The 288,358-nt window shown below is 33.4% G+C and overlaps 13 protein-coding genes across 65 annotated transcripts in view; 5 read left to right on the top strand and 8 right to left on the bottom strand.

Annotated features, from left to right (window-relative positions):
- Positions 1-32,041, bottom strand: part of LOC148308110 (uncharacterized) — a 595,155-nt gene extending 563,114 nt beyond the window's left edge. For 49 of the 50 annotated variants that reach the window (XM_088262331.1, XM_088262327.1, XM_088262325.1 and 46 more), the window contains exons 1-4: positions 31,907-32,041; positions 30,914-31,151; positions 30,247-30,804; positions 30,080-30,163 (exon numbers count right to left, since the gene is read on the bottom strand). In XM_088262331.1, the coding sequence (XP_088118457.1) occupies positions 30,080-30,163; positions 30,247-30,804; positions 30,914-31,124 (853 nt within the window). In that variant the 5' untranslated portion in view covers positions 31,125-31,151; positions 31,907-32,041. Of the gene's footprint in view, positions 1-27,317; positions 27,627-30,079; positions 30,164-30,246; positions 30,805-30,913; positions 31,152-31,906 lie in introns of those variants that run through there. The other variant, XM_088262314.1, reaches the window with a different exon arrangement.
- Positions 32,042-37,556: 5,515 nt separating this feature from the next.
- Positions 37,557-43,272, bottom strand: LOC148308109 (gustatory receptor for sugar taste 64f-like). Its single transcript, XM_088262269.1, has 5 exons — positions 43,140-43,272; positions 42,209-42,363; positions 40,818-40,971; positions 39,491-39,580; positions 37,557-37,798 (listed from the first exon to the last, which is right to left on the bottom strand). Exons 1-5 carry the CDS (start codon positions 43,224-43,226, stop codon positions 37,661-37,663), a joined length of 624 nt encoding a protein of 207 aa, XP_088118395.1. The 5' UTR covers positions 43,227-43,272; the 3' UTR covers positions 37,557-37,660.
- A 6,592-nt stretch (positions 43,273-49,864) lies between these two features.
- On the top strand, positions 49,865-64,726 carry LOC148308108 (uncharacterized). Its single transcript, XM_088262365.1, has 11 exons — positions 49,865-50,125; positions 50,224-50,334; positions 52,040-52,197; positions 52,926-53,069; positions 55,230-55,305; positions 59,519-59,671; positions 60,154-60,260; positions 61,349-61,515; positions 62,248-62,409; positions 62,695-63,648; positions 64,516-64,726. The coding sequence occupies exons 1-11, from the start codon at positions 50,022-50,024 to the stop codon at positions 64,666-64,668; spliced, it is 2,289 nt and encodes a 762-aa protein (XP_088118491.1). The 5' UTR covers positions 49,865-50,021; the 3' UTR covers positions 64,669-64,726.
- A 5,404-nt stretch (positions 64,727-70,130) lies between these two features.
- On the bottom strand, positions 70,131-72,778 carry mats (MOB kinase activator-like 1). The gene is made up of 3 exons (XM_088262366.1): positions 72,581-72,778; positions 71,913-72,471; positions 70,131-71,308 (listed from the first exon to the last, which is right to left on the bottom strand). Exons 1-3 carry the CDS (start codon positions 72,592-72,594, stop codon positions 71,231-71,233), a joined length of 651 nt encoding a protein of 216 aa, XP_088118492.1. The 5' UTR covers positions 72,595-72,778; the 3' UTR covers positions 70,131-71,230.
- A 776-nt stretch (positions 72,779-73,554) lies between these two features.
- On the top strand, positions 73,555-77,268 carry ND-MLRQ (NADH dehydrogenase (ubiquinone) MLRQ subunit). The gene is made up of 3 exons (XM_088262368.1): positions 73,555-73,730; positions 74,083-74,229; positions 77,045-77,268. Exons 1-3 carry the CDS (start codon positions 73,689-73,691, stop codon positions 77,105-77,107), a joined length of 252 nt encoding a protein of 83 aa, XP_088118494.1. The 5' UTR covers positions 73,555-73,688; the 3' UTR covers positions 77,108-77,268.
- A 439-nt stretch (positions 77,269-77,707) lies between these two features.
- ALiX (programmed cell death 6-interacting protein-like protein AliX) lies at positions 77,708-94,385 on the bottom strand. The gene is made up of 16 exons (XM_088262367.1): positions 94,167-94,385; positions 93,787-93,905; positions 92,274-92,401; positions 90,958-91,111; positions 89,469-89,593; positions 89,293-89,394; positions 88,287-88,509; positions 87,766-87,889; positions 86,815-86,992; positions 86,169-86,363; positions 85,970-86,086; positions 85,162-85,377; positions 83,638-83,787; positions 81,963-82,110; positions 79,607-79,816; positions 77,708-78,699 (listed from the first exon to the last, which is right to left on the bottom strand). The coding sequence occupies exons 1-16, from the start codon at positions 94,370-94,372 to the stop codon at positions 78,527-78,529; spliced, it is 2,568 nt and encodes an 855-aa protein (XP_088118493.1). The 5' UTR covers positions 94,373-94,385; the 3' UTR covers positions 77,708-78,526.
- An 804-nt stretch (positions 94,386-95,189) lies between these two features.
- On the top strand, positions 95,190-160,502 carry LOC148308104 (uncharacterized). 4 transcript variants are annotated; one of them, XM_088262340.1, is made up of 8 exons: positions 148,096-148,226; positions 149,502-149,649; positions 151,869-151,926; positions 152,375-152,446; positions 153,687-153,796; positions 155,081-155,312; positions 156,199-156,299; positions 156,386-160,502. In XM_088262340.1, exons 2-8 carry the CDS (start codon positions 149,545-149,547, stop codon positions 156,473-156,475), a joined length of 768 nt encoding a protein of 255 aa, XP_088118466.1. In that variant the 5' UTR covers positions 148,096-148,226; positions 149,502-149,544; the 3' UTR covers positions 156,476-160,502. The 4 variants fall into 4 exon arrangements, 3 of the variants coding, with proteins under 3 accessions (XP_088118465.1, XP_088118466.1, XP_088118467.1); XM_088262341.1 differs by lacking the exon at positions 148,096-148,226 and adding an exon at positions 148,521-148,650; XR_015837742.1 differs by lacking the exons at positions 152,375-152,446; positions 153,687-153,796; positions 155,081-155,312; positions 156,199-156,299; positions 156,386-160,502 and adding an exon at positions 95,190-95,414 and having other exon boundaries at positions 147,232-148,226.
- A 430-nt stretch (positions 160,503-160,932) lies between these two features.
- On the bottom strand, positions 160,933-196,400 carry Myo95E (Myosin 95E). Its single transcript, XM_088262271.1, has 25 exons — positions 196,222-196,400; positions 194,318-194,447; positions 193,662-193,777; positions 192,623-192,693; positions 191,851-192,026; positions 190,662-190,725; positions 189,632-189,645; positions 188,260-188,344; positions 187,741-187,874; positions 186,858-187,005; positions 186,262-186,431; positions 185,024-185,257; positions 183,928-184,061; positions 183,020-183,156; positions 181,717-181,906; positions 180,186-180,405; positions 178,670-178,819; positions 175,979-176,065; positions 173,782-173,919; positions 172,464-172,570; positions 172,240-172,375; positions 171,213-171,365; positions 170,157-170,240; positions 169,059-169,186; positions 160,933-167,778 (listed from the first exon to the last, which is right to left on the bottom strand). Exons 2-25 carry the CDS (start codon positions 194,423-194,425, stop codon positions 167,655-167,657), a joined length of 3,108 nt encoding a protein of 1,035 aa, XP_088118397.1. The 5' UTR covers positions 194,426-194,447; positions 196,222-196,400; the 3' UTR covers positions 160,933-167,654.
- A 2,202-nt stretch (positions 196,401-198,602) lies between these two features.
- Positions 198,603-202,962, bottom strand: LOC148308102 (ATP synthase mitochondrial F1 complex assembly factor 1). The gene is made up of 4 exons (XM_088262253.1): positions 202,667-202,962; positions 200,725-201,046; positions 200,234-200,332; positions 198,603-198,893 (listed from the first exon to the last, which is right to left on the bottom strand). Exons 1-4 carry the CDS (start codon positions 202,906-202,908, stop codon positions 198,726-198,728), a joined length of 831 nt encoding a protein of 276 aa, XP_088118379.1. The 5' UTR covers positions 202,909-202,962; the 3' UTR covers positions 198,603-198,725.
- Positions 202,963-203,640: 678 nt separating this feature from the next.
- Cdk2 (Cyclin-dependent kinase 2) lies at positions 203,641-212,691 on the top strand. The gene is made up of 6 exons (XM_088262236.1): positions 203,641-203,882; positions 204,888-205,083; positions 205,702-205,974; positions 206,792-206,995; positions 210,200-210,767; positions 210,812-212,691. The coding sequence occupies exons 1-5, from the start codon at positions 203,767-203,769 to the stop codon at positions 210,332-210,334; spliced, it is 924 nt and encodes a 307-aa protein (XP_088118362.1). The 5' UTR covers positions 203,641-203,766; the 3' UTR covers positions 210,335-210,767; positions 210,812-212,691.
- A 4,249-nt stretch (positions 212,692-216,940) lies between these two features.
- On the bottom strand, positions 216,941-229,367 carry Smu1 (Smu1 spliceosomal factor). The gene is made up of 11 exons (XM_088262235.1): positions 229,246-229,367; positions 229,082-229,148; positions 228,755-229,013; positions 227,820-228,008; positions 225,931-226,051; positions 224,405-224,609; positions 222,743-222,870; positions 222,253-222,354; positions 219,728-219,911; positions 218,214-218,366; positions 216,941-217,390 (listed from the first exon to the last, which is right to left on the bottom strand). The coding sequence occupies exons 1-11, from the start codon at positions 229,269-229,271 to the stop codon at positions 217,292-217,294; spliced, it is 1,533 nt and encodes a 510-aa protein (XP_088118361.1). The 5' UTR covers positions 229,272-229,367; the 3' UTR covers positions 216,941-217,291.
- A 5,597-nt stretch (positions 229,368-234,964) lies between these two features.
- Positions 234,965-284,338, top strand: LOC148308098 (uncharacterized). The gene is made up of 17 exons (XM_088262275.1): positions 234,965-236,646; positions 248,266-248,339; positions 249,009-249,663; positions 262,309-262,590; positions 263,430-263,621; positions 267,126-267,219; positions 273,148-273,227; positions 273,322-273,453; positions 274,570-274,736; positions 275,250-275,452; positions 275,815-276,017; positions 276,533-276,615; positions 276,706-276,840; positions 276,935-278,555; positions 278,649-278,760; positions 278,845-279,615; positions 280,072-284,338. The coding sequence occupies exons 1-17, from the start codon at positions 235,680-235,682 to the stop codon at positions 280,646-280,648; spliced, it is 6,348 nt and encodes a 2,115-aa protein (XP_088118401.1). The 5' UTR covers positions 234,965-235,679; the 3' UTR covers positions 280,649-284,338.
- On the bottom strand, positions 253,812-260,212 carry LOC148308099 (uncharacterized). Its single transcript, XM_088262276.1, has 5 exons — positions 260,100-260,212; positions 258,512-258,715; positions 255,856-255,996; positions 254,518-254,616; positions 253,812-254,125 (listed from the first exon to the last, which is right to left on the bottom strand). Exons 1-5 carry the CDS (start codon positions 260,145-260,147, stop codon positions 253,910-253,912), a joined length of 708 nt encoding a protein of 235 aa, XP_088118402.1. The 5' UTR covers positions 260,148-260,212; the 3' UTR covers positions 253,812-253,909.
- Positions 284,339-288,358: the final 4,020 nt, after the last annotated feature.

Raw genomic sequence — 288,358 nt, 5'->3', positions numbered from 1 at the left:
CTTCGAAACTGGTAGGCATTATAATTAAGTTATAATTAAATATTTATAGTGATTTTTAAAAAAAAGTTATATTTTAATTATAAAATGGAAAATGTCAAAGTTAGTGCTTAAAATATAAATTATAATAATTCTTTAATTCGTTTCAGCTTTTTTCTTTCCGTCTCGATGCAAAAAAGCGACCAAGGAAATGTTATTCTATGGAGGGTTCAAATATAGTTTGAACAGTAAAAATAAATCTGGCAGAAAAGTTTGGTTATGTTCCTCGAGATGTTACAGACAATGCAAGGCTGCTGTGTGGACTATAGACGAGAATGTGATACATGTACTACCATACAACCACTCTCACCCGCCGCCGACACACGACATGACTCCTGGTGGAAAATATATTCAATTTTAAAAGGCATCAATACTTCATGGATGTTAAGGAACGGTAGAAGCATTCTGCAATACATTGAGCATAAAAAGAGAACACCAGAGTATAATCGATTTCCCATTACTTTCGCTAAGAAATTGATGCGAGAGAAAATGTTAAATATTTGGAATAGTCGATATATATTATCACCACCCTTATATTACATATAAGGGTGGTGACTGACCGGAGCATTTCGTCAGTCATCAGTGTAACATTTACCAATTCAACCCATGATTTAAAACCACGCAACTCAAATTCTTGAGACTTCTAAATATATTGTTCAAATTCGAAACATAGTGCTTGAATTGAGTAAAATTTCACTAGAGACATCTATGGAAAAATGTTGTGCACCAAACGACGCCATAACGTATTGTAGAATTGAAATAAAACCCACATAATGGAAAGCTTCTCCGTGTAAATAACGATCAACAATAAAGATCAAAGATACTCGTATATTGTTTAGTGCAGTAATGTCTAAATCGTTTTAATATGTAAATTTCTACCAACTATTAAAAATAATATTCAAAAAATTACTTGCATTTTTAATTATTGTCCCTTTGAAAACTTTACCAACTTTTACCATTTAAATACGAACGAATGAAGAAAATGTACTCACGATGTTCCAGAATTGAATTTTCATTCTATGCTGCACCCCAAAACCTAATTCATTGCTACGTTTCATTTGATTTACCAAGTGATATTTAAGTATATAAATAAATATTTTTAGTTTCATATAAAAAATATTTTTTCAATATACTCGTATATTAAAATAAACTAAATTCTAATGTTTATTTTTTAAGTTTTTTGCAGTTTTACTTGTACATGAAAACGTCTGCTGTTTTCGAAACCAGTCGTGGGTAATAAAATAAAACTCATTCAGTGGTATTATACAAGTGTTTCGTTTTTTTAAGTACCTACTCTAAAAATCTTTTATATTTTTTTTACAAAAATGTTAGTAATATTGTCCTGATGAAGAAACGGGTACGTCTCGAAACCGGTAGACATAAACATCTAGGTGAGTGGTTATATACTAATATTACTGACATTTTTGTAAAAAAATATTTTAAAGTAAAAATGACCAACCACAAAGTATTTGCTTTAAATATTATAATATTAAAAATACTCTTAAAAATTGTGCGTGGAGACACGTCTGGCTCTTTGCATGAAATTGCATATTTGCGAGTACCCCCTTAAGTAAATTCTGCTCAAAAGCATACTGGGGGATTTTCACCAATTTTTTATTCTCACCAAAGATTTTCTCACCAAAAAGTTATATTTCCAATATTGCACAAAAAATTATTCTATCGAAATTACTGTATTCTATCGAAATATTAATTAAAGTTGTGACAAAACGTGTCCAATCCTGTGTTGAACCACATGAAATCATTAAATCGCACCAAAACATAACGATATTACAAGCTAGAATTCCTGATCACTTAAAATCATTTATAATGGAAATGTAACGTTTTGGTGAGGACATTCACAATATCTTTTAGTTGATTTTATTCAGGTGAATAACCCCCTAAAGTAATATTGCTCAAAAGCGTTTTGGGGGATTTTGAAACTGATAGCCACAAGCTTTCAGTTCATTATATTCAGGTGAATATCCCCCGAAAGTGAATGTTGCTCAAAAGCATTTTGGGGGATTTTAAAACTGATAGCCACAATTGCTTTCAGTTGATTTTATTCAGGTGAATATCCCCCGAAAGTGAATGTTACTCAAAAGTATTTTGGGGGATTTTGAAACTGATGGCCACAATTGCTTTCAGTTGACTTTATTCAGGTGAATAACAAGCGACTTCTGATGCACATGGAATATACTTTCCGACGGAGATTTAAAAGGGCAGACGGGCAGACCAAATGGGTATGTTCTTCACTCAGCAGCAAGCGGTGTCCAGCTTCTGTCATGACCAAGAATGATCTCTTGGTGGCCGCGCAAGGCGGACACAACCATGACCCTCCCAAATACTACCTGACAAACGATGGACGATACGTCAAAGTGTAAAAGTACATTTAAGAAAAATGACATCTCAATATGGATAAAAAGAATATGGAAGTTTATTTTATTTTTGACATCTCAACATACATGAAGAAGAATATGGATGTCTGGACATTTTCAGGTTTTTTGCATATCGCTCAATCCTTTCAAGAACGTCATAAATAAAAAAAACTTGATTTTTTAGGAGAACGCTTTTAAAGTTTAAAAATATAATACAATGTATTAAAAATAAATATCAAGCCACTTATTGAACTTTTAGCTGTGCAACAGATCTTCTTAGGTAAAACCTGAAGGTTTTTTCTCCATTTGAAAAATATTTAGTATATTTAAAAAAATAATTAAACAATACCTTTTCTTCAAAATGCAAAAACAACACCTTCTGCCCTGTAGCGGGTAAATATTAAGTTAAAAATATGCCGCTTTTGCTGGGATACAGTACATTTTCTGGGCATTCTGAAAACATGCACAACTAAAAATTGACGATTTTTGATTTTTGACGTTCTTGAAAGGAGTGAACGATATATCTTTATAAAGTTTTCATTATTTTTTACATCTTTACTGAGATGAAGAAGAATGTGGAAATCGACCTTTTATGAATATATTTTTTAAATTTGAATATATTTTTAAAAACCTAACTTTTTATTAAATACAATGTAACGTCCAATTTGTTATGTAAAACTTCTAATTTGATTTTTATAAATGTCCATTTGAAGTGAAGTACATCTGTCCATTTTAAATTAAAGTTTTAGCGTTTGATTTTTTTTTAAATAGTGGTTATACCAAATAAAAAAAAAAAATATATATATATATATATATAAATTCCTCTATGTAGTCGGTTTCGTTAGTAATAGCTAAATAAATCTACAGATAATATGGTAAAAATCCATTCAATTATTATACGAACTTTTCTCTTACCAAAAAGCCTATAATATATTTTGTTTGTTTTATAACAGTACTTAAATAAATTTAAAATAACTTGGTATGTCTGTACATGAAACAATAAAATAATAAAAAAATAAAAACTTTTTTTGTTTTTTTCTTTATTTACCTTTTTTTATTTACCTTACTTTGATTTTCCTTTTTACTGAATATTTTTAAAATGGAGAAAAAACATTCAGGTTTTACCTAAAAAGATGTGTTGCACAGTAAAAAATTCAATAAGTGGCTTGATATTTATAAAACATTTCATTATATTCTTAAACTTTAAAAACGGTCTCCTGAAAAATCAAGTTTTTTTATATATGACGTTGTTGAAAGGAGTGAGCGATATATAAATATAAAATTCCTGAAGAGTAATTTCCATTTCTCATTTTGGGACATGGGATTAGGGTTGAAACAAAACGATTAAGACTGAAACAAAACGATAATGTTAAAAAACATAAAACATTAAACAAAACTAACACGGGGCAAAATGTAAAATATAAAACAATTAACGGGTATAGTAAATAGGCATAATAAATATAAAAAAACATAAGTTAAGAAAATATAAGTAATCACTATCACAAATATCTTTCCATAAACTATTTTCTAAGTTCATTTATTTTGGATCCCTGATTGGGTTCTATTTTATATGTGGATGTCATCACCTTTTTTGTGTTTCTGTGATTAATTGTGGCTTTATTTTATGTTATGGTATGTCGGTAGTGTAAAGGCAAAGGGGTATATCTGTTGTTTTTTTTTTATTTTCTATGAGATATGTATATATAAAAATACATAAAACAAATGAGTTATTTAATTTCACAAGTTTGTTTTTCCTCTCCTGTAAAATTTGGTCTGAGACAGATATACCCCTTTGCCTTTACTTTACCGATGTTTTATATGTGTTGTTGTTGTTAACCCAAATAAGTAAATAAAAAATAAAATAAAAATATTAACATAACGTAAAAAATATCTCGAGCACACCTAACCAACACTGATTTTTAGGTTGGTTTTACGTGACGTCCCAAAAGGGCGCGACGCAGCTGGTGGCCGGCGGGAACATCTTCAACGAGACCGGGTCCCGCAACGTGCAGAGCGGCCGCGTGACCTGGCTGTGCGCGCAGTTCTTCCGGCAGCGGCGCTGCGCGGTGCGCATCAGCCTGCTGGACGGCTACGTGGTGTACATCCGCGGCCGGCACAACCACCCGCCCACGTACGACGCGGCCAAGTACGGCGACCGCGCGCGCGGGCCCGACCTCTCCGCGGGCAAGTACCGGCTCGCGGGCGAGTGGCTGCCTGCGGGCGTGGAGCCCAGGGGACGCGCGCTCAAGCTCAAGGTCGCGCCCAACCTGACCTAACCGGCGCCCAACCTGACCTAACCGCGCCCAACTTGACCTAACCGCGCCCAACTTGACCTAACCGGCGCCCGATCTGAGAACAATACGCTCTAACGATAGGACTACTCGGAAACATCTCACTTATGCTATAGGTCACACTTGACCTGACCTAACCGGCGCCCAATCTGAGAACAATATGCTCTAACAACAGGGAACTCGGGGACATCTCACTTACGTTAAAGGTCACGCTTAACCTGACCTAACCGCCGCCCAACCTGAAAACAATATGCTCTAACGACAGATTGCTCGGGAACATCTCACTTACGTAAAACAATAATACTTGTATAAATATTATGCGTAGAGTAGAGAGGCTATTTATTGGTTCTTGAAGCGAATTGTTACAATCAACAGTCATCTTCAAGTAAACCAATTATACTATCAATATTTTTTGTACCAATGAATATAACATTCGTTGTAAAACAATATATTTTTTAACTTTTTATTACGAAGAAGAAATACGAAAAATACTTTTTATGCTAGTTAGTGCCCCCATAAAAATTACTTGCGTTTTGAAGAATACTTAAAATTTAAAATTTATTTAGCTAGACATATACTTATCATGTGATAAAATAACCTATTTTTAATGATGATAACTTTATACATAAAATCGATGGAAAAATATTTTATGCAATTCGCAAAAACACATCAGAAAATCAGTACGGAAACAGTATCTGAACTTGCAGAAATATTTAAGGGAAATCATTGTTGCTAAAATTTTAAATGCAGTATTTTTATAACATAATATTAAGATATGTACTTAAAATTAAAATATATGTTTTATACCAGATAGTATTTACGTATGAAATCTTTAAGGCTAATAACTCAAAGGGGGAAAGAGACCCCTGTTAGCGACGTTTATAAATTATATAACATTATTCTAAACTAGGCTAGATATTTTGAATTATAATAAAAGGTAGTATATATGGTATGACAATATAATTAAGATTAGATTCCAATAGCCAAATTTTTAGTCTGACTCTCATACGTAACCAATTGTTCCTAGAGCACTGCACCGAATCGAAAACACTTTTTTTTCTTTTTTTTTGCTTTTCTAAAATTCATTCGAGAAGTTGAGTTATTTGTAGATTTTTTGTACGCACATTCCGTTATTATTACAATTTTATTATGCTAACTAAACGAGGTACGCCAGTTATACAAGGTGGCACAAAATTGATCACCCTATTGGAAAATGTTATAATTTTTGCAAATGGCGGCGTACGTCAATCATATTTGATATTTGTCTACTAGACAGCCGTTGTATATAAACAGATTCAGGATGGCGCAAAATTAATCATCCAATTTTGTTTTTAAATAACTTTTTTACAAAATAAAAAAAAATTAACGATGGATTTCTTTATATGGGCCTAATTTTTTTTATAAATGTGTAGCAGATGTGTAATTATCCTGTAAATATACACTTTTGCAACGTAAGAGGTCATTATGTATTTAAAAAGTAGATACTCCTCAATATATAATAAAATTTATAATTTACATTCAGGACTAGAACCTAACGTTTACGAATCTCGTACTATAGTTAACCATATTTTTATAATTTTTTTTCAACAACAAAAAATAAAGTTTACATCGTTGTCCCTTTTGTTTATCGATAAACGATTCATATACCATTTTTTTATTGTTGAGAAATACTTATTTATTGTGGGTAAATACAAGAATGTTTCTGTTATATGTACAAAACACATTAATACAAAAAATAAAAATATTTTAATAGAAACTTTACGAGTATAAAACAATTCTGAAAAGTTTTTTTTTTTGTGAATGTACTAGTGTATAATTTTAACGTATTATTTTAATTGTATTTAGGTTAATAGATATATATCACATAAAATGTACGAATTTGGGTATATATATATAAATATATGTATTTTTATTATTTTTACAAAAATATAAAATTCAATTATTAAGTTTCGTATTTAAAACCTTATCTGATAATAATAAAAATATTTTATTTTACTGTCGTAAATACTTTTATTTTTAATTCTCCAAAAAAAAGTCTGGGTAACAGAGTGATAACATCATTTATTTATGAGGTGGGGACGACAACGAAGGCGATACTGGAAGGAACATATAAACAGAATGTCAGAAGACGGACTTCCACGTATCGCCCTCCAAGGCAACCCTGAAGGACGCAGACCCCCAGGCAGACCTCCCAAAAGATGGAAAGACAGCTGGGAGTCGACATCCCAAGAGCGACATGCGGAGGCACAAACAGATCCCTAGGATCTACAAAAAGAAGAAGAAGAAGTAGAAGATTTAATTATCATGAAAACAAAACAATAATTAAGTTTCAAATTACAAATGCAAACTTTGTATATTGTATTTACGACATCGTTGTATTACATATTATGTATCCGCCTCTATGGTGCAATGGTTAGCGTGTTTAGCTACCGTACTGGAGATCCCGGGTTCGAATCCAAGGGGGGGGTTTACATTCTAATATTTATTTAATATTACCCTGGACTGGTCCCTGAAGCGCAGGAGTGATCACTCTGCCTTAAAGATCAAGATAACACTGCGTCAATACGATACCGTGCCCTATGATAAGGGTTAGCATTAAAGAACAGGGAAAGAACATTGCTTTAACTTACCGAGAGATTAGACTAATCTTTCTCATTGCTAATAATCAGTGGCGTGCATAGAATTTTTAATCAGGGTAGGCAGTAGGGTTGGGTAAGGATAAGGCATAGTAGGCACTGGTCGTGTTTCTATATGGAACACGAGTTATCCAGGGTAGGTATTGCTTTTCTGCCTATATTGAATGCACGCCTCTGCTTATAATATAATATATATATTGATGCTTTTTAAATATATGATCATATAAACCAAGTCGTATATATTTTAGCTCTGTTCGTCCCTTCTCGTCGCGGGATGAAGCTGATTCTCTACCAGAAGTATACCTTTTGCCACCACGTCACCAAGGGCTTGAAGAGTCGCTGGAACTGTTCTACTCACAACCACCAAGGATGTTTAGCAAGGCTACATACAGTCAACGATAACATAGTTTATATTAAAAACGAACACAATCATCCACCCAAACCCCTGTTATAATACAAATTTCAAAAGACTGAGCCAGACCAGGTGCTTTTAGTGGATAGTGTTAGGATATTGGAAATAGGGGAGACAGACAGTTGTTCCGCCAGAACCTTGGGTAATATTATATGTTTACTGTATATCGTAGTCGTACAGGAGAAAGTGACCAACTGAAAAAACGTTAAATGTTCAGGAGGGCTGTTCAAATCACTTTTGCTTGGCAAGAAAATAAACATCAATGCAGTTAGTCATTTTTAACAAGTCAATATATTATACTTCCAAGTTTAAAATCCTTTGGAGTTTTTTCAGGGCAATATTTAGCTAGTAAGATATCAAATAGTCAATGATCACGTTTTTGTAAAAAATGCACTTGGTCACTTTCTCCTGTATGACTACGATATGTAAATCCATACATAGCTACTCAACTGAACATTAAACAAAAAAACTGACTGGTCCAACATACGGTACCCTGAGATGGCCCAAGGTACGGGACACGCTGGAAGACAATCAAATTGAAGGTCGTTTTTGATGGTACAATATTCTTGAATAATAATATGTTTTTAAGAGCTAATATTACCAGTAAACAGATGCATACAAATAAGTAACAACAAATTGCTTACTTTAAATTAAAAAATTACCGGAGTGTTGCTTGAAAATTTTGCTTTTCATGCACTAAAATCTTTTTTTTAAATTTTAACAATAATACTCGTTGCCTCACCGAGAACACATATAATGTACTGGCTAGAAGATATTTACTACGTTCTGACATATTTTTTTACGAATATCCACATTATGGCCCTCGGGAACCTATTGACCAAGGTACGGACCTGTTTACATCGCTACATTGAAAAATGTATGTATAATAACAAAGAAAAGAATAGCAACTTTGTTTTTTCTTCTGTCAATCAAAACAATGTTGTGTCCAATTTAATAGAGAAACATGTATTAGTTACAAAAAAATAAACGTCACGTCCATTTTCTCAGATTTTTTTTTACTTTTGATAGCTCCAGTAGAGAAATGATTTATTTGTCTGTTTTTGCTCTACATAATTACGTATACATTTTTAATTGAGTGATTGTTTTACCTTCTATTGTTTTCTTTGTTATTTTTTACATAATAAATTTGTTTCAGTCTGCCACTTTTTATCAAATAAAATCACACAAAATTCACAAGACTGTCTGTCGATGCCGTGTTTAAATTATCATCCGTCCAATTCGTGGTTTCAATACAATTAAACCAGAATATTCATCATTAATCCTTTCCCAAGAGCCGAGGAATTTTACGTTTACAGATACAATTTTTTTCGTAAGAACTAACTAAAAGGTTATTATTCCCTTCCTAACCCGATCTTTAGGGATCTACCTCCTTCCTTTATTTTGCCTTTGTTCCATATTTTATTTTGACCTCTTACCTCCGTCGGTTGCAAATTAAAAATGCTCGGAACTATACATTAAAGTGTTCTACTCCAATATTTATTGTTTACTCTTGGAACCATAAACCCTTCGTTGTGGGTAAATCGGGTAGCATGGTTGTGTACTAGAAGAATTTTATATTGTGTGCTAGTTTGTTGTTCAACGATGATACGAGTACTCATTCACAATATTCCATGTACCGGAAGTGACTTTATACGGTTAAACATTTATCAAATTTTGTTTTTCCCTTTGTATAAATGCAACTGGGCACAATTTGTTTATTTATGGAATATTGCAGATTTTGAACCATTTTCAAATTTGTTTTCGTAGAACGGCCCCAAGACTATTAGTTAAACCAAAACTAAAACTAGACTCTTGAAACATTAATATCCGTTATACGTTTAAGGTGCTGTTTTTGGACAATCAATCCGCGGAAATCCTATCATCAAGATCGGTCAATACAGGTTTTGTAAAAAAAATACCACAAAAAACGGTATCATTTGTTGGCAATGTATATCGGTCACCCTCGGCTGTAGAGCCAAGCTTCAAAGTGTCGACTCAACTATAATCAAATGTGTAAATATTCACAACCATTGAATGTAAGGTTTGTTTATAATTTATTTTTATTTAATCCCCAACAAACTTATCAATCCACTACCCTCGTTTCTTATTTATTATTTACTTGAATAATACTGGTAATTAACTCAACTCTAGCCAAATTGTCACACTCATACTATTTTAGTCGACCACTGAATTTTTTTTTTATCTATATCATTTGCAAAGACAAGCAGATGTGTATTTACTTTCAATTGTTGTACTCATTAATTTAAAAAGTAAAATGTTTATCGGCAAATAAAAACGTATAATATTTTCCCCTTTTTCTCTTATTGTTTTACTTTACTGGTTATTTGTGTGTAGACATGTTAACCAACGCGATAAAATATGTTTTTGTAAGAAACGTTGTATTTTTTTCTTGGAAACTAAATCAACATTTGGAATTTAAAAACAAAGTGGTGTTTTATGTTTATTGTTAAGACGTTAGTTGTTAATCAGAAATATATTTAAAAACATTTTTAGGGCAAGATATACATATTATGTCATGTTGAACATATTTTTGAAGAGATATAAATGTGTACCTACTTTTATAAATAAAATCCAATTATGGACAAAATATTTATTTTTCTTATCCATTTTCCACAATTAAAAAAATATAACATGTGTTCCAAAAATATGTAAGGTCTATAAGTGCATTTTTTTTAAATTATATTTGTCTAAAATAAGATTCTAATATAAATGAAAGGGTGTCAGCTGCTTATTAAGGGGATGCAACGCAAACAGGGATACGAGAGTAATTTATTACTAAGTTAAAAATAAAAACATTAGAATCAATCTGTTAAAAGCATTGTAATAATCAAATTATCTCGATACCTAAATTATCTTGAGTTGCGTCCGAATATCAGATTTAACACAACTTGCCCCGGTAGTAAATTTGCGCAGGGCCTCAACGCGCATAGCCATTATCTTCCAATTCAACAGCCAATGGTAAAATAGAAATAAGAAATGACAGCTCTCAAAACATTCGCTTTGTTGGCGTCGGTTTATTTATTATATTAAGTTTATATTTTTCTAACAAGTGTTTAGTGAGTGACTTCTTAAAGTGTTTTATGTCCTTACATTGTTGTTTCTCATTTAGCCTCAAAGTGATTTATGTATTGGCATTAGTTTTGCAATACATTGTTTAATGTTTGTGTGTTAACCTCTAAGTTGTTGTGTATGGAACTTTGGTAAAAACCACAATTGTTGCCTTTTTGTATTTTTACTTAAGTTATATGATAAACATATCATTTTATGTAATCTTTAAGAGGTAATTCGAATAACATTATCTTCGAGGTGAAATTCAAAGAAAAATAATGACTTCCCGCAATATTTTTCATTGTCTTTCAATTTGAAAAATCGACGATGTATAGCGATTTTTATTTATTTATTTGTAATTATCGCTGTTACGCATGATTAATTTTTATATAGATATTCGAATAAATCACATTGTAACGTTTTGTTTGTAATGTGTTACCCTGTATAATACAGTAAATTTTAAGTAAATAATTTTTTAAATTTTCTAAACGGGTAATACTGTTAAATCGAGTACTAGGTATTATCCTTCATAACCAGACTTATATGCGAGTGTGGGTCTAGTCTAACTTGAAGTATTATTTTACAAAAATGGCGCTATATAAGTTATCCAAATTTATTATTATTTTTAACTTGTTGCTTTCTTCAGGTTGGACCAAAGGCAATAAAAATCAATATATTTTTTTCAGAAGAGAAATGGTTGGTCCTCAAAAATAGGCCAGAAACTGCTACTCAAACTACATCTCCCCCTCGAAGTATTGGATTAGAAAAGTTGCCCGGGCGTAAATTACGGCGCTGCGTGGTGTGCAGCAGCAAGGATCGCAGCGCTGTGAAGAGGAGCAACTTGATTTGCGCCCGCTGTAAGAAAGGGCTCCATGGAGTCTGTGCGGGAAAGCACACATGTTAACTATTTTACTTTAGGATTCCAGTTTTGTTATGATTTTTGTTCACAATATATATTTCCAAAAATTTTATTTGTATTTTATTACCCTTTTACATGCTTTTATAAAGAAAACACCGAAAAAATTATTAAAATTGAAACATTTTTGTAGAGATACAGTTTTTTTACGTCAAGGGTAAATGACATAAAAAACAAAGATTTCCTTGGCATTTTTAAGTATATCGTAGTCATACAGTAGAAAGTGACCAAGTGCATTTAAAAAAAAACATTATCATTAAATATTTGATATCTTACTAGCTTAATATTGCCCTGAACAAATTCCCAATGCGATTTTGAATTTGGAAGTATAATTATTGACTTGTTAAAAATGACTAACTGCATTGATGTTTATTTTCTTGGCTAGCAAAAGTTACTTAAATGGCCCTCCTTAACATTTACGTTTTGCTAGTTAGTCACTTTCTCCTGCACGCTGCGATATATGAGTTAAAAACAATGGCACTCAAACGGTTAAATAATGTTTCTTCAGCTAAGTGATGAGTAGAACGCTTACAATCGTCTCCTGCTCTTTATCAGTAGTATGTAAAAGACGCTTTTAACTGTTTTCCGCAAACAATATGTTAACTAAACTAAACCATTTCCGAGGATAAATTAAAAATATATTATTTAAATTTTACCACAAAGTGACCACTAAAATGACAATAATGAAATTGTTAAATTGATCTCAGTAAATTTCATAAACATTTCCCGATTATACCCATAGCTTATTTAAAATACTCAAACATTATTTAAAATCTTAAATATGATTTCCTTTATACTCCTCTTTTCCATTTTCCATAAATACTTTTAAATATTAAAAAAACACATATAGCCCGAAATACATGATTGAAACAATGTGAGTAATGAAAGGTAAAAAAAAGTATTTGTTTTTTTTTATTTTTTTACAACACTGCTAGATTATTGTTAATATCATTTTGTAACTATTTTTTTATATATTTGTAACTTATTCGATATTATCATAATGAATAAAATATTTTACAAAATGTTTTGTTTTCTTTATATATTTACAATCTCGTACCTGCATGTTTTTACTTGTAAATGAGAAAAATATTTTGATTCGTACTTATTTTAATTTATTTTTTTCAGATGTTTATTTCATTCGATCTCGGAAGGGAAAACTTCTAATGATTGTGAACGAGTTTTCTTTCTGCGAAGAATCCATTGTAAAAAACAAAATCATTTGGAGATGCACATCGAAAAAAGGAAAATGCAGAGCAAGAATTCACACCCTCGGCGATAAGGTTATTTGCGCCAAAGGACTGCATAATCATCCCCGGAAACCTCTTCATCCACTGAAAACCAAAAATCCTTTTACCAACAATATTGCTCCACTTAAAGATTTGACTGTGAAGGAGGTATTAGAAGTAAAATGTGATTTATCTATGCCCGGATACAATGTTTAGGTTCAAATATTAATACAAATATTATGATATGTAATTTGTGAATTTCTCAAAGTCTAACTTATTTCAATCAGTGGTATGGTTCATCAAACAATTCTGCAGTCACATGTTTTTTTCTTGAAAAAAAAACCTTAAAATATGGGATTAACTTTAGCAAAGAAATAGTAAATCAACTATAATTTTTTTATACTTATTAACAGACAAAATGAAAATTTATGAAGGGTATTTACATATTTGCTGACCAGTCATTTGCAGGATGAAGTGATCACTTTATATACTAATATTTATCATTATACTCACGATTGAACATCTATGTAACATCTCATGTGACATGATACGCTCTATATGTCAAATTAGTTTTGATCGTATTCTGGTGAATTTTTCATGTAGTAAATAGTGCAGAAACCTTTATTCATTGATATTTTATCCGTATATCACTTATTTGACAACACCTGGAAAATGAATTTTCATATACATATTTGGACCTTATTTTTTAGTTCAGCTTTAAATAAATAGTATTAATTATCAGTCATGAGTAGAATGATGAATATTCTAACTAACTAACCATCACGCCGCTTCCCCGCAGGGGTAGGCAGAGAGAATAGAGCGCCACACCACTCTGTCCTTGCAAACATTCTTCGCCTCTTCCACGTTCATGCATCTCCTCATACATACCCTCCGATTGTTACGACTCCTAACCTGACCACTTTCAAGTATTTGGCATACCTGATCGTGCCATGTTTTTCTCGGTCTTCCTCTGCTTCTTTTCCCGTTCTTTCCTCACTCATTCGTTCTACATGTCCAAACCATCTCAACACACCTTTCTTAATTTATCGATAATGCTTATCTCAGCTTTGCATTCCTTCCTTATTTCACTATTCGTACATCTATCATACATCATTTTTGTCGCACATTCTTCTCAGAGATCGCATTTCGACTGCATTCAGTCTACTTTCATCCTTCTTTTGCCAACTCCATGTTTCACTTCCATACATTAGAGTTGGAACCAGGACTCCGTTGTGCACTGCCAGTTTAGCTTCCGCTGATAGGTTTTTATTTGCTATAACTGATTTCAGTGCACCATTAACTTTGTTCCCAGCATTCACTCTCCTGAAGCTGAAGAATGAATATTCTACTCACTTTATAATGTTGCCGCTTAAACAAGCCATGAAAAGTCATGAACCCTGAAATGTTCCTTTTCCTCCCTTCTGTTGAGTGCCTATACATTTTTTTCATATCAGTCCCTCGGCATTTAAATCCAGAATTTTTGTTTAAGGACAACTCTTTCAACGAAGTTCAATATCATTATTTTTCTGTTTAGGTCCCAATACTTCTAACATCACCTCAAATGTTTCAAGTTGTTACAGTTGCTGATACAAATAAAATTCGTTAATTGTTCTGCGCAAGTCGAATTACTCATGGGAACAATTACAGTGAAATATATATTTAAAACAAAAGACTCCATTCTATCGAAATCATCAAAATCTCTTTAATCTCAATTGCAACAGAATACATGACTGTATTAATTAAAATAACATCTTTTAGATGTAAAATGTTCAATGTTAACACATTGTTTATAGGAAACGCTTAAAAGTGTCTTTTACATACTGTTGGTAGAGAGCGGAAGACGCTTATAAAGGTTCTATTTGCGTACTTTTGGTAGAACATGAGAAACGCCAAAAAACATTGTACAGATGAGAATTGGGCTTGCGGTTACTTGTGATTAGTATACTGAGGGTCGGGCGGCAGACTGTATAATTATAATGAGGGTCGGGGTTGATGAAAAAACCACATTCATTCCTTAAATGCGTAATTAATATGAATATTTTATATATTTTCATTCACTGTTGATCATAGTATCCTAAAATTTCATGTGAGGCCATTTAAAAATAAAAATAAACTGTATTGTATTTAAAGTCTTGTTTAAAAATAATGGTGCTTAATAGTTATATAAGTACCAAATGGTATTATTCACTTTAAACCTATCATACACTATGGAGATCTGAGATTATTAATAAAAAATAAGATAACTTGTATAGACATATGGTATTTCACTTATAAAAATATATTTTGTAACTTTTACCTATTATATTTAAGATACAATTAAGAAAAAAGTTACAATATTTTTGATAATTTTTTTACTATAAATATATAATTTGGAATGTAATTTTGGAATACTTATCTGATAACTTATATTTTGTTTTATAATGGGATATAATAATGTGATTTTTATACATGCCACTACTTTTATAAGCAAATACATAATTTTATTAAAAATATTGTTTCATTGAATAGGGTATAATTTTCCTTGTGGATAACTAGCTAATAAACAAAACTCAGTGAAACCAAGGAGTAAATGGTTGAATTACCCTGTGACCATTATGTACTCATGAACTTGGGTAATTATTGGTATTTGATCTGTATATTATTAATAGGAAGTTTCTTAATAAAAATTATATTTTACAAAGACAAAAAAAAAACACAATAACAATGAAAAAATAATAACCTTTTTATTCAAGCAATTTACTTTTATTGTTCAAGTAAGTATCTGTATTGTCTATTTACTAACTGATATTAACTTACTGTTGTAGCCTCTGGTGGTTGATTCCAATAGAAATATTGCACATTAATTACGTATTGTAGATAACTTTAAACTTACTTCTGGACTTATATAACGACTTCAGCATTTTCAAACTGCCAGTTGATTTGTGTTAGTATGCAAGAAGTTGCCGAGAAAAAATACAATTATAAAGTTTGGGATACGCCGTAGTTAATGCATTATCTTTCCTTTGGAATCGACCACCAGATCGCCATCTCCGCATAGTATTATTTGGTGTTTTGTATATAGTATTGTGTACATATGTAGTATGTTGTTTGATATGGTGTGGGTATTGATTTTATAAGAAAAATATCTATATTTAAATAAGCAATTTATATTAATTATACACACCCAATTATCGAGCTTTTCAAATTCATTTATGTTTCAGTTTAATAATACAAAATAAATGACGATTCATACGGGGGATCTGAAACACGAAACTGGTTTCAACTGGATGCGTTCTCCGCACAGTGTTATCTGTTAACTGGTTGTGTTCTCCACATAGTGTTGTATGTTAACTAATTGTGTTCACAACATAGTATTCTCTTTTAGCTGGCTGTGTTCTCTACATAGTGTTGTTGTAAACTGATTGGGTTCTCCACATTGTATTTTCGTTAAACTGGTTGTGCTATCCACAGAGTGTAGTCTGCTAACTGGTTGTGTTCTCCACATAGTGTAGTTTGCTAACTGGTTCTGTTCTCCAGATAGTGTAGTCTGCTAACTGATTGTGTTCTCCGCGTAGTATAGTCTGCTAACTGGTTGTGTTCTCCACATAGTGTTGTCCGTTAACTGGTTGCGATGTCCACAGGAGACGTGTACTTCCGGCTGTCCAGGCGCGGCGGGATGCAGCTGGTGTACAAGGAGTACAGCTTCTGCCACGAGGGCGAGAGGGACGGCGTGGCCCACTGGCGCTGCGTGAAGCACTCCACCACGCGCTGCAAGTCGCGCGTGCGCACGCGCGGCGAGAGCGTCATACACGAGTGGCAGACGCACAACCACTGAAACCTTCCAACAGACCCTACATCTGATGACATCTGTCAAGAAGCACGCTGTCCGCCATGAGCAATGATTAGTATTGCGTATGCTGCAGTTGCGTTCAACAAATGGCACCGCCATTGAGGTCATAGAAGCTGTTAAAAACATAAACGTTGACAAAAACACACATTTTGAGCAAACTTTTACATATTTATTTATACAACAGTAACACAATATAATAAACATGTTTCTCTTCTTCTTCTTCCTGGGCTCATGTTGTTGTCTTTATTTACTGTTGGGGTCAGCTCTCCTCATCCTCAGGTTGAAGATCCTTGTGTCATGGGCAACGTCACTTATGCCATGCTTATATATATACAATTAACATGTTCTTTTTCTTCTTATTCTCCCTGGCTCCATTCCAGCTTACCATCTTTGTAGACTGTTAGGGTCAACTCTCATCGTCCTCAGGTTGTAGATCCTTCTGTTATGGGCAATGCGTATCGATACAATTAACATGTACTTCTTCTCCAAAATATTTTTAAATCTTTTCTAGAAACCAACGGATTTAAGACGAAAATATCCAGTAATTCATTTACGTGGACAGTCTGTTCGTGCCATTTTTTTTTATGTATTATACATATTAAAATTTAAAGCCTGTATTAAATATTAGGTCCATTGTCAAATACAACATACTTAAATCAAGTTACAAAGTTCAATTTCATGTCTTATTTTATATGTTAAAATCAAATTTATGAATTCATTTTTAAATGAAAAGCTGATTTTTTGAGTCTACTAAGTTTTATTTTATTAAAAACACAAAAAATTAATATTGTGACAATAGTTATGACATTTTCAACTATGCCATAACTAGGCGAAACATTGTCACAATATTAATTTTTATGTGTTTTCAATAAAATACAACAAAGACTCAAAAAAATCTGAGTTGGATTTAAAAATTTATTCATAAATTAAAATGGGGTTCTACAAATTAAACGTCAAATCAATAAATAAGCTTAAATCAAACACTGATTTTTGAGTCTACTTTATTGTATTTTATTGTTAAAAACATATAAAAATAGTTTTTAACAATAAAATACACTAGTGTTTGTTTTTTTAAATATTTAAACATATAAATTAAAATGGAGTTCTACAAATTAAACGCCAAATCTATAAATAATACATGTTTTATCGTCAATCACTCGCAAATCGAATTGTATAGTTCCTATATTTCCATGAACTTCAATACTTCTACTAAAATACGAGTTAAAAAAAACATGTACGAAAATCGTGAACTTGTAATGTTAGATTACAAATGAATTTACGTAGTTTAGTAATATCTGTCATAGGCAGTGGTGGGAATCAGCCGGTTCGCACCTGTTCTAGCGAACCGGTGCCTAATTTTTTTAGAGTTCGCCGAACCTGTCCTTAACCCTTTGTTGTCACACAATATTCCGATTGAGATCATGTATCGGTAACTTTTAATTAACTTTTAAATCTGTACCTAATATTATAATTGGAGCATTCTCAGTTGTTATGTAAATATTCTTTTTATGTGCAGAATAAAAAACAAATAAATGTAAAAAAAATATTTTCTATGGGGGGGGGGCTAGGAGTAGTTCCTAAAGGGCGAACCGGTTCTTGAAAATGTTGAATCCCATCACTAGTCAGAAATATAACTATCTTGAGATAATAAAGTTTCATTACGATGTTAAACATTACTTAAAACCTTAAAAATATTTTACACTTAAATGTTATGTGATATTTTATTAAGAGAATGTTTTTTAATTTTTAATTGCATGTATGTTTTTTAATAGTGTGAAAATTCAATAAATTTGAGGAACATTCCTTTGAATCTCCTGTCTCTCTGTAATTCTTTTGAATTTAATAAAATATCCTGCGATATTATGTAATGTATTTTAGATATCTGAATTGATTTACGGGTTATTTTTTGTGCCACCGAATCGTCTTAATAAATTATTATTTTTACAATTCTAATTGGTTTCACTTCATTATGACCTATGTTTTTGAACACCCAGTAATCACACTCTTCCTTTCACAGTACTTACTGTTCCTCCTCCATTTCGTTTCCCATGTGGTGGAAATGACCTTCACTCTGAGCACCATCACTTTTGTCATCAATATCCCTTTACGTATATTCTAATCCTCCCACATCCGGGGCGCATGACTGATCACCTTACCTTCCTTTAATTAGTTGTCGAGGTGACCTATGCACCTTTTCTGTGCAGAAAGTGATAAAAAAGAATGAGGAAGTCTAACTGTGATTATAATTAATATTTTTTAAATATTACAAATGTTTTTTTATGTTGTAAAACATTTTTTGTGTTGCAAACGTATACAGCTAGGTGTACACTCGTCTTAAACATGCTTAATAGTAGCATGTCTATTTGTACCTTAAGATTAGGATGGCTAGATTGTTACTGCCAAACGGGAGGGGAAAAGGAGAATAGAATCAACGACTGGGGCAATCGGGGTCGCATTCCCCTACTCATACAAGCTTGTGTAGCTTATACACTGCTAATGTGTTTTTCTTTCTTTGTCAGCCGTCTCTCCACTCCAGTCTCTTCTATATTTTCCAGACTTCTCTTGTTTGGGCTTTTCAATCCACTTACTCGGCCCATCTTTTTTGAGGCCGACCTATTATTCTTTTAATGTCCCATGGTCTCTGACGCAGAACTCAGGATGACCATCTGTCCATTCCCTGTCTCACAATATGACCTAAAGCCATTTTAGTCTGGCAATACGATCCTACCACAGGGAGAGAGAGAGATAGATCCTACCACATCAAGAACTTTTGTCCGCTGTCTGATTTCTGATTAGATTTCCTCATTTCTCTTAGACTTGTGCCTAGCATTCGTCCCTCCATAGATCGCTGTTTACATCTGCTTATGTGTACTCGATTTATAATCACACCTTACTTTTCCTTTGTTTAGAAATGGATGCCGAGTACATCCGCTCGATCAAGGGTCGCAAGATGCTGAGAGTGAACGGGAGAACATACCGCTACGTGAACAAGTTCCGCTCCAAGGTCCACTGGCGCTGCTCCAAGTCCAAGGATTGCAGAGCCAGGGTCCACACAGTGCCAGAAGGAATCGTCTACATCAACGAGCTACACACCTGTTTCTCTGATCCAGAAGTCCAATATGAGATCATTGTAAAGGAAGAAGATTAATTTAGACTTGAATTAGCGACGTCTCAAAGCGAGACGTAGGCTGGGTTGTTGATTTATGAAGGAAAAAAACATTTTTATTATTACATAAGGGTCTAAACCAGATGGGAACCTTTTCATTTCTAAAGACCACATTCGTTGATCTGTTTCAACATAAGATCATGTTTGTAAAAATCAAAACAATCTATCGACTAATTTTCGAGTTTTGTGAACATAAATTACGGAGGCTGATTTTTTTATATATAACGACATTTACATTTTTTATTCCCCGCCCCTGGTCTAAAAAATTACCTTCAAGATTACTATGAATGTTTAAAAGAAATTGTACTGTTTTTTTGTCTAAAAATATCGAAAAAAAACACTATTCTTTAAAAAAATTATAATAGTAAAGATTTAATTTAATTTGATTTACTTTTCGTAATGAAACTCCAAAGTAATTGCAACCCACATTTTTTGTTTTTGCTTTTTTTGCTATTATTAAATATTTTTTCTCTTAATACTTCTTAAATTCTCTTAATACTTAGTGTTTGTGTTTTTATTTATGTAGTGTTTTTTGTTCATTTTACATTTTATTTTGTGTTATAAGAATATAAAGCATAAATAAAGTAAAAAATACATATTTTACGAAATTCCTGAATGGTTTTAACAAAAAAAACACGACAACAAAAAACAGTCAAAAATGCAACTCCATTATGTCACTCATTTTCGATCTGTCATTGTGCCTTCAACTTTCGCAATTTTTGCATAGGTGCGTTTGATATTTCTAGAGTTTAAAACGATATATTTTATTCAATATTGATTGGATATCAAAAAAGGGCAATTGGCGTTTTTCGAATGAACGAAAGTGCCAAGAATGTAAACTAAGTAATTTAAAATATATACATATTATCGTTGGAAATTTTGTAGAACATAACGAATCGAGTTACGTTTATATTTATTTCGAAAACATTGGGTACAAAGCGACGGCAATTACTTGATAAGTTATGATTTAGTTAGGGTAGGCCTGATCATTTTTTTTTAAATATATTTTTCCTCACGAGGTTAAATATTTAATAGGAATACCAAATACCACCAATTATCCCAATTAGCCGTATTCAAACACTCTTTGTCAGGTTCTTAAACATAAATTAAACGGAACAAAAATACAAATTTAAATTGAAAATAATGTATAAAATTAATATGGGAAATTCTTCTCTGCTAACCAATTTCGCTACGTAAGAATTATATATTGATATATACTGTTGATTCAATGTACACAATGTTTTCATTTTGGAAATAATCGTCTGGTCATAGGTTCTGCTTAGTGCTGTGTTTAAGAAAATATGTACAGGAAAGTCGGCATCATCAGAGCTATATGCTTTAACCCTCCCTTCCCGGTGTTGTATACCTAGTACACATTGCTTCTAATAACCATTATATCTCTATAAATATAATAAATACAAGGCTAAGATTTTAGGTATTCCTCCATAACATATTTACGTTTTTGCGTTTTTGTATTTTTATATATTTTTGCTAATTATTCTAGCCTCGGTGGAAGACAAAAAACAGGTACCTTCCTATGATCGACCAGTATTTTTGTACGCCGACCAGAATAATTTTCACAGACTATTAATTACATTGATGTACAAATGAGTTTTCTATTTTTTTTTATCTCGCATGTATGTTCTTATTCAAGAAGCACTTACATAGATTCGATAAATAAATGAACTATAAAAGTTATAGTTTTTGTTGCAAATAAAAATATTTAGATTGTATCGTTAAAATATTTCAGATGTTATTGTATAAAAGCGCATATTGTTTTGTTACAATAAAAGCAAACAAAAAAAATACCACTTATTTTTCTTTCTCCCTTCCTTTCTCCACCTAAACTCAATAAATTAAAATCCACGATGTAAAACAGGATCAGTGATGATAAGACAAATTTTCTGTGTATTAAATTTTACCCGAAAAATACATGTAGGTACAGGTGTCTGTCGTTTTGCGCCGGTTCGATTTACGTCGGTTGGTGCCGGCCGCGGCCGTGGGATTCACCGGTTCGACACACACCAGAACGACTAGATTCTAATAGCAGAGACACTTTAACAAGTTGTTTTGTAATTAATATTATTTACTTATTTTATTTTCTAATTATTTAATAAATAAAATAATAATAATAATTGTTATTATATTATCGTGTGCGCAAGCAGGCTATTGTATAAAATATATAATTTCCAAGTTAATTTTCATTTTATTTTTAAGAAAAATAAAAAGGTATGCTTATATTTTTAAATTTAGTTGTATTAAAATTAATAGAATATTCAAATGTTTGTTGTAGTTTCAAAATGGGAACCCAAATCACCACCCAAACATTGTGCGAAAAAAGTACGAAAAACAATTTCACTGGAGACAAAAATAGACGTTATTAAACGCATTGAAGACGGCCAAACCCGACCTTTTGTCTGCAGCGCTCTAAATCTACCCCCGTCCACTGTGACAACGATCGTGAAAAACGCTATCAAAATAAAACGTTCCGCTCAACAGACGACGGCCGTAAGTGTAAAGCACGCAACTTACAGCCGGAGCAAAAATATCGAGAAAATGGAAAAAATGTTAGCATTGTGGGTTGACCATGCCAATCAAAAAAATATTCCTGTAACACAAGCAGTCATATGCGAAAAAGCAAAGTTGATTTTTTCCGATTTGAAGGCGCGAGAAAACACTGACGAAACTTTTTTGGCAAGCAGTGGCTGGTTCGCGAGGTTCAAATCTCGAAGCAAAATCCGCAGCATCAAATTATGCGGCGAAGCAGCGAGCGCTGACTAGCAGCAGCCCTAGTCTAGTCTACCCCCAAAAGTTTCAAGAAATTGTGAAACAAAACAAGCCAACTACCCCGCAGATCTTATCTTCAATTGTGATAAAACAGGCCTCTATTGGAAGAAGTTGATGGAGGAATCAAATCATCCTCAATCAGAAAATCCCAAAGAGGGTGAGAAAAAAATTATGGATAAACTATATAAATATCTCATATCCTTTCTTCTAAAGAAGAGGTTAGCTTTTTTATATATAGACTATGTAATAGGTAAACTTTATATATTAAATATAGGTTATTTAATAAAAAAATACATATGCTATTTTTTTTTAATTTTGGCACGGAACCTAACCTTGTATCGTCCATTATATTTTGTGTTCATTTTACACAGATTTTATTTACGCCGGTGTCTCTCGGAACGGAACCTCGGCTTATTAATGCTCGGGTTATTTAATTTTTCATTTATTTAACCCATTACCTAATTATGACTTTAATCAATATGACGCTCACAATACGAGGTTGCCTGAATTTTTTTATCTCAAAGATTTTTTTAGTGATTGTACACTTGAGGTAGTATTTTACGAAAATATCGCAGAATAATTTATTACAATATAACACACATTTTTGTATTTTTTTACAATTATCTTAGATACACATCTATTATTTTTTTAGGTTTTTACATCTAGTATTTGTAGCCTCATAACTCCATAATCTAGGTACTACCGCCGTAACTACAGTAAAATTCTCTCAGTGGTCTGCAATCATTTCTTGGAGTATTTTTCGTACTACTACTGCCATCTCTCGGTGTAGCTTTAATAAACATTTACAATACTAACGCAAGGAAAAATGTACTGTATTATCTTTGCTCTAGTGATGTTTATCGCTTGTACCATGAAAACAATGTTGTCAAATCAAACCTATTTCATTAGAATGTTGTCAAATTACGCAGTGATTATATTTTTAAATAATTAAATTTGGCAACATGGGTTGACAATAATTTATGCATATGATCTATGTTCTACGGGTCATAAAAAACATTGCCCTCGTTTTATTTCCTTCTCTTTTGAAAAAAAATATTAAAAAATAAACGAAAAGACTGAAAAAACTCTCAATAATAAAATTCAGTAAGCGTTCACACTAATTTTTTTAAAGAACAAAATTACACTTTTTTAAATTTTATAATACATATTTTTTTTTTTTAACTCCTTACCTTTCGATATTTTTTTTTCTCTTCAAAACATATTTATTTCGAAGAAAATCTAATGTTTTCAATACAAAAACGGTGTTTAAGAAAAAAATTCGATTACGTCAAATGTAACCTTAATATAGATTTAAAGAAAATAATGTTGCGAGGTATCGAATACTGCACCTTAAATATGTTTTTTTAAGTATTGTAAAAAAATGTAGTAATAATAAAAATATTTTAGGACCCATTTATTCAGGTTTTTTTTTTGCATAAAATAATTTTCGACGTAAGTCAGTAGTAGGAGGGATTTTTTTGATCGATATCCTGTGCCTCCCTGATATATACTGAAAATGTTAAATATTTGGCTATAAAATACGCAGATTTGAGAATCAATAATGACTTGTACACTGACTTGAATTTTGTGAAAAAACAAAAAAAAAAAACTAAGAAAAAAAATTGACCGAAGTTTCACATTTTTCATTTTAAAAAGTATGAAATTACAAATGGTTATAAAGTTACAAACCTATTTATTTGAAAAATGAACTTATTCAAAATATTTATTGATTTATTATTATTATTTACATTCATAATCCGAGTGACTCAGTTGAAATCTAATGATAACATTTAAAACTCACGCGGCCGTCGTTTCATCGGGTCTATTTTCGTACTACTACTGCCATCTCTGGATGAATTTTAAACGCACTAACGCAAGGAATAATGGCTCGTATTACCTTGGTCACAGCGGCGTTTATTGTTTGGCACATATGTAAATCTAACGTTAGCTCTTACACTGTTGCATGGTAATAATTTATTGTACGGAAATTAATTTATTTTCACACAATTTTTTTTAGAAAATAGCAAGATATGATGCAAATAAGTCAATTTGTAATAATAAAATGCATCTTTAAATAATGGCTTTAAAAATAATCACGACTAGTCGGTGCAATTAGTAAATTTTCTAAAAAACTAACTAATTAACCATCACGTCCACACCACTGTATTTGCAAATATTCTTCGCCTTTTCCACATTCATGTATCTGCTTATACATACCCTCCAATTCGAGTCCTGACCTCACCGTTTTCAAGTATTTGACATACCTGAACATGCCAAGTTTTTCGGAAGACCGCTGCTCCTTTTTTCCAACTACATTCGCTTCATAAATTTGTTTTACCGTTATGTCCTTACTTATTTGTTCAACACGTCCAAACCATCTCAACACATCTTTTTTAATTTTATCGATTAACGCTTATCTTTTTGCATTCTTTCCCTATTTCACCATTCGAACATCTATCGTATATCGTTTTTTTTCTCCATACATTCGTCTGAGGGATCACATTTTTACTGTTTTCAGTTTACTTTCATCCTTCTTTTGCCAACTCCATGCTTCACTTCCATACATCAGAGTTGGAACCAGGACTCCGTTGTGTACTTAATGTTTTCTGAACTGTTTATTTACTATTTACGCCCTGCGAATGATCCTTGCAATGAAAATGGAGACATTAGAAAAACAAAGTCAATGGATCATCCAGGACACTTGTCTGCATTCTCATTTGATGTCTTTCTTACTTTTCTTTCTTTACAATCTAGTATAATATACTAGTGAATTGTTTATTTACTATTTACACCCTGCGAATGATCCTTGCAATGAAGTTGGAGACATTAGAAAAACAAAGTAAATGGATCATCTAAGACTCTTATCTGCGTTCTCATTTGATGTATTTCTAACTTTTTTCTTTCTTCACTATCTAGTCTAATATACTAGTGAATTGTTTATTTACTATTTACACCCTGCAATCATTTGCCATGAAGTTGGAGACATTTGAAAAACAAAGTAAATTGATGATCCAGGACTCTTATCTGCGTATTCATTTGATGTATTTTTTACTTTTTTTTCTTCTTTACAATCTAGAATAATATACTAGTTGTCACATTGCTACTTGAGTATATCATCAGTGATTCTGCTTGATTAGGAATAAATAGTATCCCTAAGGGTAGTACCAAATTTGCTACAGTTAGAAAACTGATGTTTTCCACAGATAGGCGTTTGAAACAAATTGTATTGTAACATTGCTTCGGAGGTACCTTCGCAGCTCGGTTTACAATACAATTTGTTTCAAACAGATGTTTGTGGAAAAAAAGTTTCATAACTGTAACAAATTTGGTACTTACCTTAAGGATATCAAGTTATCAAGTTGCCACTCGAGTATATCGTGATTATGATTTATATCAATGATTCTACTTGCATACCTCTTTAGCCATCTTTACAATCCAGTAAAACCCTCCGTAACGTTGAGATAGGCACCGCATTATCATAGGGAATTTTTGTGTTGTAATTGGAATTGTATTTTCACATTTTAATCAGCAGAAAATACTGAAATGAGTCATTTAAAATTACAATTTAAAAATATCCCTACAACGTTCCCATTGATAACGAGGTACCAATCTAAGCATTATAGGGGGGTTTACCGTACAATTTATTTCAAACGCCCCCTTTGTAGAAAACACCAGTTTCATCATTGTAGCAAATTTAGTACTTACCTTTTTTTTGAGGTCAAGGGATCTTGCATCCCTTATGTCACTGCGACCATATTAGGTCTATTGTGACCTCCCTCTGTATTACAGCTCACTGCCAAGACCTATGTGTTTATTCTCCTTATTCCAACCCCTATCCCTAGTGGCGCATAAGGCACCGCATTGACTATGTTAAATTAGTAGATGACAGTCGGTTATTGGCGACTGTTACATGCTAAATTGTTATTTCAACATTTGCATTATTTTCTTTTTGTAATGCGTTCAAGCATTCTTAACAACCAAAAGTTATTTTTTAAGTTCAAAACATTCTTTTTCAAAACGCATTTACATCTATAGTTCTGCGCTTCAGATTAATTGGTATAGAAGTGGAACATGTTCGATGGGCTGCGAACAACGGTATTGAAGGACCTGTGAAAGGCAATACTGCTACATGGGAATATTGATGGGAGGACTACTACTACTACCATCACGTCGTTTCTCCGCAGGGATAGGTAGAGAGGATGGAACTCCACACTCTTTTGTCCTGACATACACTCCTAGCTTCCTTCACGATCATACATCTAGCCCTTCAATTATGTGACTTGACACCGCCAGATTCTAGATTTTGATTGATCTGGTCGTGTTAAATCTTTTTCAACCATCCTAGAAATATTTATATATTGAAAGGTAAGGAGTTTAAAAAATATTTCTTTGTACATATAATCTTTAAAAAAAAGAGGTTCTCCCGTTCACATTCACCAAATATACTTTCTTAGTCACTCTCTCATTAACCATTCGCTCCATATATTCATACCACCATTAAGAATTTAATACATGTGGGCATAGGATTAGTGGGTAGGAACGTTGTGGTTTTTTGAGAAATGAAACAAGTAAAATATTCCAGTTTCTTCACATTTGCATGTGTTTTCATGTGTGTGTGAGCATGTCCTTATGAAAGTGACTCTTAGAAATTATATTGATAAGATTCTAAAACTCCTCTCGAGTATGGTAGACTTCATTGCATGGCAGTATACATAAGGCTACATCACACTGTTTACACATGTAACGTGATTCCTTGCGAAGTTTTCGAGCACTGCACACTACACACCTGCGCATCGCAATCTGGCGCTTTCCAGTCGAGGGTACCAGACACATGAAATGCCTATTCGTCAGTCTTCCAAAGGAAGCTTTCCTTTTATTAGATACTGCCAGGTAAAACGGTTGAATGGACACATAAAAGGAGGAAAAACAAAGAAAATTAACAAACAAAAAACTAATAACCGGACGTCACGGAACTTTCTTTAGTACTGTTCCCACCAAGTATTATTATTGGAGATATACCATTTAAAACCTAAATACTCTCAGCTTGTGTAGTCTTCACGAGCTGAGTTTAATTAGTTTTTAAATGGTCTGTCCTCGAAGGGTTAAAATTTCCCAGTCATCTACTACCTATGTACCCTGTAGACGCTTGTGCACCGCTCAGAATTTTACGGTCCAGTTTTGAAAAATAAAAGCGGCTATGACGGCTGTCCGCCTTCGCAGTGTAATAGTCAGCATGCTCGGCTACCGTTCTGGAGGTCCCGGGTTCGATTCCCAGGGGGGGGTCAATTAAATATAAGTGATTTTTTCAATGTAATATTTACCCAATATTACCCTGGACTGGTACTTGAAGCGGAGGGCTGATCACCTTTCCTTCTTGTGTAAACGATCAAGATAATACTGCGTTTATATGAAGCAGTGCCCTATGCACCATTGGGGTGCGGATAAGGGTTTTATTATTATGACGGTTTAGCGCGATCGATTTTACGCACATGTTCACGCACCGATCCGAAGATGGCACAAACCAATCATTCATTTATAATGCTAACTGAAGTGCCTGACGATAAAATCCCTTGCGGCACAAACGCCCTATACCGGAGATTTCGTTCGAAGGGCATGGAAAACAAAAAGGAAAATGCAAAATTATCAGTGTTCAAAATTACCCCAAAAAATTTTAATATGGAACGTACTTGACGTATGCTAATTTTCATACCTAATTAATTTATCCTCAAAACCAAAGTTTTACTACACGCGCCGATGCCAAGACTAATGCGGTGCAATTTTTCAAGATAACCTGACTTAGCTCGCAAAGGACCTACCGAAACCGGGGTGGTTTGCGTAGGAACAAAACCTGCACCAAGTACCGCGACGTCTCATCCCTTCGCACCCAACCCTTACCGGTGCGCCAGTAGCTAAAAAAATAGTGGCATGCCACCGGGTATCCGGTTTACTATTGCCCCAGTACCGCAACGGCACTTAAAAGCTAGTACCACTACGCAAATCTGCGCTCCGGAAAGTGTCAGTCACCTTCACCGCAGACGGCGCCCTTCCACGCAACATGTCTCGCGTCATATATCCTCAGGCGAGACGAAAACAAGAGTTCAACGCGAAGGATCTGAGGGACCCTTAGCGGCCGCTCTGCAAAGCGTCACAGAACTGAACGCGGGGTGGCGGCATCACGGAATATAACGCCACCGCGCGTACACTTCCCGCAAACTCGAGCCGGGGTTATGCTACTCCCGACCGATACGCGGCGAACTTTCGAAATGAAAACGCACCGCGCAACTAAATACTTACCTCATACCTGCCACTCCTTTACAACAAACCTTTACCTTTTAATACCCACTTTTTACCACAATAACCGATAAATATATTTACATTTGTTGGACGTACAATGAAGGATACATTTTCCACCCTACCACCCTCTGCATCCGTCATTGTACTTCCAAGGTTACCAAGTCTTCTCCCAACGGAACTCACAGCCACTCACTATAATCTGACACTGAAATCACAAAAATTAACAATTTAATTTATAGATATACATATTTATACAAACCTCCGGTAATACCAAAAACAAACAAAAACACCGAAAAATACCTTTACCTCCGCGATACCTATAGATGACCAGTTACCAACACTACTTTTTCACTCACTTTCACTTGCCACGAAACTAGCACTGAATTTTTATTTGCACACAAAATAAGTCACATTTAATTTTTTTTAAGTACTTCAAAAACTTAAGTATTTCATTTCGACCGACCGCAAAAAAATCTGCAATAGGTCTTTTCGCTAAATATTTCATTTTTAGGTAGTAGCCAGAGCCAAGATTTTAAAGATTGTGCAATTCGATTAATAAATTATAGATTGAAAAAAAAACTACCCATCTTTGATCCACGGTAAAATGACCCCTCTCCTACCTTTCGAAGAATCTCTGCTGTAGTTCCGTGTATTTAAAATAATGTGGGAATCGAACCCACGACCGGTGATTTCTAAGGATGATGAACGTTTATAAAAAAAAATAGTTGATAAATTTACTCGAATTCCCGTTCCTACCCAAACCCCAAGAAATCCCTCTTCCCGTGACAGGCATCATTAGAGAACATTCATACATAAAAATTATATAAACAATAAATAGTGTGTGGAACAAAGATGCATAACCGTGGCTTTGGCTACCCCTTTTTAAATGCCCTTCACTGAAAAACACCCCGCTGCAACTAGTTGTACACGTTCATAAATAAGCTCGATGGAGTCTTAACAGGTGGGCGAACGAGACGTCAGCTGCAGCAAAATGTCGACAATTCGTCGGGCTTTGCGTTAGAAGTTGGATTTGCAATCCTACCTTGTGCATCTCCGACAGCGCCGCTTTCGCCACCCGTCGCACATGCTATTGCCGTATCGCCTGTAACAGAGCCGTCGCCGAATCCTGTAGAAAAAAGAAACGAAATTTAGTACGCAAGCTACGTTAATTGTAACTCGTCAAATAGACGTATATTCATCGAAACCCACCTGACATTTCCATATTCGAGTCGTCTTCGCCAAAGTTGCCATCGTCATTGTTAGTGCCATCTTCGTCGTCTTCCCATAAAGATTCGTTAACAAATTCAGGTTCCATTTTGGGGGCCACGGTAGTAGATTCTTCATCGTCCGGTATGGTTACATAGTCGTCTTTAGAGTTCGCTCCTGAGGGTCCGGCTTCTAGGGGGTCTACGCATTTTCTCTTGGCGGGTGCGGGCTGAGAAGATTGGGGATTGCTAGGAGTAATGGATGGCCTATTTGGTCGTTTAAGTGCTACGGGGGTAATTGGCTTAGAATCTAAATCAGTCTCAGGTTTGTTCAGAGATTGGCGCTGTTGCGACGATCTGGGCCCGGGTCTGGATGATGGCTTTGGCTTAGAGGCGGGTGTCGAACTGTCGTCACTCTGGTTTCCGGTCAGCCCCTTAACTTGGAGCTGCTCGGCCGTACTGATGAATGACGCTAATTCTTCTTGCTTAACATTAACTTCCCCTTGGTACATAAATTGTAAGAGATCTCTTAACGCGTTATAACTAACGTCTTTTAAAAACACTGAAACAAAAGAGAAAAACATTAAAAACCACTCACATTTTCAAAAAGTTCTTTTTGCAAAATTTTTTTTTCATTGATTTTTTTTTCTTCATAAAATCGGAATATTTACCTATTGGGTGCTGTGTGGGGTTCATCTTGAACATTTCTTGGAAGTATGGCGAGCACACAGACAGCACCAACTTATGGGCCTGCAGCAGCCTGCCCTCTGCGGCCAGCGTCACGTCCACCAAGTCCCCACGGGAGAGGAGCCCGTGGAACCCGGTGGACATGTTGGAATGGAAGTTGTTCCAACATAATGAGAATTGTTCGTCCGACGCCATGGCGGACTATATTGGTTGAACGTTACCCTAGAGACAAAAGGAGAAAAAAATGTCAATCCCATCCGACCAAATATCTAACAATCCCGTGAAAATAAATTGTAACTAGCGTCCGATGTCTACAATGGTATAAAATAATGAATGTAAAAAGGCTGACGCGTAAAAGCCGCGAGACTTGAGGCCGCGAGAAAATGGCGGACAGCCGGCGTCACCCGCGCGGCGTGCCTTGCGGTCGCGCATGCGCAGGAGCAACCTGCTGAAAAATCAATACTATCGAACCCGTACCAGACTAAAAACATTTACAATGATTATACCCAATTTTCTTTTCTAAATCGTTTTTCCATCTGCGCAATCAATGAATTTACATTTAGCAAAAATTTGAATTTGCATGGATTTCAGCGACGAAGAGCGAGAAACCGACGAAGGGAATTATTGAAAACATCGAATCCCAATCCAAAACTAGATAAATATCCCAAATATACAATGAAACAAGCATTCAAGAGTCGAGACACATTCGGCGAGCACACCCCATAATGCAAACAGCGCGTCACGCGAAGCAAAATAATAGAAATAATGAAGAATACGCGCCGGTAAGAACGGAAATGTGGTTTGTATAGAAGATTAATGACAATTATTGAAGAAAACATAGAAATAAACTATCAGAGATAGCGAAAACAAGGTAAAATAGGGATAGCGTCACTGACGCTCAACGGCAGCCATCTTGAAAGAAGAACAATCTGAACGAAATCCCTGGAAAAATAGCAAAATTAGTTGAAAAATCTCACCTAAATAAGTTTGTTTTCAATGACTTGCGGATAAAACATTGAAATAATGATTTATCAGCAATGGGACGCGATGACTCTTGTTTAACACCGCAGATCGTTTTCACACCTAGCAACGTTCGTGTCCCAAATTGGAATGATGACGCCGGGTTTGTTCTAGACAAGTTCCCACCGAGCGCTAGCGGTAAAGTATATTAAAGTAGTCCATCTTTTTTTAGCAAAATATCATTATTTCAAACAATATACTGAAATAATACATTATAATCCATCATTAATTTATATTTTTATATTTATGTTTAAAGAATTTTTTACTTACGCGTGATGATTTTGATATAAAAAATAAAAGTTTTTATTTTGATTACAATTCAACACACGGGTGCATTCGTATCAACAAAAAAAGTATTTAATAAAATACATACATAAATTACACACACATTTAAATATTACACTGGAACATTTATTTTTAAAATAAATTAACGTAAACCATGAATATGTCAATAATTTAAAAAGAAAGTCACATAAAATAAAATATGTATATTTAACATGGATTTCAGAGCATGATGTTCTCTCGCACCCCAGTGGGATGTAGATGCGTCTTGGTAGAGCAGGTGGAAAAGTTTAAATACCTGTGTGTGGACCTGTGTGCTCAGACGGATCTGCGATGCGAAGTGATGGGGCAAGTAAACAAAGCTGCAGCCATCTCAGGATGCCTGAAAAATGCCATATGGAAAAACCCTGAGATGAAGATCGGCAGCAAGATCAAGATATACAAAACTTGTGTCCGACCCATCATAACTTATGGAATCGAAAGTAGAGCAGACACCGCTGCCACAAAAAAGCGCTTAGAGTGTCAGAAATGAAGACTCTGAGAAGCATAACAGGCAAGAGTCTTCGAGATAGAATCAGAAATGCCAAGATCAGGGAAATATGCGAGATCGAAGATGTCGCTAGGTGGAGAAGGCAACGAAGAAGACAATGGTACGCGCATGTGAGGAGAATGGAACCATCTAGACTCCCCCACATCGCACTGTACGGCCAACCCCATGGTAGACGACTCCCGGGCAGACTACCAAAGAGATGGGCCGATAGCTGGAAATCGACGTCGCAGGAGGCTAATCCCTCTTAAAAACAGGCCGCAAGGCCTATAATAAGAAGAAGAAGAACATGGATTTCTCTTCAAATTCGTAAATTATGGGCGTTTGTAATATATTGAATATAGACTAGTTCCGAAAATCAGGTGCTATGAATATTTAAGCATGAACAGAATTCTTAACGTTCCACATTTAAATCGCTCAATTTATTAATTGCTCTGTAAATTGCTCTGCTCTTGCTCTGTAAATTCCAAACACCTCCATATTCTCTCCCCATAAATTTATTCGTCTTTTGTAGGATAGGTATTTTACAATATTTCCCTTAATATTTATCAGCAAAGATTTAAAATTCATTTCTTAATAGTTTTTACTTACTTATTTTTTCCTGCTGTATTTACATTAGAAGACATAATTATAGTATCAAAGTGTAGTTTATTTTCAATGCGTTTAATTTCGTAATTAAAACTATTTATTTTAATTAATGTATTAATTTTAAATCAAACATAGTTTTTTTAAGTCTACTTAGTTGTATTTAATTGAAAAAACACATAAAAAATTAAACAATATTATTTTTATATTAATTGTCACAATATAATTTTTTATGTTTTTTCTTAATAAAATTCAACTTGGTGGACTCAAAAAATCTGTGTTTGATTTAAAAATTAACACATTAATTAAAATGAAGTTCTACAAATTAAACGCCAAATCAATGAACAAATACTATTTGCTATGTTCATATTATAGAGGAAGAGATGTATTTTAATATAAAACCGTAGAAAATAGTTCTAGCAATATATTTAGTTTGTTGACACGGGGGACTGTAGGAGAGCGGGTCGTCCATTTTAATCAGTCTTCGTAATATTTTCGAAGTAATCAGATAGAGTGGAATAATATATTTATTGATTCGATAAATACTTTTATTTATATCTTCTTCTTAAGAGGGATTAGCCTCCTGCGATATCTATTCCCAGCTGTCGATCCATCTCTTTGGTGGTCTGCCCGGGAGTCGTCTACTCCCACACAAATTTATCAAATACTTGTTGGGCGTCATACTTAGGCATCGTTTCAACGCGATTACGTGATCATCGCGCGAATGCCGATACGGACATTTATTCGAGGTCTGTATGTTTAATCGCGGATTCGTATGAGTAAAATTCGCGGGAACTGCGATGGTCGCGTAATCGCGTTGTGTTAGTACAAAGCTTTAAACTTAGCGTCATTCGCTTCAACCGCAACTATCCTTTTACATATGCCTTAATTATACATGACTGATTATTCTATTTTATATACACTCAATAAATCATTTCACCAATTCATGCCATGTCACATTTTCAATTCGGATGCTCGAAAGAAAATATGTTATTTACGCTGTAGGCGTGGATTCAACGTAATTTACTGATTTTCGCTACACCCCTGTGAAACAAATCGATGGAGCTACCTTTTGGCGTCGGTTCGCGGAGTATTTTTCAAATCTCCGTCCTGTGCTGCCATTGAACGAAACGGCCAAACGTTGAACTAGATGTTTGACAAACGATCGCTTTGACCTTCATTCTGTCGCGTATACAAAATATGAAAAATTGTGGCGGCCATATTGCTAGATCACACGAACCATATTGAAAAATAATTATCAATAATTTATTGAATGATTTATGTATTTTTAAAATATGAACTAAACATTTACAAAAATTATTATTTATTGTTTCAAGTTCGCATACCTTCTTTACAAAATATTCATTCAAACGAACATTAAAATTTACATTTATCACATTATTATCATAATATTTACAATCTATGTAAGAATGCTATGTCGGTATAACTTATGCTGCTTATCTGTAAAAGTTAGTGCATTGTTTTTAACTATTTCTCATGTGTACTGCGAAATACCTAACTTAAAATATATTTGAAATATTTTTAATTTTATGCATTCATGAATGTAAGGCCTAAATGTTCCTGAGAAATTTCGGTATCTTTTTCGAGGAAAGAAAGCATCTTGCATACCAAAACATGTGACATCCCTCTTCTCTCCACTTTCAAATTTTTATTTAAAGCATGTTCTTATGTACAATATTATGTATAATGTCCATAACAGACAATATTTTTTTAAAACATGTTCTCTAAATTACACATTCACCATGTCCTACCAATGTTTCGGCCACCCATGCCATCTTCGGGGTACAAAAAGATTGTTGTTGGTATATGTCAGTCAGTTGTTTTAGCAAATAAAGTTTGATCAAAATTCCAGTAGTTGAACTTTCATATCTCGGGTTCCAATAACTAACAGAGTGTTTAAATTATTTTTTATTATTTGACTACATGCTTACCTTTGAAAATAAGAAATAATTTTAAATGAGCCGAACATTAATTTATACAACCATAAATACATTAAGCACATTGAGGTGATGTATAGTTTTGTTGTACAGTAAATCAATATTAATTTAACGAATCTGCTTGAAGGACAATACCTGGCATCTTTACCCTACCTACCTACATAAAAAATATACCTTTACTAATAAATTGAGGTTTTTACTTATATTTTTTGGCGGAACTGCATATTATTTAATAATAAAACGACAACTTCATGGTTTTTTTTTTACATATATTTTATTTTACCGACGACAGGGTTTTGTTTTTACCGGCATCCTTCAGTAACGACGAAAAGTTGGGTCGCTGATAAAATAAAACAAAAGTGAATTTGTTTTTTAAATTACTAAACGATTAAGTGATTCTGAAATCTTGGTACGGCTTATACAACACCGCTTATCATATTCCTACTTAGGCTTCAACTTTACAAGTTTTATAGCCCATACTTACTTGTGAGTGTATTTACTCTTTATGTTCAAAGTTACTATAATTTCGTGTAATTCATGAGTGAAAATTCTAGGCAAAAACACTCATAAAAACACTAAACAAAGTTCCTATGTTTATCGTTCATCAAAATTGGTTTTTGATATGTTCTACTCGACATTGTCATGCTGAGATCACTTACATTGTAAGTCGACATCAATACCGTGTTGTGTCCCTACTTTCATACAATTTGTCATTGATATAATTTCATGTAATTAAAAACTATTTATTTTTATTTTTATATCTTATCTATTCCATTGACGTCGTAATATACGCTCTTTTCAAAAAATAATATTCTAGAACAATGAATTTGAAAAGCCAACCGATTTGCCGGTTGGAGGTGCGCGCGCAGCAATCGATGTAGCCTAATGACGTCACGGCAAGGCCGGCAGCAGCTGCTGTTGTCATGGTGCCAGCAGGTGGGGTGAGCCGGTTCTAGGAATCGCCGGGAATATAACGAAATTCGTTAGGGATGAGATATGAGCGGGAACGGTAACCTGGCAACCACGGTATCCGTTGGCGACGAGGTAAAAATAGGGGAATATAATTCGAACCTACCTAGATTGTTTGTATTCAAGTAAAATTGCTACCTACCTATTTTTTTTACCTACATCAAATACTTCAAAATAAAATAATTTGCGGTGGGAATGTTGACGGAATTGTAACTCTAGGAAGGTCAAAGAAGACAGTTGGCACAATCGACGTATACGAGTATGTGTGAAGAAGCGCGTGGATGTGGAAAATATCGGGAAAGGCGAAACATATTTCCGAAGATCGGTCTGTACTTAGAGAGTTTTTCATAGTAATTTGTCATCATATCATTCATCATCGATGTTACCTTACAAAAAGTTAAGTGACCATATGTTCGGTTTCCCCGGGACATGTCTTATTCTTGATTTGTTTAATTTGCAACTAAGCGTTTTTTTAATGGAGTTATAATGACGATACAACTGGCAATAATTTCGACATTATGACAAACTTAAACATCTTGTGCACTACACGGAATTTTAGTCAGTTTAAAATAATGTAATAAAAATAGCTTTCGTTCATTCTTGCATATATAAACTGATGATTTTTGTACCATATTTTTTTTCCTTGTTCTTGTAAGATTCACTTGTGTCTGGGGCTTTTTATTTGTTTAACCGTCATGACAAAACATCGTGACCATCGTGGATTCTTTTCGCGACTGCCACTGTCTTATGTTCATTCCTCCTTGTAAAATGCAGTGCCGAAAGTCTCCGAAGGGAAGATTCCGTCGGACATTTGATTTGGTCTCTACAGTGGGTAAACAACTAACCCCTTACCGGTTGTCCCTCCATGTTGCCAACCGCGACCAGCCTATCCAACTATATCGCCTTTTTTAACAAAGAAGGCCAAAATACATTTACTCATATATACAAATTGAAGAATAAAACCTAAAAGTTTTACACTAACCTAAAAATAAATCTGTTTTTTTTATCTTTGGGACTTTAAAAATAAATCGTAATTTACATAAACTGAGTAGAGCAGTGGTTCTTAACCGTGTTGAAGATACCGAACCCCACCAGATTCATATGCCTGTTCACCGAACCCTTAATTGGAAAAATGTATTGTTAGATTAATATATTCCTCTTAAATAATATACTTGGTCTATTGGATAAATGAATATTCCTTTCATATAATACTAGATATATTGGATAAATCAATATGTCGTACAATAAGTCGGGCGTGTATTTTGACCTCCGCCGAACCCAGGAGACTGACTCACCGAACCCCTGGGGTTCCATCGAACCCAGGTTAAGAACCACTGGAGTCGGGTGATTATTTATATTTTTCTTTATTTTTACACTGGTGAAATGGTAGTTGTATTAGGAACTGAGAGTCCACAAGTTTCATTTATAGTAAAGTTTGCGTTAACTGACGGAATAGGACTGTTGAACTGGACTAACACTAGTTCGTATGTCACCACTGTTCCAGCAATCTGAAACAGTAAATTTATAAGATTTTATACATGCACACTTTTATATAACACAAAAAAAAAACAGGAATAAAACTCATAGTAGAATAAGTTCAATAATGTAAAATTCATGGAGTTCTAATAAAATTTCATTAGAAATCCGAGTAGGTATATACCTACAATTTGATACAAAATTCTACCTCTTGTAACCCTTATTTGAACCCTACGGTACATAAAGCACTGAATCGTATCGAAGCGGTAGGTATTATCTTGATTTTTTAACATGAAGGGAAAGTGATCGGTCCTATGCTCCAGGTACCAGTCCAGAATTATATTACGTAAATACTAGAGTGAAAAAATCATTCATATTTCTTTTTAATACCCCTGAGAATAGAAATGGCCACCTGAGTAGTGTAGTGGTTAGATCGTTCGGCTACCGTGCTGGAGGTCCCGGTTTCGCTTACCAAACACAAAATGCCAATACGTAAAATGGGGATTGGGGAGTGTGTAATTGCCATTTAACAAAGCATAAAACAGCAACAAACGATAGATCAAAATTGGGAACAGTTTTTGTTGGATTTATTAACAAATTAACAAAATGTATAGCTTTGTTGTAAACATAAACCAAAAATACGACTCCGACGTCATTATCATTGACGTTGTTTCGTGAAAAGAGAGCGTATGGTAACCCCATAAACAGGGCTCAGCCGATACGCACCAGCTCGAACGAATATGGTTAAAAAGATTTTTTTAATATTACATGTAAAAATATGTATAATAATGAAATAACAACTTTATTGTTCTTTCCATGTGTATTTTATTTGACCAGTCAACTGGTCAAATAAAATTACTGGTGTGGAAAAAATTATATACTTACATGTGTATTTGTTAATTTATTATATAAAATGCAGTTTCACCAAGAGATGTCAGTACAAATCTCAAATAAATATTTGTATTATATTTTAAAAGGAATATAAAGATAACCCGAATTCAAATAGCAGGATAAACAAGAAGTCAATTTTTTCAAACCCTTATCCGCACCCAATGGTGCATAGGGCACTGTATCATATAAACGCAGTGTTAACTTGATCGTTAACACATGAAGGAAAGGTGATCAGCCCTCCGCTACAGGTACTAGTCCAGGGTAATATTTAATAAACATTAGAGTGAAAAATCACGTATATTTATTTATTTGACCCCCCCTGGGAATCGAACCCGGGACCTCCAGTGCGGTAGCCGAGCGTGCTGACCATTACTCTACGGAGGCAGACAAAGTATTATCAAAGTATTCGATCCATAATTTTTTGAAGACCAGAAAAGTTCTATACATGCATACAATGTACAGTATAAAATCGGTCAGGTTTTTTTTTTGAATTACCTAACGTCCAAGTGACTCTGAAATCTAGCTACGGCTTATACAACACCGCTTATCATGACCCTACTCAGGCTTCAACTTTTAAAGTTTCATAGCGTACGCCTACTTGTGAGTGGATTTACTCTTTATGTTTATGAAAATTCTAGGCAAAAACACTCGCCAAAATCGGTCAGCGACGGTCGCTAGCGGTCGGTAGCGGTCAATAGCGGTCAATAGCGGTCAATGGCAGTCAGCGGTGATCACGAGCGGTTACGAAAATACGAGTACGTAATTGAATATTTATTTGAACAATATTGACACCCTGATAGTATAAATATTTCTGGTTACAATAATTTCCTTACCGTCAATATGAGCCCACGAGTTATATAGAAGAAATTAAGTCCAGTCAATGCCACTGTATCTGAAGTCACATGGTCGATAAACCGTTGAACCTAAAATAAAAAGGTTGTAAAAAATGCTAATACTATAATAAAGTTGTCTAAATATTAATCTCAAAGGTATTTACAATAACGTCTCAGCATACCAAAATTATTTTTAATTAAAGCAAAAATAGTTTTGTGTGATCTATTCTTTTGTTTAGAAATGTTGAATTTTTATACAATTAGGAGCTATTTATTCAAAGATTTTGATTGATATCTCAACACGGATAAATAAGTTTTTATTAAGATGGAAACATGTCCATCTTAATTATCATCTTTTGTCTGAATTAAGTGATCACTTTATACATTGTGAATATTTTAAATATGATCTAGATAAAATAATTGTATTTGCTAATTCTTTGTATTTTAAACTAGGTACTTTGATTAAAAGAAATGCTTAAAAATTTAAATGCCTTATTTCATTACAATGTAAAATCTAGTGTTTTATAGTCAGGACATCTGTTTTATTTAAAATAAAATGGCGGGATATAGCAAAATGCCGCGAATATCGTAATCTCGAATGTAAATTACAATGTAGAATGATGTGCAAGTTGAAAACCAATGGCTTATCAAGAATTACAAACATAAACTTATACCTTAATGTGCAAATAACGATTAATTTCGTAGGTATTGTATATTATGAGTATTATTTAGTCGAGATGAGATCCCTCAGACGAATGTGCAGCAGAACAATGTATGAGAGTTGTTCGAATGGTGAAATAAGGAAAGAATGCAAGACCGAGATAAGCATTATGGATAAAATTAAGAAGGGTGCGTTGAGATGGTTTGGACACGTGGAACGTACGGGTGAGGAAAGAACGGTTAAACAAATTTATGGGGCAAATATAGTTAGAAAAAGAAGCAGATAAAGACCGAGGAAAACTTGGCACAATCAAGTATGTCAAATTACTTAAAAGCGGTCGGGTCAGGAGTCGAAACAATCGGCGGGTATGTACGAGTATGAGGAGATGCATGAATATGGAAGAGGTAAATACTGTTTGAAAAAATACAGGGTGGTATGGCGTTCTATTCTCTCGTGATGGTTAGTTAGTTGGTTTTTAAGAAAAATAAGTAACCGCATCGACCAGTCGTGATTATTTTTAGAGCCATCATTTTAGAGAGACATTTTATTGTTACAAGTTGACAAATTTGCATTTTTCTGCCTCGTGATGGTAGTAAAAAAAAACAAACAAAACAGTTTACAAAATAAATTAAGGGGAAGCTGCGTGATGGTTAGTTAGTTAGTTACCTCATTGCAATATGACTCCGAGGGGACAGAGAAGAGTGCCATGAGTGGTTTCTTGGCCGATGCATGTATGCGAGCGGCTGTCAAGGATACAGCCAAGAACCTACTCATCAGGAAACCAAATGAGAACAAGAAGTACAGCGCCGTTATGTACCCACTGAAACATTTACATTATTCATTTGACTTATTACAAAACTTTCCAATCGATATAAATTAAATATATACTCGTACGACCTAATGCAGGCCTGGCCAACACGCGGCCCGCGGCGCCTCTACGTGCGGCCCGCGGCGCCTCGACGTGCGGCCCGCGGCGCCTTTACGTGTGGCTTGCGGTCATGTGATGATTTTTTTGGATATAATTGATTTTTTGTTGAAATATGTATACTATTATTTGAGAACTTTTTTGTGGTTGAATTTGTACAATTTCAACAAAAAAAATCCCAATATTGCTCAAAAAAAATGATAAGTGCCTTCGGATCCACATACGTTCGTGAAGCGTTTTTTTTTCAAAAATTATATTTAATAAGAATAAAAACAGGGCGTCAATAATAGACGTAAATCTGGAAAATCAGTTAAGGTGCGCGACTTCATTTTTTTTTGTATTATGTTTGTATGTGTGGCCCTTGGGGAAATTTTAGGTCATCAATGCGGCCCGGGGTGCAATTTGGGTAGGCCAGGCCTGACCTAATGTAACGTGTGTTAAAAATTTCGTATTATTCATATGATATATTAGTATCCATAAAAAATATCATATTGTAATTATATAAAACATTAAACCTTGAGTGTAAGTCCCTCTCCAAGCACAAGAGCTCAATCTCTTTTTTGGAGAGGCACAGCGAATCTAAAACTATAAATTTGCCATTTGTATAAATGTTTAGAAATTGTATTATGTTGTACTTAAAAATGTTACCATATTAAATAAATAATTAAAAATGATGTTTTCTTAGTTATAAAGGGACACACACCACAGTTCGGCTGTCCAAATTTTAAACACAGTAAGGGACATTTTTTTGTAGTAGGTTTTTTTGCATTTATGGACTAAGTAGACTCTACTTAGTCCAAAAATGCAAAAAAAAACCTACTACAAAAAATGTCCCTTACTGTGTTTTAAATTTGGACAGCCGAGTTGTCGGCAATATTGTGATATTCTATAGAGTATAAATGCCACTTATGTTTAAATTCCTAATCTACGTTACACATTATTATAATTTTGTTTAATTTCAATTTAAGGATTTCAGTATCGAAATTATTAAAATAATATTAACCCGTCCACTGATTTTTCACACGGAAGTTCGTCTTCTTCTTTAACAGAACTGAAACAAATAAAAAATTATCTTTCTTCATAATTATCAAAATAGGTGATAATGATACTGAATATTCAATAAAGTACTTACTTTAGACTGTTGAAAAGCTGGAGGCAGATTATGTAAAGGTTGTTAGCGAATGAAAGAAGAATTATTTCATTTATCGCCGTGTCAACCTTCTTTACTAGTTGAGATAGATGAGCATATTCATTCCGAGTGCTGTACCAAAAGTGTTCTGGTAAATGCTGCAAACAGTTTGCAATAATAATACGAATAATAGTACAAAAACCAATAATAATACTAATATTGGATAATTTATAGATCCCCATTTTCGTCACACCCCATCAAAGGCTCACATATGATCAGTGGCGTGCATTTCATAGAGGCAGAAAAGCAGTGCCTATCCTAACTTACCCGCGTGACATATAAAAACGCAACCAGTAGGTACCTACCCTACCTTACTAAGTGGTACCTAGCTCACCTTACTACCTACCTCTACTGCCTATCCTAGTAAATAGTACCAGCTTACCTTACTACCTACCTTTACTGCCTACCCTAATTAATTATCTGTGCACGCCACTGAATATGATCATAACCAGGGCCTTTTTTTTTAGCAAAAATGGTCCCGAAACTGTCAAGTCTTTTACTAAAACAAATTATATTCAAATATCATTTAAATAACATTTAAACCGACTTTTCCTACCATTTTGACTTTTAAATTATATAAAAATAGATAGTAATTATGTAAGCGCAAACATTGTTTCGTCTAATTGATTTTGAAATATTAAAAAAATATATTCGTGAAAAAAGGTGCCGGAAAGCCGTTTACTGCGTTACGTGAAAAAAGGCCTTGATCATACATAAGTATTCTTTCACGATTTTGGAGAGTCTGTTTTCCGTGATATGGATTACTTACTGGGAGCATCATTTTATTTCACGATCGCGTAAAATTGAAACCGCGAATTAAAAATGTGCAGATAACGTTAGTATATAAAAAGGTAAAAAAAAACATTCTGATTACCTTACCAGCGGAGGCGTCTAAACAAACGTTGAGATGCTCAAATTGATCTGCTAATCCTATACTGATCAAAATTATAAATAAATCCATGAAGTTCCAGAAAAATGTTGCCGCCAGATTTAAAATCTAAAAAAAACATTGCAATTTTATCTTTTTTTTCTCCCATTTAAAAAATTTCTACAATATTGAATTTTGGATAGTAATATTTACATAAAAAACTGTAATACCCCGACTTACGTAATACGCAACTTACGTAAATTAAATGTCGAAAAATTATAACCGATTAGACCTACATACAATTTTACACCCAATTTTTCTATTTATACATATTAGTAATGTCCTTTACCCTGAACTCTTTCACTTACTTCATCTGCATTCCATAAAACATATTCCACTTATATCTATACATCTCATCATATCACGACGATCAAGTTAACACTTCATCAATTTAATATAGTGTCCTATGCACCACATGGTTACGGATAGAGGCCAGAAGATTATATTTCAAACATCTAAGAGGCCAGAATATTAAAAATATTATATTTCAAAAATTTAATATACAAGTGCGTTTGCTTCTGCGAGTTTATTCTTACATTTTTCTTTTTTTTGTAAATTAGGTTAAAATAGAAAAACAATAAAAGAAAACGTATGTAAATAGAACTCCACCGACAAGACACGCAAGGTGGCTTGGTGGGTCTCCGCAATTTTTTTTTAGAAATATGTTCATATGTTTTTTTTCAATAAATGTATACAGTTTATGTAAAATAAATAAATAAACATGTTGTACGCATTAATGCCAATGAATCATATTTACTCGTTGACTGATTCGTACCTCGTTCGGGATTATTTGACTTACGTAAATTTCATGTTACGTAAAGGTCCATGGAATCCATTATTTGCGTAACTCGGGGTAATATTGAAACGAATTACAAACCTGTATAAAAAAGGCCTTCCAGTGCGCATACTTTGTATGGACAAATATATGAGGATATGAATTAGTGTAAAATCCCTCAACGATGGTCGTATTTTTTTCACATCCCCAAACTTTTATAATACCCGCAGATATACTCAAAAGATGTTCCACTAAAATGTTGACATAATGGTAAAATATTATTAATCTTATTATATTATAAGCAGTTAAGTCGGTGTCATTAGTAAAGTATCAAAAATATTGTTTTATTTTTCTACGAATTTTTTCATCGATATTTCTTGCTTTCTTGTTGAATATAAAAGATTTATTGAAATATTCAATTGTTTTTTTTGTAATATCTGGAATTCAAAGATTTCGCGTCATCTCGTAAAATTACTAGGGCCGCCACTGATATCAATATTATCAATTGTTAGTTAAATATTTATTTCATGGCTTGAGGTACTAATAAACTCTCAGTCTCCGTGCATAAAGTATGACTAATTATGATGACCATCAACAGTAAAAAATGGTAGAAAGACACTACTAACCAAATGCAGTGAAAAGTATTGCGAAACAATACATTTGGAATTTTGTCCGAAGAGATCGTTTTTTCCGTTGCAAGGGGGAACGCTGCATATTTTCCTGTTCTTCTATAGCAGTTCCAAGTGAAGGCCAAATCGAGGCAAGACGTAAGAATAATACTTGGGTGAGAAATGTGCTACTGTAGAATACGACCATGCCTAAACAAAATATAACCGTATTTAGAGAATGCATGACAATGTTTAATAATATTAACCCTACGATGGGTCTCCTCATTCTTGCGTCAATAATGCCAGTCAGAAATACGTTAGATGAGAAAACATATCGCGGGGTAATTACTACAACTAGGTAAAATAAGCTTTGTTTGAGAATTTAAATGTATTTCAATGCGTTATACAAAGCAGAAAATTTCAAAAGTTGTATTTTTAGTGGCTAAATCGAAAACATTGATTTCAAAGTTACCTAGTTGTAGTATGGTAATTACTAATAGTATTTTGGCGTTGTAAAAAGAAAACAGTCATTTACATGTAAAAAGACATTAATTATTTTTTCATCCATCGCGTATGGTCAGATAAAACAATGTTTATTCGTTTTCCAATTGATTTTATGTAAAATATTTTCTACTGACTGCACAGTTCCAGACTTATGAATAACGGAAAAGGTTTAGTAAAGGTTTCGTTAATAATAAACGAGCGATGTTATGTACGAGTATGCGTATATTTACATATAACATACTAATTGTTTTTTTAATAGAAAAAATAGACAGTATCATTGACTTTTGTAGCCTTTGTTTGCCTCCTCAAATGGACATTTTATGATGAATACAGCCAGAGGTGTGCATTCTATTTAGGCAGAAAAACAGCGCCTACTATGCCTTATGAAGTATTGCCTACCTTATCTTACTACTAAACTCAACTGCCTACCCTGATAAAAACTCTGTGCATGCCACTGAATACAGCTGTATTAAATAAGATGCAAGTTATAAGGAATTTATAAAAAGTATACTTTCCTACGTTGTGAATGTTCACTCCAAACGTGAACAAGCGTACAAAGCAGAGGAAACAAAATATGAACCCTCCCATCATAATAATTGAACAATAGAGCACTCGGCCACAAATCAATTTGAATCTGAAAAAAAGTAGGATGTTTTTTTTTTTGTTTTAAATTACGTAATGTTTTTTTTTCTTCTTTTCTTATTACAGTTCGATTCCGATTCAAGTACCTGAGATGAGAAGCATCGTTTTCTAGAACTCCGATGAGAGGCATGAGACCAAACACTTGTCCCAGAGTCAGAATAGAACCAATAGCTCTATGGAATGTGTCTTGGTTCAATGGTATTCCAGAAGTTAGTGCTGCATATGTGTAATTTTTAGACGGCATGAACATTTCTGAAAATATCGTGTCACAGATATATATATACTGACAAGAGCACTAAGTAAAAAATAGTTCCCAAGGGTAACATGATATACAACATTAAATTAAATCCCGGTGTACTAATGAAAAAAGCGCCTCAACCTCCATGTCAAATTATAAATATTTTTTTTATCTGAAAATAAATAAAACAGTGTCTAAAAAATGTAATTATAATAAACCACTACTCGAAAATATCACTTATAAATATGGATTTTTATAAATAATACGTATAAACAGTAGCATTGACGTATATTTATTACCCAAAATTATAAATTTGTACTTTCGAATACTAACCATCCAATACCAAAATTTGCTTTGATTGTATCATTTTATGCTCAGCAACGAGAAGTGTTCTGAAAAAATCACAGAAATATAGTAATTATAACGATAACTTATTAGTTTAAATAATAACCAAAAGTCAAGTTATGGGAATCATAAAAGACAATGAAATTTATCAAATTTGTAATAGTTATTTATTAAAAAATACTAGCCTATGTGGGAATTGGTTTTGTGGTTTCGAAGTTGCCCAGTGAAGGGAAAATCTATCCAATTCTGGAGCTCTTGTCGGCTTCCTCAAACCATGATTTATTTTATTATTTTGGGCAAACATTTTCCTTTTATAAGCACGGTATAAAAAGTAAGTAGTTAATATATTGTTTAATACTGGAAAATAACATTATATAGTTGGTAAGTATATATTTTTTGTAAATGTATTTAATCTTAACGAATGAAAATTTTAATATGTGTACTGTAAGATTGTAAGACTGTAAGATGCTAAAGTCGTCAGAGAATTTTGAAGAATGAATTTTTATTCTTGGATTAGCAATCTGAAAAGTGAATGTTGTCATACATATCCATTTATTATTGTCATGCTTATTGCTAATCACCCAACATATTGCTTCAAACACAGTAGGTACACAACAATAGGGGTGTATTGTACATTATCAAAGCATTATAATATAATAGGTAAAAAAAATAGATTAAGATATAAAACCAGTTTCTAGTCTTCACTCAACAGAAAAGTCAAGTTCAACTAGTTTCCTCGTTTTTTAAAGGTCAGAATAAATTATAAATGTTTAAAATCTTCAACTGCTGAGAAAAATAGAAAACAATTAGTAGATGAAGCGGACAAAAACCCCGGGGACGTCAAAAAACGCCATTCCTGGTTATCTTGAAGGAGGTCGCGTCAAATTTAAACTTTCTCCAGTGTTTGAATTTAATTTCAACATCCCGAATAAAGGACTCAAATATCGGGAATGTTTCTTTTTCAGACTTGGAAATATTAAGAATAACAAATTCAATATTTTATAATTGAAACACTAAGTCATGTATAATGACCATTAACCATTTGAGAATTAATTTCATAAAAATATATAAAAACACTGTTGCAAATAAAAAATATTTTTTTATGAAAATTTACTTATGTACAAAAACTTTAAATTATTTACAAAAAAATCATTAGTTACCTAAAAACAAATAAATAATAGCAATCACATAGTAAGTCCTTTTATGCCATACCAAATGTTATATTACTATGTACAATGAATGGGTGTTTGGATATGTACAATATTATAAATAGGCCCTCGTTGTTTAAAATGATATATTTTGTATTGTTATGGTTTATATTGTTGTCTTAAATTTTTTTATAGGTTCCTCTATTAACTTTTTTTTGGAATAATAAACACAGAGTTCAATAAATATTACTTGCGAAGGTCTTTGTGATTGTGAAGTTGATATAAAAACTAACATTGTGAAAAATATAAGTGGCAAGTATTTTCCACGAGTTTCACCTCTCGTATTACGTGCATGTATTTCAATTTCTACAGGGAGGCTAAAAAAAATATATTTTTTTAATTGCTTTTTTTTTCATACACAGATTGTCCATTTTTTACGAATATTGAATTAAAAAAGGGATAGTAAACAAACTATAAAAAGGTAATTAGGGGTAAAATGTATATATAAAATAAGATTTTGTGTTTATAATTTTACATTTCGACAATCAACGTAAACTCTGATGCCTATCAATAAATAAGAACCTATAAGTAAAGTATATTATATGTTTTAAAAGCAAGCAAACTTTACATTCAAATTAGTGAAAATACTTGGTGGAAGATCATAGTAATTAAATTTGAGTACTTAAGGGGTGGAGAACTTTAATCAGATTAGTTTTGAAGACAAATTATCGGTTTCATCTTTTCTTCTGTTAGACGACGATGTTGGGGAAGCGACAAAATTGGTTATTGATATGCAAAGTATAGTAGATCAAAGCATCAACCAGTCATCTAACTAATTTGAAATAATGATAATAAAAAACCCTTTTTAGAGATAGTTTTTTGATAGCCTGTAATCCGTCCACCGATCATAAACATGATAATGCCACTCAAATCAATAACTCTCGTCACAAAATGACACAATCAAGATATCGTATTATGTATACTCATTACTTTCCTATTCAGTTTTTTTTGTACGTACAAAAAGTATGATTAAACCATCAAAACAAGTTTTTATGTACATATTACGTAAAATAAACTCGTTTTAACTAACCACCACACCGCTTCTCCGCAGGGGTAGGCAGAGAGGATAGAACTCCACTCTGTATTTGCAGACATTCTTCGCCTATTCCAAATTTGTGCAATCTTTTCATACATACTAGCCAAATATTTAGACTCCTGACCAGTTCACTTTTAAGTATTTAAAGTAATTGATCATGCTTAGTTTTCATTTGTCTTCCTCTGCTTCTATATCTGACTACATTCACCCTTCTTTTACAAACGCCATGCATTAGGGTGGTACCAGGACTCTTCATTAGACGACTTGTGGATGTGAAGATAATGAATGAGCTGTGTGATGTGATGAAACGCTCTTGTTTTAAACTCTCATTTTCTTCTGATTCCGATAGCTAAATGTTGATCTAAAAAATAGTGATGAGTATTTTAATTGAGTGTTTATACTTTATAAAAACCAAAAAAAATCACATAATATTTATTGAATGGTAGATAAAGACTTTTGTTTTTTCTTTGTGACGCTATTATTTTAAAACTCAACTGTCTTCCAAATGTCACGCGATGTCGCAAAAACAAGGTGAAGAGTGTATTTGCTCCTTTTTTTATACTTACTATTGCAAATTTATAATTCAACACTGCTAATGTGATGCGAGTAAAAAAGGATCGATATATCTGGGATACACTTGACGTCATATTGGATGTGACTAGTTTTAGATGTTTCAATTTTTCATCATATCCTACTCACTTATCATATAAACAGATTATACTCTATTGATAATATTCAACTTATTTTGGGTACTTGGAACACTTTGTGTATTCGTTTTTGATATAAAAGTTGAAATTAAAATACTTGGTATGATGGAGATAAATTTAATTATATGAATTCTTAAAAACATATTTGTAGCCAGCACAGCGTCATCCTAACAAAGGTGATAAATACAAATTTCGCGAGACCCTTGCATTCCAAACAATATTTGTATTGTAAAGAAATAATGTTCTAATGATTTGTAAAATATTTTCTGAATGTTTTTGAATGGCCTAGTCACGTGGTAATATACCCGTTTTTTGTTTGTTTATAAAATAACATGAAAAAGAATAAAACAACGAATTTATACCTTTTTTCATTCCCACTCTGATCGAAGCAATTTTTTTGTATTATTATTTTATCTTTAATTATTATATCACTCCTGCTTCTGTTAGGTGAATTCAAAAGTAGTAATTGGATAAATTAATGCAGTAGATGTTTTTTTTTTAAATTCTAGGTACCTACCTTTACAATGAACAGGCTAGAGCAGTTGTCTCTACTGCGTTGCATTTCTATATTTTGTGTATCTATCTATGGTATCCATAGCTTATAGATTCTTGCGATTGGTTATGAATTATGGCTATGGCGTAATTTTGACGTAGAAAAGTGCCGCCGACGTTGAGTATAAAAAAATACAAGTGCTTTACAGTAATTAGCGTTATTAAGTTTCGGCTTTCGGAATCATCGCATTTCCGAAAATTAAAGGCCGTAATATGAGCTCGCGTCACCGAGAAAAAAGCAGATCTCGGCATCGAGATAGGGACCGGGATAGGGACCGCGATCGTGACAGAGATCGAGAACGTCACAGGTCTAAAAGGTATATATAATTTCGTAATAGTTTGCTTCAGCAGTGAACATACATTTATCAAAACATTACAGACTATATTTCAAATATTTGTAACGTATATTTTTCAGGGACAGGAGCCGTCACAGGAGTAGAGATAAAGAAAGGAAAAGTAAAGACCGCAAGAGATCCAAAGACCGCAGGAGTAGAAGCACCAGCAAGGAAAGAAAGACAAAAGATAGGTTTGTTTACATTTCCATCATCTATTTGGCATGGGATCACCTTTATAATCAACAAGTAGAGAATCTGTACTAGAAAAATAACCAGTTTAAGTGGGAATTCGGCATTTCCTAGATTTTTGGCCACCACAAGCAAAACTAGAATATAATAACATTATGATAAATATTTAAAAAAATTTCAATACTTCAGCACCCTGAAAGAGTTTTCGTAAGGATGGCCAAAATGTCAGTATATAGACCATTGAAAAATTATTTAACTGTAGTAACTATTACCCGCCTCCGTAGTGTAATGGTCAGCACGCTCAGCTACTATTCTGGAGGCCCCGGGTTCGATTTCCAGGGGGGGGGTCAAATAAATACATCTGTATCCGGCTCACGGCACACCGGTTGCAGAGCACTGCTGTATGGGACCGGTGATTGTGATGCATTTCGCTATTGGATTACACTGGTTTATGACAACGGTATTCAAAATATAAATATTAGCTTACGTAAATAATGTCTTCAATAATCGTCGACAGGGTAAATAGGTACTCTACGCACATGGGGCTTACAATAAATCTTACAAAAACCCATGTCTTGTGCAACAGCTCATGCCTAGATGCCCAACAACCCTTGATGTTGAGTAACCAGCGCATCGAAAGGGTCGAGAGTTTCAAGTACTTGGGAGTGTACGCGACTGAAAATGGCAGCCTTCAAAAGGAACTGGGAGTGCGATTAGGACTCGCAGGGTCCGCATTTAACAGTATGAAGGCTATCTGCAGATCGGATTTATACTCGTTGAAGACCAAATGCCGCCTATACAATGCCTGCATTGCTCCTGTTCTCCCATACGGCTGTGCACTGAGCTTCGAGAATAGGTGTCTGCGGAGAATTTTAGGCGTGCGGTGGTTTGACTTTGTGAGGAATGAAGAGATAAGGCGTAGGACGCAGCAAATCTTGGTCACAACTGTCGTCAAGAAAAGGCGATTCAGTTGGCTTGGCCACGTACTTCGCATGCCTCTTGAGAGCCTTAATCAAGCTTGCCTCTTTTACAAGGCATCAGGTTCGCGCCGCCCAGGACGACCATTGCTGACAATTCGTCGGCAGTTCTCGTCAGAACTTTCGGACGCGGATCTGACTTGGGAGGATGCAAGGGAGCTGGCAGCCAACAGAAAAGCCTGGAGACAGTTTGTGGACTCCATATGCTCCACCTAGGGAGCGGATATGGTTTAATTAATTAAATAATGTCTGAGCTACCTTCTTCTTCTTCTTTTTGTAGATCCTAAGGATCTGTTTGTGCCTCCGCTTGTAGCTGTTGACTCCCAGCTGTCTTTCCACCTTTTTGGAGGTCTGCCTGGGGGCCTGCGTTCTTCAGGAACTCCTTGAAGGGCGATACATGGAAGTCTGTCATCTGACATTTTGTTTACATGATCATTCCAGTTGTCGCCTTGGTTGTCGTCCCCACCTCACGATATCCTTCGTCTTACACATGCTCTGGATGACGGTATTTCTTACTCGATCTCGCAATGTGTTTCCGGTTATGGATCGGAGAGTCTTCATCTCGGAGGTTGATGTCGAGATTTTGTTCTAGAAGTATCTGCTCCTGCCTCAATCCCATAAGTGGCTATTGGTCGAAAATTATTTATCTGTAAGAGAAATAAATCAGCACACTACCTGTAGCGGTAAATGACTGCGCATCAGTTGTTAGTAAATAGTTGGGTCGTTTCAGTCGTGATGGGACCATTGCCCTCCTGGACCAGATGGTGGGCACCACGACCACGTCCACGCAGCGCGGATCCGCGGCCGCTCTGGCGGGGCGAGTGGCTCACGCCGCCATGCTCGCTGCACACGCCGCGCCCCCTCCTTCTATGTCACCCCCGTACCAAGGTAGACTCACTTTAATGATAATTATTATTACTGTATTCCAATCATTGCTTTTGTTTTTTTTGCTTTGTAAATAAGATACGTAATTTTTTGTTTGTTCGTTATTTTTGTAGGTATCTTGTTGACCTTAATCCTAAAATGAGTACCGTAGAACGGGGCTACTTGAACTTTTATGTGTTACTTGAGCCCAGTACAAAAAATATTTAGATCTGTATTTGGTCTACAATAATGAACGTATCCACATGATTCATTGTTTCCCTGACAGGTGACACTTATTGTCACGATACGTTCATTATTGTAGACCAAATACAGATTTAATTTTTTTTTTGTACTGGGCTCAAGTTACATCAAAGTTCAAGTAGCCCCGTTCTACGGTAATAAAAATTACTCCTCGGGAATATAATACTATATATACATATATAGTAGTTCTTATGTATGTTATATGTTTTAAAATATAAAACATGCTAATATGTATAAACAAAAGTAATTTTTTCTTGTCAAAATCTTTGAGATTATAAAGAATTGGATATCTCATGCCAAGGGTAATGAAAATCCTGTCAAGTCAAATTTCCCATATTCCATATTGCATTGTATGAAGTTTTAAAAGTGGACAGGGATATGCTGAATTTGTTTGTTGTGAAATGAATGGATCGAATGCTAACCACCACTTGAACTTCGAAATACTAAACTCGCACAAAACGAACCAACTGACCAATATCTGTGTTTGACAGATCCTAACGAGAGTGCGGAGGACAGGAAGGCGAGGAAACGCAAGTCCCGCTGGGCTGGTTCTGAACACGACAAGACCTTCATTCCCGGCATGCCGACCATCCTCCCGCAAACCCTCACCCGGGAGCAGGAGGAGCAGTACTTGCGTAAGTCATCCTTCACTCTGCATTCTACATTCTCAATAATCATAATCCTTCCTTACAGCTATAGTTTCCCTGTAAGATTACTATTGATAATTTTTATTTTCAGGCTTAGATTACCTATATAATACCTAATCAAATTTATTTAAATGTCTTATGGATATGCTTAAATTTCTTTTTCAGATGATTTTCTTTGTATTAATATTGAATAATTATAATCGATTAATAATGATATTCTATATTTAGGTTTTCAGTAATTAATTGTGCGGTGAGGTCTCGTTTAAGTAAAAATATTTTCAAATACGGACAGTTCAGATACTGAATAATGTAAGTCAAATAATTCATTGTCTTAAATTAAAAATTTAATCCATTTCTATATTGCTGCGCATTTTGTACTAGCATTCGGAAATTGGTAACACAAAGAATGTACCGATAATAATCCATCTTTTTTTAATGAACATTATTACAAATTTTTATGTACGCAAGAGGGAAACGATGCATCTTGTAAAGAAATGAATGCTAAGCCGCTTGAAGTTAAGTATTGGGTTACTATATACAGTGACATGCAGAATTAAGCTCTACGCAATGATAAATAACTTACATTTTTATTGATATCTTAACATATATAACGTAGTCTATTGAGATAGGAATAGGAAAATTTGGGTTTTTACAAGGCCTTCCACCTCATTGGGTAGTTAAAGTGATTATTCACTATATAACGGTCACCATTCTACCCAATATTGAATATGAAAAATTAACCTTTAAACTTTTTCAAATTTCAATAAAGTGGTCCTAAGTGTATACACATTGTAACTGTAAGTGGAGCTAATCCAAAATTTGTGAACAAAAAATTATTTTCGTTTCTAAATGTCAATGGCATATGCAAACTGTGTGTTCTTATAATATTTGATTGAAAGAGAAAAAATCCTAACATCAAAATTTTCAATTGATTTTCTTTACATTTTAATCTAAATTCGTTAATTCATTGATTTTTACTAGGTTTCTAACCCACAATTAAAAATATTCCCAAAAATATATTATGTTCCACCATTTTAACAGTTAAAAAAATAATATTCAAAATATATATTTAGTTGTTCCATCTTTTCATTTTATTCTTTTTTAACTTAAAATGTTTGAATTTAGTCCATAAAACTTATTTTTAGAATGAAACACATTTGCACTATAATTTTTAATTTTAATTTTTATTACTGAATTTATTAATGTTTTGGTCACAGATAGTTTTATGATACATATATATAAAATTGCTTTCCTCACAAATCACAAAATAGATTAAGGTATTATTCTTATTTGTTTCTACAAGTATATAACTTTTTTTCATATTATAATAAGTTGCTTTGAATATAAGACCATAAATAAAATAATTTCATAAACAAATTTAATTAAAAAATATATTAAACATTTTTTCGTGTAATATGTTCCTTAATTCTGCATCCAACTGTATATTATATATTTTTATAATTATTGATAATTTACTTTAAGAAATCATTTACCTTAAAAAAAAAAATTGTTTCAAAAGCAAGGTGCCACAGCGCTGTATATAGCTGCGTAATAAGTGTGCATATACATTATCAGAAAATATTTCATACATAAGAATAGTTTAACTATAAAAAATAAATTGAAAATATAAATGAATATTTATAAATAAATTATTGATTTGTAGTTATTGTTTTTTTTCTAAAATCTTTAAAAAATATTGACAATAATGGTTACATGGCTTTATAATTATGTTGAATTGTTTATAAGTATTTTTTGAAAGAAGAAATCATATTTACTTGTAAAAAATCATTTTAAAATAAAAAATAAAACATTGTAATCAGAGTAAAATTATTATAATGTTGAACAATTACAATTTTTGTTTTATAATTTCTATAAAGTCTAACAAACTTCTTGCTATTCAATCGGTTGAAAATCACAATTAAAAATATAAATGACTTATTATATTCAACTAAAATGTGTGGTTAAAAGTGAGATTTATTTTCCACATATTTTTTATAGATATACTTAGAATTTATATTGGTAAATGTAATTTTGAACATTGAATCATCCGCTTATGGAGCGGTGTATTAATAATAACGGTATGTGATGAGGAGGACTGTTGTCTAATGATGTGTGTTTTGGCTGGTGCCTAACCCTTGTTGGTTCCAGTTCAGCTGCAGATCGAGGAGGTGAGCCGGAAGCTGCGCTCCGGGGACCTCGGCATCCCGCCCAACCCGGAGGAAAGGTCTGCCAACGAGTGCCACCGCCGCTCACTGGCCTACCCACTCAGATAATCCCATTCTCTCTCTCTCTCTCTCTCTTTCTTACTTACGGCGCTCCTCCCTGTCTAACTGCTGTTAACCTTTCATTTGCAGCATTTTACCATTTACTCTATCCGCTCCGCAATGTTCATGTTTACCCTACAGCAGTTACCAGGTGCCGCTACGTACATATTGCTAGGGACTGGACTAGACCCTACACTCAATCTTACCTTACCCTATTGCACATGTTTATTTTATATAGTCTGACAAATATAGGAAAACTTATTACATATAAATTAAAGAAGAAAAAATAAACTATTGTTTATTAATGACACTTTGAGGGTTCAATTCCCCACTCTCTTACAATTTTTGATTTTTAATTGTATTTTTATTTTGTGATAGTCCTTACAATGTATATTTTTTAAATCGCTCAAATCTTATATGAAAAAAAACTTAATTTCCCGACTACTAATTATAAACAAAAAGTAATCTGAAAAAAAAGTAATCAGAAAACAATGATATCATTATATCAAACACAAAAGAATGAAATATTTTTTTTGGTTTGTCTAAATATTTCTAAACACTATCTTGGAATAGTTAATTTGTGCCAAAATTACATACTGCTAAATTAATTAACGACAATTAATACATTATTTTTACAGTGGTGAAATACAATAAAATATTCTTAATATTCATTGGTAACCGATAAATTTAAATTTATTTATCCAAAACAGCTTGGAGACCTACCGAGCATCAAATAATCTATCCCTATTACTTTTAATACTGTAATTGTTATGAAGGTAGCTGTTTAGTGATGTTAACTTGAGTGAAAAATACTCACTAGGTGAATATTGTTCTAAACTTGCTGAAGGATGGAGTCATTTGGTAATAGATTTAATATGGGACAGTCTAAGATCTGCTATGAACAAGTGCATTTCATAAAGTAAATTTGAGATATTTGATGACTTCACCTGATAAATTCTTAGGAATTGACCTCTCAGTGAGTATGATGTATGACTATTCTCAATATGCTTTAGTAAATATTTGATTTAAAAAAATAAATTGCCCACAGATTTGTGGAAAGTTATTGAAAATAATTCTGGATGGTCCAAGCATTCCTCTTTAGCACTGAAAAATGGCATATATAGAGTACCTAATCAATTCCAGTTATAATAATACAGTAGAAGACTAAATGTAGACTTACTAGAATCATAGTAACTGATGCAAATTAACTTTTGAAATTGACAGAATATCTAAAATATTGTTTTATTTTCAAATTTCACTCACTGAGAGGTTAATTTTATATTATTAATATCTTAAATATTTACAGCATTTACTTTGTGGTTATTCATTTTTACTTTCTTACTTTTTTTTACAAAAATGTTAGTAATATTTGTATACAACCACTCACCAAAATGTTCATCTGCCGGTTTTGAGACGTACCCGTCTCTTCGTCAGGATAATCACTACACCAGCATGCAAACAATACTACACGTCACTACCATAGCACTATTCACACACTTACAACTACACTAAAAGTTAATCACATGCGTTTTTGGTCGACCCGAAGACCAACATGCACCAAGGATTGCAGAACAACATGCACTAAAGGTCGATGTCTGACATGCACTAAGGATTATATGGGTTGAAAGGAGTGGGCGGGGTCTAAAGAGGGTGATGACAAATCTTGCCTAATAAATTTTTTGTGTAGTTGTAAGTGTGTGAATAGTGCTATGGTAGTGATGTGTAGTATTATTTGCATGTTGGGGGAGTGATTGTCCTGACGAAGAGACAGGTACGTCTCAAATTCGGTAGACAAAAATCTCATTGAGTGATTATATACTAACATTGCTAACATATTTGTAAAAAAAGGTAAATTTTACTCATATCTTCAGAATCAAAATGCAGTAAAGCTTGATTATAAGGAGCACAAAGACTGTAATAATCATTATATTGTTAACTTCAAAATTCTGCATCACAAAAATTATAAGGACTTAATATTGACACAATAATAATAAATCGTTTCCCGAGTTGTTGTTTGCCTCACAGCCTATTTAAAAAAACATTGCAAAAAGTTTTTTAAGACTTACTATAGTCAAAGGTCTTCAATTCAAAGTTGAAGAGATCAAAATTTAAGATATATATTGAATTAGGAAATTATTATTTATTTTTTGTTCTTTTTTATTATTTTATTTCGGATTTTGGAATTGTTATGTAAACTGCATTATTTTTGGGATAACCTAATACACTTTTACTTTCCAATATCTCATTATAACCAAGTTTAGCTGCAAATCACAGGTGTATGTATTACTGCAAAGCTATATATTTTTTTACTATTTTAATGTGTTTACGGCAAAATCACTTATCAGAAAAAAAAAAATTGAAAACAATTTCAGCAAGCTCTTGGTTTACAGGTGTGACTTTACCAGTATCTTTACAGGAAATAAACATTAATTATCTACTGAGGACAATTTAAGTAAAATTTATTGATAACCTAAGTAAATTCCCATAAAATCTCAGTAAATTAAACCCACTGTTTATTCAAATTATTATTTGGTAGTTATATCCACATGTGGGCGGAGCTGAGAGGTAGAATTTGGAACTATATACTAGTATTTGTTGCCTGAGCGCTTGTTTGTCCAATTTACTGTTTAGAAAAACAACAATATGTTTTTTCTTAAGCATTTTTCGCTATTTTTAAACTGAAATATTTACATAATAATTTTAGACTCGATAAAAGCCTTCTTCTTAAAAATGCTGGATTTACTCCACATTGGAGTTATTTATATCAAGATTTCAATAAAAATCCTGATGGTAATAAATATTATTATTTGTTTCAAAATGTATTTGATATAGGGAAAAATGCTTTGGAAAAAACCTTTTTTAATTTAACTCATTGGTTACGGTGATGTTTATTACAGAAATAATGTAATTTGGTGCGGGTAATACTAGATCGCATCGAAAGAATGATGACTGAAAAGAATCAATAATATTTTTGTCTTATATGGTAGCGACACCTGCAAAGTAAGACAAAAATTTTGATGTTTAAGACGTATTTTTCATATTTAAAGTTGAAGGTAACCGAAAGGTACAAATATGTGCACGCTGTAAACAATGTGTTGGACAAAGAAGCACTCAGGTGACAAATTATTATTTTTGACATTAAATTAAATTAATTAAAAAATTAAAGTTAGTGCTTCAAATATTGATTTTTTTTTAATTTTTAAATACCACTATATTCTGATAAGTGATGTTCCTGTGTATGTGTAAATTGTGTTTGATAAATTAAATATTGTATACCCCACTTCATCCAAGGCCTAAAAATAATACTCCGCGTCCAATCTGTTACAAAGTCATGATCAACAATCAACGATAGAGAAGAAAAATTCTATAGAATTGTAATAACAAACACAAAAACTCCTGATGGTGCAAAGCGTAATAATTTTTATTTTACATAAAAACCTGGGACCTCCAGTATGGGATAGCTAAACATGCTAACTATTACACCACGGAGGCAGACAAAATTTTTCGCTCTTAATGTGTCAGGTTGTGGTCCCGTGGTAAGTGTCGCGTACTCTTGAGTCAAAGTTTCTCGGTTCGAATCCACTCTACCACAATTTGATACTTTTTTCTAATAATGAGCTGCTTAGGCTCACAGAAATAGTAAGAAATTGAAGTATTTTTTTAAATAATAAAAACACACGTACTTCTCTTTTTTTTAAATTAAAAAAATATTTATTCAATATTACCCTGGATTGGTACCTGAAGCGAAGGGCTGATCACCTTTCCTTCATGCGTTAACTATCAAGATAACACTGCTTTTATATGATGCAGTGCCCTATGCACCATTGGGGTGCGGATAAGGGTTTGAAGAAGAAGGAGAAAAAAATGCGATTATCTTTTGTATCTTTTTTTTTTTTGACATCTCACCAAAGATGAAGAAGAATATGGAAGTCTGGGCATTTAGATGTAAAAAAATAATATGAAAATAACTCCTGTAATTGGAGATAATCCAGATTTTGTGAAAAAGTATTTGGACACACTCAAAACGTTGTAAATCTTTTGTATCACTGTGTGGTTGTTTGAAATTGTAAAGTGGACGGGAGTATTGAGATGGGCAGTGTATGGAGTGGGATGGAGCGTGTGCGGTGTGGTGGGAGAGCTGCCAGTGTGGTGACGCGGGTGGTGTGTCGGCAGGTCCCCCTCCCCGGAGCCCATCTACTCGTCGGACGGGAAGCGGCTGAACATGCGCGAGTACCGCACGCGCCGCAAGCTCGAGGAGACGCGCCACGCGCTCGTGCAGAGGATGCTCACCATCAACCCGGACTTCAAGCCGCCCAGCGACTACAAGTGAGCTTTCATCTTTCCCCACTCGAGGTCTATTTAACCTAGGTCTGACCTTGCTTAACACATTTCAGATGGGTGTTTTTTACGCCTGTGGACCGCTGGCTACGGGATTTGAAAATTATGTACAAATAGTTAAGTCCTTAACAAAGAGATTTTAAGAAATAGTGGTATTTATTAATTAAAAGTAATATTAAAATCACATTTTTAATTTAACTTTCAATTTCATTTTCTCCCGTGTTCTCTACACCCTGAGGAAGGATATGACTTTAAAGTTCACATACTGCAAAATTTTCCAGAATGCCATCTAAAATATTAGCCAATAAATAATAGTTATTAAAACAAATTGATCAAATGCGGTTCATACTGATGAAGACAAATTTTGCGTTCTTCAAAGGTGTTTAATATAATATTTTAAATTGGTTTTGTCCATGTAGTTGAGGGAGAACTTAAATGCGTGTATGTATAATGAATTTTTTTGTACACAGGCCTCCCATCATTCGAGTGCATGACAAGGTCATGATCCCTCAGGAACAGCATCCTGACCTCAACTTCGTGGGGCTCCTCATCGGCCCACGAGGAAACACCCTGAAGTGTAAGTAATGAGTAATACTAATTAATAATAAATTTGAAAAATTTAAATAGTGCCATTTTCGTAAAATACCACCTCAAGGGCGCTTCACTGTGAATGAATTGGGGAAGAGAAGATAGTGGAAATGATTTAGTAAACAAATGTGTTTTTAGTTTTTATCTGAAGATTATCTAACTCTCACTATTTCTAACTGCTGGTGGAAGAGCATTCCACGCCATCGGTCCTGCAAAATCATAGGCACGCTAGCCAAATTTAGTGCTCTATAACAGTTGTTGTAGTCGATCGAAGCGTGAGACGTCTATCTACTGATCTGTCTGGAGTATACAGGTCTTTTATATGCTCTGGAGCCACATTATGTGGTATTAACATACGCATTCATTCTTAACACTTTATTTTTATTATTTTTAAATATGCACTTAAATATTATTTGTCAAAATTTTACATGTCGAAGGTAATATTTTCAATAAATTGAAATGTTTCTAGAATAAATCACAATACAACATTTTTGACTCTTAATTTCAACTTTAATAAAATTGTCTTCAACATGTACAATTTTGACAAATAAAAGCGCCTATTTATTTTAAATATTTTATTTCGTAGTAAATAATCTTTTTAAAATTAAAAATTTACTTAGAAATTTGAAATCGATATAGTGATTTACATAATTATGAGAGTTATTTTTAGTATGTAGGGTAGAAAAACCGACTAATCGGTGTTTGGTTGTTTACGGTTGGCAGCGAAAAAGCCGATTAGTCGGCTTTTGGTAGTTAATGTAATTAATCAAAGGATTGGTACATAAATTATATTTTTTAGTTGTTGCTAAAATGCGCATTTTTTGGTATTAGAACCAATTTGTTTAGTTTTTAAGGTAGGTCTTGAAAAATTCATTGGTAAATAAGGTGTTGAGAATGTAAGTGTATGTTGATAGCACATAATATGGCTCCAGAGCATCTAAAAGAGCTGTGCACTCCAGAGTGTATTGGTTGGTAGATGTCTCACGCTTCCATCATCTACAACAACTGCTATAGTGCACTAAATTTGGCGAGATTCGTTTGCCGTTGCGAGATTAATATCTGTGTCTGTGTGTGTAGCGATGGAGAAAGAGACGGGGGCCAAGATCATCATCCGCGGGAAAGGGTCGGTGAAGGAGGGCAAGGTGGGGCGCAAGGACGGGCAGCCACTGCCCGGAGAGGACGAGCCGCTGCACGCCTACATCACCGCCACCAACCCGGAGTGCGTCAAGAAGGCTGTGGACAAGGTATGTATTGTGCGACAAACCACTCAATTATCCATTTTTAATTAATGTTTTACTTAGTAAATGCATCATTCCGCATCGGAATGCATCGAAACACGTGTCACAGTAGATTTTAAGAAATAGTGGCATTTACTAAGTAAAACATTACTTAAAAATGGATAGATTTTACCACAAAGTGACTGCCGAATCAATTAATGAAATCACTCAATTATCTTCTAACTTCGTAAATAAGACCATCTACAGTTAATTCGTCTTACACAAACCTGTATATTATTGACTTTTTTTACTAAGAGTTGTAAACAGTGAGTTCTATTCTATTCTAACCCTTATCCGCACCCAATTGTGCATAGGGCACTGCATCATATAGAAGCAGTTTTTTTCTTGATCGTTAATCACACAAAAGAAAGTCAAAGGATCAGCCTTGCGCTTATGTACCAGTCCAAGGTGATATTACATAAATATTAGACTGAAAAATCACTAATATTTATTTTGACCCTCTTGGGAATCGAACCCGGGACCTCCAGCATGGTAGCCTAGCGCGCACTCATCGGACACCCATTAAGGTATTTTTTTACACATGTTATATAGATCAGCGAGATACCGCCTTTATTTGTTTTGTCTAAAAAAACCTGTTTCTTTTTGGTACATATATTTAGAAGAAAATAAAAGATTGACGTAGTTAATAGAATAAATTAATGCTGATACTCAAATTTTTTATATGTATAACTCTTCCAGATCAAAGAGGTGATTCGGCAAGGGGTAGAGGTGCCCGAGGGACAGAATGACTTGCGGCGCATGCAGCTGCGGGAACTAGCGCAACTCAACGGGACTCTGCGCGAAGGAGACGCTCGCGGGCGGTGCTCCAACTGCGGAGCCAGCGACCACAAGAGTTGGATGGCAAGTTCTCTCTACCTTATGTCATATTGGTATATTATATATAAGATATCGTGAGGTGGGGAAGAAGGCGATACTGGAATGAGCATGTAAACAAAATGTCAGAAGACAGACAGACTTCCACGTATCGCCCTTCAAGGGAACCCTGAAGGACGTAGACCTCCGAAAAGATGGAGAGATAGCTGGCAGTCAACATCCCAAGAGCACATGCAGATCCTCAGGATCTATACAAAGAAGAAGAGGTATATTATCCGCATACTTGTTCATCACGCAATCTTTCCATTTCAGTGTCCGGACAAGCCCAATGTGACCAACACCATCGTGTGCTCGGCATGCGGCGGCGCGGGACACATCGCGGGAGACTGTCGCAGCAAGCGGCCCGGGCAGGGGGGCCCGCCGCCTGCTGCCGCCCGCGCCAAGATAGACGAGGAGTACCTCTCCCTCATGGCGGAGCTCGGCGAGGGGCCGCCGCCCGAGGCCAAGCAGCAGTCCCACCAGCCGCGCCGCGGGTTCGGCAATCCCTTCGGGGAGAATCGCGGGCCTGCCAAGGCCATCATGGCCCCGCTGCTCCCGGCCACCCTGCCCCCCCCGCCCTTCGCGCCGCCACCCCCGCCGCCCTCGGCCCCCTGGCTGGCGGCGCCCGCGCAGCCTCCGCCACCCGGCAGTCCTAATATAAACAATCAGATCCCTCCGCTCATGGGACCCCCTGGTTTCGGCCCGCAGCAGATGATGTCTCTGATAGGACGTCAAATGGGTAATATGTGTCCGCCCGGTACGAACATGGCTCCTCCGGGTACAAACAATATGGCACCTCCCGGATCAAACATGAACATGTGTGGTAATATGGGTCCACCCGGCAACAGTATGGGGCCACCGGGTACAAATATTGGCCCACCCGGCAACCACATGGGGCCGCCGGGAAGTAACATGGGCCCCCCGGGAAGTAACATGGGCCCCCCGGGAACTAGCATGGGTCCGCCGGGGACTAATATGGGTCCTCTGGGGTCTAATATGTGTCCTCCGGGGTCTAATATGGGTCCTCCCGGGGCTAATATGGGCCCTCCCGGAGCTAATATGGGCCCTCCCGGAGCTAATATGGGTCCTCCGGGCACGAATATGGGAACAAATATGGGGCCACCAGGGATCAACATGGGACCTCCAGGAACCAACATGGGAATGATTGGAAACAATATGAACTCTATGATGGGTCCTCCCGGCACAAACAGCATGGGGATGGATCAGGTCAGTAATATTTTATACGATTTATATGTTTTTTCATATTGAGATATTTTGACAAATGAGTTGTTTATAAATCGTGTACACCATGGGTCGGCAACCTTTTGTTGTAAAAGGGCCAAATATTTTTCATGGGGATCAGTGCGGGCCGCACTTGCAGTAGGTATACATACAATATATATGTACAAATATTTTAGTTTTAAAAATAAAACGCTAAGTGTATATTTTAACGACATTTATTGTATTTAATAAAATCAATGAGATTCCCTTCGCTCCCTTTCTCGCTTCCTTTCACTCGATTGTGTATAATATCGTCCGTCATGTGCGTTGCGGCGAGAATCTCGCGGGCCGCAGGTTGCCGACCCATGGTGTACACTATCAAACCTCACTTTGCGTCATAGATACGTCCGAAATGTCATGACGCAAATTGAAATTTACAAAAAGGGAAATTACCTTTTAGAAAATTAAAAAATCAAAACTGAATAAAAATTAAAAAACACTTTTCGAAAAAACATCGACGCACAGCGAAAATGAGTCTTAATTCAGTAATGACGCAACTTCGAAAAAACACAAAGTGAAACGACGCAAAGGGAGGTCTGAGTGTGTTTAATCATTCTTTGGTATGGTACCTATATGTATTGCGATTGGATCTTTTTTGTAGTAATATATATATTTTTTTCTTTAACGAGGTCAAAAGGAGTCGATCCTTCTCTTTTATCTTTTGAAAGCAATTTTTTTTTTCTCTTTAAGCAAATGAATTATTCTTGAGATACATAGCTCCTTTACAGTATAGCTGATGATGTAGGTATTGAATAAACTGGTACAGAAAATTCTTAGAAAATATAAATTTATGCGTGCAATATTTCTTTCCAGAATGATAAGAGATTCAACATGGGTCCACCTCCGGGAATGGGGTCGTGGCGGCCCCCCCCGCCCTCGTTCCCGCCGCTGCCTCCCTCCGCGACCTCCGCGGGCCCCGCGCCCTGGGGCACTGCCCCCCCTCCGCCACCGCCGCCCCCCAGCTAGTCCATTAACAATGTACGCATTGACCATAAATACAATAAACAATAAAACAACTATAGTATTTTGGACATTTTTATTTTACATCCTAACCGTTATGTAGAAGTACAGTTTTATAAATATTTGATCTTACCATCTCAGATCCACTTAATGTAAACAGAGGATAAATATTATTCTTATAATTAATTTTCACTTATGTGCCATGTAAAAATATACATTTCGGCTGACTCCATTGCTACGATACAATTTGTACAAACAATTTTGCAATATAACTACATGTCCAATATGGATCGAGTGAAACAATGTGCTTATAATATTTATCATAAAAATGCTGTTGACATATCCAACAAGTAAAGCCACATCAGCGGAAACACAGTAATGTAGTGGGACAGATTTTTTGCTTGCGAACAAGAATAAAAGAGTTGATCATTCAGTTGAAATTGCGAGGTTCCTCCGAGACCAACTTTCCGAGGAACTGATATTTATTATCACAGACTGCTTAAAGTAAAATAGTAAAATAAATGCGCATACCATAAACTCAAAAGTTATTCATATTGTGCGCAGTTGCTAAGCAGCTCTCGGCGTTGAGTAGCCAGGTTTTTGAAGGGTCGAGAGTCTCAAGTACTCGGGAATGTACATCACAGAAAATGACAGACGTCATAAAGAACTGGGAGTGCATTTAGGACGCACAGCACTGTCTGGAGATCAGATGTACTCTTATTCAACGCCTGCAATAAACCTGTTCTCTAACGCGGCTGAGGCTCCTTATAAGGACCCAGAACATCCGAGTACTTAGCTTTGAGAATAGGTATCTATGATGAATTGCAGATGTGATGGTTTGGCTCTGTGAGTCATAGTTTGTGAGATATTTATCTTATTATTCCTATTAGACGACTTGCTGTTTTTGCGAGTTAAAAATTACAGTCCAATATTGCTTTTTTCTTATTTAATTGTCATTAGTAAGTCTAATCGTACAGCATCAATAACTCATTTTCGTGTCTTTTATCGAGATGTGAACTTTATTCATTGGCATGTTGGTTATTACATTTTATTAAATTTATAATGTAAAAAAATCTTCGTGCTAGAAAGATTACGGTGTTCATAAGAATAATGCTACATACTTGGTCAAGTATACTCGGCAGTGTAATAATCATTTTTTTATTCTAGCCAAGAGTATCTTACACTACTAAAACTAGGTATATCCTCATGGTTGTATAAATTGGGCATTTTTAATTACCTAATTTTTACTTGTATTTGAGGTTAATGATACCTACATTTAACAGCAATAAACCTTCCGGGTTTAATTAGGTAGCAATTTAACCACAGAAAATAATTTGCCAAATTTAGTATTGATTGCTCTGCTAGACTAATAACGGAAGAGGTAGGTAGCTGACATTTTTAGGTTTTGTACCGAACATTAGATAAGAAATTACAGCCATATCTGCTATATTCATACAGAAAAGCGCTTTTATATCAGGGGAGTAATCATTCTGACCATGATTATCTCTAAACTTTATACTTCCAGTATCATATTAAATATTACGATGTATAGTAATGTAAAGAACCCTCAATTACAGTGTAAACCTAGTCAGGAATCAAACCCTAAACATTGTGTACAGTAGCTGAACATGTTTATCACTATGCTACGCTAGACTAAAGGGTATGGTAAATAATTGTATACTAACCCAATAAACTGCGGTGGCGCATATGTCGGAACAGAATGGGGTGCTTATGGCATTGATGAGCGACTGGTACCCGATATTCAAACTGCAATTTATCTAGTCAATGCATTCAGATCGTAATCATTTTTGGCTTGAAACGACACTTATTTTTCATACTACATATTAACATCTGTCTAAATAATATCAAAGAAAAATATCATTTTGTGTAGTAGTTGTCAAAAGCAGGTACAATATATCTGCGTCTAGCTTGCTGCATATTTCTATACTTATTTTATTTGATACTGTCGTATTATTCAAGACTTTACTATTGAAAAGGTTTGTAACTTATTATGTGATAAAAAAGAGGATTATGGAAGTCTAAACTAAAATTAAGCATTTAACGCTATATTATAAATAAAATCTTATAATATTCCGGCAGAAAAGGCTGGATATTTCATGATTCTTACTAGCTATTTGCATTGAATACAGATACTCCTTCCGTTGTTAGTATGGCAGTGAACAAGTGATTAATTTTGTTTATAAAGTCTAATATGAAGACAGATTTACTTATACACTTTGGTTCATTTATATCAATTTACATTCTTGATAGTGTGAAATTATTATCTTCAAAACCAGGCGTTCTTATAAATAGGTTCACAATATAATATTAAAACATATCTGAATACACACCCATAATATTACACTAAACATTTACAGTGTTATTGGTGCCAACAATAATTTTATTTACATAATTTGAGTGATGAAAAGAAAGAAAAGTAACCATTTTTATGTTTTCAAATCAAATTATTGTTTTTCGAATCAAATTATTGATTTTTTTAATTTCTTTTGGTTATAAGATTCTGGACAAATGCTGTTGGTATATTGAGGCAGTTTGAAATTTAACAAAAAATTGTGTAACACTTTCCTTCTCATTCATGTACTTCAGTGTTCCGCAAACTTTTTCTGTTCAAGGTACACCATCTGCCAAATGAAGAAATTTTTGAGGTACACCAAAGATATAAAAAAAGTTTATTTAATATTGATTGATTATTAAAATTAATATAGTACGAAAACATATTACATATGTATTATTTATTGCAAAATCTAAGCCTGCTTAACTGAGCACAAGCAATCAAAATTTTGAGCAATTGTTGATAAGGCTGCTCTTATCTCTTCGTTGATTGTCCATAGGCGTTCTCTTTTTTTTAAATAGCAGTTAAAGCAGAAAATCCTAATTCGCATAAGTAAGTTGTGGCAAATGATAAAAGAATCGCTTTGAAAGCAGTGGGTATTCATTTTTTATGCAGCCGAAAATGTGCTAGCTCTGTTTTGGAAAATTTCAGTTTTAATGTCCGATCAGTTTTTCTTCTTCTTCTAACCCTTGTCCGCACTCAATGGTGCATAGGGCACTGCATCGTAGCGACGCAGTGTTATCTTGATTGTTAATTGCATGAAGGCGAGGTGATCAGCCCTGCGCTTCTTGTACCAGTCTAGGGTGATATTAAATAAATATGAGAGTGAAAATCGGCCATATTTATTTTGACCCCCCTGGATATTGAACCCGGGACCTCCAGCGCGGTAGCCAAACGCGCTGACCACTGCGCTACGGAGGTGGATCAGTTTTTAGCTCCATGAATTCCTTTTGTTCGTTTATCGGTAAGTGACCTTTTCCACGGCACACTAATTAATCACCACGGTACACTAGTGTGCCGCGGCACACACTTTGCGGAACACTGATCTACTTCACGACTACTGGTTTTGGAATAACCATCCAAGAGTTCCATTCGGAATAGCATTTTCATATCTATAGTTGACCTGATGATGGAATGGTTATTCAGAAACCTGTAGTCATGAAGTGTAGAGTTTTTAAGTGGGACTACACAAAGTGAACGATGAATGATAAGGAGAGATATTATCGTACCACCAGTTACCAATGCTTTCATAATAAAAAAATAGTGTTGTCAAGTATTGGTGTTGTATATTGTGATAAGTACCTAAATAATCTCACATCCTGCACTAGACAAGCCCATTAGATAAGCAATAGGTACATCCCGTGTAATGAGTGCAAATAACTTTACAAAATATGTATGTGTAGTATGTGACATTGGATACTGTCATATAGACGGAAACATGCCCACCAAATACTGATAAAAAAAGGATCATGATCACTCATAATCGCAATTATAATTAGAAATAGTTTTGGGATCAATTGATGGTTTGCATTGTGTCAGTATGGTATTTTTTAATTTTTTTATTATGAATACATACATTATGAAAATTTAACAAGGATCAAATTTAGTAACACTCCGATAGAAATTATTTAGCCTGTGGAGAGGTACCCATACTGATACCTTGAGATGCAGTCTCTTGCATAATATATACTTAAAGAATATTTGCATGAAAGTGCTGACAATTTAATTTCTAAACCAAATGTCACATCTACACAATGTTTTGATTTTTTTAGTACGTTTTAAGAAAAAAAGTAAATATGTAAAACAATATTGTGCATTTTCCGTCGTTCAAAAATTAATTACAAATATCACCGCTCAATCGGTTAATAGGGTATTATCACGTTTTTTAGATTATAATTGGCAAATATATTAATAAAAAAATCACGAGACAATACATATAAAGATTGCACTTTCTACATTTAAAAAAAAACAAACATTGCAATGGTGATACGTCATTATATGTTTAGAAAAAATCCCTAACCCTAACCCTAACCCTATGCACCCCCAACCTTAAGGTGAAGACTGACCGGAGCATTTCATCGTAACATCGCTCACGGCGAGCATCACCGAGCATCCGAAACTATGGATGGAGCGCTCGGCTCGGTGTACTGACTGTCTGAATGCTTGCATCGTAACGTGTTATGTTACGACGAAATGGTCCGGTCAGTCTCCACCTTTACAGTCTCTATAACAGCAATACATATGATTGAGTGTGTGCTGTAGGGAGAAAATGGAACACATTTTGTTAATATCAACATGAAAAAATTCGAACATTGCTTTTTGATAAGTGAATATTGCTCATGAAATTCAATATTGATTTTTATAAATACAAAAAGAATGAAAAAAATTCCTTCATAGGTAACTTAAATACAATATTCCTCCCGAGTGATAATACCCAACATTATACAAAATAAATGTTACATAATGTCCATTACATCTGAAATATGCATAATTAACAAGTCATTAGAAGTTCCTACACTACTTGACCACTGCCCACACTTGACAAAATGCATACAATAATTATAAATATACACATCGACATACAGACTCTTCATAATGTACAATTTATTAAATAATAATTCCATTAAAATAATGTCTAAAAATCAATAAAGTTTTACTTTTTTCTCCCATAATTGTTATTCAACACGTTCCTCTCGTTCTCCGTCTTAGAGGGATAATAACTAATATTACTGGTGAATATTACAGGGTAGTAAATATTCCAATCCATAATTTATTTTGCTAACTGGGACTAACTCAGCTCTGAATATATAAATTAAACACTATTATTATGAGAATCGACAGATGCAAATTTATAAATTATAGTACAGGAGAAATGAGATGAATATTATATAGATCGAGTGAAAAGAGACACCAATTCAATCAGATAAACAGTGGTTTCCTTGGGTGTCTATTTTTGAGAGGATAACCGGTAGTTACCAAAATACTGAAATTTATGAAACTCTGATATTACCACTGATTAATAAAACTTAACCTTGGTGCAATCCACTGTGAGGTAATACAGCCATGTACAAATTTATTGTAGGTACTACAGGATAATTAATTTCTATAATTTTGATTTTATATTTTTCACAAATTAATATTTTAGGTTACAAACAATCAAACAGATCGAACAATATCGAAAACACATTCACAAAGACTAGTTAGAAGGTGACTTCACAGAAAATTGGAAATTCTTAACCACTCGATGTGAGAATTTTTTATAATTGAATTATTTTTTAAGTAATAAAGAAACCATTTTTTTAATTAAAAAATAAAGTAGATTAGTACGTAGACATTTTTTTATGGTACAGTACCTAATCCAAAAAATCACCTTATGCTGTAAATTGCAATGCTTTTTTTTTCACATGTGACATTTGTTCTAAAGTATGAAGTGAAAAGGTTGACAACGTATAAGTCTAACCAATTTCCATTGTCCGAGGATATTTTCTCATTTATTAAACCTCTTGTTACCATTACGTACGAGTTAATTTAAATTTCCATTTTAATGTAAAGCCTCACTCTCGTTATAAACGGACAATCAATTTCGGAACTTGAGTCACCAAGGACTTGTACAGATGTAGTAAATATCTAATTATAAAAAATTATTAAAAAAATGTCATTACATATTTTATAAAAAACCTTTTTACTTTTGATTATAGTAATTTAATAACATAGAAGCGGATAAACAAATCCCAAATATAAGTTACTTTAAGTTTTCATCACACATTCCTAAAATATTTTTCAAAGAGATATAATAATTTATTCCTGGAGTAAAAAAGACAAAATAGAATTAGAATCTCGATCACCGAGTTACTATTTATCCGATAAACAAATGTTTCAAATAGACAACATTTTAAGTGAACTAACTCCCAGTGTAGATACTAGACAGCTGGTATTTGTGTTGGCGTACAAAATATAAATTTCTATTACAATATTCTTAATGTATTTGAAATGCCGCGGCAGATCATTGATCTCCGCATTATCTAAAAACAATGACAAAACATAATACTAAATAACTTAAAATTTAAACATAGACTTTATTCTCCAGAGTCAAAAGGAACCAAATATAATTTTTCTTACAACCGAAAAGTAGAGTAAAGAAACTGCAACAATTCTGCGAGAAATTTATAAATAAGAAAGTCTCACCGGAGGGGCGGAGAGGGGAGGAAGCGAGGCTCATCGCGCATCTTTAGTCAGCTTCTCTATTAGTTCTTGCAGCGGTGCCAGTTCCCTGCGGTCTATGAGGTTGAATTCCTGCAAGAAGACGGACCATAAGTTGACCGCAGTACACGCATCCAAAGGAAACAGGCAAAATGTTCATTATCACATCATATGCAATTTTTGAGAATATTAATACCACTTTTCGAATATTAATTTCGATTTTGGGGAATTCTCTTGTAATACTAAAACAGCGTTAGAGTGTGGTTTTACTCTAACTGTAAACATCTTTTCATTAGTTGATTTGACAGTCACTTTGTGGTAAAATCTATCCATGTTTAATTTAACTTTTGTGGTATTTACTTTTATTAAAAATATAAACATCTTGATAACAATCCTTCGAGGTTTAATTCAGTATTGGCATACAAACATTTGAACATACTCAAAATTAAAAAAAAAAAATTGTTAAAAAAAACAGCTATATAAGGTATCAAACGTTTTGATCAATATCATTTAGTTTGTTTTTGGTTGGTTGGAAGATATTGCTTTTTAGAAATAAGCCCGCTAATGTGCATATTTCTTTTCTATAAATAAATAAATAAATAAAATACTCCCAAAGATAGAATAACTGGCTGTTTTAGGTGTTTTCATTTTGCGCTTAAATGATATAGTGAATGTAGGCAGTAGTCGAGTAAGTCACCTGGACAAAGAAGATGAAGTGCTTGAAGGAGGTGTTGAGGTGCGCCTCCTCCCCGAGCTGCACCACCTCGGAGAAGTGCTGGTGGTAGATGTGCGCGTACACGCGGAACAGGCGCTTCAGAATGGTCTTGGCGATGGAGGAGAAGTTTTTGGGGAAAGGCACGCCGATCTTGGAAGGGAACAGCGTCTCGTCGTCCAGCTGGTCCTGCACCCACGTCATGAGGTAGTCGATGTACTTGGGCGCCGAGCACTTGATGGGCTTCTTGACCGTGTGCCCGTCAGCCCAGTGGTACTCGTACTTGGGCCCGGCCGACATGATGGCGCAGCTGTCCTCCGTGCAGAACTCGGTGATGGTGCCGTACAGCATGTTGATCTGGTTGAAGAAGTCCACGGTGTTGACGGCCACCCACTCGTTCTGGTCCTCGCCCTCGGGCAGGTGCACGGCCAGCCGCAGGTTGCCCGAGCCCAGAGTGGCCGCCGCGTGCTTCATCAGGTCATACTGGTGCGTGCCTTCCGGGATGTTCTTCTTCGGCTTGAACGTTTTGTTGGACCGTCCGCCGCTGCGACAAAGGACCAGATTAAATTACGCATTATCGACACCGAATACTGCGGACCGACGACTAAACTACATAACAAAAATAACAAGATAAAAATATATTTATTACTCACAATAGGAAACTCATCGTGGACTTTTAATGCGCTTTTCTATGCCACAATATTTCTCGCCCTGCTGCGTGAGCCGGTTCATCAAAATAAATGTCGAATATCAATTTTTGCGAAAAGTTGTCAAAAGTTCGCACAGATGTTTGTCATCCATTTCAGATCCATTTCTAGATTTCTGGTTAGAATCACAGACAATCGGAGATTGAATTTCTGGTTGGTTCGTCATATCCATAGATTTAATAGAATGTGTCATTCAAGATTATTTTTTTTTATATTATTATTACCCATTTATAATCAACTTATATTATGATATAGATATGTTTTTAATTATATCTTATCAGATAAGGGAAAAATTAAGTGATAAAGCACGATAAAATGACTTATTCAATTGACAATTCAAGCTTCAAATAAAGTTCATCTATCCCAATTTATAATTGGCTGGTCAAAGATCCAAAGACTTGGTCTCAAATTAATTTTTCTTGCACTGATTTCCCTTTTTTTATTTTATTTTACCATTATCTTCTTTATTTTAGTTTTTCACTTTTCGCTCTCCTGATAAACGTGATGAGAAATGAGAATTAGAATGATGATTTATTTGAATATTTATAATTTAAAATGCTTTTCTCACCCCTACGACATTATTGCTTGATAAAATATGAGGAAGACCGAGGAAAACCTGGCACAATCAGGTATGTCAAATGCTTGAAAGCGGCCGGGTCAGGAGTCGTAATAATCGTCGGGTATGTATGAAGAGATGCATGAATGTAGAAGAGACGAAGAATGTTTGCAAAGACAGAGTGGTGTGGCGTTCGATTCTCTCTGCCTACCCCTGCGGGGAAGCGGCGTGATGGTTAGTTAGTTAGTTAGTTAAATATGAGTATGATGAAAGTAATAGTAACGTGAAATATTTAAATAACAACAAACCCCGTTCTATTAGTAATGGTTATGGTTTATAGTTAAGTACTTTTTCCTTACAGGTCACACAGGCGTGGAAAAATTTGTGAAGTGGCGATCGGCGATTGATATTTTAGTTTTGCAAATTTTTGTGGATCTGTCTGGAAGCAGGTTCTGCCAGTTTTAAATATAACGAAGTAGTAATTGAAAAATCGTAAAAATGCAGGGCTTAAGCATAGCCAGTTTGAAGAAGAACCCCTCCGTAAGAAACTTTACATTGTTTTACACTTTTAATCTGACAGTTATTGCGTGCAGGAGACTTACATAATTTCTCAACTCTCACACTGCCACTGAATGGTTTATTTATCCGATCGAGAATGAACGGGATGTTTTGAGTGGTAACGGAATACAAATGCTCAACGCGTGCCCAATTTTGGGTGATGACTGATTTAAAAAAAAATCAGATCGTCGAACTCAATGCAGCAGCGTTTTATCAATTTGGCGATATTTGTAATCTTATCTATTTAAAGTAATTGATATGTTTTTAATAAATTCAATAAGATAAGGGCTTTCTAATATTTGTAATATTTATAATATAATATTTTTATCTTTAGCTGCTGCCGCTGTTCTTCTTCACGGCGTTGGGGATGGGAGGCGCCCTGTTCTACACCATCCGTTTGGCTGTGCACAGTCCCGAGGTGACATGGAACAAAAAGACCAATCCTGAGCCCTGGGAAGCCTTCAAGAACAAGCAGCAGAAGGTACGCTGAATGTTTACCAGATATCAACCCCAATTTTGACCAGACCTAACCTAACCTAGTCTGACAAGCTTGGCACACAAAGTTATATACTAGTGACCACATGGTCGGACCTTGGCGCTGATTAGAATTACTTGTCTATTTTTGTGTCCACATTTCTACATTCTTCTCAGAATCCTGCATAGAGGTGACTCGGATTATTTTTGTTTGTTAAATCAACCACTAGAGGGATGAAAAACAAAAAACATTAACATGTTTTGGACGGGTGTTTTTCACGCTTGCGAACCGCGCGCGATAGGATTTGATAATCGTGTACATATAGTTAAGACTTTAACGATGAGATTGGTATATAATATTAATTTAAAAACATTAAATAATTCATTCTTTTCTGACTTTGAAATGAGGCTGGTGCAGAAGGTAAAAATACCGTTTCCGTCCTTAAGCATCAGTTAACCAAAAAAACTAACTAACTAACCATCACACTGCTTCCTCGCAGGGGGAGGGAGAGAGAATAGAACGCCACACCACTCTGTCTTTGCAAACATTCTTCGCCTCTTCACGTTCATGCATCTCATACATACCCGCCGATTGTTTTGACTTCTAACCTGACCGCTTTCAAGTATTTGGCATACCTGATTGTGCCAAGTTTTAACCAAACGGGTAGAAATTCCCTTCCCGTCCTTAGTGTGTTAAGAAACATGAGATAGATGGCCTTGTAAATACTTGTGTAGAGGAGGTATCACAATAACAGATGAATCATTCTAACCAGTGCCCTAACTTGCTGACTATACGGTCTTACCTGTCTATTGCTTTGCCTTGTTGTTTTCAAACTAATGTCATAACAATACATTAGTTTGAAAATGCCATAACAAGGCAAAACGAGGCAAGACAGTCGAGTTGTAATGACAGGTTTTAAAGGGTCAGTTTTAGAGATATTTTTTTCATTTGCTTATAAATATTTGGTATTAACTTTTCCTTCTTTTGGTTATCCACCTCTGTAGTGTAATAGTCAGCACGCTCGGCTACCGTTCTGGAGGTCCCGGGTTCGATTCCCAGGGGGGGTCAAATAAATATAAGTGATTTTTCACTGTAATATTTATTCAATATTACCCTGGACTGGTACCTGAAGCGGAGGGCTGATCACCTTTCCTTCATGTGTAAACAATCAAGATAACACTGCGTTTATATGAAGCAGTGCCCTATGCACCATTGGGGTGCGGATAAGGGTTTTATTATTATTGTTTTAGTATTAACTTTTCTCTTAATTTTTAATAAATATGATTTAATTATACCGAATCGATTTTTTTTTTCTTTTCTTCTAAATTCATAAATTAAAAATATTCACAGACAAGCAAATTTCTTTATAAATAAATGGATGTGATGTAGAATCCGTTTTGTCTCCACCTCTTGGTATTGTTTAGTGTTTCCTGTCAGGCATGCATTCCCTCCGATCCATTCACTGTTGCAAAAATCAGAAAACAGTCTCATATGCCATGTTGCGTGTTTTCTTTTTTTTTGTTTAAAAGTAATCATGACGGCTCAAGGTGAAGTGACATTACAGTGTAATATCACAAGGTTGGCAATTTTTGTCATTTAGTATCTCACTATATCCATGGTTGCTAGGTTGCAAATCAGAAAACACCGAGTGGTTTGCCATATTTATTTGTGTCTTAAGCGTGTGCCAGTCATCACATCACCAATACACATAAGAAAAGTAGCTGGGTAGAAAAATGTTCTTTGTATAATTTATTTATTGTTTCGCCATTTACTTTGTGGTAAGGCATGGTTCAATTATAAATAAAACCCTTTTTTTAACCACATGAGTATTATGTTTAGTTAAGACTAGTTTTGGAAGCTATAGATTTCCGTCCACGAGCTTAAATATAAACAGTTTATATTTAAACCCGTAGATGGAAGCATGTGTAACTTCTAAAACTAGTCATAAAAAAATATAATACTTGTGTGGTAAAAAAACGATTGTTTTATTTATAATTTTTTCTTTATTATAATAATAATAATCATTTTGGGTAATTTATATAGCGCCATTTTCGTAAAACACTACATCACGTGCGCTTTAATTTATGGTTATGTGTCCATAATCCTTACGAGGTGTCAATATTGCCAACAGCATTCTAAATTACACATGGTAAGGTGAAGCTGCCATGCGTATTTCTGATTTCAATTAATTCACTTACTTTTGTTAATAATAATAAATAATAAAACCCTTAGCCGCACCAAAATGGTGCATAGAGCACACTGCGTCATATAACACAGTGTTATCTTGATCGTTTTTTTTTTACGCATTAAAGAAAGGTGATCAGCCCTCCGCTTCAGGTACCAGTCCAGGGTAATATTGAATAAATATTACAGTGGAGAATCATTTATATTTATTTGAACCCCCCTGGGAATCAAACCCGGGACCTACAGAACGGTAGCCGAACGTGCTGACCATTACACTACGGAGGCAGACATACTTACTTTTGTTACCAGAGATTTTCACTTGCGAAAAAATATTGCCTCTAAGGGTGGTGACTGACTGGAGTATTTCGTCGTAACGTAATGTCGTAACATCGCTCGCGACGAGCATCCGAAACTATAGATGGAGCGCTCGGCTCGCTGTACTGACTGCCTGAATGCTCGCATCGTAACGTGTTACGTTATGACGAAATGGCTCCGGTCAGTCACCACCCTAAGGATTCCTTTATTAAAATATACTGATACTGTGCAAGACACATTAAGTTTAGGATAGAAGAAACCCAAAATTTATATGCATCTTTGGTATTTGGTGGTTAATATGAAGTAATTATTTCTGTTTCAGTTTTATTCTCCCGTAAGGGATTACTCCAAACTGCAAGAGGACAAGGAAAGGCCTGACTTCTAAATAATTCTTCGCTCGTGCCGGCAGTGATATTTCTTCTTCTATTTATGTAAAATATTATTTGTTTCTCTTAGTTAAGGATATTTTTCCCAATCTCACCATTGTGGCTAGTTTTATCCTCTGCTATTAAATGTAAAAAAAAAATAAAATAGTTAATACAGTTATTCAGTGTATTTTATTTAAATATTTTTTTTTTCTTCTGTGCGTAATACTTCTGATTTTTGTATTGAAGTAAATTGTCCTTTTTAAAAGTCTGACTAAGATTATTTTAGAGAAATGATTAACTAATGTGTGGTATGCTGCGAAATGTATTTTCATATAGTAAAACTATATTTTCGTATATATAATAATATTATTCAATGACAAACTTTTATGGGGATTAAATAAAAAATAATGTTATTGTATTATTTGTATATATATTTACGTATTTCATATGTAATAATATTTATAGGCACAATATTTTTTGGATAATAATTTTTTTCCCTCATTTCTTTTTATATATATGTGTAAAAAATTGATTCCATATACATACATTGAACCAATTTTGGTATTCAACAGTTCCATAAAAAAATAGGAGTACATATTTAAAAGAAAAAAAGTTAATGATTGTGTAAATATATATTTATAAAAAATCATTTTTTATGGGAATCGTAAATCGCACCTTTTCGACAACCTTTATGGTTTATTATGCTCTTTATTCTGTTGTGTTTAATTTTATCTTATTAACTAGTAATTACAAGCAATAGTCCAAAGCTGTGAGTAAATTATTATTCATTACATAATTGATTTACTTTGATAAAACATACATTAAAAACTCCAATGTATGGAGTGTCTCGTCAACATAAGAAATAATATTTATATGTTATAAAAAGTAAGAACTATAAAGCTAAATGCTAATATTATGTAGAGCTACGTTATCGTCTGGACTGTCGATTGGAAATTTTGATTACTTAAATAATTTCATCCCTGATTTTTAAAACAAATAGAAACATTAGACATGCAATTGAAAAAATATACAACTAATAAAAAATAGCAAATTCATGGATCTTTTTAGCATAATTATCGAGTGCTACCATAAAATTTTCCTCTCGTAGATCATTCAAAGGATTTTGTGATGGCAAGTGCCATTTAATTACATAAAGATTAAGAAAAAATACCAGCAAATTAATTTCATTTGTCGATAACATAAATTGATAAAAAATACATTAGTCAATGTTATTTAAATAAATGCATGCTTCAGAATTTCTATCATTGCTTTCTCAATTTATTATTGCGCAGAGGACAAAAGTGTTTGAGAATATACAGGAAATAAATAAAAGTTCATAAACAAGGATTATTGTGTAGCGACCTTAATAATATGGTATCGGATAATGAAATTAACGAGCGCATTTCAATCAGCAGCGATGGTAGGCGAGGGAGGTATTACCAGCCCTGTGGGGGCTGCTGCTGGTAGGGGTTGTACTGTCCCGGGGGCGGCTGGGGAGGGGGGTACTGCCCGGGATACTGTCCCGGGTACTGGCCAGGGTACTGAGCGGGGTACTGCATGGGATGGTTGGGGTACGACGGTCCCTGAGGGAATCCGGGATACGCTGCAGCTGGAACAAGTTTAATCAAAATTGACAAATTACAGTTTTGCTAAAATGAGAAAGTAATTTGTAATTCATCATTAAGCCTATCCACTCTTAAGGTTATTATGTATTATTCAGTACTGACTCAAGAAGAGAAATATCTAAAGCTAAACTTCTAATTTTTTCATTATTTATTTATTTATTTCATAAATACATAGATACATTCATAGATACATATTTATTTCATATATACATTTACTATATGTATTACGGCTCTTTAGGTATGGCCTGTTTGTTTTAGTGCTGAGAATGTTTCCTTATATGTGTGCTAAAATGACTGGAGACTTTTTTTTTTAAAATGGTCCTTTTTATTAGGTGTGTACAAAATCAACAATATTTTTCTCAAATATTGATCGATTTTATAATTTTTTTCTGGTTTTTCTGGAGAACATATTAGACTACTCGGAATAGTATTTTGTAATTAACATACTTAATATTATGCAATTTGAGAAAATAATATAAAATGTTGATTCTCAAGAATGTGTCAAGGTCATGTAAAATTGGCTCATCCTCGGAGTTTTCACTATGGATCTTTGGATTGGTAAACATTCTAATTTCATCACCACTATCACTACTTTGAGTTTAACAAACATTTTTGTGTTATCTTTAACAATCGCTTCCAACATCACTTTTTTTTGGTTAACATTTTCACGGATTTTAGAAAAAATAAATTTAATAATTTCAGTAAAAATTAGTGAAATTCGTTTATTTGTGAATGTTATTAATGAATTGGAATTTTAGAAACGTGCATTCTGCGACACAGCTTCCCAGCTCGACTGCCATATAATACTGGCACTCTTAACGATTAACATGAAAAAATTACGTCATAAAATTTTTTAATGATACGGATTTTTATCGTAAAAGCAATACTTACTGCTAGGATAAGGCATGCCGTATGGGTTGTAGCCTTGTGGCATCTGAGCGGGAGGCATGTAGGTGGGATACGGTGCAGCACCGGGGGCCCCGTACGGCACGGGCATGGCGCCCTGTCCCTGCGCCGGGTACGGCAGGGTGCCCTGGCCGCCCTGGCTGCCCTGCGCCACACTCGGGGGAGGAGGGCGAGCCGGAGCCTCTTTCTTTGGTTCTAAAATGTGAAAAATCAAATCCTTACTGTTTGATTACAATTTGCTAGTTGAAAATCTTTTGAGGGATCAACCAGCACGACTCTCATCATCGCAAAAGATGCATACTCAAAATAATTTCCACGACTCTTGTCCAGATTCAGATGGTGTATAGGATACCACATTGAATCAATACGGTGTTAATGCGACCATTAATTATGATGTAAGAAGGCAATCCAGATATGTACTAGGAATTAGGAGTGGAATATGTTTGATGGGATACAAATGACAAAAGTAAATGAGCACAGAGTGAAGGACCATTTCACTGCAGGGGTAGGCTGAGAGAATGGAACTTTGCAAATAATCTTCTCTTGTTCCATATTTATAGATCTCCTCATACATACCTGACGATTATTCTGTCTCCAGACCAGACCACTTTCAAATATTTGAAACCATATCATTTTAAAATCATTTTAAAATCAATCCATGTTTAGAAATTGTTAAAATTTATTATCAAAATGGTATTTTCATAGAGACGTGTTGAAAATTGTTGGCTTGTGTTTATGGAGATCTTTCTCCGTCTTACGCCAGGCAACCAGAGATGCAAACAACCACCAGAAAGGATACGGCCACTGGATTTTGGGATTCTTATGGCAGTATCCTCATTGATTACTTACAAAGACGACGATAACTAATGAGTATTAATTGTCAATATTGTTTTAATTGATGCCAAAAATCACTTAAGTCGGACCTCATTTGCAACACACAAAATTCCTTTTCAACTGCAATAATGCCCTGGGTTACTCATCCAGGAGAGCAAGTTTGCGCTTTAAATTGCTTCCTCTTCTACTCGCTTTGCTTCGACTTCTACTTGTTTCTCAATTTGAAATAAAATAAAATAGCTATGTGGAAAGCGATTACCAAAAAATATGATTGTTCAAATGGAAACAGCTATTTTGGAGTTGCCAGAATTGTATTATGCGAAGCAAAAAAAAAAAAAAGGCTAAAATCGTATAGAATAAAATGACTTGGCCAAAAATTTTTGTAAATTTTTTTTAGCTCACTTATTATTTTAGTCCGCCTAGTAAATTTTCATTATTTGATGCTGAGCAAAAAATAAATATGTAACTACATTTTCTGTTTTTTTCAAGAAAGACTAATGCCAATTTTTTTTAATAAGACTAAGAGTTAATTATGGTTTAAAAATTTCTTTTATGTAATTTTTTATTATTTTTATAAATAGTACACCATTAAGAGTTAAGTTATTGAGTTGTTCTCATGAGCAAGTACTTGTTTCATATTTGATAAGTTGTTCCTGCGTTAAAAATTATTGAAACTCACGGGCAGAACATTTAAATAAATAAAAATTTGGACACAAAATTTACAGATTTTAGAAATTAAAAAAAGCAATAGTTTTATTAACAATCAACTGAATTAAGTAAAAGCCTTATTTTGAATATTTTTACGATTCTTATTCCGTGTACTGAGCTATGAGAATAGGTGTCTGCGGAGAATTTTAGGCGTGCGGTGGTTTGACTTTGAGGGGAATGAAGAGACTTGGTCACAACTGTCGTCAAGAAAAGGCGATTCAGTTGGCTTGGCCATGTACTCCGCATGCCGCCCGAGAGCCTTAATAAAGCTTGCCTCTTTTACAAGGCATCAGGATCGCTCCACCCAGGACGACCACTGCTGACGATTCGTCGGCAGTTCTCGTCAGAGCTTCGGGATGCGGATCTGACTTGGGAGGATGCAAAGGAGCTGGCAGCCGACAGAAAAGCCTGGAGACAGTTTGTGGACTCCATATGCTCCACTTAGGGAGCGGATATGGTTTAATTATTGATTTTAATTTTATTACTACAAATGATAGTGATAAAAACTCCACAAACCCATCCACCAAACCTAACTTAATTACCCGTTCCTTAATCCCACCCACTCACCTAACTATATTTATTTTAATGTTTGAGATTTAGTACATGTTTAACCCTGATGATGACAAGGTTCTTGTCGAAAAAGGTTGGAAAAAAGTACCAATAAAAAGTGGTTAAAAACAAAGTAGTTTTATTTTATAAAGTTCAAATGTGCCACAAAGTATCTGCGAAAAAACATTCAAGAAAAAGAAAATTTTGCATTATGAAAAAAAAGAAACGTGCGGATTATGTTTTCACATACCTGTGGGTGTGTGGTGTTGGGGTGGAGTGGGGGCGGGCCCCGGAGCGGACCTGGACGTCTCCCGAGTGAAGTCCTTCATGAGTTCCTCCTTCTCCGTCTTGCGAGCAAAACAGTAATCCGACACTTTGTTCTGGAAGACTACCAGCAACTACGACGCAAGAGAGATCCATACTCAAATTAATTTCCACGACTCATATACGGATTCAGATAGTGCATAGGGTAGTACATTGAATCAACACGGTGTTAATGCTATCATCAATTATTGTATAAGAAGGCAACTTCTCAATTTGTTTAACGTATCAGGAATTGAAGAGAGTTTCGCATAATAGACAGGAATGGCGAAGGAGGTGTCATTTGTTGCTGCGGACCAATCCACAGAAGAAGAAGAAGGCAAGATCAAGGCAATCCAGATACTAGGATTTAGAAGTGGAACATGTTTGATGGGATACAAATGACCAAAGTAAATAAGCACAGGGTGAAGGACTTTACTAAAAACTAACTAATTATCACACCAAACCATTACAACACATCTTTCTTAATTTGATTGGTAATGCTTATCTCAGCCTTATATGGGAAAAAGGGAATAGCAGTTATATCTATACTGGCACGTGTACCAGGTTAGTAACTTTTTTATTATGTTTTGAATATTGAAAGCATTAACTTTGTGGATCATATTGATATATTATTTCGAGAAATAAAAATACTTTGTGTCCTGATCCACTCACATTTGAGTGTGAGTGGATCAGAAAACAAAGTATTTTTATTTCTCGAAATAATATACTTTTTTATTATTTTATATAACTAAACTAGAATTAATTCATAATATTCATTATATCGGACACTGGATTATTCACCCTACAGATGAGATGTCAACTTAAAGGTGTCTAAACTTGATACGATACATGTATCATTCTTCTCTTTTTTATGAAAGAAGATGGAAGTCTGAACATCTCCAGACCTGGGATCTGGCTGGCTTATAAGTGTATAAAGTGATCCTTAAGCCAGCCAAATGCCAGGTCGTAAGCCCTGGGACGCTCAGACTTCCATATTCTTACATAAAAAAGGGAAGAACGATAAATGTTTCATATCAACTTGAGACACCTTTAAATTAAAATTGTTCTAACCAGTTCTTTGCCTACAATGCCGTGCTCGCTATGCCGGCCATACAAAATCAGAGAGTAAACAGTCACATATTTGTGCTTAATTCTCCCTACGTCAAGCACTATTTTTAATGATTTGAAATGTGGAACACATGAACATATTTAACACCACACAGTGTTCATATTTGGCAAGTCTTCATAATATTCTTTAAATATATAAACAAGAAAAGAAAATCAGTTAGGTTTTACTTTTCTAAAAATGTTACAGCTTACCGGGAACAGTTATATGTACTTATAATATCTCCTGGCACTTAAAGGGCTAACAACTTGTATAGATTTTTATTATAGAAAAGTATTAAATAACACATTTTTAGATAGATATCTATTGTTTTTTTAATTAATGTTTTACTTAGTAAATACCACTATTTTTTAAAATCTACCGTGACACGTGCTTCGATGCATTCCGCATCATTTTCAAACACCAAGTAAAACATGAATTAAAAATGGATAGATTTTACCACAAAGTGACTGCGGAATCAATTAATGAAAAGATATCTAGTCTATTGTTTACTTACTTGTGTTAGGTCATTATAGAACTTAGTCCCCTCCTGCAGGTTACTGAGCAGATCACGGTATGCATCGTGAGCGGCCGCCAGCTCGCACAACTTGCTCTCCCTGTTGCCGCCGCTTCCCCCGCGCTCCGACACCAAAATTGAATTGGCATCCTGTCAAATAGATGCAGAGTTTAATTGGCATATATTTTACTATTAATTAAAATCATATTAACACACTTCAGACGGGAAAGGTATTTCTACCCGTTCGGTCGATTGATGCTTAAGGATGGGAAGGATATTTTTATCTTCTGCGCCGGCCTCATTTCAAAGGCAGAAGAGAAGAAATTTTCCAATGATTTTATACAAATATTATTTACCGATCTCTTTGTTAAGGTCTTACATATATGTATATAATTATCAAATCCCGTCACGAGTGGTCCGCAGGCGTAAAAAATACCCGTCTGAAATGTGTTGTGTGTAAAAACCTCAAAAAAAGATGGAGAAATGATATATGAAACAGTTTTTTGGGTATTTAAAATCGACCCCAATATAAGATTTTTTCTTTAAAAAAACAAATATGAATATTGACATTCACATTACATTTAAGACTTAACGTTTTTTCTATGTTGCCATAATTGTAAGATTTTAGTCCGAAATTCTATGGTCATGTTATATTTGAGGCAATACTGTATTTGGCACAGTGTGATAATTTTTTTATTTATTGGAATAACTCAAAATTTTGCTACAATTTGCTATGTGGTAAATATACACTTTATTTTGTGGCGTGATGGAATCATGAATACAATTCTACTTTTAGGAATTCAACGAAACTATGCAAAATAACCCATTTGAATTGAAATAAAATTAACTGGAACGTTCCTGTGTGCATTTATGATAAGCGCACTTACGATAAGCTACATTTGTGTGTCAGGTCGTGGTCCCGTGGTTAGTGTCGCGGAATCTTGAGTCAGAGTTTCTCGGTTCGAACCCACTCTACCACAATTTGATACTTATTTCTAATAATGAGCCGCTTAGGCTCACAGAAATAGTATGTAATTGAAGTATTTTTGTAAATAATAAAAACAAAAATATTTCATTTTTATAATTAAAATGTAATTAAAATTTGTCCGCCTCCGTGGTCTCATGGTTAGCATGTTTAGCTACCGTGCTGGAGGTCCCGGGTTGGATTCCCAGGGGGGGTGAGAATAAATATGAGCGAATTTACTCACAAATATTTATTTAATATTACTCTGGACTGGTCCCTGAAGCGCAGGAGTGATCACCTTGCTTTCATATAATTAACGATCAAGATAACATTGCGTCAATCGATCAGTGCCCTATGCACCATTGGGTGCGGATAAGGGTTAAAGAGATAAATTTATAGTGATTTTAAAACAAAGTTACATTTTAATTATAAAATGGAGAATTACAAAGTAAGTGCTTCAAATATAAATTATATATTTAATTATTATTAAAAAAAATATATATATATATATTAGAAATATAAAAAAAGTATGGTAAATTGCAGTGCACAAGAACCCCTACCTGAATATCCTTGACCAGCCTCTCTTGCCTCGTGAGGCTATCGGCTACCTGACGCTGCAGTGGACCGTATAGTTCCCCGAGGGACTCCACGGACATGGCGGCCTCGCTGATGGCTCCATCCTGCGCCAGGGCGCTCAGGAAGCGACCCTTCATGTCCACGGTGGCAGACTTAACTTCTGACTCCATCACATCCCTCTCTGCCTTCATGGTCTCAACCTTTGTAACATACAAGATAGAATTAAAAACCATTTTTTATTCACAATCTGTCCCTTACGGTGCTTAAAACTTTGACGTGCAACAGTAATATGTATGTTGTACACCATATGAAAATGTTATTTTAAAACGGGAAAAATGTGAATATTCCTAAATGTTGCTTTTATTTTAAAGGAAATATAACAATTTTGTAATGTTAGTTCTGGTAAATGCCTGAAAATGATAAATAAAAATGCATCGCAAGTAGCCGCTATAGCTGGCGTAGCGACACAACAGCTTTGAAGGATAACTTGTGGGCTACTAAAAGGAGAACGGAGAAATGCGCCACTAATTTCATATCGATATTCTCGTTTTTAGAGTTGAATTGTAGTAAATACATTTCACCTGGAAGGGAAGGCTAAATTGAACTACTGATCAATGCCCAAATTATACGGGTGATTTAACTTTGGACGTCACTCAAGAAATCTTACGACATCCAAACTTGCAATCTAATTTTGAGATTTTTTATTTACATTAAATTTCTTATTTTGTTATAGTCTGCATAGCCACTTAATAGGAATTAACGAGTTTTCCATTAAGTACGCTAACTACTCACATCTTCCATCAGCTTCCTCAAGGTAGCCACAGCTGAAGTGTCAGGAATTCCAGAGGATGAAGAGGATGGAACGCCAGCTTCCAGTTCACTTACACTTTTGCTCAGGAGTTCAATACCCTACAACATCAAGCAAAATATTACGTTAATAAAGCGGAAGTGAACTCGATATTCAGATATCTGTCACAAAATAAAGGCATACCTGTCTGTGATTGCCGAACTTCTCCTGAACGACCTTGTCAGCTTCCATGGCGTTGACGATGATCTCCCGGTACTTGGAGATGTTGGCGATGAACATCTGTGTCAGCTTTTCGGATGAAGTTCTAGTCCAGCGCTCCCCAAACTGCGAGCGGAGCTGATTGTCCGACTGCTCCTCCTCTCGTAGCATGCGTTGTGACTGGAGACAAATACGGCTTTCTATTACAATTCACCTATTTGTCAGTCTGACATATGCCAATCTAATAAATGTCCAATTAACCTTTCTGGGAGTACAAAAATTGATGTCCAACTTTCTCTGGAGAGTGTGTTCTTTACATGTTTTTTTTTCACGAAATGTATGTAATATGACGATAGAAAATATGTAAAAAAAATTAAAAAGGTTTTATTTTATGGCAATTACATACAAATGTCCACAGATGTCATTGCTATACAAGTTATGTTCATCATACCAACTGACAGACGGACTTTGACGTTCATTAATATAAATACTCCTTTGAGAAAAATTCGCACTGACGTTCATTTACGTCCATACTCCCAGAAAGGTTAAAGAGACTACCATAGTTCTTATTCTAAATCCAACAATAATTTCATAATTTATAATTCCTTCAGGACATGTCTGTTTGGCTTACCTCATCCAGTATATCCTTATTCCTCTGCAGCAGTTCTGGAAGCTCCCTCATGAGGGTCTGCAGCTCCTGGACTCCTCCCGAAGCCTTGACGGCCTGCGCCTTGTCCAGGATGGACTGCGGGAGCTCGCTGCCGGAAGTCTGCTCGATGGAGGCCGGCAAGTTTAGGGAGGCCAGAATACTGCAACAAAACAATATTTATTTTTAACACCCCCGAGATCAGGAAGGTAATACTTTTCAAGACATATTTTGCCATTTCATTAAGGCTGAGATCTCGAATGTTCCAATTAGAATGCGATCGGCTGCGCTAAGGGCTAGACGTCTTTTGGCGCTCAATTTTTTCAAAGAATATATCGCGGGTATTCTGGCAAAAAACATTAACCTGAAAATATGCATATTGATTTAATGATGCAAATTATGAAGTTTTCAACGTTCTATAAATTGGAAAAATACATTAAGTAGTTTGAAATGTCATATTTATGTGGTTTTAAAGGTAAATTCAACTTTAAGTTCCAGTTCTATTCAGGCTAAAAGCTTTAAATAACGGGGATTATTCAAACAGTGAAGTAGAGTTTTTTCGTTTTTTCGCCAGTATACCCACGATTATATTGAAATTCAACTTCAAAAAATATATACATTGGAATTTTTTAATTATATTATTACTTATTACTTTATTTTTTCAAATAATGTTTATTGGATATTCTTTTATTTTTTAGAATACGAGTGCATACAGAAAAATCTTTTCTTTTCAAAACCATATACATATTTATTTAGAAGAAAAACTTATTTAAAAAAAAAAATTCATATACGTCAAATGTTATCCGAGTTTAAATAAAATTAAGTAGCAATTTATCGTATATTGGGCCTCAAAGAAGGGTTGAGAAAATTAAAGAAATTTTCCACAGTTAGCGATATATTTGAATGCAAACATATAGAACAAACAAACCAATTTACCTGTTAAGAGTTTGAGTGCTCTCTCTGAGCTTATTAATCTCCATGTTGACTATTTCGTTCTTCCTCACATCGAAAGCCGCCATGGCCTGATGCACAGGCACTGGTACCATGTTGGCAAACAAATCTGGAAATAAAGTGGCAAATATGATTAACATTAAAGGGGGCGTGTCACTATTGCGGCTATTTGCGATGTTTTTTCCCCTTTTTTTATAGATAATACCGGAACATGATAAAATTGTTACATTTCAACTTCAACTGTGGTCAATAAAAGCTACATTTAGGAATATTACCATTTTCCCATTTTTAAATCATATTCCCATATGGTGTAGAAAATACATATCACCGCGCGGAAGTTTTTAGCATCGTAAGGGAAGGGTTAAGCAAGATATTGGCCAGACAAAGGTATGTGAAAATGTACAGAATTTTATACAAACATTACTTATGATTATTATTTTTTTTTAATATACAAAACAAGTATAGTTTACTGCATAACATATTTGAAAATAATGAAACTTGCTTACCGATAAATCTAGAACTCCATTTTTCCGGGATGGGAGCGGGCTTGGCAAGGAGTACCTTGCCAATGGGTTCTAGTTGAGAAACATCCGGGATTCTCTCATGATATATGAAGTCGTTGTCTTTCTTCACCTCGTTATAGTTCCTCTGGGCTTTGTTCAACATCTCCTGGAAGTAGTTGGACTTCCCGGACTTGGTCTGCGCAGACTTTATCTGCTCAATAGCATCCTGTAAACAATATCATGCTGTAAAAACTGATGGGGTTATTTTAAGATCTAATTATCTAGTATTTTTAAATTAATTAAAAGGATATTGAGGAAAAATAGAACTGTACACACTGTAGGAGAAGAATATCAGTAATTTCTAGGGTACTCAGAACGGTATACTCGCACTAGCTTGTTTAAGTTGTACACTGCTAATAGTAGTAGTCCTTTAGGAGAGTCCATTGGCATGATTCAAGTATTTTAAAGAATTGAAAGTGGTCAGGAAAGGAGTCAGAATAATCAATGGGTATGTATGAGATGCATGAATGTGGAAAGAGGCGAAGATTGTTTACGTTCTATTCTTTCTGCCTACCTTCGCGGTTAATTAGTTAGTTAGTTCTATTCAAGAAATTTTATTCACTGAAATATATAATTTTTAAGATACAAAAATTGAGGTCATTTTAAAAACATGTAATTTGTAAGATTTCAGAGTAAAATATATTTTTTTATGAAAACATTATGTTGCAATGCCTCTTAACCATTTAGTCTTAGAAATGGACCATGGTTGTTTAGTTCAGAAAAACTGCATATCACAAGAACATTACTTTAACTATGCTAGTAATGTGTGAAAGAAATGTGACAATATGTAAAAAAAAAAAGATATGAAAGACTATAAAAATTACACAGATACTTTATATTATAGTCCACATATGCAGCTATATACTTAGAACATACATATTATATAATAATATTGAATTTATACAATATGCACTATTTTGAGGCTAGTATATATTAACAAAATTATCACCTGCAGTCTGCTAATCTCCTCTCCGATGGCCTTGCTAGCTTTGCAAACCAGTCCCTGATGATATTGAGCTACTCCCTGGTAAGCAGACTGTTTGGCTGAAAACTTAAGTCAAAACAATTAGTTTTTCTTTTCCGATAACATGATGGCGCACTACCTTTATTAAGGAAACAACTTACGCAGGTGAGCCATTCCTTTTCAGTGATAGGCCTCAGACTCTCTTTCTGGAAGGTGCGAGTAAGTTCTGTATACATCTCCTGACACTGGTTGGCCAGTTTTGCTATTATCGCATCTTTCATCTCATCTGAAAACGCATAACCAATAAATTAACGTTGAACTTCCGTGAAAACTCTATTTAGTAAAATTCTCCTTATTATAAATATTCTTCTAGAACAAAGAATTTTAACCCTTTCCGGTGCCCCAAAATTAAAAAAAAAATCTAGGTAGACAGTTACATTCCTATTGGAAAAAAAACTTTTGTCCTCTGCTCCACATACTGTTGTAATAGATACGAGTGACAAAAATGTGAGCTTGGAATTTATATATATATATATATATATATATATATATATATATATATATATATATATATATATATATATATTTTATTTATTGTTTCGGCATTAACTTTGTGGTAAGACATGTTACAATAATTAAAGAAAACAGTTATTATACAGACCTGAATGATGGAAGTTTAACTTCTGAAACATGTAGTCTTTAATAAAACTCAAGTGGTAAAAAACAAAGTGTTTTTTTTAATTATTATATATATATATATATATATATATATATATATATATATATATATATATATATATATATATATATATATATATATATATAATAATAATGATGAAAAAAATGTCGAATAACATCTGACATGGGACCTTAGGGGGAAAAAATCGATGTTGAATGAGATTCGACATTGGACCAGTAAGGGTTAAGGATATTCTTGTACAATCACTCTCTCTATAGTGAACATAAAATTAATATTTACTCTAATGAGATTTATCTCTAATAATATCAATTTAAATTTCGCCTAGTGGGATGCAATGAAACATTTAGTGTTTATATGACAGGAATACACGATAAAATATTTTTATCCAAGAAGTATGTATTTAGAAGCAGCTGTCCATAAATATCAAAGAAATTTCTGATATGTAATAACATATATACAATTCATATGTGAATAAAATAACTGGTCACATTTTAAGCCACATAAAAAATTGAAAATGTTATCACTTAAATCAGCCTATGATAGGTCGTAAGTCCTGTAAATACCAAGACTTGGCAATACAAGAGATGTCAAAATGGAATACATATTTTGATTGCAAGCTGGAAAATAGAAAGGCGGGAATCGAACCCGCAAAGCCAGCTACCCAATTACGCCTGTCTATATTATGCATATCAATTGTTTTTCTGTTATTAGTAAGTGTTAATTATTTTGATCTGAATCAAGGATGTTCATGGATGTTCTATATCCATTCGTATTATGCATATCAATTGTTTTTGTGTTATTAGCTAGTGTTAATTATTTTGATCTGAATCAAGGATGTTCATGGATGTTCTATATCCATTAGTATTATGCATATCAATTGTTTTTGTGTTATTAACGAGTGTTAGTTATTTTTATCTGAATCAAGGACAATATAAGAATAGATGACTCACCGTGGATGGCCTTGAGGACATATATTTCCTGAGCCTGAGCGAGCATGAGTTGCCCCAGCCCGGCGAGGGTCTCGGTGTTGAGGTCGGGAGTGGTCTCCTGATGAACCGCGAGCACCACATTTGCCTTCAGATAATTGAAGATACCCGCAGCTTGCTAAAAATACAACAATCAAATTCGTGAAGTAAATTTTGAGGACATTATTTGGATTAAGGTTCAATATGCGTCCAATATTTGTGGGTTAAGGTCCAATATGTGATAAATCATAATTCAATATTCTTTAAACCTAGGTAATATATGACATGGTTAAATTTTTTGCTTAAAATACCGTTTTTGTATTGATAAAATAAGTTTTTCATCAAAATAAATATATGGTAATAGAAAAGAGTTATTGAAAGGTAAGAAGTTAAAAATATTTTTTAAATATATTCTAAAGAAAGTAAAATTATAATATAAATATTGTCATGCACAGTCACAACCGGCTTCTTGCGCAGCCAAATGCATACTTAATCATCCAGATAGCGAGATACCCCTTGTGTGTTGGCTGCCATACATTTTGGAGGATAATAAAGTTGTGAGGATACAATTTACTATTTTACTTAATCCATGCTGCGTAGGGCGTTGCATAGTCCTGTCTAGAGTAAGTTGCTCAAGATACAAGTCATTAAAGAGAAAATTCACACAAATGCAATAATAATTTGCATTTGAATCCAGTATTTCTGCAATTAATTAGATATTTTTCATAATTTTGGGGAAGTATTTATTTATTTAATTTAATAATTTTCATTTTTATAATTTATATAATAAAATTTATATAATAAATTTTTATAATAAAAATGAAAATGGTATTTTCTGGCGTTTCTCATGTGTGTGATTATAATTCGGGATTCGGATCTCACATACTAATATAAGAGTTTCTGCTTAATAAAAAGCTTCTTTACATCTCACCAATAGATGTCTCTAGTGAAGTTTTAGTGATTCATGAACAAGGTTTCTAAATTGGTTCATATATATATAGAACTTCCAAGAATTTGAGTAGTGTGGTTGTCAATAATGGGTAGAATTGGTGAATGTTACACGTGTGTAAAGTGATCACTTAAACCAGCCTATGACGGTCGTAAGCCCCGTAAATGCCCAGACTTCCATATTTTTCTTCATCTTTGATGAGATGTCAAAAAATAATATAATAATTTTCATTTAGCTATGCTATCAAAATAGCTTTGTACAATATCTTGTCAGAAGAAATTGTTAGTTGAATGAGACAATTATGGCTGTTTCTTTGCCCTCATAACCAAGACGACATTAAAATGGTTGTTACCTGGAAGAGTTTAGCAGACAGCTTGAGTCCATCATCGGAGTCAGCAGATTGGGCAGCTGCCACGGCGCTCTGGAGGGCGGCCATGTTGAACATCACGCAAACCTTCTCGTAGCTCAGTGAGCATATTGCTATAATACAATGGGATAACATTGTTCAGAAAAAATAGTGACATCAGGAAAAAAACCTTAATCTGTCATATCGCTCACTCCTTTCAACAATGACATGTATAAAAAAACTTGATTTTTCAGGAGATTGTTTTTAAAGTTTAAAAATATAATAAAATGTGTAAAAAATAAATATCAAGCCACTTATTGAACTTTTTACTGTGCAACAGATCGTTTTAGGTAAAACCTGAATGTTTTTTCTCCATTTGAAAAATATTTAGTATATTTAAATAATAATTAAACAATACCTTTTCTTCAAAATGCAAAAACAACACTTTCTACCCTATAGTGGGTAAATATTAAGTTAAAAATATGCCGCTTTTGCTGGGATATAGGAATTTTTCTGGGCATCCAGAAAACATGCACAACTGAAAATTGTCGATTTTTTATATATTTGATGGTGTTGAAGGGAGTGAGCGATATGTGCAAGTTTTCTATTCCTCCCATGGAGTGAATGTGAATGTTTTGAAAGATATGAGATTGATTTATACACATCAGTACTTGACATTTTTATTCAAGCAATATTTTTATTTTTTTAAATATCTATGTGATTGATTACTTGACAGGTTAGTTTGCAAGTCAACCAGTGAGTCTTTGTTGTTTTTATTTTGGTGTAATGGTGAGAATTCAAATAACTTGAGTTTAATATTTTATATCTAACACTCTCCTTATCATTCATCTACCCATTTTAGTCTACATTTAGTTCACTTAAGTCTGCATTAGACCTGATGATGGAATGTTTATTCCGAAACTGGTAGTCATGTAGTAGTGTTTTTAAGTGGTTTAACACAAAGTGAAATTGGAATTCAACAACGATGAATGATGAGGACGGTGTTATATTACCATACCACAAAGTTAACAATGCTTTTAATATACAAAATATTTAACATCTCACTTATTGTTAAAATATTTTCTTTTCTAATATATTTCCTAACAAACAAAAGAAGAAACTGAAAATACCCTATTATTGTTGAATGTCTATAACTGATTGTTTATTTTGTTAAACAATAAGCACTTTTAAAGTTAGCATTTAGTTTATTTTTAAAATACATCCATAGAAACTACAATATGCTAAAATAAGGGTTGGAATTAAGAAATCAATTTAAAAAAGTAATATAAATGGGCAATATTCATAATAGAACATTATGACACTGAACTGGATTGTTTATTTCATAAGTTGCACATTTTGAAGTCTGATATTGAAAAGGTTACTTGGGGTTAAAAGGTTACAAGGGGTTAATATCCCCATATGTCTGGAAGTGTGTGTGTAATATTTATCGATTTTTTTTATTTTTATAAAACATGAAATGAAGAAATAAAACATTATGAACAGCGAGAAATATTCTTACTTAGACTCATCCTTCCTCCAAAAATAGACCCCTTATCAAAAGCATCCTTCCATTTGAAAGGGATTTGTACCTCCTGTGGTGGGATTTTGCATTCCAAGGCGGACAGTTCATCGCAGTAGCTGGAATTTAACAACACAAGATTACGGTAGAAAATTTTCTAACACAAGTCGCTATCTCAATCATGCGACGCAGAGGCTATTGACATGAGTCAGATATTGAAATTTACACAACAATCAACATGACCTTGGAAAACAAACCGACATCCGATAACAATTAACATCAAACAAGGAAAATAAAATCCATAAAGGTGTGTCCACCAATTTGAATTGAGTAAATTAATTGAGGAAGATGACTCAATAGACAACAAAGCCAGAAAATACCTGTAAATAACCTCTAAAGAGGTCTCGTACTTGTCAAATACTTTCCAAATAGCGTTAGTGCGGAGTTTGCTGAGCTCGTTTAAAGCTTCACTGTAATCTTCGGGCTTGTCGGAGGTGCTGTAGGTAGATTGTATGAGATTCTTTAACGGTTTTACAATGTCTACATCCGAAGGCTTTTTGAGCGGAACCGATATCAAGTCAGCCATGATTTCTGCAACTGTCACTTTGTAAATTTGTCAGTAGACAGCCGGTTTATTGTCGGTACGGTAGGAATCTGCGGTCTTCGGTAAGCGGGAAATTTAAAATTTCGTGTAAACGTTCATGGTTTACTTCAACTTTATAACTGAAGTTCCAAAAGAATGAAGTAATTTTGGCATGTGTTTTCAATAATTTACAAATATAAAAAAAATACCTTTAAATCTAATACCAATATTTTCTATTTTATTTGTATAAATAATTTTTCTTTTTAAATCTGACCGATATATAATATCTGCTATAAGTATAAACAGTTTCTAACTGTAATTACTTTTTATTTATTTGTCATTATACCTACTGAAATTTTAAAAGTATGTCTGCAATTAGTAAATATTTTTTAAATATATGAAAGATGATTTACAAGCATTTATAAATTTATATGATAATACAATAGGTAATTTTATTTATCATTTTTAATTGCTTGGTTGTTTTTGTTGGTATATAAATATGTAAATGTATTATTTTGTGATAAGATAAAATTAAATTAAAATGGTTTTATTTGTATTCAAAGTTATTGTTTAATTTCAACGGAAATATATAATTTTTGTTCAGTATGAACTTCAGGATGTTTTGTAGGGTTTTTCTACAAGTACATATTATTTATTGGGTTTTTATTTTTAAATATTACGTAAGTTTATTGTTTTTAATGTTTTAAAGTATTATTTAAAAATCAGAATTCCCATGTACCTACTTAGTGAACCTACTTAGTGAAATATCAAGTAGGTAGGATTTAAAAAAAGAACAAAACTGAGCACATAAATATTTTTTTTTGATGTTGTTGCAGGTTTGACGCTTGTAGTTTATTGATTTTTTTGGAAAATGTAATATCAAAATTTACGTGATTATATTCAGAAATTTGAAGTGAAATGTGATATGTAAATTTAAAGTTTTCCAAATTCTTGTATAAAAATTTAGTTATTTTAAATTGTTGTGCTTTAAAAATTTAATAATGAGTAAATTCTGTGAAACTGATTCAAATGACGCAGAAACCAGGTAAGCCAAATGTAATAATTTATTATAAATTTGTTTAAAAAGACAGCAACGGTGTCAAATGTGAATGCTATGGGTTTGAAAGAAACACGGAATTTTCAATGATCTTTTCTGAATTTCGTTGAAATGACTTTTTCTCTAAAATATTATATTTTGAATGTCATACAAATAATATCGTCCTTTCCCTTAAAAAATAGTAATTCATTGTCTAATTCGGGTTGCAAAGTTTCGCCTTCTTTATCATTTAAAATTTTTAATCCAATGGAAAACTTCTTTAGTTTGTATTAGATCTTATTGTATTATAATACCATATCGACTTTTTAAGGTTAAAACTATATGTATCGGGGAGGAATCAATTTGTTCCAACGTAACAAGACGAGTCTCGTTTGTTTTTTTTTTACTATTGGGTTTGCATAAGTCTTGTACCAAATGATATGTATATTTTTTTATATTAAACCATATCCGCTATGTGGAGCATATCGAGTCCACAAACTGTCTTTTCTGTCGGCCAAGTAAGTCATTTCAGCGTTTCGAAGTTCCGAAGACAACTAAATCGCCTTTTCTCGACTACAGTTGTGACCAAGATTTGCTGCGTCCTACGCCTTATCTCTTCATTCCTCATAAAATCAAACCATCGCACGCCTAAAATTCTTCGCAGACACCTATTCCCAAAACTAAGTACACGGCTGTTTTGGGCCCTTGTAAGGTGCCATGTTTCACAGCCGTAAAAAATATCCGCTACGAATGGATCTGCCTCCATCTTCATGTAAGGTCTTCAATTATGTATTGTTTTTTTTATTTGAAATCAAATATGGGTGATAAATTATCCGAGAGTGAATTTATATTGACTACCGAAACGGAGGCATTGATAAAGCAATATACCGTCGACTTCCATACAACATAAAGATGAATGGATGGAAGAAAACTTGAAGAGAGAGTTTGACAACACATTCAGATTCAATGGCATTTCTGACTTTTTTCCATTAAACCTACCCTTCAAATAATATAGGCTTGAAGCAGATGTATCATATCGCATAAAAATACAAAAAAAGATAAATTAACTGAGTAGACTAATACAGCAAATATTACAACAAAAACTTTGGTCATAAAAATAAATAAATTCATTTCAAACATGCTGATCTGCAGTCAGATTTTTGATTCATAATATTTTAAATGTGTCCAAATCCTTAATCATAAATCTTGTTCGGTCAAAATAAATATGGGTGATATTATACTCTCATTTTTATTTAATATCACTCTGGACTGGTACAAGAAGCGCAAGGCTGATCACCTTGACTTCATGCAATTAACGATCAAGATTACACTGAGCCCTATGCAGCATGTGTGCGGATAAGGGTTAAAAGAAAGAAGAATTTCAAATCTCGATTTAACGAATGAAGCGTTATGGTAAAGTCTCGTAGACTACATGATGAATTTGACATTGAAAATAAAAACAAAAATAAAGTACAATATAATCATCACCATCACTTTTGTGTATATTGTGTTTCACGTTTCACGCAGGCGCCTCTACCAGCCGTCTGGGTAAGCGCCGTCGAGCCCGCCATTCGCTACCATTCGCTACGAGCCGCTACGAGCCGCCACGAACTCCGTCGCGCGTCGGCGGGTAGCTACCCGGTATACCGTCTGTAGTCTGTACGCTTGCGTAGCTCATTTAGTCCATACACTGATCATCTCAGTGTTTTCTACGCCGTAGAGCCGACAGTACGTTGTTCGGGCGTGTCCAGGACCTGCCACGCTACCACCAACTTGTTCAATTACAACTAATTGACATTGAAAAAAATATATAAATTTAACTCCTAAAAACTCTTCTGCCAACCCTTCTCAGGACGCTGTTAGCACTTTGTGAGGTAAGTGATACTATTTCAGCATGTAAATAAAATGTATGTAAATAAACGTCTCCTTCGTCTGAAAAGAAAACAATATTTTGAAGTTTCATACAAACACAATGAAAAACATAAAAATGTTATAATTTATCTACTGTATTTGATCGTATTACGTCGTAATATATATGGAATCGTGTTTTGTTTTTATCCGTTTTCTTATATATGTATTTTAAAACCATATGTTGACTTTTCTGCTATGTAAATTAAAAAAAAATATTGTTTAATCTAAAGTAAGGGTTTTAAAAAATCTCATAGAATCCGGATTCTGTTAAGCATAATTAAACCAAAATTGAGATAAAAATAATAGTAGTTATTGCATTTTATTAAACTGTTAATTCGATATATATGTTATATGTACAAAAATAATAATTATACACGTCGAGGAAAATTAATAAAGAATGAAGTAAATGAGTTCAAATAAAAATTGATATTCATAATTAAATAATATACGTAGATACCAAATTAAAATTTGCTTTTAAATCCTTGGATATACTATTGTGCTCGAGATGACAATTTATGTGATGGAATTACGACGCGGCACGGGTGAAAATTCATTAACACGCATATGTTTATAATATTTATCTAGTTTTCTCAAATTATTTATGTTTGAATGCTGCAAAACGTTTATTAATTTAAATTTACTAACTAACCATCATGCCTCATCCTCCCAGGGGTAGGCAGAGAGAATAGAACACCACTCCAATCTGTCTTTGCATTTGTGTTTTTGTCTTTGTCCTTTGATTTAAATTTAAAATACAATATTTCTTTTAACCCACTGGGTCTGGACTGACTTTTCAGTTGAAAAAATCCCAATTGTATTGCATTTTCAATACCTATTTAGAAATCAAAATCGTAACATATTCAGGTATCAAATGCTGAAATAGAAATGTCATTCTAATAATATTTTTGAGCGGATTTTCTAATACATTCTTAAAGAAATCTATAGTTAATGTACAAAATATTGGTGTGTTCAGCTATATATTTATTTTTTTAAATATATTTTGGGTCAGGTTGTGGTCCCGTGGTTACTGTACCGCACCCGAATCAGAAGCTTAAGGTTCCACCCCAACCCTGCCACAATTTGGTTCATATTTTGAAGTTCTTTTTCCTTAATGAAGCGAATGAAAACACTAATAAAATTTGCGAATTGTGGTTTTACCCTTTTAAAGCCATACATATTTTTTGCCAGATCATGTGAGGATCAACAGTTGTTACCCCATATTGGAATGTATATTACGAACTATGTAGTATCTATTCGTATAAACGTAGCAATAGTAGCTTTTATAGGGTGTAGATATTAAATATCTATTATTCGAAGTATTGTAGATCAAAATTAAATTACTGGTACTAACTCACTATATTGTCCGCTTCCATAGTGCAGTGGTTAGCGCGCTAGGCTACCATGATGGAGGTCCCGGCTTCGATTGCCATGAGTGTAAAAACAAATAATAGTGTTTTTTGTATCTAATATATATTTAATATGACCCTGGACTGGTACCTGAAGCGGAAGGCTGATCACCTTTCCTTCGTGTATTTAACGATCAAGACAACACTGCTTCTATACGATGCAGTGCCCTATGCACCATTGGGAGCGGATAAGGGCTAGAATAGAGTGGAACTCACTATAAAAATAATTTAAGTACAGGTTTTTGTAAAACAAATATATATTTAATAATTATAATACGTTTATAATTATTAAATATATGTACATATATATATATATATATATATATATATATATATATATATATATATATATATATATATATATATATATATATATATATATATATATATATATATATATATATATATATATATATATATATATATATATATATATATATATATATATATATATATACATATATATATAAATGTATGTATATATATACATGAAGAATTATGGAATTTGTCACTGCACTATGCAGGAGACCATAATTTTTTCACTATTAGCGAAAAGGGTTACGTTGACACGTTACATGTTTACTATGACAACGCAGTCCCCTTTACTATAAAAATAATTACTTAGGGGTTACAGTCTACGGTATAAGCAATGCACCACTGTACGGCCACTATATTATTAGGCTGGTTGCTATGCCAGAATAGTAACCAGTCTTGTGTGTGTATGAACACAACAAGGGAAAATTATCTATGATCTCTTGAGATAGTGATACATGATAACGTTGCTCATTTTTCAATGTCTCTGTACCTTTTCATCGTAATGCTAATATTCGGATAAGTTAGGTAGATATTTGTAAGTACCTAACAATAATTTTATGCGCATTTTGAACCAACGTAGTTTTTATTGGTAAAAATATCGTAATTTCATTAACTCACACCATTTTCCACTTCTGCTAATGTTTAAAATTTAATAATATGCTGGCTGAAATATATTTATACATTTTGTTGTATTGTTTTCGTAATATTTGGAATAAATTCACGTAGGTTGTGGTTACTTACAATATATTACTGCTACTACTACTACCATCACGCCTTTTCTCCGCAGGGGTAGGCAGATAGGATAGCACGCCACACTCCTAGCTTCCTTCACATTCATACATCTAGTCATACATGCCCTCCGCTTACGCAGATTTTTGACACCACTAGATTTTAGGTTTTAATTGATCTTATACGTGCCACGTCTTTTTTGGCGGTCCTCGTTCTGTTCTCCCGCTCACATTGGCCATATATACTTCCTTAATCATTCTTTCGTTATCTCTTCGCTCTATATGTCCATACCACCTAAAAGAACTTTTCAGAACTAGATCAGTCTTACATTCCTTTCTAATATCTTCGTTTTTAATTCTGTCATACAATGATTTTCCACATATTTGTCTGAGGGAGTGCATTTCAACGGCTTTCATATATAAATAATCGAGTATAACAATCCAATTCACTTTGGATGTAGACAAGTAATGCTTCGAATAAAATGTTAGTCAGTTTATAAAAAATAAAAACAAATAGCACTTATTTATCAGCTGGCGCCTTGACATGCAAGTTATTGTCTCGTCAGGATTTGATCCAAGATTCTCTCTGTTTTGGCATTATTCCCAAACTAAAAACGCAACTAAGGCATTTATACATGTATGTATAGCAATTGCGCACAACCAACAGAAATATTGCGCTAAAAAAATACTGAGTGATGTGTTTCCCGCAGTCAGAAAGATAAATGAAGTTTCTCATAGATTCCTAACGTATTGTTATTTTTGATTAAAATATTCATATTTGTTGGCTGTAATACACCAAACTCTCTTTTAACGTAGTGTTTTGAGGGAAATATGAAAAGATTGATAAATATATAGAAAGCAAAGTGAATACTGGACGATTTCGAAATAACACGGTTCAAAAATATAAATCTAAATCGTACATTCATTAAACAACGAGTAAGATTAATTTGAATTTTCATATGTCCCTCGCGTGTACTCAGTACTCAGTACATTAGTTTTATAATGCCATAACAAGGCGAAACGTTTGTCACAAATTTTATTTTGATGTGTTTTTAACAATAAAATACAATTTAGTAGACTCTACAAATCAGTTGTTGATTTTAACAATCAAAATATAAATTAAAATGGAGTTCTACAAATTAAACGCCAAATCTATAAATAATATCGTACATACTGATGATTAAAGAAACATAAGACTACTGTAAATGATAATATTTAATCTGAGTAAAATTTATATTTTTACTTCTTGAATAAAACGACAAATTTGCTGCGTTGTTGGCAAGGCTCCACAGTTTCACCAGTTCAGTGATTCTAGTATTGGAGCCTGAAGCACGAGGCTACATAAAGCTACGGAAAGTACATCGAACGTCGTCTATGCTGTGCAACGTAAAGTGGGAGTACGTAAAGAGAAGGCTACGTTCAGCGGAAGGCTGTCTGCCTGATTTATGTTATTTAAGCCTTCAACTACCTACATCCGAGTAGACCTTTAAACCAGATAGGTACATACATCAGCGTTATATGTATAAGAAATTCGTATACATATTGTTAGGATTAGGTTATCTCAAGTGTCTGCCGGAAAAAAAGTCCATGTAAAGTGCGTTATACAAAAAGCGTAATGTCGTGAATGAAATGAGCACATTTCATCAAGGAAAATGCTCATAAAGAAAGTAGAGTAGACGGAATGTTGTGGGTATTATAAGAAGAGCATTAGGCAAAATCTTCAAGGGTAAATTGTGTAAAGAAAAATAAGCTCACATTTCTATACCTTTACATCAAACATATATTAAACCTGCTGTTTCAAAATTATGGCAAAAGTTCTAAAAATCAAGTGGTATGTGCAGAATGTTGATTTTTGTACAGTGCATAAAGTCAACATTTAAATAGTTCGTATACTTTGTAAATGCCCAGACTTCCATTTTGACATCTCAAGAAGTTATTATTTTCAATACGCGATTGTTAAACTCTGATAGGTTGAGGAATACCAACGTTGAGTTCAAAATTTTAAAATGAAAATAATGCCTCTATCTATAAATCTTAAAAAAAGGGATTTTTAAAATCTTTATGTACAGTAATTTTTTTGGCATAAATAAGTCAGGTTCTGGCAAGTATTGCGGAACCAGTGGCGATATTTTTCATTTCCGGAAAGTCAACCTATCTACCTGTAATACTATATATATTACAAATGTAATATGGCTACTTTGCCGTTCAAGAACAACAACAGTTACTGTAATATTATGTAACCTGACTCGGGGATGCTGTTTTTAATTGAAAAGGGAACTGGAAAAGTGCCAAACTTTAAAGGTTCAGTAAACTTTCAAGTAAATGAGAACATTTTGAGACGGGACGAAATATATTGCTTGATTTTTTTTGCACGTTTAAACCAATCATAAATTATGAAAAAGTTATTCATAATTTTCGCTCCTTTCGTCATTTTATTTGACTTAAACACCGAGGAAGCGAATAATTTCTAAAAATCTAAACCACTACAATCAAAGTACTTAGATGGATACTTGATATGCTCTCCCCTTAAATATTATGCTTCGCTGAAAAAAATATTAAATTTGTAAAAATGGATTTAAAAATGTAAGGAGCAGAAATACATAATTTGCTTGTGCTACATTTTTTTTCAGCGTGTCATATTTAAAAATTTTATTCTATAATATAAATTTTTAAACATGATTTCTCAAGATTCCATTATTTTCTATCAGTTTATACATTCAAAAGTTTTATTTTCTATTTACTATTTTCAATTTCATACATTTTATCAGTTTTTTTCAGTTTATTAAAAGTTTTTTTTTTTAATTTTCACATTTAAATAATCTCTATATATAACAAAAATTAAATGTGCTGTATTTTATGCGTATAATTAAAATGCTGCTCACCTCAGAACAGATATTTACTATACCTAATGAGGATGGACAGTGCCTAATACGTTTAAATAATAAAATAACAATTACTTACATAGTTTTTTCCACATATATTTTATTTGACCAGTGACAGGTTTTCGTAGACTTGTGATATCGATGATCTCGGTAACGACGAAACCCTGTTACTGGTCGAATAAAATATATGTATGCGTAAAAAACTATATTGTTATTTCATTATGTAAAATGCAGTTCCACCAAGATATGTCAGTACAAAACATAAATGTAATGTGTTTGCGTATTATTTTGATTTCATTTCACTAAATTATATTAGATACCCTTTTTCACAGAACTAATTGAATATTTGTGCCCTCGGCACGGGAAAACTCAGTGAGGGCACATTACCGTAATCTGTAATTTTTTGTTATGTGTATTAAGATAATAAATAACAATAAAAAACTATAATACACCAAACTGAACTGAACTGAATATAATAAGAATGTAATACTGATTAACCCTTTCCGGCCCCCCAAAATTAAAAAAAAAATCTAGGTAAACAGTTACATTCTAATTGATAAAAAAAATGTCCTCTGCTCCACATACTGTTGTAATAGATACGAGAGACAAAAATGTAATCATGGATTTTAAATAAATAATACTAATGATGAAAAAAATGTCGAATAACATCCAATATGGGACTTAGGGAGCAAAAAATCGGTGTCGAATGAGATTCGATATTGGACCAGTAAGGGTTAAGGGTACCTATCCGTAAATGATGCCTTCCTATGTCTGTCTCTTAGTTTCTAAATGTATTAAAAATGCTTTTCCCTGTCTGGTTTAAAACGTCAGCCTAAGGGATGAAGATAAATGTTGATGCAGTGACAGGTGTTCAATCGCAGAAAGATTTAAATTGGGATAAACAGACAGTTCCCGCGTCGCTGCGATGCGAGATCCTCGCCATCACGTCCGCACACCATCCATCACCCGGGAAAGTATCGCTTTATCTTTTTCTTTATTTTCGGCCCGGAAAAGGCTGGCGTGACTAGCCATTTCCTACCACTAAACATTCATTATTCCAGCCGCGATTCTGGCGCTCTGGTGTCTGGTCTCGGGACTTGGATCTAGTGATGGCAATACCCGGCCACGATAACCGAATAATTCGGTAAAACATGTATATTTATTAATACATCATAATATATACAATATATCCCAATCTTAGAAATATATCCTAGAATTGCAGTATGGTAGGATCAGAAAAATAAATTTACAATTTGTTACCAAACACGAAAGTATGGCCATTCTTTTGGATAGTTGAAAGAAAAAATCAATAAATAAGTAAACGATAATAGGGGGCGTTCAATTTTAGAATGCGGACGACCACGCAAGAGGTCGGTCGTGCCTTCGCGGGCGATTAATATTTTTTTGGGAATTTGATGTTTTTTTTTGCAAAATATACGGATTTTTCTGTTGTTTAATTTTATTTTAACTCCTTACCTTTCAATAACTGTTTTCTTTTCAAAACCATGCATTTTTTTTGTATAATTTTTTTAACTCCTTACCTTTCAATAACTCTTTTCTTTTCAAAACCATATATTTTTTTCGAAGAAAACTATTTTTTTCAATACAAAAACGGTATTTTAAGCAACAAAAAAGATTTCTTACATCTATAGGTGATCACGCACATCACTTTTGGAAAGGGGTTGGGTCGTTCCGTTTGTGGTCTAAAATACCGTTTACTCTGAACAGGGAACGAGAAGTGGAATGTGGATGGGCCATGTAGAATAATTATAATTGCTCATCGTTTAGCGGTTAGTGTGGAACGGACAGTCATTCTACATCCCCACTTTCTGTAGTGAAATGGAAAAAGGGTCTTATGGAAATGCCACGACCTTACACAACTGAGTATTGCGTATAATGTTGTAGCCTGCATTGGACATATTTTCAACCCTCATCACTTGGTTATGAGTAGCTTTAACAACCTTCCCATCCCTGCATACCCATATCATAATCCACCATTATCCTGTTTCATTCAGTACACGACGCTGAAATTACTCAATACCCTTTTATGATTATATCAACATGATACGTCAGTCAGTATTATTCTAATACACAATGACAAAGTGGCATTTCATTTGAAAAATTATAGTCAATTACTAATATCGATGATGTACTGATGAAAGAAAAAAGGGTTCGAGCACATAAAAAACCCAAGTACCTACAATAGTATTTTTTTTATTAGAGAAATGGAAAAAAAAATTGGCCCCAATTCATAATATTTGCCGATCAAAATTAATATAAATTAAAATGTAAATGTTCGTTTGTTCAAATTCTTAAATCTCTTCACGGTTATTCATCGATTGCTTTAAAATTTTGACACAACTTTGCATTCGAACACGCGCTTCTTTTTATTAATCATGTAATGACATGTAAAAATGTTTTTAAAAACTGTTTTACGCAATGGCAGTGCCATCTGTTGAACGTAACAGTAATACATGAAAAACTAATCATGGTGGAAAAGGTGGTTCTTGATCCCATTTTCAATGTTTTCGATTGCATGCTTGTTTCATAGATTTTCAATATTTTCCTTGCTTCACAAGCATTCTGAAAATCTTCATATTAGAAATTTGTGCTTTCTATTTTAAGTTTGAAAAATTATAATAAATATGTTGTCACCGTTGAGTGAGTGCGCAAAGGTGCTGCACTACGTGCACACGTAGGGTAGGGTAGACTGTAGAGTGACTGACATTATTGAAATGCCACAGTGAAAATAAAAGTCGAATAACTTAGTTTAGCCGCTTCGCTCGGCTGATTCCGGTATATTCTGCGGGTAGCACTAGTACCCTGGAGTAGGAGTAGGGTAAGCTCGTGATCCGAATAGACATTCGGATAATTTATGACGATAATTGAAACGGTTTCCTCAATAAGCATCACATTCACCTTGTATCAAATAACGGCCTATTCCTATTCAATAAATACCTGCCGACTTCACGTGATCGCTTCCAATTTAAAAATATTACGGAAACCTAATTCGTATCCTTTGCTTTATTTTTGGGACGAATAACATCGCCTATTCGGTTTTATGACATCTCTGATGTACAAATAGACTTTTGAATTTTGTATACAAATCTATGGAATGGAAATTTGATCACGAACAATGTTTTGGGGATATTACAGCGTGGCACAGGACAGACCATCTGAATATTTTGCGATACTCGATCCCTTGACCTACTCGTAGCTCGTGGATACCTTCCACGGGCAGCCAGGAAAGCGGCGCCTTCGTGTAGGATAGCCGGGATCGGATTTTATGTTCCGTAGAGCCTCGGTACTAGCTCTCGGGATAGTCAATATTTTGCTACCAACACTTGACAAACTTGTAGCTCTAGGATCCTAGAGGTTCACGGTTCACACTTTATTGTTAAAGATATATTAGACAAGCAACAAACTAGTAATTAATGCATGATTATTATACCCGCTTTACCCCCAACGAAGGATTGATAGTTCCTTCCATTTTGATTGTTGCCAGCCGAGGTAAGAAGGGTAACCAAAATGTGTATCAAAGGCATGTACGTTATAAGTGAATGGGTTGCCGATTAGGGATTAATGTGTTATGTTATCAATTCTGTTTATATGACGTGAAAGTCACTTATTATTTTATGAATATGACGCTATTTAAACTATCCAAAATTTAAATAAAATATGTGGATATGTGTGTTTTTGCTTTCGTTCATTAAATCAAGATGTTTAAAAATGCTTTCTAACTTAGTTAAAATGAACAAAGAAAAATATAGTCCTTGAGTAAGCAAGTAATCTTGTTCATTGCTGAGCATCGCTGCCTCCTGGAATGTCAGGCACTCGGTTTCCTGGGCCAAGTTGAAGTCATTGCTTAAAGATAACCAAATTAGCTCCTTTAGTTCATCAGTTGTTCTTATAGGAGACATCATATTCTTGCTTTCTTAACCTCGTACAGCTACTAGTTTATAAAGACCCCCCAGTTTTTTTCTGCCTGTCTCCCGAAAAAAGGAATGAATTTTGTTCGTGATTTGAAAAGTCTTTTGATCACTGATAGTTCCTGGACGATGGAGACGTTTTTGCGTCTTGGAGTCCAAAGGATTCGTGGCATCCGCCCCAATCAGACATATCTAACAGTTTCTTTATTTTGAATTGAAGTTTTACTTGATAAATATCAATATCTCTTAAAATATATTTTGACACGTGTTTCGATGCATTCCGCATCATTTTCAAATACCGTATGTGAAGCTAAGTCTAATTTTTATGACTCTGTTCTAAAATTTAGACCTGTCCTCGGGACTTCGAAGGATGAAAAGGGGGTAGGAGCTATTTTATATTCAATCATATATTCATTTATTATTTCTTATTTTTCATTTTTCATCGGTGAAAACATAAGTAATAGGGGGAGGCTTTAGTCATTGTCATATTGTTAATTATGGGTTTATTATTATTTATGTTTTTAAATTTTCCTCAAAGAGTTTCCTTATTTTTAATTGCCCTGGTTTCCAAAAATAGCAGAGATTTTAATAGACGGGTGCTTGTTTTCCTTAGTGGGATTGAACCGATTATTCTTAATCTTTGTCAGACAAGTCTTATTTCCTTACTCCAATTCTTCTTCACAGCCTCCATATTAGAAATGACTGAACTTAGATAATAAATTATATGACCGACTTATAAATAATACGAATTTACTAGCTTAAGAAGTTTATAACATTCTCATACTTATAGGCAAGTTCCTAAGTTCGAAGAGCTATTTCACGTCAGACTAGTTTTCCTGTGTGTGTTGAAGTTGTTTCCCGTATTGCTAGTATATGACGATAGTAAACATATTATTGTGGTTGTAATTTGGATTATTATGCCAAATAAAATTGATACTGTATTTTGATGTTTGATGTCTTTATTTTCCATAACATATTAATACCCCTTCGTGTCACAAAGGAAGTCCTCACTTGCAATTTTCCCTTAAACGAATTTTAATAACGCATGCAAATGTGTGCCATAGTATTTTTATCTTTGTGCTTTTCAGGTGAATGGCCCACATTGCCTTTGTTTGCAACGAATCGCGTGTTCTCGTGATTGGTCCCCTTTACCTACATAATGCAGCAGGTCCACTACCAAATGGGGTGCAATAAGGAACTATCATTATTTCAGTTGCAACTTGCAATTTACTGTTGCACATTTAATGCTAGAATAATACTTACCTACTCGCTAATCGTAGATCAAATCACACGGAAAAATGTCACACAAATAATAAAAAACAACTGGTCTACGAAGTTGGTTTAATTTAAAAATCAAAATAAAATTCTTCTTCTTCTTCTTCTAACCCTTATCCGCACCCAATGGTGCTTAGGGCACTGCATCATATTGACGCAGTGTTATCTTGATCGTTAACAGATGAAGGCAAGGTGATCACTCCTGCGCATCAGTGACCAGTCCAGGGTAATATTAAATAAATATTAGAGTGTTAAATAACTAATATTTATTTTCACCTCTCCTGGGAATCGAACCCGGGACCTCCAGCACGGCAGCTAAACAAGCTAACCATTACACCACGGAGGTGGAAATAAAATTCAGTATTCGAAAATGATGTAGGTAGCTATCTGATGTAGGTGTCTCAACTTGAGATGATATATAAGTTTTTTTAAATAAAAACAAGTTTTAAATTTAATGTTAAAAATACATTTAAAATAAATACAAGTTTAAAATTTAATGTTAAAAATACATTTAATATAAGTTTTTTTTTATATGAAAGAAAATGGAAGTTTGACCATCCCAGGGCTGGCATTTGGTTTGCTTAAGTGATGATACTTTATCTACTTATATAACGTTCACCATTCTGCCCATTATTGAACATCCATGTTGCATTAATTTTGGAACTTGCATTATTAAAAAAAAAGATAAATATTTTATTTCAAGTTGAGACACCTAAAGTATTGGCATATCGTCTGTAGGGTGAATAATCCGGTAGAATAAATAATAATTAAATGCTTTTATAAATGTGAAAAATATATATCTACTTAGAATTATAAAAAAACACACTCTGATATTTTTTTCAAAGTGGTGAAATATGTTAGATTATGACGTATTCAAGTTTACCTCTGATTCTTGACCACTTTGGTGCGGAATAATAAATGCAAAATGTTACTTAAATACATATATTAAAGTTATTTACCACTTTAAATCCCAAGCTGTCCGCCTGCGTGAAGTAATCGTTAGGGTGTTTAGCTACCGTGCTGGAGGTCCCGGGTTCAATTCCCAGGGGAGGGTAAAAATAAATACGTAAATAAGTGATTTTACACTCTGATATTTATTTAATTACCTTGGACTGGTCCCTGAGGCGCAGGAGTGATCACCTTGCCTTCATGTAAGTAGCGATCAAGATAACACTGTGTCAATGCGATGCAGTACTCTATGCACCATTGGGTGCATATAAGGGTTAGAAGAAGTTTAAATCAATTTCCTCGGATGTCAGAATCATAAAATAAAAAAAATATTGTTCCACAAATGTTTTTGTTTTATAAAAATATCAAACTCTGCCATCGATTATTTTTACATGTGATTTTTGAAAATGTAATAGAGTCTGGCATGTGACTAATCAATACAACCCCTGTCGTATTTTATTTATAAGTGCGTAGTTTATAAGCTTCACATCAGTTATATTTCAAATTTCAACCTACAGTAAGATATACAAAAAAACGCATACTACATAAAAGTATATACATAAGTGTAAAGATAATTTTACATTTCAAACTTGATTCTCTAAGCGAAAGGCTGAGAAAGTTCGGGTTCCGTTTAATATTTCATTCCAACTTTTCAAGCATCGTATCCAGATATATGATTGATGAGTTTGAGATGACTACTCCCTTTGAAAACATGTTGTAATTTCGGAGCTTAACGAAAAAATGACTGGTGCTTTAGCGGTAGCAAAATATTATTGCGCAGGGAGCTTAAAATTTTTCATTCGTCTAATAAAGTTTTTTCGCTGACATTATTTGCCGTCGGTTTTTATAATACTCGTTGAAAACATCTCTGTGGCTCTAGACGCGTCAACATGAATGTATGATGTCCTATACATAAACATACGTTATCCTAAAATAGGGGTAGATACTGACTTTACATTCAAATGATCAGCCAAATCATAAATGACACTTTATAAAAGCTTTGAGATAGACTAAAAAGTTTGTAGAAATGAAGCTTACAGTGATTTAATCGAATACCGGATATCTGAAAACAAAATTTTATTAGTTTTTTGTTGTTGTTTTAATTTAATTTCATTTAATTTTTATGTTCGCCTCCGTAGTGTAATGGTCAGCACGCTCGACTTCCGTTCTGGAGGTCCCGGGTTCGATTCCCAAGGGGGGTAAAATAAATATAAGTGAGTTTTTCACTGTAATATATATTCAATATTACCCTGGACTGGTACCTGAAGCGGAAGGTTGATCACCTTTCCTTCATGTGTAAACGATTGAGATAACACTGCGTTTATATGAAGCAGTGCCCTATGCACCATTGGGGTGCGGATAAGGGTTTTATTATTATATTATTATTAATTTTTATGAAGGCTGCAATGAGCGAATGCTGTGAGATGCATAATTATTTTTATTTTTAAATTTCACAGCGTTCTCTGAGACGAATGTGCGTCAAAACGTTGTATGATAGGTGTTCGAATGGTGTTATAAGAAAAGAATGCAAGGCTGAGTTGATCATTATTGATCGATTAAGAAAAGTGTGTTGAGATGTTTTGGGCATGTGAATCGAATGAGTGAAAAAGGATAGTTAAACACACTTATGAGACAAATTTGGTTTGTAATATAAGCAAAACAAGACCGAGGAAAACTAGGTGTGTTCAAGTATTTCAAATACTTGAAAGTGGTCAGGAATAATCGGCGTGTATGTATGTGAAGATGTATGAATGTGGTAGAGGCTAAGATTGTGTGCAATGGCAGATTGGTGTGGCGTTCTATTTTCTCTGCCTACCCCTGCGGAGAAACGGCGTTATGATTAGTTAGTTTTTTAAAAATAAATGTGTCGATGAAAAATGTGTGTTTTGCGCACTTTCATGATAAATACGAGTAGGGGAGAGTGCCCATGGATGGGACGTTTTTGATTTTGCCTCTCTAGTTTTTCTCCGTAAAATAAATCATAAAAAGTAAACGTGGTTTCTCTTTATTCAATCTTTAAGCTACAAATATGCCATACTTTGTTTTCTAGAAAAATTAACTTAACTGACTGAAAAATCGATTTCAAATAATGTCCTAAAATGTCCCATTCATAAACACCCTCCCATGAGTAGGACACCAGTATACCATGAATGGGACATCAATTAAAATGCAAGATCGATGGAAAAATTATGTTTTAAAACAAAAATAATTGGTAGGCACTTTCATATAATACATAGACGCATGCAAAAGAAATTTTATTCAACATTTTTGGCAAAAAAAGTTCAGATATCTTAATATTCCACAATTTTCACGGGCCACATAATTTACGTTTGAGCCATTGCATAACACTTTATTGGTATTCTCCTTCACATATGTGACACTTATTATCCTCCTTTCATTTTGTTTTTGTCAGTGATACACCTTCTATTTCAACTGATTTATCTGAACTGATATCTCTGTTATCACTCATTGAAATCTCTTCTATGAGTTTTTTTAAACTCTTTTAGCGTTGGGCTTATTTTTTGGGCTATCTATAGGTTTTCCTTTTCCATTCTTCAATAATTGTATTTTCAAAAACTTGTCCTTTTCTGGAGTGTCAGAGATTATACTTGATTTCCCTTTTCTAATTTTTTTCTGTACTGTAGAACATATTCTTCCAGCTGAATTTAAATACGTGGAAAGCATTTCTTATTGCTTCAGAGTAAACTAACTAAAAAAACTAACGAACCATCACCCCGCTTCCCCGCAGTGGTAAGCAGAAAGAATAGAACGCCACACCACTCTTTCTTTGCAAAAATTCTTCGCCTCTTCCACGTTCATGCATCTCCTCATACATACCCGCTGATTATTACGACTCCTAACCTGACTACTTTTAAGTATTTGGCATTCCTGATCGTGCCAAGTTTTTCATTCGCCTCATAAATTTATTTTACCGTCTTTTCCTCACTCATTCGTTCTACATGTCTAAACCATCTCAGCACACCTTTCTTAATTTCATCGATAATGCTTGTCTCAGCTTTGCATTCCTTCCTTATTTCACTATTCGAACATCTATCATAGATCGTTTTGTCGCACATTCTTCTGAGAGATCGCATTTTGACTGCATTCAGTCTACTTTTATCCTTCTTTTGCCAACTCCATGTTTCACTTCCATACATTAGAGTTAGAACCAGGACTCCTTTGTGCCCTGCCAGTTTAGCTTCCGCTGATAGGCTCTGTTATTCCTATGCTAGGTGTATGTAAAAATATCTAACCACTAGAAATATCAGCCTTTACTTGTTTAACATGTCTATAAAGAGAAGATTTTCCTATTGCATATGTCTTTGCAACCGACCTAATATTTTGCTTTTTATTTAAAACCTCTTCTACAGCAGCTTCAATTTGAACGTTGGTTATGCGTGTTCTTGGCATTATAACCTAAAAACAATATAATGTTTACAATACGTGTAATACCATAGAGTACAAACGATTTTTAATGTAAATAAAAAGTATTCGTCACGAATGGGACAATTTTCCCTTTGAGTGGGACCGTCCCATTCATGATCACTGGACGCGTCCCATTCAAGGAAATGCGTGATTTTTAGAAAAATAGATAAATCGATACATTTATACTTAAGTAAATTTGATGAAACTTACTTTATAATATACGGAGAGAACCGACTTAAATAATTGTATATATCAATTGGAGCACTTATCATAACTTATATGTGCAAACATAATCAAATTACAGTATATAATTTACTTTTTGACCCAAAAAAATTGTAACACGTCTTACTCGCTTCACTGTCAGTCGAGAACTGTGGTTTGAGGATTAATCTGTCTAATATCATAACGTTAATGTTGGGTATTTTTTTATTTTTTTTTGTTACAATAGTTTGGGCTGGAGGACGATTGTCCCATTCATCCTCTGTCCCACTCATGGGCACTCTCCCCTACATATTATACCATACACGGTCTTGACAGACCGTGCATGTACATATGTATGTAAAATTACTATATAGGATGTTCAATTTTCACAAAGGGTATAGGGACCGGTCGTACGTGTTCAATGTTTCAGACAAGACATATTTCATACAAACACTTCTCGGGAAAAATGGTGTATCTATAAATCCTGAAAGGGTATGACTCCCTTTGTGAGTGGGACATAAATTATAAATGCCAACGTCCATACATTTGCAGCTCAAGCGCGGGAAATTACCATCCCAGCACCTAATGTTGCGAGAAATTTACGGCCACACAGGGAAAAAGTATCGAGGCAAAACATGAATACTTTCTGATTAGTTCAACCTTAGGCTGTTTTATGCAGAGTATAAATTTTACTGGAAAGACATGAAATACACTCCGGAATTAAGTACGACGTGTTACTTATTACTTGCGAACGCTTTGTACACCCATCCGTTGTGTTGAAAACCATAGGTAATACATTTTCGGACGAAATTGGAATAAATTATAGAAAAAAAATACAAAATGTAATAAAATTTCATCATAATTTATTGAAAGTATATCTATATTGAGTTTTCCCACGGAAGATGTACGGGTAAACACTTTGAAAATTGAGTTCTCCGAGGTCTTGGAGACAGCCAGCTTGATTTTTCTACTATATGCGCATGTTTCAAAAATAAATTTCATTTAGAATAAAAAAAAACCCTTTAATTGGAGTTAGAAATGTAAAACAAACAAGTAACACAGAAAATATATGTCTACAGTCAACAAAGGCCATAAAATCTACGTTTGTGCGTCATTACTCTTGAAGATGTCACCAAACTTGTTTATTTGCATAACATATGTGCAAACAGCAATTCGGTCATGGAGTGATATTTCAAACATTTTATCTACGTAGTGTACATAAATTTATCATTACTTCGGGGCTTCTATTTTTAACGTTTGAGGCATTTTGAAATCTATTGTAGATTTGTTTTGTTAAGGTACGTTTAAAAATATATTTTCCTTGAGAGAAATAATGTTAAATTTATCGAGGTTTGTAATACTACCCCTGAAAAGGTTATTCGAAAGTAACATGTTTTAAAACCTTGAGACAAATGATAAGAGATAAGAGATACTATTTATCAGTAAGAAGATATAGTTTATTTTCTGCTACGCATTTTAAATTGCACCCTCATGCAATATTCGTACCTCTAAAATGCATATGTACATATACACAGCTCAATGTAGGGTGTAGCTAAAGTTTGCCAGAACAATATACTCGTTCAGCAAACATTGAGTGTATGTAGGCAGCTTCGACCTTCGGCTAGAGGGCTTTGAAAACGGATATTCATGAGATTCTGGTAGGTACCTACACGTGTCGCCGTATTCTGTATTGAACAGTTTTCTTATATCGCTTTTTACATCGGATAAAGTACATAGTGAAAAATCGGAATTTCCCATTCACGTTGGAAATGGCTGCTTCGAGAATTATTCATCGCTCAATGTAATCCAATAACGCGAAAATCTTCCAACAAATACCTTCTCATTTGCGTACGTATTGAACTACCGACGAAAATCGGGAAATATAATTTTACCATTTCAATACATCATTTTTCCGTTTTTTTGGTCGACTTTTATAGCTACCATATTTATATAAAAAATAACAATTACTCTTCCATAATGTATCAATCGTTTCTGTGAAAAATATCCGCTATTTCGCAATTTTAACGGTAAAAACACATGATAAAACAAAGTAAAATGTTTTTTTTTTTGGGTTTAAATATTTTAGCAGTATGAATATAAATTATCACTGAAAATCCCGCTATGTTGAATAAGGTGACTACGTTCGCTTTGAATTTTTGATGCATGGGTCTCGAGCGCTCGTAATTTACAAGAGAATATTAGGATATCAACTGGATGAGGGTAGCGTACAAAGGTGGAGATCGGTCTAATTTTTGTATGAACTTTTCATTACAAGGTCAAATTTAAACGCGATTTCTGAATACAGCCCAATATTGTATTCTCAAGGATAATAATATAGTGAGTTGAGTGGCAAGTTATGACTTTAGCATTTTTCCGTGCATAAAAATCTTTATAGTAAAAATATTATTGGAACACTGGCGATGAAAATTGTTATTCCACATAATTACATATTCTCAGCATTATTTATTTACATTCGGCAGTTTGTTATATTATTTGAATTTTAAGTGCAATTGTCTACGGCTGTTAAGGCCAAGTGTGTATTTGAAATGCTTAGCCATGAAATTGTGAATATTGTGAATCTAGCCAAGCGTTGGTGGGTTAGTTAGCCAAGTAACTGTCAAAACGTGAATTTGGATTCGAGACACTTTATGCAATTAATTGTTAATGGATCCACGAAGATATCCACAAAGTTTAATAGGTATTAGATTTATGAAATAAATCTATTATATGGTATAATACATTTTTATTTGACACTAGCTGTACCCGGCCAAGCATTGCTGTGGCTCAGTCAAGTTAAATGAAGGGAAAGAAAAAAAAGGCCTATTTTTTATATCTTCAATTTCACAATGCATGTGAACCAATAAAAAATTGAATAATCCAAGAAAAAATCGGAAATATTGAAAATGGTACGTGACATCCGCTATCAAGAAGTACGCTGTCTGCCATCAGCATAGTTTAATTTTGCGTGTGTCGCTGTTACGTTCAATAAATGGCGCTGTCATTGCGGTAAAAAAATGGTGTTTAAAAAAACATGTTTTTACCTGAGACAGGTAAAAATATGTACACCTAATACAAGTGTACATTTTTATTTATATACATAAATAAATAAACACGCGCGTATTCGAATGCAACATTGTGTCAAGATTTCAAAGTGGTCGGTGAATAATTTCAGAAGATTTAATGTTTTGAACAAATAAACGTCCACATTTTCATTTATATAGATTGTCACAAAATAAAATTAGGAAAAATCAATTGGATTTTATTCCGATAACGCGGAACCTATCTCATCGTTATAGGGGGGTTTACTGTACATATGTTTTATCAGCGTAGACTCGTTTTTTATACAATATCTAAGAGAAGTCTCGCAGATATTGTATAAAAAAATATTACAAGTCAGTTTCATACTACCATTTCAGGATTAACTCTGACGAAACTTGTTTATTTGTAATTTTCCGATTCAATTTAACTAAAATTATTTTCCTTGACGCCCAATATAATAAATAAAAATAAATTACTTCGCCTAAATCACGACAAAATAAATCTTCAATAAACTTTAATAAACATAAATTATTTAGTAACTGGTTTCATCACGGGATTTTCTTCTAGCATAGCATGTTTTCTTGCATTTAAACTGAAAAATAATCTCCATTTGCCATCGGTATATTTTTTTAGATGACACCTTTTAAATTAATGTAATAAGCATGCCACGAAATGTTACTTCAAAATGGATCAAAATGGGGTCCTGAGCAGATGTAATTTACTAGAGAAAACAACGATTTTACACAGATGAGGGTAGAACGAAGGCCGATGATCTGATTTATCTCGTGTTTTCTGTGGACTTTAAACGTTGAACGGTCAAATTTTACAAATTCACCGAATATATCCATTGGAATGTTGTAGCCAAAGTATTTAGTAAAAATTATCCAATCGGTAAGTAACTTTTTTATTCCATTATCGTGATCATTGTGTGTTATCAGTTGCGGTCTGCGGATAAGAAAATAAAAATAAAATGAAATAAAAATAATTTACAGCTTTATGCTGTAAATTATTTTTATTTCATTTACAGCTTTATGCTATTAAAAGCTCATAATAATTACGATGATGTAAAACAATCTAAACATTTTTTTCTATAATTCTGTCTAAAGTTCTGTTCTGAAGATATTCATAAATATTCAGAAAAAATATGTACCTGTCGAGTTTTTAAAAGTTTTTGATTGTTCGTGGCAAACATTACGAAAAAGCGTTTGACGAGGGACCTTTGTTTATTTTTGAAAAGGACAATTTTATTAGACAGCCACTGCTTGAAGATCTCAACAACTTTGTTAATTATAATTTCACTTTTCGAACAAAGGTTTATATTTGAAAAATCGCAAAATGCTGAATGCTGGTTGAATGTTTCAAAATCAGAAAATAAAGACATGACTAAAAAGGTTTTTTTTCAAAATTCGATATTGAAAATCATTCATTGACAACATGAATCAGTAACTCATATTTTATTTATTTATTTATTCGTGCTATTTTTTTTGTAATAATACATGTACTTTGAGCCAAGAAACGTAAAAAATCATGTTTTTATGAAAGAGACTACTTTTAAATGTTTCTTTATTATTCTTGCTCTTTATTATTAAACAAAATTATGGATATTATAAATCTAGAAAATATACTATTTACGCATCACTGAACACCTTTTTCCTTATTTTCCTTACAGTGGAAATGTTATGCTTTCCCTTAAAGCATTATGAATAGGTGGTACATGTTTTGATAATTGATTTATGTACCTATGATTTTTGTATGTATTAGTTGTATGATTATTTTCAAATACAAAATTAAATTAAATATATATTATTTGCAAATTCTTGCAAATAATATATATTTTCAACAGCATTATATTGATCGCAGCGAATAGCCATAAAAAATTAAGATTTTTTGTGATTTATATGAAATAATATAAAGTAATTTATGTATTACATTGGCCTGTTGGTGTTCACATTAGAGTGAACATTTTCAACGAAGGCTCGTCACCGTGCAATTATTTCCGCTTTAAAATTGGCAATTTAGTTTCCGTAATTACTGATGTGTAATCAGAAATTGCAGTTATCCAGATGACCAATCACGTGGAATATTGGAAATATATTTCCAGTCTCCCTCCCTTCCATCGTACCCTCTCACATACCGGAAATGACGATTCTCTAGCGCTCAAGGGAAACTAGTCCTCGTATTTTTAGAAAAACGTTATTATTAAATTGCCTATGAATGCTATGTATTTATAAATTAGCTATGTATTTTTTACGTATCGATTAGCTATGTGTTTTTTGTGTTTCAATTAGCCACGTGTTTTTTTACGTATCGATTAGCTATGTGTTTTTTACGTATCGATTAGCTATGTGTTTATTACGTATCGATAAGCTATGTGTTTTTCACGTATTGATTAGCTATGTGTGGTTCCGTGGTAAAATGGTTTAGCTGCGTGTTAGCGTGTTTAGCTACCGTGCTTGAGGTCCCGGGTTCGATTCCCAGGAGGGGGTGAAAAAATATGTTTTAGTTATTTTACGCTCTAATATTTATTTAATATTACCCTGGACTGGTGTACCTGAAGCGCAGGAGTGATCACTTTCCTTCATGTGAGTAATGATCAAAATAACACTGCACCAATACGATGCAGTATCCTATACACTATTGGATGCGGTTAAGGGTTAGAATTAATGGATTAGCTTCGTGTTTGTTCATTTTTAATATCAATGATTCACAATAATTGAAAAGCGTTTTATTTTTACGATATTTTATATCGTTTCTTTACAACTTTTTTCACAATTCTCTCTTTCTGGTATTTAACTACAAGGTACACATTTTTTATTCTCTTGTATAATTATTATTACTTTATTAATGACTTTGAATGAAGATACTTAGGCGGTATGGATATAACTTAGTCTGATCACCTTACCTTTACGTAACTAATGATTAGGATATCTCTGCATTATCTGTGTCCTAAGCGGATTAAGTACGGATAAGGGACATAAGATATTGTCGGTTAATGTCAACCTCGCCTAAGTTCAGTCGTTATACAATAGAACTCAAGTTTGAAGTTGAACGTTTAGAAATGTGACGTAAGGGATTTTCAATAAAAATATAGATTTCCACGTTTTAAAAATAAGGTAATTGATTAGGAGACGAAAACTTCAATTCCTTTTTCTAAACTGTCAAGTTCTTACGTAACTAAACACTAAACTAATTAACTAACCATCATGTCGCTTCCCCGCGGGAGAAAGCAGAGAAAATAGAACCCCACACCAATCTATCTTTGCACACATTCTTCGCCTCTTTCACATTCATACATCGTTTTATACTTATTCGCCGACTATTCCGACTCCTGACCCAACCACTTCTTAGTATTTTAAATATTTGCTCATGCCAAGTTTTCCTCGGTCTTCCTGTGCTTCCATTACCAACCACATTCGCCTCATATTTTTTTAAAAAATTATCCTTTCTTCGCTCATTCTAATTAGTTCTTACGTAGGTAAAAATTCAAAATGCTGATAAATAATAAAATGATTGTAACTATATTTTTTTAAAATTATTTTATATCGATTCAGCAGTCGCATTGTGGTTTTACTATTGGCTTTTGAATTTAAATTTTACTTGGTATGCATTTAGTATCATTATTATAATGTTTGGTATGATGCTAAAACACGCGTTACAATAGACTTTAAGAAATAATGATATTTACTAAGTACAATTTTAATTGAAAATGGCAACTACGTATGTCCGGTTAAATTTGGTAGAAATACGGTATATGACATCATGTAATGTCATTATGAAAAATAGCAACAACGCCAACGTGACTAGAGTTTAAGTCGTAAATGTGATACGCGGGGAGAGTACCTCGGAATTTCTGGATGCAAATTGAAGCCGTAACTTCGCAACAAACTTGCAAGTTCGGCAATCAAAATGCTAATTCCGTAGCCAATACTGCGAACCCATCGTCGTCATAGTGAATGATAAAATCACAGTTTATACCTATCTACATTTTTTGCCTTATGTAACAGTATGTGATCGGGAAGAAGGAAGTAGGTGCCTGTTTAAAAACGCGACATTACCATATCACGAAGAAGAAATAAATCCGTCATGTGTCTTTTCTTTTGAGGCAGTAAATCTGCGCCTGGGGGATTTAGAAATGAACAACAACGTTCTGGTATGATGATTATGACCATTTTGTTTTATGTAGGGATAGATTTATAACATATCTTTAACGAGTGAAACTGTGGAGTCTCGCATCGTAAAAATAAAATAGTTGCGAATAAAAATAAAAGCTTTGTTTAAATATATTAAACAAGAATAATAGAAAAGCTAAAAGTTAAATTGTTAATTTTTAAAATTGTGCAACTGTGTGACCAGATTAAAAAAATCTATCAATATTATGGGTACATACAAAGAACATAAAATACGTAAGTGAAAAAACATTTTACAAAGCAAAAATAAGAACTTAATTGAAATTGCTACAAAGAAGTAAGTTCGCCAAAGTATTGAAAAATCCTTATTTGAAATACTCCTTCGGAGATATGGGAATGGTTTATATCCGATGCTATGATATTGAAAATAGAGGTAGCTCTTCCGACAGGGATATTTATTTATAGGCAGGTGTGTCTTTAATCCTAAAGGTTTATCCCCTTTAATGGCCAGTATTACTGAGGGTTCTAAAAATTATGAAGCTCCTAGCTTTCTCATGAACTTACATGCTACATATGTAATATATATATATATATATATATATATATATATATATATATATATATATATATATATATATATATATATATATATATATATATATATATATATATATATATATACATATATGTAATAAAATAACTAGGTACCTACCTATGCATTTTATTAAGTACTTACAAATAGTACCTACATAAAACAGTTCTACCACCAGATGTCGTATGCGTCGCACAGAATTAAACAAAAGAGATCCGATAGAAAAAATATAATATTATTAACTGTCAGAATCAGATAGATATAAAAATTATTGTAAAGATTAATTAAGAATAAACTTTTATTGTAGTTTCTTTAATTACAAAGCAACAAATTGTTTATTTTATTATTATACACCCACTTTACATATTATTTACACCCAATTTATAAAGAAAAATATTACCACGTTATAAAACGACAATTTTGTTAATTGGAAATGGATTATGAAACATTAGATGTTTTAAAACAATTACTACAATATGTTCGGAGTGAGAGAGAAAAATTAGAAGATAATCAAAGAAAACGATTATATATATATATATATATATATATATATATATATATATATATATATATATATATATATATATATATATATATATATATATATATAAATATATATATATATAATAATAAAAATAATAAAACCCTTATCCGCACCCCAATGGTGCATAGGGCACTGTGTCATATAAACGCAGTGTTATCTTGATCGTTTACACATGAAGGAAAGGTGATCAGCCCTCCGCTTCAGGTACCAGTCCATGGTAATATTGAATAAATATTACAGTGAAAAAATCACTTTTATTTATTTTACCCCCCTTGGGAATCGAACCCGGGACCTCCAGAACGGTAGCCGAGCGTGCTGACCATTACACTACGCAGGCGGACAAAATATATATATATATATATATATATATATATATATATATATATATATATATATATATATATATATATATATATATATATATATATATATATATATATATATATAATTTTAATTATTGTCTGAATACAAGTAGTGAGGTACCTAGTATTTTATTTTTAACGATTTGAGAGGAAAATTAAAACATGGCAGATCCACGAAATAAAGCCATACGAATAAAATTATATGCATATACAGACTTGTGCTTAGACGTAAAGGTAGTAAAAATGATAGAGGAATAGCCAGATGAAATAATCTATAATATAATTTAAAATAATTTTTGTGATGTTTATTATAAAATAACTCAATCGGGAAAATGGTAACTAAATGGAAACGTGGCCGCCACATCAGTGATTACGATGAAGTCATTATGTTTTCGGTGTTAGATTATTCCACGTGGATAGGACATTTATTACAGATGCTTCCGGCTTCCGGTTATATAGTTTTGCCAACTTTACTAAATCCACTCGGATCTCCGTTGCCAAAATCGGCAGATTGTTCGTATGTACTATTTTGTGATATACCTATTATTTGAGCCGTCTATTTGAAAGCCAAACTTTATACTAAAACCAGGGGAAAAAACAAGATTGACTGCAGTTTTACTGGAAAGATAAATCGCTTTGATTGCACAAAATAAAATTGTCCTATAAACCATTAATGAAATGAGCCATATAAAATATTTAAGCTATCTGGTATTAAGCTCCTCCACAATTTTAATGTCCACATTAAAATATCTGTAAAATTTGTTTAACTACGCTAGATCTATATCTTGGTTCCGTGACCAAGGTGGTTTAGTATCGCAATATCAAAATATATAAACATTAAAATTTAAAGCACAAGAGAGATTTATTGCATAATTATTGTTGACCGTGATTGATGACATTTTTGTTAAAACAATAAAGGTTTTTTTTTCAATAGGTTTAAAGTGAAATCCAAATATTTGGTTTAGTTTTTCCGTTTATTTCACGTTAGATTTTTAGAGTACAATTTCCAGACAAAGAGATTATATAATTATTCATATTTTGAATACCATATGTATTTTTTTTTGAAACGCAAATACTGGATTTATATTCCCGAGAGATTATAATCAAGATTTATTATGTCTCGCAGAGAAGGGTTTTTTTTTTGGCTTTATTTTTTTGTCCACCTCCGTAGTGTTATGGTCAACACGCTCAACTACCGCACTGGTGGTCCCCAGTTCGATTCCCAGGGGGGGTGAATTAATAAAAGTGATTTTTTTCACTATAACATTCATTCAATAATACCCTGGACGGCTGTGTTCAATATTAAGTGGAGGGCTGATCACCTTTCGTTCATGTGTTAATGGATCAAGATAGCACCGAGTTTATATTATGCAGTGCCCTATGCACCATTGGGGTGCGGATGAGGGTTTGAAAGTTATTTTTTTTAAGATTCGTATGTATAAAATGCCAAAAACAAAAATAAACATGGTATACGGTAGATAATCGTATAAAGTGAAAACTTACGCTAGTCAATGATAGCCCTGTTCATGCTCGAATTCTGAACATTTCCTTTCCATAAAATTTTTGTTTCCGTGAAATATTATAGTTGAAATTGATAGTTGAATGTAATATATAATCTAGAATCTAGATAATTCAATCTAATAAATAATCTAGAATCTAAATAATTAAATCTATTAAATAATGTAAATAATTTAATCTTTGTTATAAATGTACACAATTGAATCACTTGTACAATGCAATATTATTTTATGAGGTATTTCTACGTAGAGAAAATACATAAGTATGTTCTCTTCAGTACTATTTTCTCTTTCGATAAATAACTGAAGCATTCCCGCTAAATAAGAAGAAGTCGACCTAGAGACTAATGACTATGTAGGGTCCCTTTTGTTAAGTAGATAATCTCGCTTAATCTCACGTACCTACTTACATACCCAATGTATTAAATGTGATCGATAAAATGTAATCTGGCCTCATACTCCTGTTTGTAGCTATAAGTGAAGGAAAAACGTTTCCGAGAGATACTCGTACCTTTGAAAAAAAGCTTTTCAATGAAACGATTCTGTTTTCTTTCGTTTATAGAAATTCTTTACGACAAACAAACCCTCGGTAAGAAAAGTAACGTGTCTTTTCATGGACTCAAATCTTGGGAAATGTTTGGGACATGTAAGTAGCACATTACACTTCCTTGTAGTTCTTTAATCCTTTTGACTGCCAGCACGTTAATCAGCCTTTCACTAGGTGACGTCCAAACAAAAAAAAAATCTACAAGCGTTTTCCTCTTTTGGAAATCGGAATGTATGAATCCCATCAGTTTTTTCCGGGTGAAAAATATTACGTTAGCATAAAACCACTCCCCTAGATTTTAGTCTAGTGGTTTCAAAACGTACCCGTCTCTTCGTCAGGACAATCACTACACGAGCATGCAAGCAATACCACGCGACGAATTGAAAATTTTCATATGGATTCCATGCATTTGGAATTCTGGAAGCGGAAAACGCTAGCAGAAAACTCGCGTATGCTGGTTGCCTTATGCAAGTGAATAAGATAATTTTTCAATATATACATCCATACGATTTCCGTATGACGGATCTGTAAATACGAGTATACACATCACCGCTATAATAACCCGAAATGAAAACCGTAAATTTACAAAAACATAATTTTGGTTAGATAAATGGTCCAAATATCAAATGATATGCCTATTTAGGGATCAAATCATGATCATAAATTACGAATTACGAATTTTAATTGGACTTATTTTTACAAATAAAAAATTATCAATTGATAAATTAAATTTTAGCGTTTACTGAAACCAAAACTTCATAAACTTTCACGAAATTCTGCTGAAAATTGCTCCATAATTAATATTGTTAAGTAGATTGACGTTTCGTTGGATCTGCGTAGAATCTTTAGTTTCAAGGTAAGACCCACGTCATGATTTGAAGATTAAGCAGTTTTCAAAGTTTTTTATTTCAAAACTAGTTTGTTAATGGATCAAATAACAGCAAACAGCCCGCCCGGGAGGTGTCATGGCGTATTACGTCTAAAATAAAAGTTCCGTCTTCTCTACTAAACTGTACACCAACTTCCGGGAAGCGATGGAAATTTGGCGTGAAAGGAATGAAAAAGGTGAAAGGTTTAACATTTTACCCAAACCCTTGACTCGTCTTTCCATCTCCCCACACCGGGGATAGAGCTCCCGAGGGTGGGTGTCTTATAATCATAACGTACAACAATTCCATATGGGAACTTTGTATACCATATATAATTTATGATAAACTTAGAGTAGGTACGTAATATCCCTAAGTAGTACATATTCATCAAACATTTGTTAAATTTAGGTTCCGTCCACTTTTAAAGTCGGAATGGATTATTAGAAGCGACGTTTTATTGCTATGTATAGGACCAAACTCCACTATAAAATATCGAATAACTATCCTTATAATAAATATATTTTATATATGTATATATATATATATATATATATATATATATATATATATATATATATATATATATATATATATATATATATATATATATATATACATATTTTTTTGTTTTTATTTAATTTTAAATTTTTTTTTGTTTGGAAATTTAACAGAACAGTAACATAAATATATTTACACTAATAAGTAACAAAAGACAGGTGATTGTAACATTCTATTTTTAAAAAAAAATCACAAATGTCGTTAAATGTAAATACCTGGAATAGTGCGGGAGGAAGGAAAATAGGAAAATAGTGCGGGACATAATGCCATTTTCGTAAAATACTACCTCAAGGGCGCTTATAGTATACAATAAGTATACTACTAACAGCGATGTATGTATATCGGACACAAAATTATAATGATTAAGTTCTTTTTAACTTAACTATGTATTGTGAATTCCAGATTAGGGAGTGTTAATCCACAAAAAATGGCGGATATTGTAGTTGTCAGATTATCGTTACGCGAATAAGCGAGCGGACGCTGTTACTGTTTATTAAATTACCTGAATATTTCATATGGTACTTTTGATATGAATACCTGAAACGATTAACTCAACACTTTTAATATTCACTAGGTACTAAATTTACGGTTGAATATTTTTTTCTTCAATCTATGTAATGCTCTATGGAACACTGAATACAAATAAGAAAAAATGATATAAATACTAATATAACACATAACATTCAGGGAAGTGAAAGATTTACAATATGTTGAGTGTGTCCTAATATTTGTTCATTAAATTCTGGGAACCCCACTTTACTTATTTTAATTATGATCGATATTTCATTGATATCTTAGCACATGTGAAGAAGTATAATATGGAGGTCTGGATATTTACAGGGCTACAGGATTACTCATACACTTTATACTATTCAATATTTACTTAAACCAGCCAATGACAGAATACCCACCTCTTCATTTTATTATCTCAATAAATTTCTTCATCCATGTTGAGATATCAATAAGTATCTTGATCTTATTTTTTCGTATGGAAGAAAATCCACACCACAATATATACTGTTACTGCTACGGCACACACTCATTGAAAATCGACAATGTATTTACATTACCATATTATGGATATTTAATTTGTTTCACCTGTTGGAAAATTGGCAAGTTAACCAAAAGTTCACCTCAGCTGTTCACAGTTTACCTTCCAAGTCACTTACAGACTGTTATTATTGTTTTTGTTTCTAACTGATGTAGCTATTTGTTTTACGAGACCACAAATTATAGGCACACAATATCACGGCCCACCGTCACGAAATCTTGATACATAAAAAAGTGTTGAAAACAAATAATGAACATGACAGTAATGTGAGACGAGATACTTTATGCTGTTTATGGCTGCAAAAATGGATACGGAAAGCTTTCCACGTTTTATGGCGGTTACACGCGAATGTTAAAACAAATTATCTATGGGCGAAATTAGGTTCCTGCTTATGTAGTTCCACAAGGTAATGCAGTATTTATTTACATTGCATTTTATCGTGTCTTATTTCAATAAATTATACCATATACATCCTACACACGGAATAACAACCCGTCTCTAATAGTTGGGGTGCGAACTCGCAAGTAGATTTTTTTTTTTGCCAGAGTCGGGTCGTAATAAATATTATAGCTAGCCATTTTTTTTGTGGACCTCTTTCACAGTCAATTTTACTTTTAAAATAAGAATTAAATACATTTGAGTATTTATAGCGCCATAAGATTTATGACATACCTATGAAGGAATCCCAAAATGTTGAGTAGTGTGATTGTCAATCATGGGTAGAATAGTGAATATTAAGTGATAATTTAACCAGCATATGACAAGGCACAAGCCCTGTAAATACCCAGACTTCCATATTCTTCTTCATCTATGTTGAGATGTCAAAATGTACAATATATCTAATAATATATATTTTTTGTTGTCAATTATAAAAATAAATATTTCAATTACGTTCTGTCTTTGTGAGCCTAAGCGGCTCAATATTTATAAATATGAGTAGAAATTAAATTGTGGTAGAGCGGGCTAGAACCCAGAAACTTTAAATTATTTACCTTAAAAATCCACATTCTTTAAGCGAAATGCTCTATACTATGGATTTTTATTTTTTTCTGATTGTTAATTTAACAAATTATAAATTCTATTTTAGCTAGCTATAATGTACCAACTATTTTATTTATTAACATTATTTCTATTGCAGCTATAGACTTTTGAGACTCCTTTGAATTTTTTACTCCGAAGTCTAACGCAATCTACATACTTTACAAGTTTATCTCAAACGCTTACCCTCAATTATGCTTTTGCTTCTGGGCGTCCACAATCTACTAATAATCTAAAGATATAAATTTGCTCATCAGCACAAAGTAGGTATACATACACTATATAACATCATAACACATACACTATATAACATCCTCCCTAATGAAGACATAAAGTTGTATAGGTATGGGATGTAGATATTACCTCATGTAAGGGATATGAAGGCATCAGCTACAGCACCCAATATCCGCTCACTCACGTCCTATCTTGTCTTAGATCGGTATGGCTAGATCAGCTATTAATTATAGTTCCTTTACGGTATAAAAGTAATACCCCTAGTGAGAAATTTTTTTGTTTTATATCTCAAGCAATGTATAATATATTTATGTTGACGGGACCCATGGTGTAGAATCTATGCTCGATTTCAAAACTGGCGTTATGCGTTCGATTCCCATTATTTGCGAAAAAAATCTGTCATAATATTGCGTCATATTTCTTATTCATTCCTTCCTCACCCTTTTTTCTTAAGGGATCTTATTATTTCATTAATTGATTCGGCAGTCACTTTGTGGTAAAAATCTATCCATTTTTAATTTAATTGTATATTTTCAGAAATAGTGGTATTTACTAAGTAAAACTTTAATTAAAAATTAATCGTATTATACCCGAGGAGATGTATATTTTTTTGTATTTTTATATATATATATAAAAATACAAAAAATATATATCTCCTTGCGTATATACTTGCATATACTATTTACCATAATGTCATTTTACCTGGTTATTGGTAATGCATTCTAGATTATATTTAGATTAATAGAAAGCTTTAGAAACGAGAAGCGAACGGAAGAGAGGGAGGGAGGGAGGGAGGAAGGAAGGAAGGAAGGAAAGGATGGATAAGGGGAGATGTGGCGTCATTATTTTTGTCGAAGCGAGGAAACCCTTACGGGCGTTAGTAATATTATATTGAATTATGAATGTAAGATCCATTCAATTGGAAACTCTTGATATTAACCTTTGTCGTGTGTTAAATGTGGCTTATTTATTACCTTTTTATGATTTATTATTACTATTAAATTTTTACAAAAAAATTTATTGAAAATTTTTATTTTTTATTTTTCTAACCCTTATTCGCACCCAATGGTTTATAATGCGCTGTAATGTGTCGGCGCAGTGTTATCTTGATTGTGAATTGCACGAAGGCAGATGGTTAGCCCTGCGTTCAGGTACCAGTCCAGGATGATATTAAATAATACCTACATAAAAATCCAAAAATTCTTAATTTATAACATGTTGACATTATACTGCATTGATTCAAATTTGATGATAGTATGTATAAACCTACTTTTGAAGTTATATTGCTCATTATTTATTAAAACAATTTCAACCCCTCGTTTTCTAAGGTCGGCAAACTTATTATTGGAATAGTTTGATTATTAAATATAACGTATAGTTTTCATAATATAAAGTATTTGCATACAAATGGGAACAAAGCAGTGTTTAAACTAAACTTTGTTCTCCTCTTGGGCTAGGGTAGTGAGTACGTTTCTCCTGAAGACCAACTTATCCCAAGACAAACGTTTCAAAAGTTTTCTTACGAAACCAATCAGTATTATTATATACAACATTCAAGTACGCTGTTAAAGCTGGCTTTTAATATAATATTCTCTTACTATTGTGTTTGCTTTACGATATTGAATTTCTGTTGGGTCTTAACATTGGGCGAAATTTATTTACTTAATAACTTTGTAGGATAAGAAAGATTTTTTTCAGTTAGAATCGGTAAATAGATTAGTAATATGAGATGTTAAAAGACATTACAGCATTTCAATCGTCGCTTTATTTTCGGTATTACGTTTTGAAACTAACTAACTAACCATCACGCCGCTTCCCCGCAGGGGTAGGCAGAGAGAATACAACACCACACCACTCTGTCTTTGCAAACATTCTTCGCCTCTTCCACGTTTATGCATCTCCTCATACATACCCGCCGATTATTACGACTCCTGACCACTTTCAAGTATGTGGCATACCTGATCGTGCCATGTTTTTTTCGGTCTTCCTCTGCGTTTTACGTTTCCTTATTACGTTTTACGAACAGCAAATAAAATCCCTTCTTCCTTTGCCCTCCTTATTATCGTCTTTTGTTAATTAATGTTTCTTTTTAAATGTCAATTTGTAATTTATGTTTTTTTAAATGTTCAAGTACTATCTGCCCACTGATTGCAAACGGCTATATATGGTATCAAACGTTTTGATCAATATCACTAGTCCGTCTTTGGTCGGTTGGAAGATATTGCTTTTTAGCAATAAGCCCGCCAATGTACTTTTTATTTTCTGTACATGAAGTTTAAATAAATAAATAAATAAAATGAATAAATGAGAACATTATAAAATAAATGATAAACCATTACTATTATTTGGGCTGCGCGAACTATATCACTATAAAATCTCTAATGTTTAATCTACTGTGGTTCTATATACACATTACTCTGAAAGATTCATGATTCGCTATTCATGCGACCTACGATGGATTAACTTATATAGTTATATAGATACCTATTAGGTATAAACCAGTACACACAAAACTCACATAAATATCTACTTTATGCTAAATCTTATGCTAAATCTTACAATATACTATAGGTATATCCATAATATTACAAAATACATAACATCCCTGGACTTATTATGACCTGGCGTTTGCCCAGACTTTCGTTTTCTTTCATATTTTTTTAAAAAATAGATGATTCATCTCTTGTAGAGACATCTATTATATTGGTAAATCATCCCAAGGGTGAGTGTCCATGCAGTATCTGAAATTCTTACAAAATACAGTAAATCCATCGGTTCGACAATTTCAATTAGACTTCTCTTTATACCAATTATTTTGTTCTCTTTTCAATGCAACGATAGGCCAAGAAAACCTTAATTAGACACGATCATGTAATATACTAATGTAATATTTAAACGGAAGTTGCTTATTAAATAAATATTAAAATTAGTACATGTTGTTTGTGAAGTATATAAAGACATGTTCATATTAAAGCCAAAACATCAATTTTATCATAATAAGAAAAGTTTTTACGAGTCTCATTAGTCCGTATCCCGCTGGCGTCGTGTCTCGAATATTAAAGGAAAATATGTATAGGGTACATCTCTCTCTCTCTCAGGCCCAAAAACATAAAACATGCGCCAGAAAATTAATACATAGCTACAAGCGAAATCTAGGTAAACATAATATATGGTAGTTATTATTCTGGTTGTCAAATAAAATTTTTGCCCGGGGATTTTTTTCACGACGTCACCGCTGGAAGGGGTTCGTTTAATCACTGCACGGGGGATGTTTGCGTTAATTTGATATGAAAATATTATCAGTTCCGTACAGATTTAATGAACATTAATGGTTTACATTTCTAGGTTCAGAGGCGCGGCGCTGGGTCCCTTTCACGTGTAATCTGTGTGTAACAAAACCATCCTAGTTTAAATTTATGTTTGTTTAAACATTATAGTTTCTCTTTTTTAATAACGAGAATAAATGGCTGTAAAAAAGATTCATAATAAATAAAGTAAATAATGCTACCTTTTCTATCTCATTTTTTTTACTTACTTTTGATCGCAATATTGGTTTAGGCATTTTAAATCTATATCATAGGTACTACAGTTTGTACAGTAATGTACTACATATGTATTTTGCTCTATTAATTATTTTTCATGATTTAAAAAAAAATCTTAATTAAATTGAAGTATCATTTTTCTTTAACAAGTTCAACTATTTAGGTTGCAAGAGTTACATGCATTATTTAAACGAATGTTCAGCATTTTTTCCTATCGTTTGAGCGTGCAAAAACTTGAATGATGCTTATTCTTTGCAAAGAGAAATAATAATAATGTAATGATAATACGAATTTCAGTATAAACCAACAAAAAAAGGTACCTACCATTTCTGCTCAAAAGAACGATAGATATTCTTCACCCTTAAATTGAATTGATTGACGAAATACCAAAAAATATAATAAGTATTGCCTCATTTATTGATTTGGCGTTTAATTTGTAGAACTCCATGTTAATTTTTGTATTAATTTTAAATCAAACACAGATTTTTTGAGTCTACTGAGTTGTGTTTTATTAATAAAAACACATAAAAAATTATATTGTGACAATTGTTTCGCCTTGTTAGGGCATTATCAAACGAATGTCTTTCGTTTGAAACATTCGTTTGATAATGCCCTAACAAGGCGAAACAATTGTCACAGTATAATTTTTAATGTGTTTTTGTTAATAAAATACAACTTAGTAGACTCAAAAAATCTATGTTTGATTTAAAATGAATACATAAAGTATTGCCTCTTCATAAAGAATTCATTATTTTTTATTTCATTATTTCAAGTTCATTATTTTTGCTACTTCAGGAGCTTTAAAAGGACTCCTTCAAAGCGTATCTTGTTTATTTACGCTCTTAAATTTTTCTTTAAATTCTGGAACCTGCGATGATCGTTTATTTAAAATAATTACTTTTAAACGTCTCGTGGGTTACAGCAGACAACGAGCTTGCTCCTGGTACTGAAAAGGTGGCTGAATTGGGTAAATGGCTGAAAAGGTGACCGAATTGAGTAAATGTAAAGGTTAGCTTTGAAATCTGAACGTTCATTTGATCCCTTTGAGCTGGGTTAATATTTACAGCTTTCTATTGTGTGCTGGAGTTGGGTTTATATTAGGACTTCTCGGGTAAAGCGATGAATGTCAATAATATTTTTAAAGAAATCGATAAAACATTAAATTTAGGTAAATTTAATGATTACTTGATCGTTAATTGTATGTAGAGAATGTGGTGTATTTATCAGCGTTTTATATATAAGCATTGTGAAACAAATGTAAAAAAATAACACCACTCATAGAAATAATTATTTTAAAACTGATCTCGGTTGAAATCAAATTATTTAACTACGAAGATGAATATGACAAAATCTTATAAAAAATATATTTCTTGCTCCTAGATTTTCTTGTTTAATAAATTGTATGTAAAAATTAGAGCATACAATTACTGTTGAAAAAATAATTAGCTTTTGCTTCCATAGTATTTTCTTCAAACATACCAATATTTTGTCATTTGAAGAAGATGGCATTTCACAAAAAAATGACAGCCATTGTTCTTCCCGAGGAGTCTTTTATTAACTGGTGATTTTCTGTTCCCCGCTTCTATTTAACAGGTGCTCAAAGGATTTCTCAATATCCCCGAAGGCAATAAATTTCTAGATTCTGTGGAAATGTAAATGGCTTATTTAGACCGCGAACTCTGCTCTTTAAAATTGGAAAATTTACCGCTCTTAAAAGGGTACTCTTTATAAAAGCTTTGTCATTTTATAAAAAAAGCCTTTTTTTTTAAAGAAAAGATTACTTCGGAGGGGAAAAATTCTTTTAATGTATTGCGAATTGGGAGTAGTTTGTTTTGTTACACAACAGTACCTTAGTCGCTGAATTCTGATGTTTTTTTGTAGGTCTTTGTTACTAAATTAATTTTATTTTTGCATGTTTTATACCATGGCATCGTTAACGTGTGTACATGTGTATATATACATTATCTAGAACATGTCGTTTTTATTTTTAATAATCGTTTATTAAATTAAATTAATAACAACAGCGGCAGCAAAAAAAACACACACACTCATTGTTATAACATTGAAATAAATAACATTGGGGTTAAAATAAAAATAATACATGGCTCTCGATACATTCATATGAGTGTTTTTACGGACCAGTTTTTTGTTCGTTTAATTTACTTCAGAACGTAAGTTTTGTTGTGTGGTAAGTAAAAAATAGAAATACGACAAAAATATCCTAATTTTATTTTTATTAAAAGTCTCATTCAAATAAAGCTATGCAAAGAAGGCACAATGGGGTCTCGGTTTTCTTAAAGCTAAAGTTTTATTTCTTCAGGTTTTTATAGAAAAAGTATCACGTTTACAAATCTATAAATTTCTCTCGGCAGCAAAGCTTTACAACAAAAGAATTTTTGATCTAGATTTATATGATTGTATGATTTATATGCCTATATGATTTAATTGTTTATTTTATTTTGTATTGAAGGGACGTGTTCGTTCCATACATTAAAACAAAGCTTTGCATCTCAATAGAAACCCGTTAACGTCTATATAGTTTCTAGTCTGTTCGGCACTTTAGTAATTCGTTCCCGCTCCTAACTAAACTATGCTAGCTTTACGCTCGCTTCGAAGCATCGTCACTGTTTCACGTGCTGAATGGATCCAATTATTTGGTAGCATGGCACGCGCCTAATTAAATGTGAAAAGTCTATGTATGCATGTCGATGTTTAAGTTTCTTATCTGTGCTCAATGCTTACGTTAATATAAAGTTTAGCAGTAAACGTGGTCGTTAGCGGTGGTGGTGGTAACCCTAAATTATTATAGTGATGCAGTTAGCGCCTCAAGTAATTACACTGTCTACTGTCTAACCTAACCTCATCTCACCTAGCCAAATCTAACGGGTAAATTAATATAACAATATCTTTATAAAATAAATTAACTTTGTTTTCACCACTTTTATTTTATTTATTAATACAATTCAACCTATCGGTTTCGACAATACTTTGTCATCATCAGGGTTTATTTTAAATCAAAAACATTAAAATACTCTCACCAAAAACTTCCACACTCCATTAAAATCCTAAAATAAAAAACAAAAAAAAAACAAATCAAACTTAATTAATTTTATAAAATTATTATAAAACGTGCCACAAAGTATCTGCGGAAAACATTCAAGAATTAATATAACAATATTTGTAACCTGATTAAGACTCTGTTACCTAGCGCGTGTTTTGCATCTTCTTCTCTCCAATTAATGAAGGTTGGCCGCCATACTGGAATATCTTGAATGATCCCTCTTCAGGATAAAGAGGTCCTCAACTTTTGAAAAAGGACCATTTTCTGCCTTTTCCCTCTAATTTCCCCATCGTTATTTTAACTAAAATTAACACGTTAATATTTATCTTTCACGTATCTTTTGCATTATTTTTTAAAGATACTATTTACAGTATTAAAACTTTTATGATTGAATAAAAACAGAAGACAAATTTATTCTTAACTTTATAAACTTAAATTTACTTAAGGATAATACTGTACTTTATACGTAAATTGTTAATACTATGGTTGATACCGAAATGTTTATTATTATAATTGTTACACACTCGTACAACTGACGGAGTCCAACAATAACAAGAGATTTCAATTTCGACTCTACACAAAGAAACTTTTTCGATACAATGTAATAATGGTAGAAAAGGAATAAACATTATTTGAGTACCTACATGATATTTCATAGCCGGTGTATTCGTATACCATAGAATCCATACTAATGTTCCCGAAACGTCATGTGGTGTCCCACGCTGGGTACCCACAGCATAAAGGGTTTAGTGTTTTCACGTTCTCTGTATTGTGCGATATTAATTTTACTCATTTTTACTTTTTGAAAAATTGAAAATTAGTGACGCTAGGGTCCTGCTGTTCGCAGAGAGGTGTGTTTCGAGCCAAAAAATATTAATATCGTAACGATGCATAAAAGTTTATAGTTGATTTAAACTTTTTATTTATGTAAAAAAAAATATCATTATACTCCACGTTCGATTATTTTTACGAAAGGCATTTCAAAATGGAGATGAGTATAATATTGGAGTACTATCGCAAAGGAAAACGCTACATATTATATGCTGAACATATAATATGTAGCGTTTTCCTGCTGGATCTTTAATCGTGGAAACAAAGGAGAATATATAATTTCCTTCTTATTCTTGGGAACAAAAAGGGGTTATGCTTGAAGGAAATGGTATTCTCAAATACATTTTTACATAATAATTTCTCAAATACAGCCAGCCAATAGTAATAAAAGCTTATGACCCCCGTATGAAAAAAACAAAAAGCATGTTAATAAATGTATGTACCTATTAGGTACTACCTATGTATGTATACATTATTTGGAAGTTACAAATGATTGCCAAAACTTTTATGATTGTATTCGTTGGGTAGCATTTTAGTGCTCTGAAGGCTTTTCATTAAATTAAACCCCTCGCGCCTCGCCTCATTCTAACGCTAAAGCTGTAAAACTTTTTCTCCGCAACTATGTACTTCCTAATAGGAACAGCCTTTTATGTACTTCTCGAATTGGCCTTTTAAGATGAACCCTAGTAATCAATTAAATTGTTTCAATTGGGTCTGATGCCGTTATTTAAATTTTTTTTATTTAATTTGAGTTTTAAATTACAGTTTTCCATACACTCCAGTATTACCTAATGCCAATATTGTACGAATACAAAGCTCCTTTTATATGTACTATATATACTCGTATATTCTAGTATTACCTACCCAACACCAATATCGTACGTTCACAGAGCTAATTTGATATGTACATGTATTACTACATGTATATGTTTAAATGTACGTTAGTAATATAGGATCGGGAGAGAATAACAGTATTTGTCATTTCGTCGATAGTTCTCAAATAATGGAAATTCCCCGGACAATTTCAGTGTTCTCAATTTCACTAAATGGTAAGAGGGATGAAGGCAAAAATTCACTTTTGGGTATACAATGTTACAAAGTATACAGTACTGTAATATCGTAGTTTATTCACAGTACCTACCGCTATCTCCGATATTCAGTCCAGAACTAAAACATGATGTACGCCAAAAAATCAATAAAATGCAAGTCAATATATTCAAATTGGGAAGATATATTTTTGCATTTGTGACACCTCAACATAGATGAAGAAGAATATGCAAGTCTGGGTATTTTCAGGTCGTATGGCCTGTCAAAGGCTGGCTACGTGATCACTTTACACACGTGCAACATTCATCATTCATACGTACATAAATACATTACATTGCATAATACATTCACATTCACATTATTTTATACGCTCTAATCAATGAAAATATTTTGTATTTTTGTTTGCTTAAGTACCAAAAGAATTATTATTGGCACATTGTTTCAAATATTTATTTTGTGATAATCAATATTGGAAGAACATCGATCATAACCCTAATAACTTTTTTTATATGATACTATTTCAAGGAAGAGTAATTCTTTTCTAAGAAGTAATAGTAAACAAATTTTCATTCCCTTTTTCCGTCATCCCTTGTTTTTATGATACATTTAAGGAGACATTTCTGTGATTCAGATGATAAAAATAAGTTTTCTAACAAAAGTAGAATCCCAAATGTCTTCAAAGTTTGTGAATAGTCGCCTTTGTGTAATACAAAACTTTCTTTACCGCATAAAATATTATTGCACGTGAATATGAAATCTGAATAGATTTCCGAGGTAAACTCCGACCTGTATTTTTATTCAGGAAAAAATCTTATCCGCTTTTACTATTGAGAGTACCGAGTACCCAGGAGGCTTTACAAAAATGATGAATGTGAATGTTTTTTGTAATTAATTATGTACCTACCATAAAACCTACAACTTGTTCGTAATTTTAAACAAAAATCCTCTTTTTATACTCTCATATTGAAGGTGTAGTGTTCTGACGTATATAATGGCATACAGAAAGATTATTGCCAGCTGAAGCTTTCGTTAAGAAACTACATACCATATACCTCGCAATACTTACTTCATTCTATTCGCTTCCCTTTCTCCGTTGTAATATAAACATGGTGTATGTAGTATACCCAATATACAGGGTGGCACAAATTTAATCACCCTATCGGAAAATGTTATAATTTTTGCAAATGACGTCGTACGTCAATCATATTTGACATTTCTGACAGCTGTGATATTTTATAACGATAATGAACAGATTCAGGGTGGCGCAAAATTAATCATCCAATTTTGTTTTTAAATAACTTTTTTTCCTAAATTATTTTGAGTGATATAAATCTTTGTTTGGACCTTAAAGTGAAAAAGATGATATCCGTCTAGTGGCTGCCGCCAGTATTGATATATGTTTGTGCCTGTTTTATCAATCTGTTTGCAAACTGCAGCTGTCTAGTTCACAAATAACTTATATGATTGACGTACGACGCCATTTGGAAAAAAATAACATCTTTCGAAAGGGTGATTAATTTGTGCCACCCTGTATGGTTGATGAATAATGATTATATTCGAAGAAGAACGCTTATTCTTAATATTTTATAACGATTACTCAAATATTCGTTTTGATAACCGGTTAATCTGTTACATTACATAGTTAAACACGAAAATGCTGTAAAAAGTCCTTTAAAAGCTCGAAACTAGTATGATGTATCATAAATTATATTATAGCTTTGTAGATTTTCATTTCTTTATAACATCATATGTATTATAATATCAGTATATTTCATACTTACTATTCCATAACCGCTTCCATTTTGCATCTCTTAGTACGTTATCATTTTTGTTATTTTGGTATAATGATTATTTTGTAATATACCACTTTGCATTCAAGCCTTCGATGTATAAACATCGCATATTATATTTTTCGTTGAGCAAAATAGGAATTTTTCAGTCAACTAGCGGTAACTGAACAGATGATAGACAAGTTAACTTTTTCAATTACCAGTATTCACTAAACATGTTAAAATTTTTGATAGTTTAAGGAATGGTTCATACAAAAATGATATTAAGTAGATTTCCACCCCCCGTATCCTGCCTTCGTCCAATTATGAATGAAAATTAAAAACTGTAAAAAAAACGCAACCGGATTTTTACTTTCTCTATGCTTTCGTTTGTTCGAGACAGTTTAACAGCTAGCTTTTGTTATCATTCCAAATAATTGCTATTTATTTCCTTTTTTTAATTTCTGACGAATAAGCATGAAAAACTATCGTTTTTCATTCTGAAAATTCACATCAAAATGACAGCAGAAGGCGGTATGCATTTTACAGGCAGGCATTTCCGACTGTTTATAGTAATGTTGAAATGTAATAATTATGCATATTTTTTTTAACAGACCCGTATTTTCGTGATCTTGTAACTTTTAAACAAAATTTAAAAATTGTTAATTTAAAAGCACTTAAATATTGAAATAATAATTTTTTGAAAAATATAATACTATTTATAACATATATAGGATGAATTTTACGACGTGAATATCTTATTTTACTACTACTACTACTACTACTATAACCATCACGCCGTTTCCCCGCAGGGGTAGGCAGAGAGGATGGAACGCCACACTCTTCTGTCCTGACATACACTCCTAGCCTCCTTCACATCCATACATCTAGTCATTATGTTTTTTATGTTTTTTGTATAAAGTTATAAATAATATGACTGAGAGCCCTTATCTTCTTGCGCAGATACCTTTTCACTGTCCAATTAGAATCAATAGGCATAGTCATACCTTTTATAATCCAGCACCAACAAAGAACTATACAAAAAATTCCTTTATTTATCGAAGTTGTGGGAAATTTAATGAATGTTGTACCGACCTTGATATGTTCTACTCCAATCTTTCAAAATTTAAAGCTAAATTGTTCGAAATCTTATAAACCTAAAAAAGTAATTCTATTCCCTGTCCTTTCCTTTTCTTTCTTTCCTATCACTGCCATCTCCTTTTTTCTTTATCCCATCCTTGTCTCATGTCTCTTCCTTTATATAGACCTCTCTTATGTATAGTTGTGAAGAACTATAATTGGTACTCATGATTTTATTTTTTGTATTCTGTATGTATCATATATTGTAACTGTTGTTCTTCCTTCCAATAAAATAAAATAAAAATACATGCCCTCCCATTACGCAGACTTTTGACAGCGCCAGATTTTAGGTTCTGATTGATCTGATTGTGTCTTTTTCGGTAGTCCTCGTTCTATTTTCCCTCTCACATTCGCCACATATATTTTCTTAGTCATTGTCTCGTTATCCATTCGCTCCACATGTCCATACCACCGTAAAGAACTCTTCCTAATCTTTTCAATTACTTCTCGTTCAGCCTTACATTCCTTTCTTTATCTTATTTTAGTTATCAATATTCAAATTAGGACTTACATCGTATTACGACCTTTAAAGTTTGTTGGAACATAATTTTAGAAATAATTGCTTACAATTATCATGACAGAACTGTGATCACGTCGCGAGAATCACGAAATGTCTCGTTATTAATAATTATTGTCGCAAATTGACGGTTAGGAGAGATTCGTAGATATCGCCCTAAGTAAAATGCTCAGTGTCACGGAGTGTGACGTGTCGCGACGTGACGTGACGTATCGTGACGTGTCCGTATCGTGGGAAAGTAGCGAGTCGGAAAGTTTTGATTTGCACGACTCTCTAATAAATTGACAAACTAACAAGTACTCGCTGTTCTCGAGCACGCGAATCCAAACTTTATTCAAATGCCTTATCTGAATTACCTAACATTCAACTAAGTGACATCTATTTCCTACGAAATTTAATTCAACTATAATCAAATCATGTAGCTATTTAGAAATATCACAAAAAATACACAATTTCGAACGGAAACTAAATGCACCCTTATGGAACATATTTTTTTTATGATAATAGGCTATTATAAAGTGTTTATTTAATTTTTATTATTAACAAGTAAATCAATATAAAAATTCACAGGAAATCGGTATTATTCTTATTTAAATCTGTACAAAAATAAGGGAGATATGTTATAAATGATCGAATTATTTCTGTTTCAATGCCACTATAAACAAACAATTCATGACATCATTCTTTGTCTCAACCTCAGTACAGCTGTCCAAACTCAAAACACAGTAAGGGACACTTTTTTGTAGTACTTTTTTTTTTGCATTTTTGGACTAAGTAGATGCTACTTAGTCCAAAAAAGCAATAAAAATTTAGACTAGAGAATATAGACTCGTATGTATAGGTAGAATACAATTTGATTATCGCCTTGGGATTTTTTACGATCACTTCTGGTCCTTGTAAGATCCGATCCGTCTCCATTGTGCTGGGTTTCACAAAGCGCCAGAGTCCCTTCCCCATCCTCTGGGAATCCGACAATGCATTTTCCTCTCTCACGCGCAATAAACTTCTCTCACTCCATACTCTGTAATATAAAGGCGCCTTCAGACACCCTGTCAGGAGTCGGAAGCTTTTACCACGGAGTAACGGACATGTTCATGTATTTTAAAAATAAAATAATTTCCCAGGAACAGCATATTATATTAAGAATAAACTCTTAACCGTAAAAACCCGCGAGAAATTTTATGGAATAAAGCAAACATTTTCATCTCGAATTGAATAATTTATTTTGCAGCTTGAAGCAGTCAATGTGTGTTTTTTGCTCTAGATAAATAATCTACGAGTATAAGGGGAAGATAAAAGGCGAATGATACTATAATTATAGAGCGTAGGGAGTAAATCTCAAAATTTAATATATGTATATAGCTTAGAGTTGACAAATTTTCCCGAGAACCCGTCGGGAAATTCACAGTACATACATATGTCGACTGAATATCGGGGCATTGAGATTGATATTAAAGGATTTTTTTTTATAATTGCGGATTTATTTCAGTCCGTTTTACTTTTGAAATAAAGCTTGTCAACGTAACCCTTTTCGCTAATAGTGAAATAATGATGGTATCCTGCATAGTTCACCGTAATTCTCTATTTATATATATAAATATAATATATATATATATATATATATATATATATATATATATATATATATATATATATATATATATATATATATATATATATATATATATATATATATTTATATATATTTATATACATATATATATATATATATATATATATATATATATATATATATATATATATATATACATATATATATATATATATATAATATATATATATATATATATATATATATATATATATACATATATATATATATATATATATATATATATATATATATATATATATATATATATATATATATATATATATAAATATATATGTGTGTGTGTGTTTGTGTGTATTTAAGTATTTTTGGTACTAATACGTAGACAAACAAATAAGTGAAGTTTTTAAGAGTTGCCTAATCTACAATTTATTTTCGTGTATATTTTTTTATATAGGAATATTTGTGTTTTAATAATATAAACAAATATTTCAATTATACAGGTACTATTTTCTTGACCTAAGCGGCTCATTATTAAAAATAGGTATTTAATTGTGGTATAGTGGATTTGAACCCAGAAATTCTGGGATATCGACTGCCATCTATCTCTCCACCTTTTAGGGGTACTGCCTCGGGTTTTATGTTCTTCGGGATTTCCTTGAAGGGCGATACGTGGAAGTCTGTCTTCTGACATTCTGTTTACGTGTTCATTCCAGTGTCGCCTTCGTTGTCGTCCCCACTTCACGATATCTTCCGTCTTACACATGCTCCGGATATGGGTGTTTGTATATCCTACTTGAGAAATATGATTCCACTATGCTACCTGCTGAAATTCTGAATCCTTAATCAAAATATAATAATTTACGTTATTTTACCCGTATGAAATATAAATAATTATTACAAGATATTTACAATTTTATTTTTACTATGGAGTATTTTTTGTGCCACCGTAGTAATTAATCATTACAAATTAGTTCTAGCTACCATGAAAAGTAACGAAACTTGTATTTTACAAACACGAATTTCAGCTTAAAATTAAAACTAATTTAAGTATTGTTTCGTGCACGCCTTAACAAGTAAAATGTTATTAAATACACAAGGTCCAGATAACGTTAAGCATCGAAACAGGACTTGTATTGATCTCGTCGTCTTAACTCTGATAACATAATCGACGATAAAGTTTGAATTCTTTATTTTATTCGTTTTTTTTAATGCCGTATCCATCTACCACGGTATCTTATGCAACGCTAGGTGCGGATAGTTGTCAGAATATAACGTATATCGAGCAAGAAAAATATTGAGAAATATAACTTTAACAACGGTTTTTAATTCGTCGTTGTTAAATTGTTTTAAATTAAAGTTGTGTTATTAATAAATTCAAAAACTGGTTTTATCGAAGTATTTTATAATTTAATAGCGTAAATGTCAAATCAATAAATAATTTAACCGTTATTTAATTATAAATGAAATCTTATTGAATCGAATGTGTGAAGAAAATAGTTTAATCAGACGGGTGTAGTTGGAAATAGGAGCAGAGGAAGACCGAGGAAAACTTGACATGATCGAGTTTTTCAAATACATACTTGAAAGTGATTAGGTTAGGATAGATCAGGAGTCAGAATAATTGGCGGGTATGTATGAGGAGATGCATGAATTTGCAAGATTGTTTGCAAAGACAGATTGGTGTGGCGTTCTATTATCTTTGCATACCCTTTGCATTAAATAGGCATAGGGATCCTGAGGGGTGGGGACGAAGTGTCGTCCTTTGTCCATACATCATCCTCCCCCCTCATTAATCTGCATAGAGTTTTTATTTCTTAAGAATGAATTACAATTATTCCGGACAAAGACTCCCCCAGGATAGTGAGTTTAGCTAAAAAAAACCCCTACAGCGAAGCGGCGGGATTGTTAATAAGGTAGTTTAAAATCCAATTTTGCAAATTAAATAAACAAGACGTGACAATATTGTTGCAGTTAAAGGTTTATGTGGTATATTCGCTACTATGGCTATCGCCAGAAGATTTGAACGAAAAAATGTGAATTTACAATATTCGAGTATGCAGCGTTATAAGAGAAAAGGTCCTAAACCCCGCCGGCCGAAAAAGGCGATAAATTTCCTGAAACCATTTAAGTCCCAAGAGACCATTTCCCTGGTGTTGGTGAAGCCTTCCTGTGCCCGTATTACGTTTTGTGCATGCATTGTACGTACTCCTAGGTACGTTGTACGTTGTGCACACAGATTTATGGATCATAATAAAGTGAACAGTTTTATTTTCGGCTCTACGCTAGTGGCGGTTCGACCCTGTCTGTTGAACTTTGCAAAAGTAAATACGATTCGTATACTATTACATACGTCACAATAAATTATAAGGGAATAACATGCAATATGATATAATGGAAAGTTAATAATAGAGAACCTATCCATTGTTATTTTTAAATATGTAAATACGGACGAGTGTGTACTCATGATAAACAATCACAATGAAATATTAATTAGAATATTTAACATGTGAGAAGTTGAATTTCAAATCTATATATAATATTAATTGATATTGTTAAAAAATATTATAAATATATTATTTATTTATTTAAAAAATGAAACATTTCAATGTGATCGGGAATACAAAAAAAATGTAATCGATTGTCTATCTATTAAAAAAGGTATACAAAGAATTTTAAGGGATTTATAATGTTAATATACGGAATCGCAGTTTGTTGTTCCATACATTACTTTATTTACGATCGCAAAACACCCAAAATTGAATGAAATATGTAACAAACAAATGGTATTTTTTATTAAGCTGTAAATTAACACTTTTAAATGATCAAATACTCAAACGTTTTTGTTAAATTTTCTCAAGTGCTTTATAATTGCATTATTGATTTTCAGAGAATTATTTTAATGGATTTTTTCCATAAATTCCAATTCTCTTGGAGCACTTGTACATATTTTCTACTACGTATTTAGAGTTATTTCGATTTTCCAAAGTGGTTAGAAACTGTTCTCATCATTTATAAATAATAGGGGTAGAATTATTATTCCGCTAGGAAAACAAGAACAGTTTGCTAACCAAGTTATGGATGAGGCTTAGAAAATCGTGGCCGAGATATAATAAATTGTAGATGAGGAATGAGAGAGAGTATTAACAAACAGTTTGATGAAGGATGGTATACTTAGAAACTAATTTAAATTCAAAACTTCGATTATTTACCCGCGTTTTCGCAAAATGTTATTCGAGATAATTTGATGTATCGATTTTCGAAGAAAATGCTAACAGCTCTAATAAACATTTAGTACTACATATATCAATAAATTCATTTAAATACACATATGGTTGTATTTATATTAATGTATCTACTGATTCAACCGAGATTCATCGTATCTAACCAATTGGTTAAACGATGTTGGATATGATGAAACGCGGTGATTGATCCGTTGATATGAAAAATATTTTTTAAAAAAACAGTCTTGCAATGTAAATATGTATGTTTATTCATATTAAATATAAAAATAACAAAAATCTTGCAGTACACCTTCTACGTCCGTGGACATTTTTCGACTGCAAACAATACATATTTGTATATTGTATTCTCTTTTGATTTTGCCAATGCTATGAAGTTGTACCCGATGCAAGAATACGGAAGCTTCAGCAGTCGATATTTCCAGCGCCGCCGTATCTTGAATGTACTCGTAGTATTGTTTCGTTTGTTTAGATAGACTTTTATTGCACATTATAACGGAAGTTTCCACAACTCAGTTCCGCACTTCCGTCCTTCTAGTGTACCGCGTACAGTATACAAGATGCCTATATATGTATGAAATATGTATACTGATAATGCGATTCTTAAATACATCCGTTAATATCAAAAGTACTATGAAAAGCGCATATAAAAGCAATTAAGCGAATCCACAGTCGCTAGGAAACGGAAAGAAATAATCATAAATACAGGAGTTTTCTTTTGTATTTGTCGGAGAGGGTCATTTGTAGTCTTAATCTTCAGGACTACAACCCTATTGTGTTAAGACGGGATAATCAATAGCCTGTAACTTAATTTTCTTTGAACCCAGGGTTTTTGTTTTATGTACCTACCGTTTTTGTATTGAAAAATAAGTTTTTCTTCGAAATTAATATGTATATGATTTTGAAAAGAAAAAAAATATTAAAAGGTGAGGAGTTTATTTTTTTTAATTTTTTTAAAAATAAATATTGTTAAAAATAAATCTAATTCCAATATTTTTTCTAAAAAAAATATGTGCGCGGACAACACGTATGGCTTCTCGCACAACCGGTCGCGTGCTGATTTGTATATTTGAGAGAACACCCTTAACCGCCATCTTGAATTATGTCCATTTTCAACTTGAAATAAAAATGGATTTAACAAATTATGTAAAAAAAAAACATATTCTACAACTTGAGGTTTTGTACAATGTTTTTTCTATGACACCTTCATTCATATTTGATGATTTTTCGACATAGACGTGAAAAAACATCAAATATGAATGAATTTAATTAATCAAATTTGTCTACCTTGTTTAAGTCAAAAAAATATCTATCTATATGAGCTCGATCGATATACTCGTATGTTGTAAGTGTAAGGTACAACCAGTGCCATTTTTTTTTGGTAGTGGTGTGGTATAAAATAACACCCCAATTTAAACGGATATAAATATGAATAGGTCACTGAAGAAGTGTAATAAATAAATGTGTTCTCGACCTAAACGCCGCAATCTACGAGTACAATCTCACTTTACTACAGCTGCAATCGTAAAGCTCTTGGACATAAAATACGCGACTGTCCGCTTCGTGTTTTGTACGAGGATCTTTTTATTTAGGTACTTACTCATATAGTACGAGTATTATAACAAATGTAATATGAGGTCATGTCCCTTATTTTATGGATATACTTTTATGCGTAATATATACATATCGCTTACTCCTTTCAAGAACGTCATAAATAAAAAAACTTGATTTTTCAGGAGAACGTTTTTAAAGTTTAAAAATATAATACAATGTATTTAAAATAAATATCAAGCCACTTATTGAACTTTTTACTGTGCAACAGATCTTCTTAGGTACAACCTGAAGGTTTTTTCTCCATTTGAAAAATATTTTTTTAAAACCCTTATCCGCACCCCAATTGTGCATAGGGCATGCGTCATATAAACGCAGTGTTATCTTGATTGTTTACATATGAAGGAAAGGTGATCAGCCCTCCGCTTCAGGTACCAGTCCAGGGAAGTATTGAATAAATATTACAGTGAAAAAATCACCTATATTTATTTTACCCCCCTTGGGAATCGAACCCAGGACCTCTAGAACGGTAGCCGAGCGTGCTGACCATTACACTACGGAGGCGGACGATATGCGATATGCGAAAAATATTTAGTACATTTAAAAAAATGATTAAACAATACCTTTTCTTCAAAATGCAAAAACGACACTTTCTGCCCTGTAGCGGGTAAATATTAAGTTTAAAATGTGCCTCTTTTGCTGGGATATAGTACATTTTCTGGGCATTCCGAAAACATGCACAACTGAAAACTGACGAATTTTGGTTTATTACGTTCTTGAAAGGAGTGGGCGATTTATCAAGAAAACAAAATTGTTAATTTGGATAATTTTTCCAAAATAATTATACAGATACAATAGGCTTTTGTGATTTTCTTTTAATTGTTTGTCATGTGTGAAATCTTCAAATTCACAGAATCGTAGGCAATAGAAATATCTATGGTACACTAACGAAAATATTGAAAATCGATGGGTCCTCGGAAAACAATACAGACATTAGGACATAAACCGCACAGTCATAAACTCAACTGTACCGACAACTAAAAGACAAATAAATACTAAATATCCTCATTAGTATCCTACACAAGATTATTACAGTGATTTCTTTATTAAACTTCTCGTATACATTAAATGTATATTGGTGGGCTTGTTGCCAAGTATCTTCTAACCAAACAAAATATTACAGTTATTTAATAGGAAATCAATAAGTTTATGAATACATACATAAATATTTGGAAGTAAATATAATATAAGAGAAAAAAAAACTGTTTAGATAAAATTAATTTATTGAACCAAGTCCCACCCCTAACACCCCCCTTAGTTATTACTCCACCCACCTCTACCGATACCTGAATTATCTTTTGCTCGTTAGTTTTTGTGATCACTTGTCGATGAAACATCTGTAGTTTTTTAAACTAGTGTGAAATAAAACTCAATTAGTGGCTTAATACAAGTGTTTAATTTTTTAAATAATTTATTGAATATTTGATGGTGAAAAAAAGTCCCTCTTCTATCTTCTACCGTAAAATAAGAAGTCCCTTTTATCACTTTTCCAGTATATTTAGCGTGAATATGTACATTCAATATACTTTGCAATGGAATATGTATATATAGCCTTGTTCCGAGTCGCTGTGTAGCCGTATCACGGAGTAGGAAGCAGCAACGTGCAACATGTTTATGTTCAACAGTCCACATTACTCACGCGCTTCCGGAGGCACGTGGCGCTGTTGTACTGCGCTACTCGCATACTGCACGTGCATTGCGCATACACTAAACAGTAGGTACTTAATAATGCACTCTGCACTATATGTAGGTATGTATCGCGGGAGGTGGTGGAGAATATTTGTCTGTTTATTTGGTGTATTTTCACCCTTCAAGGCGTGTAGTAGCGGACAAGGGCTCTAAGCCCTAGGTGGGGTATAATATAAATATTACATATTTATCCATATATTGAATTTAAAAAAATGTATCAGTATGTTTTTCCGATGCCTCCGATCAAATATTTTGATTACGTAATATTTTATCGTATATATCATAATATTTTATTTTGTTCGCAGAAAAACAACCACCCTTAAAGATAGCAAACTTCGAGGCGATTTTGAGAGCAATAAAACCGAAAGCGGCTCTAAAAAACACAAACGTACAAAGAAAAAGAGTTCCGCCGAACCGACCTTTAAACATGGGAGCGTGCCGAACAGCCGTCTCTACAGACCTCCCGTGAGGAGCTTCCCCGTCTGCAAGGTCAACAAGAATGGTTCTAAGTCGTCGCTCGGCACCGTGTGCTCGGGCAGGGTCCGCAAGTGTTACGCGAGCCTAGAGCCCGGCAGCTGGTTGGGGGGCAAGCTCGCGCCGCCGCACTCCCGCGCCCCCAAGACGTCCGCCCTGCAGCGGTCCCTGGCGCCGCCCAACTACCGCGCCCTCTCGGCCAAGGAGATCATCGACTCGCTCACCAACCAGATCCGCGACTTCAAGCTAGCCGAGATAGAGGCGCTCGCGCGCGCCGAGCGCGACAGCAGTCCCCGCGAGTCCAAGTCCTCCGCGGACTCCAATAACAACAGGAAAGTCCTCAGGAAGTCCCCCATATCATTCCGGAAGTCCGCAGCGTCCGGTAACCCGAAAAAAGAGTGCAAAAAAGAAGAGAAAAAGAAATCAGAAAAAATCATAAAAGGACCGGTGAGGAGCAAAAGCGTCACCCTATCCAAAAAGATATCTTTAAAGGATACGAACGTTCAGAACGGCTCTCCAGGAGTAACCTTTGTTCCGCGCGATAGCTCGAAGCATCTTCCACCCATAATTACAAGGTCATTAAGCAGCATATCGAACAAGACGAAGCAAGAGATAGATTTGTGCGCTAAAAATTTCAGTCCTTATAAAAAAGAGTCGTCGGAACGTCAGAAGGTAGTTTTGGAAGTAAGAATCCCGTTTGTGACTCTTCTTTCGGAAAGCGAAACTTCGATAGAAACTATCTACCCAGTTTCCAGCGGCCGAGACCTATCCTCGCATATTGGAGACGCTCTTTCCTTCTCTGCCGAAGGAAGTCCAGAGTTCGAAGGTAATGAGTTAAGCAAATTTGCCGAAGAAGATTCTGGAAGGAAAATTAATTTATCCGCCGAAGTAGCGAAGAAACTTAATAAAACCAAATCGGCAGCGTGTAAAGTAAAAAGCCCCGAACAGAATCAGAACAAGCAATTACTAAAGACTAAAGAAACCAAGTCCAGTTCCGGGAGATCTCAATCCGAGAGAATTTTATATAGTCGTAGTGTTAGCAGCACTCACGCCGATCTCAAGAAAGTTTTGAATGCTAAAGATGCCAATTTGAAAGCTAAATCTCAATCGATCTATTCGCAAAAGTTTAACGGTCGAAAACATACCAGTATACATAGCAATTGCGTTTCCTGCCCTTCGAAACTAAAGAGGCATTCAAATTCGTTCGTGAATTACTAACAGAAAAATTACAATTTTGAAATATAAATAATGTGAGTATTTTCTCCAAAATCAAAAAACAGTCTCAGCACAGTTTTCTTCCCTGTTTTTACTTGCTAAGGGTTTTTATTGCTTGGGGTACCTTAAAAGATATGTTTGATATTTTTGCTGATTACTTTCAAGAAATATTCTAAATTGACTTCATTAATTGCTAATAATTAGGGCCATCGATTAAATAAAATCAGGGGGAAGAATGTTTAATTTAAATAAACGCACACACTCACATAAGTAGATAGGTGAACATATTATAATAGTAAGGTATTTGTAGTGGTGAAACGATTTCTACTTTTACGATTAAAATTATTCGAAATTAAATCCATTTTTTTGTTTATGAAATTCGTGAAATCAGCCTCTAAATAATTGATATTTATCATTAATATTTCTAGATGAAACTACTGTTGATTTATTATTTATCAACATTTTTTTATAACAAAACGAATTTGAATTAATGAAATTCATCGATTTTTTTTGTTCATCATCATTAAAAGTTTTCGAAAAACGCCACGGAAGTTTTGCATTAAAAAATATTGTTCTAAATATCCGAGGCTAGAAAGTTGTAAATCGTTACGCGCACAAAAACTGAATTTACTAAATTGTTACTTGCACAAAAACGTAATTATTGAAAATATCAGATAAATGAGAATCATATCGCAATCGCAATCGTTTCATTACAATGTTCGTAGAATTACAAATTTTGCTTATTTCGCTTTTAAAAACGTTAGTTGAAATTCCAAATCTGAGCTAACAGTGCTAAATTTGAACAGATAAACAAATGACTGGCCATTTGTTTACTGTCTGACAGATCCCTACTTTGGTGATAAATTCAAAGTGTCGTTAACTGTAGGAATCAAGGTTGAGTATCTGGGTGGAGCGCCAGTGGAGGTATAATGGCAGATGGTCGCAAGGTCGCCCGTCCCGGCAGCGCTGAGGACCTGTCCGAGTACACTGATGCAGACGAGTCCATATCTGCACCGACCGAGTTCTTGGCAGAGGTAAGAAACAATATCTGCTAATACAGTTTTCAGTTGATTTAAATGTATTTTTTTAAAATCAAAATATGGAAAAAAATAATTATCAAAATATATCATCATGATATATGTTATTAATTTAAAAAAAAAATCAGAATATATCATGATATACATATATTAATTTTGATCAATGGGGTCACAAAAGTTGCATGAGATCTACAGCTGCAATAAAAACTAAAAAAAATCTAATAGTGTCGGATTGTGGTCCCGAGGTTAGTGTCGCGAACTCTCGAGTCAGAGTTCGAACCAGGTTCGAACCCACTCTGCCACAATTTGATACCTATTTCTAATAATGAGCCGCTTAGGCTCACAGAAGTAGTATAAAATTAAAGTATTTTTGTAATTAATAAATATACAAATATTTCTCCTTAAATAAATAAACAAAATGTTTACCTGGCCAAAATAACGTGAAAATGATGTAATTATTGGTCCTATTTTAATTTAAACAATTAAACTGATTTTTGATTTTGATAACAAAAGGCAACTTTTGAACCCTCTTTAATTACCGGATTTGAAAGATGTGAAAGATGACACCCTTATGCCTCGATAAGTTTTTAGGTATAGGTGGTATAAGTTTTTAGGCTTATTGTATTTATGTGGATATTGATGAATATGGGTGTACCTACTGAAAATTTACCGATTTAAATATCTGATTTTGAAGGCTATATGAAGCCTACAAATTATAAATAAATAAAAAGTACCGTTCTTTGTTTTACAGAAATTAATTACAAACAAACATCGTATATCGGAAAAATAAGGGTTAAAATTTGAACAATGTAGTAATATGGTTAAAGTTCAAATATTCAGTCATTTTCCTAGGTTTTTTTTAACGATTTACCAACGAAAAGTAATAGTTACATATCAACATATATATTTATTATGTCAATAGTCCACAATAATGCGCATGCAACATTAACGCTTTTTTAAGCTTAAATTACATTGAATTCATATTTATATATTTTTTTTAGTAGAGGCATCTTTTGTTTATTATTATCATTAATTTAATGACCAATGTATCGGATATTTCTGATATTATATGTTCTATTTATGTTTTAAGCACTAAAAATAATCTAAAACTACACGCGACTGTGCGGTTTCGATATCATATTTATTGCTTACAGACTTCAAGAAGAACATTGAACATTTTTATAAAAATACAATTCTAATAAAAATGTTCAAGATATAGTTTCAGCGGGAAAATTGAGTTAAACAAAAGTTTATGCGATTGAACTTCACAGAGTAATATGAATTTATGTTTTGTAACTTCAACTTCCGTAGATTCATACATAAATTAGTATAACATTATCATGAATACGTCAAGTTTGTTATTTGGAACGATGTCTTTAAATGAAACAAGCCACGGACAAAAGTAATATTTTATATAATTTGCTACATATGAAATACAAAACAAAAAAACATGTAACAAAATCGTCGGCTTTGTTCGCTATTTCCAAAATCCTATGAACAAATTATGCGGAACCTAAAAATATCTTACTCGATGATTTTCTAAAGATGAATCGAGAAATTTAATGATATCCTAACAATGTCAATTAATTTTCTATACGTTCGGAACTAAATATAGCTCAATATTTGTTAGACGTCTTGCAAAATTTGGCAAATTAGTTTGACAAGGGCACTTAGTGATAACTGAACGATGTCGATTGTACTCGTAATAATAACATTTAGCTAATTTATTTAGCGCCAATTTTACGACATTTTCTTTATACTTACGAGTATATTATATTACAGAGTGTTTTGAGAAAAATGAAAGAAAAAATAAAAATTTGGTTTATGAAAATGCTTATTTTTATTTATGAAATTTTTTTCTTACATTTTTATTTCGGTACAGAAAGAATAATTTAAAAAATTAACATTTTTATTTTAGCTTGAAAATGTATGTATTTTGAACCAACGAACTTATCTGGTATTAATATTATAATAATATAATATTATAAGGGCTTAATCACGCATTCATCTCAAAACCATAAATTCCTCAGTGTTCTGGGCGACTTCTTCAGCCCAGTTAATGACTATGTTGAAAACTTTCACGGCTTCAGAAGGTGGAATTTTTAAAATTGGCATCGTTCGGATTACAGCGCGTTTCGGATTACGGAGCGTTCAGATTACGAGCTTGGACTGTATTTGTATTTTTAAATTAATATTTTCTTTGTTATATATTACAGTTTCTCTCCGCGATATTGCTTAACGACTATACCTCCGCACTGAAGTACTGCAAATTAAGTAAGTTTATTTTAAATTATTCTCTTTTTTCTATGAAATTATCCCGTGTCTAAAAAAATTTACATGTTACATCGATAATAATATGAATTTTGTGTTGGTTCATATTTGCATGAGGAGTGGTCATATTATTTTGGCGTTGAATGGTTTATCTGTTTACATCGACACTAAAATAAATTAATTTAACCTTTTGAAACGATGTAACTTCAGAAAATTTATTATAAAGTCGTTAAATATTATGATGCCACGCGACCATTTAATTAAATTCTACAGTAAATAATATTTTGTGAGCCTTTATCGTGGCACCAACTTTATGGGAGGAATTTATATCAGTGATGGATTACGAGACACGTATTTCAGAGCTTCTCTGAGCTACTCGGAAAATTCTCCTTCGCTTATATTTTTTCAAGCTTTGTAGGTATGATTCCAACCGTTTATCTTCTTTTTTCAGTACTGCAATACGAACCCAACAACAACACCGCTAAAGAATTTTATCCCCTGATCATAGAAAAAATTCAAAACAGTAAGTAGAAAAAATATAACCTAATATAGAATAAATAAAGTATCTAATAACAAATTACAAATTAATAATATAATTACGTCTTTAAACCTTTTCGAGAAATAAATTGTTTTCAAAGTGAATAACACCCTTTTTAGTGAACAGTGTTGGAGGTCCCGGGTTCGATTCCCAGGGTCAAAATTGTGATTTTTCACTCTGATATTTATTTAATATTATCCAAGTTTGGTATCTAAAGCGCAGGGCTGTGATCCCCTTTACTATCAATATTTCTTTTAACTACTTATTTATCTGCAATTACTTTTTTCTGACATATAATTGTTTCTATACATAATATAATATGACCATTCCTTTGTTCGCTCTGAGTGAAATAAGTTGTCCGTTTTCAAAATAATCTGTGTATTTTAAATGTATTTTAATGAGGCGTGCGAATAACGTAGGGTATACAATCTACACAATAGATAATAAATAAGCTGAAGTGGAGGGCTATACAAAATTCCAACCATTTTCCAGCGAGTGAAAGGATAATTTATGCCCACAAAAGCAGCCCTCTCTTGTAACAATGCGCCTAATTGCCGGCAATATGAGTAGCAGCACTGCCCTGCCTTTCAAGAACATGGTTTTTATTTTAAATAAAAATACGTGGAATTTCCACTCTATTTTAATTTTCAAATTTACCCAATTTTTTGATTGTGTGGTACAGTGGTCCTTAACTGTGTGAAACAGTGGTCTTCTTCTTCTAACCCTTATCCGAACAAAAAAACACCATTTGTGCAAAAGGCACTGGATTATAATAATAGTAATATTTTGGATAATTTTTATAGCGCTATTTTCGTAAACTACAGTATAAGCCAATGCTTCAAAGCAAACATACTAAATCCATTTCATTTAAATAAATAAATTTCGAAAATCAAAAAATGATTATTTAATATTATAACTATACTATATCTTGGAACTTCTAGTGTCTTTTTTTTAAAGCTGTCCCACCGCATTCTCAGATTTGATACATAAGCATCTAGGCTTCCTGATGGACCTTCTCTTACAAAGCAATTTTTTTTTACTAAGTTGTTAAATTTACTGAAAATGTGAATCAAAATTGAATCCCGATTTTACTGCGAATTAACATTTAAAATGATTCAATATCCCTGTCACTGCCAATCTCAATAAATACAAGATTGTAAATCCACCATCAAATTTTCTAGAAGTACCCCAGTGTAGGCAGTGAAATTTCTAATGTAATTTCTAGTGTCTGTATCCGATGGAGAAGGGAGCAGCAGCGGTGAGGACGGTCCCGAATCCTCTCACTCCGAGCCCGAAGATGACAGCGAGGATGGCCGCAGCAGTGAGAGCGAGAAGGTAACACGCTCCTGACTCCCTCCCACACCAGCCCTCCCTTCAACCCGTTCCTAATATAATAATGTTTTACAATACACCGTAATGATCCCAATTTGTACAGCACTTATACATCTTTTATTTTAATAAATTTTTGAGCAAATTTAAGTTTTGTTTTATTTTTGGGTATTTTATTTATTTAAGACAGTATCGTCAATGAGCTCGTAGACCTTTGGGGTAGCTTGCACAATCTTGTAAATTGGTCTCTTTTTATGCAGGTATGCAGCTAAGTGTGACCTTACCATTGCTGCTATTCTACTTTTCCTCTCACATAGTGTCCACCATTTCTCCTCTTTTTCTCACCCTGATCTCCTTTGATTAGATCATCTGTATCTCATAAAAAATATGAATGAAGGAATGGATTCCTAAATCCAAGTTTCTGGAGAGAAGACTGATCAACTTGTCTTCATATGATACAATGGAGTTGACACCGTCTCATTCTGATGTGGTGCTAGATTTATGGATATTTTCAATACAATTTATTTATTTATAATTAACATACACAAAAATAAACAAGAATACTCTTGTTAAAGATGCTCGATAAAGATTAAAATTCCGCTTTAGAATACCCATTCAGACACATGGAGCAGATCAATATCCAGCGTGATATTGTTCAGCATAGCGGAGCTCTGAACAATATCACGCTGGATATTGATGAGCTTGTTAGGATGCAGATGGCGTAGGTAAAGGACATTACTAGAAATGGAATTGGAGGAGGAATAGTACGCACTATAGGTGAGAAATAAGCTAATAGTATCAATGGCTTAGGCATTCGGGGCCGTATACTTGTAGATGTATTGGCTTGTGTAAGTTGTACACCCTAAATATGTATACATACATGCATACAAGGATCAAATAAAGAAAAGAGGAATTTTCAATTAGGTGAGTCTACTGTTTTATAATAAAGTTGTGACAGAGTGCGCCATCGGCCCTACAAACTTCATCAGAAGTCAGAGACATTACACCGGGGCCACAATCTGACTCTTTTTGTTAGCATTGTCAAAAGCACTGTTAATGCATTATCTTTCTTTTGTAATCGATCATGTCATTTAGTTTAAGAATAAGACATTTCTTATTCTAAAACTAAATGATTTGATCAATTATAAAAGAAAGATAATGCATTAACGGTGTTTTTTACAATTCTATGGTATGCCATAGATAAGTAAGGGTCTCATTGTCGCCAGTCCCGAGGAGCAGCAGGAACACCAAACTGTCTGACACATTCGGCTAATTATTGTCTCTTTTTAGGACGATGAGCCCGCCTCTCTGGAGCAGTCCTACGACGGCAACCCCATGTCCGGAGGGGCCGGAGAGGAGGCCGCAGGGGGGCGCCGGGCCGACTCGGACGGCACAACCAACAGCTATTCCAGCCTGGAGGACGAGGAGGCAGCGAGGGATGACGGTGCTCTCGAGGAGGTGGTCGTGGAGGACTTACTCGCGGGAGATGATAATGGCAACACTGTCTCCTACAGGGAGATCGGTAAGATTTTTTTGTTTCTGATAATTAGTTTTATGGACCGATTAAGGCTAAATTTACAGTGGAAAGATAATGCTTCAAGTACATTGTGTAGATAACTTTAATTTCACTCCTGAATTTAAATTACAATATTTTGATATTATTTATTATTTTATTAACATTTTGAAACCTGTACTCTCAATTAGTATTGTCATTGAGTCAATAATACTAAGAAAATAATTGAGTAATATTTTTTTACTGAATAGGAGTAAAGTTAAAGTATCTACACTATGTAGTTAATGCATTATCTTTTCACTATAATTTCAGTTCAGGAAGGAAATGTTTATATGTGTATCCCTGTAAGAAGGACATAAATTTGGACGATTTTAAAATGGCGGTGATAAAAATGACATTTCACAAATTTATGTTTTCAAAAAAAAAAATCATTTAAAATGTAACCAAAAAGCGCACTAGATGACAACAAAAACTTTAAATTAATGGAATGATTTTTTTGTCTAACCGCACTATGTGTGGTGTACATTTTTCAGATTATAAGATGCACCTAAATTTCAAGTCAATTAAAAAAGGTGTGTCATATTGACCGAAAAATATCACATATGAAAAAGCTTTTAGAAAGTATGTTGCCATAATTTATACATATTCTTTACATACTATATTCACTAGATATTCCTTCTCTATTTTCCATCCCATATAGCAATAATATGCTTCACTTGCATCATATATCCACTCTTATATCGAAGAATTTAGAGTGCTGGACCAATCTCCTAGCCTATTTGTAATTTACAATCAAGTTGATACCATTTCCATCCGACAGAATGCCCTGTGATCCATATGGGTGTGGATATAGAATTTAGAGTTTATACATAATAAATATGATGATGAATTCTAGTGACTTCAGAGGATGACTGCAACTTCAACTGGTTCACGAAAATCAAGACAGTTTCAGAGAAGAACAGCAATGAAACTGGGAGGGCCTCCACTGCATTTCAGGTATTTGGAAGTTTCCAATAAAAAATGCTAATATACTCATATATCTAAGTTATTTTTAAAACAAGCTCATCTTTTTATTTTTACAGACAAGTTCGGATTCTGAGTCTCCGACAGATCCCGTAACACAACATACCATCGAGATGCTCAGAGCTAAGTTTGTTCAGGCCAGCAACTAAAAACGTCTCAGATTATCAAAAGTTTTTAGCCCAATATACATTCTATTTTTTATTAATATCAAATTAACCAATGTTGAGGATATAAACTCGTTCGAAATATGTATGGATAATAATTTTGTAAAATCTTGCAACCATATCATCCAAGATCAATGATCCAATTTAACTACGCTCTGTTTTGAGTAAATAAGCAGTATAATTCCCATATCCAATGAATAATCAGATCTGCCGAACACATTTTTTTATTAGGAGAGCAATATGCATCTTTTAACACATCAAAATAAAATAAAATCCTACCCAAATGTAGTTTGTCAATATTAATTACGACCTTTTGATATGATTAATTTCTAATACAACAAAGATAACTTAGATTTATGGAACGAATCAAGAAAACCAAATTGCTTGTTTTTAAAAACGTAAAAAAAAAACAATTTTATTGACTTTTATTCAAGAAATTGAATTATAAAAAGTCAAAGTAAAACAAAATTTTGTTAATGTTGTTGTTGTTCTTTTACAAAACAATTGTATGATCACAAGAGACACAATTTAATAGTAGTAAAATATTTAATATTTGATAAATTCAGACGTTTTTATAATTCATGAATGAGAAAACATTGGTAATAAATATCAGTATAGAATATACTAAAAAAATAAAATAAAAGCACCTAGTTTTCCGTAAGCTTTGGTTCAAATAACTAAATAATACATATTTTTTTGAATTTCCTGTAATATGACTTCAAAAGAATTGCAAAGGTACCTTTACTTAATAGATACGAAATATAATAAATTGAAATGTAACTTTTTAAAATTGTATATTGGAAAGTATGAGTATTGATGATTTTTAATCGTGTGAAATATTATATCTATGAAATATGTTCAAATTTTCACTCATCTGTTCATATTCGTTGGATGATGATGTTGGATTCAACACATGCATAAAATTTCAAGTCATTAATATTTTTTTGTTAATAGAGATATCTTTTAAACTAAATTTTAATTTTTACAGAATTAATTTGTAATTGCAGAAACAATTTGGCAAAAAATAAACCCTATTCCATTTCTAGAAGGGTAAATCACAACATATTGATAAATAATAGAGCTTATTTTATAAATAAGATATATCATGTTTTAGAAGGAAACATGTGAATCATAATACCTATCAGGTTTATGTGAAGAAATTGTAGAAAATTCTATCAAATTATATATATTATATTCATATACATACATACTTATATATTATTATAACATAGTACTTATAAACTTGAATTTAAATTGGTTGAATGAGCGAATGATTCAAATATAAAATTTTTATGTAATAATATAAATGTTGTACTGTAGTTGTTGTAAAAGACTCGTTCGGAAAAATATTCTCTCACATTTGAATAGAGCAAAACTTGTGTTGAATTCTCATGCCATACATAAAATACTCGATTGATGTGTGTTCTTTTACAAAATAACGTAATATTTATTACAAACCTATGATAAAAATGTGTCAGAATACTTTATATAGGAAGAATATCCTTTTTTTAAATTATTGATTTGTATTTTTACCTGTGAAAACTATTAGACATTTAAATAGGGAAACCTACATCCAGTTAACTGACATAAAACATTGAGGAAAAATAATTTATTTAGAATACCGTCAGCTACCCATGTTTTGTTTTTGTAGATGAAGACTACAAGAAAGATATCTAAATGTGTATTTTACTAACTTAGAAATAGAGAGTAGAATGGTGGACCAAGCGTTTGACTCTTAGAACCTAATTTTCCATTGGTTTATCATTCAATAACTTCATAATTTTATACTTATTTTATCATCAAATATTAGTTTACCTACCTAGAAGTTGTTACAACATGTTAAATTAAAAAAGTGTATACATAAATTTTAGTTATTAGTTTCGATTGAGTTAATATTTGTTTAAAAAATACTAATGTTTGTCTCTAAGGAATGAATATTGGATACAAGTCAAGACTGATTGCTGATGAACTTTGTACTGCTTTGCAAATGTATTGTTGTAGATAAAAACAATTTCCGATTCATTTACAAAGCTTTCATAAAAGATACAAGAGATTGGGATATTCTCCTTCAAAAACACAATGTTATATACATACGAGTGGAGTACATTTCTTTCTTGAATGATTACAATTTTACTATATGTATTAGGGAATGATTGTTATGGAGATGAAAAGGGTTATACACTCGAAGGAGACTCGTAATATTGTGGTATAATGAAAAGATTCTAGATTTTTAAAACTGGAATAACAGATTTTTCTAAATTTTTGTAACAAGTCCTCATGTCGGTACATTAAGAAAAATAATAGAGAAGAAGGTTCCGGAAACGGGTAGGTGAGAAAAGGATATTGGAGTCGCCTTAACTTTAATTTGTCTAAACAGTAAAATGTGTAAGGTAGTGAGTAATTCATTTTTATATGTGTGTACCTTCTAATGTTATGATAATTATTGTAATCTTGTTGAATTCTAAATCTGGCCTCTCGGAAACTACATATCTCTGGCAGTTGTTCTAGCTGATGTTGTTATAAATACATACATATATTATAACACGTAGATCAATGTGACTAAAGGTACCAATAGTAAAACTACTAAATAGCTGTCGATGGTTTCTTGAGAAACATTTCAAATGAACTTATAAACCCAACCAACTTTTCGGGAAAGAATTTTATCTTTATCCGTCCCTACTCTCTCATTTGATCATCGAAAGCTGTCATAAATTAATATATAGAAAATAAGACAAAAAAAACATTGGATGAGATTGTTAAGGCAAGAAGGTCAACTTTAAAAAAAAACTTTTTCTCAAATAAATATTACCAACTATCGTATAATTTTGTTAACAGACATTCTACACTTTAGTGCCTTAATTGGGTTTTTAGTATTCTGTAGAGGAGTTCCATTGTGTATAATGCATGGGAAAGTGGAGAATTTGTGGTTACTGGAGAATATTAATCATCTTATTTTCTGGGAAAAGCATAAATAACAATCATTTTACCCAGCATGCATAACACTTTAAAAGCGGTGATTCCATTTTATTTGCATTCCATCATAAAAAATTGACTTAGCGCAGCAAAAATCAAATATTGAAGTATATTTTACTAGATAAAAGAATTGTAAACTATATTTTTTTCTATTTGAAAACGCTGGATTTAATCCCTGATAGGTTCACAGATGTAGTTCTTAACAGATGGCACTTCCTATTGAGATGCGAAAGTGGTTATTGAGATTCTACATTAACATACAACATCCACAAGAATTGAGGCAATATGGGTGTTGAATAATGGGCAAAATGGTGAAGAAGGCTACATTTTATTAAGCGATTATTAAGCCAACCAATGGCAGGTCGTAAGCCCTGAGGATGCCATTAATCTATGCAGCTCAATAAGTGTTAAGATGACATTTTTTTGTCCAATACACCCTTAGACCTTGCCTACTTTAAAAATAACCAAACTAGGATTATAAAAAATTATATTTTTACAATATTTCTAACGTAAATACTATACAAGCATTTAAATTTATTTAGTTTTCTGGTGTGACCACAACTCTTCCATTCTCCCATACATACTACAATGACAGCTAATTACTGAGGGTGAATTCTCAACATAAATCAACTCCTAACATTTAAATTATAGCAAGGTGACCTCTGAAATGGCCTGAATAGATAGGATACTGAAATATATTTGTAAGCATATGAATAATTTATTATTATGTATTCCGAAATGGAAATATTGTAGAGATAATTTGGCTTGAAAGGTATAAGTGTACAAATTTAATTTTGTAATTCTGTATAATCTTATAAATAAATGTGTATTCAAAATTTACAACTTTGTTTTTCTTTTAAAAATAACCACAACGGCTTAAGTCATATTTATTCTCAACTGTTTCAGTAATATTTATTCACAAAAGGTTAGAAAAAGAAATTTAATGTTTATAAATATGCAGAACTTGTCAGGTTTCTTATAAATATACAGATGCACAGTTACAATGCTAGACTGCCATCTATCGGATAGTCTTCCAACAACTTTTGTCAACCAGTGTAGGTATTAATTAGTATAAGCGGGTATTTATAAATACATACACAATTTGTTTTAATACCTGTCGGGTTATTGATTTTTATGCTTCGATTTGAAAGTTGTCCAAATTAAGCTTTGCTTATTGCAAACCCCTAACTGTTAAGATATTAATGACATAAAACATTGTTTGTTCATTCGGTAAAACATATAACTAGCCGGTTAATTATTAAGTTGTGTTGTATCATCAATAGATGGCGTTGGTTGTCCAAATTCCGTCATGATACGGAAATATTGAGAAAAAATCACTTCGCCCCAAACGTGGGGCCACACACTATCTGACCTGGTATTTTATGGCCCTACGGTTGGGGCAGTATGCGCGAGAAAATAAAGTAATTTCTGCTACTTAAAGAAAAATTACAAACAAAATAAAAAGCAGGTTATTATAACATTCTTTATTCTGTCAATACAATACAATTTGTTACAAGTTTCAATATATGTAAATCATATAAATAAATAAAAAATAAAAACATTCTTGTACATAATACTTTAGTTGACGCAATCTAAGAAGGCGTATAGAGGAAGTCTGTTTGCAAGTTTCTCCCATATTTTTGAACAAAGAATTAGAAATTGTTTAAAAACTAAATCCGAATTGTACGCATATTTGTCTGAGAAGAAATTTTAAATTTTATTTTTTAATTTTATGTATACCTTCCTTGTTTGGATGCACCATTACAAATTGCACAACGTATAAGTAAAATAATCTTTAGTAAGTAATTTTATTTCATTTATTATTATTTAGTCCGGCAGTAATAGCTATTTAAAAGTCTTTTCATAATTCAATCATATACGGTATAAAAGATCACACATGTTTTTGTTAAATTTCTATATTTTAAATAATAGTTGCAACTAAAAAACATGCAAAAACTTGCGACTTTACAGGATCACGATTTGTCATTATTTTTGTAACTAAAATACGTACATTTATAATTGTCTCAAATTCATTATTTTTAATGATGGGAGAATGAGCAGCACTCGTGATGATAGTTTTACATGAATTCACAATGTCAATAAACGGGATGAATGAATTTAATAATATATGACAGTAGTTTTACATATAGGGTAGATCGTGATCAAATTTGTAATTTAAATTCAATAGCAACATAATTTTAGATTCAGTTACAATTTTGAAAAGAAGTAAAAAGATTCAAGCATAATATGTGATTACTGTAGACTTGATAATTTATTAGTATTAAGAACAAACAATATTTACAATACGGAAATATTATATTATTTATTTAGTAAAAATGATTGCATATGACTATGGGGTTGTAAAAAATTGCAAAAGTGATATCTATAAGGTATCATCATTAGTATTTAAAATAAGTGTTCAAAGTTTGACGGCCTTAGCTGGTGTGTCAATATCTTGTACAGTAGAGATTTTGGCTATAAAATATTTGGCATCCGCTTACACCACGCGTTGTCATAGTAATTTAAGCACATGCGATCAAGAGTGAGGGCGTTTGTCCACTACACGGAATTTTGCCGTCCGGCACGTCAGTTAGCATTTTAAAACGATGATTGGCTTGGATTGGCACAAGCCAATTGAGCACAAGCTTTTGTCCATCTTTCTTCAGACCGGAGCTCTTTATCAGTGAGTGAACACTTTGCGCGTAAATTCGATCACGCTAAACTGTCGTAGTCGCTTTCATTTTTCAAAACTGGACTGCCGGACGGTAAAATTCCGGGTAGTGGACAAGCGCTCTGAGAGTAACACACAGTAAAAATGGTTATTTCAGAGTAATTAAATTTTAATATTTTAAATTGAATATTAATTCATTAAAAGCTTAAATGGATAAATTATTATCTCAATAGTTACTCACATATCTGTTATTGTTATAATAGAGTTAATCATTCTCAAGAAAATTATTATTAAAATTAATAAATAAAGTATGTCATAATTGTGCTACATATAAAAGTGTCACAACGGATTTTAAACGCGACAATCATATTAAATTTTGTGAAAACTGTGATAAAAAATGCTACTGCGAATAAAAAATATAATTAGCTTCCTATGATAAATATAGATGTCACTTTTACAAACTTTTTGAAGCCTTGACGTGAAATTAAATTTGAATGGAGATGTACAAGTGAGGCGAGTAGTCAGTAGCTTACAATGGTAACAGGAATCTCTAAACTAAACCATACATATCCCTCTATCAGGTATTTTATTATAAAATATTACGACCAACAGATAGATATGTATCCAAAAATTATTCAATCGTAATTCTATTCTTATTATAAATTTCAAATTGGTCACATTCAAGTTTTAAACGAGTGAAACTAATTATTATGGATTGTGAACGTTTTTTTTTTTTAAAAAAATCCTTACCTTAATTATCTGTAAAATGAGGATACCAAACACAATAGCACGCAACAACAAAATACTATTTTAACACATTGCAACACACAAGAACGGATTAGAAAAAAGAAAGAGGGAGAAATACATAATTTGGATAGTTGTAAAATGAAACAAAATGGAAGATTCTGAGTAGTGCCATAATTGAATGATAAATTGTGTTTTTTTAAAATGGTAGGAATATGATAAAGCGGTTAACACACCTCTTTTCACAAGGACTTGCGCCGATAAGTTTGGGATTGTTTATTGTGATAGTATTTTAAACTCCAAACTGTTCTCCTTCTTCATTTGGTATCTATTCATTACATTGAAGATTCTACCTATATATCGTGGGTATACTGGCAAAAATCGTTAACTCTGAAATTCCTGTTTGAATAATCCCTGTTATTTAAAGCTTTTAGCCTGAATAAAATAACCGCTACTAAAACATAAAGTTGAATTCACTTGAAAAACCACATGCATATGACATTTCAAACTACCTAGTGTATTTTTTTCAGTTTATACAACATTGAAAACCTTATAATATGCATCATTAAGTCAAAAATGCATATTTTCGAGTAAACGTTTTTTGCCAGTACACCCACGATATGATATTACTTTTTAGGAGGGAAATTGGATTTAACATATTTTATTTGCATTTAAATAATTTTCTTTTGCGAAATTCACTAATCAAAAAAACAACACATTAGTATTAGGTGACATTATTACGAGCATGTATGCATGACAGAGATTACAGAAAAGAGACAACAAGCTCCGCGGTAACAGCAGAGACCACAGGTTGCAAGTCTTACTAGTGGGAGAGACTAAGAAAAGTATCTTGGCAGTAATCTAAATGACCAGTACCGTTTGCCTTGTGATTTTTTACCATTTATTTATGGTGTTAGGTTGTCTGCTTCAGACGCGTCTGTTGATTGGTGTTGGAATTATTAAATATCTTTGGGTATTATCGCATTGTGCATAGCCCCGTTGAACAAATCATTGCAAAAAATGATGTATCAGACGTTGCATAGGAATTTCACCTTTAAATAATTTTTATGGTTAACAGCCAAAAAAATCTTATACCAAAACAAAACTAATAATAAAAATTAATAAAATGGAACCTCTGAGGCGGCGATTCGATAATCAATAATTGGACGAGAATAGAGAGTGAAATTTTAAGGACGCGTCACGTTTATTAGGCACATTTCGTTACATGAGAGAGAAGGAGAAAAAGAGCTATACATTCCGACTCCACGGGAGTGGAACAAAAGAGAGTGATGTATACACGATACAAAGTGATAGAATAAGATAGTGTCTTAAAAACAATGATAATATAGTTGGATTTTTTACTCATATACCTCATATTTTAGTTATCACAAGCCATTGATATCATTGTTATCAATTGAAGCACCGATCAATGACAGCATGAATACTGAATAAACAGAATAATTTTTATGCAAATTTTGTATTGCTATATTTTTTTCGAAATACTCTCTTTCTGTCTCTCACGCTAAATCTCTCTTATTTTTTCAGAAGTGTCACTTTTGTCATGTGTACAGTGCTGCAGGTGCAATATATATTTTTTTAAACAAATATATTTAATAAAATATTTTGTCTTTCAAGTAATTTTTTTTAAATAAATGTGATAATTTGGCTATTACCCATCAGATAAATATAAAAATCATTAAACAATATGTGTGTATAAACGATACTATAGTACTTTGCAAAATATATTTTTAAATGTGTTTTATATCCCGAGAAACATTTGCAAATTCAAAGTACAAAAGGTCTTTTGTGAGTTTCTCATGAGAACTTTAAAAACAATAAGCCACTTTTGCAATTAAACACCTCGTTTATGGATTATTTTTCAAGTTAAAAATGGCTATAATAGTAAAAAATAATATTTTTTGATGCATTTTTAAAAATATGTTGATAAAATCGAGAAGAGATGTAACAGACGGACATTGGATAGAATATAAATACATAGTACTATGTAATCATAGTGATTATACTAACAACACACCAGACATTAGTGGTAAATAAGTATCCATAAAAAGACAATATGCCTTATTTTTCCTAAGAGAAGAGCACTTTATTCATTTCGCTATTTATTAAACACTTGTATATTTCAATAAATATTATTTATAAATATTAAATGTACTCCGAAAATTTAAGAAATTGAAAACAGCATTTGGTGTTTAATTATATCTACGAACATTCTTTTTTACAATATATATTTATATATTTTCTATATCGGATTGCCTCATAAATCTTTGCGTTACTTTGTATCAGGTTTAAAGATTCAAAGGAAACCAACGTAACTCTTTAACACATACTGATTACATTTAAATGCAACTTCTAGGACAGTGGTCGGCAAAGTGTGGCTTCGAAGCCGCATGCGGCTCTTTGACCTTTTAAGTGCGGCTTCGGCACAAATATCCGCAGGAAGGCTCCTCCACTCTACGTATTCATGCTAACAATTTTTTTGAGGTATGAACCTTATTAAAAGCAAACTGAGAAATCGTCTTATTGACGAGAACCTGGGTATGTGCAAAAATAACAACATACAAACCTGACTTCAAAGGAGATGTGAGGACACTATTCGCAATAAGTGGTGTTCTTGTGGATACCTTACTTTTGAAACATTTTTTTATCAATGAATAAAATCCTTATTAAGTGTGTAATCAAGTTTTATTGGATGTACCCGTAATTAAATAATGGTCTAATTGCAAACATATTTGCTCTCAAGAAAAAATGAATCGTTGTTATGTGCATATTTGGCTCTTTGGCTAATAAGTTTGCCGACCACTGTTCTAGGAGAATGTTTGGTGAAAACATGGGAAAAATCTCATAAAATGTGAGAAAATTTTAAATTTCACTTAGTTATAATATGTCTTTACTAACATTCTTCATTTGCTTAAAAACACAAGTACTTATGAGACACTTATTACTATCAACAAAAATAATAAAAATTAGTGCCTATTATTATATTTCCGATCCAAATCATAACTTGAAATGAAGACAGTAGATTCACACTGCGATTTAATTTTTCTATAATTATCATTTTGTCCTCTATAAGTAGGTATTTTGTCCTCTATAATTATAAATATACAAACTGCATTATTGGCACTCTGTTACAATAATTACATTCAACTCAACGGCCTGCATAAATGGCATTCCATTATAATTCTGCTGATGTAAAGAAACTGCACTATTGGCATTCCGTTACAATAATTATGCTGTCATGAAGGGACTGCATTTTTGGCAATCAGGTACAATAATTAGATTCACTAGAAAGGACAGCATTGTTGGCAGTCCATTAAGGGTCCAATAAAAGTTGATCAGTAGTCCGAGTATCACGAGATCTCATGAATTAAATATAACATTATTTGTTCTACTATTGGGACATGAACAGAATTACAAAATCTGCTCTATTTTTTTTATTAATAATAATTATAAAATGGTTTTGAATGTTGATATAAGCCTTATTTCAGGTTTAACTTCACTTAACTCAAGACCCAAAGCCTAATAAGAGTGTTCCCATTAAGTAACTTTAAATTTATAAATAACCAATTAATTATTATTTAACTATAACCATCTTCATTTGGCACGTAATACCGCAAAAGAAACAATTATTTTACCATTTACTATAAATTATATATTTTTGTAGGGATAGTTCTGTTAAATTTTTACATATGGGAGATATTATCAGGGTTTTATTATGGTATTAGTATTGTTTTTGACCTCCCAGAGAGTATGGGGATCTTTATTGCCGAAATAAAACTATTCCCAAATGAGATGTTACATTTGCGCTTACAATTCAAGCGCTGTCAATAGGACTAGCAATGACATCTGTGGCCTTTTTACACAGGTTCTAGTAGTTTTAGCATAATTACTGTAATGCAGACTTCACAATAATTTTTTAAATAAAAATATCTAATGGTTTCACCAAAATTGATGAATGGAGAGTACTAAAGTCTATCACATTTGACCGTGGATTGATTGCAATTATATTTCATGTTATAGTATGCACAATATTGTTTAATTTTTAGTTAAAGTATAAATAAAACTGACTCATCAGTTTAATTTCCGAGAGGTCGAAACAAGTTAGAGGACTAAGTGTTTAGACTTTGTATTTTCCATAAATTTCAATGTGACAAAAATGTATCAATTGCATATAAAAACCTATATGAAGTGTTCCGAAGAAAGGCTGTACCAGCCAAACATGATTTACCAAATTATGCTTTAGAGTAAATACCCTAGAAAAAACCCTAGATCTGTGCAAAATTAGCCAATCAAAATATAGCAGTACTTTCCCGTTAATTTATCTAGATAAAAAATATCATGTTTGGCACAAAAATTACATTATTGGCAACTTCAAAGTATTGCCGAATTGAGTTTTAAAATTTGGCAATCGAGAAAAATACGTCCCGAAAGGCACTATACTAAAAAACATAATTAAATAACATTATTTGTTAGTTCATTAGTACCGTTTAAGTATAAAATGGAAAAATTAAGTTGCGCTTTCAACTTATAACGTATGAAGAAGTTATTATCAATATTTAAAACAGTCAAATATCTCAACGAGTGTTTCACAGGCACTTAAATAAACAATACTCTTTCAAGTTTTTTAATTGATCCGAGCGACACCGTAAAACAATTGTAGAAAAGGGGGCTGTTAAAATATGGCAGAGTTGACCTGTCGGATCGGGCACTCCTCTGTGTGGAAGATCTCGGAAGGTTGTGCGCAGTCTTGCGCTTGTATCAAATGAGTACCTCCATTTTGTTCCCTTTTCTGATGACACGCACTGAGTCCGGATGATATTCCGGCATGCCGTAGCACTTGAACGTGAAGGTGACCGTTTGCTGTCCAAAGTTTGCTTCAAATCTGCAGAGAAAAAAATTATTCATAATATGAAGTAAAGCCTAATTAGTCTTGATAAAGAAGCGGTTAGCTTTGAAACCGGTAGACATTATGATTAAGTTATAATAAAATATTTATTGTGATTTTACAACAAAGTTACATTTTAATTATATTATATGAAGTAAACCGTTTTATGAAGGTGATCAAAGCAATAAATGCTGTTATATCTATTTAGATATTCAATTTAGGAACAAAAAAAAAAACAATGTCGTTCTTAGATCATTATTAACACATTGTTTGCGGGAAACGCTTGAAAGCGTATTTTATATACTGTTGGTAGAGAGCGGGAGACACTTATAAGCGTTCTATTTTATCACTTCTAGTACAAAAAAAAAAACAATGTCGTTCTTAGATCATTATTAACACATTGTTTGCGGGAAACGCTTGAAAGCGTATTTTATATACTGTTGGTAGAGAGCGGGAGACACTTATAAGCGTTCTATTTTATCACTTCGAGATACCAAAAAATATTGTACAGATCGGAGTTGCGTTTACGGTTACTTGTGATTAATATATAACTCTAATTAGTAGACTAATTTGGGTTGGGGTTGATGAAAAAACCGCCCAACAACAATGTGTAAACTTGATTACTTAACCCTATATTACATATTTGAAAAAAAAAGCGTAAAAAAACCTCTTTTGTGGAATTTATGTCGGTACAGAAAAGTTACAAGAATATACAAAGAACAAATATTTTTTTTTTTAAATTTCAGAAGGGCCTCATTTATATTTGAGACTTATTTAAATTTGAGGGATCATAAAACTGGATTGTAACATTATTATTATAAAAATGATAAATGATAATAAATTACATATATATGTATTTATTTATTCCGATATGACAAAATAGTGCAATGAATACGAATAATATTACAATTTACTGAACAAATGATAATAATATGAGAAATAAACAGATTTTTGCTTGAATGAAAATCTTCAAAACACTGTACATACATACATCGTTCGCGAACAATTTTTCCTCCTGCAGGCATTTTTAGGCTAAAAGTTGGTAAATAGTGCTCTAAATCGTAAAGAGTTAGCATAACATGATACTCATGTATTATATATGCACACTGTAATAGGCATGACACATTCTTGCCTTTTTTACCAGTTCCAACACATTTTTGTTTTGACACCATTTTGTAAATTGGTTTAAAATACAAACATATAAAGATGATATAATTAAAATGGAAAATCACAAAGTTAGTGCTTCAAATATAAATTATATATAAAGATGAGCTCACTCAGTGCTGATATTAACTTCCGGTGCCTTTCCCACAGCATTCTGCACAACCAGAAACAGTTTGGTGACCATCTCGATAATGTGACAAGTTTGGAACACAAAATCTCCCTTCTTCTTGCTGATGTCGCTCTGAAAGATGGACATTTTGTTTGTCAAATACAACAATTAATAAACAAAATGTATCGAAAATTATCCCCCACAATAATGAAATCAAATTAAGGCAGCAGCAGGCACCTCAGTGATTGGAGCGCTACGTACAGCGCAGTCAAGGGATAACCGGAGAAGAGTCATTGCTTGTACAAGGGTTACAACCCTCAGCAATGAGGAATAAGACGGAGAAGAAGATCGAAAATTAATATTATCTGAATAATATTTGAGCTTGGATGTGAAAAAAAGACAGGGAAATGTAAACGCAGTTGAAGTATATTGGATATTTCTAAAGTTTATTGCTTTATTTAGGTAGAGTAATTTTGATTATTAAAAGTAAAAACTTTATTTTCCTTTAAAACTAATATTCTACTCATAGGAAGAATAATAATATTTACCTTTAGGGACCGGGTATATGTATATGTTAGCATAAAGTTACACAAACTTGTAAGAATATGGGTATGGTGCCTTGAGCTCCCTAGCCATTATTGCTATTTTCTTTTTCCTCCTATTTCTTCTCCGTTTTAGTTCTGTCTATTGCGTAGAAGGACTATTCTAATAGCCCTTTTGAAGTCTCAATAGCTTTTTTTTTTATTCCGAGGATACAAAATTCTAGAGGAATAATCTATGTGGGTAATAGTTGTGCTGTTATAAAGAAGAATAAAAGTTTCGGAGTCAAGTAACATATATTACAAATCTTACCATCAATACTTTCTTTGCGCTGTGTTTGTTGCATGTATATTAGAACAGAGTTGTAAAATCGCATAAATCTAGCTTTTTTGAACTTTCATAACAGATTACATAATTTGTTAATATATATATTGTCACAAATGGTTGAATAAATATATTGAATATAAAGACAGATGAAGTCAGAAAAGATAACAAACAACGTTGTGCTTCACAATCTAGTGTACAAACGAGCATACATAAAGGGAAGGTGTGCGGAACTCACCCCAAACAAGCATCCCGTGGTGTCCGTGCTGGCGCGAGAGGAGAGCTGGGAGTCCAGTTCGTACGCTTCTCCCTCCAGGCAACACTGGGCACGGGGGCATACATTAAGCTCCCGTACAGACGACAAGCATCCTCAGAGGATAATCAAGAGGATAGTCAACGTGGAGATAGATGGATGCTTGTCGTGTGTATAGGGGGTACCACAACAGGAAAAGCTACATTACCTGGCTGCCAGTGCGAGTACTCAGTGCTAACTTTGTTAAGGAAAACCTTTAAACTGACTACAATTATAGCCGAGAAAGTCAAATGCTTACTGAAGTAGGTAAGTAAGATTTGAGGTCTCGGAGTTATACTTGACAAAAAGTTTTTGAGGGTTGTGTCAATACGATTGTTAGAAAGCATTTCAAATATAAAGTTTCATATTTCTTACAGGGAAATAATTCAATTTTATAAGCAGTCTTAGCATTTTGTACTTCGCCAACCCGATAAAATAATTTAATCAATATATAGAGATATTAACACATTCTGGATGGGTGTTTTTTACGCCTGCGGACCTCTGGCGATGGGATTTGATAATTGTATACATATAGTCTAGACCTTAACAAAGAGATTGGTTTATAATACATATTCATATAAAAACATTAAATAATTCCTTCTTTTCTGACTTTGAAATGAGGTCGGCGTAGAAGGTAAAAATATCCTTCCCATCCTTAAGCATGAATCGACCAACTGGAAGAAATACATTCCCCGTCCTAAGTGTGTTAATATAATCTTTATGTAGATTTTAAAAATATAATAAGAAAAAGTATCGCACAGATAAGACCATTTTATATATTCCCAATTTCATAAACTTTTCTGTTAGCTGTTTTGTGTGAAAAAAGGATATATGTGTAGCATTTTTCTAAGAACACTTAGATAAATTTAATCAAAGACACCGAAAGAAAGTCAAATAAGGAAGATACTATGAACAAGTTTTCTACAAGTGAAAATTTGGAAAAAGATGAAATTTGGAAAAGATGCCACACAGAGAAGTGATTGGGATAAAATCTTGACTCACAGCCCTGACGTGGAATACGGCGATGTCATCCGGGAGGGGACTGAGGGATATCCGGTATATCTCGGCGGCTGGAATCCGATACTTCACTCCCAGCGTCCTCTGGTCCAGGAGTAACATAGCTGAAGTGGAGATCACTGCCAGAGTGGGCACCAACTTAGAGGAAAAAAAAAACAATTAAATTGAAATCCATCTAATTTGCATGGATTGGTACTTTAAGATTTCTATCTGTTTTGAAAACTTAAAAAAAAAAAAATTGATGTACTAACTGTGATTTTTCATTTTATAATTAAAATGTAACTTAGTTTTAAAATCACTACAAATATTTTATCAAAACTTAAATATATTGTCTACCGGTTTCGAAGCTAACCGGTACACATTATAATTAAGTTACAATATAATATTTATAGTGATTTTAAAGTTATATATTAATTATTAAAATAAATCGTAGGTGAAAAGAGATTTCAACTAATTTAATTCAGGATTCGGACCTTGAGTACAAATAGAAAGAATCTTTACTTAATAAAAGGTTTCCCTATTCTAACATAGATGGCTGTTGTGAATTCACATGTACAGTGTCACGAGACTGATCAATATATTTAAGAGTTTCAAAAATTTGAGCAGTGTGGTTGTCAATCATGGGTAGAATTGGTAAATGTTACAAATAAATATAAACATGAGCCGCACATGAATGCAGAGAATGAAGAGAACAGTGTTTACTAGAATCTACAAAAATCAATTTCTTATTCAGTTTTAGCATTTTTAAAATTGCTATTTTGTCAGCATCTTTTGATTGTTTGCCATATATTGAACACAGTGAACACATTAAATAAATACCTATTCAAATATTATAAATCAAAACATTCAAAAGAACATACTATTATTAAATGATTAAGAGAACTCACATCAAAAGTTTAATTGTAAAATTAAAACTTCTTTATATGCAGTGAGGATAGCTCTGTTTTCAGATGATGAAATGTTCTCTCATTGAAAACAGTAACAGGCAGTTATAGAAAAAAAATACACTCACTTTTCCACTAGACCTGGTCACCTTGTTGACGATATCTGCAAATACCACGTACTGGTCATCCGTATCAATACAGACTCTCTTCCACACAGAGTTCTGCCTCAGCCTCACATAGTCTCCGACGAATGGGTGAGACACGCTGTAACATTAATAAAAAAAAAAGATTAAATTATAGGGATTTACATACTGATTTAATACAAAAGTATAAATAAATGAAAGCCACAAACCTTCTGGTATAACTTTGCTTTCTATCCTTAAAGATAATACTGGCTGTCACCTTCTCTCTCATTCTGTTTCTAGCCGTTTGGTCAAATTTCATCCTATATTTATGGCACTGAAAGAAAATAACCTTTGATTACATTTTTTGTTGATTCGCAAAGGACTCATGCATGCAACAACTAATTGATTTATATATTTTATTTTTTATTTTTATTTTTTTAATTTAATTTAATTTAATTTTTATTTTTAATATTATTTTTTGACATCTCATCAAAGATGAAGAAGAATATGGAAGTCTGGGCATTTTGAGATAATCCAGATTTTGTGAACAAGTATCTGGACACACTCAAAATGTTGTAAATTGATTTATAGATTAAAATAAATATTGCGTTTGATGTTGTTCGTTCGTTCTTGGCAAAACGACGCAATTATCGCGCAAATCTCAACTAGGACACCTATTCGACATCAATATGTCTGATTGTGCATACAAACTTAGTTTGTGCGTACGAACTTAGTTCGCGCGACCACATCACGCAAATGCCAGTTATTCAACACTTATTCGAGATCTGTATGTTTAATCGCGGATTTGTATGAGTGAAATTCGTGAGAACGAGCGATAATCGCTTTTTATTAGGACGACACCTAAAGGGATTTTGAAAGCTGTCCCACCGCATGCCCAGATCTGATATAGAAGCATCTAGGCTTCCTAACAGATCTGTTCTTGCTAAACAATTTTTTTTAAAACTAAAATGCGAAATTTATTGAAAATGTGAAACAATATAAAACTGATTTTTCTGTGAATTTATATTTCAAAGCTCTCAATATACCTGTGACTGCCAATCCAAAGAAATATAAAGATTGTAAGTCCATCACCAAATTTTCTAGAAGTACCCCAGTGTAGGCAGTGAAAGGGATTAGTGTTTAGTTCAATTAGTCAGCTAGATCCGATTCCGACTCGACGTTGGCCGGTACGCAGACGCCCACAACCACGACCAGCACAGCAGACAGACACGGAACAGTGCAAATAAATTTGCAGAGAATGGTCAGTCATCGCATTTCCACTCAACCATTATTCATCGACACTATTTCGGATCCCTTTCACAAGTAACGAAACATATATACGTATATACACATACACATATATTTTTTCTTGATACACGCCTATCACAATCCTTACAAACGATGGACATAAAAAAAGTAAAGAACAACCCTATCTCACAACCTGGCACAAAGTCCTAACCACAACACTGAAAGACAACAATAACACAACGCAGTACTTTACACAAAGATAACACCATTAAGGACTAGTTGAAAGCAAAGACTGACCCTCCAGCGATGGTGTATCTGGTTGAGTAGAGAGTGAGTGAGCACGAGGCGAGAAGATGTGCGTGGCCATGCCGTACAAAGGGGAGACAGGTGCGCCGCTGGCAGCGCCCCCAACAGCCACTCCAGATATCTCCGTCTCTGTAAATGTAAAATAAAAATACTATTTTAATTTATATTTACAATACAGTTATTATAAAAGTAACTTTGAAAGGTTGTAAACAGATAGTTTTATAAATAAAATAAAAAAAACAGTTTACCAAAAGAGATCATGTTTTGTGTTTGACAAATATTTTACACCAAAGGTGTGAATAATGACAATGAAGGGTACGAAGTAAATTATTCAAATTATTAAATTTTCATTGTCTCTACTTAATTACGGATAGGTAAAATAAAAATAACATAAGAATATTGAGCAGGTAAATAAAAAAGTATCAAAATACATAAAGGAAAAAAAATAAAATCTATGTATATGCATAAATACAAGGGCTGTCTTAAATGCTTCCGACCTCAACAAGAAGATGGCAGTAGTTGTCAATAAAAATCTGTTTGGGCATGCGTTGAAAGGCACTCACCAAAATTTCGGCCATTTTGGACCTATAGTTGAGTGAGTTGCAGTGAGCGTTTTTTTAAAAATGGAAAAAATTGGGTATCAAGCAGTCATCAAATATTTGTTTTTGAAAGGCAACACGCCTACGAAAATTAAAGACAGCTGAACGCTGTATACGGGGACTCTGCTTCATCACTTACGGATTAAGGTAAGAGAGATAGCAGAGTCTATGGAGATATCGAAAGAACATGTTTGTTGCATACTAAATCAAGATTTAGGGATGAGAAAGCTGTCCGCGCGCTGGGAGCCGCGTTTGCTCACTCCTGACCAAAAACGTGTTTGAATAAATATCTGCACCTGTTGAAACGTGTTGGTGCAGTTTAGCCTCAATGAGTCAGACTTTTGGCGCCGATTAATAACTGTAGAGGAAACTTGGATACACCATGCTACTCCAGAAACAAAAATATAGTCCAAACAGTCGAAAACGAAGGGGGAATCGGCCCCAAAAAAGGCAAAAACTGTTCCTTCGGCTGGGAAAGTGATGGCGACTGTTTTCTGGGAAAGTCAAGGAGTTATTTTCATATATTACTAGAAATAGGAAAAACTATTACAGGAGCATACTATGCATCATTACTCGAAAGTTGAATACAGAAGTTACGAAAAAACGGCCACATTTGCAGAATAGATTTATATTATCCACTGACACTTCGTGATGGAATTGCATTTTTAATTTATTATTAGATTAAAACTAATATTTTTAGCTTTTCCACTTTTTTATTTGACCAGCGACCGGGTTTCGTCGTTACCGACATCACCAGTCTGATGATGTCGGTAACGACGAAACCCGGTCGCTGGTCAAATAAAAAAGTGGAAAAGCTAAAAATATTGGTTTTAATCTAATAATAAATTACATTTGCAGAAGAAAAAAATTATGCTTCAAGACAATGCGCCTTCTCACACCTCAGTGGTTGCTATGGCAAAAATTCACAAATTACGGTTTGAACTACTTGACCACCCCCTTTACTCACCAGATCTAGCCCTGAGCAACTTTTTTGTTGTTCCCTAAGCTAAAAATTGCGCTCGGAGGACAGAGATTTTCTTCGAATGAGTAGGCCATCCTTCATAAATGACTATTTTGCAGGGAAAGACGCCAACTACTATGTATTTGGACGGGTTGAAGAGATGGGAGCATCGCTGGGAGAAGTGTATATATGTAAAAGGAGATTATGTAGAAAAATTAAAATAAATTTAAAAAAAGACTTGTATCATTGTTAGGTCGGAAACTTTTCAGACAACTCTCGTATTAGAGTATACTAGAGTCTATATATTGATTCTCAGAAATCTAACGGCAGAAATATTAGAGTGAAAAATCATTTACTTTAACCCCTCTGGGAATCAAACCCGGAAACACTACACTACAGAGGCAGACATGCATACACATTGTGATAACTTTTTTTTTACTTCAATAGCTCTGTTACTTATTTATTTGAAACTGTGAAGGCATTTTTCCAATTCTAATTATGAAAATATGAAATCAAAATCCTAGGATTATTTTACAATTCGCACCCATAACAATGCAATTGTTTTTTCCAAGTGAATGAGGTATAGAACAAATGAGATACACAGAAAAATAAAATGAAAAAATAATACCTTCCACTGGACGTAATGTCTCTGTATAGTCTGAACCGCCCAAAGCACTCTCTTCTCATGCCTCATTGACAACACTCGTTTCCTTGTCTGGTGGACAAAATTATAGCTGTGTTAGTTCCAACATTCACACAACACTGTGAGGACAGAGTATACTTCTCGGAAATTCATTACTATCATTCAAACATGATAAAAATCTAAGTTTACAAAAAAGTGGGAATAATGTGGATGGTTAATTTTTACAAAAAAATTATTTTTATTAAAAACTCGTATTTTAAACTGTGGAAAAAAAGCTATATAATTTATGAGAAATCAAATGATTTTACACATTATGTATGGGAAAATGTGTAATGGTTCTATTCTGTTGATATCAATTATTTATTTATTTATTGGACTTCTTGCACAGAACAATTGTACATTAGAGAACTAATTGCTAAAAATAAACAGTATCTTTCAACCAACCAAAATTAACTTAAAAAAAAAAACAAAAAAACAAATTTTTCTGAAAAATATGACCTTATTTAGTCATCGTTATTCTCAAATATCTTTTGGCAGCTGATGAATTTAGTATTATTATAAACATAGTTTGTAAAAATGTACATGCCATACTAATGGAAATCTCTTTATTTCAACTCAATTAAGAAATAAAGAGAATTTCTGTTTCTGTTGCAAAAATAAAAAAAATAAAACATTCACACAGTATGCAATAGAAATTTTGAAATGATGAAAATGCAGAAATATTACAAGATCATGCCTATTTTTTAATTTTTAATTTTATTAAAAAAAAAGTATTTGTGTTTTTATTATTTACAAAAATACTTTAATTTCATACTAGTATTTCTGTGAGCCTAAGCGGCTCATTATTAGAAATAGGTATTAAATTGTGGTAGAGTGGGTTCGAACCGAGAAACTCTGGCTCAAGAGTCCGCGACACTAACCACAGGGCCTCAACAAGACACCTTTGTTCTTCAAAAATTGTCAGAAAAAAAAACATACTTATAATGTGGACATGGGTTTTTTGATATCTAATTCGCATCTAGACTTATTACTAGGTGAGGGTGAAATGAAAGTAAATACAACGCACCGATCGTCTTCTCATTAATATTATTCTTTCCTCCACGTCGTGAGTTGCCTAAATTATATTGAATCACAAATAAAAACTCAAATTAAATAAACGAACAAGAAAAATAAACAGCAAACAATATAAAGAAAATGACAAAATAGGACACAGAAATATGAAATTTCTTAAATTTTCTTGACTGTTGAGATGCAGGTTCCGTTTTTTCCAATTATGTCATCATTCCAGAAGATATGATCAGGTGTTGCCCTGACAATTTGATATTCGACACTTGAAATTTGCATAATCCTTATAATGGTCCCCGTGATGGTAGTTGAAACGCCTTACAAGTGCGACTTATGACACCATGGCATAAAAATCCAAAAACGTAAACAGGACAAAATAAATTGGTCTAAAAAGAAAAGGACTTTTAATCAAAATTCTACATCTCATTCGAAAGCTAGTAAAATTATTAGCATCCTGCATTTAGAAATATTATTTAAAAATTAAATTAAAATAAACAGAAAATCAAATTGCTTGCAGATTTTAATAATACATATCGCTCACTCCTTTGAAGAACGACATAAATAAAAAAAACTTGATTTTTCAGGTGAACGTTTTTAAAGTTAAAAAATAAAATACAATGTTTAGTAAAATAAATATCAAGCCACTTATTGAACTTTTTAATGTGCAAAAGACCTTTTTAGGTAAAACCTGAGGGTTTTTTCTCCATTTGAAAAATATTTAGTATATTTAAAAAAATAATTAAACAATACCTTTTCTTCAAAATCCAAAAACAACACTTTCTGCCTTGTAGCGGGTAAATATTAAGTTAAAAATATGCCGCTTTTGCTGGGATAAAGTATATTTTCTGGGCATTCCGAAAACATGCACAACTGATTGACGATTTTTGATTTATGACGTTTTTGAAAGGAGTGAGCGATATGTCATTATTGAATTCATAATCTTTCATTACAAAGAATACTATTAATTATTAAATGTTTTATATAAAAATTAAACACAATTTTTTATGGTTTGTTTGTGAAATGTTTGTTTTAAAGAAACGTAATGAAATGATATAAAGACTACGACAAGTAAAATAATACGGCGTTTTTATTTAAAAATCTAGAATTCATAATATAAAACATATTAGATGCTCTACAAAGTGGTATTACACAAAGTGAACGATGAATAATAAGGACAGTGTTATATTACCACACCACAAGGTAAACAATGCTATTAATACAGATATAAAATTAACTGACTTAAATTATCACATTATACACTGTGTAACATTCATTTTGCCCATTATCGAACATCCATATTGCCTAAATTCTCAGAGTATTTTACTTTTACATCTGAGTTGGAGCTGAAATATCTTTTGAGAACTTTATGAAGTAGAAGAGTATTCCCCTTCGATCACAGGTGAACGTATTTTGATGCATGGTCTTAAAAATCCAGTGCTTGAGTGTAATAAAATAAATATATTTTTAACATATTACTTCCAATAAAAATTACATTGAGAAATGAAACATAAAATGTATTTTGCCTATGATAGTCTAGACTAGCGATGCAAAATGGTGCTGTTTCTATTATACTATAAAATAAGTAGAAAGGGTAGAAGACATGTGTATCACCTTCCATCGCCTCCATGCTTTAGCTATGACCCTCTGGGCTCGGTGCCTCCTGGCTGCATCCTTCCTCACGCGATACCCTCTCCACACTCGCTGGATTAGTGCGGCCAACCCTTCAAGTCTAATGTTGCGCATCTCTTCCAATTCGAAAACCTGGAAAATGTTACTATGTTAAATGTTAAAATGTTAAATGTTTAAATCACTTATAATATTTATATGCATATAGTGATATTTTATTTGATATTTGCATATAAAGGTAAACTATAGAAATGATATTCAAGCACAACGTTAAAAAATAAATTGTTAAAATTATTTATGGTTAACTTCACCAAATATGTACATAGAAGATCAACAGTATTTGTTTTGATTCTCCTGAGAATCGAATCTGGAACATCATGCACGGTGGCCAAATGCACTAACCACTAGACTACGAAGACTAATAAAATTGTCTGTATGGTGATGATTTTTTATTATAAACAAGTTGTAATATTTGATATATGTATTAATATCTAAGTGAATGTAAATGATAACATTCTTCTTCTAACCCTTATTCATATTCAATGGTGCATAGGGATAATATTGACACAGTGTTATCTTGATCGTTACTTATATAAAGGCAAAGGCACTGCACTTCAGGCACCAATCCAGGGCAATATTAAATAAATATAGTGTAAAATCACTAATACTTATTTTCACCCCCCCCTGGGAATCGAGCCTGGGACTCCCAGAACGGTAGCTAAACACGCTGACCATTACACCACGGAGGCGGATAACATTAATGAGCATTGCATTGCATGATATCTTCATAAATATGTTCTTATTTTATAATAAATTCTTGACTTATTAATGAAAATTTTTACTAACAAATACGTTTGTAGAGGTCCTCACCAAAACGTTACATTTCCATTATAAATGATTTTAAGTAATCAGGAATTGTAGCTTGTAAAATTGTTACATTTTGGTGCGATTTATTGATTTCATATTGGTTTAGCACAGGATTGGTCTCGTTTTGTCGCAGCTTTAATTAAGATTTTAATAAAATACAGTAAACAGAACAGATTTGCATTTAAAGGATTTTTTTGTGCAACATTGCAAATGTAACATTTTGGTGAGGATCTCCACATTTGTAAAACAATATTTTTTCTTAAGTTATTGATGTGTTACTACCATCTCCGATGACTTTCAAAAAAACATCTGAAACATTACCATCTATACATTTTGACTACTTATCATGATCATATAGGTAATTTATTATAACTGCAGACAGTTGGTAGAATTCCATATTGAATTGTTGGGTAATATATCCAAAATAAAACAAGGTTTGTTGGATTGAATTCTAAATTTATTTATGTATATGTTAATATGTGACGTGTTTCGTCTTCTTAGGACATTATCAAACACGGACTAAAAATATTTTCAAAATGTCCTTATATACTAACAATAATTGCTATTATTAATGCTTGTTTTATTTTGGATATATTACCCAACAATTCATATAAAGTAAGTTGGGTTTGCTCACCGTCCGGGGGCTCCGTATGAAGACGCGCGTCCTACCGAGCGCGAACTCGGCGGGCGGGATGGGAAGCGCGCGCAGCAGGGCCCGGCAGGCCGGCAGCGCCCCCGCCGGGGAGGAGGGGCGCAGGTGCGCCGGCAGCAGCGGCGAGAAGCGCTCGCACAGCGTCTGGAACGCCAGCGACGCGCAGTGCCCCGACCTCCACAGCAGCACCGACTCCATCAACCTGCCATGAACGCGACAAATAATGTCATGGAGAGCAGACTTGCCACCGGGAGAATGCTCATGCTAACACATGCTTTGAGACAGAGCACTACAAGAATAGAGGGGAAAATAGAAGAGAGTAGAGGAAGAAGAAGATCGAGGAGTTATTTAGAGTAGTTAAAAGAGAAGGTTTTTGAAGGTTAACATTTGAAAAACTTGACTTAAGTAGAGTTTAGTGGAAGGTGCTGCACAGACATGAGCTTTAATAATATTGAATTCCTCTTTATTGTACTCCTTTCTCAAACCATTATCTATTTACAACATTTTAAATGTGTCCAAACTGGTCAAATTTTAAGTTTACATAAAAATAATAATGAAAATGATATTTTCTGGCATTTCTGTGTGTGAATAATCCAGGATTTAGATCTCACATACTAACAAAAGAGTTTCTGCTTAGTAAAAAGCTTCTTTTCATGTCACCAATAGACGTCTCTAGTGAAGTTCTAGTGATTCAAGAAAAAGTTTCGAAATTGGTTCAAATATATAGAACTTCCAAGAATTTGAATATCGTGGTTGTCAATAATGGGTAGAATTGGTGAATGTTACGCGTGTGTAAAGTGATCACTTAAACCACCTATGACAGTCGTCAGCCCCGTAAATGCCCAGATTTTTACTTTTGGTACAATGCGAGAGATGTCAAAAAACATTGAACATATCAGAATAGGGTTTGCGGTTACTTATGATTAGTATACTGAGGGTTGGTTGGCAGACTTCTTCTTCATGAGCCCTCTGACCTCCACTGCTGGATATAGGCCTCCTCCCCTTATTTCCAATTCCTCCGGTTGGTTGCTGCTTGCAGCGAGTTTCTACCTCCCACAGCGACTATGTCGTCAGACCACCTCTTTTAGGGTCTTCCCACACCTCTTTTGTTCTCCCAAGATCTCCATCGTAAAATTCTTGGGGTCCTGTCTTGCAAAATGTCCTGCCCATTGCCCATTGATGAAAAAACCGCCCGACAACAATGTGTTAATAAGGTATTGAAAGCTTTCCCACCGCATGCCCAGATCTGATAGAGAAGCATCTAGGCTTCCTGACAGATCTGCTCTTGCTAAGCAATCTTTTTTTTTTTTTTAACTAAGTTGCGAAATTTATTGAAAATGTGAAACAATATAAAATTGTATCCCGATTTTACTGTCAATTTACATCTAAAAGCTTTCAATATACCTGTTACTGCCAATCTAAATAAATACAATATTGTAAGTCCATCGCCAAATTTTCTAGAAGTACCCCAGTGAAGGCAGTGAAAGGGATATGTTAATTAGGTAGTTGTTACCCGTTGTATCTGACTTGGTGCTGCACTAGGGCGGTCTCGAAGAGGCGCGGGCGCATGAGGTCGTTGGGGCGCAGGCAGCGCACGTGGTGCAGGCGGCGGGTGGACAGCGCGGCGGTGAGCGCGCCCAGGGCCACCCGTTGCTGCGCCCCCAGGGGGCTGGGGCGCCGGGACACTCCGCGGGATGGGTTGCCTGAACATGCAATGAGGTTACTAGTAGTGTTTTCAATTTTGATAAAAAAATTTAAAATCCAGGTTTCTTGTATAATGAAGAAAAAAAATCTGTTAACTTAATAATAGTAAATAAAGGGATGCTTTTTCTTGACCATCCCGGATAATAAGAGTCTACTGTAGAACGAGTATGACGTACGAGGTCACCAATATATCTCCATTTCACTTTGTTTCATTGTATTTATTCAATTGTTTGAGAGCTGTACCAAGTTCGACTAGTTAAATTTGGTCTTGGTTCCAAATTAAGGAATTTAATTAGTATTCAGTGTATTAGATAAAATTGTCCACCTTCGTAGTGTAATGGTCAGCACGCTCGGCTACCGTTCTGAAGGTCCCGGGTTCGATTCCCAGGGGGGTCAAATAAATATTAGTGATTTTTTCACTTTAATATTTATTCAATATTACCCTGAACTGGTACCTGAAGCTGAGGTCTGATCATCTTTCCTTCATGTGTTAAGGATCAAGATAACACTGTGTTTATATGAAGCAGTGCCCTATGCACCATTGGGGTGCGGATAAGGGTTAGAGAGAGAGAAAGAGAGAGAGAGAGAATATTAGATAAATAACCTATTCCTCGGGTTAATGTTCATAAAATTTTTGAAAACCCAGGACATATTTGGACTATAAGGGCATGTCAACCACAGAGATACATGAATATGACATTGAAGTTATTTGGACATATCTTGAGTTTACCTGGATATATTTTTAAAGTTACTTGACTACTTGAATTTACAATTGGGCTTATAAGGATATATCATCGAGATTGGTTACAGAAGATATACCATTGGGGTTATATGGATGTGTTATCAGAGTTACCTAGACATTGGGCTTATCTGGAGATATCATTGGGATTACTTGGACATATCATTAGGTTTACCTGGACATAACATTGCATTTACCTGGACATATCATCGGGTTTACCTGGAGATATCATTGCATTTACCTGGACAAATCATTGGGTTTACCTGGACATGTCATTGGGTTTACCTGGACATATCATTAGGGTTACCTGGATATGTCATCAGGGTTACCTGAAAGCATTTACACCACTTTTACAAAACACATGAACACTTACCTTCAGGGAACAAGTCTTTACAGAGAGGATGGCGAGATTGGAACATGACACTCGTTAGAGCTCGGGGAAGAATATCCGAGTTCTTTTCAACAAAATCGGTTGCATCATAAGTAACAGTGCCCGCATAGTGACGCAATCTGAAAACAGGAAAAACAATGTGCATAAAATATAGATTGCCTTTGTTGTTTCAATTTTAACTATTGTCCATTATGTAATACTTGAAGGAAAATAAATTACATGAAAGAAATATAATTGCAGCTAAAGGTTGTTAATTTTAAACTCACGGGACAAAAATTAAACAAAATTAATAAGCATTAACACATTTCCATAGTAATGGCGTAGTTTCCAAGATAATTTGTATTTTTTGTTGATAAAATAACAAAATGGCAGTTTATATAAATTAAATTTGTTGAAAAAACATTAAAATGGTATTAAAAATAAATAAAAAAAATCTGGTAATTTTAATTAAAGTATACAAGTTAATCAATTTTTAAAATATGAAAATCATCTTAAAAAATTGAAATATCCAGAATGATACTTAAATTAGAAACAACAAAAATCTTTAAAATAAATATCAGTGTAATATCGTGAACAAAATTTCACACTCAAGTAATCGGGTTAATTTATCAATTATTTGTTTTTAGTTTTCAATGTGAATATTTATGAAAACTTTGTGAAAATACATTTTTAGTTTATTGAATAATCACATTAAAAACTGTGATAAAATAAATAAAAGAATTTTGGAAAAAATCTAAACGTTCAATATGTATATATTTTCAATTATGGGTACCTGCAACTAAATGATTAGTAACAGCTAATATCGTTAGTTACGACAGAAGGGTAAGGTTGTAATTCCAGGTAGATAAGTAAAAAAAATTGTAGTCAAGGGACAATACACAAAATCTTACTGGAATTGCGAAGGGGGCTGTAGCACCAGATGAGAGTGGCCGGCCCAACATTGCTGCAGGCGGGTGAGGAGTTGGGAGGCGCCCCCTTCGGCCACATGGGGCTCTTCCAATAGCGACAGTAGCCCGTGAGTGTTCTGTAACAGCATCATCAAAAACATCTATAAACAGGGAACAATTATGTCTGTGGTGCGGGACTAATTTTTTTAAAATTACTGTATGATAAATCGCCACTTAATTTTCTTCGAACCCAAGTACCATTTGATATAATTGAATTTTTTGCTTATAATACTGATTTTGTATTGAAAAAATCAGTTTTTCTTCTAAATATATACATGGTTATGAAAAGAAAAAAGTTATTGAGAGGTAAGGAGTTAGTATTTTAAAAAACGTCAAATTTCAATTAATATTCTAAAAGAATATTCGCGCGCGGCTCTTAGTGCAGCCGTTTGCGTTCCGTATTTGATCAACTGAGATCTCGGCCTTAATATTGGAATTAGAACCATAATTAAGAAATAAATCATGTGAGATCATTAACACACTAAGGATGGGAAAGGTATTTCTACCCGTTGGGTCGATTGATGCTTAAAGACGGGAAGGGTATTTTTCCTTCTGCGCCGGACTCATTTTAAAGTCAGAAAAGAAGGAATTATTTAAAGTTTTTATATGAATATGTATTATGTACCAATCTTTCTTTAGGTCTAAACTATATGTACAAAATTATCAAATCCCGTCGTCAGCGGTTTGCAGGTGTAAAAAAACACCCGTTTGAAATGTGTTAATATTGGCATTCTAATAATGAGCTGGAACCATAATTTATTTAATCATATCAGCTCATTAAAATATTTATGGCAGATGACTCCCAACCCCATGGTAGACGACTCCCAGGCAGACCACGAGAGAGATAGCTGGGAATCGACATCGCAGGAGGCTAATCCCTCTTAAAAACAGGCCGTAGGCTTACAATAAGAAGAAGAAAATATTTATTTTCTTCACATCAGTTTTCGCAACATGAGTAACCCATACAGAGGCAAAGATTCACAGATGAATCAATAGGATGAATCATTGAAAGGAATTAAACAAATCATAGACTATATACCGAATGGATGAGTTGGCATATAGGTTCATTATCGAAGTAGGGTATCCTCTGCCAGTCCAGCCCTTCCCGCACATACTCGTCCTGCTGCGTGGCCAGCGTGGCGGCCTGAATGGTGCGGTGCACTATCTCGCTGCTATAGTTGATGAGCAGCGTCTCCAGCCCGTTGGAGTTCAGAACCTCGAACCCGTATAGATCCAAGATGCTCAGGGAACTGCGCTTACTGCAGTCTGTCACCTGAGGAAAAATACATACATTACAGTCCGGATAATCCAAACTAATTGGCAACATTTTGAGCGTGTCCATATACTTATTTGGAAACCTGGATTATCTCCAATTATAGGAGTTATTTATCATATTATGAAGAAGAATAGGGATGTCTGGGCATTTATGGGGCTCATGACCGTCAAAGACTGGTTTAAGTGATCACTTTACACACATATAACATTCACAAATTAATTTTATTGGTGAATGGTACATGTGTGTTAAGCGATCACTTAAACCAGCCTATGATGGTCGTAAGCCCTGTAAATGCCCAGACTTCCGTATTCTTCTTCATCTATATTGAGATGTCAAATTTTTTTGTGAATGTTACCACTTAGTTCTGTAAATGCTCAGAATTCCATATTCTTCTTCATCTATGTTGAGATGTCAAAAAATAACTCCTAATTGGAGATAATCCAGATTTGTGAACACAAAGTTGTGTACTTGGTCACACTCAAAATGCAGACTACTTACAGTGAATCTACAGTTATTTTACCTCTAGTTGTTATGTTGACTAACTAAATATAAATCAGAGGTAAAATAAGTATGAACATAAATAAAATAAATATGTATAAATAAATAGTATAGTATAGTATAAATATAGTATAGTATAAATATGTATAAAGTAAAATAAATATGTAATATAGTATGAAATAAATATTCTACTTCCCTGCTAAATCGATTATTTTATGTCGCACCCTTTTTTTAAAAATCTCTGAATGTTTTTTAATAGTTTTATAACATAAATATGAAATTGTTTAATTGGCTTTTAACGTAACTATTTTTGTTAATGTAATGTAATGTTTAGTATTGTTAATGTAACTATTGTTTATTATATCATTTTTTTTATATGTAAGCTGTACAATTCCCGAATAAATAAAATAAAAATAACATAAATAAAAAAAAATAATATAAATAAATCAGAGGTAAAATAAATATGAACGGACAGTAAATGTCGCATTTGGCTAGCGTATTACCTTGATGGCGGAGTTGACCCGGGCCACCAGCCACGTGAAGAGTCGGGAGTACAGGGACCTCGCGAGGCGGTCTCTCCGGCGGGTGGCATCTGCGGCACTAAGCTCTCCCCGCAGAGCCAGAGATAGTGACCCGCTCAGGCATCCCAGCAATGCGGCGCACTCCACCAGTTCTGCACAGTATTTTTTTAAATGGAGGATTTTCAAATAAAATTGTCTTTGAAATTAATTTTATTTCTAAATGATGATTTTTGATCAAAAGTACTGCATCGTAAGGGTGTTGTTTTCTTTGTGTAAGGTAATGCATTGTGTTGTTGTCTTTCTGTGTCGTGGTTAGGACTAGGTTCTAGGGTTGTTATTTCCATCATTTGTTAGGATTATGATATGTTTGTGTCAAAGAAAAAAAACGCAACATGTGAAAGGGATCCGTAATAGTGTCGATGAATAATAGTTAAGTGCGACGACTGAGGATTTCTGCACAAATGTTTTTGCACTGTTCCGTGTCTGTCTGCTGTAAATTCACAATAAAATCAGGATACAATTTTGTTTTACATTTTCGCAAATTCGATATTCATTAGTAAGTAATTATAATCAGTCACCATATTCTTGGCTGATGGAGCAGCCGACCGTGCCATCAATGTTAGTGACGGGGATGAATTCTATGTTTCCAATCTTCAGCACCACCGCCACGAGCTTGAATACGTCGGTGATCTCCTCGCTGGTGAAACCCAGGGTGTCCAAGGCAGTCTGTAACAAATGGAGATAATACTGTTACTAGAAAATACACTAGATGTTTTTATTTAAGGTTTTGGACATTTATAGGTCGAGTTGTGTACTGAATACACTATGTCTTAACACACTGTTTGCGGGCGGTTTTTTCGTCAACCCCGAACCTAATTATACTCAGACAGTCTGAAACCCAACCCTCAGTATACTAATCACAAGTAACCTCAAACCCAATTCCCATTTGTACAATGTTTTTTAGCTTTTTTCGCACTCTACCAAAAGTAAGCAAACTCTCCTGCTCTCTACTAATAGTATGTAAGAGACGCTTTTAAGCGTTTCCTGCAAAAAATGTGTTAACACAACATCGATTTGGGATGTGCTTTATAAACCACTAGGGTGTAAATAGGGGTCAAACCTATTAATAGTCAAAAGTCAATAGTAGAATTTTAATCATCTAATCCCCAACTATTCGAATCGCTGATTATCCAGTCGTTTTTAGAATTTCAGAAATAAAAATTAAGATGTATGGAACGTCAAGGTGCTGTTTCGAACTGCCCAAAATAGGGACACTTTCTCACAAGTAATAGTCAACGTTGGGGGGACCCGATAAGACATGTAGAGAATAAAGAAGAATTGAAGTTTTAATGTAGTTGTATTCATGTATTGGATTCATACAGTGTAATCCAGATTATAAAAATTACATACATTACAAATATAGTGTTATATTTTGGCGATATAATGGGTGCCTAGCATTACCTTGGTGAATGCAAAGTGCGGCTTGTCCTCGGTGGTGTGGCGGGGGGCAGAGGGGGGAGGAGGGGGCGCTCCGGGGGCCCGAGGCCTGCGTAGCACCCGGTAGGCCTCCACACTACGCTGTAGCTTCAGGCATTCTGAAATAAGTAAATGGCCATACTGGCTTTGTAGCCTTATTTTGTTTTTCTAAATGACGTCAAATAACCTGTACACTAGCGAATTCTATTCAGAGAGCTGACTCAGAACACTGCCAGCTCCAATATCACCGATCTTTTGTTGAACATTTGACATATTGCAATATTTGGGATATATTTTCTTTGTGTAAATTGACAATAAAATTTACTTGAAATACTTTAAACTAGTTAATTGATTCGGCTGTCACCTTGTGGTAATATCCTTGATATAATTATTTTTTTAATTGATTGACTGCGCTAATGCATAACTGCAAAAATCTATGGGTAAGTGGAGGGATAGTGAACTCATATTGTGGATTTTAGTAAATAAAATAATTGTATAACTTACTGAGTAAATGTACATCAGCACCTGCTAACAGCTGGTAAAATACATGGAAATTTCTGTCTCCTTGTTGTAAATTAGTCACACGAGTCTGGAAAGAGATCAAAATTTTTGATACACAATGAAGGATATGCTACAAAAATAATGAAACAAGAACTCACTTCATATAACCCATATATTTAGATTTGTGGTATATTTTGCATTTTTGAACACAAATTAATGTTGGTAAATTTCTTTCAATAACATATATTCTTACATTTTCTTATGTTCAATGAGTTTTTTTGTTTATTAAATATTCATGTTGTTTAAATATTCATTTTTATTTAAAATAGGTCAAGTATTTGTTTAAATGTATACACTTTTTTTTTATTAACACATTGTGTACGGTGTGCACATATTTGTGCGTTTCAGAAACCTTGTGTGGTGGCGGGGTGCACATTTTTGTGCATTTCGGCTACCTTCAATTTAGTATACAAAAAACACGTCATAAACCTCTAATCTCTTGGCCTTTTTGCTTTTGTTGTGTAGTGGATAGATGTCGTTGTAATATAAAAAATAATACTGATATTTACTGGTTCAAAACATGGCTAATGGTCGTAATCTGTTTTGAAGGAAATGTTACAAATTAACTTTAAACATGGATACAGACGGTGCGTTTTTTTCTTTGTCCTAAAATGAAATAAAATACAAAGATCATTGTCCTTTACTTAAGTCGGCAGTTGGTACTTACAAAGCAATAAACGCGTGTGGGGAAAGCCCATAAATCATTTTTTATTCGCAGATTTTGAGTTTTCGGCGGTTGTTAAACTGTGTTGTTATTTTCTAATATTTTATTAGTGTTTTTAACATTTTTTTACTTTTGTGATTTGTGGACTAACATGATTTTATTTTGAGACGTTAGAGACCATTTAACCGTTTTTGTATTGTTTTCGAGTTCAACCTCAAGTTCAAAATATGAAGTTCACTGACATATTTTATATTTCCGGACAGTTGTGTAATGTCGCCCGCCTCAAGATACAGTTTTATCAAAACATTGCCGTAACTAATGTGTTAAATAAGTGAAATATTTGTGTTTTTTTTATACATATTTACAAAAATACTTCAATTTAATACTATTTCTGTGAGCCTAAGTGGCTCATCATTAGAAATAGGTATCAAATTGTCATAGAGTGGGTTCGAACCAAGAAACTCAGCACCACTGAGTCTTCAACACTAACCACGGGACCACAACCCGATACTTAATTTAATTTACCATAATTTAACAATGTTTAAAGTCTCTATGACTTGATTGGAGAAGGAAAATAAACAATAAGGAAGAATTAAAAAAAATATATGTCACAATACTTGACCAAATGGGAAAAAATCTACCTAGACTTACCTTTTCTAAGAGATCTGAATTGCATGAAAATTATAAATAAAATTCAATCAGTATTTCAGTTATGACATTAATTTTATAACAAGTAACATTATTTCACCCATCATATAAGTTTCAATCTATGCGTGGTAAAAACCAAGATAAAATAAAACTCAATGTGAATTGCATAAATTTATAATAGAAATTATCTGGAAATCACAGATAATTTTTTTTTAAAGAAAAGTATTGTTATTTTTTGGTGATTGTGGCCTAAATTTTTAGAAAGGGAGTCATATAAAAGTTTGCTAATGACATATCGCTCACTCCTTTCAAGAACGTCATAAATCAAAAAACTTGATTTTTCAGGAGAACGTTTTTAATGTTTAAAAATATAATACAATGTATTAAAAATAAATATCAAGCCACATTTTGAACTTTTTACTGTGCAACAGATCTTTTAAGGTAAAACTTGAAGTTTTTTTCTCCATTTGAAAAATATTTAGTGTATTTAAAAAAAATAATTAAACAATACCTTTTCTTCAAAATGCAAAAATAACACTTTCTACCCTGTATGTAGCGGGTAAATATTAAGTTAAAAATATGCCTCTTTTGCTGAGATATAGTACATTTTCTGGGCATTCCGAAAACATGCACAACTGAAAATTGACGATTTTTGATTTATTACGTTCTTGAAAGGAGTGAGCGATATGTCAAACATGTTTTAGTTACTTTTTACTTATTTTTAACTAAAAATTGCATTAAATTGTTTTTTTTTTTTAAAAACCAGTTTCAAAAATACAAAGATACTAATTGTAGCGAATAATTGTGAAATGTTAAAATGGATATTAATATTAAATTATCAATATTAGCAGAAGGTATCAGAATTACTGAAAATTTCATCATTTTTTTTTAGACGACTAGTTTTTGTATTTTCGCACAATGTTCACATTTCATTTAAAACAAATTGATAAAAAATTCCTCAAAATAATATAGATAAATTTATATAAAATAAGTGTGTGAATAACATAATTATTATATATTCATTTATACTTACAGTGTGTAATGTGACCTCCGATTGGATCTCCTTTGTAATCAAATTCTATATCCAGATATTTACCCTAGAAAAAAAAAAATAAACAGGAGTTTTGTTTTAAGTTGTATTTTAAATATAAAAATATAAAAACAAACATTGGATTTAACACGAGAGATGGGTCAGAGTCAACAGATGGCAGAACTGAAGTGTGTTTCTAAAATGTGAAACCAGGCTTTAGTTATATACGCGGCCGTTCATGTACTCTTTGAGGAAAGTTTTGTTTAGACAATTATGTATGGCCACACTTCCGGACAGGTAAAACCAGCTAATAACAGGCCGTAAACTCTGTAAATACTCAGATTTACTCAGAGATATCCCCAAATCAATTGAGATATTCATCAAAAAGAGGTGGAAACCCTTGAAATTTAAATAAACTTTGATTTTCAAGTTTCATCATTTGACAAAATCATATATCACTAATAATTTATGCAGTTTGCATCAAAGGAGATATTGCGAAAGACCATTCTTCTTCTCTAGCTTTCTGTTCTCCACTGCTGGATATAGATAGGCCTCTTCCGTATCTTTCCATACATACACTTTGTGATTTTCCTTCAGTCGGTTGCTATTTGCAGACAGTTTCTACCCCCCACAGCGGCTATATCGTCAGACATCTTTTTTGGGGTCTTCCGACGCCTCTTTTATTTTCTCAAGGTCGCCATCTCAAAATTTATGTGGTCCATCTTGTGGGGTCTTATCTTGCAATATTTTGATAATTAAACTGATTTATAAAACACTCTCCTTACCATCCATTGTTTACTTTGTGTAATACCACTTTTTTAAAACGCTTATTTGTGACTACCGGTTTAGGAAAATTATTCCATCATTAAAATTAAAATTAAATTATTATATTAAAATTAAATTATTACAATTTGACATTTGTATAAAAACATTTTATTTTGAAAGAGAGAAAGACGACAAATGAATCAAAATAAAAAAAATCGTAATAATTTAATTTTAATTTAAATATTTTTTATGTAATATTTTTTTTAAATTTTAATGATGGAATAATTTTCCGAAACCGGTAGTCAAAAATAAGTGTTTTAAAAAAGTGGTATTACACAAAGTAAACAGTGGATGGTAAGGAGAGTGTTTTATTACCATACCACTAAGTTGTCAATGCTTTTAATATACAAAACTGATTTATGCTTACAAATCTGCTAGCATTGTCATTTCTTAGAGTCTTGGCGTTCCCGAAGGCCTCCAATAGTGTCCCCGCTTGTGTAAGTTTCTCTCGGGGACCTGCCGCGGCGCCCCCTCCACCCCCCGCCAACACGACACATTGCAGAGATATCCGCGCCGCTTCTGTTTTCCCAGAACCACTCTCCCCTGAAAAAAAAATTGCAGTTTACTATTTGATTATTGTTAGATCACTGGACAGCTTTTGACTCCAGTAGTCATTTAGTTGTAAAAACGTATGTATGAATTTCTAAGGAAGATCATCAAAGGACATCTAAGTAAACGAGATATATAGATATGCCAGGAAAGGTGGATTACTTATAAATAAATAATAAAACTATTTTTGCAACACTAAAATTTTAGTAAATTTTGCCAGTAAGTTCTTACTTAAGAAGTAACTTTCAAATTCAAGTACCCTTTAGACTTTAGGCAATTCATTTGCATGGCAACACTAAATAGGCCGGTGGAGTTTCCATTGTTAATTATTTAAGTGTTTTAAATTAGCATATCTGGCTACTTCTATGAGGAGCGTTGACTAGTAGACACCTTCACCAGGTCCCTGATTTTATGGATAGACTTCAGTAAATAATATCTGGATATATGGAGCAAAGGTTATCACTGTAAACTAGAAATATCCAAAAGAAGGTAAATATAAGGATTAATGAGAAGAATACATCTCTCCTTTGACTAGATACAGTCCATTTTCTGCTACCACATTTACTTTTTGATATAAATAAATAAAATACCTGACACGATGATGCACTGACTTTCATTTCGGTCCCTCAGCCACCGAAAGGCGGTACCAGCAACAGCATATCTGCAATGTAATATTTCAGATCAAGATGTGCCACTTCTTCTCAAGACTCTAGAGTTTGAACATTTGAGAAACATATATGTGGATATATATGTATAGAGATCAATAGGCCTGTATTAATGACCTGATATGAGAATATGGGAACAGTGCTATATGATTGTATCAAGGAAAATTTTACTTGGATAGTCAGTATTATTATCGCCCAAAGAAAATAAAACTCCAAGTTCCGAGACGGACTCCCGCAGAGGAAATATTCAACAAATTACAACTTATGACAGTCAAACAACCATATGCTAAATCAATCCTTACATATACATTTGAGAATTACTCTCACATAACACAATAAAGAACCTCCCAGCAAAGCACACAAATGATAATGGATCATTGTCAGATGGGAGGAATATCTAATTTAACATACTCAACCTATAAAAGATTGTATTAGGCTCGTTTTGTGTTTGTGACAGCCAATATAATCAATATTTTCATTCATCACTTTCATTTGGAAAATTTGCCTTCGTAAATTGCTAATGAATGACGTCACAGAAATGATGGATTTATTTTAATATTAGCAACATTACTAAATTATTGGCGGCTTTATTTGTTGATGTCTACAGTCCACCCTTGGAAGCCACCTTCATTCGACCATGTCGTATTTGATTACATGTCGTAAACAATTTTCTTTAAAATAGTTTTACAAATAAATATTGTAAAATGTGCCCTCGATATGGAAATACTTAGTGAGGGCACATTATTACAATTTGTGATTATGTGTATGATGAAATAAAAATAAATAAATAAACCAGAATACTGATTCGGCGATTCCTGAGATGGTTCACGGTTCACGAGATTCTTGCAAATTTAACTTGTAGAGCTGGAGAATTCTATAACATTATATTAGACAACGCTACAGTTCACAAATTTCATGTGTGGTTGGAAAATATTCCATCTCAAGCTGTGGACAGTACACTCACACGTGTGGAGGCAGTTGGAATGGTGCTCGGGCGATGTACGCTCTGACGAGTTCTGCCGAGTATAGTGCTAGCTGCCGGTACGGGTTCACCGATATCAGCACATTACCAATGTAGGTCTGGAGAAATAACAACATTTCAAAATTAGATTATTTTCAAAGATAAGTATATAGTTATGAAATCTTAAGGTAGATTTCGTGGGTCTACTGGCAAAAAATGTTAATTATAAAATTCCTATTTTAATAATCCCTGTTATTTAAAGCTTTTAGCCTGAGTAAAATACCCGCTATTAAAACCAAAGTTGAATTGACTTTTAAAACCACATTAATATGACATTTCAAACTAGTTAGTGTATTCTGCCAGTTTATAGAACGTTGAAAACCTTATAATATGCATCATTAAGTTAAAATTGCAGAATAAAAATCCACAACGCCAAAGGCATTATTACATATGTACAGGTAATTCTTAAATTATAAATATTACTATAAAGATGGAAATATTGATCCGGAGAAACATTCTAAGATGTTGAACTGTAATGGAATGGAATAAAACACCATTGTTAATTTGGATACCATTTGAACTAAATGTGGTCATTGTTTTTCTCAAATCGATTCCAAGTTGAATAAAGTTATTCGAAGTATAGCGGTAAAGATACTCACATAGATGATATCTCGTTTAAAGCGAATATGAATGTTGTGTATAAAGGCATCCTCAGATAAGGGACTTAATAGCACCGAATCACACTGCCCGACTTCTGGCTCCAACATAGCGAGGCACCCTGACCCATACCTGTGAACAGGCAGATCATAATATAAAAATCATTGCATTTTTATAATATCGCTCACTCCTTTCAACAACGTCACATATCAAAAAACTTGATTTTTCAGGAGATTGTTTTTAAGTTTAAAAATATAATGTAATGTATTAAAAATGAATATCAAGCCACTTATTGAACTTTTTACTATGCAACAGATCTTTTTAGGTAAAACCTGAATGTTTTTTCTCCATTTGAAAAATATTTAGTAGATTTAAAAAAATAATTAAACAATACCTTTTCTTCAAAATGCAAATACCCTGTAGCGGGTAAATATTAAGTCAAAAATATGCCGCTTTTGCTGGGATATAGTAAATTTTCTGGGCATTCCGAAAACATGCACAACTGAAAATTTACGATTTTTGATATATGACGTTGATGAATGGAGTGAGCGATATGTATTACAATTTTAGCAGATTTTTTCTGGTTATCACAATAAATAAGGTAAGGTTAGGATAGGTTCTTTGAACACGTTGTGCTTGGCAATGAAGATAGCCTGGAACGACTAGTTGTGATCAGTAGCCTGGAGTGGAAGAGAGGGAGAGGACTCACAATGTACCAATCAAGTTAAGGCAGCAGCAGGCACCTCGGTGGTTGGAGCGCTACGTGCAGCGCAGTCAAGGGATAGCTAGGGAAGGGTCATTGTTTCCACAAGGGTCACAACCGTCAGGAATAAGACGGAGAAGAAGGTTAGGTTAGGTTAACAATAAATAGTGTTAGGTTAGAATAGAGATAGTCCAAAATTTACACTTATTTTATATTTACTGAGACATCTGCATTTTTTCTTTAATGTATCTGTAGAGTGAATTTTAGATATGGAAAATCGTGGGGCTTCTATGATTTATTATTAATAAGTATGTGGATATATGAATATATTGTCATTGCGATAATTAAATTTGTAAAAAATATCACTATGGAACTTCTTACTTTTATTTTAGGTAAAAATATAACGGAATACAAAAATTGAACATAAAAAGAGGATAAGAATTAGAGGTCTAGAAGTATAAGTATAAGTAAAGTGACCAGATTTCCTGGATTTTAATTTTTCATCCTGCATTATCATGGAGAGTGTCTCACATTCGGATATGTAACCTTTTCAACATGGTCACAGGAGCATAAAGTTGTTATTTCCCAATATTCTGGGATTATTCTAGTTCCAAGCGTCTTTCCCTAGCAACCGCCAAAAATCCCAGTTCATGATTATTACTTGGTTGCTTGTATTGAAAAGCCAATTGCTTTCCTGTATTTTTATCCATGTCCCTATTTGGGTATCAACAAATCTAGTAACCCTAGGTTAAACACAAAATTTGGAGGTCCATATTTTTTAGTTAGCGTCTTAAAAACCAAAAATATCTGGGACTATTGAATAAGGTGGATAAATGAGCAAGGAAGTGTGAAAATATTTGTATAAAAAAATTAACTTTTTAAACTTATAACTTTTTAAGTATCGTATGTTTGAAATCAAAATATCACCGCATAGCATAAAATTATTTGAAAATAATTTGAAAATATCCAATTGTAACATATTTTAATTCTTACAGATATTTTCACATTATTTTTAGTGAACACATGAGTTAATCCCGCAGGACTTGGTATTGTACGAACTACATATTGCACGAAACAAAACAGTAAAATATTTTTTTCTACACAAAATATTAACAAATAACATGAGTATTGAATACGCTAAACTCTAAATATATTTTGGTTTGCAATAATTTAGTTCTGTGTATAAAAACCAATGATACGAACCTTATGAATTCTCATCAGGCGGGCTAAATATCCCACATATTTTATTTATATTTAACATGCCATTCTAATGTAATTTGTATACATAAATGATTTAAATTTACTGAGTTTGTCAATAAATTTTCATCCCCTCTAAAAAAATTCGCGTTTGACAGCTTCCCATAATTACGGAAAGACGTTCCGTTCGAAGCATTTTTTATGAAAATAGGGTGTTCTGAAAAGCTCTGCATTTGTGGGGTTGCTTTAAAATATTGTATGTCAAAGCTTATGTCAAAACGCACAATCTAATTTTAAAACGCTATTTTCTTTCAAAATGGGATTTACAGGGTTTAATTAAGATAAAATTTCATTTAGTATTTTATTATTATACTACTTTTTGTAAATCTAAATATTAGTTCAAATTATTTTTACTTCAAATATTTCCATTCCCTGTTTCACCATTTTCCGCAAACATAATCGAACACACGTTGGCGGTAAAATTGTCAAATCTGAAATTATATTGCCGAAAATTTATAAATAAATATATTCATAAAATTATGGATACCTTATCGCCTGAAAAAAGGTATTGCAAAGTTCGCAAAAGAAAAACAAAAAAGTTTTTAAATAAATTAAGAGAGTTATCTAACAAGGAAAACTTAGATAACAAATATATCATAAATAAGACAAAACACTTAAAAAATACTTCAACAATCCATGATTTCAACAATAAACTTAATAAAGTGGTTAATTTAAAAAACATAACTAAGAACAGAATAAACATCAAGCATGGATTTTTTGCCAAAGGTGCCCGATCAGAGACAGCCTCGAGAATCGGTTTGACAGAAGAATTTAAGGCTCGTTCTGAAGGTAATTTGAATAAAATAATTGATTTGGCCAATGGCAGTCCAGAAATTAATGTATCCAAGCTTACTAAAACCCAAAGTTTCGATAGCGGAAAGAGAGAAGTCAAAAACAATATATCATGTTTATCCAACACGAGGCAGTCTAGAAATAACAATAAAATGCCCGAGATTGAATTTGGCAGTGTAAGATTATCATATCCAGCTTTTAAATCTCCAGAACCTAATAAACCAGTGCGTAGTACATCCATAGGACACATGAGTCCCCTTAAATTTTCATCAAAACCTGTGATGAAAACTCAGTCAAAGCATATCAAAGTAAAAACTATTAAAATGGATGTTAAAGTATCTGAAACTAGTATTTCAATTTTAAATGGCTACACACAGCTGTATAAGGATTTTGCGGAAAACATATCACCGGAATTCTTAAAATACTTACCATCAAAAACTAAAGACAACGCTCACAATTTGAAGAAATATCTTCAATGTACATATGCTGAATCTTCCTACAATAAAAGAACGCGTTTTCTCACTCCACATGCCTCAAATTTGGAGCAAAATTATAGTTTAAAAAATAGTTATAATGTTCCTCAAAATATTGCGCTTTTAAACCCAATGCAATACTTAAAAACTGTCAATGAAAATACCAGTAAACAATGTGAAAACTTCAACTGGGTTAGTGGTTCATCGGAAAAGAATTCTAATGAGGTAACTCTGTTGTCACAAAATGGCTCTGAAATTATTCAATCTTCAAAAGTTTTGGAAAATAGGAGGCCAGATCATTCGCAGAAAAAACCATTTTATACAGAATGTTTCTCTCCCGAACTACCTAATTTGGCTTTGAATTCTAAAAAAACAAATTTGCCTCACTTCCATCCTGAGAAATTTGTTTTCAAACCTTTTGATCGTTTACAAGACACGGAAGATAGCAGTCCGATAAATGGAGCCCTAACTGATGATATTTTATCTGACCACTGTATAGACCTCACTACACCCGAGCCAGTATTCTTTCCTCGAAAGCTAAATTTTAACAAATAATTCAATTGATGTCATCACACTTATGAACTTCACCTATGTATGTAGATTGACATCTAACTGTACACTCAGACCTCGCTTTGCGTCGTTTCACTTTGCATTGTTTCAAAGTTTCACTTTTGTTTTGTTATGTAAATATTTATCTTTTTTAACATTATGGACTGGATGAAAAATATGGTAACCTATCTTTGATGTTTATATGTTTTCCAATCGAAAATAGCAATTCACTTAGCATTGTTTCAATTTCGTGCTGCGATATTTTGAAACGTATCTACAACGCAAAGTGAGGTCTTAGTGTATTAAATATATTTAAATAAGTCTTTGAAGTTTTTTATCCAACAAATAAAATAAAATAAACGATAAAAATTATGTTTCCATATATACTACTACTGTTACTATCAAGCTGTTTCGCCGCAGGAGTAGGCAGAAAGGATGAAACGTCACACTCTTTTCAATATCTCTGACGAAAAAAGGGAAAAGAAAGGGAGAGGCCATAGAATAAAATCAACATTTCTCTACCTATGATATATTTTTATTTTTACATGTGGGTATCATCTATTTAAATAAGATATTTTACATTATAATTTTGTTTACAAATACTTTTTGCATTACTATTTCTATTTAATCAGCAGTTTATGAAAGGTTTAGATTTTCCAATTCAGATATAAGGTTATTGTGTTTAAAGTTATCTGGCTTGTTAGTGAAGGTATCGAGTAGTTCTAGTTTAGACTCGTGGTTCTGTCCATAGTACATTTGGAATTGATTAGCAAGGCACTGAGCTTCTTTGCCATCTAAGACATTCTGAAACAAATAATAGAGTAAAACATAAGAAACTATACAGGAATACTTCATAACGGGAAGGGAAATCAACAATAATTAACAGGCTAAAAAGAACCAAGCAACATATTTTTTTGTTAAAAAGAGTGATGGGCTAAATTTTGTACATTTTCCCACCAGCTAGCTATTGACCAAACTTAGCATTATCAAATTACAAATAATGCTTGTCAATACATATTTTAATGTCATTTTATTTTGGTCCCATGATAATGGTGTTTGAAGTAAAGATGATGAATGTAAAAATAAACTACTTTTTTCTTGAATGTTTTTCGCAGATACTTCATGGCACATTTTATAAATTTTATAAAAATAAAACAACTTTTTTTAACCACTTTTTTATTGGTACATTTTTTTCTCCCTCGACAAGAACTTCCAAGAAGTTAAACATGTACAAAACCCTGATGATGACAATGTTCTTGTCGAAACCGGTTGGAGAAAAAATGTGTCAATAAAAAAGTGTTTGAAAATGATGCGGAATGCATCGAAACACATGTCACAGTGGATTTTAAGAAGTAAGAAATAGTAGTATTTACTAAAATTAAATTAATTAAAAATAAAAAGTAGTTAAAAACGAAGTTTTATTTTTATAAAGTAAAAATAAACACTTGTGAAAATTTAAACCCCTATATTTTCCTCTGACATTGGAAGATGAAGAATGTAGTGATGTATAATTACTTAAGTATATTCTCACTATGTATAAGGTTCTCTATAAACTGATGGAGGTTTGTTTATTGGCCGTAAGAAAAAAAAGCAAAAGAAATATCCGTCATGCTACTATTGTTTTTTGAGAAAATGATCATCATACATGATTGCATACTCATTAAAAAAAGTTATTTGAGCCTCGATGGTTTTGGGTGTTCAAGATTTCAGATCTTTTATAGTAATACCAGTGGCCAAGTAATATAAATACAAATATTTATAAAAAAGTACATATAAAATGTATATTAGACACCTATTTTTATATTAGTATTTTAGTCAAAATGCTAATTTACAACAAGGGGTATGGTAGATTTGTAACAATTCAGGGATAGTTGAATTCTGGGGTCCATCCCCAAGAATTTTACGATGGAGACCTTGGGAGAACAAAAGAGGTATCGGAAGACCCCAAAAGAGATGGTCCGACGACATAGTTGCTGTGGGGGGTAAAAACTGGTTGCTACCAGCAACCAACTGTAGGAAATGGAAAGAAGGGAAAGAGGCCTATATCCAGCAGTGGAGGTCAGAGAAGAAGAAGAAGAAGAGGAAAAGTTGAACTTTTGCCATTCTGAGGTTGTATGAGATAATTGAAGTGAGTATATTTTTACCTTATCAAATTCGCCTCTCATTAGAACAATATTCTTTTCATCGGATAATTCTTTGTAGTGTATAATAGTAAGACATTCAGGGGCATTTTCTTTGTGTACCTAAAACAAGAACATATATATGTCAACATCTAATACTATATCCACGAGTTAATTTATTTTTATTTCGCAAAAAAAATCTTCTCACTCCTCTGGGTTTTCTAGTACATAGGGCATTGTACTAAATTGATATTGTTAAGTATAAAAGCAAATGTGAGAAGTTCTTCAATAGCTTGAATTATTTCCTTAATATTTGGTTATATCTGATCAATTCCTTTCAATCATACACAGTGAAAATTAAACCACAGGGGCATATTTATAGAGCCCATGAAAAATATCACTATATGCGGATATTTAATTCGAAAGTCTACCTACATCAATACTTGTAAAATACAAGCGGGGTAAAAAAATCCTAATTCCACATAAAAAATGTAATTTGCAAAATATTAATTTACCTGGTAACAAAGTAATGTAGTGAAGTGGACCTCATTACCAATGGCTTGGCTCATAACAAACTCATAACCCTGAGATCTAGGCAGGGGAAATAGGAAGGTAGGATATTTTTTAATCCGTTCTTCAATTGTCTTGTAAATATCAGTAGGTATGGTAGCCGCTATAACATCCTTCTGTATATGGTACTTCACCCAAATTTCTTTTATTTCATCTACATTTTTGTTTATAACAAGATCAGTTTTGAAAATGTCTTGAAGGCGCTTCTGTGTTGGTTGCACGGGCTCTTTTAATGGTTCTTTTGGTTTCAGGACAGAATCATACCGCCTGAAAAAGAGGAGGTTCATGCAATAAAAAACACTTCATAGTAAAATGTGAAAGGAATGTAAACATACTATTCATCAATAGTGGTGTGATTAGACTGCTACTTAGCGATATCGCTATTACCGATATCACCATGTCAAGACACTAGGATACGCTACCTGTTACCAGATACTAGTCTGGTAACCAGACTCTGGTTCATGCTCCTCGTATCTCGTAATATGTGAATATCTGTGATACTTTGTATCTCCGCGTATTTCCTAACCCGGTAAGTCCTGAGCCGAGCGATATTTAACACGCCGTGACTGACATAGACATGTATATTTGTCTCTTTTCATCATTTGTATCTTATAAGCCAATAGACTAAAAAAGAGATGGCTTTACAATATACATACAATGCCAAACGACTGACTGGCAAGTCATTGATAAGCTAAAGTTAGTTTTATGTTTTATAAGTGACAATTTTATTGCTAGTTATATTACTTTGAAACAGATTTGTGAGATTCGACTAGTGGCTAGTGGCTAGTATATTATACGTATTACAGCTCCATACAAGTATCATGATACAATGATCTCTTGACGTATTATAGTATTTGTACCTGTGACTCATATACTAGGAACACCTCTATTCATTAACAGAAAACAGAATATTAACAGCAGAGACCTTTATTGTGCCTTGAGTTATGTTTCAGGGAATGAACAGTAAAATATTTTTCTGTTATTCTATGATTTCCCTCATATATTATGGGGATGGGGGATTTAAATAGTTTCCTTATGCATTTCTTTACAATTCATAAATATATAAGAATAAAACAATAATTAAATAGCTTTTTTCGCTTTTATAATTTTGACATTGTTAATTTAGTTGTGGTTTTGTTCTTATATAAAATTCAATTTCACCAAGAAGTCAGTAAAAAAACCTTAAATATAAAAATAATTTTTGAATTTTCTATGCAGCTGTATACCTACACTAATTTTTCTTTAATTTTAAATTGTATTATAAAATTCGTATAATAAAATATTATGAGTCACAAAAAAGTCATCAGACTTAGTGGTTCATGTCATACATCATATTTATATAATTATCAAACTCGAATCGGCAATGGCTAAGGCATTCAGGGTTACATACCCGTACTTGTAATAGCTTGCATAAAATGTACTCTACTAATATATAATACTGCGAACGAGTTTCTTTACGACAGAGGTTCCCGAACCCTTTTATCTCGTAAACCTCTTGCCTTACCTGATATTGATTTTTAGCAAATTCATTAACTTCAAATGTATTTTTGACAGCCGGTATATGTAGTGCTACTCACTTTCAAATATTTAAATTTATGACGGTAGTGAAGTGTAGTTAAATTAAAAACCACACATGTTAGGTTTTATACATTTATATATTAAATTTAAATTAAAACATATGGTAGACCCCTTGCAAGTAGTTGTCATAGACCCCTGGGGGTCGATAAAGGCCACTTTGGGAATCACTGCTTTAGGAGCTAAACACAAAACATGAAGACAGAATACTGTAAAAAAATTGCCAATGGTTAGTTACTCCACAAATTATAATACTTTTACGAAGCAGGGGAGAAGGTTATACAATAGAAGGAATATTATAAAACTACTTACTTTGTTTTGATTTCTTTATCTTTAAGTCTTTCTTTCTCTTGGTGTTTCAATTCGATTCTTTCCATGAACTCTTCGGGAGAGGTTTTCTGTAATGTAGCTATTTTCTTCGCGTATTTCTCGTAATAAGGGTTCACCTGGAGATCTTCCATGACTTTTTGGACTCTAGAACTGGAAGTCATTATTGATCGGCAAAGGACAAAATTTCTTTTCAAATAGTTAATTCGCGCTAAAACTAATGCCATAATATAAAAGCATTCGGAGAAAGCTAATATCCTCTGTCACAGGATTTCAAAAGCAGAAAATGACAGCTGATAAATATAACCTTAATTTTTTTCACAAATGTTGCCACTAGAGATTGTATGTTGCTACTATATGAAGATATTTCCCAAAAAATTAAATATACTGGTGATGGTTGTAGTACTTATTTGTTGTAAGTATTTATTTATTGTTATTCATACACATATTTACAAATAACAATTAACAAAAACGTGCCTAATGGTTTTCTTTCGCAGAGGGCACATTTCACAATATTTTTAAATAAAATGATATGAAAAGATAGTTGTTTATGACACGCAATCAAATAATGACATGGCCGATTAATGCAATCTATTTCACATCTACCCACCCTCATGATCCATTTATGAATAGCTCTTTTATACTTTATAAATCATGGAAGCAAGTTGTAAAAGTTTATTGCATGATAATAAAAGTTTTCTTGACCAATAGATATATATTTTAGGTTTTGTTTGATGTGTTTCTACGTTTTGGACCTTTTGGTTCATATTACATCGACATGCATTTTTACACCGTACCTATATATCATAAAATCACCGAATCGACAAACTTTTGATTTCTTGAATTAAATAAATATTTAGTTTTACCCTATTTATGGGGATTTTGTTGAATAGTCAACATTTTCCAGTGCAGCCGTCAGAAGTCATCTGTTTCCGGTTTCAGTCAATTTCAAGCCGCATTGCGCCGGTTATTTTCATCGGTACATCGGTTGTCATGTTGTTGTCAATGTAACGGAAATCGTTGTTTTCTTTCGGCGTAGGCGATATTGCTATTTGTTAAAAACAAATATTTACAGCAGATGGAAAATGGAAAAATTCACCACTATCGAGAAGATAGGAGAAGGAACATACGGCGTCGTTTACAGAGCGAAAGATACGTTCACTGGAAGAGAAATAGCGCTGAAGAAAATTAAACTAGAGAAGTAAGTTTTGGCGCGAAAACTATGACAGCTGAATATGTGGATAGATATTCTATATTTTCGTATTATACTTTTCTTATATTGTAAAAATGGTTCAGGAGTATTCAAAATGATTTTTTTTTCAGTTAAGGAATTGGGGAAGACACATTTTTTATATCCATTTACTAACATATAGGGTTGCATCCTGTTGCGCTCGGTCTTCGGGGGCGCAGTGTCTCTTGGCGTTAGGCAGTGCTTTTGATATGGAAATCTGGTAGGCATATAAATTGGCAGGCTTATTGCTAAAACGCAATTTCTTCCAACCAACCAAAAACAGACTACTGATATTGGTCAAAACGTTTGAAATCTTATATAGCTGTTTGCAATCAGAAGGGAGACAGTGCTTTTAATTTTTTAATTTAATTTGATAATTTTAATATTTATGCGGCTTATACTTACTATATCGACCAGTTTCACTAAATTTGAGTGTGTCCAAATACTTGTTCACAAATCAGGGTTAATCCATTTAGGAGTTGATTTAATTTTTATTTGACATTTCGCTCACTCCTTTCAACAACGTCATAAAAAAAATCATCAATTTTCAGTTGTGCATGTTTTCGGAATGCCCAGAAAATGTACTATATCCCAGCAAAAGCGGCATATTTTTAACTTAATATTTACCCGCTACAGGGCAGAGAGTGTTGTTTTTGCATTTTGAAGAAAAGGTATTGTTTAATAATTTTTTAAAATCTACTGTTTATTTTTCAAATGGGGAAAAAACCTTCAGGTTTTACCTAAAAAGATCTGTTGCACAGTAAAAAGTCCAATAAGTGGCTTGATATTTATTTTTAATACATTTTATTATATTTATAAACTTAGAAACCATCTCCTGAAAAATAAAGTTTTCTGATTTATGACGTTGTTGAAAGGAGTGAGCGATTCGACTTTTTCCTTTGCTTTTTTTCACACTTTTTTTTGTTTGTTTTTATTGGTGTTTTTGCATGAAATTTTTGATTTTTTTCTTCTTAGTGAACCCGAAGGTGTCCCATCGACAGCTATCAGGGAGATATCTCTACTAAAAGAATTGACCCACCCGGCGGTGGTCCAACTCCTGGATGTCGTATACGCAGAGAAGAAACTTTATTTGGTGTTTGAATTTTTACACATGGATTTAAAGAAGTTCATGGACTGCAGAAAGTCTGCCCTGGATCAGGAATTAGTAAAGGTATGATTAAAAGGACTGACATTGTAAAAGAAGTACTTTGTGGAATATATACGGATTCAAGGTTCGATTCCTGGGGTCAAAATAAATATGAGACATTTATTTCATATTTTTTTCAATGGTATGTTACATCCGTCTCTGCAGTTCTCTGTAGCTGAGCATGCTGACCATTAAGTTTGGGCCATTAGGTTTTGACCCAATGGTCAGCACGCTCGGATATCATACTGGAAGTCCCGGGTTTGATTCCCAGGAGGGGGTTAAATAAATATAAGAGATTTTTTCACTCTAATTTTTATTCAATATAACCCTGGACTGGTACCTGAAGCGGAGGGATGATCACCTCTCCTTCATGTGTTATTGATCAAGATAACACTACATTTATATTATGCAGTGCCCTATACACCATTGGGTGCGGATAAACTAGTTCTAAAAAACTAGTTTTATTTTTCACCTGTAGATGAAAACATCTGTTAGTTTTCGAAACTAGTCGTGTGTAATGAAATAAAACTCAAGTGGTATTATACAATTAAAAAATAATTAAAAAAAAAATGGTTTAATTTTAAATATTTTTAATGGGGATGAAGGAGCTTCCTTTCTAAATGATTAATTTTTATTTTTCAGAGCTACCTCCATCAGCTGCTGGGCGGCATCGCGTTCTGCCACTCGCACCGCATCCTCCACCGGGACTTGAAGCCGCAGAACCTGCTGGTGGACGCCCGGGGGAGCATCAAGCTGGCCGACTTCGGGCTGGCGCGGGCCTTCGGCATCCCGGTGCGCGTGTACACGCATGAGGTAGTCACGCTCTGGTACCGCGCCCCCGAGATCCTGCTGGGCTCCAAGTTCTACTCCACCGCCATCGATGTCTGGAGTCTGGCTTGTATCTTTGCAGAAATGGTAATCAATTTCTTAGATTGACTCTGATTAGTAATTATTTTTAATATAAATGTAATTGCAATCAATTCAAGAGATGAAAATTGATAAAATTCTAAGCGGGTTATAGTAATTTTTCAATGCACACTGTTGCCGAAAGTAAAGGTATTTTATGAAATCTGTAAGTGCTAACTCAATATTACTGTAAATTGTATAAAAACTATGCAAAGAAGTCTATAGATATCACTTTAAAGGTGGAGAATGACCGGAGCATTTCGTCGTAATGTAACTTCGTAACATCGCTCGCGGCGAGCATCACCGAGCATCCGAAACTATGGATGGAGCGCTCGGCTCGCTGTACTGACTGCCTGAATGCTCGCATTATAACATGTTACGTTACGAAGAAATGCTCCGGTCAGTCTTCACACTAATGACTGGTCCTGTGTTGGCGTTGAATTTTGTTTTGGATGATTGGTCATCAACCCATCGGCATATCAGCTGCCATATCTTGGCGGCTAAGAATATTTTACATTCAGATATCGCTGGGTAAATGGGTAAATGCCAAAATGCCACAATGAAAAAAAAATGAACAGAGAAAACCCATATTTGTAAATAAGTATTTGGACACAGATAGTCCGCCCCCATAGTGTAATGATCAGCACACTTGGCTACCGTACTGTATGTCCCGGGTCCCGCTTCCCAAGGAAGGGGCAGATAAATATAAATGTTTTTTTACACGCTAATATTTGTTCAATATCGAGCTGTTAATATTCAATAAAAATGTAAAAATACAAAAAAATTCGACACGTTTCAAACTAATATCTATAATTGTACATTCCAGTTGACAAAGCGAACACTGTTTCCCGGCGACAGTGAGATTGACCAGCTGTTTAGGATATTCCGCACCATGGGCACTCCGGACGAGACGTCCTGGCCGGGAATATCCCAGCTGCCGGACTACAAGGTCATATTCCCTCGCTGGCGGAGGGTTCCCATTTTGACCATCATCCCTCAGCTAACAGGAAAAGCCCAAGACTTGTTTTTGGTGAGTGGTTGCACTGTTTTGTACAGCTAATTTGTCCGCCCCCGTAGTGTAATGGTCAGCACGCTCGGCTACCGTACTGGAGGTCCCCGGTTCGATTCCCAGGGGGGGGGTTCAAATAAGTAAAAGTGATTTTTTCCTTTACTTATTTTGAACCCCCTGTTACTGCTAACGGTACCGGAACACTTTTCATTGGGAAGACGGAAACGCGCAAATGAAGATAATCATTTATTTATTAAAAATTGCAAAATTATAAGTGTAAAAATGACAAAATTACACCAATACATCGAAAATTACAAAACTCAAGGGGCGAGAAGAACAGAGAGACACCAATATAAAAACAGAGCGAGCGCGGCGTATACGCGTTTCGAATCTTATTTAATCTGAGCACACAAATATTTGTCCGCCACCCCTTAAATACTATTTTAAAGGCGTTGCATGGGGTGGGGACAGTATTTGTAACATTTAAAACTTACTGAACTGCGTCTCTTTGTTCTTCTCGCGTACATTTATTAATACTATTTTTAATACATAATTATTCTGTAAAATACACAAATTTTGGCCGAAACACCCCCCTTTACTTACCTGAAGCGGAGGTCTGATCACCTTTCCTTTATGTGTTACCGATCAAGATTACACTGCGTTTATATGATGCTGTGCACTATGCACCATTGGGTGCGGATAAGGGTTAGAGGGAGAAGAATTTATGTAAAACAACAGTAAAATAATACATTTCAGGCGTTTTTTTATAGATAAATAGATCGGGATATAATATTCATAGAAAAACATTGGAGAATTCCTTCTTTTCAGCCTTAAATATGAGGCCGGCGCAGAAGGTAAAAATACCCTTCCCGTCCTTTAGCATCATTTCACCAAATAAGAAATACGTCTCCCGTCCTCAGTGTGTTAAATGTAATATAAACTAAAGAAATAAATTTTTGGCGGAGTGATTATTTCTCGTATATTTCCAAATTATGTCAGGATTTGGACTACCAAATGCTGACACTTTTAAATCACTTATCGGCTAGTTACACGTTTTACTGACTGGACAATGTCACTAATATCTTACTTAGGTTCAAAGTAACCATTGCAGATCAGTTTTCTGCATTTTTTTTCTGTTCAAGGTATACCTGCCAAATTAAGAAATTTCAGAGGTACACCAAAGAAAAAAAAGTTTATTTAACCCTTAATAACTAAACATTCGTCTGGCAGACTACGCAATTAAAAATGTGAAGCTTTTCAAAAATATTTGTTAAAAATAGGAACCGGTTACAAGGCACTTAAGTTTGGTTTATTAGGAATGAATGTAAGAGACATTTAACAATAAATCACTATTCCGCACAGCTACTACATATCGCTCACTCCTTTCAAGAACGTCATGTATAAAAAATTGTCAATTTTCAGTTATGCATTGTTTTCGAAATGCCCAGAAAATGTTCTATATTCCAGCAAAAGCGGCATATTTTTAACTTAATATTTACCCGCTACAGGGCAGAAAATGTTGTTTTTGCATTTTGATGAAAAGGTATAGTTTAATTTTTTTTTAAAAATATACTCAATATTTTTCAAATGGAGAAAAAACCTTTAGGTTTTACCTAAAAAGATCTGTTGCACAGTAAAAAGTTAAATAAGTGGCTGGATATTTATTTTTAATACATTTTATAATATTCTTAAACTTTAAAAACGATCTCCTGAAAAATCAAGTTTTTTGATTTATGATGTTATTGAAAAGAGTGAGCGATTTGTCAATATTGTGCGATCCACAAATGGCATTGTATCTAAAAATATAGTTTAGTTATCTAGGGTTAATATTGATTTATTATCAAAATAAATATAATGTGCAAACATATTTAACAATGATGTTTAATGGGAAATATGAGCCTGCTTAACTGAGCACAAGCGATCAAAATTTGGAGAGCAGTTGTGTTATCTTCACAAAACTAGACTTTTTTCCGCGGCACACCAACTAATCACCACGGTACATCAGTGTGCCGCGGCACACACTTGCGGAACAATGCTGTAGATTACGGGTAGCCAACCTGCGGCCAACATGTTGTAGATTACGGCCGCATGCGCCCCGCGACGCCCTTACGTGCGGCCCGCGGTCATGTATGAAGAATATATTTTTAATCCAGTGATATCGCTCACTCCTTTCAAGAACGTCATAAATCGAAAATCGACAATTTTCAGTTGTGCATATTTTCGGAATGCCCAGAAAATGTACTATATCCCAGCAAAAGAGGCATATTTTAAACTTAATATTTACCCGGTACAGGGCAGAAAATGTTGTTTTCGCATTTTGAAGAAAATGTATTGTTTAATTATTTTTTAAAATATATTAAATATTTTTCAAATGGAGAAAAAACCTTCAGGTTTTACCTAAAAAGATCTGTTGCACAGTAAAAAGTTCAATAATAGGCTTGATATCTATTTTGAATACACTGTGTTATATTTTAAAACATTAAAAACGTTCTCCTGAAAAATCGATTTTTTTGATTTATGACGTTCTTGAAAGGAGTGAGCGATATGTTTGTGATTCTCGGTTTGATACATCAACAAAATTTATGCCTTCAATTATTATCTATGAGCCATGGCCAGTCATGCATGTTGTTAAAAAACAGTGAACAATATTCGTTAGCACGCTCTTCAGCATTGCCAATTTAAGGCAATCTCAAAAAATCTCGAAAATCAGTTAACCAGGTGTGCAATTTCAACTATTGAAATAGATTTAGAAAAATTAAGTAAGCGAAGAGAAACTCAAATCTCGAACTGAGAGGTCATTAGTAAATTGATTTTATTTAAAATAAAATTGTTCATGTTGTTTGATTTGTGTCCTAATTAATAAATTTGATTTTTTTAACTTTAGTTTTTCAAAATGTTTATTAACTATACAAATACATTTTTTGTTGTTTCAATGTGTGTTTTCTTCTCACATCTGGTCGTAGTAATGTTTTTTTATATTATTCACAATTACCCTGATTGTACTTTTTGAACACCTCTGCATTCAAATTATTTATAATATGTACTTACAAAAATCAATAAGTATGAAATACGTTGTTATAAAAAAAATCTAATATCTGTATGCGGCCCTTGTGAAAATTTAAGGTCATCGATACGGCCCGGGGTGCTATTTGGGTTGGCCAGGCCTGCTGTAGATAATGAGTTATGTTTTTTTTTCTTAATTGTTTATTGCATTTTATTTTCTAGCAACTGATGACATACGACCCGAGTAAACGAGTTTCCGCGAAGAATGCTCTTTCACATTCATACTTCCACGATGTGAAGTTTGTACGGCCGGGCTTGCCCGAGAACTGCCTCTCTTCGGCTTCCCTATCCAGTTGAAATAGGTAAAACGTAATCTACCAACTCAAAACTGTTCTATTTATTGTGTTCTCATCTGGAATGATCACTTGGTAATTAGGTAATTTAAAAGTGGAGACTGACTGGAGCATTTCGTCGTAATGTAACACGATACGATGCGAGCATTCAGGCAGTCAATACACAGAGCCAAGCGCTCCAACCATAGTTTCGGATGCTCGCCGCGAGCGATCAAAAACAACTCTTTCTGTCCTGTAGCGGGTAAATATTAAGTTAAAAATATGCCGCTTTTGCTGGGATATAGTACATCTTCTGGGCATTCCGAAAACATGCACAACTGAAAATTGACGATTTTTGATATATGACATTGTTGAAAGGAGTGAGCAACATTGTCAAATTGACTTTCATTCGGTTGCGGGGAGTAAATTTTTACTTCACTAACACACATGAAGCTTTGGTCAATCAGCCACAAACATAACTTAAATTTTGCTATTATGTTAGGTAATTTTTGCATACGAAATGATTATTCCTGTATTATTTGAATATCTTTACCCTACACTGCTCGAATATAAATCTCGGCACTAATAATGCATACATAATATATAAATCTTTTCCTGTCAAAATACATATTATATGAGTTAAAAAATCTCCCTCTGCAGTGCAAAGCTTTGTTTTTGTATATGTATTATGTCAAATTGTATGCCTAGATATACATATTTCTGTGTGTAAGTGCCTTAACCTTTTGTGTGACTTATAAAAAAATACATTAATTAAAACAGCCTGTTGTTATTGGAGCTGTAATTTATATTAATCATTTTACTTGTGATACATAATATCTCAACTAACATCTAGACATGGACAACTTGTTATTTAGTTAGTAATTTCACAATAACCTGTATAGGGCACAGTGATATCATACTTAAACTACATACATAGAAATGGACCATAACCTTCCCCTTCTCTAATGTGTAAAGGCAACTAGTCGTAACTCAAGTTGCGGCTGTTTGGCTTAACATGGCTCAAAGCATTCTTATAACTGGCCTCTATCATATACACAGATTTTTCTCTATCTCTTTCCTTTACTAAGATATTCATTATCCAACTAGCTACAAAATTGTATTAATTTCATACATGTATTGGTGAAAAGCACATTTTATTATTATCTCAAAACTACTGTTTTTAAATTGCGGCTATTTGCCTTTGCACATTAGCCCTGGTGATATGTATTTACTACAACTTGACTTTAAAATTGAATATCAATATAAAATATGATACGGGCTCAGAATTTTTGTATTCCTCCGTATTACATTAAAGTATTATAATATAAAGTTATTCATGTGCAGTGACAGAATTAAATAAATTGTAAAAAAAATTGAGAATACAATCACCAATACACAAATGTTTCTCAGTGTGTGCGTGCGTTCTTTGCATACACGGGCACGGGGCTTTAGGCTATTTCCGCCGATATCCTTTTAGTAGCGCGCAAGTCGTCTTTCAGGATGATCGTTCCGTTACGCTAGCTATGGCGGCTACTTGAGATGTATGTTTTTTTTAAAGTGCGTTTGACCACTACACGGAATTTTACCGTCCGGCACGTCAGTTAGCGTTTTAAAATGATGATGGGCTTGGATTGGCTTGTGCTTTTGTCCATCTTTCTTTGGATCGGAGCTCTTGATCAGTGCGTGAACATGTTGCGCGTAAATTCAATCATGCCAAACTGTTGTAGTCGCTTTCATTTTTCAAAACTGGACTGTTGCAAATTTTGTTTTTTTTTTTCATAAAACTATTAAAATAGCGTGTTTATATGTTCATTCACTTTGATTTTACTCGTTAAAGAGTTAAATCAAAGTGAATGAACAAAAAATACATAAAACATAAAGAAAATTCAATTTTTACACTTTTGAATTTTTGCTTTTTTTTCTTTTCACAATGATAATTATAATATTAAATTTTTTTGTGAATTATGATTGTTTCATATAAACTACTTCCTGTTTTCTTTATAACTGACTATGTATCCACCTCTGTAGTAAAGTGATAAGCGTGTTTACCTACCGTGCTGGTGGTCTTGGGTTATATTATTTATATTGATTGAGTGATTTACTCTCATTTATATCACCATGGACTGATACAAGAAGAGCAGGACTGATCATCTTGCCTTTATGCAATTAACAATAAAGATAACACTGTGTCTATATGATACAGAGCCTTATGCACCATCGGGCGCGGGATAAGTGTAGGGGAGAGAGGAGAATATATATAATGCCTATTTATAATACTGACTATAATACCGAGTGAGATACTGACTGAATTTATATACAGACCTTGTAATATGTATACATATTACGAAATAATTTTATAATACAATAAAATCAACTGTCACATTCTTATCAACTATGTTTTAAGACCCAGCATTCGTTAAGTCTACTGGAGAGGTCACATGTCTCTTCACACCTGTTTTTTTTAAAGAATATATACTGGATATTTTTTGTTTTATAGAATATATGTAGAGAAAATATTATATATATTTTTTTGACTCCTTACCTTTCAATAACTCTTTTCTTTTTAAAACCATTGAATTATTTTGAAGAAAAACTAATTTTTTCAATCCACAACGGTGTTTTATGAAAAAAATAAATCACGTAAAATGTTATCTGGATTTAGAGAAAATTAAATTGTGCCCTAACAATTGCTAGGCCTTTATTAGTACCGGATAGGAGACTGTTTCTTGCAAGTGCAAAATATTTTAAATTTTTTCGTATATTACATATGAATATTAATATTTTATTATAAAGATGTAAATTAATCTCACTATCCTTAGATATACTTTGCCTTAATTTAACCGATGGTCTTAACTTTGGGTGAATTTTTAACATATCGAATAGTCCACTATTTATGTATTAATTTTAAATCAAACACAGATTTTTGAGTCTACTAAGTTGTATTTTATTAACAAAAAACACATAAAAAATTATATTGTGACAATTGTTTCGCCTTGTTAGGGCATTATCAAACGAACATTCGTTTGATAATGCCCTAACAAGGCGAAACAATTGTCACAATATAATTTTTTATGTGTTTTTTGTTAATAAAATACAACTTAGTAGACTCAAAAATCTGTGTTTGATTTAAAATTAATACATAAATTAAAATGGAGTTCTACAAATTAAACGCCAAGTCAATAAATAAATAGTCCACTATTGTCTAGTTTTAGGTATCTCCCTTTTCTATTGATTAAATCGGACTTATTTTGTAAAATTGAGTAACGTAAAACTTGAACTTTGATGTGTTACTTGAGCCCAGTACAAAAAAATATTTAAATCTGTATTTGGTCTACAATAATGAACGTATTAACATAATACATTGTTTCCCTGACAGGTGACACTTATTGTCACGATTCTTCGATCAATACCACGATCTAAATATTTTTTTGAACTGGGCTCAAGTAACACATCAAAGTTCAAGTAGCCCCGTTCTACGGTAGCATTTTTTTTTAAACTTGGCATTTAATTCATAGAATTTAATACATTAGGTTAACAGGGATATAGTTGTCGCTCTTCAGTTATTGACACTAATGATTTCATATGTCAATATCAGACACATATTGAAAGAATAAGTATCTCATTTTCATGCCATGAAAATATTGCTACAATAGCAACGATGGTTTTGTAGAAATGTGTTTGCTACTTGAATTACTTGCACATTGTTTTTAGGACTGATTTTATGTGTCAATTTTTTTTATCAGACTTCGTTATTGATGTACTAAAAAAAAATTTGAAAATCATACATGAGGGAAGATTACTATGTGAAGGTTTTTTTCTGAGGTAGTGTATTCCATTTTAGTAAGTGAATTTCAAGTTTAACAAAAAATGGTCCTCAATTTATATTTTTTACATATATATTTTTATATAAAAAGTGCCTTATTACATATGTTTTATAATATATTAAGTATGTTAATAAATTTTCGATAAAACATGAATTATTTATGAGAGTTTGTAGGTGACATAATTTTATATAAGGTGCTCTAAGCCATTCGGGATGTAGACTGAATAAAAAAAATAAATAAAAGTTTACTGTTGACATCTGAGATGTCATCGAATATGATCTTTGGATTGTGTTTGATACAGAAGGCACTGGGTTTAACACCTTTGTGCATTTTAGTTGAACTTTCGTAGAAAGAAACTTCCACTGTAACGTAAATCTATTTTTTCCTGGGCTACTAAACAGGTTTAAATCAATCGACTAGTGTGCCACATTGTAAAATGGGACAGGTTTTCTATATTTTTGGCCACGCTTTATATGTCGAAATTCTATAATTTAAGCATTTTGCTTACATATAACCAAATGGAGGATGATTCTGTTTTTAGTTTTGTACCCTTAATTATTATATTTTCAAAGAATATAAATATGATTTAATAAATATTTGTGATAAATTGGAAGGAATGAATGACAAGACTGTATTTATATAGCCAACCTTGAAATCCATACTAATTTATATTTAAAGATTGATTTTTAATAAATAATATTACTCCATTATTGTTGTTTTTTATTTATTTTTATTAATATTTATAACAGCGTTATACAATAATTATGTCCTTTTATTTCGTAAGTACCTACATTCATAAAGGACTAATTAAAACAGTTAGAATACTGGGAAAAAAATTGATTTACCCTGTTTAAAAAAAATTGAATTTGGAAAAGATCAAGACTAAAACCAATTTTTACAGTGGCAACACCAATTTATTTATTTTTTATGTCATTAATATCATAATAATAAATATACAGAAGTTCTACAAAAAGTGATGAATACTTAAGAATAATAATGACAATAAAATACTTGAATTGTATATCGCTCATTTGGTGCAACAATGGCATACACTTTAAGAAATATTACAGGAGATGCCATTCAGACGTTGTAGCAACAGAAATGGCGCCATTTTACTCAATTCTACAATGACACTCTCGCCATCTCGCAGCATTTCACCACAAAATCAATTCTGTCCATGTTTCTCCCGATGTAAATAGTCTTTCCGCACATTTTGACATATTTAACGTGTTTAAAAAAAAGTGTAATTGCGTCATTGTTGCACCAAATGAGCGATATGCGAGATCTTTTGAAATAAAAGGATATAATTGGTCAAGCAAAGCAGAGGATTTTTATTTATGTAAGTTTGAATTGAAGAAAATTATATGTATTTTAAGAAATATATTATTTGATTCAAGAAAAAAAAATACAAACATTACTATGTAATTTATTAATGCTTACATTGACTTTGTTCATAGGAATAAAACACAATGTGTTGATATCTTACAAAATAGCCATAGTGGATTTTTCCCTAAATAATGAATAAAAGACATGTTTTAATTTAAAAATTGTTTTATTGATTTATTTCTTGAAATCAGTAAATTATCTTATTTATACACAAAATAATGCCAGTTGTCAATTTTTACTATTTATATTTTAAACAAAAAACGTTGAATGTGACTGATGTTACGCAAAATGTAGTACACAATAACTTTGTCTACTAAACAGGTTTAAATTAATAATAAAAAAGTAGTCTAGTATAAAAATAATTTTTTAAAAATAATTTTTTAATTGGAAATAGACGCAGTCCAATTTACGCTTTTTAATCTGCGAAATCTGAGACATTTAATATTAATGAATAAGTTCATATTCCGCTCTCCTCATACATACCCGCCGATTGTTACCGACTCCTAACCTGACCACTTTCAAGTATTTGGCATACCTGATTGTGCCATATTTTTTCAATGTTATTATAAATTTAAACCTGTTTAGTAGATCAACTGAACACGTTGACTGCCAACTATGAGATAACACATAGATTGGGTTCTTTGCTAGGACGCCGACTAGGAGTTATCTCGTAATGTGTTTACTTGCCAAATTCAAGCAGCTACAATAAAATTCCTAGTATATCAGTGCTAATATGGATAGATAGCTTCTGGGAAGAGAACAAAAAATCAATGCTGGCTTACATGAACGGAAAATTTATTAATGAATGAACAGAAAATATAATTATGTACTATAATTAGAGTTTTTAAAAATGAATAATAAATTATTAAATAAAATTGGCTTTTTAGACTGGAATTCTAAAAATTGCCATGGCAATCAACGTGTTATAGTGAGATTTTAAGTGTGGAGCGGAATGTGAACTTATTCATTAACATTAAATGTCACATTAAGATCTAGCAGATTAAAGAACGTAAATTTGACTGGGTCTATTTTCAATTAAAAATACATTTAAAAAAAATCATGATTTTCATACTAGACTGTTTTTTATAATTAATTTAAACCTATTTAGTAGACCAGGAAAAATGAGCTTTACATTTAGTTATTTTTTTTCTATTAAAGTTCAAAATGATGAAAAGTAAGAAAGTAAAAAACCCAGTGCCTTCTGTATCAAACATAATCCAAGGGTCATATTTGACGACATTTATCAGTAAACTGGGATTTTTAAAACACAACAATGAAGAAAAAAAAACTATTCAAATTTGTTCATCTATTGTCAATTATAGATACTGAACACAGTTGGGTGGATTCCTGTCTTCAAATTAAATTGAAACTCATTCATGAGAAATCGCAACTGGCATTTTTTTTTTTAAATCCTTAAATTATTGTAGGTTTTGTCGATAAAGTAACGTAAAACGATACTTATATTAATATTCTAGTCTTATAATGAACATACTTACAGTATTGGCGCAAACTGCATTTATACCATTAAGATAACACTGCTTCACAACAGTCACAAACAATAAAGTACACAAAATTACGGACCTGGTTTTCAGTCTACATAATGGAAGATGACATTTCAGTGTTCACATCAAAAGATTGCCAATTTATCAATTTATGTATTCTTCTCTGATTCGTCGAAAATCGGACCAAGAAGTCTAGCTGTAGGAAGATACATTCCTTGAATGGTAATAATGGTATAAGGTAAGTATGGTGTTGAAAAAGTGAATGGTTTTTTAGGGTTTCCATAGCTTAAGGAGGCCGTCTTCACTGTAAGTCGCCAGGAGATTTTGATGCGGGTGATGAGAAAGGCCAATCACCGATTTTTCATGGACCTGAAAATAAACGAGTATTTTTATTATTTCCAAATGTGGAACACCCCTTGTGTAATTTGTCCGAATACAATTCGGGTAGGTATTTTGTTGACACAGTGATTTGCCCGAATCCAGTTCGGGCACATCGTACTTGAAACTTTTTAGTGATTTGCCCGAATCCAGCTCGGGTTGTTCCCCCACCAGTCTAGGAATGCATCGCGCGCGTTGAGTGACACGTGTCGTAATTTTCACTTTACTGACAATTCAACGTACAATGCCAACACTCATCCAAATCCCAAACATAAAAGTGAAAAAAGGGGTCTTTTTTTGACCCTCTTTTTTCCAAGAGGTTGACCACAGAAGTGGTTAACATCAGCTATGTATATTTTGAATAAAAACCTGGACTGGTACCTGAAACAGAGGGCTGATCACTTTTCTTTCATGTATTAATGATCAAGATAACACTGCGTTTATATGATGCAGTGTCCTATGCACCATTGGGGTGCGGATAAGGGTTTGAAGAAGAATATTCTTATCCTTCTTTTTCTTCAAACCCTCATCCGCACCCGATGGTGCAAAGGGCACTGCATCATATAATAAACGCAGTGTTATCTTGATCATTGTGAAGGAAAGGTGATCAGCCCTCCGCCTCAGGTACCAGACCGGGGTAATGTTGAATAAATATTAGAGTGAAAAAAACACAATTTATTTAACCCCCCCCCCTGGGAACCGAACCCGGGACCTCCAGTACAGTAGTCGAGCAGCCTGACCATTACATTATGGAGGCGGACAATTATTTCCAATTATAATACAATAAAATGTTTCCAAAGAAGGTTGAACTTACAGTGAGGGTTCTCTCCAACTTCCCAGAGCTGGTGGAGAAGCAGTAGAGTACCAGGTCCTCTCCGGCGCAGTAGATGAACTCTCCTCGTGGAGACAGGCATGCGCACATCAGGGCTCCTCCCTCACGCTTACCGGTGGAGAATGATCGGACTATCTGAAATTTTCAAAATACTTCAAATAAACAGTCCTAAGTCATTATAGTTCCACACGTTGAGATATTTACCGCTTTATCAGAGGGAATGTTATAAGTGGTTAATTTTTTTAATTGTATTTTTACATTTTAACCAGCGGTTAACCTTTTCAGGACAACTGGTTACAGCTGCTAACCACAAATTTAAAATAAATTGTCTAAGTGCCTACAGGTTTCTAGTTTAAACCATAGTGCAATATGTGTTGCCTATGTAACAGAAATAGTGCTTGTATAGATTTCATGTTGGTATCATTGTCTCGGAGCTTATTTCAGACTGTTTATTGTGGCGATGAGCACACGTCGGGATATTTATAGGTTATCTGTATCTTAGTTTATCAATTTTGTAAGGTTATTGAACGAAATAAAGAAAATGACAAGTGAGTTATAGTCATAATAATATTAAAAATAAGTAGTGTTATATATTACCTCATATTTTCAAGAATAAATGCTTTTAATTATACTTTATAAAACATGGTCATTGTTGCTAACTACCAGGCACACAATGTATATTTTTAATTTTGTTGAGGGATAAATATTGTGCACGATTTTCAGTAAATTTTCAGTTGCTGTATACACTTATTTGTAAATAATTTCTAGAAATAAAAATGTGTTGAGTAAAATATTTTTTATTCTGTCCTCAAAGGGTTAAGACTGAAATGAGTCATTTAAAATTAAAATACAATTTAAAAACATTAACCCCCTACAATGTTCCCATTAATAAACGCGGTACCTGTCTCTATGTTATACGGGGGTTTACTGTATATAGTTCCGGAAGTTATTGAGAGCAATTATCCACAATAGGGTTTTACAAAATTCTATGTTATATACACAACAAGGTAGGAGTTGATTTTGTCTAGCCTCACACCAGTCTGATGTCGGTTACGACGAAACCCGGTTGCTGGTCAAATAAAATTCATGTGGAAAAAATTACATAATTGTTATTTTATTCTGTAAGCAAAAAAAAAGCTTACAAGCGTCTCCCGCCCTCTACCTACTACGTATGTAAAAGACGCTTTTAAGCATTTCTCACAAACAATGTGTTAAATCCAAAATAAAAACAAAATTCTATGTTATATACACAACAAGGTAGGAGTTGACTTTGTCTAGCCTCACACCAGTCTGATGATGTCGGTTACGACGAAACCCGGTTGCTGGTCAAAAAAAATTAATCTGGAAAAAATTACATTGTTGTTATTTTATTCTATAAAATCCAGTTCCACCAAGAAATGTCAGGACAAAACATTTTACTTACTTTTGGTAGAGCGCGAGAGACACCAAAAACATTGTACAAATCGGAATTGGCTCATGGAGAGAGATAAATATACCTGTCCCTGCATATTCATGATGACTATTGTGTTACTCCGATTGCAGACCACAAAATGGTCAGGGTTCTTGGGGACCAGGTGGAGGGAGTTGACTGCCAGGTCTGCGGCACCGAGTGGCCGGAAAGTGCTGGTACATTCTGTAGTCTTCACTGACCAAACCTTCACTGTCCCATCGGAGGAAGCACTGGAAGAAATTAGTATATGAAATATATTAAAAATTTACATTTCTGCCAGAATATAGTACATATTTTAATTGATTTATTTATTTAAAACAACAGTCCTTGTAATGAAAAAATGTGTAAATAGAAAAGAAAATAAATAATTTCATGATATAAACATTCCAAAAAAATATATCTTGAAGATCCATCTATGTTGTTACTACATTCTGGTATTTTAAAACATGTATTAAATATATTATTACAATAGTGTTAATTAACACATTGCAGATTGTTAAATGAGTCATGTATTTTTTCAAACATCTTTGCTGCAAATTAGAGTGAAAAATATATCAAAATGGTGAAGACATCTCATAGGTACATTAAAATTTATCCAGCTTGGTTTGGGGCAGTCAATATGTCCATTTTAAATTGAAATAAAAACAGTGTCAGCAAGTAGACACCTCTTTTCTAAGGAATCTATCGGGAACGAGTCCTCGTTTCAAGGTAGTTATATGGGTAGATATACACCGCAGGACAAAAAAATTTACGAGTTTACTTGCTACCGCACGCCTTGACTTTACTGAACTCTTTTTCTAAGAAATCCTTTATCGATACCTCTTTCTTTTGTTCAATAAATTAAAGACACTTTGTGTCACCTTTCTAGAATATTTACATTTTAAAATGTCTCAACAATTTTGTTTTACCCGCGTTTGAGGGAACATAACACAACAATCATGGAAAGTGCAAAGCAAATGTCGATAGCGATAAAATCCAAAATAATCACACTGTCGCAGCAAAACATATCTAATTGTAAAATATCTCGTCGAGTTGGGTATTCAGAAGGTGCAGTGAGGTTTTTATTTAAAAAATTCCAACAAACTGAATCCATAGAACGGAAAAAAGGAAGCGGATGGGGGCGCGCGACATCTGCCCGAGATGATCGCTTAATAAAAAAAAATGTTAAGCGCGATCGATTTTTAACGGCACTTAAAATACACGCAGAGGTGCAGTCTACTAGCTAATCAACATTTTCAGTAAAAACAGTGTTCAGGCGGCAGTTGGAGCATGGTTTCCAAGCACGAAGTCCCGCAAAGAAACCATTACTGACGAACAAAATGCAGAAGGCTAGACTGGATTGGGCAAAGGAGCACCAGAATTGGACCTTGGAGGATTGGCAAAATGTTATTTTCTCCGATGAATTAAAATTCAACCTTTTTGGTCCAGACGGCATAAAGATAGTTCGACGAAAACTTGGGGAAAAATACCATCCGTCGTGCGTCCCTCGAACCGTTAAACATTCACCCTACGTCATGATTTGGGGGTGCATGACAGCGTACGGTTTGGGACCTCTAAATTTTAAAAAGGGTACGATGAATGCCATCCAGTACAAAAAAGTGCTGAAAAACCATCTTATTCCAACAATCGAGGACATTACGCAGTATACCGCGGACCCGATTTTTCAGGACGATTTGGCGCCGTGCCATAGAGCCCGCACTGTGAGTACAAATATTTATTTTTTAATGCACTTTGTAGACCACTTGATAAATAATTTATTGTTTTTCTTACAGATCATTGAATACAAGGATAAAATTGGCTTAAAATCGTTGACGTGGCCCGGGAATAGTCCTGATTTGAACCCGATAGAAAATTTATGGGCGATTATGAAAAAAAAAGTTGGGAAAAAAAAATAAAAAAACATTGAGGAATTAAAAAAAAACTTGATTCAAGTTTAGGAAGAAGAAATAACATCAGAAATTTAAGATTCGCTTTACGCTTCGTTAAATAATAGAATTTTACATGTTATAAAAAATAAAGGTGAATTCACTAAGTATTAAATATTTTTAAATGTTATAAATATGTTTAAATGTAAAATACCTTAATTTAAAATAAAGCGATTAGAACCTTCTTCTTAAATATGAATAAAAAAATTACATGTCTTTTATTACTCCATCACAAACACTCGACCATAAATGAACCGTTATGGGTCTCTAAGGTTCGGATAATCTGATACCTGGTATATAATGGCAATTTCTAAGTACAATTCATGAGTAAGATCTTTCATTTTAACCTTGAAGTAACGAGTAGTCATCACATATGTTAAACAATACAAAAAAAACTAAATAAATATCAAGAATAATTCATTATGTGTCAATTTTAGTTTTTTTGAGGACTCGTAAATTTTTTTGTCCAGGGGTGTATCTATGTGATAGATGCCTTAAATAAATATAACTGCAGAATTTAATTTCAGTGTATGAGTGAATTTTTGTGTCAATTCAACTATATCTGCTTGAAATTTCAATTCCATTATGAGATATGGACATTAGAGATTGTCATTAAATGTGTCATTTTCTTAAAATAAATGGTTACCTAAGTAAATTATGCCCATCTGACGAGAACACGACTTCATTCACGAAGGAGGTGTGACCACGGAACTCTTTTAAGGTCTTCCCAGACTTTAGACCATGGATTCTGGAATCACACAATAAAAACATTGATAAATGTAAAAAACTTGAATAGGTATTAGTAACTGCTTTCGTTTATAATATTTCATAGCTTCTAAACACTAATATTCATGGACATAACTCATAAAATCAATTTTAACCACTTATAGTCGAATTTTGGCGAGAAAATTTGTCGGTGCAGGAAATCATCACCAAACAACTCGAAACAGGACTACCCGAACACTGCTCGGGTTAGTCAATAAAAACAAATACATAAATATTTGGCTCGGGCAAATCAAAACCAATTTGCCCGAGCAGCACTCGGACTCATCAATGCAACACAAACTACTTGCCCCAGTTACGCTCGGGGTGGACTGGCAACTGGTTAAAATGACCAAATTATAATATGTAGTCACCTGATTGAGTGGTCAAATGAAGCTGAGAGAACTTGAGAGTTGTCCCGACTGAATTGCAGACACGTTACTCCCTTGGTGTGTGCTTTCTCAAACTTGCGCTGGCATTGTCCCGTACTCACTTTCCAAATCTAAAAACACATTAAAACCTGATATACTATACTGACATGTAGTCACAAAAGCGCAGTAATAGGTGCTTGTGAGACACAAAAAGCTGTACAGACAAGTATTTTGTATAAACCTGTTTGTAGAGATTTTTGCTCTCTCCTCTCCGAAATACTTGTCATATGCATTTGCTACGCCTGACTCGATGGGAGTATAGTGGAGTAAAGTATTCTACGTGTCTATTAATGAATTAAAGTTTTTTTCAATTTTAAAATGTTATATTATTCAATGCAGTGGAACATCGGGGTACAAATGGATTTTAGAATATTTGTATTAAGATTGTTAAAAAAATTATGACAACACATTGAGAGATGCCAAAAAAACATTGTACAGATCGGAATTGGGTTTGCAGTTATTTGTGGTTAGTACATATATTTACTTACACTTTATATATATATATATATATATTTACATTTAGTACACTTGTGGTTAGTACATATATATACATTGTCCGCCTCCGTAGTGTAATGGTCAGCACGCTCTGCTACCGTTCTGGAGGTACCGTTCGATTCCCAAGAAGGGTAAAATAAATATAAGTGATTTCTTCACTTTAATATTTATTCAATATTACCCTGGACTGGTACCTGAAGCGGAGGGCTGATCACCTTTCTTTCATGTGTAAACCATCAAGATAACACTGCGTTTATATGACGCAGTGCCCTATGCACCATTATTATTATATAATAGTACATATATGACTTTTTATATATTAGTATACTAATTAGGGTCGGGGTTGATAAAAAAAAAACCGCCCGATAACAATGTGTTAATATATAAAATGTAATTGTACATTTTACGCCAGGCGAAATTTATTTAAAAAAATTATCTTAAAAAAATTTTTTTAATAGAATTTCCATCACAAAGTATGTCATAAAGGGTGTTTTACTCGGGACCCAGAATAAAGTGATCAATTTTACATTATTTGTTATGAATATAATTGCTTCAGATTATAAGAACACTTTTAAGAAATAAAAGGTTGACACATCTGTGTTTTATGAAAGAGAAAAAGCAAAGTTTTCGGAACACTAATACTGCATGCAATTTCAGTTAGTCCCGATACTACCGCATAATACTGAAACAGTGTTAAGTATAGAAGATTCATTACAAAGACAAACTTTTTGGCATCTTTCATAAGATTAAGGAACAAACTGAGTTCCTTTGTACAGATCCCATATTTAAGAAACAAATTAAGTTCTTAACCCAGGGTTTTACTTTATTATTAAAAATAATATATGAAATCAGATTTAAACTATTAGTTAAATGAGTAAAATTAGTTTGATTAATTAAATTAATTAAAATAAGTAAAATAAATTAGTTAAATTCCACGTATCGCCCTTCAAGGCAACCCTGAAGGACACAGACCCCCAGGCAGACCTCCGAAAAGATGGAAAGACAGCTGGGAGTCGACATCCCAAGAGGGACATGCGGAGGCACAAACAGATCCCTAGGATCTACAAAAAGAAGATGAAGAAGTTAAATGAGGACTGGGTGTGTACGTACCTTGATCTTGCCGTGATGGGATCCACTGGCCAGGAGATCGGAGTCCCGACTGAAGGCGACACTGAGCACAGCCTGCTCCATCATCATGAAGCTGTCCTGCGCCTGGTACTTGAGATCCTTACGTATCTTGCCAGTGGTGAAGTTCCACACTTCGATGAAGCCATCCACTGACCCTGTTACTAGGTATTGCCCATCGGGAGAAAATCTATAAAAGATAAAATATTGGTGATAATAATAATAATAATAATACCTCTTTATTCCAGCTTGACTAAGTGGTGGGTGCAATACTTAGTCAGCCATATATGTTTTACATTTTTTTTATACAATGAAATTAAAAATAATGAACAAATAAGATAGTGAAAAAAAAAAAAAAAAGAAAAAAAAGAAATTTGGAGAGATGTAGATGAACATTAGCTCGCTGGCAAACGCAGCACTGTGCTCCAGTGCCGCCACATGTCCAGCCCCCATCTGTGCTCCATAAGCCGCTTTGTGATGAGGTTGGAGCTCCTCATCAGCCTCTCCCGGAAGCCTGCCACTCGGTGCCTTAACAGGCCATCCCAATGTGGTAATGATTCATCTTCTTCAAACTTTTATCCGCACCCCAATGGCGCAAAGGGAATTGCTTCAGCACCAGTCCAGGGTTAATATGTATTGAATAAATATTAGAGTGAAAAAATCACTTATTTGCCCACCCCCCTGGGAATCGAACCCGGAACCTCCAGAACGGTAGCCAAGCGTGCTGATCATTACACAATGGAGGCGGAAAGATTAATAACAATAAAATTTTTGGATAATTTATAAAATGCCATTTTCGTAAAATACTACCCTCAAGGGCGCTTCACTATGAATGAATTGGGTAGAAGAAGATAGTGGAAATGATTTAGCAAACAAATGCATTACTAGTTTTTTCTAAAGATCATCTCACTTTCACTATTTCTAACTATGGTTGAAGAGCATTCCACGTCATCAGTCCCGCAACAGCAAAGACATGCTCGCCAAATTTAGTGCGCTGGTTGCGACCTGGTAAGATCATTTTGCCCAAAGCACTTGTAACTGATCGAAGAGTGAGATGTCTATCAACTTATTCGTCTCGAATACACAGCTCTTTTAGATACTCTGGAGTTATATCACGTATTGATTTATACATGAGTAGACGGAGTTTATTGAATAAATTTATTCAATATCACCCTGGACTGGTACCTGAAGCGGAGGGCTGATCACCTTTTCTTCATACGTTAACAATCAAGATAACACTGCGTTTATGACGTAGTGCCCTATGCACCCTTGGGGTGCGGATAAGGGTTTGAGAAGTAGAAGAGACAGAGTATATACTAACTTTTTCGGGAAAGCGTAACCAATGCAGTTGGTGAAGTAAGATTGTGTAAATGCGTTATGGTACAAGCAAGATTTACTTTAGGAGACAAAACCGGGTTGGCGGATACTCCAATGTGTTCAAAAATGTCAGAAGAAGACGTGTAATGACACATGACATAACCCGGTGGCAAGTAAGAAAAGCTCATTTTTACCTGGCACATTCTACATGGGATTTCTGCCCAAACTTGATAACCTTGGACTGCTGGGTGGGGAACTGTTCGTCTTCCTGGTCCCGGATGGCCGCCTTACCCCGGAACAAATCAATGGTGGTACCTAGAAGCATATAATCAATTTATTAACTATAACCCTTTCCATTCTACTCTGATTAAAAAAATGCGACGTTTTTCTACCATTAAAATAAATATTTTGGCTCCCTAATTTTGGGACACTCTGTCTGGCAATTCGTATGACCATGTTAATTAACCGGATCCACGCGGCTCGCATAACCGTATGTGTTTTCACAAAACATTCCCCGTACGCGGCTGACATAAGCGTATGTGTTTTTACTTTGCTCCAAGTTTCGAACCTCAGTTCAACTTCAAGGGATTTTTTCATGGTCAGGAACTTTGGATAAAATAATACATCAATCCTTGGTCTTATCACATCTGTTGAAATATCGGACTAATAATTTGTAACATTACAAGGATAAATAAAAGAACAGATCCCTGATTTTTCTTGAGTCCGCGCCATATTCATGCCCTATATCTGTCTCACTCTCGACGCTACGCATCTAATTTCATATACATACGACGCGCAGGGTCGAACTGTCACAGATTTTTACGCGATTTACATATAACCCATTTTCGCTGTTCGTATGATTTTAATGATTTTTCCGTAATTTTTTTTTGGTTAAGGTATTTATATTTTTTGGTAGAATATACTTGGGTGATAGAGAAATCAGTGATTAGAGTTATGCCTACGCCAGGCCATACATTGTGGCCCACGGAGCTGCCTACTAGAATCATACGGGCCAGAATGTCTGGCCTACAGAGTGGTAAGAGTTAAATGTTTGAAAACAATTGTAAAAATAATCTTAAAATACAAGACAATTATATTCGTTTAATTATATCCCTAGACTAACATATTTCTAATTTTCCCTAATATACCAAAGTCACCAGGGTTGGCCCTTCCGACTACCACTTGTTTTCATCAATGAGCCATGGACTTGCCAAGCTGCACTTCATTTTGTCTGATGACATCTGAAAATGGATCGACAACTGGTTTGCCTCGAGGACTTTTATTGGCAGGGTATTCATAACATAAATAAATATTAGTGATTTTTCAGTCTAATATTTATTCAATATGACCCTGAACTGGTACCTGAAGCGGAAGGCTGATCACCTTTCCTTAGTGTATTTAATGATCAAGATTACACTGCTTCAGTGCCCTATGCATCATTAGGTGTGGATTAGGGTTAGAGTGAGAGAAATTCATAACATGCCAGGAAGATGGGAAGAATGTGTAACTGGCGAGGGCCAATACTTTGAAAAAATCATATTTATATTTTCATTATTTTCATTTATTTCAAGTATTTTTGTGTTTTTCCTAGTAAAAAAAGGCAATCCTAAGGTAATTTATATTTCTCCCAATGACATTTTTATAAACTTTTTTAAATATGTGTGTGCCAAGATGTTTTCTGAAATTCTAAAATTTCTTAAAATTTAAGTATCTAAATAACGCAAAGAATACGCACTAATACAAAAATAAGTGATTTGTCCATGGATTGACTTATTGCAGGCTTATTAATCCCTGTAAAAAACAGGCCACAAGGCTTATTCAAGATTTATTCAATTTAATCATAATGTTTCAAATAAAAAATATTGAACGTACTATGCATATTTTACAAGACAGTGGAAATCAAAACTAAAATCAAAATTAAAACATAATTATCTCAGAAGTATAGTGAAACAAGTTAAAATTGTGCCATTGTAGGGGTACGAGACTGCTTAGATTTATAAAAAAAAATGGGTTAAAATCTGGTATTTATGTCAGGTAGGATGCGAAGTTTTTCCTCAGTGGTAACAGCCCAATAGTTCCTTACCTGGCGGCAGAAGACCTTGGTGCTGCTGCCACTTGAGCGCCTGCCCCAGCAGCGCCAGCAGGCGGGACGATGGAACCACGGACACCTCTCCGGCCAGCGCGGCCGCAATGGCCGCCCGGCGTCTCTCCTTAGTGGCGCCCTCGGGGTATGCTTCACGCGGGTCCCAGTACGATCGAGCCAGCAGATTCTCTGCAAGGAATTAATAATTTGACATTATTTATTTAAAATTAACCACTTATATTACACTCAATGAGTTTTATTTCATTAAACAAATTAGTTTCGAAAACTATAGATGTAATTTAAAAAAAAAGAGTTATATTTTTGTTTTCATTATTTTTCAAAAATCCTTCAATTTCATACTATTTCTGTGAGCCAAAGCGACTCATTATTAGAAATAGGTTTCAAATTGTGGTAGAATGGGTTCGAACCGAGAAACTTGGACTCAACAGTCCACGACACTAACCACTGGACCACAACCCGACACCATGTGGATGTTTTCATCTACAGGTGAGTTTTACTTTTCACCTGTAGATGAAAACATCTGTTCGTTAAATAAAGCTAATAATATTGAATTAGTATGTGTTTTTTTTTTTAAATATATAATTTTACATTGGAACTACACGGCTGTCCAAACCTTAAACTTAAAACACAGTAAGGGACATTTTTTTGTAGTACGTTTTTTTATTGCATTTTTGGACTAGGTAGAAACGTACTACAAAAAAATGTCCCTTACTGTGTTTTGAGTTTGGACAGCCGTACAGCTTCTGGTTAGGAACTAGAGAGGTCTATAATTTTCTACTGCAGTTGGTGAAATTTCCCACTTCCACCACTGTAAAAGGGAAGATTTAAAAATGGAACTAACAGGAAATATAAATTTGTTATGTTCCATTCTGAACCATGAATAAAGGTTGACAAAACATAAATGAAATAATTACCTAGATGAACGTATCTCTCAGCCTCCTGCTGCTTCAACATGATCATAGGATCTGTTTGTCTCAGCAGTGACCTCGCCGCACCGAGTTCTCTAAGCTCAATGAGCTCCAAGACAACTTGCTCGTAGAGGTCTATTAGCTTCTTATCGGGCAGTTTCAAGGACTGTATGGCTTTGAGAACCGTGTCCCAGTGTCCATTGTTAATATCTGCACAAAATCCATCCACACTATCTACAGTATTCAGTGAAACACCCGTCTCCTCCTGAAAGAGTGATTTTAAGGTTATGTTTGGTCGAGTTTGATACCAGACGCAAGGGAAACTACACTTACTTGTAAAGTTTGGAGGGTTTTGGTTAAGTTAGATTCCTTTAAATATTGCTGGATGAGACGTATAACACTGAAAAATGGGAAATTCAATTAGTATCGGCAAAATAAACATATATATTTTTAAAGTCAAGCATTTTTGTGGCGGTTAAGAAAAATATGTAACTTACTCCGCAGATTCAATTTCAATTGCCATTTTATTTGTAAATTAAAACTCTCGTTCTGATTAAAGGAAATATCGAAAGAATTAAATTTAAGTTTGATGTTTGAACTTATCGAAAACATAAATGACATATGCCATAGATAATTTTAATAGATAATAAGAATTGCTGTGTTGCCAGTCTAGATGAAGGTAAAATTGTAGATAAGATAGTGGAATTAAAAAAAAAAAAGTAGATTGTGGATTCAAAGTGTGTTTTTGCTGTCCGTAAATTTCAATTCTAATCGATTTTGGTAGATTTAATACAAGTTCATTATGTATTGCAACGCTGAAATATTGTGGAATGCGTGGATCAAATCAGTAGGTACCTAATTGATCATGTTCATGATACGAGCCATAATTTGAATAACCTTTTCATTAATTCAATCAAATAAAACATTAATTATATTGTTTTCTTATATCACCCATGGCAACGATAATAAACGTGTAGGTTTATTGTAAATTTTAATACTAATTACCAAATTCTTATCTTACCTTTTGATGACACTTGCTATAGAATAGTTTTATGTAGTTTTAATTTTTAAGGTTTAGGATGATATTAAATAATGGGTAATCGTAAAATTCACTTTACTAAGAGGATTCGTACAATTTCTTAGAGGCGGGTATGCACTATTGCTTCTATTTTTCTTATCTCCCGTTTGCCTTCTCAAATCGCATTAATGTCATTCACGCTGAGGCCCTCTACTGACATTATCTTTATCTCATCAAATATATTACACTTTTTTTCCAACATAAATCCTGGAGCGTTAGACTGATCACCTTTTCTTTATAGGAATAATAATTAAGTAAACATCATGTCTGTCCGATGGGATGCCCTATGCACTGTGTGGGTATATAGGGGTTAACAAATACTTTTAAGTATCAGCAAAATTTTCACCTTCGTAGTGTAGCGGTTAGCGCTGATAGCTTTTTTTTTTTTTTTTTTTTTTAGATGGGAATTGCATTTATTATTTACCTTGCTTATTATGTACAAGGTTTATAGATCATTTAGTGGATTTTTGTTTCTTCTAGCTAATTAAGAATGTTTTTGTTTGAATCTGTGTTGGGAACAGGAGGGATCATCTAGTGTGGGTCAAATAGGAACTTCTCTGCATTTGCTCATTGCTGGGAGGAAACCACGTAAAACTCCTCAGGAGAAGGCGGACTGTTGACTGTCATCAGCAGACCTTCCGTTCCACTAGAAGAGGGTTCGGCATTTTGTGTCCTAATTTGGTTTATGTTACCAATGTCCTTCACTATTTTTATCATGTATGATACTACCTCTCGTGACAGTTCCTTATGAACTATCACGGATTCGATGTTGGATAGATCCTCGCCCAGGCTCCTGCAACGCGCCTCCAGCTGTTGTCTTTGAAAGCTGAAAAGGGGGCAAAGCATCAACAGGTGAGGGACATCTTGAGGTATCTCATCATCACACGTACAGCTGTCGATCTCGGAGATCTTGAAACGATGTAGGTAGCTCATGAACCCACCGTGACCCGTAAGGATTTGAGTGAGCTCAAAGCCAGGTTTCTGCAGTCTCCTGAAATCAAAGGCATGGAAAATGGTTGGTAAGCGCGGATAGCTACCGTGATAGAGTCCTCAGTTCGTTCCAAATAAAATATAATGATTTTTCACCCCAATATTTATATCGCCCTCATCCTAGAGCGCAGACTGATCACATTGCCTTCATGTAATTGACGATCAAGACAACACTGTTTTAATGTTTTAATACGATGCTTTGCCATATGCACAATTAAGTGCGAATAAAGGTAAAGAACATATATTTAATGTGTTTAGGTAAAAGCAAGTTAACACCTGTTTTCTTTTATTACTTGGACCTTTTTATTATTGACGTCCCCTTTTTTTTCCTTGAAGAAGCCTTTCAGCCAAAAATGGCTATCTGGCGCTAAATATTAGGTAGGTTAACACAAAACTGCAAGATACATCATAATATAAAATGTTTTGTGTTTATATAATTTAACGATGTTGCTGCAGCGATTTTAAATTTAAAGGAATTTAGATTGCAGATACTATTTTTATACAATCAAAGAGAGTTAACATCAAAGCGAATGCAAAAAATCATTCATTTACAAATTTCGCCTCCTCATTATGATATATCGCTCACTCCTTTCAAGAACGTCATAAATCAAAAAACTTGATTTTTCAGGAGAACGTTTTTAAAGTTAAATATAATACAATGTATTAAAAATAAATATCAAGCCACTTATTGAACTTTTTTCTGTGTAACAGATCTTTTTAGGTAAAACCTGAAGGTTTTTTCTCTATTTGAAAAATATGTTGTATATTTAAAAAAAATGAAACAATACCTTTTCTTCAAAATGCAAAAACAACACTTTCTGCCATGTAGCGGGTAAATATTAAGTTAAAAAAATGCCTCTTTTACTGGGATATAGTACATTTTCTGGGCATTCCGAAAACATGCGCAACTGAAAATTGACGATTTTTGATTTATGACGTTCTTGAAAGGAGTGAGCGATATGGAATGTAGGTGCAATAGTGGTGCTAATCACTACAATTCTGCGGCGATTGAAAATAGTGATTAAAAAAAAAAAGTTATCAAAAAACGAAAAACTATTTCGCACATAGTATTATATTATGTTCTAGTTTATGTCCGGACCGAATGCCAAACTCCGAGATGATGGATTGTTTGTTGTTTTTGTTCAATATACACACGAATAGTTTCGAGGCTTCTCTAAAGAGGTTCACACGATAAATTATGGAGTTATTAATCAGAAAGATTATAAATCAAATCATCTGACTGAAGCTAGCGCCACTTTATATTTATTTATAATATTTACAGAGAAATTCGAAATAACGCTTTAAATACGTTGAAAGGCGAATTAATGAAATTGCTTAAATAGTTAAATTGCACGTTTTAAACTATTTTAAAAATTGCCTTACCTTATCTCCTTTAGCCTTCTTCATGTGTCCAGTGAAACAAAGATCTCCCTCTTGGACCTCAACAGTTCTCTGTAAGACGCAATTCTTCAACGCATCTCTTCCAGTGCAAGCCCGCCATTTTCTTAATATCATCGGACCATCTTTTCTGGAGCTTACCCACGCTTTTGCCTCCTGTTCTATGCCTTCAGTCAAGCACCTTCTTCGTCCATCTATCATCAGACATACGTGCTATATGACCTGCCCAGTTCCAATTTTGTTCCGCGATTCTTTGCGCCACAGTTATATTGGTCTTTTCTATTATCCAAACATTCGTTTTTCGGTCTTTAAGTGATATGTTTAACATCCTTCTCTCCATTAATTATTCTTTGTGTTACCTGGAGTTTATGTACATATAATTCGTTTCATTAGATCAGATGTCTTGAATCTATAGGTGAGCACTGGGAGTACCTACACATGCATAGAATGTATTCCTCAGATGACAAGGAATGTTTGAGAATTTTAGGATATTTTAGGTATAATTTATAAAATGCAGTCCATCCTACAGCTCTTCGCCTTTCTAGTTCTTCTTCCATATAATCCCTTCCCAATTAACAGTGTTTTTAAAAATTACCCTTATTTAAATGGAAATATCTTCAAAAAAGCCTGTTAAAATTTATTTGTTTTGACAGTATGAAGTGCGTCACGAATCTCACAATTAATTCTATAAACACTGCTTTGATTAATATTATTATAATCATGATGGTTTTGGAAGCACAATAATATTATCCAAAGCTTTGTATATGTTTGGTTGACTGTTGGTAAATATGTGGCTTTTGTAAAACAGATATGGCGTCATGCTTATTTTGTAAAGAAAATGGGATTAATATTAAACATTTTAAAGTAGGACAGTAAAAAAACTCGTCTGTAGAATAGACCACTTGGCACGTTACTATAAACATCGCTTCAATTTGTAAGACTTTCAAGGATTATTAAAGCATACAATTAATTAGTATTTTTTCTCATACAAATAAAAGATGCAATTTATTTCGTCAAATACACCGGAGTCAATTTTTGCAATATTGCACAGAAACACAGAGGTAAATTATCATTGGAAATCTCGTTATGCTTAACGAAGGTGGTTACGTTCACTTTTTTTTTGACATATCGCTCACTCCTTTCAACAACGTCATATATCAAAAAACTTCATTTTTCAGGAGATCATTTTTAAAGTTTAAAAATATAGTAAAATGTATTAAAAATAAATATCATGCCACTTATTGAACTTTTTACTGTGCAACAGATCTTTTTAGGTAAAATCTGAATGTTTTTTCTCCACCTGAAAAAGAGTTTTTATTTTCCAGTTTTTATTTTTTTATACTTATTTTTAAATTTTTTAAAATGAATAACCCGCATAGCGTTTATTTTAGATGCTTGTCTGCAGGTAGGATAGCAAGGATAGGGAAGGTAAATGTGAAAAATACATCACAAACACACAGACCAATTGAAAATAAATTTTTCTTAAATTTTTTTGCAAACAGCGGGAATCGAACCCGCGACGCCAGTTTCGCAGTCAAGCGTCTACCCAACTACGCCACGGCGCCTGTCAAGCAGCTAGGTCCCTCGAATCAAGAGGCGAGGTTCTATTGTAAACAATTATATTTGAGAACAGCTGTATTATTCAGAAATAGCATAATTAGCGCGGGAATGTTGAAAATGTGCAATTCTCTGCATGCTGTGAACTTAAATCGCTGAATCATTTGGCGTTAAATCTGTATCGACACATTTATACTCTGTTACGGGTTTTTATTACTTCTCACTAAGCAAAAGCTTTATTCGTTTTTGACGACTGTAAAATAAAGATTTTTTACAGATATCTCAGCATAGATACAGAAGAATATGGAAGTCTGGGCATTAACGGGGCTGTCGACTACGATATTTACGAACTGTCATAAGCTGGTTTAAGCGATCATTTTACATTCATCTTCATTTTGAAACCCCTATTCGCACCGCAATGGTGCATAGGGCACTGCATCATGTAAACGCAGTGTTATCTTGATAGTTAACACACGAAGGAAAGGTGATCAGCCCTCTGCCTCAAGTACCATTCCAGGGTAATATTGAATTAATATCAGAGTGAAAAATCACTTATTTTTATTTGACCCCCGCTGGGAATCGAACCCGGGACCTCCAGTACGGTAGTCGAGCGTGCTTACCATTACACTACGAAGGCGGACATTTTATACACGTGTAATATTCACCATTCTACACATTTCTCAAAAATTTTGGAGGTAATAGAAATACGAATATGATTAATCACATAAATTAAGTGGAGAAACCCAGATTTGTGAACAAGTATTTGGATACACTCAAAATTAATAATGTTAATATATTTAGTTAAAATGATAAATAAACCCCTAGGTAGACGACTCCCGGGCAGACCACCAAAGAGCTGGATTGGCAGCTGTGAATCGACATCGCAGGAGGCTAATCCCTCTTAAAAACAGGTCACAAGGTCTACACTAAGCAAAAGAAGAAGAAGAAGAAGATAAATAAAGTTTCAGTGTCTTCTGATGAAAAATGATTTAAAAAAAACTGAAAAAAACATCCTAAAAGAATTCCTGCTTCTCGGAAGAATGAAGAAATGAGTTCACGAATTTGTCAAGGTAAAAAGGGTAAAAATCGCGGTAATCTCCGGTTCAACTGGTTCAACGCGCCCGCAGTTCCTAAAAATAAAAACTGGGTAAATGAAAACCGTCCATTGAGTCCGCCGAGCAGGAACGCTCAGTGTTGCGTCGGCGTCGCGACGGAGTCACTTGGCGTCGGTGTCCCTCATTCACTTAATACTCACTAATACCCCGGCGACTCTTAACTGTGATTGTGGACATGTTGTACCGTTCTATTCCACTGTTCATATACTTTCCAAAACAATTAATAAACAAGGCATCAAATTATTGCTTGCAACAAGTGAGTTTTCATGTGATATCAATATAGGTAGTGCTGTGTGTTTATTCGTGACGAATTAGTCAATTTTCTTAGGTCGCTTCGATGGTTCGGGTAAGGCGAAATGCATACAAGTGAAATTAATAATAGCTTAGAATGATGTCAGTATTTTAGTCTCGGCTCGTTGTGTTGTGTGGACTGTACAATATGTAGGTACATTATGTAGTGTGCTGTGTACACGTGCTCCGCCGCCGACAGGATTCTCCACACTTGACTTGGCTACTAAATCGGTTCACAACATATTATTATTGGACTTTTATTCCCCTCGCTTTGTTTAAAGTTCGCCGACTTCGCCAGAATGGTTTGTTTATGTTGGACATACAAAAGTAGGAGGGACTAATTGGGATATCAGAATACTACCTCAGCGTGGAAAACGCACGATATTTTCCATGTGTCATATGATAAAGAAGATTGCTTGTTTTGTACACAGGTACAAAATTAGCGATATTATCTGAAAAATATTCATGTGATGCGTTAGTAAGATAATTATTATTTTACAAAATGGATAAGCCGTCGAATTTCAAAAGTGAAAATCAAGAATTAGTAAAAAGTAGAAAGAAATCATCAGATGCAGCTAGTGAGATCACCAAACCTGAACTATTGCCTCTTCATAGAAGAAGATTCGATGCTAAACACAAGGAGTTGCCTCGTGGCCTCACCGCATTACCACAATCTGAGCCAAACAGCAAGAAGCAGGATGATCCGCGTCAGTTTTGCGAAAACCTTTCTGAGAGGCTTCGGCTCGAAGGGCCCGCCTCGCCCGAACTCCAGTCTCTCTCGGAAAGATCGGCTTCGACTGCGACTGCCATTGTGGCTACAGACGAAGCCTTCGATCACCTGGACAAACTCTACAAGCTGATGGATCAACTTCTAACTTTGAAAGATCAAAACTCTAAGCTGCAGAGGAGAGTGAGAGACATAGAGTATTTGAGAAACCTTCAAGATATGCACAAGCAGATTGAGAAAGAGATACAGAGAGCGAAGACAACAGACATAAGCGTTCTAATCGGCGATGAAGCCACGTGCATGGACCTAGAGGAGGAATATGGTTACACAGAAGCGTTGCTGGACAGCATGTTAGCGGCAGGGAGAAACGCGAGTCTTAAGAGAGCAAAATGGAAGAGTCCATCGCGATCGAAGATCAGGCAGTCCATAGTCGGAAAACAGAGAAGCAGGTCCATGGGAGGCGAGGAGTTGGAAGAGGCGGAGAATTACAGTAGATTGGAAGTGCCCAGAGGAAGGCGCAGGGGATCAGAATTGAAAGGAGATGATAAGGCCAAGATTTCCAAGTGGACGAGAGTGAAGGCAGCTTTCAAATGGGAGAAGGCACACACCGGTGTGACGGAGGTGTCTCCAGCATTCTCGGCTCTTCCTGTCACCCCCCTGCTGTCTCCCACTCCTGGATCAGTATCTTCAGCCTCCTCAGTGGAAGAACTAACCGGTGCGAGCGGTGTGACGTGTGCAAGACGTAAGTATAACATTTTAACATCAAAATATGGAGTGAATATTTCTTTGATTTTATTTTTGTTCATATTTTTTATTGTTTTGACATTGTTCTTGAGTTTAATAATTGAAATTATGTAGATAATAGAGAAATCGTTTTATTGAAGACTTAGATGATTGTTATATCAAAGCAAAGACTAACGAAGTATTACTTCGTAATACGAAGTATTACTTACAAACATTTACTTATGCCTAGACATTAGTCTAGGCATAAATAAATGTTTCGGACAGTGTATCAAAAGAAAACAAATATCAATAATTTTCGGTAATGTGGCTGGGTGCAGTTTCACTGGTATTTTGTGTTATCAATGTGATGATTATTCATAAATGCATTAAACTTACAAATCTCGACAAATTATTGAAGTTTTACATCTTAAATTATAGTTCCTTCGGATATATAGTTTCCTCATAAATGGTGTTTTTCTAATATAAATATGCCAGTGGCAGTTGTACAGAAACAAATATTCAGTAAGAAAAACAAATTAATTATTATCAAGCTAAATATTTTAAAACATCGGTGTCTTGAAAATACACATTAAATTTCTTAACTTTGGTCCCCGAATACAATTTTATTTATTGCATTTAAAGTAGGTCAATTGAAATTCGGTTTTCAAATCGGGTTCTTAATCTGCCGTGTATAAACAAAACCGATTTGTTTTTCTAAGAAAGCGGTAAGAAAAATTAGGACACACACAAAGACATATGTACATGATGAATGTCACATGTACTTTTGATATTTCTAAATTAAAATAAAATTATATTTATATAATTTATACTTGAAGTATCCTTTTGTCTTTTTTTGAAGTAAAAGTGAAGTACTTTTTGTCAGCCTCCGTGGTGTAATGGTCAGCGTGTTTAACTACCGTGCTGGAGGTCCCGGGTTCGATTCCAAGGGGGGGGTGAAAATAAATATTAATGATTTAACACTGTAATATTTACTTAAATATACCCTGGACTGGTTTCTGAAGCGCAAGAGTGATCAACTTGCCATCATGTAAGTAATGATCAAGATAACACTGCGTCAATTTGATGCAGTGCCCTATGCACCATTAGGTGCGGATAAGGGTTATAATAAATAATACTTGAAGTACTAACTTTATGTTTTTCCATTTTATAATTCAAATGTAACTTTGTTTTAAAATCACTATAAATATTTTATTATAACTTAATAATAATGTCTACCAGTTTCGAAGCTAACCGCTTCTTTATAATCAGTGTTGATAAAAGCGGTTAGCTTCGAAATCGGTAGACATTATAATTAAGTTATAAAAAATTATTTATAGTGATTTTAAAACAAAGTTACATTTTAATTATAATTATATTAATAATCATACTACACACCGATGCCAAACGTGATGATGAGTAATGTTATTTAATGTAAGTTTTGTATTGACATTTGTTGGTGGAAATAAATTTTATATAATAAAACAAAAAACTATGTAGTTTTTTCCACATTTTTAATTTTTTTTTGACGAGTTGTATATTTATTTCTTTTCACTATTTATTACTTGGATGTGTAACATATTAAATGATACAAGAATAAAAATTGACTATATTTTTGTCCTCATCACTTTAACCTTTTTTTCTCTTGCAAAAAATGTCAGTAATACGTTTGCACGTTTAGGCATCGTCTTCTTTCTTCATGAGCCCTCTGTCCTCGACTGCTGGATATAGGCCTCTTCCATATCCTTCCATTTCCTTCGGTCGGTTGCTGTTTGCAGCCAGTTTCTACCGTCACAACGACTATGTCGTCACTCTTTTGGGATCTTCAGACGCCTCTTTTGTTCTCCCAAGGTCTCCATCTTAATTTTTTTGGGGTCCTGTATTGCAATATGTGATGCCCATTGCCATTTGAGTCTTGCCACGCGATCCATGATATCCTCTATTTTGGTTGTGTTCCTGATATTTTCATTTCTTAATTCTAAACCTGAACTATTATGGGAGTTTTGAAAATTAAAATCCTAAAATGTATGTACAATACATTAACAATGTACTCGTACGTACCGATTATTGTCAGAATGTCACAAGTATGTATATAATATGTAGGTCCTTTATTTATTTTTTAAATTAATGTTATTATAGTATTTACCAACAGCATACGTAAAATCCTCGGTAGTTTTAACGATACGGTAACAGGGGTCGCGAGCTTTGTGATTTTGATTATTGCGGTCGAAACAACCAACGATGTCATACTTGATGACGACACGAATTGTTCTTTTGTCTTGCAATTTAAATAAACATGGTTCTTAGCGTCTCATTTATTTATTTACAGGTTTTAACAAGAACTGTATTTAGAATTTTCTTATTTAAAATAAATAAATATATAATTTGCCAATTAGACCTATAAATATGATATTTGCTGACCTCTATTATAAGAAAATTATAATTCATCATATTTCTTGCAAAGATCTACCTTTATTTTTAAAATGAACTGGGTAACTTGAATACGAAAAAAATGTAATAAGACTATTTTCAAGCCTGTTTTTAAGTGAATGGTCAAAGTAAATACGTCAACAGAGATATAATATTATTTCATATTGCATGCTTTAAGATATTAATGCGTAAGTGATTCGGACACCCACGATTTGAAGAGTACAAAAATACAGCGGAGAGTATGCCAAAATGTTCATATAGAACCCATTATTTCTCCTATTTATATCTCGGGCACATAAAAACGTACTTATTTTTATTTAAATTTGAAGATTATCATGCATGCGAAATACTTTGGAATTCATATTTTTATTTATTTATTGATTTACTCTTCGAGTTGGCGGAATGTCGAAAAGCTTCATTGGCAACTTCATATAAAGTGGTATCACATCGTAGAGTTTTAAGTGTATGTCATTTGCTCTTTGTTTACGAATAATACGAGTATGTAAATAAAATTATACAAAAAAAAATATTATCGTCAGTATAATTTTACTAATGTAAAACTATACTGCAAATATCAACTTTATTGATATTTGCCACATGAAAATACAAATTATCATATTTTAATAAAGTTTTATAGAAAAGAGAAAGAATAGTGCACTAAAATCAGTTATAACATATAAAAACCTTTCAGTGAAAACTAAACTGGCTGAGTACTGGTTCCAACTCTAATCATATGAAAATTAATAATAACAAATATCTCCGAGGCAAAAAACATACTTATTTACCTATAATTATAAAGTTTAACTATGGACAATAGGTACCGACCTATAATTATATTAACAACTATTGTATAAATTACAGACTTTTCAGACAGAAACGAATGTACGTTTTTGAAGCAGTATTGACGTTATTTGAAATTCGTTACGTGAACAGTATTTGTTGAAGGTGTGTGCGCTGATATATTACAGACTCCAGAAGCTAAAAATAATACACCTCTTCATATTTCCACTGGAAACGTTAGTTTTTATTAGATCTGAAGATTTTTCAATACTTCTTTTGAAGCATTCCACAAAACAAATATCATTTACCGCGTTATTAAGTATTTTTCTTTGGTAAGATTACAATTTCAAAATTATTGATCGTATTGGAATGTACATTATTTACATAAGTACATACATATTTATACGAGCATATTTTACATTATATGAGATGTTAGTTTATTAATGTTTTTAATAATGTTTTTAATAACCCATTAATGTTTTTCAATATTCTTTGATAATTGATCCAATTTTTTGCTAGATGGAAATTTATAAAAATATCACTGATGTTTTGATAGATTCAAGTAATTCAATATTTTACAAATTGACACACACTTCTTGTTATTTCATAAAATTATTCACAAAAATAATATATCCCAATGTTTCTCTCGTTAAATGCAAATCTGTTATTGTTTTTCAATTTTAGAGTCAACTGTTATTGATTTTCCCATGGTAGGGTTTTCGACAAGGTAAAAAAAATATCATTAAAAAATCATTATATAATTAGATATGTAGGTATATTAAAAAATTATTTTTTAAATCTATCCATATAACAAGAAATTGCCATGTAAATATTTTATTTTAATACTTTATTTTTCCATGGATTATTAATAACACTTTTCGTAGAAATATGTAAAATCAATTATCGTACTTAAAGAGTCAAATTACAACCATATTTTATCTTGCCATACAATTTATAAAAATATATATTGTGATTTAACAGACACGCTAGCGACTTACTACCTTTTCAGCTGTTAGAATTGATTAATATTTAAATAATTACCGCAATGCACGTAAATATCTTGCTGAAAACTTTATATATCTCTCAGATCATGGTCTATCATTTCGTTCTTCCCAAGAAAGAACACTTTCCATTCCTTGCCATAACACATATTTTTTCAGCAATTCTTTCTCTGTCCAGCGGCCAGACTATGGAATTAGTTACCTCTCTTTGTAAAAAATGCATCCTCTTAAAAACTTTTATAAAGCGTCTGAGACATGTCCATCAAACTTCATCCCTTAGTTTTTCTCTCTGTCTCCTTCCCCAAACTCCCCTTTTCATTTGCCTTCCTTATTATCATCAATTTGTAATTTATGTTTTTTTTTTAAATGTTCATGTACTATCTACCCTCTGATAGCAAACAGCTATAATATAGCTTATATTATAAGGTATCAAACGTTTTGACCAATATCACTAGTCTGATTTTGGTCGGTGGGAAGATATTACTTTTAAGCAATAAGCCCTCCAATGTACTTATTTATTTTCTGTACATGAAGTTCAAATAAATAATTTCATGATCATAGCTTTTATAAGGTTTTATACCATTAAGAATAGGTCTAATTCCTTTATTTTATTCCTTAAAAGTGCAATAAACAATAAATGCATCCCTAGTGAGAAACCTGCATACAATTTTATGGAATGTGATAATTTAGTGTGGGTGTCGAATTTAATTACTCGATAAATACAACTATTTCGTTATTTCGTGGCACCGGGCCAAGCATTTCGGGGTTTATGACTTTTCGCTATTGCAATGTCCAACATTTTAAGTTGAACTGTTTACGGTAATCACTATTGTGACATGTGTCGCACAAAAGGAAACTTTTGTTTCAATGGATAAAAATGATCATCTGGATTTAAAAGTCATTAAAAGAAGATGAAAACAAGCAGATGAAACAAAAATCAATCAACTAAATATCAATGATAAATATGGATATTCATTTTCATATGAAATTGAATACACTAATAACACAAGTTACTTGTATAGGTACGTATACTATTTTGGCATATAGAAGATTCAATTTGTTTTCATTATCTTAAAATTTATTTAGACGTCTTTAAGGGTATATACATAATCGGTACGCAAAAAGCCAAGCGTCTTATCCGTGAATGATTTTTGTTTAAGAATTTGTATTGGAATTTGGCGTATAAATATGTTTTGTCATATATTTTTTTAAACTTCTTACCTTTTAATAACTCTTTTCTTTTCAAAACCATATATTTATTTCGAGTTTCTCCATTTATAAGTTAGGTCTGAACATTCACAGGTCTTACGACCTGTCATGGACTGGTAAAGTGTTCACTTTACAGACGTGTAACAGTCACCATTCTACCCATGATTGACAACCAACAAATCTAGTCATAGATATATGATCCATCTCATGATGTTCCGTGATTAAGTACACAACAGCCATCTATGTTTGATCCAGTATGATTGATTGATGTAATGATCTACCAGACTGACATTGAACATAAGAATATTGAGACAGAAAGAATAACCGTAGGAATTATTACTGTGAAGTTGTGCCGCAGCGTGCGCGTTTCAAAATTCCGATTTCTCAATAATATTCACAAATAAACATATAATATTGAACTATTTTTTAGTGAAAAATATATTTATATTGTTTCTGCCCATACAATGTTTACTAAATTTGAGATGGACCATTTTTGCAAAAAAGTCTTCAGCAATTGTAGCATAACATTTTGAGTGTGTCCAAATACTTGTTCACAAAATCTGGATTATCTCCAATTACAGGAGTTATTTTCATATTATTTTTTGACATCTCATCTTTGATGAGATGTCAAAAAATAATATGAAAATAACTCCTGTAATTGGAGATAATCCAGATTTTGTGAACAAGTATTTGGACACACTCAAAATGTTGTAAATAAATTATCTGGTCAAATTATAAGCTTAATAATAAAAATGAAAATGGTATTTTCTGGCGTTTCTCATGTGTGTGATTATAATCCAGGATTCGGATCTCACATACTAATATAAGAGTTTCTGCTTAATAAAAAGCTTCTTTACATCTCACCAATAGATGTCTCTAGTGAAGTTCTAGTGATTCATGAACAAGGTTTCTAAATTGGTTCATATATATAGAACTTCCAAGAATTTGAGTAGTGTGGTTGTCAATAATGGGTAGAATTGGTGAATGTTACACGTGTGTAAAGTGATCACTTAAACCAGCCTATGACGGTCGTAAGCCCCGTAAATGCCCAGACTTCCATATTCTTCTTCATCTTTGATGAGATGTCAAAAAATAATTGTAGCATACATATAAGAAAAAATCCAACACTAAAACGATTAAAATCCACAAATCCTGTGAAACCCGCAGGATTTGTGGGTCAGGGTTGTAATTTCCAAAACGTAGTTTTATTTTTATTGTACTTTATTGTCGTTTTTCTGTCGTTCTGCCACCTTGAGCATTTTATAACCTCATCATTTTTGTAACATTCCAAAAATTTACCAAAAATGAAAGCATTATTACGTTTTATAAATAACGCGACATGTGACATTATATCACCGGTTTTTGGAGTTGTCAGAAGGCCAAATGCTGTTATGTCTCCTGACAGTAGCAAGCTTTTTATTTTAATGTAAAAAGAAAGCAAACTGGAATTTTCTTGTTTGCAAATATAGAAGAGTGTCATGTGTCGTCACATTACTTTTCAAGCAACTCCGTTTATCTACATTTTTGCGTAGAAGGAAATCAAGATAGGAATGCAAATAATAATAATAATAATATAATTTCCATTCTGTATATTGAGCTTAAATATGTGTATGTTTAAATATATGTAGTTTAAAAATGAAGCAACTAGGATGTAATAAATAATTAAAACCTTCTTAATGTAGATACTTCACAAACACTGAAATCAAACAATGTGTGCATGTTCCATTTTATTTGTTTCCCATTTAATGCGCAATATACGATAAATCGCAACTTAATTTTCTTTAAACCCAAGTAAAATTTGACGCACCTAATTGAGTTTTTTGTTTAAAATAACGTTTTTGTATTGAAAAGTAAGTTTTTCTTCGAAATAAATGCATGGTTTTGAAAAGAAAAGAAAGAGTTATTGAAAGGTAAGGATTTAAAAATAAATATATAAAGGTGGAGACTGACCGGAGCATTTCGTCGTAACGTAACATTCGCGGCGAGCATCCGACTTTAGAGGGAGTACTCGAATACCTTTAAAATATTTTTTCAATACACGAGTACCTATATTCTAATAAACAGTAAAGTTTCAATAGAATGTATATATTTTTTAATTAAATCGTGCGCAGAGATACGTCCGGCTTCTCGCGCGGCTGATCGCATACTGATAATTTTTTTTTACAAAATACATATTTAAATAATACAAAATAGTTGGTAAATATAAAATACATTTCAAATATAACGTTTCTACCTGTCTAATAAAGTAGATACTTATGTTTAGAGAGGGAGTTCGTTTTAAAATTATTATTAATTTTTTTCAACAAAGTAAATTAAAATAAAAATAAAAAATAAACAAAGTATATTAAAAATAAAAAAAATATTATTTGGTATGGAGTCTAGGTAGGGGTGAGTCTTTTATGTTTTTTTTTATTATTTTAGTTTTAAAAATTTGATAATTTTCTATAGATTTTAAGTTTTCCGGAAGTTTATTTATCTAGATTGATAGTTCCCCTTAACCGGACTAAGCCACATCAACGCGAGGCCGAGTACAGCTTGTGTACAATAATTGTTTTTTTTTAGCAAAGCACCCAAAATTGAGTGATATATTATAATTGTTTGATATGCCGACGAAATAATTAGTAGTTTTAAAAAATAGATATCTAATTAGAGTCACGTATATCTTTTTTGGTATGGGAATATGTAAGTTTAGGCATTGTTTAGGCATTGTTTTGAACGTGCTCTAAATGTTTCTAAGAAAAATTAAACCAATATTTCAGGAGTTCAGAAAATCAATCAAAGTTTATATAATTAAATGAAGTATGTAGACTTAATAAAATCGTTTTCAGGATAATACTTTGAAGATCCGAATCCATTCAGCTTTCCCCAGAATTTCGTGGTGAAATATTTACAATTCCGATTTCAATTCCTGAAACCATTACGTTGACCAATTTTAAATAAAACAAATTCCCAATTTTTATTATCCCATCTGCTAGTCTGTCAGGAGCACACGCTCATACCAAATACCAATGGCGTAATTCTGGAAATGTATGGTTTATCTATCAGTAAGTAAATATTTGCGTCTCAAAGGCACAGGGAAATTTACAAAATACTTATGGAAAATACAAATTCACGACATGATGTTATAACTTCATCAGTCAGACTATTCCTGTAAATCGTATAAAAGCATTTGTTCGGGTCAAAAAATATAATGAGCAATGCATTTCGTATCAATTTCTATTTTTAAGAGAACTTTCGTAGAGTGACCTAATGAAACAAATTTCAAAGAATTGATTTAATCTGTTTTTTTTTTGTTGACCTACGGTATATGGTAGAGAAAACAGTAGTTCAACAGATGGCAGATGCTTTATCATATTAATGTATTTATTTACTAGTGTGAGAATTTCATTAATAATAACATACCTTTGTACAATAATTAGACATCTTTTGAAGTATATGCTTTGCTATCATGCGTGTAACTGTACCTAACCGCAAAAAATAGTCGACCATATAGAAAGTCAGTAGAATATGCGTAATTACAGTTTTAATAAGGTTCAATCTACTGAAACCACTGTCTTTTTTTTTAAACTTTATAAAACTTTGTAAATTAAGTTGACGCATTTGAAATTTGGTCCCAAATGTTGTAAATAATATTAATATGTCTCTATTTCTTATTTTGTTCCTCCTTATCTACTCAATAAGGTGCCACATTTTTCCCTATACATATATCGGCTGTCCAAAGTTAAAACACAATAAGGAAAATTTTTTTGTAGTACGTTTTTTTTGCATTTTTGGACTTAGTAGAATCTACTTAGTCCAAAAATGCAAAAAATAAACGTACTACAAAAAATGTTCCTTACTGTGTTTTGAGTTTGGACAGCCGATATGCTTCAGAGACATTTATTGAAAATTCTAGTAGGAAGGTACATATTACGTATGTAAGTTTATGTTGATGAATTATCAAATCTTAATTATAAAAAATAACTATAATAATTAAAATCGTAAACTAATATAAAAGCAAAGTCGGGTGCATGAACTTTTGCTAGGACAAAAAACAAAATTACAGTTTTTTGATCGCAGCGACGATAATAGAAAACAAAAAGGTTTTCTGGAATTTTACGTAAATTTGAAAATATTATATTTGTAGCGGAGGGGGCGGGGGTGGTAAAATTGAGATATTTTTCTTTCTTTCGGGTATTTAGGTTTTTTGCTCCAAGCTCTAGGACTCCAAGGCGCGAGGCCCCGCACATTCCTATGTCCAACAATTCCTATGTTAACAGTCCTGAAAAATTCTTACTCAACTGTTATTTAATTTTGATAATAAGCAAAATATTATTAAAATAATCTACTTTAAAAATAAAAGACGAAAAATACATATACACAAGTTAGAAAGAAATCCTGGAAATCTAATTAATTCATAAATCAAGGGCCAATAAAGTTATACTGATATTTAGTTTCTTAAATGTTATAAATCTTCCCTTTACCAACATGCCGATAACAGCATATAAAATATAAATAAAGTACCTTCGCCTCTAATTAAAAAAAAACAAAGAGCCAGCTCTTTGTTTTTTCATCCAGATGTGTTATTTGTTGAAGTAAAATGTTACAAATCGTTTGTGGGATGTATTATATTGGAATGATAAATTCGTTTTTATTTCCAATATTGTACAAAAAAGTGATTAAAAAAAAAGTTTGAAATTGATAAAATGTGATTGTCGTTAGTGACGTCACATAATGCGTGTTACATTATTTTCTAGGTGGCAAGTTTTCCGACTTGGCGCCAGCATTCATAACCTTAAAACATGTATTATATTATTAATTTGCCCCATTTTCCGGATTCGCCCGCCTTCTCGGGCCGGGGCACAGCCCGTAAGACATCAGACAGTTTGTCTGGCCGAAGATCGCCTCTATTATGAACGCCATATGCCATATCTATTGGAAAGGCGGGCATTTGTGACAGCGCCGCCATTTTGATTTGTTTATTTTCGAGCTCGACGGAAATAGCGCGCGCTATTTCCGGCGCCAACTGGCGGCAGCTGAGAGCACTACGTACAGATTACTGATAATTCGTGAGTAGGTACCTACTCCTACTTCAATACAAATTAAATAGGCATTTTATTACATACAAATTAATTATGACTATGATATACATAATAATGAAACAAAAACTTTAAATGAAGGTTCCATTGAGAGATTAACTAAAACGAAAAGACTTTATAACATACAAAATCTATTTGCATATTTAGCAATTTTATTTGATGTTAAATGGTTAAAAGCAATGGAGATTAAAATTACTTTCATGGCAATTATAAGAAGTAAATATAAAATTATTAAACATAATACAGTAAACTCTCATATAACATTAAGATAGGTAGGTACCGTGTTATCGGAGGAAAGATCGTAGGGAGTTAATATGTTAAATTATGTTTTTACATTCTAACAAGCGGAAATCACTGAAATGAGTCATTATTAAATTGAAATACAATTTAAAAACATAAAACTTCTATAACGTTCTCTCCGATAATGCGTGATTTAACTCAATGTTGTAGGGGGGTTTACTGTATTATGTTTATGTTCTTAAATTTAGCAATGCGAAATTCTTAAAAATATATTTGTCTCTGCTGGATATATGACGTTTTGGGTATGTGATTCATTACCTCGTAATTACAGGTATGTAACGCATAGTATAGGGCACTTTAGCCATATACAATTTAGTTGTTAATAAAGAAGCTTTAGTAGTAACATAAATGGTATAATTACATACGATAATGAATCGTTTTGAAAATTATACATATAATACGTATTTTTTTAATTTAAAAAATGCACCATTATATCGGAGTCATACAGGAGAAAATGATCAAGTGCATTTTATACAAAAACGTGATCATTGACTATTTGCTATCTAACTAGCTTAATATTGCCCTAAAAACATCCCAAAGGATTTTAAACTCGGAAGTATAATATATTGACTTATTAAAAATGGCTAACTGCATTGATGATTATTTTGTTGCCAAGCAAAAGTGACTTAAATGGCCCTTTAAACATTTTACGTTTACGTTTTGTTAGTTGGTCACTTTCTCCTGTACGACAACGATATGTAAAAAATGTATTTTTTTTAAAATGGAAATAAATCAATGTTTTTTGAGCCTCGGCCAGAGCCGGATACAGATTGTTAGTATATAATTCATACTACGATTTATATGATCATAATTGATTGATTTAAAGATCTTCTTTGTTTTCAGATGAAAGTGCGAGAAGAAGTCGTTCCCTGGATAGTTCTGTTACGTTAGATCCGTTGTCTTCACAAATTCCAAATGTACGTTAAGTATACATACAGTTATATATATTTCAGAAGAATCCTCAAAAAATGTTTGATCATACTATGGTAGAGGTAATCTTAATGTGTTAAACTAGAGATATTTAAAAAAATATCAACAAAAAGATATTAATAATGGTTATTTTGGAAGAAAATAATGTTATTAATATTATAAACTTCTAAAAGAGTTTTTGAAAATAAAGGAACAAAAACATACTGAAGTCTGTCTGTCTTATTTTAAAAATTAACTTTTTTTTTGACATCTCAACATAGATCAAGAAGAATATGGAAGTCTAGTATTTACAGCGCTTATGACTTATGACTTGTCATATGTTGGTTAAGTAGTCACATTGTAACGTGCAACATTCACCATTCTACCCATGATTGACAACTACACTACTCAAATTTTTGGAAATCCTAGATATATAATATGATAAATCTCATGACACAGTACATATAAATTGAGATGTCAAAAAAAGTTAAAATAACTCCTGATTGGAGAAAACCCAGATTTGTGAACAAGTATTGGGACATACTCAAAATGTTGTGAATAAAAAGATACGTTTGTATCAACTTTTTGCATTCTAATATTTCAAATTTTTTATTCATTTCGTGAAATTACTAATGCATGCGTTTGTACATAATCTGAAAGTGTTTTTTGTTTCACAGGATGATGAAATATCTAGTCCGTCTAGCAGTAAGTTACACAAAACACCTTGGGGCAAAATGAAAGACATCATTCAAACCAGAAAAGAATCTGTAAAGAAGAAACAGAATAGGAACAGTATCAAATCGAATTCCGATGGAAAAACTAGTGAAAACCATTCACTATCAGACGGAGGGTGCATTTCTCATTCCGAATCGGCCGAAATATTACACGACTTCAGTGCCAAACCTCCCAAAAGAAAAACATCGAGCCAAGAGAAGTCAGAGACTTCACCGCATCAAGAATCAGAGGTGATGAAGAGGACGACACCCACATTGACTGTCACTATGCCATCGTCGGAAGAACTGGCCAAGGCGAACAAAACTGCTGAATCAAAGTTGAAAACGGATTTGGTGAAATGTACGAGTCAGTCTTATGTAGGAACGCAGACTGAACATTTGGCTCTTAGGAAACAGAAGAGTCTGGATATGGTAAAGAAGCCCTTCCCTAAATCACAGTGCAGTGGAGTACTAGACTCTAGTGACGCGGACACTGGATCACCTGTCGCGCAAAGAAGTGATTCTAAGTGGAAGAAAGTCAAGAAAGCTTTTTTGACGTCTGCTTCCATGTCCACTCCATCCAGCCCGTCGAGACATTCAGCATTCTTTGCAGATTGTGGTAAGACTTGTTCAATTATCATTGATTTCCAGAAATAGAGTAAGTTATTAAACGGGTTGTGGTCCCGTGTTAAGTGTCGCGGACTCTTGACTCAAAGTTTCTGGGTTCGAACCCACTGTACCACAATTTGATACCTTTTTTTAAATATCCCACAAAGGCATGGCGTGTGTGTGGGTATATATTTCATTTTTGGTTATAATAAAGGAAACTGGAAAGAATACAATACATATCAAAAATATGAAGAAGGCGCTTTAAATTACAATAAAAATAAAATTGTTTACCCCCTTAAAACGAACTGAGTAATTTATTATTATTATTGAATATCACTTACCTGACCCCTGACTCGGGAATAGCCTATTGCTATATGAAGCTATCATGTTACTCTGTTATTCAAGGATATCGCCAATGAGTCTCAAACTAAAATAGTATTATTTGTAATGTATGTGATGGGCATACGTCTCATCAGTGAGTGTTGCTTGTCTGGTCTCCATACTACAGCCGCGTCTGAAGAATGCACCAAATCCTGACTCACACGGCTTTATTTACAGCTCCCAACATTTGAGAATAATTTCTGGTGACATCTACATCCGCCGATTGCGACTGATCAAATATTTTTTCTATTTTTTCTCGTGTATTATTTTAATGAGTGTATGAAAGAGGAGTCGATTCGGGACGCTTAGTTTATTGCGATTGAAATTAATGATTTTTATATTTTATTTGTTTAATATAATTACACGTTCCGCCTCCGTGGCGTAATAATTGGTCTGTTTAGCTACCGTGCTGGTGGTCCCAGGTTTGATTCCCAAAGGGGGTAAAAATAAATATGACTGATTTTACACTCTTATACATATTTATTACCCTGGACTCGTCCCTGAACCGCAGGAGTGATCACCTTGCCTTCATGTTAGTAACAATCAAGATGACACTGCATCAATACCATACAGTGCCCTATGCACCACGTGTTAGTTAGTTAGTCTAAATAAGAACTAACGTATGATTTGATATACAGGAGACTTTTGTGAACTGCTTTTAGATAACACTTTGCTACCATTTTTTTCCTCTCCAGACTTGAATATCCGAAATAAATTATGTTAAAATTAAATTTGTTTCAATATGTACGAAGTTATCGCTGTGTCTAATGATACTAAAAATACCTTCCAAGTTCATTAGGAAAGAAAATTACGTATGTATGAATTACATCTATAGTGAATAAAAAACAGAAGAAATCTGTCTAAAATAATTTATTTTAAAGCTAATTAACCATTGCATGCAATTACGTGGACTTGATTCTTTTGCGCGCCAATAAAATATATGCTTTTCTTGTTATTTGGTGTTCTTGCCAAATGCTTGGAAAGTTTGTACAATCAACCCGACATTCAATTCATAGCAAACATGTCGCTCACTCCTTTCAACAACGTCACATATAAAAAAAAATCGACAATTTCCCGTTGTACATGTTTCCGGAATGTCCAGAAAATGTACTTTATCCCAGCAAAAGCAGCATATTTTAAATTAATACCTACCCGCTACGGGGCAAAAAGTGTTGTTTTTGCATTTTGAAGAAAAGGTATTGTTTAATTTTTTTTTAAATATACTAAATATGTTTTAAATGGAGAAAAAACCTTCAGGTTTTATCTAAAAAGATATGTTGCACAGAAAAAAGTTCAATAAGTAGCTTGAAATTTATTTTTAATACATTTTAATATATTTTTAAACTTTAAAATCGATCTCCTGAAAAATCAAGATTTTTGATATATGACGTTTTTGAAAGGAGTGAAAGATGTGTCTTGTAATCAAATATTTACCATCCACTTGAAAAAATAAAAGTTTTAAAACAACAACAACAAAAATCTTCACGTTTCTTCTTTTTGGTAGGTAAATTGGACGTATTACAAAACAAATTTGACGTTATATTGTATTTTATAATGAAAATTAGGATTTAAAAAAAACGTAATCATGATTTGAAGTTGTATTTAAAATCTTGTCTGAAAACTTCAGTACACATCGCCCGCAATATTTTGGACAATAAGACCTTCAAAATTTAATGGTCAGCAAAAAAACGCTACCGTATTTTTCGACCCATAGAACTTTTGTACACTACACGGAATATACCGTCCGGCAGTCCAGTTTTTTTTTTTTAATAAAGCGACTACGACAGTTTAGCATGATCGAATTTACGCGCACCGATCAAGCGCACCGATCTGAAGAAAGACGGCCAAAAGCACGAGCCAATCCAAGCCAATCATCCGTTTTATCGTGCTAACCGGGCTGCCGGACGGTAAAATTCTTGTAGTGCACAAGCACCCATAAGACAACCTTAAATTCATAGGAATTTTTTTCGCAAACTCTATTATGAATATTCTCGTTGCTAGCCTCTTTTTTAAGAATAAATAAATATTAAAATCAAACATAAAATTTAATTTTCAAAATTCAGGTCGTAAAATTCCTCGAAAATCGTATAAATTTGGCATCAAAAACACATATACAGGATAAAAGTACATCATAAAAAAATGTTACTTTCAAATACATTTTTTGGCACAAGCCGTGACTTTTATTACTATAACCATTAAAATATTCTAATGACATTTTTACTCGATACTATATTTCAGCTAGTAATTTCAATATAATAGTATTTGGAAATATCACGGAAATATAATTTAGATGAAAACATTAATTTTAAAGTAAAATTTTACTTGGTTAGTACCACTTTTTCTTAAAAAGTGTGTACCATATATATAAAGATAATTAAATGAATTAAAAAATAAATCTTCGATTAATTTAAGAGTGAATATTATTCGTGTTATATTGTTATTATTATTTATTTAGACGCTGGATTATTCACCTTACGAATGCTTTCGCTCACTCCTTTCAACAACGTCATATATAAAAAAGACTTGATTTTTCAGGATATCGTTTTTAAAGTTTAAGAATATAATAAAATGTATTAAAAATAAATATCAAGCCATTTATTGTTACTTGTTACTGTGCAGTTCTTTTTAGGTAAAACCTGAATGTTTTTTCTCCATTTGAAAAATATTTAGTATAATTAAAAAAAAAAATAAGCAGTACTTTTTCCTAAAAATTAAAAAACAACACTTTCCGCCCTGTGGCGGGTAAATATTAAGTTAAAAATGTGCCGCTTTTGCTGGGATATAGTACATTTTCTGAGCATTCCGAAAACGTGCACAACTGAAAATTGACGATGTTTGAAATATGACGTTGTTGAACGGAGTGAGGGATATGTCAATATTATAGGTGTCTCAAATTGAGATGAAACTTTTTGCGTTTTTGTTTCATATTTTTTATATGAAAGAAGATTTATATAGAAGTCTAAATATCACGGGGCTAACGACATGGTATGTCGTAAGTCTTAGGATGCGCAGACTTTCATCTTACAAATAAAAATATTATAAAAAAAAAGATAGATGTTCCATCTCAATTTGAGACACCTATGTATAATATTAATAGTTTTAAAAGATTGTAGGATATATTTCTCACTGTATTATATATAAAGTTAGATAATAGTTACTAAGGGTAAACTCGCAATCAGTATGCGATCAGTAACGCTAGAAGCCGGTCGTGTCTTTGCTCACGATTTTATGAAAAAATCCTTTATTGGAAATGACTTTTTTTCAAGAATTGTACTGAAAAAATATTTTTATAATTTTTATTTAAAACGTCTCCGCCTCCGTAGTGCAATGGTCAGCACGCTCGGCTACAATTCCCAAGGGGGTAAAATAAATACATATAAGTGATTTTTTCACTGTAATATTTATTTAATATTACCCTGGACTGGTACCTGAAGCGGAGGGCTGATCACCTTTCCTTCATGTGTAAACGATCAAGATAACACTGCGTTTATATGACGCAGTGCCCTATGCACCATTGAGTGCGGATAAGGGTTTTATTATTTCTATTATTATTTAAAACTCCTTACTTGTCAATAACTCTTTTCTTTTCTTTTCAAAACCATATGTTTATTTCCAAAAAAACTTATTTCATTCAATACAAAAATGGTATTTTAAGAAAATAATTCAATCACGTCGAACGTTATTTGGGTTTAAAGAAAATAAAGTTGCGTTCATCGTATATTGGACTTTAAGCAAAAAATTAAAAGTGAATAGGGTAATACTACATATATTTTAAAAGATTTTATCAAGAACTACATATTATATTACATTGGGATATTCAAATTTATATAATGAAATGAAAATGGCGAAAAAATAATAAGGTATAATAATATTTGTTATTCTAACTGAATAAATTTTTGGTTGTTTCCGTTCGCAATGCATTCCTTGATGAGTTCGACGATTTTTAATATTTCATCCCTAGCCTTTAGAGCGGCTTCCTGGATGCATCCTCTGGTCTCCAGGATAATAGAAGCTAACTCTTTTTGTCCTTCATGTATTGCTATTCCCAATTTCTGAATGAGTGCTGCGAGGGCGTCTCGAATTGGCTGACCCTGTTGAGTTAAGTTACATTTTAAATTATGTATTTTGTAGTCACATTTTAAAGTTTGAATTTGAGTACAATTTCATATTGATGTTTAATTTTTTATTTTTTATTAAACCAAAGGCTAAAAAGCTCGTTTTTGAAGATTTGGATATTGCATATAATTAAAAATATATAATATGCTGCAGCCACTTTGTGGTGATATCTATCCATTTACAATTTAAATTTCATTTGGTAAATACCATCGTGTCTTAAAATCTATTGAACACGTGTTTTGATATACACCACATAATTTTCAAACATCGAAAGTATCACGATAGATTTTAAGAAAAAGTGATATTTACCAAGTGAAATATAAATAAATATTTATTAATATACATTCACAAAAATATATTTACAAACCTTTTCGTGAACGCAATTTATAATTGCTACTTGATCTCCTGGGTATGCAGCGGAGCATTCTTCTATCAGTTTCTTCGCTTCATCAATTTTATCTCGTATCTATAATTTAAAAACAAAGTTTTATTTCACTCTATGTTTCCCATTTATAACATTAGATAAAAAAAATACTGTTTCACTCCACTTGATTAGTTCGTGCCGGTTAAAACTAAGTAAAATATAGAAATTTGACTAATAGTAACTGTCAATTTATGGTTACGATTGGGATGATATTCGTTACTTTCTCGATTTTTATTGATTTGTAGGTGCCAAATTGTCAGAAGCCAGAAATACGTAATACGCCACGTACATTGATTAGCATAATAGGCTTTAAGCATTGAATTAAAAAACCGAACGAAGTAACAAATTCGATCGAAAAGTGTAGGACAATAGAGCGGTTCACTAATATTTTTTTCTTTTACAAAGTTTACCAGTTCCAAAAAAAAACATTTTATTTTATTTTATTCCTACATAGACGCGGATCACAACAAATATTCTTTAAAAAATCTATATATTACGTTTGATAGTTAAAATTATTATGTTATCTCTAACTCCTGTTAGGTACTGTATGAATTAAGCTAACAAAGCGGGTGATTTGATTCCCATTTAGAGTTTAAATACTCGTATATAAACATATTAATCTTCAAAAATATAAACAAATTATCATGGGCTGCACGCTACAGAGATAAACATATCAAAACAAGTAAACAAATGTGTATCGTTTCAACTTTAAATATATGATATTATCATTTAGATCGGTTCTATTTTACAATCGCAATGTGACTACCACTGCCACGTGTCTCGCGCAGGCGTATCGTTATTTTAATTTTTTTTTTCTCTTCTATATAGTAATCTCAAATAGAGTTAGACATTTTTGGCCAAGCTAAAAAGGCTCAGAGGGTCAATCTGGCATAGAATGGTTGACTTTTACATATCTGCTAGTCAATAATATTATTACTCAGAGGAGCAAGAATGCCCGAAATAGACTAAAATTTAAAATCCATTTATAAAGCACAGTTTACTGTGAAAATAAATATCAAAATACCATGCCATGTGACTATTGAATATGGTGGGTTTTAGCAGTTTTTTGACCTCGATATTTTTGTCTGAACTTGAAAGAACACTCAAATTGAAAGAAAACAGAACAATGGATTTCGCACAGCAATATCTAAAAATTGCCTTTATTTTGAACAGATTTCTAGATTTTTTTAAAGACATAATAAAAAAAAACGTTAAAACTGATTGAAATTAATAAAATAATAAATTGAAATTACATGGCTATTATTTTATTTATTCTCAAACCTGTTCTTTGATTTCCTGTATTTTCTGTACAAGAATTTTGAATTTTTTTGAACCATTTTCAATACAGATTTCAATGGCCTGTTTTGTTTTTTCAATTATTTCACCGATTGGTCCTGTGTGATTAATGATGCACAGTAAAGTCTAAAAATAAAAACAACATTGTAGTAAATAAATTAAGTGGTCAAATTATAAGCTAAAATAAAAAAAATTAAAATGATATTTTCTGGCGTTTCTCATGTGTGTGATTATAATCCAGGATTCGGAACTCATACTAATAAAAGAGTTTCTGCTCAATAAAAAGCTTCCTTTCATTTAAAATATTGTTCACAAATTGATCACTGAGTACATAGTAAAAGGTGCCATAGTTCTGATATTTTTTAGTAGGTTTTCAAAATTTCGACATATTTTCGTTGAAAATTTCGTCAAACAAAATTCATTGGGTTGTATTTGTTATGTTTGTTAAAATATATGAATCCTAAGTGCCAGTAATTAACTAGGGTAAATGATGACTTTAAATCGATAAGGGTAGTATACAGGGGGAAAGAATGCTGCTGATCCCTTATTTGTATGGATTGTTTGTTACAAAGATAAACTTTTATCCGGATCAAGGAATTGAAAATTCTTTTCATCTCACCAATAGATGTCTGTAGTGAAGTTCTAGTGATTCAAGAACAATGCTTAAAAATTGGTTCATATACATAGAGCTTCCGAGAATTTGAGTAGTGTGATTGTCAATAATGGGTAGAATTGGTGAATGTTACACGTGTGTAAAGTGATCACTAAAACCAGCCTATGACGGTCGTCAGCCCCGTAAATGCCCAGACTTCCATATTCTTCTTCATCTTTGATGAGATGTCAAAAAAGAATATGAAAATAACTCCTGTAATTGGAGATAATCCAGATTTTGTAAATATGTATTTGGACACACTCAAAATATTGTAAATTGAAAATGAGCTTAAGTGGTGATTGGATTTTGTATTTTATCAACGCATACATATGCAGGCAATGCTACGTTGCGTTTAATTTGATAATGCGGTGTGTTTGATTTGATCAAACGTTTGTGTGCAGGTACCTTAAGACTTGTTGGTCAAGTCGTAAATAAACAGGTGGGATGTGATTTTATATACGTTTTTGATCAAAATAAAAGTGATTTATAAAATGTGTTCTGTGCCAAGGCTGATGTTCCGGAATAATGTTTTTTTTCTTCTTCATTATGAACAAGTTAAATGTATACGGTTGTTATCTGTGCTCAAATGCTAGTTTATTTTTATTTCAATACTTTAATTAGCCACTTATGAGAACTATGAAAAACCATCTGAATCGTTAACATTTATGTTTAGACAAATTATTTTTATGGGAGTTTTATTTTCTCTCTGTGTATTTGAGAGATATCATTTTAATCTAAAGCTACAAAATATTATTTCGAGAAATAAAAATACTTTGTGTTCTGATCCACTCACATTTTTATTAACCAACTAGTTTCGGCAACAACCTGTTGCCCTCTTCAGGGTTTCATTTATTACTAAATATATATATAAAAAGAAACAGTGTACAAGTTGTTGGGTTTCAAAAGGGTACCACCCCTACCCTTTTGAAACCCAACAACTTGTACATTGTTTCTTTTTAAATATATATTTAGTAATAAATGAAACCCTGAAGAGGGCAACAGGTTGTTGCCGAAACTAGTTGGTTAATAAAAATGTGAGTGGATCAGAACACAAAGTATTTTTATTTATCGAAATAATATATCAATATGATCCACAAAGTTAATGCTTTTAATATTCAAAACATAAAGCTACAATGTTTAAAAAGCTAAAGAATTAAGAACATGTTTTTAATAACAGTGGAAGTCGATAGTAAACGACTTGTCGTAAATTATGATTTTTTTTCTACGATTTTTTTAAAATTTTCTTCATTAATTTTACACATTTTTGTAAATTACAAATAAAAATTATAATAAAATCACTTTAGAAAATCAGTAATCTCTTGCTGTTTTTTTATAGTTTTTTTCAGAGAGTAGGATTTTTTCGGGAAACGTAGCTAACGTGATTTTTGCTGAATTAATTGTGATTAGAGTTTTTGTTTTATTTATGTACGAGCGACCATTCACGATAATAAATGAATATAGCAAAAGTTACATTCATTCATTACATTTATTTCGGATCTATTTTGGTTGTGTCAACCAAAATATTATTTGACAGGAACTTTAACCCTTACTGGTCCAATGTCGAGTCTCATTCGACATCGATTTTTTGCTCTCAGGTCCCATGTCGGATGTTATTCGACATTTTTTTCATCATTAGTATTATTTATTTAAATTCCAAGCTTACATTTTTGTCACTCGTATCTATTACATCAGTATGTGGAGCAAAGGACAAAAGATTTTTTTTCCAATTGGAATGAAACTGTCTACCTAGTTTTTTTTTAATTTTGGGGGACTGAAAGGGTTAAGCTTTCTTTCTTTTAAAGTTTATTTTAATTTATCTTAGAGTGCTTGTATGTGTTTACTACGCTGGGCGCCTTAAAACAAAAATGTCGACAAAAAAGACCCGCAGTATATTCGAATGCGCGTTATAAAAGACGCGTTATAACCAGTTTCTACTTTACTTATTTTTATTGTCTATTTAAAGGTATGGAATAAATATTAAATTCTTACCACATTGTCCAATTTTCCATCTCCGACTGGATCAAGCCCTTCGTAGAGGAAGTTCTCGATGTCGTCCTGATTGTTTCGGATGGATCTCTCGTAGTCATATTGATCGAACAGGAGATCGGCGCGAATGATGGTCTCCGTAATGTCCTCTTCTAGTTTTTCAAATACGTCATTCTTAATATGAGCCGGAGGGAATGCGTAAGAACCCTGAAAATAAACATAATTTAAAGGTTTAACTTATATTTTGTGCACGTCCATTGGTACCAAGATCAGGTCTAATAAGACGGTATTGAACAAGATCAGGTTAGTTTAACAGTATCAATATTATTTATTTTGTTGGACACTGGATTATTCACCCTACGGATGAGATATCAATTTTAAGGTGTTTTATGAGCATACCAGGGCTTACGACCTGGCTTTTGGCTATCTTAAGCGATTACTTAATATTATGAAAGAAGATGGAAATCTGAGCATCCAGGGCTTACGACCTGGCATTTGGCTGGCTTAATAGATCGCTTTACACACTTGTGTAACATTCACCATTCTGCGCATTACGTTACACAAGCATATAAAGTGATGGTTTAAGCCAGCCAAATGCCAGGTCGTAAGACCTGGGATGTTCAGACTCACATCTTCTTTCATAAAAACGACACATGTTTCATATCAAGTTAAGACACCCTTAATTTTAGCTGATACCCATCTCATGCTTCGATCAGCTACGGCAACTACTGTGAGTAAAGTAATATTACTAGCTCGCATTCAACACACTAAATTTGGCGAACATGCCTTTGTTGTTGCAGGCCCAATGGCGTGGAATGCTCTTTCATCGAAAGTTAAAAAACTAAAAGCTCTCCCTACCGCATTTCTAGGTCTGATTCAGAATCATGAAACTCTCTTGCAAAGCAATTTTATTTTATAAGCTTATTTGTGAAAATTAATACAAACTGTGAGACAAAATTGCATCCCGATTTTTTTGTGAATTTACATTTAATAGCTTTCAATGTCCCTGTCACTGCCAATGGAAATAAATACAAATTTGAAAGAAAATATTTTAAAAAATGTTGAAAACAGTGAGAGTGAGATGATCTTAATTTCATTCATTTTACTTTCCTTATAAATCAAGGGTAGATTTTTATTTTTTGTTTAAGATGTACTTAGTAATTACCACTATTTCTTAAATTCTATTGTGATACGTGTTTCGATGCATTCCGCATCATTTTTAATTACCGTATGACGCAGAATGCATCGAAACACGTGTCGCAATAGATTTCAAGATTTAAAATTATTTTAAAAAATTATTTCGAGAAATAAAAATACTTTGTATTCTGATCCACTCACATTTTTATTTTACCTACTAGTTTCGGCAACAACCTGTTGCCCTCTTCAGGGTTACATTTATAACTGTTATAAATGTAACCCTGAAGAGGGCAACAGGTTGTTGCCGAAACTAGTAGGTAAAATAAAAATGTGAGTGGATCAGAATACAAAGTATTTTTATTTCTCGAAATAATTTATCAAGATGATCCACAAAGTTAATGCTTTCAATATTCAAAACATAAAATTATTTTATTAATTATATCACATAGCAAACCTGAAACACTGCCGCTACTATCAAAGCAACTAGGAACTTTGAAAACATTGTTTTAAAAATACAAAGATCAAAGAAATGGAGTTAAAACTATAGATTTATTTGCAGACAGTTCTTACAGAACGAACTAATGGATTAAGTTGTATGCAGTATAGAGAAAGACTCTACTTTTATACTATTCGCTTTGAGATATGACTTTATCTTTTCACTTTTCTTAACAAGAAAACGCTTATCTTACGACACAAGCAAATAAAACAAATAAATAATTCTCAATTATTGATTTTTTACCCTTACGTTTCAAGTGGAGATTGTGCACTCACTTTAAGTGATGGACGTTCTATATTTTTCCATTTATTTATTCACGTACTTGACAAAATGCAGCAGCATATGGCAAAATGAGATATATAATTTTATTTATTGATTTTATCTGGAAATTTATAAGTATGTTTGTTTACAGTCATATTTTCTAAATAGTACTTTAGTATTATCTTCAAATGCCATACACTTATGATATTATAATGAAAAAGATTAGCTTAAGATCTTAAAAAGATATTGGTGATTACAAACGATTTTTTTTTTTAAAGTTTAATAATAAAATATCATATATTTTTTTTACTATAACTCCTTAATGGAGAAACCCAGATTTTTTAACGAATATATGTACACATTAAAAAAAAATAGAAATATTTGTGTTTTTATTACTCACACAAATATTTCAATTTCATACTATTTCTGTGAGCCTAAGCGTCTCATTATTAGAAATAGGTATCAACTTGTGGGATGAACCGAGAAACTGTAACTCAAGAGTCCGCGACACTAACCACGGGACCACAACCCGACAAAATGTTGCGAATAAAATAACTGGTCAAATTATAAATTTCATAAAAATTTTTAAACATATTTTCAAGCGTTTCTTAATGTAAAATAATCCGTCAGGATCGTGCAAATATCCAAATTAAAGGCTGTTTGCTAATTAATCGCTTCCTCAATCAAACTATAGATGGATTAAGTGAATTCACACGCACATCGTCATGAGATTAACGATATATCTAGAAGATCCAAAAATTGGAGTAGTGTGGTTATTAATCATGGATAGAATAGTGAATTTTACACGTGTGTAAAGTGATGATTTTATCAACCTATGACCGGTCATCGGGCCTGTAAATATCCATATTTTTATTCACCTATTATATACAACTATAATGTAGCATATATCGCTCACTCCTTTCAAGAACATCATAAATAAAAAATCATCGATTTTCAGTTGTGCATGTTTTCGGAATGCCCAAAAAATGTACTATTTCCCAGCAAAAGAGGCATATTTTTAACTTCATATTTACCCACTACACGGCAGAAAGTGTTGTTTTTGCATTTTGAAGAAAGGGTATAGTTTAATTATTTTTTTACATATACTAAATATTTTTCAAATGGGGAAAAAACCTTCAGGTTTTACCTAAAAAAACCTGTGTTGCACAGAAAAAAGTTCAATTAGTGGCTATATATTTATTTTTAATGGATTGTATTATATTTTAAAACTTTAAAAACCTTCTCCTGAAAAATCAAGTTTTTTGATTTATGACGTGAAAGGAGTGAGCGATATGTAGCTGCATATACTAGTTGTATGTAGTATATACATAGTTGGATGGACGCTCGATTGCGAGACTGGCGTCGCGGGTTTGATTCCCGTCAATTGCAAAATGCATTCAAGAAAGATTTATTTTCAATTAGTCTGAGTGTGTGTGATGTTTTTTTTCACATTTACCTTCCCTATCCTTACTATCCTACCTACAGGCAAGCATCTAAAATAGACGCCTTGCGGGTTATTTAAAAATCATTTTAAAATAAAAAATAAAAAAACTGCGATTTGTAGAAATACATATTCTTTATTATTTTTTTGAAATCTCAACATAGATGGAGAAGAAAAATTCTTTGAGTATGGGGTTTGGGGGTCATCCCTTTTTAAAAAAAATTACAAAAATGTATATAAATATTTTAAACCCTTATTCGCACCCCAATGGTGCATAGAGCACTGCATCATAAACACAGTGTTATCTTGATAGTTAACACATGAAGGGAAGGTGATCAGCCCTCCGCTTCAGGAACCAGTCCAGGGTTATATTGAATAAATATTAGGGTGAATTAATCACTTCACTCCACACTACGGAGGTGGACATTATGTAGGATGTAAAAAAAGAATGTCCTGTTTTTTTAGATGCCGAAGATCTGAGCAGTGGAGACTTCAGTCAAAATTCAACAGCGTACAGCGGATCGCCATTCGGGCTCAGCGGCATATCTGAGAACACCAGTAGGAGGTATGGAGAAGGTACCAAGGGAGCCTTGGAAGAGGAGATCAGAAGAGACTATGAGGCACTGCAGAACAGACTTAGCAGAGAATTCAGTGACAGGGCGTTGGGGTGGGCCAGCGCGAACCAGTCCAGTCCCACGGGAGTGTCCGGGAGAGTTCACGAGTGGGACAAACCTAGAAATCAGGGAGGTAAATATTTCTATCAACTGTAAAGGTACATACACATGCTCATTATAAGAACAGGAGCATGCTTTTATTAATATAACACTCGAGTGGTAAAAGCAAGGTTTTATTTATAATTTTATGTCAGGATTATATACAAAATAGCAACTTTAATTGCATCTACATATCGTAGTCATACAGGAGAAAGTGACCTAGTGCATTTCTTACAAAAACGTGATCATTGACTATTTGATATCCGGCGTGATATTATTTAGCATAGCGGTAGCTCTTTCCACAGGCATAACCATCGGCATGTTGGTCCTGCATATAGGAATGTGAAACAATCTATGACGACGCTGTCTTAGGTAACTATCTGGAACATACAGACCAATGCTCCGGATAATTTCAGGATTATCGATCATACCGCGCAACAATCGATAAAAATAATGGGCAAAATGGTGAACGTTACACAAGTGTAAATAGAAATTGCTTAAGCCAGCCAAATGTCAGGCCGTGAGCCCTGGGATGCTCAGGCTTTCATCTTCTTTCATACAAAAATAACGATAGATGTTTCAAATCAACTACGACACGGCATATTTCATGTCTCTCGACTGCGAAACTGTCGATTTCCGCCAATTGCACAATAAATTCAAGAAATATTTATTTTCAATTGGTCTGGGTGTGGGTGATGCGTTTTTCACATTTACTTTCCCTATCTTTACAATCCTACCTGCAGCAAGCCTCTTAATATAGAGGCTTTGCGGATTATTCCTTTAAAAATAAAAATAAAAACACATATATTGAGTATTTTAAAGTTTCAAACTCTTATATTCTGAAGACATATTTATTAATATTTTTTTCTTCAGGTCCTAGGCAACCCTCGGTAGGGTCTGTTCCTTCTACCCCTGGAGCGACTCCCGGGGTGTCAGGTCTGCAGACGCAGGAGCGGCTGGAAGCCGACTTTAGAAGGAGACTCCAAGATAACCAGCGACCACGCGGTTCAGTTGCACCAGTGCTTTCTCATGCTCAGCTTTCAGAGGACTTTAGGAAGAAACTGGGTGAGTGAATAAATAGTCTCTTTAACCCTTTCCACTCTCATAACTGATCAGCTACTCTGATCAAAAAATGCGACGTTTTTCTACCATTAAAATTAATATTATGGTTCCCTAATTTTGGAACACTATGTCTGGCAATTCGTATGACCATGTTAATTGAGATTAACTGTATTTATCTGAAATATTTTTTGGTAGAATATACTTGGGTGATAGAGAAATCAGTGATTAAAGTTATACCTGCGCCGGGCCAGACATTGTGGCCCACGGAGCTGCCTACTAGAATCCTACGGGCCGGAATGTCTGGCCTACAGAGTGGTAAGAGTTAAAGGTACATGCCAAAGAAAAATAAAACGCTCTTTTGTTTTTTTGAACGATTTTTGATGATACTTTGTGGCGTATTTGATTAACAGTTTTTTACCACTTTTATTTTTGGTACTTTTTTCTTAAGTTTATAAAAAAATCTTATTAAAAAATAAAAACGAATAACGAGTCTGCCTCTAAGGTACCATAACCAAAACAGATCCTACCTTAAACATTGAAAGGCTATTGAATCAAAGTTACATAATTAAGAAACGATTTCTTCGCAAAAAGTCGTTACTTTGGTTTTAGGATATCATCACTCAATGCATTTTGCATATCTCTGCGCCCCTGATATATTTGAAAATGTAACATCAAAACTAAGTAGAATAAAACAAACAAGAAACAAAATTAAAAAAAAGGAATATATGATAGATATATAGAATTCAAATCAGGTGGCCGAAAAAGTAACGGAATAATCCATTAGGAATATCTAAGGCTACAAAACTCCCGAATAATTGATTATCGTTTTTTATAATGAATTTTTTTATTTTATTTTGTTTAAAATAGCTACAAAAAATATTACAATTTAATTTAGTAGTTACACATATACTTAAGAATAAACACCTTATACTATTTACGCTGCATCTTTCCAAAAAAAAAGACTTACACTCAATATTTATACATTTTACTTAATTTAAAATGCAATACAGCATTTTTTCTTTGTATAATTTTTGTGTTTTCATGTGGGAATTTATATCCGTAGGGAGGTTTTTTGATTATGATTTTGAGAGAACGTTAATCTAAGTGACTTCTATTAGAATATTTAATAAAAAGTCCATTCTTGAATTGATTTATTGGACATTTTTCGTAGGTACAAAACAAAAATTTATAATGAAAGATGTGACATAGTTTTGAAACACAATATAATATACATAATTTATTGAATAAAACCTTTGATTTGAGAAATAAAGAGATAAAATATTTTTTATAAAATGATCATTTGATATGTCTAATACCCAGATCTAGGGCACTTATAGAATTGATCTCAGAAGTCAGGCATGGAAAATAGGTTTTATATCCAAATATCCAAGGATGTATTTCGGTTTGTTATTGTAAAATGCTTACACAATTTGATTTTGTTATTCGAGAAACTCCGTAGTATTGTAATTATAGAGTTATCCTCTTCTAGTAGTGGTCTGATGACAGCCAGTTGGCATTTATTTGTGTGAAGGAAGAACACTCAATCAGTGAATGACTTAACAGCATTCTGCTAGTTATCCGCGCGATAAATTGGTCGGACCACTGCCGTATTGTTTACTTTTATTTTAGATTTAAACGAAAATATCGCAAAACGTAAATAGTTCGACCTCAAAATACTTTAAATAAACTAACAATCCGTCAAAAGAGCTTAATTTCTTAAACATGTGCCTCTGTAAACAGGGACGTCTGGTTATTTTTTATAAACAAATAAAAGCGATTTCTGTTTTCGCATAAACATACATACATATATCGTTGCGGAACGAATTCGCCTTTTCGTTTCATGTTTGCTTGTTTCTTTTTGAATGCTTCAGTCTAGTGGATTACATATCACACATTAATCGATAGTAATTGTCTAAGTCTGGGCTTTGCTATGTAAAAGTACATATCGCACACCTAGATTAGAACTGTATAAACTCAAAAATTATGATTTTGAGAGGTTTTTTATGACGTTTTCGGATTCTACATACGAAGACACATAATACAGAATTTTTACAGTAAAACATTTCATACAAATGGTCTAATTATTCTAAAAATTGTATTTTTTGAGTTACTACTGTTTTGTACAACATATTTAAAGTTTTTTCTCTCATTATTTCAACATAAAATGAAATAAGTCGAAGTAAACATAAAATTTTCGCGTACCGAGTCATCAAAATGGTTGCAACTCGAAATTAAGCAGTGAATATTTGTCCATTCGATCAAGATCTAATCACCAAAACTGTCGCAACTCGTAATAAATCTGTTTTGTACCACCAACGTATGGCTACCCAGCTCGATTTTATGGCTTAGTGGAGAGTTCATGGGCTCTTTTATTCACCAAAAGGAACATATAGTGCTATTTTTTAAAGATTATTTAAGATATTGACAAATCGGATCAATTGATATATTATATCAATTGATCCGATTTGTCAATATCTTAAATAATCTTCAAAAGATGCACTACATGTTCCTTTTGGTGAATAAGAGAGCCCATGAACTCTCCACTAAAACAGTTATAATTTTAATAACTGCCATAAAATCGAGCTGGGTAGACATACGTTGGTGGTACAAAACAGATTTATTGCGAGTTGCGACAGTTTTGGTGATTAGATCTTGATCGAATGGACAAATATTCACTGCTTAATTTCGAGTTGCAACCATTTTGATGACTCGGGTACGCGAAAAATTTATGTTTACTTCGACTTATTTCAATTCAAGTTGAAATAATGAGAGAAAAAACTTTAAATATGTACAAAACAGTAGTAACTCAAAAAATACTTTTTTTTAGAATAATTAGACCATTTGTATGAAATGTTTTACTGTAAATATTCTTAATATGCATTCATAAATAATAACAGGAAACTTCTATTGCATAAGGCGAAATCACTATACGTTTTTTGACTCTCCTGAAAAACGTAGTTTTTTTGAGTTGATACTCTTTTGATCTAGGTGTGCGATATGTAAAGCAGGTGCACTTGAAGCTCGGAATAGAGTTCGGTTTCCATTTATCACTTTATACTCTTTCATTCAAAAGTTTTCCGCATAGTGCAGTTAGTTAGTTAGTTGTCAGCCTCCGTAATGTAATAGTCAGCACACTCGGCTACCGTATTGTAGGTCTCAGGTTCAATTCCCAAGGGGGGTCGAATAAATATAAGTGTTTTTTTCACTCTAATATTTATTCAATACTACCCTGAACTGATACTTGAAGCGGAGGGCAGATCACCTTTCCTCCATGTGTTGACGATGAAGATAACAATGCGTTTATATGATGCAGAACTCTATGCACTTTTTCATAGATGGGACCGAATGGGAACCGAAAGTGCAGTACCTACTTGCTATTTTGGGAAAAAACATTTACAAGTCAATATATCTACACGAGTTATATCTGTCTTTTCTTTAAGGCAATCATATGTTGATGGATTCAAGCATAGTATGAGATCTTTATTTTGTACATGTTTTATTTTACAGAGGAATGGAAAAGATTGAAAGCTACCAACTCGGTTCCTGCATACACCGGAGATGAATCCGACAGACCTCCAAGAGATCACGAAAGAGATGAGAAGTGAGTTATTCTTGTCAATTGTCTTGCTAAAATATCTATCAGAATTAACAATCGAAGTCTGAAGACTGAATATGTAGTACATTTTAATAGTAAAATTACGATAGTCATTTGTTACTTACTTACTTACTTATAACCCTTATCCGCACCCAATGGTGCATAGTGGTGGCAAAGTCGGGTAAACACTCGACTGCGAAACTGGCGTCGCGGGCTCGATTCTTGTCAGTTGTAAAATAAATTCAAGAAATATTTGTTTTCAATTGGTCTGGGTGTTTGTGATGTATTTTTTACATTTACCTTCCCTATCCTTACTAACCTTCCTGCAGACAAGCTTCTCAAAGTAGAGGTTTCGCGAGTTATTCCTTTAAAAATAAAAATTAACGATGTCAAAAAATGTAAAAATAACTCATAAATAGAGAATTTGTGAATAAACATTTGGACACATTCAAAATGTTGTGCGTACATGTTATTTTTTTCGTTTTTCTGAATAAAGATATTTCCTTCAAACCCTTATCCGCTACACAATGGTGCATAGGGCACTGCATCATATAAACGCAGTGTTATCTTGATTATTAACACATGAAGGAAAGGTGATCGGCCCTCCGCTTCAGGTACCAGTCCAGGGTAATATTGAATAAATATTACAGTGAAAAAATCACTTATATTTATTCGACCCTCCCTGGGATCGAACCCGGGACCTCCAGTACGGTAGCCGAGCGTGCTGACCATCACACTACGGAGGCGGAGGAATAAAGATATAGTGAGGATTATTCAAGGAAGTGGTTCCTATCTAAAACAAGATTGGATTTGAACTTTGTATCGTTATTACTAGTATCAATCAGTTAGAGTTTTTTTTAACAGCAGTCATCTGTTTATGTTCATCTTCTATTTGCACAACCTTGGCTCGGGATTGCCATCCATCCTCTGGGAATGGTCGAGCTAAATAAACAGCAGTTGGACGCCTGGCCAAAATAATTCTGCAGCTAAATCTCATTGACTTCCCGTATTTTGAAACCGTTACACATATTCCTCGATGAAATGTTTGTATACATCCGTGTTTTGTGTGTTGTATTCGAGACCCACAAATGGACGGCAAACTGCGCACCAGGGCTGGCACAATTTTTTAAATAGGAATTTTAAAATTATTATTTTTTGACATCTCATTAAAGATGAAGAAGAATATGAAAGTCTGGGCATTCACGGGGCTGACGACCGACACCAGTGACGGTTTAAGTAATCACTTTACATAGACATCAACAAATAGAGCCGCCAATAATTTAGCAATGTTACCAATATTAAAATAAGTCCATAGATTCGGTGACGTCATCCATTGCTAACATACGAAAACAACGTATTTACGAAGACGAATTTTCCACGAGAAAATGATGAATGAAAGTATTTATTATTTCGGCTGTTATTAACAGAAAACGAGTCTAATACAATCCAGTGTGTTAAAATAGATATTCCTCCGGTCCGATAATGATCTATTGTAAATCTATGACATTAAATGGCAGGAGAGATAATTTTTCTTGTATAAAAAATTCATTAGTACGAAAATTCAGGAAAAATAATAACCGAATATAATAGAATTATGCTTTCTTCCTAAAAACCTCATAAAATGAGTGCATTTTAAAATTATGTAAATATTTTTATCGTACTACCCGGTAAAATGATTTAAAAAACGGTTTTTATAATGAAATGGAGACTGGCATACAATAGTCGTTTATGGATCTACTAGTATTCCTGGGTTCGATCCCCCTGGAAATCGAACCCGGGACCTCCAGCACGGTAGCTAAACATGCTAACCATTACACCACGGAGGCGGACAACATACAATTTTACACACTAGGAGACGTTAAGTGGACAAACCCAGATTTATGAACAATGATTTGAACACTCTTCAAATATTATGATTTAACCCTTAATGATTAAACATTCGTCTGGTGGACTACGCAATTAAAAACGCGAAACATAAGAAAAGTATTTATTTAAAATAGGAACTGGTTACATGGCACTTGAGATTGGTTTATTAGGAATGAATGTAAGAGACATTTAACAATCACTATTCCGCACAGCTACTACATATCGCTCACTCCTTTCAAGAACGTCATAAATAAAAATCGTCAATCTTCAGTTGTGCATGTTTTCGGAATGCCCAGAAAATGTGCTATATCCCAGCAAAAGAAACATCTTTTAACTTAATATTTACCCGCTACAGGGCAGAAAGTGTTGTTTTTGCATTTTAAAGAAAAGGTATTGTTTAATTATTTTTTAAAATATACTGAATATTTTTCAAATGGAGAAAACACCTCCAGGTTTTACCTTAAAAGATCTGCTGCACAGTAAAAAGGCCAACAAGTGGCTTGATATTTATTTTTAATGCATTGTACTATATTTTTCATAATAATAAAACCCTTATCCGCACCCCAATGGTGCATAGGGCACTGTGTCATATAAGCGCAGTGTTATCTTGATCGTTTACACATGAAGGAAGGGTGATCAGCCCTCCGCTTCAGGTAGCAGTCCATGGTAATATTGAATAAATATTACAGTGAAAAAATCACTTATATTTATTTTACCCCCCTTGGGAATCGAACCCGGGACCTCCAGAACGGTAGCCGAGTGTGCTGACCATTACACTACGGAGGCGGACAAATATGCATATTTTTAAACTGTAAAAAAAATAGTTTTTTGATTTATGACGTTCTTGAAAGGAGTGAGCGATATGACAATATTGTGCGATCCACAAAAGGCATTGTATCTACAAATATAGTTTAGCTATCTAGGGTTAAATAAATTTTGGTTTTTGTAGTTATATTCATGTTCAAGAACAGCATTCACCTAGTAGTAGTATATAATGAATTAAAAAAACACTTTTAACATTAAAACGTCACGCCGACCACTCTTCAGTACAGATGATGTTTCTCAAATCCAAGTGTCCGAGTCTTGAGAACAGAATCAAAACAAAGAAAAAGCTCTGAGTGGGCGGCACTTTGTGAGCGAACGTGAACCAGAAATAACGCGGCTATTCTCTGAATACCCCTTTTCAGAAATACGGAGCATAGTTATATAAAGCTTTGGATACACTTTGATAGTAGCAGTGACAGATTGATTCAACAATAACTTCTTGCAATTTCAGGTCGTTCAATTTTACAATTTGTTCAACTATGATCACGTGTTCAATTCAATTCAATTCAATTTATTCAATAATTAATATATACATTACAAACTAACATTTAAGGCGTATACATTTAAAAAATAAATTAAAAAGTAAGCAAGAAGACTCTTGTAAAATGCGTAGAAGAATCCCGCTTCGGAAAACTCCTTCGGACACATGGAACAGATCAATATCCAATGTGATATTGTTCAACATAGCGGCAGCTCTTCCTACAGGCATAACCATCGGCAAGTTGGTCCTGTGTATAGGAATGTGAAACAATCTATGCCGACGCTGTCTTAGGTATAAAACAACACCTTTGCTGTTGCGGGGCCGATGGCGTGGAATGCTCTTCCACCAACGGTTAGAAATAGTGAGAGTGAGATGATCTTTAGAAAAAAACTAAAGACACATTTGTTTGCTAAATCATTTCCACCATAATATTTTTCCTAATTCATTCACAGTGAAGCGCCCTTGAGGTAGTATTTTACGAAAATGGCGCCATATAAGTTATCCAAATTTATTATTATTATTATTATTAACAACCTCTTTTTTTCCACATTTATTTTATTTGACCAGTGACCGGGTTTCATTCCCCCTGGAAATCGAACCCGGGACCTCCAGTACGGTAGCCGAGCGTGCTGACCACGACGGAGGCGGACGATATATAAAAGCCTGCCACTCCATGTCTTATTAGTTCACCCTAGTGTGGTATGTGTGCTGAAGCAAACATACTTTTCGCGCTACAGTGTCGGGGTTACTTCCTGAGCGCCCTGTATCCATTATTCCATTTTTTTATCCCTCGACTTTCTCTATGTGAACTTACTTATGAATTGCACATTATAATAAGGTCCTAAAAGCGTAATAAACGGTTGCTGGATGACTAAATAATAAATAATATAAAAATATGTATATGAAAACGTCCGAGTCATTTAACGTAGAAATGCCATCGTATATGTGGATACTCTAGTATGAGCGTTTGTGCACTACACGGAATTTTACCATGCGGCAGTCCGATTTTTAAAAATAAAAGCGACTACGACAGTTTAGCGTGATCGCACCGTGATCACGCACCGGTCCGAATAAAGACGGCGAAAAGCAAAAGCCAATCCAAGCCAATCATCCGTTTTATCATACTAACGGGACTGCCGGACGGTAAAATTCCGTGTAGCGCACATGCGCCCTGTGCTACATAGTATAAAGCGCCCTTGAGGTAGCATTTTATGAAAATGGCGCTAAATAAATTATGCAAAATATTCAGTTATTTTTATGGCTACTTTGTGCAATTTCAATATCCGATTCCAGGAATACTCAGGCATAGAAATAAGCATAAAGCATTCCCCGGTTTTTCATTCGATCTTGAAGGATGTCTGAATGCTGACGTAAATCTAGATCACAATAAATCCACTTAATACAATCTGTACACGATCATTATGACGCCTAATCTGAAACTGGACTAGATCGATTTGGCCTCAAGAAATAATAGTTTGCACTTAATAAAATACAATGTTTGACGCAATTGTCATTCGGAAAACGTACATTTTCTTGTTTTCAAATGTTCTTATATCGGGTGTTTTTTTTTAGAAGTTTGGTCTTTAAACTGGTTAAATTGTTTCTAATGACTGTCGATTTGACAGTTGACAGTTGATTTTTAGTCAGTACGTTTTGCCATTTCATCGTGAATAGACTGAATGACCATTTTGCGCGTCGTAGGTTCGGTGAATGGGTCGAAAACAATATTTAGCTTGATCCTATTTTTCAACGCAAAATTTAGTTTTTCAACGAACATTTTTGATTAAATAGCTGTCAATAAGCAGAATTGTTGAATTAAAAAAAAAGTCACTGTTTGGTGTGCTTTATGATGGGCAGGTAGAATCATTGGCCCATATTTTTAAAGACGATGCCGTCAAGAATGTTACAGTCAATGCAGAGCGCTACAGAACCATGATTAATGACTTCTTCGTACCTCAGTTGAATGGCATTGAGGTGACAGAGCTATGGTTTCAACAAGATGGCGCAACATGCCACACGGCGGGTGCCACCATCAATTTATTTCGGGAAATTTGAATTTGTAAACCTCTAAAAAAAACACCCTATATTTGAGCCGCAAGCTTGAGAATAGGGAATACTTTCAGAATTACGGATTGTAAATAGATAATAACCTAAATAAATGTGGATTCATTCCATGAAGATAAACAGCAGCCAATGTCAAAATTATCAATCAGTTAACAAAGTTGAAAGCGTTTTATGTAGATGACCTTTAAAACAAATTGTTGACGTTGGCACTGCTCACATTTAATGATAGAAATCAAAAATACGAGGGTCATTCATAAAATAAGGTTATTTTTATATATTTTATTGCTTATCGTATTTACTCTTTTACGACATTTTGCTAAAAAATGCAAAAGAACTTTTTATGCATCATTTTTCATTTTTGACATGAAGAAGAATATGGGATTCTGGATATTTACATGGGTTACATGGAACATCATAAGATTGATCATGTATGTGTGACTTTCAAAATTACATTAGTATGGTTGTCAATCATGAGTAGAATCGTGAATGTTACACGTATGTAAAGTGATCACTTAACCAGACTATGACAAGTCGTAATCCTTGTAAATACCCAGACTTCCATATCCATGTTGTTATCCATGTTGAGATGTCAAAAATGTAAATTAACTCTTAAATGGAGAAACACAGATTTGTGAACTATTTGGGCACACTTAAAATCTTGTGCATAAATTTTCTTTTAATTTCTTTATTATTTTAAGGCACGCGAAATTAAAAAGGGTGATAACTCCAAAGAAGGAAGTTTTGGTCCAAACCGGTGCTGGGTTCTTCAGATTTGAAGGTAAGCTCAGCGTATTTTTTCAAAGCTAAATTTAATATCAAATGTTAATTTAAAATAGTTCAGCACGAAAATGATGAGGCACGTTTTGTTCAAGGTATCTCCCGGTCTTTCACAAGGAAGCTGCACGAATGGGAAAAGTCAAGAGGAATTGCTCCCGAGGTTTCGACTACAGCACTCTTGAGGGAATCTTTGGCGAGACCTCCTTTGCCTGGCTTGAGAAATTCAGGTAAATTTTAAATCTTGAAAACCTTCCTTAATAATATATACTTGTATAAAGAGTCAGGCTTTCGGTAGAGAGCTGATAATATCTGACGTGTAGACACCAATAGTTTTATTTAATTTTACGACGTAACCCTTCTTCGTGGGTCACAATCTTTGTGATGATTAGTTTGTTTCTTTGATGCACAGTCTCCACCCGTCACCCTGCCGCTGCTCGTCTATTCAACTCGGCGTACCCGCTATAACGCATGTCGAAGATAATTTGGTCCATATACAATAGTTTAAGCGGGGTCGTCCTTTGTAGTTTGTGCCTTCGCACATGCCTTTCGCAATCATAAGAAGCAGGCCTGGATGTCTTATATTATGGCCTATCTACTTGGCTCGCTGTTGTGTTACTTTATTAAGTAAGCATTAAGACTCCCCAGCCCTGCTTAGAACTTCGTTGTTACCAACATGTTCCGACCGATGAATCGCGAAAATGCGTAATCATAGCATCCCATAACATCTCACATCAACTACGTTAAAGTTGATTTTTTTCTTCTTCTTCGTATCCTTTGATCGAATTGAATTGAGTTTGTTCCTGAATTGAATGAACCAATTCGAATTTGGTAGAATTTTGAGAAAATAGGAAAATTAAGGATTTAATAATTTGGAATTAATTTTATTAATTGATTCGCCAGTCATTTTGGGGAAATTCTATTCTAAATGGCTCCATCCTAACTTATCGTCTTTGTAGACTGTTAGGATCAACTCTCTTCGTCCTTGGGTTGTAGGCTCTTCTATCATATTCAACGTCACCTTGGTCATGCCTTCGAATCATGTTATCTTACTGTAGCATCCATGCATTTTTGGTCTTGCTCTAGATGTCTTTCGAGGAAGATCCATGACGATTGCCTGGTTGACGATATGTTCAGGTTCTCTACGTCCTATGTGCCCATACCATCTCAAATGAGGTTAAATCTATCCATTTTTAATTTAAGTTTTACTTGGTTAATATGTACTACTATTTCTTAAAATCTATTATCATACGTGTTTCCATACATTCCGCATCATTTGTAAACACCTAACCTCGCTGGTAGTATGACTTCCTAACCTAACATAACCTAACCTTTTCGTCTCTCAGGTTCTGGTCCATGGCCTCCAGGTCACGAGAGATTGGAGTGCCGGCTGCAGCGGTCTCAATCCGTAGGGAGTGTTCGAGAGGACAGTGCTCTGCCATCTGACCCGCTGGCCCCAGGACAAGCCTCCAGCCTCTCTCTGAACCAGCTCGATGAATGCAAGGATGACCAGGTAGGTGGATCTTAGCATCAACCAATTAATTAAAAAAAACTCTCTTCTAGTGGAACGGAAGGCCTGTTGACGATAGTCAACAGTTCAGTTTCTTCTGAGGAGTTTTGCGTGTTTTTTTTTTACCAAGCAATGAGCAAATGCTGAGATTTCTTGATTGGCCCACACTAGTTTGTGCACACATTTACAAGCATATGCACACATCGGTAGTGTAATGGCAAAGGGGTATATCTGTCAAAATTTTCATTTTCTATGTTTGTTCCACAAAATGTCTAAAATAGTGTTTTCCATAATCTGGCAAAAGGATATAGCTGTAGTTGCAATATTTATTTCGTTTTATTAAGATATGTACATTTAAAAATACATAAACCAAATGAGTTTTTTAATTTCACAACTTTGTTTTTGCTCTCCTGTAAAATTTGGTCTGAGACAGATATACCCCATTGTCTTTACACTACCGACATACATGTATACAAGCATAACAGAGTGGTAAGACTGTTGTATTATGTTCACCAGGTATCCGATGGAGACTCGAGTCGTTTGCACTCGGGGCGCGCTGGGACCGAGTCTGACTCGGACGGGGGCCCCGCCGCCATACTGGTCGAGGTGGAGGACGAGGAGGAGGAGACCGCAGCCCCCTTGGTGGCGTGCGTCCCGCGCCCGGCGCCGCAGACCCCCGTGTACCGGTACGGGCAAGCGCAGGAGAGACATCGCGCCTGGTAAGCGTCCAACATGATAGAACGCATAGTCTCTTTTTTTTTGTTATTATAAGAGGTAAAGGAATCTTGCATCCCTTGTGCCGCTGCTACCGTATTAGGTCTATTGTGACCTCCCTCTGATCATTTTCTATAGATTTTAAGTTTTCCGGAAGTTTATTAAAAAAAAAATTACCCACGTACGTATAATGGTTTAACGCTGCTGTTGTTCTTTATCTGCACAATATTAAATTATTAAAATCTAGGGTTACGTGAAATTTGTACTTCAGTTGTTTTTTTCTTTAAAAGTTTGTAAGATAGAGGTTGGTACATTAAGTTCAATTATTCAGTTTAATAGAGTATTACTTTTGATTTTTAAATTGCAGCGAGAATACCGAGGGCAAGTTGTCGCCCATAGCCCACGCGGTGCCCGTACCGCCCCACCCGGGCACGGAGAACATCGCGGGGTTCGTGCCCGCTGCGGCCAGGTTGCTGGAAGAAGAAGAAGCTCTGCAGAAGTTGATACAAGGCCACCGGAACATCTCCGAGAGGTGCGATGACGTCACAAGGCAGATTCACGACCTCAAAGGTAGAAGATTCGATGAAAAAAATGTATTTTATTCGGCAAATTAAGAGAGAACAATCGGAAAAATATATTTTTTATAATAAATTAAATTTAACCTTCTGTTTGATAGAAAACCAGTTTACAGTATTAGAAAGAAAGTAAAAACGTATTTCGAGAGATATCTTGGTATTTTCACCTGATAAATATTCAATATTTTGTGTGTAGAAATATTTGCTGACAAATTCTGGGTTTTTCTCCACTTACGAGTTATTTATATTCATATCTTAATATAGATGAAAAAGATTATGGATGTTTGGGTATTTACAGGGCTTACGACCTATCATAGGATAATTTAGTGATCACTTTATACACGTGTTACAGAAATCTAAATAAATAAAGTGAATTGGTCAATCAACATGATAATCAATCACTTATTTGATTTTATTTTCTGTAACCAACTCTTGTATTACCTATCATGTAAAAAGAGGTAAAGAATAATTTACCAATAGTTACAATATAAAATAAATATGTATTTTCAGCTTCACCAACTAGATCTGTGGCAAGATTGGGAGAACTGGACAGAAGAGTGTCGCGACTAGTTAAGGAAAAGGGAATTATCCAGGTTAGATAGTATTATATAATTATTATTATACGTAAATATTACCAAAAATGTAATAGCTACTTTTGAAATAATGTTTAAAAAATTTTACAGAATTCGGTAAGAGAGAGAGCCAATCATTTTAACAACTCTGTTTCTGATATGAAACGAAGTATTGATGCATTCAAATCAAAATGTGAAGAGTCAAACGACCCCCTACTCAATATTGCAGCCGATTTTATAGAAAAGGTAAGTGAAAATTAACAGAATTTCAACATCCAAACAATAGATCCAATGGATATTATTTTTACATATTTTGTAATGCTTATGTCCTTTTTTGTAGTTTGATTGCTTCAGCCAGCAAAGTTTCAAAAGAGTCAAAAACTTAAACTCGAGTACCGCACAAACGGACTGCGATGATTTTTCAAACGATCTTAGAAACATTCAACGAAGTGTTGAGAGCCTTCAAGCCGAATGTGAACGATGCAATGTCAAGAGAAGAAACAGTAATTTGTGTGTATCTTACAAGGTTCACAATAACAACAAACCAAAACTGAAAGAGCCGCCTGAGAAAAGCAAAAATGAGATCGCAGAAAGAAAACTTATTCAAGAAGATAAGCCATTCAAAGAAAAAGACCTTTCAACAATGTCCGATGTGAGTGTGAGTGTCTGTAATCCAACTGATAACAAAAATGTCTGTGAATCAGAAAAACAAACTCACGTTATTAAAATAAATTCCGAAGAAGAATCAGCAGAGTCTTCGAAAGGTGCAAAGAAAAAAACCAAGGAAGTTATCGAAAAGGGAGCGACGAACAGTGCCAAGAGAAAGGCAAAAGCGCGACAAAGACTTGAAAAAGAAAAATCTCTTCAGTCTGAAAGTGATTCACAGGAAGAAGTAAGCACAGTCACGATAGAGTTTCCTAGGCGACGAAAATTAGTACGAACACGTCGGACTTCCGACACTCATGTTGCCTACCCCCGCCAAAATAGTTTTGAAAAACAATCTAATACCGATTCTGGAGATAACGTAATTGTCCTAAAGTTGAAATCTACCATAGATCTCTCAGCCCGCGAGCCTGAATTACCTTTACCAGAAAGAGAGACTAAACGTTCGATCCATCCCAAGAAACGGTCATTAGATAGTGCCTTATCTGGTTCGAAATCATCGGACAAAAGTTTAGAAGAAGAGCCAGTACAAATATTGATTTCTCCTGAGCGGTTCACAATAGACATTCCTCCAGAAGGCATTGAGATTCAAGCATCCGGAACTTCCACAGTACCCGATGTCTTTGTCAAAACAACTAGAAAAATATTTTCTCCCGTTAGACGAGACAGCAAAGGAAAACCAAAGGCGGTTATTGGTTTTGATTTGGAAGAAATAGCAAATTCTATAGAGAAACGAAGAGCTGATATGACTCATTCTAACGATGATAATAATCAAGAAAATTTGCCTGACATTATATTTAACAACGAAGTTAAAAAGGCTGATACTGAAGCCGCTGATCAAAATTCTATTAAGCTGGTTAATGATTCCCCGCCAACGGCATCGGAACCAAAAGAATTCAACAGGTTTGATGAGAATAGAAGACAATTTTCTATTACAAACAGTGAATCTTTAAGCAGTATCAGGTCTCACACTCCATCACCTCTGTTTACCCGTAAATATGCCGTACAAAACAGCTCATCAAGAACACTATTAGGTAGTAGGAATGCGTCGGAGGAGTCAATCTACCAATCTAAAGACGTTTTCCCGGTTAGACGAGGATCTGGAGAAAGATTTTTAGCTGGTTGTAAGGGGAGCCCAGTGTTATCGAGATCGAGTACTCCGGGAATTATTTCAGCATCAAGCTCATTACCCCCTTTACCAGCTTCTCCGCCATCTTCCAGACGCGATAAGTCTAAAGAAACTGCTCCATCAATTCGAATTATGATACAGAAATATAACATGCGATTAAATGAAGAAGGTAATTTAAATTATATAATGAGTGTTATTTATATATGACACATTGTTTCTCCATGCAATGAAACATAATATTTATTTTAATAATTATTTAAAGGTGCTGACACAAAACCACCAGCTGGTTCAAACACTCCTCCGTGGAGATCGCCACGTTCTCAAGAACGATTTCCACATGATGTTCATAGAGTACTTCATCATTCCTCTGTCAGGTTTGTTGTCAATGAATAAGTAATTTGATTTTTAATACAGTCAGAAAAGGTTAAGAACTAACTGAATATGTTTTCTTTCCCCAGGAACAATCCTTTCTTTAGTCGAGAGGTTCAAAAGTCAGCGAGTGCTTCACAAATAATGAAGAAAAATATTCACTCTGATAGTGAACAGAAACCACCAAGGGTAGGAAGTCAAGGATTATCAAGGGATAATATAAGCGATAGTTCTGGAATGACACCACCAATGCCGAAGAAACTTCTAAAAGGAATTTTGAAAAGCTCTAGTGCAGGTTCCTTAAAAACTACATCACCCATTTGTCTACGCAAAGATTTCACGAAACCAACCAATATAACTGACGGGGTTCTCGAAGAAACAAAATTGGATGCTCCCAAAAATAATTTAGGTTTTTATAACGACCGGCCGAGAACTAACACACTTACGAACGAAAACGAGTCTAACGAACAACAAAGAAAACTAAAAGAAATAAAAGTTTCGAAAATTCACGTGCAAGAAGCAAAAATAAATACAGGTTATAAAAAAGAAGATACCAAAGAAGTTACTAAAATAAAACAAGTTGCAGAGGAAACGAAGTTAAACGACATAAAAGATATTCGTCAAAGACGAAAGATTGATTCCGAGCTTCTACGAAGAGCTATGTCTACTCCGTGTGCTCCGATGCAACTTATGGAAGTCGAAAAGGTAACTTCTATCAATCGATCTGGAAGTCGAGCAATGCGACTTAAGAAAGCGAAAGAGCAATTCTTGGCTTCGGATCCCAAATCTGAAGATGATAATGGCACTGCATTGCGAAGAGATCGGACAACATCGAGTAATGTTGACTTAGTAGAAAATAGGTAAGCACAATTGATAAAATTGGATGATATATTACAAATAAATATGACATATTGTTGTATGGTGTTATGTGCAGTTATTATTATTATTATTATTTTAACTCTTTATTCCGGCTTGACTAAGTGGTGGGTGCAATACTTAGTCAGCCATATATGTTTTACAACATTTTATTTATAAAAAATTGATAGTGTTCTTTAAAAAAAATACTACTCATATATAGATCTATATGCATTGAGATATTAAAAAAAAATACGGTACAATATTTCACTTGTAAAATAAAAATCAGCCACAGCAGGACATATTCCTGAAGATTGATTTTCATAAAAATGTGAATATTGATTGAAAATACAATAATAAAACATATGCTTTTCTCGATTTTCTAGGTATATAAAAATAAATAAATAAATATTATTACATCCGTTTCACACGGGCAGTTCTAAATTTTGCATGTTTTTTAGGCTCAGTCAAATCAGTTGTGGGAGCGATACAAGCTACGAAGGAAATTCTCTCGGTATTCCCGCAAAACAATCTTCCAGAGATCAAGATGGAGTATTGCTAATGAAATCCGCATCCGTTGGGATGATAAACATGGAAAGGGAAGCATTCGACAAGTTCAACAAAGGATACGAATCCCTTCCTAGAAACCAGTCCATATCAGGAGAAAACAAGGATCAACCTTCTAAATCAGGCGGAAAATTCGGACTGTCAAAAATTGCTTACCAGTTCAGAAAAGTTCGAATGAGAAAGGGAAAACAACCGACCAAAACTACAGAAAAGAACGAAGAAAAGGAGAAATTAAATACCATAACGAAGCTTTGTCGTCAAAGTCTATTAGTAAATTTAAACCCTAACCCGCAAACAAATATTCAAAAGTCGAAAGATAACGGGTCCCAAACGAATATGTCCATTGTTTCTGCCGGTAAAACAGGCGGCGCCGTTGCAGTCGGTAATGAAGAATTCTTCTCTGCGGTCGATCGAGGAGTTTGTCGCAGTCAATCGATGCCAGATGGCGGTAGTAGTAGCGGTAAAAGATAAAAATCTCCCGCGCGGATGAACTAAATTAAGATTTTAAAACCAAATCTAGATTGATTTACATAAATTTAATAAATCAAATAAGGCATCTGAGATGTAATGATAATGGGACGTACATGTATATATCGATATATTATAGTACCTACTCTGAATTGGGAGAACATTTGGCGGGTGGAGAATCCGAAATGCCTAACGTTTTTTCCAATTCACCGCAAGTAGAGGTATCTTCAATTGAGATAATAATGAAAAATCGCCTTTAATTTGCGTGAATATAATATTATGTAATGCGCGATGGTACGGAAGGCATATGGTGCCATTTGACCCGCGCCTAATGAATCATAACGGAGGAAGAAATAAGTACTAAGCCCGATTGAAATCCTATTTTAATTGCATTGGCTGTTTTTTGTTGGTAAACAATTATCCAAGGCAGTCAATGTACCCAGAGTACTTTTGCGGGTATCGTATTATGCATATCATATCGATGCGTGACCTTTAAAGTATCTCTGAAACAGTTAAGTAAATTTTAAGAGTAAAAAAAAAGAGGCGAAAAAAGTCGAACCAAATGTGGAATAATTTACAAAATATGAAATGGCATTGTTTCTGAAATTCGGTCTCAACCCTTGACTGTCCATGAAATATCTTCTTCTTTCACCCCGATACTGAAATCGATACCGATTATATAACAAATATTTATAAGTTTGATGAAATCTTATGGCGGTATTAACTTTTATTAAGTTTAACTTTATAAAGGTAAATCCATAAAAAATGAGATATACCAGATTTTTTACCCCTTTTAAAGTCAACCATTTAAAAATCACAAATTTTTTGGGTAAATTTCTGTCACTCTCTATGCCATGTGCTTAAAGGTGATAGAAATGCAAACTGTTTCGTCATGTTTAGCGAAATTTACAACAGTAATTAGAAAAATTAAAAACAAAACATAATTTTTGTACTTTCCTATGCATTCAATCGTTTAAAAACATGCTTTGTCAATTAGCTTTTGTGATCAATACAAATAATAATTACTGTTTATTTAACTTTTTGGCAAATATTAGATATTCTAAAAATTGGGAAAATTGATGGCGAATTGACAGACCGACGCGTGTTAAAATGTTTTTATATTATTTATTTTGTTAAAAATCAATCGTTTAACACTTTTATAGAATAGACATATTAGAATGAAAAAACATGTAAAAGTCAAAAAATGAGTCGCCGATATTAAAAGAATGAATGAAAAAACATGTAAAACAAAACATGTAAACAAAACATGGAAACAAAAAACAAAACAAAACATGTAAACAAAAAACATGTAAAAGTCGAAAAATGAGTCGCCGATATTAAAAGAATATGGTCCTTTTTAAATGACAAATGGTTTTAAAACAGCATATATCTTAAAATTTTAACCGCATATAAACAGTGTTTTTTTAAATACATAAAAAATGTTTTACCCAATCTTTAAATAGATTATTGTTGTATTTTGGAGTGCTCGAATATTTGAAAAAAATTAACAGAAATCGCTCACTCCTTTCAACAACGTCATATATTTAAAAAAAACTTGATTTTCCAGGAGATTGATTTTAAAGTTAAAAAATATTATAAAATGTAATCAAAATAAATATCAAGCCACTTATTAAACTTTTCACTGTGCAACAGATCTTTTTAGGTAAAACCTTAATATTTTTTCTCCATTTGAAAAATATTTGGTATTTTTTTAAAATGATTAATTCTGGGCACTCCGAAAACATGCACAACTGAAAATTGTCGATTTTTTTAAATATGACGTTGTTGAAAGGAGTGACCGATATTTCACAAAATGGACATTTTTTTAATATTTCGGTTGTATCCTATTAAAAATATCACTCACTCCTTTCAAGAACGTCATAAATCAAAAAACTTGATTTTTCAGGAGAACGTTTTTTAAGTTTAAAAATATAACACAATGTACTAAAAATAAATATCAAGCCACTTATTGAACTTTTTACTATGCAGCAGATCTTTTTAGCTAAAACCCGAAGGTTTTTTTGCCATTTGAAAAATATTTAGTTTATTTTAAAAAAATAATTAAATAATAACTTTTCTTCAAAATGCAAAAACAACACTTTCAGCTCAAGAGCGGGTAAATATTAAGTTAAAGATGTGCAGCTTTTGCTGGAATATAGTACATTTTCTGGGTATTCCGAAAACAACTGAAAATTGACGATTTTTGATTTATGACGTTCTTGAAAGGAGTGAGCGACATTTTTCGTTCTCTACATTGATTACTTTACAATGAGTGGTTTTGGAGATACTTTGGCGGTCATGTATGAATACTATAAACCAGTTCTGGCATGGAATCAAAACACGCGTATGTCGAGTTACGGAAATTATCGAATGACAATTAAAAATTAGTTTTACTTAAATGTCCGATAAAGTCATTACAGTGCCGCCAAAGGAATTTAATAGAAAAAGTGAAAGAATTATTCAATTGATGCAAATATACGTAAATTTATTTTAAATGTTTTCGCTACTTTAGTTGTTATTTATCATTATTTTTAAATTGTATACCAGACGCAAAACATTTAAACAACAATAAAATCAATAAAGATTATTTAAAGATTTATCAAAGAAGTCCCAGAGAAATGAACCAATTATGCTAATGGAATATGGAAAATAGTATTTTTATTGTCTAATAAAATGCGTTTATAAATTGGGAAAAAATGCATACAAATAACGCATAAATATAAACAGAAGATTAATTAAAATTTACTGGTCAAGAATCTCACTATATATTAAGCATATCTGCTCCCTAGGTGGAGCATATGGAGTCCACAAACTGTCTCCAGGCTTTTCTGTCGGCTGCCAGCTCCCTTGCATCCTCCCAAGTCAGATCCGCGTCCCGAAGTTCTGACGAGAACTGCCGACGAATTGTCAGCAGTGGTCGTCCTGGGCGGCGCGAACCTGATGCCTTGTAAAAGAGGCAAGCTTGATTAAGGCTCTCAGGAGGCATGCGGAGTACATGGCCAAGCCAACTATATATCGCTATATAACTATATATCTCACTATATATCGCATCAAATTCGCACACACATATACGCAACAAAAAAATCAAACGATATGGATGTCAACCCATGGAAAAAAATATGAATTTTACACTAGTCAGTTTTATGAGCCAGGCGATGACAGGTCGAAACTCCAGTAAACACCTTACGATCTCCATATTTACTTCCCATAATTTTTTTCGTTTCTGTGAGAGATCTATAATAAATCTTTACAATAATTTCTTTAGGAATAGTAATCCAGTATTTGTGAACTAACAATGATTTGGGCATATTCAAAATATTTTTTAAAACTACATATTTCAATACTGATTAATTTACATTTTATTAACTGATGTGTGATTATTTTATTAATTTATTGATATTATTTTTAGAAACAAATATAAAGCATTTATTAAGATTTTTTAAAGTAATAATATTTTTCATAGATATTTGATGAAAATGTGTATTAAAATTTATTATAAGTCTCCAAAATTCGTACTTACAAGGATACCTTTTATATTATATTTAATAAGGGAGTTATGTACCTAATGTCATATTTTTAAATGTATTAATTTGTAAAAAGAGTTTATTTTATTATTACTTGAAAAGGAAGAAGGAGGATATTTTTGCAATTATTTATATTAATGATATTGCTATCGTAAGCGCATAATACATATTTACTATGCTCATAGAAACATCTTACTATTTTTTACAGATAAGAAATAAATTATTAAGCAAAATACACTTGTTTTACTGCAAATTATAACTAATAACGTGATAACATAATTCTTGCAAAGTCATATTTAGATTATGATTAAACAATATCGGTTAAATAAATCGTGAGTTTTAAACATATTATCTTAAGGCCCAGTAATCGTTCAGTCGCAACTTAATTTTCTCTAAACTCAGGTAACATTTTACGTAATTGAATTTTTTCTTAAAACACTGTATTTGTATATAAAAAATAGGATTTTCTTAGAAATAAATACATTATTTCGAAAAGAAGAGTTATTGAAAGGTAAAGAGAATTTTTTTAATTTTTTTTTTTAAATCTTGCACAAAGATACGTCCGGCTTCTAACGTAGCTGATCGCATAGTGATTGCGAGTCCCCTTTAAAAACAACGTTTTTGTACTCAAACAAGTTCTTTGAAATGAATACATGTTTTAGAAAATAGTTATTGAAAGTAGTAGTAGTTTGATAGTACACCCTTAAGACCAATTAATACGGATAACTTTCATTCAAACCCCAATGGTGCATAGGGCACTGCATCATATAAACGCAGTGTTATCTCGATCGTTTAACACGTGAAGGAAAGGTGATCAGCCCTCCGCTTCCGGTACCAGTCCAAGGTAATATTGAATACATATAAGAGTGAAAAAATCACTTATATTTATTTGACCCCCCCTGGGAATCGAACCCGGGACCTTCAGTACGGTAGCCGACACGCTGACCATTACGCTACGGAGGCGGACAAATACGGAAAACTATCAAGTCATTTTGAAAGTAATAAAATGGAAAACCACTAAGTAAAATATTGATTATGAAATGAATAATGTGTTTGTACGTTGTTATTTGCAGACAAATGATACCGTAGGGGTTGATATGCATACATATTGAAAAATATACATAAAACAATATCCTCAACAAACAATCGCTCTTTTAACATAATAATGTTAGTAGCTCTCTGTAGGTATAACTAATTGAGCAATAAACTATATATTCCCCACGGATTCTGACATTCAGTAAATGAAACTACCGCATAATAATGTTAGTATACATCAATTGGCAGGCCGTAAATCCGTCCAAGGTGCCATGAATAATCAGCGCTTATTAGATACCTACATATGTATTCATATTCCTTAATCCAGTGTTCCGCAAACTTTTTCTGTTCAAGGTACACCTGTCAAATAAAAAAAATAGAGGTTCACCAAAGAAAAAAACTATTTTTATTTGATATTGATTTATAATTAAAATTAATATAATCTAAAAACATATACAAGATATGATGTTTAATGCGAATTGTGAGCCTACTTAACTAAGCATAGTTAAATTATAAAAAATTGGAGCAATTGTTGATAAGGCTGCTCTCACCGTTGATCGTCCTCGGGCGTTCTCTTTTTTTATTATATTATTATTTAATAGTATCCCAGAGTCGAGGATCCCAATTCGCAAGTTCTTCGCGCAACAAAGCGCCTCGGTCGCGTAGTTTTTAGATTTTTGTAGGTGTGTTATCATCACAAAACTAAACTTTTTTCCGCGGCACACCAACAATTCACCACGGTACACCAGTGTGCAGTGTGTTAACCAAGCTAGGACACAAAATGCCGAGCCCTTTTCTAGTGGAACGCAACGTCTGCTAATGACAGTCAACAGTCCGCCTTCTCCTGAGGAGTTTTATGTGGTTTCCTCCCAGCAATGAGTAAATTCTGAGATGTTACTGATTGGCCCACACTAGATTATCTCTCCTGTTTCCAACACAGATTCAAATAAAAACATATTGAATTAGCTAGAAGAAACAAAAATACACTAAATGATCGATAAACCTTGTACATAATAATTTATTATTAGATTAAAACCAATATTTTTAGCTTTTCCACTTTTTTATTTGACCAGCGACCGGGTTTCGTCGTTACCGACATCATCAGACTGGTGATGACCAGTCTGATGATGTCGGTAACGACGAAACCCGGTCGCTGGTCAAATAAAAAAGTGGAAAAGCTAAAAATATTGGTTTTAATCTAATAATAAATTAAAAATGCAATTCCATCACGAAGTGTCAGTGGATAATATAAATCTATTGTACATAATAAGCAAGGTAAATAATAAATTCAATTCCCATCTAAAAAAAAACAGCAATGTACCGCGGCACACACTTTGCGAAACACTGCCTTGATCGATATATTCAATCTAGATTGTTCAACTACCAATCCATAATACTAGCTCTCGTGGATGAACTAACAGTCACCCGTTTCGGTGTATTTACGCAAATTTGATTACATAATTGTATGTATTATTATTATGAACGCCCAACATACGATAAATCGCAAATTAATTGTTTAAGCCCGGGTAACATTTGACGCAATTGAAAATTTTGTTTAAAATATCGTTTTTCTGTTAAAAAAATAAGTTTTTCTTCAATATATATATATATGGTTTTGAAAAGAAGAGAATTATTGAAAGGTATGGAGTTAAAATAAATATAAAAATATTTTTTCTGCATACATTCTTCTTCAAACCTTATCCGCACCCGATGGTGCACTACATCGTATTGACGCAGTGTTATCTTGATGGTTGTTAACACATGAAGGAAAGGTGATCAGCCCTCCGCTTCAGGTACCAGTCCAGGGTAATATTGAATAAATATAAGAGTGAAATAATTACTTATATTTATTTGACGCCCCCCCTGCGAATCGAATCCAGGACCTCCAGTAGGGTAGCCGAGCGTACTGACCATTACACTACGAAGGTAGACAAAATATGTATTCTAAAAAACAATATATATATATATATATATATATATATATATATATATATATATATATATATATATATATATATATATATATATATATATATATATATATATGTATATATACATATAAATTCATTTTTCAATATTTATTCAATTGAGGAAAGAGTTAGTAGAAAGAGAAAGAGAGTAAGAGAGAGAGAGAGTATTCATAAATGGATAATAGAAGATCTGAATAAAGAAGATCTGAAGGGTAGATCTGAAAAAAGATCGCATCGTACGGTGCTTACGACCGTCATAGGCTAGTTTAAGTGATCAATTTACACACCTGGAACATTTATCAGTTATTCCCACGATTGACAACCACACTACTCAAATTCTTGGAACTGTGTAGAGTCAAATGGGTATAATTGGTGAATGTTACACGTGTATAAATTGATCACCTAAACCAGCATATGACCGTCGTAAGCCCCGTAAATGCCCAGAATTCCATATTCTTCTTCATCTATGTTGAGATGTCAAAAAAAGATTTGTAAATAAACATGTGTGTGCTTACTTAATTTACAAGATTTTTAAACCATAAATTTATTAAATAAAACCAATTCACCGTTCAAAATTGCATGTTAGAAACGTGGGTATCAAATTAAATAAGATTGCTGTTGATTTTTATTCAATTTGTTCTCATGAATTATGGATCTTATCGAACATAAAGTCATTAAATTTAATATTTTTACATTTTGGATCATCGTCTGATGGACGTGGAATCGCCTATATATGTATATATTTGTGCGGTAATACAAATGTTTTGACGTTTAATTACACGTCTTTGGAGCCGCCGTGAAATGGTTCACTTTGGACAACAGGGTCGGTACAGGGACATAAGGCTGACTAAATTTACAAAATTTACAAGTTCGCCTTCGTAGTGTAATATTCTCCTCCGTTGTTTTAAATTTTTTTCCATTTTAATCATTTTGTAAAGATAAAAAAATATTAACCCTTTGAACTCGTAAAAAAATATGTAAATGGGTTTCACGCAACTCGAGATTTTTTAAGCAAAATATGAGAAAAAACTTAGGTATTTGTCGAAAATTAAAAAAATATATTTTCAAATAATGCGTATTTATTAGTGTAAAACTTAAAACCTGCAAAATATACAAACACTCAGTAGCAGGTACCGTACACAACTGGATGTTAACAATACAGTACCTGTTAGTGTCCCCCAGGG

Source organism: Brachycentrus maculatus, unplaced genomic scaffold (assembly GCF_059751285.1).
Source record: "Brachycentrus maculatus isolate JH-2025_06_01 unplaced genomic scaffold, ASM5975128v1 h1tg000176l, whole genome shotgun sequence".
NCBI lineage: Eukaryota > Metazoa > Arthropoda > Insecta > Trichoptera > Brachycentridae > Brachycentrus > Brachycentrus maculatus.
The sequence above is the reverse complement of the archived record's forward strand: the minus strand, read 5'-3'. Positions and strand labels throughout refer to the sequence as shown.

Bases quoted from the DNA above. Each gene is read 5' to 3' on its own strand.
- LOC148308109 (XM_088262269.1), bottom strand. From the start codon at position 43,226: ATGGATTTATTTATAATTTTGATCAGTATAGGATTAGCAGATCAATTT. The intron at 42,364-43,139 runs GTAATCAGAATG...AACTGTTTGCAG, and splicing joins TAGACGCCTCCGCTGGTAAG to CATTTACCAGAACACTTTTG. The intron at 40,972-42,208 runs GTAAGTACTTTA...TAAATGTTTCAG, and splicing joins CAGCTTTTCAACAGTCTAAA to TGGGTACATAACGGCGCTGT.
- LOC148308108 (XM_088262365.1), top strand. From the start codon at position 50,022: ATGAGCTCGCGTCACCGAGAAAAAAGCAGATCTCGGCATCGAGATAGG. The intron at 55,306-59,518 runs GTCTGCCAACGA...GTGTGTCGGCAG, and splicing joins CCGCCCAACCCGGAGGAAAG to GTCCCCCTCCCCGGAGCCCA. The intron at 60,261-61,348 runs GTAAGTAATGAG...CTGTGTGTGTAG, and splicing joins ACGAGGAAACACCCTGAAGT to CGATGGAGAAAGAGACGGGG.
- mats (XM_088262366.1), bottom strand. The intron at 71,309-71,912 runs GTGACTTACTCG...GTCTTCTTGCAG, and splicing joins ACTTCATCTTCTTTGTCCAG to GAATTCAACCTCATAGACCG.
- ND-MLRQ (XM_088262368.1), top strand. From the start codon at position 73,689: ATGCAGGGCTTAAGCATAGCCAGTTTGAAGAAGAACCCCTCC. The intron at 73,731-74,082 runs GTAAGAAACTTT...TTTTATCTTTAG, and splicing joins GTTTGAAGAAGAACCCCTCC to CTGCTGCCGCTGTTCTTCTT. The intron at 74,230-77,044 runs GTACGCTGAATG...TTTCTGTTTCAG, and splicing joins TCAAGAACAAGCAGCAGAAG to TTTTATTCTCCCGTAAGGGA.
- ALiX (XM_088262367.1), bottom strand. From the start codon at position 94,372: ATGGCTGACTTGATATCGGTTCCGCTCAAAAAGCCTTCGGATGTAGAC. The intron at 91,112-92,273 runs GTAACAACCATT...TTGTATTTTTAG, and splicing joins TGTCTGCTAAACTCTTCCAG to CAAGCTGCGGGTATCTTCAA. The intron at 86,364-86,814 runs GTAAGCCAAACA...ATTTGTCTCCAG, and splicing joins ATAAGGATATACTGGATGAG to TCACAACGCATGCTACGAGA.
- LOC148308104 (XM_088262339.1), top strand. From the start codon at position 95,371: ATGAGTAAATTCTGTGAAACTGATTCAAATGACGCAGAAACCAG. The intron at 95,415-147,231 runs GTAAGCCAAATG...TTTTGTTCGCAG, and splicing joins TCAAATGACGCAGAAACCAG to AAAAACAACCACCCTTAAAG.
- Myo95E (XM_088262271.1), bottom strand. From the start codon at position 194,425: ATGTTGGAGCCAGAAGTCGGGCAGTGTGATTCGGTGCTATTAAGTCCC. The intron at 186,432-186,857 runs GTGACTGATTAT...AATACTGTGCAG, and splicing joins CTCCATCAGCCAAGAATATG to AACTGGTGGAGTGCGCCGCA. The intron at 167,779-169,058 runs GTGAGCTCATCT...TTTTCTCTGCAG, and splicing joins GAAGTTAATATCAGCACTGA to ATTTGAAGCAAACTTTGGAC.
- LOC148308102 (XM_088262253.1), bottom strand. From the start codon at position 202,908: ATGGCATTAGTTTTAGCGCGAATTAACTATTTGAAAAGAAATTTTGTC. The intron at 201,047-202,666 runs GTAAGTAGTTTT...CCTCTTTTTCAG, and splicing joins GATAAAGAAATCAAAACAAA to GCGGTATGATTCTGTCCTGA. The intron at 200,333-200,724 runs GTAAATTAATAT...TTCTTGTTTTAG, and splicing joins CTACATTACTTTGTTACCAG to GTACACAAAGAAAATGCCCC.
- Cdk2 (XM_088262236.1), top strand. From the start codon at position 203,767: ATGGAAAAATTCACCACTATCGAGAAGATAGGAGAAGGAACATACGGC. The intron at 203,883-204,887 runs GTAAGTTTTGGC...TTTTCTTCTTAG, and splicing joins AAGAAAATTAAACTAGAGAA to TGAACCCGAAGGTGTCCCAT. The intron at 206,996-210,199 runs GTGAGTGGTTGC...TTTATTTTCTAG, and splicing joins AAGCCCAAGACTTGTTTTTG to CAACTGATGACATACGACCC.
- Smu1 (XM_088262235.1), bottom strand. From the start codon at position 229,271: ATGGCAATTGAAATTGAATCTGCGGA. The intron at 228,009-228,754 runs GTAATTATTTCA...AATTCCTTGCAG, and splicing joins TGAGAGATACGTTCATCTAG to AGAATCTGCTGGCTCGATCG. The intron at 224,610-225,930 runs GTAAAAATGAGC...TATCTTTTATAG, and splicing joins TCCCATGTAGAATGTGCCAG to ATTTTCTCCCGATGGGCAAT.
- LOC148308098 (XM_088262275.1), top strand. From the start codon at position 235,680: ATGGATAAGCCGTCGAATTTCAAAAGTGAAAATCAAGAATTAGTAAAA. The intron at 273,228-273,321 runs GTAAGCTCAGCG...GTTTTGTTCAAG, and splicing joins TGGGTTCTTCAGATTTGAAG to GTATCTCCCGGTCTTTCACA. The intron at 279,616-280,071 runs GTAAGCACAATT...CATGTTTTTTAG, and splicing joins GTTGACTTAGTAGAAAATAG to GCTCAGTCAAATCAGTTGTG.
- LOC148308099 (XM_088262276.1), bottom strand. From the start codon at position 260,147: ATGTTTTCAAAGTTCCTAGTTGCTTTGATAGTAGCGGCAGTGTTTCAG. The intron at 258,716-260,099 runs GTTTGCTATGTG...GTTTATTTTCAG, and splicing joins TAGTAGCGGCAGTGTTTCAG to GGTTCTTACGCATTCCCTCC. The intron at 254,617-255,855 runs GTTTGAGAATAA...TTTAAATTATAG, and splicing joins TACAGGAAATCAAAGAACAG to ATACGAGATAAAATTGATGA.